This window comes from Typopeltis vanoorti, chromosome 8 (genome assembly GCF_054136105.1).
Source record: "Typopeltis vanoorti isolate ZY-2024b chromosome 8, IOZ_Tvanoo_1.0, whole genome shotgun sequence".
Lineage (NCBI taxonomy): Eukaryota > Metazoa > Arthropoda > Arachnida > Uropygi > Thelyphonidae > Typopeltis > Typopeltis vanoorti.
In genome coordinates, this window is record NC_143556.1 from 50,988,355 (window position 1) to 51,266,105 (window position 277,751).

General features: G+C 36.4%; 3 protein-coding genes across 3 annotated transcripts; 2 read left to right on the forward strand and 1 right to left on the reverse strand.

Annotated features, from left to right (window-relative positions):
- Positions 1-5,640: 5,640 nt before the first annotated feature.
- Positions 5,641-182,471, reverse strand: Uch-L5 (ubiquitin carboxy-terminal hydrolase L5). The gene is made up of 11 exons (XM_090397231.1): positions 182,048-182,471; positions 161,640-161,703; positions 149,544-149,649; positions 120,633-120,758; positions 103,911-103,972; positions 90,911-91,041; positions 85,706-85,772; positions 71,264-71,363; positions 47,795-47,890; positions 36,041-36,139; positions 5,641-5,851 (listed from the first exon to the last, which is right to left on the reverse strand). Exons 1-11 carry the CDS (start codon positions 182,130-182,132, stop codon positions 5,795-5,797), a joined length of 993 nt encoding a protein of 330 aa, XP_090253357.1. The 5' UTR covers positions 182,133-182,471; the 3' UTR covers positions 5,641-5,794.
- Positions 182,472-215,411: 32,940 nt separating this feature from the next.
- Positions 215,412-234,622, forward strand: LOC150103984 (zinc finger MYM-type protein 1-like). The gene is made up of 2 exons (XM_090397116.1): positions 215,412-216,992; positions 234,560-234,622. The coding sequence occupies exons 1-2, from the start codon at positions 215,412-215,414 to the stop codon at positions 234,620-234,622; spliced, it is 1,644 nt and encodes a 547-aa protein (XP_090253242.1).
- Positions 234,610-246,749, forward strand: LOC150103985 (F-box only protein 39-like). The gene is made up of 2 exons (XM_090397117.1): positions 234,610-235,051; positions 246,359-246,749. Exons 1-2 carry the CDS (start codon positions 234,792-234,794, stop codon positions 246,747-246,749), a joined length of 651 nt encoding a protein of 216 aa, XP_090253243.1. The 5' UTR covers positions 234,610-234,791.
- The last annotated feature ends 31,002 nt before the right edge of the window (positions 246,750-277,751 follow it).

Below are 277,751 nucleotides of genomic sequence, written 5' to 3' on the forward strand. Positions count from 1 at the left end.
AACAATTAGCAAAAAACTGTTCTGCCAGGTTGGCAGGAAAAAGACCCAGATATAGGTGGATTGATACAGTAAAAAATGCCTTAGAAAATAGAAATATAAGATCTGATAATGTTGGAGTCTTGACAGGTAACAGATTGATTTGGAGGGAAATTGTAGATAGGAAGTTAGTAATGTAAGTTTTTCATGTAGTATTATCATATTCTGTACACCCCTTGAGGGTACATATCAGGAATTTGATGATATTTCTTGGTATCTTTAATTTATAGATCTGACAATTATGCTCATTGCCACTATGAGAAATAATATTTACTGCTCCTCATCCATATTAAATCCATCTTTTTACATGTTCACTTTTTTTTTTTTTTACTGTTTAAGGCTTTACTAATAATGTTACCATAGCCAATATATATAGTTGCAAGTGTCTGAAGAAAGTGATGACTCAAAATTCATACCATTTAGAATTTTAGTGAAAGTGCTAAATACTAAATTTTATGAAATCCACTTAGAGCAGGTGTACTCATTTCATCGACATGCACATATAGACTAAAGCTAAGCTATTGCTCTATACAAAGCACTTAAAAAAAAAACATTTTTCAAATTATTATTGCATGCACATTTCCATGGAGTCCAGCCATCACACAGGAAATTCACATAATAGTTATAACACCTCTTCTTGAATACAGTTACTGATAAAGCACTTGCAAGACTCCAGCAACCCATTCCATTCATTCATTCATTACCCTCTAACTGAAAAATCTAGTCCTGATGCCTTTACTTACCACACATTTAATTTCCAGAAATGTTCTCTCCTCCTCTAGACAGATGCTGAAACATTCTCTCTACACCAGTCCTCTTCTTCTTCTCAGATGTACCAATCCAAAGATTGGAGTAATGATGCTACTTTACTACAGAAACATCAATCCTACAAAACCCTTTTTGGTAATCATGCAAGGCAGGGGTTCCCTTCCAGAAACTTGGGATTTTTTTTAATCCCATAAAACACGTAAACCTGCCAGAAGCATGCACACAATTTACACACAAGTATGCTGGCCTCATAGCCCTAGCTGTATCAGCAGGAAATCACAAACAACCCATTTAGTAATTTATACAGTTCTATCATATCCCCTCTTCTCTACCTGTCAACCACTTCTGCAATTCAAGCTCCCAAATAGGAAGCACTGCACAGACCACTTTCCATCTTGATTGCTTGCCTCTGAATCCTCTTCACTACTTCCTTATCACCAAGAAAACCAGATGATGACAAGACCTATGCATAGTAATTCAGGTGTGACTATCAAAAGCTTCATAAAGAGGAATAATAACCGTCTTATCTTCTGCACCTGTTAGTATATTCATCAATAACCAAGTAATCATATGACCCTCTTTAGACACTTCTGTAATATATCCTCTGAACTTCAACTCCCTATCCACACCATCTTCCCAAACACTCCTAGTTTCATTGATTTCCTGGAGTATACAGTTCCATCAACATGTAGTACACAATTTATAATCCTTTCATTTCAAAACGTATAACTTTACATTTTTCCACGTTAAACTGGCATCCATTATATTTTTTCAATAAAAATATAAATTATGTCACTATCAATCATATTTATTATCAAACACAAGATATTCTTATACATTCCTGTCTGCAGAACTGTTTCATATGCATACCCATTGAAATGCATCTGATAAGAACAAATATTTTTGGATTACAAATAGTTAATATACTTTGTAAGAAAATGTTGACTACAAATATGTCCTATCTAGTGAAGTGAAGATTCTATTAAATTTTAAAATCAATATTTTATCACCAAAAAACTTTTAATATAAAAAATACTTATTTGAAGCAATTCCCCTCTATGTAGGTAATTTTCATTACCTACAAGTTATTTGACTCAATGCTGGAATAAACAGAAAGACTTCAATATTATCTGTAATGAAAATGTTAACATGTTTAAGTTTCTTTTAAAAAGAAAAATATTCCGGCATTCTCGAAAGTTCTTGTAATGCTTTTCAATGTAATTGCATCACATTTTATCAAATAATCTTTTATGTGTTTTTGTATAAATGGTGCGGCTGTGTTAGTTGCTGCCAAGTTATATTTTCTAAATGACTATCCCTTGTCCTACCTTGTAAAAAAATACAAACTAATTTTGTGCTTTCTAATTGCATTTTTTTACTAATTCTGCATGCTCTCTGGTTGGATTTTCTTCTAAACATCTATCCATATCCTCAGGGCTCAACAAATACACTACAAAATCTACAATACAATACAAAATCTACTTGCCCATGGCAAGTAGATTTTGCTAGCTAGAATAGCTGCAGACTGGCAAAATAGAATATTTTTATTTAATTAAAAGGAAAATAACTTCTTCACCCATGGTAAAGCACAATCATTGTCTTAGGAGTTGGGAAAGTAAATTTTTTGCATAGCAAGCAGGGTTTTGCATGATTTATTGAGCCCTGAATATTCTCTTGTAAAAAAAAAAAACTAATTGTACACTACAGTTTACACAAAGTCAAATGGCAAACTTCAACCTCTGAGATGGCACCTCAGGGTGGGATAATGCTGATGTCCATAGGATATCATGGCCAATCAACATCTCATTTTTCAAAGTTCAGCTATAAGGAATTATGAATTTTTCTAAATGTCTAGAGGAACAATCTATTCTTCATGAGTACCCCAAAACCAAACTTTGGTTTTGGGGTACTCATGATAATTTTCATGACTCGTATGGAAAGGGTTAATATGAAATACTAGACCATGTCAGTCAACTCTGTGTATTATTCACATAGGGATGCTAAAAAACTTTGGCTAGCTTACATATTCATTGTTATTTGTTCATGCTTAGGTTGGTCAATCACACTATCCAGATGGTTATTTTATTTCATGAACTTAAACCAAAAAGTGTAGCTGAAGGAAGAAAGAAACTTTAGCCATGTAATTTTAAATGAAGCAGTAACACAAAATATCCATTTCTCACCTTCTTATGGAGACAAAACAATTTTGCATCAACTTCTAAAGAAATTTCACAAGTGTTGGCACAGCAACAGGGTTTCATGGTTTTCTGCATCAATTGCTTAAGTCCTGCAGTACTTAAAAGACAATTTCTTAAGTGTCTTTATAATTGCTTTTCTAGTTGTTTTTATGTAATTATTAAACACTTTTAAACTCTTAGCTGGTCCTAATTAGAGTACTTACTTTCTTCATGAAAACACAGAACCTATAACTGCTCAGAGAATGCACACAACCAATTAGAGATTATGAAAAGAGATTTCAGTTAAAGAAACATTTTAGTTTTCTGCAGTAACAAGTTGTGCAATCTTGTACAACTTACTTAAGTAAGTTGTACAAGTAGGCAATACTTAAGTAGGCAATTTCATATCCATAATTTTTTTATAATTTCTAAAATCCTGTTGCTGTGCCATTACAGCAAGCACCATTAGCACACATTCACTCACTATAACAAACTGATTGATGTTCCATAAAGAAAATTACTACAGCAAACTATTTATAATAAATTATTCCTGAATTAGTTAATAATAAGCTTGTATGTATGTGTGCATTAAATTATACCATAATGGAAATGCTTTTACATGATTTAAAGAATTAAGTTTTATCTTCCATCTTTGCCAATGCAACTTGTTTTCGATGTTAAATTTTCTTATAGGAAACCTCATTTTTCATTAATCAAAAATTATATCTGATGAATGACTTACAAGTATTCCTCAATTTTTCTTAATATAACTGAAAACTTAAGCTATACCATTTTTGAGTGTAAAAAAGAAAACTTTTTTTTCATTCTTTCTTTTTCTAAGGAAAATGCCAAAGCAACTAAGGCTTTGGCATTTTCCTTTACTGTGAAGCAATAAAAACCTGAGCCTCTGTACTGTGAACTAAATAACACCTTTAGTTGTAATATCCTTATAATGACATCTTAGATGAGATGTGAATTCTGGGCTTTCCAATTAAAGGATACATACAACCTTGTGACTGCATTATGTAAACAGGTGGGTAGAAACTGCACAAATATGATGGAAAAAATGAAGACAAGCTAAGCAAATGTCACATTCTATGCTTCAAGCTGATGGTCCATCAACCCTCACCACCAGAACTATCAGTCATGAGTTATACTGACCTTAAATAGTCACTGTTTCTTGCATCTTGATATGCTTTAAAATATTTGTATTTTATAATTATATTCAATTACTGGTCATTCTAATATGCTAATGAGCATTCATGTTTTCTATAATTATTTACAGAAGCAAGGATTAGTTTTTTAGTGCCTTTTTTTGTTAATGGAAATAAGCAAGTTTGTCCTAATGATAAGAACTTTTTTTTTAAAATTTAATTCTGTAGTTTAATTGGCAGAAATTTTGAGTAATTTATGAAATTTATTTTCTAAAGGCTTTGCAATGAAAATGCAAAAGTTATCTTCAAAATTTTTCTCAGATACTGTCTAGTGCTTTTTTGCTGAGAAATGTGCATACTGCACAGTCATTTTTATGAAAGGTTTACTAACGTTAGAAACTGGGTAATTTTAAAAATAATTTTGCCTTTTGTTCCATTCACATTTTAACTTCAGCCAACTCTTACTATAGCAAAACTCAATAACAATTTATTGAACTGTTCTAACCAAACCCAATAATAACAATGCCATTTTAAAGGAAATTCACTATAGAGAACTTTTCACTATATAATGAATATTTGACTGTAATTAAACAAGTTATTAGCATAATTTTCACCTTTTCCATTAAATTACACTGCATCAAGCTTTTTAAGCATTATATTTTAAGAATGTTATAGAGAACTTTTCACTATATAAGCTTGGTTATTGATTAGCTTGGAGCCTGTTGTTTCTGGTTCAAAATTCAAAGTTCTGAATCTTAAATGCAAATTAGTTCACAATGTCTTTAAAGTATGATAAGAAGTTTATACAGTCAACTCACTCTATGATAAACTCCTGGGAATTCAGGAATGGTTTATTATAATGGAAAGTTTGTTAAAGTGGCATTTGCTATAGTGAGAATCAACTGTAATGCCTTTCTGTAGTCTGTTTTGTGAAAGCGTTTTTCATTTTTGTGTATGGCTTATTATTTTGTAGAAATATTCTCAATAACAAAATTATGGAATAGCGATGTACATTTTAAGAAGCATTATAAAAAGCCCAGAGCAATTTGTACAGTTAATACTGTATCACATATTTAAACTTACAAAAAGTTAGAGATAACATAACTTTCAATAAAGCTGTTTCATGCTTTAGTGATACTCTCAAAGTTGCAGCAAAATGAGTGTAGTCATAATAAATAAATGTACAGTTTTCTCAGTTCTTGCATCAATGTTTTTGCTCAACAAAATTTAAGCAATGTAAATAATGTAATTTTAATAATTCTGAATATGAAATATTTCTGAAATGCTCATTCTTTCCAAATTGCACAAAATTTGTTTTACCTGAGATGTTCTTTGTCAATAATCTATGTAGTCCCATGTACGGTATATTGTGAACTGCATTTTGTATTATATCACAACTGTAATATTTTGTTTTGTATATATGAGATTTGTGGCATTAGTGGTATATTTTCCATTTATAATCTAGTCAAGTGGTGTTAAATACTTAAGACATTCTCTACCTGATAAAAGTTTCATTTGTATAATCTTAAAAATTGCATAATATAAACTGTTAGGAATAAAAGATACACAAATTGAACACTTTTGTATAATTCTTGAGTGACGGTCTTGAATGGAAATAAATATAAAAACTATGCACATCTTTGACATTTTTTCACCCTCTTAATTTGATACACTTTTCTCTTTTACTGGCTGCTTTTCAGCTGCTTTTTCTTTTGCCTATTTAAACAATAATAATAAAAACCATATATATATAGGATAAGAACTATTAAAAAAAATGCATCATAATGAAGTTGAAATAAACTATGCCTACATATCAATATTGGAATTAGGAGTAACACATTCTGTATACATAAGACAAAATGCAATACTGACTTTTTTGTTGTTTAACAAAATTATTGCAAGAAGCAAAAACAGTGAAGTCAATATTCATATTAAAGATAAAAACTGGTAGTGCATTACAAGAATGTTACATGGAACTCTATACCCTTCAACTATGCAATTTGATAACAGTTGTAAAACTGGTTGAGTATCATTTTCGAGATAATCGCTGCCAGTTTTTTTTTTAATGTTAATTATAAATTATTTTTCAAATATATATTTAAAGTTGTATTAGCTAATACCTCTTAGAGAAAAGATAGCTCAACTTTAATATAGATATTGAGCCTCAGGGAGAAAAAAAAAAGAAAAAAAAGATGAAGTAAAAATCATTACTCTGCATGAATACATCCCTCCCTTAAAGAGATATTTAAACTGTTACAAAAAATGATCCAATTTATTTCACAAAAGGGAACTGTGGAAGAAATAAAAGACAACTGAATGGAAGAATTTATACTGAATAAGCAAGGCTTCAAACTTATCTTTTTGCTAGCAAAAATATCCCATTGACATTCTGGGCTTTCGACTAAGGAATTGGGAAAATGAAGTCTCTATATTTCGAAAGCCTACACATATCTATAAAAATTGGATATTATTTCCCAATTTTGACGTCATCTGCATTCACTATTGCCCTACCCAACTTCGCATCATCCGCAAACAAATGAACTGTTCCTCTCAGATCCTTTCCTATATCATTTATGAACAAATTAAACAGCAGTGGTCCAAGAACAGATCCTTGTGGCACACCACTAGTCACAGGCCGTCTTGTGGACTCTACTCCTGAGTAAACCACTCTCTGATATCTCTCCGTCAACCACCCTCCTATCCATCTCACCAACTCTATGTCCATTCCCATATGCTGCAATTTACTGATTAGAATTCCATGTGGTATCCTGTCAAAGGCCTTAGCAAGGTCCAGTAGAATCACTGTAAACCCATTACCCTTATCCAGTTCAGCCGTCACTGTGTTATAATACGTGAGCAAGTTACTGAGGCATGACCTACCCTTCACAAAACCATGCTGTCCCCGATACAGTATCCCATTTTCTTCTATCCAATCTTGTATTTTCCTCTTGACTATTTTCTCTAAGACCTTGATAATGATTCCTGTTATGCTGATTGGCCAGTAATTTTCAACAGCAGCCTTGGAACCACCTTTGTGCAGTGGAACTATTTTCCCCTCTTTCCACCCCCTTGGGACTGACCCAGTCCTGAGGCTCAAATTAAACAAAATGGTCAAGGGCACTGACAATTCTTTGGCCGCTTCACGTACGACACGAGCTGGTATACCATCCAATCCCACAGATGTATTGACATCGAGGTTCTGTAATAGACTAGTTACCTCTACTTCATTCATCACAATTCCAGCATAAGCTGTTGGTTCTTCCATTTCCGCAAAGTCACCACCTGGATGATATACTCTTGCAAAGTGCTCGCTCAGTAATTCCACAACATCGACTGATTCGGTTACCTCCCTACCCTCAGCATTTTTTAAGATCATTCTACCATGAGCATTTTTCCTTTTACTTGCAACATATTGAAAAAACTGTTTGGGATTCTCTTTAGCCTGCATGGCCAATTTCCTTTCGTAATCTGCTTTTGCTTTTCTTACCACCCTTGTTACCATCCTGGCCTGAGCTTTATACTGTTCCTGCACCTGATGGTCACCCTTCTCCTTAAATTCCCTCCACAATTGTTTCTTTTTTTGCAGCTCAAGCTTAATAGTGTTATTCATCCATTTAACCCCTACCTGATTTATTATTCGGACTCTTGGTATATAGTCAACCATTGCCTCCTGCAAACAGTTCTTAACCACCTCCCATGCACTATCAACATCCAGCCCTTGCAGTTTTACATGCCATGGCATTGAGCCAAGCACACACCTAAGCTTGTCATACTTACCAGCCCGGTAATTCCACATGTACCCTGTCTTAATTGTAAATTCGACTCCTTTAGCCACCTCCCAAGTCATGACCTTATGGTCACTCTCACCAATTGGTGGCAACATGGTCATGTTCGTTACAGCTACATTCTCAGTTGCAATTACTAGGTCCAGCACTCTCTGCCCCCTGGTATTTTCCAATACATGTTGCCGTAGATAGTTGTCCCTTAATAACTGCATAAAATCCAATTCCTTCCTCCCATGTGCCCTCTCCTCTTTCCAGTCAATGTTACCATAATTGAAATCACCCATAATAATTACCCTCCTTCCACTCATTTCTTCTATTTGCTTATGCATACTATCCCCACCATCCACTCCATCACCCGGTCTATAGCAGCACCCAATTGTATATTTTGTTCTGCTAGATTCTATCTCACACCAAACAGCCTCAAATGTGCTTTTTTCCCCATCCTGCAGTTCAACTTCTATACTCCTTGGCTGAAGCTCATCAGCTATCATCAATAACACTCCTCCCCCCTTTTTATTCACCCTGTCACTCCTGAACACGCTATACCCATCGCATTCAATCCCACTAGCTTTATCATCTTCTGTCAGCCATGTTTCACTAATACCGACAACCTGTGGCCTGGAAGTGCCAACCATGGCCAAAAACTCTTCCTTCTTGTTCCTAATACTCCTGGCATTAGTGTACATGAATCGCAGAAGCCCATTTGTCCCATCCCTACTTTGATGCCTTATACTAACTATCCCATTCTGATTTGTTGTCCGTCGTACTCGCCAGGGCATAATATACTCATTCATACACTTAACTGCCCCCCTAAAGTCTGCATATCTACTCCCCCCCCCTCTTAATAAATCTAGTTTCCCTGAGTCTGTACATCCACTTCCACATCATTCATCAACACTCTTTCAAGTCTCCGTAAAAGAGTTATTGTTATTTGTCACTTCCAGGGAATCCGAAGACTCATCGAGGAAGGAGTCTACACTTCTACCACTCACAATCCTCCAACTAACCGCAATTATACCAATGCCGACCACCACTACTGGTATTTCCAAATATGGTATTGTACAATGTAAAAAAGTGTTAAAATGGACAGACAAATGAAACAAAGACTAAACTGAAATGAAAGATTACCTTTTTTATGTGTTGCACTTATAATAACATAGCAATAAAACATTTAATATCAATTTAATGTAGCACAGTAATTATGGTATTACAGTTACTGGAGTATAAGTGTAGTCACAGACCTGTTGCACAACTCGAGCATATTGAGTTCACCCATGCGAAAGAGGACCTGGTTCAATGTGACCACCATTCTCATGGGCCAGAAATGCATCCTGTACACAGCAGAACGTAACATGTCTGAAGGAATGTTCATTACAGTCTGTCGTATGTTATCCACTAAGGCCGTCAAGTTCGAGACACCGTAAAGATAGACATAGGCCTTCAAGGTAACCTCACAACCAAAAATCACATGGAGTAATATCAGGGGGAGTGAGGTGGCCATGCAACTGGAAAGAAGCGAACTAATCGCCATTTCTTCTGTGAAGTGATACCATAGAATCCACTGTACTGGACATATAATGTGGGGAAGTGCTCCATCTTGTATCAAATGTTTGTTCATCTTGTATCAGAAGTTGAGAAATGATGAAACTGTTCAGCATATCACGATATTTCCAAATACCCAAATTTGACAATTTTGGGTATTTACCATCCTGTTCAGACAAAAATGCACCTCATCTTGCCACAGAAGTTTCAAGGCCAAGCACTGTCAACTTCAGATCTCACCAGAAACAGAGAAATGTCACTCTTATCATAAATATCATATCTGCTGTCTGTGTGTGAATGATCTTGTATGAATAAAATGTAATAATTTTGCACAAGTCCATATTTGGAATAAGGCATATCCAATTGTCACAATACTTCATGAGCACTGCTACCGCCAGCAACATTTTCATGTGATCTATTGACAATTATGCTGGCAACATTTTCAATCACCCATGGTAGCACTAGTTTCTGTCCTCTGCCAGGTTGAACTTCCAAAGATCCTGTTTCTTCAAACTTCCAAACTATCGATCGAACTGTGTTAGCTGACAGAGAACCTTTACACAAGTTCTAAACTCACGAAGAGTGGCTGATGCATTGTAAAATAACTTTAAAGTTATGCTCGATAAGGTGCATGTTGAACATGACTATCAATAGAAATGAGTTTGTGAAGTTTTCCCTTTACTTTATAGCTCTTACTAGGGGGCTCTGCTCCCTGACGCCTACAGCGCCCAACCCCCCGTGTTCCAGACTGGTAGGCCGGTTCTCCTTGAATTCCGATGACTCGAATTTTGAAGACTCGACAATCAGGGAAGCCCCGAGTTTCAAAACGTTACAGCCTACATCCGTTTCCAATTTCAGCTTATCATTTTATAGTATAGAGTAGATTATGCCAGCAAAACAGATGTTCCACTTTGTTTTATGCAAATTTTTGACTTCCTGGTCTACAATAGTACAATACCTCCAAACAGTGTCCTTTTGAACATATATTTATTATTATTAAAATATTATCAATAATAAAATGAATAATAATTTGAAAAAAAAAAGAAAAAAAAAATCAAGTTTTCCAACAAAACTCCATGACATATTTCAAAAATGTCATTAAAAATGTGAGAAAAATGGCATTAATTACACATATTGGAACAAACAGCATTGAACACAGAGCTGGTGATATGGATATGAAGATGGGTGATGGACAAATGCCAATGAGCAGTTATAAGGAGAAGCAGGTGACTAGCAGTATGACACAGGGCTATATGCTGGACCAACTACTGTTTAATTTGTACATAAATGATATGGGAAATATCAGTTTTTTTTGCAGATGATACAAAATTGGGTAGCAAATTAGTTAATGCAACAATGCAGAGGTCTGCAGGATAAATTAAACAGACTGATAGTATGGCCAAATAAGCAACATTTTAAATGTAGAAAAGTGCAGTCGTGCATTTCACAAAATGAAAAGATTGCTAGGATTTGGGACTGGATAGGGAGTTAAAGTTCAGAGGGCATACTACAGAAGCATAGGATTGCTTGGTTATTTAAAACATACTAACAAGCAGAAAATAATAAAGTTATCATTCTTCTTTCTAGGTCTTTGATATGGCTACAACTGGATTATTGTGTATAGGTATGGTCACGTGCATTCCATAGGTGAGTGACCAAGATGGAGTGGTCTATTTAATGTACCAAGGATAGATTGAGGATTTGTGAGTCGCAGAAATCGGTTGATAGCCAGAAAAGAGGCAATATGATTTAAGTTACTAAAAGGGTTTTTATAGTTTTAGAAGAGTGATGCAGAAGAAATTTAGGAAGGGAGCGAGGGCAGAACAAGAGGTTGTCCTTGGAAATTGAGTAAGAATGTCATTAGCAAGGCTGTGGAAACTAGATTTTTCATGTGGATAGTAGTGAATGAGTGGAATGCTGCCAGATTCTGTTGTGAGTGCTTTGCCAGTGAATGAGATCAAGGAGAGGTATGACATATTGTGTGCATAGTGTGAGTCTCCTGTAATGAGTCTTTCAACTACATGGAGGTTCTCATGCAATAATAATAATTCCAGTATTATTATGAATGCTTCTCCAAGGGCTTGTCAAGAGAAGGCTTTATAGGTTTTATTTAGTCACTCAAATACGCAAGTGGTCTGAAAAGTTCTCGGTCTAACAATGAAACAACGAATTTATAATTTCAAAATTATTTTTATTTTTCAACATAATCTCCCTTAAGACTAATACATTTATTCCAGCCATGCTCCGGCACAAGTAAGTTCTCAGTAAGATCTGCAAAATACCCCTCTACAGTTGCAATCACCTCTTGATTCAAAGAAAAACGCTGCCCAGCGAGGAAGAGTTTTAGTTTTGGGAAGAGATAGAAGTCAGAGGGAGCCAAATCTGGGGAACAGGGTGGATGTTCCAACAATTCATATTGCAGATCCCTTAATTTTCCCATTGCCAAAACACCTTTGTGGGCAGGTGCATTGTCCTGATGAAAGACGATCTTTTCTTCTGCAAACCAGGTCTTTTCTCGCGAATTTTTTGGTTTGGTCTGGTAAAAAGATAGGAATAATATTCCCCAGTTATTGTTTTACCTTTTAAAAGAAAATTAATAAACAAAATGTCTTTAGCATCCCAAAACACCAATGCTATGACCTTTCCTGATGATGGAACTGACTTTGTCTTCTTTGACACTGAACAACTGGCTTCTGTCCACTGTTTTGACTGCTGTTTGGATTCTGGTGTGTAATGGTGAATTCAAGTCTCATCCATAGTAATAAATCAATGCACAAAATCAGTTTTATTCTTGTTAAAATGCTCCAAGCAAGTGCGGCACCCATCTCGCGCAAAGCTTTTTCATTTGCAATTCTTCATGCAAAATATATCCTACATGTTCTTTTGAAATGCCTATAGTCTCAGCAGTTTCACGCACTTTGACTCACCAGTCACCCAATACCATATTGTGCACTTGATCAATGATTTCTGGCGTGGTTACACTTTTTGGAAGCCCTTCACGGGGATCATCTTCAAGGTTGGTATGGCCATGTTTAAACTCGGCAGCCATTTCTTAGTTGTCGAAAACGAAGGAGAAGAATGCCCATAAACTTTTATGAACTTCTAATGAATTTCTTTTGGCATTAAACCTTCTTTTACAAAGAATTTTATAACCGCATGATACTTAATTTTATCGATTTCAATGGATACAGGAATGCTGTATAAAACAAACTACTTGATAGAATGACTTGCAATTTCATATGGGTGCTTATGACAGATGTACCAACTTAGAAAAAAAAAAACAAGTAACTTGCTGATAGTGTTGCCATCTATGGTCAAGGCCGAGAACTTTTCAGACCACCCTCGTAACTATCATATCTCACCTTGGACACACATCATCTAATGGTAGCTTGTTCTATGCATGCTACGAGGACTTGGATTCATTCCTGGAAGACAACCAAGGGTATAATTAGGATGATTTTGGCAAGCTCCAGGAATGAAGCCAAGTTCTACTTTCACCAGCTGTAAGCTGAAAAATCTCACTTGTGTCCATACTTTAAGGTTCCCTTTATATGTTTCTAAAAAAATACACAGAAGTTCCATACACTTTGAAGATCGCATTCCCTCAAATGATCCTTATATGCAATGCTACTTACCTTTGCTGAATCTTTTCAGATGTCTCCCTATTTCCTCAGGATCCAGATGACCATATATATATATACATACACACGAGAGTGGCTAAATGACAATAGTCCAGATGTAGTCTTATCATTTAACCACTCTCCTATCCATGTCACAAGTTTATTTTACATACCTCATTCCTCTGAGATTGTACAACCACCGCCTTACAAATGGAATCCTGTCAAATACTTTGACAATATCCAGAAGTACATATCCTTCCCCTTATCCAGCTCAGATTGTACAACCACCACCTTGCAAATGGAATCCTGTCAAATACCTTGACAATATCCAGAAGTACATATCCTTTCCCTTATCCAGCTCTGTTGTCACTATTATAGAACAGGAACAAATTGCTAAACAACGCCTACCAACCAACCCAGGCTATCTTTTACAGATGACTCTGATACTGTCTACCCACCTGTGGATGAGATTACTAACCAGCATTTCTCATAGCTTGATGACCACATCAACAATACCAAATGGTCTATAATTTACTGCACGAGTCTTAGTGCCAGCCTTATATAATGAAATTATCTTGTTCTAGGAATCACATGTGTTAAATTGAACAACCAGCTCAGAGATAATGCTAACTCTCTTGCAAATTGCTTCAGCACCCTTATTGCTGAGATCCCATCTAGTCCAAACTGCCTTATTCAAATCAAACCGTTGTAATAGCTTTAATACATCTAGCTTGTCCAATTTTTTTTTTTTTTTTTATTTCATCCACTTTCCCCTCTACATTCAGGGAGTTAATAGATTTATTGGAATGTATACCTTACTGATCACTAACGAATCAGCTATTTCTAGTTGAATTAAAGATGCTAAGAAATATTCTTGTTTAATCCTTTATTATTATTACAACCCCCATGGAGTTGGCACTCATCGTGGGAGGTTCATTCAACTGACAACATTATCTGTCATGCTGAATTTTAAAATCCTTAACACTCCCTGCATTAACAACATATTCTGGTAATGCATTAAATTCATTGACAATTCTCCCTGTAAAAACACTACTCCTCTTCACCACACTCTTAGATATCTTCCAGGGATGGTCTCTGGTTCTTCCCTCTTGCCTTTGACTCTTTTCATAATCCTCCCTGGATTAATCCAATAAAATCCCCTCACTAACTTAGTCTCTATTATATCACCTCTTTTCCTCCTATTCACTGATCCACATTCTTCATCTCTTTGCATGAAGAAAATAAAGGTGACACGAAAACCGGAGAAAAAGATATCTTTGAAGTATGGAGTAATTACTTCGAGAAATTGCTAAATGAAATAAGCAGTGATAGCACAGTAGTAAAAAACACTCAACAGGCATACAGTCAAGAATACATATCCAAGAATACTTTTTTCAAGTAGAAAAAATCCATCAAAAGATTGAAATGTCAAAAGGCAGTGGGAGTAGATGATATTCAACCAGAAATGATTAAGTATGCAGGTATAAAAGTCTTACAGTGGCTGCACTGCATAGTTCAGAAGGCCTGGACAACAGGACGAATTCCAGATGATTGGAGTAGAGCTCTCATAGTACCCATATATGAAAAGGGAAATAAAAATGAATATGAGAATTACAGAGGTATTTCCCTAGTGAGTGTTCCTGATAAGATTTATGCAAGTATACTTGAGAAACGGTTGAGAAGGATTGTGGAAGGGAAGCTTGGCGAAGAAGCTGTATTCAGGCCAAATAGAGGCTGTCAGGATCATATTTTCACTTTATGACAAATAGTTGAGAAATCATGGTAATATAATGAAGTCTGTATTTAAGTTTTGTAGATCTCGAAAGGCAAGGTGCCAAGAGAGAAGCTATTCAAAACGTTACAGTTGTATGGTGTCAATGGGACATTATATCAAACAATACTTAGTCTTTATTTGAGTCAGCAGTTAGAATTGAAGTAAGTACAGGAAGATGGTTTTATGTTAAATCTGGTGTCAAACAAGGAAGTACATTATCCCCTATGTTATTTATTATATATATGGATCACATTATGAAGGAAAGTGGTATTAAACCTGATATCAAAATTGGAAATGTTAATCTCAGCTGTTTATGCAGATGATGTTATACTTCTAAATAAATCCAGTATGCTAGATCCCTGACTAAATTGAATAACTGTTGTAATAGATTTGGCATGAAGATCAGCAATAACAAAACAAAGATAACAAAAATAGGCAGAAGCATTGAAAATATCAACTGCATTGTTAATGGAAAAACTTTAGAACAAGTAAAACATTTCAGCTACTAAGGCACGATTTTTAGTGAAAATGGTAAATTAAATATGGAAATAAACAGAATCAATATAGCTGGTATGGTAGGAAGTCAATTGAATAAATTCATATGGAATAAGAGAGAAATTTGTCAAAACACTAAATTAGCTGTATACAACACAGTGTTCTAACCAATTTTAACTTATGGACCTGAGAGCTAGGTTAGAAATAAAACACTTGAGACTACAGATATGAGAATCCTGAGCAAGATTAGAGGCATTAACAGGTGGAATCAGTGACAATATCATATTAAAAATGAGAATATTAGGAAAGAACTTGATATTGTTAGCATCCAGGAATGTGCTAGCAGAGCTAATCTCAGGTGGTATGGTCACTTAAACAGAATGGGAAAGTAAAGATTAGCAAAACAAGTGTTATGTGTCAGGTTGGCAGGAGAAAAACCCAGAAGACCAAGATATAGGTGGATTGATACAGTAAAAAGTGCCTTAGAAGATAAACATATAAGATCTGATAATGTTGGAGTCTTGAGGTAACAGATTGATTTGGAGGAAAATTGTAGATAGGAAGTTAGTAATGATGTAAGTTTTTCATGTAGTACTATCATATCCTGTACATCTCTAGAGGGTACACATTAGGAATTTGATGATGATGATCAAACACTTATAGAAAACTGGAAGATTAACAGCAGCATGGAAGACTTTCCATTCTGACTGAGGCTAAAATGACAGTGGTACGCAATGTGTCGCAACATTCACCTTCAAAGAGTCAGAAAACAATTAAAGCTTTATCTATACCATGTTCACTTAGTTCAGGAATTGAAGCCACTAGATAAGGAAAAAATGTGTGTGTACTGCAAGTGGTTTCAATCATTTGTTGAAGAAAATGGAGTTCATAAGCTGAACAATGTTTTCTTCAGTGATGAAGCATGGTTCCACCTAAATAAATACATCAATAGCCAAAATAACAGAATTTGGTCACTGGAAAATCCTCATGTTTTCCATGAAACACCTTGCATTTTCTGAAAAACTGAGTGTGGTGTATAATACTGTAGCATTTCGGACCCATTTTCTTTGAGATGCCATTGAACAGTGCACCGTACCAAGACATAATCACCTAGTTCATGGCTCCTTGAGACTGAAGAACGTGATTATGGTTTTCAGAAGGATGGTGCCATTTGCCATACATCAAATGAAAGAATGTAATTTTTGCAAGTTTTTTTGGTGACAGGCTGATTTCTAAAGGACTTTCTATATCCTTTCCAAAATCTTACATGAATTTTTTAGCTATTTTTTACACATAGCTTTCATGTATTTTTTTTTCTGTATGCTCTAAGGACACATGCCAGGGTGTTTATAATTACAATTTCATACACAATACCTCATATTTGTGGCTGAGACTATCACAAAAAAATAGTTTATAATGAAAGAGCAATGTAAAAACAACTGATATTTTTGAATGGTAACTATCTTAGATCATTTCCATAAGTATGAAAATGATTTAAGGTAGTTACAAAAAAGGTATATTTCACAACAATATTTTTGTCTAGTGATATGATTCTATATCACAGCCAAAGAACCAAGAGCCATTTTTAGCTTATGCACTCCAGAAATTTATTATTATCATTAATAACAGAATTTTGTTCTGTAATTAAAAAAGTTCTTATCCACACCAAAATTGAGATAACTCAAAGTTTAAAAAGTAGTTTGAAAAATTCCATATTCTGTCCAGTAGGAGCAGAATTGCATTTTGCAAGCCAACTGAAAAATAGTACCTGGAACAAAAGAGCCCTTTCTGCTGTTAGGTGGTGTATTGTGTGTGTAGAGTGGATTTAGCACTCCTGAAGGATAAGTAACTTTTTTTTTGTATTTTAGTTGATAATATTAGGTTAACTTATTGTAGTTTTTGTTTTAAACGCATTTGTGAATGAATGAGCTATTTAGTTTGTAAGTAAACCTTCCATTTTTTTGTTTAAATACAATAGTGTCGGTATGGCCCAATGCATGGTAGAACCATGGTAGCAAAAAAATTTTGTCGGGTGATTTAAATTTGCAGAATTTTGTGCAATACAGTGTGTATGAAATGTATTCGTCAAGAAAATTAAAGAATATCTAGAAAGAAATTAAAACTAGAGAGAGAGAGTGTATTAAATGTTTCAAAAGTGAGTGCCTATTAGGTGATGAGAATGCAGCAAATGTTAATAGAGTGGACAGTACCGAATGATAGGATGGAATAATAGGATATTAATGTCAAACATGCAGCTGAGAAAATAGAGAATGAAATGGACATTAATAAAAAAATAGCATACTTGAATGTTATCCTTCACAGGGCAAAGCGCAAAACTGAAAAATTGCAGAAGGGGCAAGAACTTAGCATGGCCAAAGAAAAAGAAGCAAAGTCCAAAGTAGTAATAAAGACTGAGTGAACAAAAAAAAAAAAAAACAAGTTAAGGAGAAAATTATTTAGGGAGACTCAATTATCAGGAGAGTACTTAATGAAAGTGTGACAAAATCATGTTTCCCTGGTGAAAAAATTCATGATATTAGTCACACCATCCAGATGCAAAAAGGTAAGTCAAAAGAAATAATTGTTTTGGTTGGCACAAATGATTTGAGAGGTATTCTATGAAGCACAATGTAAAGGAGTTGTTAGAAGAGGCAAAACTGAAGGGCAAGAAGGCAAAGACTGAAAGTCTTCTACCACACTATGACAGAGGTGAACAGAGGGCGTTGCTAGCTAATGAGTCTATATGTAGGTTGTGCAGAAGGAATGATGTAGGATTTGTGGATCTGCATTGTTTTTGATGGAATGCATCTAAATGGTTTTGGTGTGTTAGATATCTAGAGAGAGAGCTTTGTTCACCAAAGTATGCTGAAGCAGAAATTCAGAAAAACTCAAGCAATTAGGGTGGAAGCAGGTGAGTTTGTGTGAAGGCACTAACGAGGCAAGTAAGTGTGAGAATGACCAAGTGCAGAATCTAGTCTCTCAAGCAAAACTGAATAGGGTAGTCAATTCAGGAAGTAAAGCTGGGTGTGGGCCTAGAGGGATGTTACAGTTTCTATACACTAATGCCAGAAGTATCAGGAACAAGAGGGGGGAGTTTGTAGCACTGGGTAGTGCAACCTTGCCAAAAGTTATAGGCACTAGTGAGACTTGGTTAACAGTTATAGGGATAGAATGTGAAGGGGTTAGTATTTTCAGGGAAGATAGGGTGTGTGTGTGTGGGGGGGGGTTACTGCTGATGATAGCAGATGAATTGCAGCCAAAAAGAATATTAGACAAACAGGAAGGTGGCTGTTCATTTGAAGCAGTCTGGTGTGAGATTAAGGCCAGTAAGACAAAATATACAGTTAGTTGCTGCTATAGGCTAGGGAGTCCCACAGATGATCTGGAAACCATTTGACAAATTAGTACAATGAGTAGGTCGAGTGATTATTATGACAGACTTCAACTATGGAGATATAGACTAGAAGGAAGAAAGATTGCATGGCAGGAAGGAAATGGAATTTATATACCTACTAAGAGGTGATTAGTTGGGACAGCATGTGATGGAGGGGGACTAGGAGATGTGAGGGTAGTGGACCTGGTCATAGGATCAGAAGAGTTATCCATAACCAAGCTTACCACATTGTCTCTGGTTGGTGAAAGTGGCCATGCAGTCTTGACTAAAACACGAAGAATATTCTGTCAAGAAGGTGTTAGATCCTAAATGAAGGAATCTTGGAAAGAAATCATTCATTTGGAATCTAACATATAAAACTTGCTGACAAAGAGAAATACCTGTACATCAGCTGTAATTAAAAGTGAAACTTCTTCACTTTATGTAAAATTTGTATCCTTTATTTCAAGTGCCTTATATTTAAGCTGATGTGATTATATTAAGATTTCATTTTTAAGTATGTCTAAAAAGAGAGATAATCTGATTTAAATTTAAGCCTCACTTAAGCTATGTAAAATTTACTGTGAGTCATTTAAAAAGTTGCTAAGTAATAATTCCTAGAAAGCATAAAGCTACACGTGTACAGCGTAACGTTAGCGGCTACAGCTTACTCGGAAAATTACATTGCCATGTATTCTGTGAATCCAAGTATAACAGCGTCGTAAAAGCAAAGGATAAACCCAAAAGGGTGAAAAGATAAGGGCTGTGTGTGCAAAAAAAGGGGACTGAGAAAAGAGGGTGCTCTATAGAAGAATATAAGGGATTGAGCCCGTATCGGAAGACTCTTTCTGGTCGTAACGTTTTCCTGTTTTGGTGGTTCGGAAGTTAGCGGGCAGTTTTGCGTAAAGGGGGGGGTGATGTCTGTGATAAGATGTTGGACTGCAAGCGTTCTTAAAATGAAGTAGGATTCTATGCAAAGCTGAAGGTAAAAAATTCCAGTCCTAGCAGAATCAAGCCGTTGCTGCAAAGTCCCATCAAGTTGTTCCTGAAACGCAAAAATTTGAGTCCGTTTTCGGCAGAAGGAATGAAGATAGTGTAACCCGTATGGACAGCCAACAGATGAGAAGTATCCAGACATACTTGTGGTGCAAAACGGTGTGGAAAAAGCTCGGTAAGGTGCAATTACTCTAATTTTGTGTGAAAGTTCATTAGAAGAGAGAAGATTGTTTACAAATGTGAAATTAAGAACTATATTCTAAAGGACTCTGTGGACAGTCTCTATTTAGAAAGTTAACCTCCTTTGAGAGTAAGAAGAATTGTTTGGAAGAGATCTTTTGTAATTTTGTATGTGATAGGATTAATTTAATGCGATAAGAATAGTAGAATTTAGTATCTCAGTAACATTAGAATGTTTGTTAGTTTTCTCTTGCGAGTAATACTACTGAAAGGTATTTAGCTTAACTTCATATCATTTGCTATCTATCCCAATATGCAGTTACTGTGTTTAGCATGCTTTACAAGATTTAATTAATTTAGAAAGTGCTAACCTCTTAATTCGAGTTTTATTTAGTATTGAGCATAATTGAGTGTATGAATTTTGTATTGTGTTTTAGATATTCCAATAAACATGTCATATTTACCTGAACCTGAGTCATGCCTGATTACGATTCCAAATTACCACTTATAAAAATAGAACCTATTTTGTCAGGAAGGATTTAGAGAGTGAATGTAATAATAGATTTAGGTCACAACTGCAATAATCTGAATCTATATGGCAGTTTAAATAAGATATTGTGTAAGAAAGCTAAGACTCTAGTATTGTCTCCCTGAGGATCTTTTCTGCTATAGGATACTGGCTGGCGCAGCAAAATATAAATTTGCCAGTATTCGAAGAGGAAACAATCCTAGATATAAGAATAAAGTAAGTGAATAAAGAGAATAAATCGCAAAAGATAAACATTTAACAATGGCGCAGCTGGTAGGATTTTGATTGTATTAAGGTTTTAGGTAAGAAAGGATAGATTTAAGTAAACAACAATTAAGCATAAATCATAGATTTCTCTATGATTTATGCTTAATTGTTGTTTACTTAAATCAATACAACAAAGGGGTATATGTGGAACTACAAGGCAGGTGATTATGATAAGCTTAGAAAGAAGCTTATCATAAGCTTAGAAAGAAGCTGTTATGCAAATTAACTTATGAAAATTAATTATCGAGTTATGCAAATTAATTGCATAACTCTGTTATACAAATTTGAACAAATGGAGCATGATACTGGTTAAGTGGATAAGAGGGTGCTGGTGGACAGATATCAAAAAGTGGTATAATATGGAGAGGCAGAATTGAGGTGATGCTGCAAGGTTCGGTGCTGGGACCATTGCTGTTTATTTTGTACAAAAATGATACAGGAAATAACCTGAAAGGAAAAATTCAGTTGTTTGCTGATGGTAAAAAATTAGGTCGAGTAATAGTTAATCAAGGTGATATGGAGAACTTGCAGGAGAATTTAAATAGGCTGTCAGTATGAGCAAAACATAACGGGTGTCAGTTTAATGTGGAGAAATGCAAAGTTATGCATTTTGGGATAAATAGATTACAAGCTGTGTATCACATTGATGTCACTGTACTCCACGAAACAGATGAAGCTAGAGATTTAGGGGTGGTGGTGGTAGATAGAGAGTTAAAGTTTTAGAGGACATATTGCTAAGGTAGCCCATAAGATTGCTTGGCTAGTGAAGAACACATTAACAAGTAGAGATAAGGAAGTTGTTATATTCCTCTTTATAAGGCCTAGATATATCCTTATCTGAATTACTGTGCTCAAGTCTGGTCTCCTAGGTTTCTTGGAGATGAGGAAGTGATGGTGAGGATTCAGAGGTGAGTGACCAAGATGGTGAGTGGTCTGTGGAATGTTCCCCATGAAGACAGATTGAGGGTGTGTGGACTGAAGGAGTTGATTGATAGGAGAAAAAGAGGAGATATGATAGAAACATTTAAGTTGCTTAAAGGGTTTTATTGGATTAATGCAGGGGAAGTGTTTCAACACTTGGCTAGAGGGGCCAGAACAAGGGATCATCCTGGAAGTTATGATCACAACTGTCTAAGAAAAAGATTTTTTGTTTAGAGAGTTGTGAGTGAGTGGAATGGGTTGCTAGTCAGTTGTGAGTGCTTTGTCTATTAATGGGTTCAAGCAGAGCTATGATAGATTGTGTGGATAGTTTGGGTCTCCCACAGGGAATCTTCAGACTCCATGGAAGTGCCTGTACAATAATAATACTGGGAGAAATGACTACTATGCATTACAAAGTACAGTATAATACATCTTCATTAAACAATTTTACTTTATGTATTTTATATACTATACATTTTTATTCCATTAGTGACTTTTTAAAAAAAAAAATATTTCATATGAATTTCTTGCCATTAATTGGTCACTGACTGCTCACAAGAAATCATTATTATATATTTTTAAATACCAGTAGGTCTGGTTCTACGGGCTTGCTTATCACTCGTCGAATTGCATCAGTGGAAATACTGCCTAAATGCATCTACTTGCAACTTAAGAATTTCTTGCACTATGAAAGGACTAATCCAATGTTAGCTGGATGAACAGTAAGAAGCAGGCAAGCCTGCTCATGTTGAATCTACTATTCACATATCTGCTATGAAGCAATTTGCGTTTCAACAAAAAAAGCAACATGGTTTCCATTTGGTAGATTTTTAATTTAAACTTAATTTAATTTTAAAAAATTGAAATTTTGTTGCAAATATTTTTTATTTATAAAAATCATTATTAAACTTTTCTGCTTCTCTTTTTATGGCACTGTCACATATATACAATGGTGTGTTTAAGGAATAACGCAAACATAATATTTAAAAATACAGCTGACCCTTGAACAATGTGAGGGTTAGGAGCACAGACCCCTAAGCGTTGTGTACATGATTTGTGATTAGATTTGTGCATATTTTATGGTAGTAAATGATAAAATAGACTAGAATCTACATATATTTTATGCATTCATGACATACCTAATTTTTTCTTAATTTTTTCGATATTTCTAGGCTACACGGTTTTTGTGCAAGTTTTTTTAAATTGTCACAAATCTCCAAAACATTTTCCAATATATTTATTTAAAAAAACTGCATATAAGTGGACCCATGCAGTTCGAATCCGCATTCTTCAAAGGTCAACTGTACCAAGATAAAAACCATGCCCACACAATCTACCAAGTTCGTATTTTTTCTTATAGGAAATGTGTTTTTATATCATGATACTTTTGGAATTCAGCTATTACATTAAGCAAAGAATACAAAGACTTCAAAAGTCTTGTGTAACATGAATAGAGCTCCTTGAAATAAAGTAGTAAGTTTGAACATGCTTGGCATGAAAAAAAAAAAAGAAAAAAGAATTAAACAAGCTAAGATGCATACCAGTTGTAAGATGGTTATTGTTCTTTAACAAAATAAAGCTATATCATAAAATTGCAATGTACATTATGCAGTAAGAAATTTACTCAGTATATTACAGAGTAGATATTCTCATCAAATTATTACATATTTCTGATGCAATCCCCCAAAAAGTTCCACGACATATTTGAAATTATCAAACAGCTCATAATCATGAATTGGAATGCAGAAAATAATGTACATGATGTCTAGTGGTAGTGATTATTATTTTAAATTTTGGCCTAAAAATAAGGCTATTAGATCAGTTATATCTGTTAATTGCATGTGATTTCCTGGCCAGTTGTTTTGCATACACATATGCCTGGAAGAGATCATGTACCATGATGTATCATGTTACCATTTATAGGTTTCTTCTTCTTCTGCAGCTTCTCCCACTTAAGTGGGGTCACTGTTGATGATGAGTCTCTGCCACATCCTCCTGTCTTGAGCTGTCACAAAATCCAAGTTCTTCATCCTCAAGTCCTCTTCTACCAGCTCCCTCCATCTCTTCTTTGGCCGCCCATGCTTCCGCCTTCCTTGCACATCCATCTGCATGACCCTTCTTCCCACATATTCATCCTCCCTCCTCATCACATGACCAAACCATCTCAACCTTGCCTCCTGTATCTTCGCTCCTAAGTTCATAACTTTCACCGTTCCCCTCACATAGTCGTTTCTCAGACGATCCTTTTTGGTCACACCACACATCCACCTAAGCATTCTCATCTCTGCTACTTCCATCCTGCTGATGTTATTTTTCCTCAGGGCCACAGTTTCTATAGCATACGTCATAGCTGGCCTCACTACTGTCCTATAGATTTTGCCTTTCAGATTGATCGGCACCCTCTTATCGTATAACACTCCAGCCATCTCCCTCCAGTTCCTCCAACCCGCTTGTATCCTGCATCCCACTTCCTTCTCAGCTCCTCCATCTTCTTCCACTGTTGAACCTAAGTATCTAAAGTTCCTCACCTTACTGATGACATTTCCTTCCAGCTCTAGATCTGTTTCCTGGCCGCTGCCCACTGTGCAACACATATACTCTGTCTTACTTCTGCTCAGTCTCATACTTCTCTCTTCCATTACTTTTCTCCATCTTTCCAGTTTAGTTCCTGCTTCTTCTCTTGAATCTGCACACAGCAAGATGTCATCTGCATACAACATTGTCCAAGGTGCATCTTCTCTCACCTCCTCCGTCACCACCTCCATCACAATGTTAAGCAGAAATGGACTTAATGCTGACCCTTGATGCAAGCCAATTGTTACTTGAAAACTTTCTGTCTGTCCCAGACAGGTCCGAACACTTGTCTTCACATTTCTGTACATCTCCTGCACCAACCTGACATATTTCTCTGGAACCTTCTTCTCCCTCAGACACCTCCAGACTTCTTGCCTTGACACTCCATCGTATACTTTCTCCAGATTGATAAATGCAGATGTAGCTCCCATTGTTTCTCTCGAAACTTTTCCATCATCTGCTTTAACCCAAAGATAGCATATGTTGTTGATCTACCAGGTATGAAGCCAAATTGTTCCTTTGCAATCTCCACCTCCTTCCTCAATCTTCCATCAAGAACCCTTTCTAGGATTTTCATTGTGTGGGACATCAACTTTATGGGTTTATGTTACAACAATTCTACATTTATTAGAATTACCGAGTTAAGGTCCTTAATGAGTTGCAGGTATTAAAAATCAGGCTTCATGTAAGTTATTCAGATACATTAAACCAATAATACTGGAGAGAGGTATCCCTGAAGTCTCTACCTTATGAAAACAATATTTTTTCAACCCAGTTATATATACAAGCAATTTAACAGAGTCGAGATTTCTTGACTGCAACTACAATTCAATAGGTTTAACAATATTATATGCTAAAATCTGACCTATGCATTTACTTCAACAAAAAGCTCAAATGAGGCAGGAGATTTTTAAAAAAATTTTTTATTGCATGATATTGCATAGAATATCATTTTCTTTCATAATTTCAATGGCTTTTTATTTCTTCAATTGGCAAATCTCAACTTTTGTTTTTAAGGAGAGTGGCTGTTTGGCAGGTGCCACCATATTTATCATTGACTGTAATGTTGGTTATTCAATTTTATCACAATTCATTTCAAGTCACTAATTAAAGTTCCCAATAAATGAACATTAAATGGCAACAATATATGGTTAATTGAGCTAATTTCTAAGAACTAGTATACTAATTGTACTCAATGGAATAAGTTTTGCAAGCTTTTCTTTCTAATGAAAAAGACATCTAGTAGACAACATGGTTATAAAAGCAGAAACACCATTAGTGACTGATGTAGAGGATTATACAATGAATTAAAATTATAAAATAGCTAAGATGTCAAAAGCAGTCATGATAAGCAAACTGTTCATTATGTGTTTATAGCATAATACAAAGATTTTTCCTCCTGTAGAAAGGTATAGTAGAATAAAAATAGACCAAACTGTCTTTGGTCTATTATCCAGGCAAAGTACTGCCAGAATAACACTGTAAGCACACATCTAAATAAGGCTACTAACCTTGAATTTTATTTTATATTGCAAGTATTTGAGGCATCTCTTTCCTTCTTCAGAAAGCATGGAAGAAAAGTCAGATTATGCTTACTACTTTACTAATAATGAATTATACATCATACAAAAATTCACTACAGAAAAGCTATAGTTAGAGATTATTTATAAGAATCTTTTAAGAACACATCTCGTGTTCAGTTCATTAGTGAAAAATTTTTATTTGTAATCTCTGCTGTGCTGGAAATCATAGTAATAAATATAATTATTTTCTTTTCTCAAATAATTTAAGACATAAGAAATTAGAAATAACAAACTGTTAATCCTCAAGTTTATCTTATTACTAACTCCTTACTGATAATTTTCCTCTACAGGTTTTGGTCTTCCAAGACACTTCTAGCTACATCGATCCATCCAGATTTCGGTCTTCCCCTGCCAACTTGGCATCAAATACATGCTTTGTAAATTTCTCCTCTATCATTCTGTTTAAGCCACTGAATCACTTGAGATTAGCTCTGCTCACAATTCCTAAATGCTAGTGATGTCAAGCTAGTTGAGTGTTTTGACTAATTTTTCTTGTACTACATATCAATTTATTCAGTTGACTCCCCCACCATGCTATCTTTGCTTAATCTGTTGTTTTTCCATATTTAATTTCCTGTCTTTATTAAAAATTGTGCTAAATACCTGAAATGTTTTATTTGTTCTACATATTTCCCGTTCAGGATGCAGCTGATGCTATCGACATTCCTGCCTATTTTCATAATCTTTGTGTTTTTATTGCTGATTTTCACACCAAATTTGCTACAGCAGTTATTCAGTTTAATTAAGGAGTCTGAGGGACTCAACTAATTTAAACTGGATTGAACTCATGGTACTGGATACGTCCAGAAAGTAAGTTCCATTTTTAAATATTTTCACTGCAGCACTGGGATCGCAATGGTGCACATGCATGCTGAGTTTGTTGATTCATTAGCAAGATATTGGTGCCATTTTTAGACATTCTTGCAGTGCGTACACTTTCTGGTGTGTGTGTTTATAATGTCTAAGAAAATCAAATCGCCCGCAGCATGTGAAATAGGTCAGTTATCCATTTTTTGAATGCGAGGAACATTAAAGCAGCTGAAATTTATCTGCAAATTATTGACGTTTATGGAGAATATGCAATGAGTGATTCAATGGTACAAAGATGGGTAAGACTTTTTAATGAAGGAAGGACAGGCGTGCACGATGATGAACGGAGTGGGCAACCATCTTTAGTGACATGATTTGGTGCGTTCAATTGAAGAGAGGATTCGACAGAATAGGAGATTCACTATGACGACACTCTCGCTGCAATTTCCAGAAGTTTCACGTTCATGCCTTCATAAATTGTGTCGGAAGAACTGAATTATCGGAAATTGTGTGCATGCTGGGTGCCGAAGTTGCTTACAGAACAACACAAAGTGAATCGGCTGGGGAGTGCATTGAAATTCTTGACACGCTACCATGAGGATGGCGATGCTTTCCTGAGCAGACTTGTCACTGGGGACTAGACTTGGGTGTCGCATGCAACCCCTGAATCCAAACAACAGTCCATGGAGTGGAGGCACGCCTCATCACCAGTCAAGACAAAATTGAAGACAATGGTTTTCACTCGGAAAATCATGTGCACTGTGTTTTGGGACAGACAAGGAATTTTGCTGGCAGAATTCTTGGGTCAAGGCTCCACAATCAACGCGAGCATGTACTGTCAAATCTTTAAGAAACTGCATTGTGCGATCCAGGATCAACGACGTGGCATGCTTACCATGGGCGATGTTTTGATTCATGCCCGCCCACACACAGCCGGCGTAACAACAACTTCTCGCCACCTTTGGCTGGGAACAATTCCATCATTCCCCCATATAGTCCTGAGTTTGCACCAAGTGATTTTCACCTGTTCAAATATCTGAAACCTTTCCTCGGTTTCAAGACGATGAAGAGGTCAAAGAAGCAGTCAATACATGGTTTGTGTCACAGGCGGCAACCTTCTACGATGAAGGTATACAACTCTTGGCACCCTGTTAATTGATAAGTGCCTGAACAATGGTCGAAATTATGTAGAAAAGTAGTGAAAGATGTCCACTTTAATTTCCAATAAAGTTTTTTTGTAAGTATATTTTTGTTTCACTGACAGCCCATCAGAACTTACTTTCTGGACGTCCCTCGTATATTTAAAAGTAAATAGTCAAGATTAACATCTCTGATTCTGATATCAAAATCAATGCCACTTTTCTTCACATTGTGAATATGGATGATGAAAGCAGCACATATATAACGCACCCTGGTCTTATACCTAATTTTATATCAAACTATCTCCTTCAATTCTAACTGCTGACATAACAAAGACTATGTACTGCTTGATATTTAACACCACATAAATTGAGTTTTGAATTTATTTTCTTTTAGGCTCTTGTCATATGCCTTTTTCAGATCTACAAAACTTACAAATACAGATCCTTACAACTTACAAAAAATACAGATCCTTATTATATTTCCATTATTTCTCAACCATGGTTTAAAGTGAAAATCTGATCCTTAACAACATTATGATATTCAAGTTGTTGAATATCATAATGAGATGTCAGATGCATGGCTTACTGTTGTAATGTGCTGTACAATTTTTCTCATAGCCTAATTCACAAATATGCAGGTCTGTTATATATGCTGCAAAAGTTGATTAAGATAAGACTTTGTTCAAGTTTAATTTGAATAATGACAGTTGTTAATTTAGAAAATTTCTCTGTGAATACCTTTTTTTTTATTTTTTAATATACATGAAACTGTTGTACAAAACTAGTAATTAAATAAAGTAATTCTCTGCTTAAAAAAAAGTTATTAAGTGGTACTTGCCAGACACAAAAACATTAATCAACAAGTTCTTCTTCGGAATTTGCCAGTGAGCCTCCAAGGTTTGATTTTTTCAAGTCCTTCAGTTTTTTTCCAGTAATATTTGTATACTTGAATCTGCAGTTCATTTTTGAAAGCTGCTTTCATTCTTTTAAAAACTTCTTTCAGATTTTCTTTTCTCTCCCCAACACGATATTCATTGTTATCCTGCTCAAAACTAAATGATGATCACCTGCTTTTCAAATTCCATATATACTCTTGTGTCTAGAACCAGCATAAAGATATCAAATACCAACATAATTGATGAAACTTATTTCTTGTCTTCTCTATGTGAATTTTTGCACATCATCATTATATGGGAACATGGTATCAGTAATGACTAGTCATGTCCTGAACAGAAATCCAGTAGGTATGTATCATTATTATTAAGCTTTGATCTTTTCTGCAAATTTTCCCATAACATTTCTCTCTGTCTGGTATTCATTTCCTATTAATAAGGAACTTTTCCCATTTCTTTGTCAACTGCCTTGTTTTAAGGATTCAAAATTTTCTGCCATTTCTTCCTTAGGATAAATCTGTAGGACTATAGGCACAAACAAATAAGTTTAATTCCCTATTTTGATGTTTGCCCACATCACTCTACTTCTTTGAATTTAGTGTTGAACATAACTCTCCTTCCTCTCCTTAGCCATTTATTGCCTGAATGTAACATCTTGTATTTGGTATTTAGAAGAATCTCATCTGTTTTTTTCTTCTTTGTTTAGGTAGTGCAAATCATGATAATGTGGTCCTCTAATTTTTCTGCCAGTTCCTTTTCCACTGATGCTATTCATTTAGATAGTACCTACTAAATTCTGCTGATGTTGAGTTGGAGTTCATCCTAGTAGTTGACTCTTCACTGATGGCATTGGTAGTTCCTTGGTGGTGGGGGGATCTTGTTTAACTGGGTAATTCCCTAGATGGCACAAAGTTTGATTATGTTACAAATATAATTTTAATTTGGTTTAAGGCTTCTGTCCTGGGAACTCCTGTGATGAAATTCCTGGGAAATTTTCAAATCTTTCTTATATCAAATCTTAGAAAAAGCAGTTTGAAACCCGGGGACATTTAATAAATTTCAATGTACAAATTTGAAACAGAAAGGCATCGAGGTTATTATACCAGTCTTATTGACACGTTTAATAACGGTGCAAATTAAACCTTTAATAAATAATATAGTTGTGGAAACAGTAGCATCGAAAGTGAATTGAGCTGATGTTTATGAACCTCTGAATTTTGAACTCTTAGATATGAGTGATGTGCTGCACACATGTCGCATGCATACAAGTGCATAGCAATGTATAGACAGTAGTGTAACATATGTGGTGGCAGAAAAAAAATACCATAAAAGTGAATCCACTTTAAGGACAGGCAAATACCTAATCCTTTTTTCTGTTTGTTTTATAATTTTGTCGGTTAGTTTTTGAGGGAGCTTCTTTAAAATAATTTTAATTATAGTGATACTATCATTTGTTGTACTTTTCATGGCCTGCTTTTTTTCTTTCTTTTTTTTTTAATTTAAACAGTTGAACAGAGGACTGGACATGCTGAAGAGGAGACTGATCTCTTCATATTAAATGCATCAGATTCAGTTTTATGTGCTACCTGGAAGCCAGCCTGCAAAACTTTTTTTACTGCTATATTCACAAATGAAAGAGATTCTTGATCTCCAAGTATATCTAGCATATCCTTTTTTCCATATGGCATGGAGAGAAGGGAGGGAGGGGAGAAGAAACAGAAGCCATAACCCACCTTGCTCTGGAGACCAAACATGATATTTGGCTACTTCATGCCTTTAATAAGCAGAGGGGGTAGTGTTCCAGGCAATGAAGCTCATCTGAATACCTAGTGGGTCTAGGTGACGTTTCCTCCAGGTAAGAAGATATTTTCTACTAGGAAGACTTGCTCGATTTGCCATTTTGTAGAAAATAGGCAACACCATAAGAAAATAGAGTTGACAATGACAGGCTACGTGTTGCATTCCACCTACCCATTAGTGCCTAAAGTGGCCCAATATGAATTAAGTTTTTTTTGTTTTTTTTACAACAGCATTATTAGTATTGTGTTATTTCAATATTTCTGTTTAAATTGGTCAGATATACTTTAAAATTATAACTGCTTAAAATTCATGAGTGATCTCTATTAAATTTGTAATAAAAATATATCCTTTAATACTTGTATTCCTGAAGGGTGTACATGGAACTCATTTAGCCTTAATAAATAAACTTTTTGAAGATTGATGGTTAGGTCTAAATCCTAACAGATGTTAAGGCTAAAATAGTGTGAATTCAATGGTAATTTCTTTTTTCTTCAAGCTGCAAGGTTAACAAATAATGTTTACAGGAAGGAAAACCGTGCTTGCCTGTTTCAAACTTCCAATCATCCAAATTCGAAACTGGCCAAAAAAAAAAAAAAGGCTAGTAAAAGTTCTTCAAACAGCAACTAGAATGAAACCTATAACAGTCTTTCTTCAGACAGTTTCAGTTTAGCATTATGAAAGACAAGGCACTTTTGAATGGCTACACAGGCACCCTGTATTAAATTTACATGGTTAAATTTTGAGATATTAAAAGAAAATCCATGTCATTACATTTAACAAACTCAAACTTAAAGTTTTTTTTTTTTTAGTTAAGAATGCATAGAGTTTAATGGGAAACTTTGAACTATGCATATTGCACTTGCTTCTTCAAGGAAAAGAAGGAGTAGCCATAGTATTCAACACAAAATACGAGGCTCATCTTCTTGAATGGGAGGCAGTGTCAAGTAGAGTGATTTAGGCAAATATCAGAATGGGGAACTGGACAATGAGACTTATTTGTGCCTATGGTCCCACAGAAGGTAGACGTGGAGGAATTTTTTGAGGCTTTAGAGAAAGCTATTGACACAATGAAAAAGGAAAAGTTGGTCCATGTTGGGGATCTAAATAACAGAGTAGGAAGTGATTGTCAGACATACAAAAAGGTTTTGGGAAAATTTGGAGAAAAGAGCAAAGTTAATAATAATGGCAAATACCTGTTGGATTTCTGATCAGGACATGCACTGGTTATTACTAACACCATGTTCCAACATAAAAATGTGCACAAATTCACATGGAGAGAAGAGGCAAGGAATAAGAAAAGTCTCATTGACTATGTTATTGTTGATAGTGATGTTTTCTCCCTGGTTCAGGACACCAGAGTGTACAGAGGATTTGAAATTGGAAGTGATCACTATTTAGTCTTGAGGCAGGATAAAATTGAATTTTATTGAAAAGAATGACATGTAAGAAAGTTTTAAAGCGAATAAAAGCAGCTCTCAGATGTGAACTGTAGACTAAAATACACAAAGATTATTGAAGGATAAATGAAAGAGTTTGAGAACAGGAACCAAACCTTGGAGATTCAGTGGCAAGCCTTGAAGAAAATCCTGATTGATTCAGCTAGAGAGGCATGTGATGAAGTTGTCTGCAAGGATAGAAAATCAGAACTCCATTGTGGACACAGGAAGTTAAAGAGGCAATGAAGGAAAAGAAGAAAGCATATCAAGTTCCTGGCAAATAAGTCAGCTTATGCTCTTAGAGAATACAGAGACAAATGTAAGAAAGCTAAACTGTGTAAAACTAGCTAAACAAAAGTCATGGGAGAACTTTGGCAAGAACATAGAAAATAAATATCAAGGTGGCGGCAAAATATTCTGGAGTTGTTGAAGAAGATTAGGAATGGAGGAAAGATTGCTGTAAAAGGAGTTAGAGATAATAAAGGTGAAATAAAAACAGGAGAAAAAGATATCCTTGAAGTATGGAGTAATTACTTTGAAAAGTTGCTAAATGAAACAAGCAGTGATGAGAGCACAGTGATAAAAAAACACTGAGCAGGCATGTAGTCAGGAATACATATCCATACTTGAAGTAGAAAAAGCCATCAAAGTCTTGAAATGCGTTAAGGCAGCTGGAGTAGATGATATTCGACCAGAAATGCTGAAATATGGTAGTATAAAAGTCTTACAGTGGCAGCACTGCATAGTGCAGAATGCCTGAACAGAGGGACGAATTCCAGATGATTGGAGTAGAGCTCTCATAGTACCCATATATAAAAAGGGAAATAAAACTGAATGCGAGAATTACAGAGGTATATCCCTACTGAGTGTTCCTGGTAAGATATATGCAAGTATACTTGAGAAACAGTTGAGAAGAATTGGGGAAGAAAAGCTTGGTGAAGAACAAGCTGGATTCAGGTCAAATAGAGGCTGTCAGGATCAGCTCTTCACGTTACGACAAATAGTGGAGAAATCATGGGAATATAACAAAGATCTATATTTAAGTTTTGTCGATTTGGAAAAGGCATATGACAGGTGCCAAGAGAGAAGCTATTCAATATGCTACAGTTACATGGTGTCAATGGGGCATTATATCAAGCAATACTTAGTCCTTATTTGAGTTGTAAGTCAGCAGTTAGAATTGAAGGAAGTACAGGAAGATGGTTTATTGTTAAAACTAGTGTGAGACAAGGATGTACATTATCCCCTCTGTTATTCATAATCTATATGGATCACATTATGAAGGAAAGTGGTATTAAACATGATATCAGAATTGGAGATGTTAATGTCAGCTCTTTGCTTTATGCAAACGATATTATACTTCTAAATAAATCCACTACAAGTTTGCAAGATTCCCTGACTAAATTGAATAACTTGTAATAGATATGGTATGAAGGTCAGCAATAAAAAGACAAAGACAATGAAAATAGGTAGAATCGTTGAAAATGTTAACTGTGTTGTGAATGGGGAACCTGTGGAACAAGTAAAGCATTTCAGCTACTTAGGCACGATTTTTAGTGAAGATTAAATATTAAAATAGACAACGGAATCAACAAAGCTGGTATGGTAGGAAGTCAATTGAATAAATTCATATGGAATAAGAGAGAAATTAGTCGGAACACTAAATTCGCTGTATACAAGACAGTGTTCAAACCAGTTTTAACTTATGGATCTGAGAGCCTGGGTCAGAAGTGAAACACTTGACCAAAGACTAGAGACCGCAGATATGAGAGTCCTGAGAAAGTCCTTAGATGATAGATATATAAGATCTGGTAATGTTGGAGTCTTGACAAGTAACAGAATGATTTGGACGAAAATTGTAATAGGAAGCTAGTAATGATGTAAATTTTTCATGTAGTACTATCATATCCTGTACACCCCCTTGAGGGTACATGGCAGGAATTTGATGATGATAAAACTTAAAGTTCTTTTTTTTTAGTTAAGAATGCATAGAGTTTAATGGGGAACTATGCATATTGCACTTGCTGTGTTTTAATATCAAGGATAATCAACTAATACAGATTTTAAAAAAAAGAGAGGGGGGGGGAATGCAGACTAACTTGTGGGAATTTAAGAAATAGTATGTTATAGTGGCATGTTTGGTATAGTAATTTTTCCTGAACTCACTATAGTTATCTACAGTGAAAGTAAGAAAAAAGTTGCAGCACTGTTCTATGAAAGGCTAGGCAGATAATTACTTAAATTTAATATCACAGTAAGTAATTTAGAATCCTGTTCCATGGAATTTTTTCAAGCAACCTCTAATTAGTAATGGGTTTCAAGCACTGGTTAACAAAAATTATCTATTACAAAAAGACTTTTCCAAACAACCATGCTACAGTGGGATCAGTATCCACTCAACCAACCTAGCAAATGTAATGTGGCAGTCAATTAAAAAACTTAAGTGTTAATGGGTCTTATAAGCAAACATAGGACAGCAAATTCAGGATGAAATTCATCATGTGAAACTGCTACTGAAATACTTAGCAGAGGCTGGAAGTGGTTTGAAAGAGCATTTTGTTTGGTTTTCAGAGAGCTTTTGGATTATCTAAACTTTAGCACCATGGTGCTAATATGCAACAGGGTTATAAGTTTTTCATGGGTTGGGATTACATATACAAAAAAAGGCTGAAAATGGCTGTGAAATCCAGGTGTAGGATGTCTCTGGAAGTTGTAGGATTTGAAATGCCATCATGCAAACAAAGTGTTAATGCAAATGCTGCAACCCCCTGAATTTATTATCACTACTGATCTTGATACAGATACTCCCCACTTTATTAGGTACAAAATGTTGACATTTATCAATGCAGGCTCCACTAATTGAAGAAGTTCCCTTGAAAGACTCCTGTTATTTGAAAATCAGAGGCACATTAAACCCTGCAAAAACTTGCATTCAAGCATCATTTACATTCAGAATGCTATTGATATAAATGAGTAGCAACCTTACAAGGAAACCAGTTGATAAAATCAGTAACTGTATTGAACTATCATATCATTTAATAACTTCCCTTGATGATATACACCAAACATAATGATAAATGAAAATGCATTTTCATAGTTTAGTCAGCACTACTATAACTGCACAATACTATATTGCATACATTTAAATGCATGTATAAATATCTCAAAATTCAGTATGCTATATTTGAGAGCAGTGGTTCCAATGATTAGCTGTACAATGGTAGTTAAGGTTTAAAACAGTTAACACAATGATAAAGAGGATTAGCATACTGTATGTTGTACACCTTTCTGAATTTATTTATTTCCATCAGAACTATAAAGATGAATATGATTTTAGAGACAATCACAAAATTACTTGAAATGAATTTAAACCAATCAAGTAAATGTAGGATTTCTTTGGAAGTTGTAGGATCTGAAATGCCATCATGCAAACCAAGTGATAATTCAAATGCTGCACTCTCCTGAATTTAATATCACTACTGATCTTGGTACAGATACTCTCCACTTTGTTAGATATAAAATGTTGTAGATAATCCTGAAGACATTAAAAAGAGAACATACCAGAAGACTGGCATTATTTGGAATCATGGAGGAAGCAAATTCAAGGCTTCCTCCATGAAGCCAGTATATTATTTCTGTAAATTGTGTGTTCTCCAACTAGTTTGTGTTGCAAAAGGGAAACCCTGTCACTTACAATATGAGACTAACTCACTTTCATGAAATGTCCTTTAGTAAAGTTCTCACATACTAGATGTGAGAACTTTACCAAATGAGGGCAAGTGCCATCCTTGTGAACTGTATTACAGACCTAATTGCACTAACAACTAGTGGCCTACAACTTGCAATAATGAGAATAAGAACACTTAGTAAACTTTCTCATATTAAACAGATACACAGAGACGGTATCTCATCATTCCATTCCTATTTAGAAAGTAGCATATAGGAATGCCATCCTGAAGGAAGAAAACAATAGTAGAATATCGATTATCCATGACGAGATGGTTTGGCATATCATACAACTTTAAGCAATCATAATGTCATATACAAGAGCTATCTCTCCCCCCTGCCCAAACAACAAATCTGAAAGACTTTTCAAAGATAAAGTTGAGTTAACACATACACACACAAGTAAAAATTATTGGCATGATTTTAAATTTAAAGACTGTAACTTAAAATAACTTATACCTTTTGTACCAGAGGTTGTAACTTTCCTTCTTCTGCTAACATTTTTAATAATTCCATAATAAGAGGTAAATAGTTATGTTTCCTCCTAATGTTTTCGACCTAAAAAAAAAAAAAAAGCAATTGTAGCAAACTTAAGTGATATTACCAATCAGTACTGCTATATGAGAACTCAAACGATTTCAGACTGTCTAAGAGTGATAATAGCAAGGTCATCATGGAAGAAAATGCCTTAACTATAGCAGCGGTTCCTACCCCCCCTTTTTTGTACCCCTTTTAAACCCATTTCTATAAATTGTACTCCTTGTTTTTAAAACAGCTGTTTTTAAATACTGACACTTTTGTTCAGTGCCTATTCAGTGCATTTTGTATACTTTATTTGTTTTTTCGCCATTACTGATTATTTTTCATGTACCCCTGAACGGCCCAGCATTTACCCCCCGAGGGCACGCATACCACCGGTTGGGAACCGATGAACTATAGGATAAACGTATGAAGTCAGTAAATTATGTACGTCAATTATGTGTTATTTCTCAAGCCATCCAACTCTTATGTGAGGTACTTTGCAAATATAGTCAACTTGCACTATAGCAAACATTGATATACCAAACTAATGAAAAGTACCAGGCAGAGCACCATAGCAACAATGTTATGTTAAAGTAACTTCATTACAGCAAATGTTCCGCTACACAAATTATTATTTTGGTCCTTACAAGTTGGTTATATTTAGTCAACTGTACTTCAAACAGGAATGGATAGCCTGAGAAAATTTGCTGAACGGAATTAGTGCCCATGATAGTTCTAATTGGTTCTTTCAATTCTCAAAACTGTTTTTCCTCTCCATATACACATGCACGTTAAGTTCAAATCTCTAGAAAAATTCTGGGCCACTCCTCCAACAATATACTACACAAATAAATGATTTAAGTGGGTGAGTGTGTGTCATATCATTCAATGATACAGTGTATATCCACTTAACCCAACATCCACATTGCTAATTTTTCTTTTGAAACACATTAAAAAATGCAGTCAAATCCACCTTCATGAGTTTTCAAGGCACACAATTTCCCCTTCCTCCATCCAGCTCAAAGGAGTAAAATTTGATAATGCCTTATTAGCCATTAGTGACACACAAACACTTAGGAGTAGAGGAAAGAACTGAACTCACAAGATGTGGGTTCAGTGCATTGCTCTGAACACATTAATCAGAAATTTCTACTGAATGTATTTTATTTAAGCCCATCAAATTTTGAGTGGCTCTTTGTGTATTGATATATTAGTTATTAGAGATTTGTTTTTTTGTTTCCAATTAGTCATAAAGCATATTTTCAGTTTTTCATCTGATCTCATGTGAGCAGCACAACATTCCATAGTCACATGTTGTGCATATATCATTCTAAGCTTAGAGCTACATTACAGTACAACTAGAAGTGCATCTATTTGTACTCATATAAATTAATGATGAAAGGCATTAAGTAAGGGCATGCAAAGAATGAACAAAGTTCCATAACAGCAGTTATCCTAAAAGAGGAAATGTGGCTACTGCTGATGAAGTTCCTGGTTTACAGAAATGAACTGTGAGAAGAGAATAAAACATTCTATGGTCATGTGTCAATGGAACTTTCAAGTATACCTACTTGCGAATGGATTCACAAAAAAAAAGGAAGTAATGGTGAATCTGTTTCAAACAAAAGCAAGACTAGTGCATCTAAAAGTCTATGGGTTTGTATCTAAAACTTCGTATTTTTGAACGAAGACAAAACGAAGAACAAAGAGATGAATATGTGGCTTGAATACTGCACGCTGATTTAATGTTGTGGTTAGCTACTACGAAAAACATTATCATTAGTAAGGACAAATACCACAGGATTGCAAAGCATGCACCTTCATAAAAATGGAAAAGCCAAGGGAAGTAATTTTACTTCACTCAGCTTAACCAATTTCACTGCCTTGAACAGAAATTGCTGAAGTGGTTTGAAGAGAGATACAAAAAAGATATACAGATGTATCAACCGAAATGATTTCAGAAGGAGCATATTTTAAAAAGAAGATCCAATCTTTCACTGTTGCACAATGATCAGCATTCATTATAATAAAATGGAGACTATATGCTATAGCAGGAGTAGCCAACTACACATCCTTTTGGAGCCAAAATAATTCCAGTAAAACTTAGAAGAGCCACAACCTTTGACCAATGCGATGGTACAGGAGTAAGGAACATGCACATGGTGAGGTTGTAACAAGCTTGTAAGAAAGAACTGCTTTGACTAATTACACACATAATTTTAAGGAGCTTACTAAGAAAGGATACAAGGAAGGCCTCTACTAGTAAATAAGTAACTAAAATTATTGTGTTTCGACTTGAAAATAATTTGAAATGTTCAAAGTATACAAGACAGTGCTCAAACCAGTTTTAACTTATGGATCTGAGAGCTGGGTCAGAAGTTAAACACTTGACCAAAGACTAGGGACTGCAGATATAAGAGTCCTGAGAAAGATTAGGGGCACGAACAGATGGCATCAATGGCAATATCATATTAAAAACAAGGATATTATTAAAGAACTTGACATTGTCAGCATCCAGTAATACTTTAGTACAGCTAATCTCAGATGGAATGGTCACTTAAACAGAATGGGTGAGGAAAGATTAGCAAAACAAGTGTTCTCTGCCAGGTTGGCAGGAAAACGATCCAGAGGACGACCAAAATACAGGTGGATTGATACGGTGAAAAGTGCCTTAGATGATAGAAATATAAGACTCCAACATTAACAGATTGATTTGGAGGAAAATTGTGGATAGGAAGTTAGTACTGATGTAAATTTTTCATGTAGTACTATCATATCGTGTACGCCCCTTGAGGGTACACGGCAGGAATTTGATGATGATGATAAAAATACCAAATACTGAAAATGGAAAAAAATAAGCACAACTTTATGCTTCTGACCATTTACTATTTGATATTCACACAAAAACACATTTTGTTAAAGCATCATGACAGTTTAATATGAATTTTTAATCACTATCTATGATCATCAACCTCTAAAGTCATCATCATCATCAAATTCCTGACATGTACCCTCAAGAGGTGTACAGGATATGATAGTACTTCATGAAATTTACCTCATTACTAACTCCCTATCTAGAATTTTCCTCCAAATCAGTCTGTTACTTGTCAAGACTCCAACATCATTACCAGATCTTATATTTCTATCTAAGGCACTTTGTACCGTATCAATCCACCTATATCTTGGTCTTCCTCTGGGTCGTTTTGTTGCCAACCTGGTGGAGAACACTTGTTTTGCTAATCTTTCCTCATCCATTCTGTTCAAGTGATTATACCACCTGAGATTAGCTCTGCTAATGCATTCCTGGATTCTGACAATGTCAAGTTCTTTCCTAATATCCTTGTTTTTAATATGATATTGCCATTGATGCCATCTGTTCATGCCTGCAATCTTTCTCAGGACTCTCGTATCTGCAGCCTCTAGTCTTTGGTCAAGTGTTTTACTTCTGACCCAGCTCTCAGATCCATAAGTTAAAACTGGTTTGAACACTATCTTGTATACAGCTAATTTAGTGTTCTGACTAATTTCTCTCTTATTCCATATGAATTTATTCAACTGACTTCCTACAATACCAGCTTTGTTGATTCTGCTGTCTATTTCCTTATTTAATTTACCATCTTCACTAAAAATCTTGCCTAAGTAGCTGAAATGTTTTACTTGTTCCACAGGTTCCCCATTCAAAACACAGTTGACATTTTCAATGATTCTACCTATTTTCATTGTCTTTGTCTTTTTATTGCTGACCTTCATACCATATCTATTACAACAGTTATTCAATTTAGTCATGGAATCTTGCAAACTTGTAGCGGATTTATTTAGAAGTAAAACATTGTCCACATAAAGCAAAGAGCTGACATTAACATCTCCAATTCTGATATCATGTTTAATACCACTTTCCTTCATAATGTGATCCATATAGATAATGAATAACAGAGGGGGATAATGTACATCCTTGCCTCACAACAGATTTAACATTAAACCATCTTCCTGTACTTCCTTCAATTCTAACTGCTGACTTGCAATTCAAATAAAGATTAAGTATTGCTTGATATAATGCCCCACTGACACCATATAACTATAGTGTATTGAATAGCTTCTCTCTTGGCACCTTGTTGTATGCCTTTTCCAGATCGACAAAACTTAAATACAGATCGTATGATATATGCACGTAAACACAAGAAAGATATTTAATTAACCAAATATTTCGGTCTAGAAATAGCAGACCATCCTCAGTGGTATTACAAGAACAGTTTTAAAAAATACAAGCTAGAATACTAATAATAGATTGTTAAAAATAGAACACGCCACGTAATGTTATATCACTAAGTATGAAACGGAATATTTTGAAGTAGAGATATGATTGGGAAAAAAAAAATTAATGAGTAATCTTGATTAGACTTTCCCAGGACTTGCCTCTTACATAGATCCTGTTATATGTTCGAACGTTTGTTCAAGGAAAGTGTGAAGGCCTTGCTCCATCGTCCCAACCTGAATCGTAATGACTGTATATCTATATCAAAAATCTGGGAAAGTCTAACCAAGATTCTCATTAATTTTTTTTTTTTTTTTTTCCTCAATCATGTCTCTACTTCAAAATATTCTGTTTCATACTTAGTGATATAACATCACTCATCGTGTTCTATTTTTAACGATCTATTGTTAGCATTCTACCTTGTATTTTTTAAAACTGTTCTTGTAATACCACTGAGGATAGTCTGCTATTTCGAGACCGAAATATTTGGTTAATTAAATATCTTTCTTTTGTTTATGTGCATATATCATTCAGTCTTATGTCAGAAGTATCCTTAAAACAGCAAATTAAATACAGATCTTTGTTATGTTCCCATGCTTTCTCAACTAATTGTCGTAAAGTGAAGATCTGAGCCTGACAGCCTCTATTTGGCCTGAATCCAGCTTGTTCTTCACCAAGCTTTTCTTCCCCAATTCTTCTCAAACAGTTTTTCAAGTATATTGGCATAAATCTTGCCCGGAACACTCAGTAGGGAAATACCTCTGTAATTCTCATATTCAGTTTTTATTTCCCTTTTTATATATGGGTACTATTAGAGCTCTACTCCAATCATCAGGAATTTGTTCTTCTGTCAAAGCCTTCTGAACTATGCAGTGCAGCCACTGTAAGACTTTTATACCACCATACTTCAGCATTTCTGGTCGAATATCATCTACTCCTGCTACCTTTCCACATTTCAAGCTTTTGATAGCTTCAAGTATGGATATGTATTCCTGACTGTATGCCTGTTGAGTGTTTTTATCATTGTGCTATCACTGCTTGTTTCATTTAGCAATTTTTCAAACTAATAACTCCATACTTCAAGGATATCTTTTTCTCCTGTTTTCATGTCACCTTTATCACCTCTAACTCCTTTTACAGCAATCTTTCCTCCATTTCTAAGCTTCTTCAACAACCTCCAGAATATCTTACCGCCTTCTTGATATTTATTTTCTATGTTCTTGCCAAAGTCCTCCCATGACTTTTGTTTAGCTAGTTTTACAGAGTATTTAGCTTTCTTACAGTTGTCTCTGTATTCTCTAAGTGCACAAGCTGACTTATTTGTCAGGAACTTTTGATATGCTTTCTTCTTTTCCTTCACTGCCTCTTTAACTTCCTGTGTCCACCATGGAGTTTTGATTTTCTATCCTTCACCACATGCCTCTCTAGCTGAATCAATCAGGGTTTTCTTCAAGGCTTGCCACTGAATCTCCAAGGATTGATTCCTGTTCACAAACTCTTTCATTTTTCCTTCAATAATCTTTGTGTATTTTAGTCTACAGTTCACATCTGAGAGCTGCTTTTATTTGCTTTAAAACTTTCTTACATGTCATTCTTTTCAATATGAAATTCAATTTTATCCTGCTCAAGACTAAATAGTGATCACTTCCAATTTCAAATCCTCTGTACACTCTGGTGTCCTGTGCCAGGGAGAAAACATCACTATCAACAATAACATAGTCAATGAGACTTTTCTTATTCCTTGCCTCTTCTCTCCATGTGAATTTGTGCACATTTTTTTGTTGGAACATGGTGTTAGTAATAACCAGTCCATGTCCTGAGCAGAAATCCAACAGGTATTTGCCATTATTATTAGCTTTGCTCTTTTCTCCAAATTTTCCCAAAATATTTTTGTATGTCTCACAATCACTTCCTACTCTGCTATTTAGATCTCCAACAAGGACCATCTTTTCCTTTTTCATTGTGTCAATAGCTTTCTCTAGAGCCTCAAAAAATTCCTCCACGTCTACCTTCTGTGGGACCACAGGCACAAATAAGTCTCATTGTCCAGTTCCCCATTCTGATATTTGCCCAAATCACTCTACTTGACACTGCCTGCAATTTAAGAAGATGAGACTCGTATTTTGTGTTGAATACTATGGCTACTCCTTCTTTTCCTTGATTGTCATTGCCTGAATATAACATTTTGTATTTATTGCTCAGAAAGATCTCACCAGTTTTTGTCTTTTTTGTTTCAGTCACCCCTATTATGTCAACCTGGCACTTATCTAATTCCTCAGCTAGCTCCATTTCTTTGCCATCAGGCTTCTTATGTTGATAGTACCAATCTTTAACTCTGGTGATGTTGAGTTGGGGTGTGTGTGTGCTTTCAGATTTGTTCCAGTAGCTGACTTTTCGCTGTTCACCCTGGTTCCCTGGCGAAAACAACGGGGACCTTGTTTAACCGGGCAACGCCCCAGCAGGCGTGAAAGTTTGTCATGTTGTACCATCATTTTGTACATTGGTTTAAGCCAATAAGAATACAATTTGGTCGGCTAAATCCCAAATTGTCAGCCCATCCTCGTTCGTTCAGTATCCAGGTAGATACCCAACAGGGTGCACCATGAGAAGGTGAGGATCGGACATTAGGTCAGAAGCCCTGGTCGGATCTCCGCATTCCTTTAAAGGCCATGTGGTAGTCTCCTCTCAGTTATACAGCTTTGACCCTTAAGCACCCCACCTTAAGTCATTCTGTCAAAATGAAAACTTTTTTTTAGGGCATGGCATGTATAAATTAGGATACATCACATAATCACTTATTTCATGGATTTATGCATTTGCTTTGAAAAATTTTTTCTATTTACGAGTGCTCACCCTGGCTATCGTTTTTAGCACAACATGAACAGCATTCAATAATTCATCCTTTTGCAAGTAATTCAAATATCTGTTCCATTTCCACCTACAAATCACATTATTTTTTCACTACTACTTAAAAAAAAAAAAAAAAAACTCATAACATTGATACCCAACACTGTCCTTTTTTGTTCTGTTTCTTCTACTTCATTTATGAGTTAATAATATCTGTTTTTGGTGACTAGATAACTGCTATAACTGTTTTCCTTATTACAGCTCACATAGTTTCATTAAAATGCTCATGCATTTTAAATACCAATTCCTTCACCACATTTTCATGCTAAGAAGGAAATGTTATATTTAAAAAAATTCAAAACTAAGTTCGCTTGTGAACAAATATTGTAACTAGAAATAAAATAAATAAATAAAAATGTACATCAGGAGTTTGTTCAGTTGCTCAAGGTGAAGATTTTAGACTGACTAGAATGCTTCTACTCACAATTTTGGAATGAAATCCACAATCTTTTAGTCATAACATATACATATATGTAACAAATCTTATCATCATCATCATCATCAAATTCCTGCCATGTACCCTCAAGGGGTGTACAGGATATGATAGTACTACATGAAAAAAATTACATCATTATTAATTTCCTATCTATAATTTTCCTCCAAATCAGTCTGTTACTTGTCAACACTCCAATATTATCAGATCTTATATTTCTATCGTCTAAAGCACTTTGTACTGTATCAATCCACCTATATCTTGGTCTTCCTCTGGGTCGTTTTCCTGCCAACCTGGCAGAGAACACTTGTTTTGCTAATCTTTCCTCGCCCATTCTGTTTAAGTGACCATACCACCTGAGATTAGCTCTGCTAACACATTCCTGGATGCTGACAATGTCAAGTTCTTTCCTAATATCCTCGTTTTTAATATGATACTGCCATTGATGCCATCTGTTCACGCCTATAATCTTTCTCAGGACTCTCATATCTGAAGTCTCTAGTCTTTGGTCAAGTGTTTTACTTCTGACCCAGCTCTCAGATCCATAAGTTAAAACTGGTTTGAACACTGTCTTGTATACAGCTAATTTAGTGTTCCGACTAATTTCTCTCTTATTCCATATGAATTTATTCAATTGACTTCCCACCATACCAGCTTTGCTGATTCTGTTGTCTATTTCTATATTTAATTTACCATCTTCAGTAAAAATCGTGCCTAAATAGCTGAAATGTTTTACTTGTTCCACAGGTTCTCCATTCACAACACAGTTGACATTTTCAATGATTCTGCCTATTTTCATTGTCTTTGTCTTTTTATTGCTGACCTTCATACCATATTTATTACAAGAGCTATTCAATTTAGTCAGAGAATCTTGCAGACTTGTAGCGGATTTATTTAGAAGTATAACATCATCCGCATAAAGCAAAGAGCTGACATTAACATCTCCAATTTTGATATCATGTTTAATACCACTTTCCTTCATAATGTGATCCATATAGATAATGAATAACAGAGGGGATAATGTACATCCTTGTCTCACACCAGATTTAACATTAAACCATCTTCCTGTACTTCCTTCAATTCTAACTGCTGACTTACAACTCAAATAAAGACTAAGTATTGCTTGATATAATGTCCCATTGACACCATATAACTGCAGCGTATTGAATAGCTTCTCTCTTGGCACCTTGTCATATGCCTTTTCCAGATCGACAAAACTTAAATACAGATCTTTGTTATATTCCCATGCTTTCTCGACTATTTGTCGTAAAGTGAAGATCTGATCCTGACAGCCTCTATTTGGCCTGAATCCAGCTTGTTCTTCACCAAGCTTTTCTTCCACAATTCTTCTCAACCGTTTCTCAAGTATACTTGCATAGATCTTGCCAGGAACACTCAGTAGGGAAATACCTCTGTAATTCTGACATGCAGTTTTATTTCCCTTTTTATATATGGGTACTATGAGAGCTCTACTCCAATCATCGGGAATTCGTCCCTCTGTCCAGGCTTTCTGAACTATGCAGTGAAGCCACTGTAAGACTCTTATACCACCATACTTCAGCATTTCTGGTCGAATATCATCTACTCCTGCTGCCTTTCCACATTTCAAGCCTTTGATGGCTTTTTCTACTTCAAGTATGGATATGTATTCCTGACTGCATGCCTGGTCAGTCTTTTTTACCACTGTGCTGTCATCACTGCTTGTTTCATTTAGCAGTTTTTCAAAGTAATTACTCCATACTTCAAGGATATCTTTTTCTCCCGTTTTCATGTCACCTTTATCATCTCTAATTCCTTTTATAGCACTCTTTCCTCCATTCTTAAGCTTCTTCAACAACCTCCAGAATATTTTGCCACCTTCTTGATATTTATTTTCTATATTCTTGCCAAAGTCCACCCATGACTTTTGTTTAGCTAGTTTTACACAGTGTTTAGCATTCTTGCATTTGTCTCTATATTCTCTAAGAGCACAAGCTGACTTATTTGACAGGAACTTTTGGTATGCTTTCTTCTTTTCCTTCACTACCTCTTTAACCTCCTGTGTCCACCAGGGAGTTCTGATTTTTTTATCCTTACAAACAACCTCACCACATGCCTCTCTGGCAGAATCAATCAATGTTTTCTTCAGAGTTTGCCACTGAATCTCCAAGGTTTGAATCCTGTTCTCAAACTCTTTCGTTTTTTCTTCAATAATCTTTGTGTATTTTAGTCTACAGCTCACATCTGAGAGCTGCTCAACTTTTATTCGCTTTAAAACTTTCTTACATGTTATTCTTTTCAATATGAAATTCAATTTTATCCTGCTCAAGACTAAATAGTGATCACTTCCAATTTCAAATCCTCTGTACACTCTGGTGTCCTGCACCAGGGAGAAAACATCACTATCAACAATAACATAGTCAATGAGACTTTTCTTATTCCTAGCCTCTTCTCTCCATGTGAATTTGTGCACATTTTTATGTTGGAACATGGTGTTAGTAATAACTAGTCCATGTCCTGAGCAGAAATCCAACAGATATTTGCCATTATTATTAGCTTTGCTCTTTTCTCCAAATTTTCCCAAAATATTTTTGTATGTCTCACAATCATTTCCTACTCTGCTATTTAGATCCCCAACAAGGACCAACTTTTCATTTTTCATTGTGTCAGTTGCTTTTTCTAAAGCCTCAAAAAATTCCTCCACTTCTACCTTAGAAGAACCTTCTGTGGGACCATAGGCACAAATAAGTCTCATTGTCCAGTTCCCCATTCTCATATTTGCCCACATTACTCTACTTGAGACTGACTGCCATTCAAGAAGATTAGCCTCGTATTTTGTGTTGAATACTATGGCTACTCCTTCTTTTCCTTGATTGTCATTGCCTGAATATAACATTTTGTATTTATTGCTCAGAAAGATCTCACCAGTTTTGGTCTTTTTTGTTTCAGTCACCCCTATTATGTCGATCTGGTACTTATCTAATTCCTCAGCTAGCTCCATTTCTTTGCCATTCAGGCTTCTTACGTTGATAGTACCGATCTTTAACTCTGGTGATGTTGAGTTGGGGTTTGTTTTCAGATTTGTTCCAGTAGCTGACTTTTCGCTGTTCGCCCTGGTTCCCTGACGAAAACAACGGGGGCCTTGTTTAACCGGGCGACGCCCCAGCCGGCATGAAATTTTGTCATGTTGTACCATCATTCTATATTTTGGTTTAACCAATAAGAGTACAATTTGGTCGGCTAAATCCCAAATTGCCAGCCCATCCTCGTTCGTTCAGTATCCAAGTAGATACCCAACAGGGTGCACCACGAGAAGGTGAGGATTGGACATTAGGTCAGAAGCCCTGGTCGGTTCTCCGCATTCCTTTAAAGGCTATGTGGAGGTCTCCTCTCAGTTATACAGCTTTGACCCTTAAGCACCCCCAAATCTTAATCCATGCCCAAACATATAACAGTTGCATAAATATGATGATAACTATTATAATTATTATTATTACGTGACAACCCCAAGGACTCATCACAGGAGGGCACACTACTCCACTACAATGTACCATCTTCTTTACTTAATTCTCCAAAACTACTACCATCAACACAGCACCATCTACTGCTCAATATGACCAGTAATGCATATTGTCTGTGTACGTTCCCATGGCTGAATTCTGATATATATCCAGTATTATATGGGTATATATATATATATATATATATATATATATATATAAACATTGGCAAACTTGTCTAACTACGCTACACATGAATTACTATGAGTGAGAACCAAAGACAAATGATTAAAACACACAAAGAGAAAAGATGGTCCCAGGATCCTCAGGACATGAGATGAGTGTACCATGTTTATCAATTGTCTATGTTTTATGAGGGAGAGAGGAGGAAACCTAAGTTTAAAAGGAATAATCCTTCCACCTTTGTATGCATGGATCATGTAATGGCATATATAGTCTCAGAGATCACTGTTGGTTTACTCATTCCAATTATCAGTCTTTGATTCAGTGACTCAGATGAATGAATCAGCAGAAAAATTTATTCAAACTTATTAGGATGTGGTTAAGCCCAATATTGAAAATGTATTATAAAATAATTTATATTTCAATTAATAACTTACTTTGTATCTTTTCATTTTTGCTTCTTCTTCTGCCATTAACATATGAAGTTTGCTGATTTCAGAGTGGAGTTCATCTGCTTCTGCATCATTACCATTCTGTTATAAAATGGAAGGGAAAAAATAAATAAACTCAGTAATTTTGCTGTGTAAAAAAGTTTGGTATTAAATTAATGCAACTGTAATTGTCAATATGTTTATGTAGAAAAAGACCTTTCCCCCACTTCAATCTGAAGAAATGGTTATAAAACATGTTTTTAAGGACAGAAAATGTTAGTAAGCAAATAAAATGTATGCAATTCTATTGAACTACTATGTCAAAACTAACTGCATTCTGCAGTCTAAAATGCACTGATTAAAATGATTGAGTCATTATAAACAAACTATATAGATTATATGTAATGCAATTGCAGTCTGAGAAAAAACAATTGAAATATTTAAGGACAATAATGGCAACATTGTAATGCAATGAAAGAGAAGATCTTTCTTTAACAATTGTGAAACAGAAGCTGTCTATTATTAACATTTTGTAGTTTCTTGAATCTGTGTTCTGTTTGATGACGTCTTTAATAAACCTAACAATACAATCAGAAGTATATAATGCCTATTAATAACATTATAAAATTAGCATTAACTTCAAAATAGTGATATGCTACAGAAATCACAAAATTCCTATCTCAAAATTATGTCTTGGTCTCAGAAATGCTTCTTCCCTTACCATTACTTTAAATGCATGTGCAGATTTATCTAGTTATGCAACATGAAGAAAAGTAGCTGGTGATTTAATGTCTTATTAACAAAAGAAAATTACATATCTCAATAAAAAGTTCATATTTCCTACCCGTTTTGTGTTTGCTTCAACTTGAGTATATACAGTAAATGCTTTATTACAAGAGGTAAAGGTGGAAAAACCCATAAATCTGATAAAACATGGATAAGGCAATTAATTAAACACACAGTACACTGAATATTAGAATAGCATTATATTCCGGATCACATTTTTTTCATCTATTTAGAAAACAGAATACCTTTACTATTAGGTATGCTGTATCAGTATGTGATAATAGAAGACAGGTATTTTTGAATCATTCTTCTTTCAAATATGACTATGCATTGGTATGACATGCACCCAACATTCCAGTTCACCCCAAAGGTTGAAATCAGTATGAAATGGAGCACAGTTGTGCTGAATATTCTGTAAATGTCAATGCATTATCCAGAAGTGCTGTAAACCTGATGTTCATCCTTTCTGGCATTCACAAACAAAAATTCGACAAGAATCTCTATACAGGGGTTTTCAAATGAAGGTGAGTCAGTTCATCATACACAGAGATGGCAGATCTTTCTTCCTAGAAACTAGGGTTTTCATCCAAAAAAATAGTGACGACTTCAGTGTGTTCAGTTTACCAAAGAAATATGAAGAAAAACTTCACTTGTCTAGCAGCACCAATTCCTTTACTATCAGGCTTAAATGTCACTGTGATTTCTTTACTTTCCTTACTATCAACTAATAAAATGTCTTTTGACCCCACCCCCTTTCGAGGACTCTATTAATTCCCTTTTCTGTGCACAAGGTTTGTTCCGGCGAGAAATCTCTCACTAGGCAAATGACATATTCGGTTCGAAACAGATTTGACTAAATACTCCACTTCCCATTTTGTAGCAATTTCACAAATGCCGCCTTGTAATAAATATCAACTAAATGCCTCCCAGGTGGTACATTGAGATCGAGACCCATATTTGCATGCAGAAGACAATATACACAATCCATTTGCTGACCCACTTATTAAAAAAAAAAAAAAAAAAAAAAAAAAAAAAAAAAAAAACGATGGCTGGGAACTTAAAGCAGTCACTAGGAGCTATTAGTAAGAGCCATTGACTGTAATTTTTCATTCATTTTTGTGAATTTCAGATTAATCTATTTTGAGAGTTTTGGAACAGGATATTAGCAGGTAGATTTTATTAAAAGCCATTTACTTTCATACTTATTATGAATATTGCGGGTAATAAACAACAACAATACCTGCATATAGTAAATACTCCTTAAAACTTGATATCTAATATTTAAAATCCATTTTAAAATTGCATTTTCCTCAAATCATTTAAATCTCCAAGAATAAATTGTGAAATTATTACTCATGAAAATGAAGATACAAAAAAATGAAATTATGAAGACTAATACTAGATGTGAACTTGATGACATATAATATGCTTATTGAATAAATGAGCCTCCTTATCTCAATCAGTACAGACGAAGCCCTTTGGTCGGAAATACCTGGGTTCGATTCCCGTCAGTGACATGAGGAACCTTTATCTGGTCTCTTTCGACTAAAGGTGAGTTAGCCGGTCTCATATGGAGGTAGGGTTTTCCCCACCCGGAAACTCGGGTTTTTTGTCCCTCCAGAACAGATAAACCGCCCACTAAACACATACATGGATTATGGTGATGAATACATCCCAAGCCTGGATAAAATGGGAGAGGGGAAGTAATGGTACTTTGTTGTGGTCGGAAACGACTGAAAGGGAAAGCCAGGTATTGAATAAATTATTTAAATATGTAGTCAATAAAGTATAATAAAATAAGACTGCTAAAATAAAGAGTTATTATAAATTACATTGCATAATTACATGATGCTCCAGAAATATATAAACGATTATAGGATCAGTACAATGAATTCCTAACTCACTGGAGGTCTCTTGTAATAATAAATCTAACAGTTACGTTTCACAACGCTTTTTAACTGAAAATTTTTCATCATTTCAAGAGCTACTAAGAACTTATAAATCAAACATATCTTCATAAGATGTAAGTCATACCAGCAGTGCTGCGTATTGCTTAAAAAAAGTTACTTCTGGAATCCTAAATTATATAGATATTTTTCAAATCATTTAAGTATTCCGTTAAAGGAGCCAGTAACCATAGCTTGTTTATCAAAGGCATCTTCTCACTATTTTATTATATTTTCTAGCTCTTTATCTTTCAATCTATTAGAGTCCAGTATCATCATCTGTGAACCATACATGCTTCTTCTCAACTACAGTTACATCTGACATATTATGTTCCAAATATCGATCTGTCGGAATTTTAAAATCCCATAAATTCAAATATACTATTTTTAGCGATTATATCATGGCTTTAATATTATTAAATACAGTAATACTGGACGTTTTTGTTATATATATATATTTTTTTTTTTTTTGAGGGGGAGGAAAGATTTATTTTGTGAATATCGGGAGGGGGTCAAAAATTGAAAAAAATCAAAGTCAAAAAATGAAGAAAATAAACATTATTTAATTACTGAATTAATTATAATATATAAATATCTATAAATTACTTTTCCCAAATCTGAACAATAGGTTTGCAAAAATGTTTTTTTGCAAATCTTTAGAAAGATTTTTTTGCTGTTTCTTTTTGCTTCTCGTAGACAGGCTCATACGTTGGTTATGCATTTCTAAATCACTTAGGGAATTGAAACAACGTAGATCCGAATATAAATTAAATTATACTTTAATAAATATTTCCGATATTTCGGCAATGTTACATTGCCATTTTCAAAAGGAACTTGCAAAAAGGCAGTTGCACACAGGCACTAACAATACAGTAACTGAGAATGAAGATATGAAGCTATCGTTCTCCTAGAAGTCCTGATGGTGCCCTCTAGCGGGCTAAGTAGGCGTTCTTGGCCGTTGGGCTGAAGGTCTACTGATGTATGCCTCCCAAATTTGGGGCAGTCGCATACAACCAAATTTGTTGAGGTTTGAAGAGTTTCTTAGGGCAGAGGCTGATTCCATAAATAATCTTTCGTATTTATATTTGCTCCGGTGTATTACTGTAGCTTTCTTCCACCGTATTCTGTGGCGTGTATCCAGAGCATGGTCTGCAAGACCAGAATGGCTATACTTGTAAAACCGGATGTAGTCCTTGTGTTCAGAAATTCTGATATTCGCTGTCCTGCCGGTTTGGCCAAAGTACGACAGTTTACAACTGCAAGGGACCTGGTATACACCAGGTAGGTCTAGGGGAAGTGGTTGGTCTTTGGTAGAGCGGATAAGGGATGCCAATTTTCTGTAAGGCCTGTAACAGGAGGTGAGGTCATGTTTTTTTAGAATTTTGGTAATTTTTTCTGAGGTGCATCGGATGTAGGGAATGGTGATGGATTTAGAGTAATCTTTTTTGTGGAGGGGGGAGGAGGGGAGCTGTGGTTTGTAGGTTTTAATATTTTTTGGATTTTTTTCGGGGGGGGTAGCCATTGGCTGAGAAAGTGTTGAGGATGTGATTTAGTTCAGTGTTAAGGGCTATGTCGTTAGAACAGATTAGTTTAGCCCTGTTGTATAGTGTTTTTACCACTCCATATTGTTGTGAGGGAGGGTGGTGGGATTGTTGGTGGATGTATCTGCCTGTATGGGTGGGTTTTCTGTAAACTGAGAAAACCAAAGTTCCATCAGGCTGGCAGGTGACTAGTGTGTCTAGGAAAGGGAGGCAGTTGTTTTCCTCTTTTCCCAGGGTGAACTTGATTCTGGCGTGTTGGTTGTTTAAGTGTGTAAGGAAGGAGAGGAGTGTTTCAGAGCCATGTGGCCAAATAGCGAACACATCATCAACGTAGCGAAGCCATATGGTTGGTTTTTGTGTGGCAGAGACTAAGGCTTTTTCCTCAAAGGTCTCCATAAAGAAATTGGCCAAGGGTGGGGAGAGTGGTGAGCCCATGGCTGTCCCCTCTATTTGTTTGTAGAATTTTCCCTGCCAAACGAAATAGCCTGAGTTCATTGTGAACTGAAATAGGGCTGAGATATGGGGAGAAAATTTAGCTTGGATTAGCTCTAAAGTTTCCTTGAGTGGGACATTTGTGAATAAGGAGGAGACGTCGAAGCTGACCATTATGTCAGTATGTTGGAGTGTAAGGTTTTCTATGCTGGCTTTGAAGTGGGCTGAGTTTTTTTATGTGTGATGGTGTGTTGCCAGTATAGTGTGTGAGCTCTTTGGCCAAATGTTTAGCTAATTTGTATGTGGGGGAATCAATGCCATCCACTATGGGACGTAATGGCACATTTTCTTTATGTATTTTTGGGAGTCCGTAAATACGGGGGGGTATAGAGTTAAACGGTTTTAATCTGTTGGTAACTTCTACAGGCCAAGAAGTGACTTTCTTAAGGAGCCTGTGAAGTTTTCTAATTTGTGAGTTGGTGGGGTTGTAATTGACAGGGAGGTAAGTAGCCCGATCTAATAGAAGAGCATTCAGCTTACCTTTGTAGTCCTTTTGGTTAAGTACTACAGTTGCATTTCCCTTGTCCGCTTTGGTGATAACTAATTCTTTATTATTTCTCAATTCCTGTAGGGCTTTAAATTCCTTGTTGGATATATTGGTTTTGGGTGGTTTTTGGGAGCTAAATCACATCCTCAACACTTTCTCAGCCAATGGCTACCCCCTCAAAAAATATTAAAACCTACAAACCACAGCCCCCCTCCTCCCCCCCTCCACAAAAAAGATTACTCTAAATCCATCACCATTCCCTACATCCGAGGCACCTCAGAAAAAATTACCAAAATTCTAAAAAAACATGACCTCACCTCCTGTTACAGGCCTTACAGAAAATTGGCATCCCTTATCCGCTCTACCAAAGACCAACCACTTCCCCTAGACCTACCTGGTGTATACCAGGTCCCTTGCAGTTGTAAACTGTCGTACTTTGGCCAAACAGGCAGGACAGCGAATATCAGAATTTCTGAACACAAGGACTACATCCGGTTTTACAAGTATAGCCATTCTGGTCTTGCAGACCATGCTCTGGATACACGCCACAGAATACGGTGGAAGAAAGCTACAGTAATACACCGGAGCAAATATAAATACAAAAGATTATTTATGGAATCAGCCTCTGCCCTAAGAAACTCTTCAAACCTCAACAAATTTGGTTGTATGCGACTGCCCCAAATTTGGGAGCCATACATCAGCAGACCTTCAGCCCAACGGCCAAGAATGCCTACTTAGCCCGCTAGAGGGCACCATCAGGACTTCTAGGAGAACGATAGCTTCATATCTTCATTCTCAGTTACTGTATTGTTAGTGCCTGTGTGCAACTGCCTTTTTGTAAGTTCTTTTTGAAAATGACAATGTGACATTGCCGAAATATCGGAAATATTTATTAAAGTATAATTTAATTTATATTCGGATCTACGTTGTTTCAATTCCCTAAGTGATTTAGAAATTTCTTTTTGCTTATTTTAAAGGCTATAAAAAAAGTAATTTCAGTATGAATAATGGCATAACTAAAAACTTATACTGAAAATATGGTAGTCTGAACTTTTTTCGTTGTTTTGCATTACAAAGGACGCTATGACTACACGCCCAAAGATTTTTAGGAAATTAACTGGTTAAATATAAAAATTAGATAGCACACTATGTCAGTCTTTGCAATTAAGCGTAGAAACAAATGGTGTGTTTTTCCTGAGCTAACAAAAAAATAAAATAAAAGGTGTTTAATGAATAAACAAGCCACAGTTTCCCCTTTTCTAAAGCCAGAAGGCAGTGTAAATTATAAAATGATTTATACACAAATTATTCACTGCTGTTTCCTCACTATTTCATTATCCTCAGATCCCAAGAACCAAGTGATTAAGGGACGTAATCCTTTGAGCCCTCTAACTGCTACCTTTTGATTTTTTGTGTCAAAGGTCACTTGGGAGATGTAGCTAGTTTCAGTTGTTCCCAATTAGTCATGCTGTGCATCAGGTTCGACGCATTTATGCCATAGGGCTTTTGTGGTTAAGCGTTAATACAACACTACATCGGAACTCTACACTTCTCTACGCGTGGATAGGCTTATGTGTTCATCAGACATGTTGTAATAGGTTTCACAGTATAATAAGAACACAGATGGTTAAGAAAATAACTATTTATTAACTTAAAGCTAATATTTCGCTGGTATTATATCCAGCATCTTCAGAGCACACAACACAAAGTTTGTTACAAATGCAAGACTTTCCCCACTGTTACACCAGATTGTGGTTGTCTTACATTTGTAACAAACTTTGTGTTTGTGTGCTCTGAAGATGCTGGATATAATACCAGCGAAATATTAGCTTTAAGTTAATAAATAGTTATTTTCTTAACCATCTGTGTTCTTATTATACCGTGAAACCTATTACAACATCTACGCTTCTCTTTTTCACCCCTTTACACTCAGGGAAATCCTCCCCCTTCGTCACTGGCATTGGTGAAAGGGTTCTTCATTAACCTCCATTGCCTGCTTGTTGGACGCAAGGCTCAAAATAGGAGAATTAAAAAGTGCACTGATAATAATAGGGTTAGAGTGTATCTTGTTTGACCAATAATACAAGACAATTTGTTTCCGTCTGGGAAAGATAATTCCCAGTCAGAATGTATCTGTGGTCTCAAGGCATGTGTCAGATCACCCACTCTTTATAAAGGGGGTGAGTTCATGCACAAGTAAATCTCCTCGGTTCCATGTTCCCTCAAAGATTTTTTTTCCTTTGTTCATCTCTTTACAAAGTCCAATGTGCAAATGAATTTCATATCGCTTGAGTCTGTAATGAACTAAGTCTGTAAGGATTTAGTAAAAGACTAATGTATGAACAAATCCAGTAGTCTTCTAGTGACAATTGAAATTGGAGTATCAATGAATCCTTATATGTTTGTATAGAACGAAATTAAAATTAGAAAACTAATTTTCTCTGGCTACATTATATACATAGTCAATGAATATGAAACAAGATTGTTGGATCTTATACTAACTATTGATTAGCTAATCGATCTAGCGTTGCTTCCAACAAAATTCAGATGAGTAACTAACTCTTATTTAGAAGTATTGGTCAAGTGTTAATAAACTATTTAATAACCAACTAGTTTTGCCGGCTATTGCTGTTGGCATCTTCAGGGTACAAATAAGGTAGGCAAAGTAAATTACAAGCTAGATGTTAACTGACAATTCTAATTCAATAACAAAATAGTACTGAATGTGAAACAATACATGTGTCGCGGATACATGATTTACTTGTTGAGAAACATTTTGTAGTTGGCGCTGAAGTTCATTTCATGTGTGTTTAGTGATCTGATTAAGGTTTAATCCTACCATATATCAGGTAGGATTAAACTTTGATTCCTGTTGAGGTTTTTGTGGATGCCGACAGCAACAGCCGGCGAAACTAGTTGGTTATTAAATAGTTTATTAACACTTGACCAATACTTCTAAGTTAGTTATTCATTAATCTCTGTGGTCAGGAATTATAACAATTTCAAATTCAGATTAATTTTGAGCCTCATCCACCTTTAATAAAATATTAGAGCACTTTCTAGACCATTTTGAATAGGTATTATAGAGAGCAAATTATTAGCCGATTCTGCATTAGTTTAGTCTCAGAAACTAATACGGAAGAAACATTATCTCAAGAGACCGCAGTTTTTTTTTTGGAAAGGGTGAAGGCTAGGTGGTTGGAATTACATAGGAAAACAATAAGGCCCTGGAGTTATATATTGTGTTTGCTAATTGCCTTCTCCGAGCAGATGTTATAAGAAAAATTGCACCCCCCCCCCACAAATAGATGTGAAAACCCCTTTCATCTTCAGTTAATAAAACGTTATAAATGTTACCCAGTTGGCTGCTACTGGTTAATGACTATGCCATGGAGTGTTTATATTCCTATAAGCCAATCAAAAAGACAGGAATATTGCAATACATGAGCTTCCATAGCTCAGTTGGTATAGATGAAGCCCTTTGGTCAGAAAGACCTGGGTTCAATTCCTGTCCATGACATGAGGAACCTTTACTGGTCTCTTTCGACTAAAGGTGAGTTAGTGAAAAAACCGAGTCAGCTAACTCAGTTTTTTCGTCCTTCAGAACTGGCAAACTGGCCCACGAACATACACGGATTTACAGTAAATACATACTCAATCCCTCATTACGAGGGCTCAACCAGTCCTACGGGATGAATGAGGAACGGGGTAACCCCATATGAATAAATAAATAAATTGCAATACATTAGGAATAGCCAACTAGCGAGCCGCAGTCCTAATTGTTTCATGATGCCGTTTACGCCAATGTGCAGAAAGATCAATGTATTTTGCACAACTGTGTTTTTTTCCTTCAAGATATTTCTTTATTATTCATGTTTGTTAATGATCAGTGTGCATTTAAACCGATCATTGTTAAACTTAAATTTAATCGAAAGAAAAATTATGAGGTAGTTTCCCTTATAAAACGAAAAATGTATTGCATTTTAAAATAACTTAAAACGTTGAATCTCTATCCCTTCCCAATCACAGTATTCCATTTGAATGAAAGAAAGTGATCCCAAATATATATAAGTTCATCAACGTTGTCATAAAGTGAATGACTTTTTTCTGTCCCAGTTTATTTCAACAAAGAAATGAAAAAGAAAAAATAATAATTATGGCAAAAGATCCTCGTAATATGACTCGCACATTGTACATCAGATTCACACAATAGTGTTCTCATAGTCAAATAAAGTGGTTGTGAGAAATTATGTAGAAGAGCAGGTCCAAGCAAGTAAATGTATACGCTTGAACAGAATCGTGAATATTACAACCTTTATCTGTAAGCAGGCCTGGCTGGTGATGTGTGCGAAGTGTGCAATATACACAGGCGCCTAAAAGATGTCAAAAAATATGAGATAAGAGTTTAAACAAACAACGAATGGTACATATAATTATGATTGTATGTCATCTTCCATTCAGGCCCCTTCAGATATCTTCCGGAAACAAACAAATAAATTCTGAAATTGTATCCTGGACCAGATTATATCGCTGTAATTTTTGATTAAAATTTATGAAAATATACCTAAAATAGTTCTTCTTTATTTTTTGATGTATCATAAATCAACTTATGATTAATTGTTGAGTTCTGTGTAAAGGCCATATCCTAATTTTAATCGGATCGTGTGGTCCAGCCCTAAAAGTTGGCTTACTATTGATAACTCATTCTTCTCGACATTCAAACCTGTTATATTAGCGGGCTGTTATGGCGGCATCAGCGACACAAAATAATTGGCAAACTCTCAAGTCCAATGCGAAACATTCTTGTAAAATTCTCTTATCTATTTTCGTTGAATCTTCCTGAGAGAACTAAGTAGGCTAGTATTCTCTAACATTTCCAACAAGTTATATTGAACAATTGTTGGTATAAAAGAAATATTGTTTTGTATAAAAGACATAAAGGTAGGATATTTCACTTGCTTTAGAAGAAATGTACCTAGGTTAAAAAAGATTCCACTTCACCCCATATTTGTAGAAATATGGGAAAGTGGAATTCCTGGGTTTTTTAAAAATTTCAAATATGAGTTAAAGATCTCACCATTGTGAGAGCTGAAACTGATGAAACTTGCGTTAAGATTGAATCAAATACTGGTAGTACAAATGCAACTAAACAGGGTCGATGTTTTCATTAAAAGAATTTAAAAATTATGAATTAATAGAAAATATAGGATAAATATTTGTGAGAACCTCACAGAACTTGCCAAAGCAATATTTCAAGAGACTTATCTTCCTTATAAAACCTCAAAAATATGCTTGGGTAAAGCTCTGGGAGGTTTTCACATTGTTTAATATTTAATAAACAATAAAGATTTTAATAAAACACCAGTATAACATCTAATACCAATCAATATTTTTCTTTCTTAAATTTTTAAAAGACAGTAATTTTATCTTTATTTTCAAATTTATGTTATTTTAACAAAAAATATTTTTTTCATTTTTCATAATTTTATCATTCTCTAATTTTTGTACCCATTTTTAAATTTTCCAAAAAAAACCCAGGAAATCCACTTCACCCGAAATATGGATCGAAAGAGAAAATTGTCTGGTTGGCAGAATAAACAAAATCGAGAAAAGAGGCTGATAAAGCAATTAAGGAATCAAAGAACGCTGCATAGTTTTCTGCAAGATGGGCAAGACAAGTATAATTCTGTTCACACTATCGAACCAATGGACACAAGTGAGCTTAAGTGATGATGGAATTGTAACCATTGTGAGAGCTGAAACTGATGAAACTTGCGTTAAGATTGAATCAAATACTGGTACAAATGCAACTAAACAGGATGATGGGAACTCAATCAACGTAGTGTTTGAGAGAGAATGTTCAAATTTTGATGTAGAAACGAGTTCTGTGGAGATGACTAGCTATTCTGATCTTGAAAACATAGCGGATTGGCCAGAAAACTTAGAGAATTTTCAAATTGAAATGATAGTACTGAAAAGGCCAGCATGAGCTAACATTAAATATTATCTGAAGGACCGACCATGTTGGGCGATCATTTAGATCATCAAGAGAAAGAAATTCTTTGACGAGGAACCAGATACCCCTGAGCCAATTGATGCAAAAAGGAAATTCAAAACCAGATTTTTTGACATTTTGTTCACAACAGCAATTACTTCAATGAAGGAGCGTTTTGATTCATTCAGTAGTATTCTGGAGCCTTTTGAATTTTTACAACATTACAGAATGTGATAACATGGAAGACCAACAACTGGAAGAAAAATGTAGTTCATTAGAAAAAGCATTAAGTGACAAAGAAAACAAGAACATTGAAATAGAAGAACTGCAAATAGAGCTGAAATTATTATCTAGAAAAATTGAAGAAAATAGTACACCAGAAATGGTTTTGAAGTGGATTGATAACAACAACCTTGAAGAACTCTTTGGAAATTCACTGATTGCATTGAGAACACTATCGACTTTGCCTGTTTCAGTTGCTAAGGGAGAGAGAACATTTTCTAAATTACAATTAATAAAGAACTACCTGTGATCAAGCATGAGTCAAGAAAAACTAAATGGTTTGGCACTAATTTCAATAGAAAACAATATTGCTCAGTCCATCAACACTGATGTACTGCGACAGGATTTCGCTAAAATGAAAGCGAGACGAGTCCCTTTTAGCAAAATTAATGTAAAGAATATTTGAATAAATCTCTTAACTTTATATTACTATATTATATTATTTTGAAAATTTATATAACTTGAAAAAATTTGTATAAGCAGGACTAATCCATAGGTAACATTATACTGTAAAGCGGTTTTCATTTTTTTTCATTTCCTGTTAATTTTATTCACACTTAATTCAAAAAAAAAAACTTTTTTGGAAAGGCGCCGAACATTAATCGTAATACAAGAAAAATACTATGCGCTGGTCCTGTCTGCAAGATTGATAAGGAAGATATAGCAGGCTACATGGTACCACACGGATTTTATACCATCCTGAATTAAAATAAGAATAAAAAATAAAATAAGCCCGAGTTATTTTAAATCATAGCGCATATTCTGTTAACAAGCAATGCAAGAAGAGAATTATCAGTAGAAGCAAAGAAAGGTGACTTACCAGGCCACCAGAAGAACGCAAGTCATTATCACCACTGCCAGATAATGATGGGGGTCACGACCTTTTTCAGATCAAAATGTCCAGATATCGTCGTAAACATACACAAGCTTACAACCCTGTGTATTGTCTAGTATGGGCTGTTTGTCCATTACAGTCATATCTATGTGAAACACGCTCACTTTCAGGGGTCAACTTATTAGGTGTGATGGATCCTTTATGTAAACAGGTTATTAAGTAAAAAATCGAGTGCACACTGATTCACCTGCTGAGGAAACACTCTGGCTTGTGGTGGGTAGGAAAACATTCGGTGTCAGTGATATAGGATGGGCTGCGTACATTGACGAGAGAGGAGAATAGCAAATACCTTCAATGCTCTTTCTTTTAAAGTGTTCTGACCTTCAAACTCATGAAGTCAATGACTTGTGGATGCCACTTGCAAATTAGAGTAGAAGGAATGATGCGTAGGCTTAATAATACACTCCCTGATTGTTTTTCCTGGTACTTCAAGGATATCCATAGCTTGTATAAACAATCATTGTATGATCAGAGATAAACAGGCTTATATTATGGAAATTAGTTGGTTTAAAAAATGGTTTGGATACATATTGATCTACTTAATCACTTGAATATTACTGAACAACCCTTGCTGAAAAAACTCACTTGATTTTGACTGATATAAGCTGCAGCCAGCTGGGCTAGTTCCACGTGATTTACCTCAATCAAAAGAGATTATACATAAGGTAGTTGATAAGTTTTTCATAAATAAACGCAAACAATCCAGATATTTATTAATTTATGCAAAAAGCAAGTTCAGCTGTTTAGTTCTTTGATATAATCTTTATTTAAAAAAAAAAAAACTTGCTCTATCTATCAGGGCCATTCTTAGGGTGTATATTGCCCTTAGGCAGGCACTATTTTATCGCTCCTAAATTCAAGACAATGTGCAAAATTGAAAACAAATAAACAAACAAAAATTCTGTTTGTATAGTATTGGCTTTGCCCCCCCCCTCATTTTTATTTTTTGTCATTATGATTTTTTTTATATACACATGTGAATGTAAACATTGTTATCTGTCCATGTCCTTGCTCCTGAATTCGTAAAGGTCTAATCTTCCTTAAACTCATTTCCCATACTGGAGAGAAAATTGTAATGAGGAAAAGAATTAAACTATGCGAATTACAGTAAAAATTCCTGGTGTCTTTTTACATGATTCCATTATTTGGAATTATGTCGTGGAAGTGTCGCTGTAGTTCAGTCACTTTCGACGATATCCTTATTGGAAAGCCCTGGGTTCAAATAAGATATAGAATGCAAAGAACTGTTACCAGGACTTTTCAGTTTAAGGTGAAATATCTGGCTTCATGCAGAGGTGGAAGGGCTTTTTTTTCTCCATGAAACTTGGGTTTTTCATCCCACAAACAAGCAAACTGGCCAAGCGAACATGCAGCATAACGATATAAAAGATTACAAAAATAAGGTTTAATTGGAAATTAATTATCTTTTTTTTTCAAAAAGATCCATCTCAAAAATATTTTGTATTTATTTCTATTGAAGTTTTCTTATTTTCTCTTGTACAGATGAATTTGGATGTATTTGTAAGTTGACGCATTCAATCCAGTATAACGGTAACGTGTCACCAGCGCAGCACATTAAGGTCGCAGAATCTTGAGACTTGGACATTAAATGCTACAAAATCCTAAAACTTTTGCACATTAAAGTTGCAAGCCTTTTTTTGGCAGTGTATGAATACCTTGCAAAAAAAACATCTTGAGAGAGTCAGTAGTCCTGCATTAAGCAGTTCTTATACAAATTAAGCTACTTAAGTCTAATGCAACAGCAGTTTCACCTTCCTTAATTCAAAACGAAATACATTGCAATACTTTTGTTTTTAGAATGGTCTCAGTAAACAAAATATAAAACCTCTCTGCATCAAAAAGCCTAATTTCCACTTCCCTAATTTAATTTTGTTCATGTGTATGATTACTTAATTGTAACAGATCCAAGTGAGGCGCATTTTATTCTTGTTTTAAACTAATCAAGGTTTACTTATTTTCTGTTTATGCACCGCAGTACTTTTGCCAAAAGGAAACAAAACAAAAACAAAATTAGTTCAAACATTTGCATTCCATGCAATTTGCCACGTTTGCATGTTCAAGAGCTGAGGAAATATCACTTTCCACAACTCGTGAAACGTGGTAATTACATCTGATGACGTCACCGATTCACTTGAGTAAACATCGTTGTCCTCGTGTAGATTATCATAGTTAAATATTGTAATTTGGTGTCTCTGTCTACCTACACCTACTAAGTCATTGCATCCTATCATCTAAATACATTGTCACAGTGTAATGACATGATTATTTTGCATCTATCAATTATTATAATTATTATGAACGAAATAAGGTCTGCTGAAGGACTAAAATTACAGTCATGAATACTCTGAGAGTGGAACGCTGTGGGGTTTAATTACACAAATGTACATTCTTTAAGTACATAAAGCTACAATAGCAAAGTGGAAAATTTATGGTAATCTTAATTTTAATCCCCAAATACTGTAATGCCCAAAACTGCAGATTCATAAGTGAATTCAGTGTACATCTGTTTAACTTATTTGTTGATTAAATTTCACTGAGATCTTTCTTTATATGTTTGTTTTCTATCTTCATTCATGTTTATCTTTAGTCAACAACCACCAGATTTTGTATTGGTTCCTCATTTGTCTCTGAGAAAAATCGTAGACTATGATTGGACCCAAATTTTGAGGTAGTTTATCAAAAATAACTACATGGCTAAGCATGCTCTTGTGTGTTGTAATTTATATCACAAATACAATCGAAGTATGTGATGTTTTCTTTCTTCCATCTTTCTTTTCCCTCTCTTTCTTCGTTGATTTTTCAGTCAACGAAGGATAGCAAATGATAGCAAAAAAAATCTATTTTTTTGTGAACCATAATTTTTGTCTTTTTTAAAATCTTATTATAAACACTGTATTTAATTTTCCCATAAAATTGAAAATTTGTAGGGGAAATAAATGAATTTGTGCCGTTCGCCTGCACGAATAATATTGAGGGCAAAGATTAAAAAGGCATCTATACAATCAATCTATCTAAATACTGTAAATTCGAGATAACGATGGCCTGTTCTTATTAAAAAAAATTAAAATAAAGTATGAATAATATATATATCCATTACTAATTCTAGGGGAATGATTTCCTGGCTTTGATTTTAAGGTTTTTCAGCGATATGCTTGTAAATTTTCTAACAAGATGTTATGTCTCCAATTTTTTTTAATTTAAATTAATTTTTTACACAATACAGTATTATGAAGGGGGGGAAAAACAACATTCCTAAGATTCACATGAAAACCACGTGCATATCCAGAAAAGTTATTTCCTGCATGACCTCATTCATGATCCATGTAATGTTCTAGTTTTATGAACGTATTCAACACCACTGAATACGAATTCTCTATGTTCATCTAAACGCTACACTTTTTACGGTCACAGATGTTGCTATGCGGTACCTCCTATACAAATACCAACAGTTGTAATTTCTGGCAGCTTTGTCACAACCTCTTCTTCACTCCCACACACACACACAGAAAAAATAATCAAGCAACCCTCATACCCTTATCATATCAATAGGATCCATAATGCAATTCTCAATTTAATTTGTTGTACTATTATCTACCAATTATGAGTTGCTTAGCTGTAATTTGCTGAATTTATCTAACAGAAGTCACAGAAGAGATTTAATTGCCGTTTATATATTAGTTCAGGACATGCATATGATAGATAACAGAAGTTTGCTGTACGTGACCGAGCCAATCTCTACTAGAGGACATTAGAGACTGGCTAGCCTCTCTTCAGAATAGAGATAGTGAAGATAAAATAAATATCCGAAGTTCATTTTTTACTGTAAGGATTAAGAATATGGGGAATGGCTTTCAATAACAACTTATGAAAGCTATGAATTTACTTCAACTTAAAGATTGGAATGCATTTATTATAGCCGTAGAACAAATAAATAAAAATTATTATATAATATCTAATTTAATTTAGCACTTTCGGCATGTCAGTATTATCTTGTGTGTTGTGCATAAATATATAAAAATAACAATAACATAAGAAAAATAATAAAATAATATTTTATTATTTTTCATATTTTATTTTCTGGAATATAGAATAATAAATATAAAAATGATAAAATAATGTAATAATAAATAAGGGAAGTTTAATCCTTTATCCAAGTGTAAGCAAACAAAGTTTGCACCTGAAGTATCTTCAGGACTGGGGCAACTCATGGTAAAGGTGGACCAAGCTCTTATCACTCCATAATGCAAAGCACATCTCCTTCCAGACATGTATAATGCTATGTATTAAGGGAAGGGCCACTACCCAGACCGGTTTTGACCTTTATTCAGATCTCGTCAGTGAGAGCTAGACCCAGAGGTGGTGATACTAAGGTGGAAGCAATGGAGAAGTCATATTTACCTATACGAGTTTCCAAAAGGTATCTCACCTTTTTATTAAATTACTCTGGGAGGAGGTTGGAAGTTTTTTCCCACTTGGTTAGAACTGAAGATACTTCAGGCGCAAACTTTGTTTGCTTACACTTGGATAAAGGATTAAACTAATTTATTATACTCTAACCAAATGGGAAAAAAAAATTCCAATAAAATAGGGAAGTTCGAGACTGAAGTTAAGGGAAGGAAATAATAATAATATATAAGTAAACATGATGATGAATTCCATCAAAACCATCCTGATAATTCTCAGCACTATCTGACATTATCTTGTGATCTTTCGACAACGAGATATATCAATTTTTAATGGGGAGGGGGTACCATTATTGACTCCACAGACCCTTTTCTCAGTTTGCTACCGACACCAGACTCAGATATCCATTTCATATGATATACGAAATTTTTTTTGGAAAATATATTCACCTGGTCGATCATATTTGAGGAAAATTCAAACTTCTTAAACAACCAACCTTTACAGTCTGTTAATGTGTCATTTCTACTTATGTAAACTAAAGATAAAGTTCCTTCAACAAAATGCATTCATAAGAGTATATTTACTCTATATCTTAAGTGCTTTTCTGTAATTACAGTGATAGCTGATGCTAAAAATGTACTGTCAGCCGCCGGCGGTTGTCGACACCTCCAAGCGCGAGTGAAGTACGGAGGTATTTATTCTAGGAAATGTGCGGTCACTAGCAAGGCCAATGCGATATGCTGCAGCCTGGCACACCTGTAATGTGCAGGTGTGCAATGTCGCACTTTTGCGATGCGATACAGCCTGTTTCAGCGACAGCGCACACTTAGCTTTATATTGAATATGAGACCGATGATACTCAACTCTAACTAAGATGTTCAGTTAAATTTCAGGATTTGTAAAGTGTTCCATCATAGGAAAAATTTGGGAAACACTGTTGTAAACCATCAGTATATTCATACAATGCAATTTAGTGTAAAATTAATATTCTATTTCAATTTACTGGTTTCGGTTAGTAGTGCATTTATATTTTGAGAATTGTACAATTAATTGCTTGTTTTTATTTATTTTATTTTTTTTATGTGGTTACTATTCACAAAAGGTTATTACTAAACCTGTAAAACATTTATACGGTGGGTGGACTAAGGATTTTTATGGGTATAAATAAATATATATATTTATAGCTGGGCACTATTTATGTGTATAATGTTTACATGTAGCACTAAATTTTAACCAAGTGAATTTATTTGATTGTAACTTAGTTTGGCTAAAATTAGTATTATAGTTTAATAAATTATGTATATGCAAACACAAGGAAAAGCATTATTAAATATACTGCCAAATATTTCAGTTTGAAATTAACAAACTATAATCAGTGGCTTAAACAATTGTTTTTTTACAAGGCAGAATGCAAACAATTGATTTATTTGAAATAATTTCTGTTTCAAACTAATTTCTCTCTTATTCCATATATAAATTTATTAAGCATACTCCCTACAATACCAGATTTGCTAATTCTACTGTCTACCTCTATATTTAATTGCTATCTTCACTAACAATTGCGCCTAAATAGCTGAAATGCTTTTACTTGTTCTATAGGTTTCCCATGGTCTTGACTATTTTCATAGTCTGTCCTTTTATTGAAAATTTTCACACCAAATTTATTATAGCACTTCTTCAATTTAATAAGGCAATCCTGCAGATTCATACTGAATTCATTTAACATAATATAACATCCCAAATAGTTATTTACATTAGTTCTGTGATCAAGAAAATACACGTTCATTATGAATAATATAACATCATCTGCATAAAGTAAAGAGCTGAGTTGAATATCTCCAATTTTGATATTTGGCCTTGATATTAGACCTAATGCTATTTTGAAGTAGCTCATCTTCCTGAGCTACTTCAATTCTAACTGCTGACTAACAACTCAAATACAGATTACATATTGTATGATACAATGTCCTGTTTATACCACGTAACTATAGCATTTTGAACACATTTTCTCTTGACACCTTGTCACATGCCTTTTCTAGATCTACAAAACATAAATACAGATCCACGTTGTATTCCTAGATTTTTCAAATATTTGTCTTAAAGTAAATATCTGATTCTATCTATTTGGTTGATCAATTCAGGTTGTACTTCTCCAAGTTGCCCTTTGACAATTTTTTTTACTTTTTATCATACATACTTGCATAAAGCTTGTGATAAGTAGATACATTCCTCTGCAATTCTCACATTGAGTTTTATTTCCCTTTTTATAGATAGGTAGGTATTATGATAGTTCTACTACAGTTAGTTGGAATCCAACCTGAAGACCAGTGACCATGCAGCAGTGCAACCAATGAAAAACTTTTATACCACCATATTTGAATATTTCTTGTTGAATGTCATCTACTCAGACTGCTTTTGTTCCATTCATGTCTTTGATGGTTTCTTCTACCTCAGATATTTATATGTACTTCTGAGTGGGAATATTTTCAATCATTGTTTGTTTCATTTAAACAGTCATTCAAAGCAATTACTCCAGAGATCCATCTCCTCTATGCACTAATTCCTTTTACTGTATGCTTTTTTCCATTTTTAAGCTTTTTCAATAACTTCTTGAACATTTTGCAACCTTCCTAATATTTATTATCTGTATTTTTACGAGGGGTGCTTAAGGGTCAAAGCTGTATAACTGAGAGGAGACCTCCACATAGCCTTTAAAGGAATGCGGAGAACTGACTAGGGCTTCTGACCTAATGTCCAATCCTCACCTTCTCGCGGTGCACCCTGTTGGGTATCTACTTTGATACTGAAAGAACGAGGATGGGCTGGCAATTTGGGATTTAGCCGACCAAATTGTATTCTTATTGGTTAAACCAAAATAAAAAATGATGGTACAACATGACAAAATTTCATGCCAGCTGGGGTGTCGCCCGGTTAAACAAGGCCCCCGTTGTTTTTGCCAGGGAACCAGGGCGAACAGCGAAAAGTCAGCTACTGGAACAAATCTGAAAACAAACCCCAAGTCAACATCACCAGAGTTAAAGATCGGTACTATCAATGTAAGAAGCCTGAATGGCAAAGAAATGGAGCTAGCTGAGGAATTAGATAAGTACCAGATCGACATAATAGGGGTGACTGAAACAAAAAAGACCAAAACTGGTGAGATCTTTCTGAGCAATAAATACAAAATGTTATATTCAGGCAATGACAATCAAGGAAAGAAGGAGTAGCCATTGTATTCAACACAAAACATGAAGCTAATCTTCTTGAATGGCAGTCAGTCTCAAGTAGAGTAATGTGGGCAAATATGAGAATGGGAAACTGGACAATGAGACTTATTAGTGCCTATGGTCACACAGAAGGTTCTACTAAAGTAGAAGTTGAGGAATTTTTTGAGGCTTTAGAAAAAGCAACTGACACAATGAAAAAGGAAAAGTTGGTACTTGTTGGGGATCTAAATAGCAGAGTAGAAAATGATTGTGAGACATACAAAAATATTTTGGGAAAATTTGGAGAAAAGAGCAAAGCTAATAATAATGGCAAATATCTGTTGGATTTCTGCTCAGGACATGGACTGGTTATTTCTAACACCATGTTCCAACATAAAAATGTGCACAAATTCACATGGAGAGAAGAGGCTAGGAATAAGAAAAAGTCTCATTGACTATGTTATTGTTGATAGTGATGTTTTCTTCCTATTGCAGGACACCAGAGTGTACAGAGTATTTGAAATTGGAAGTGATCACTATTTAGTCTTGAGCAGGATAAAATTGAATTTCATATTGAAAAGAATAACATGTAAGAAAGTTTTAAAGCGAATAAAAGTTGAGCAGCTCTCAGATGTGAACTGTAGACTAAAATACAGAAAGATTATTGAAAAAAAAATGAGAGTTTGAGAACAGGAATCAAACCTTGGATATTCAGTGGCAAACTCTGAAGAAAACATTGATTGATTCTGCCAGAGAGGCATGTGGTGAGGTTGTCTGCAAGGATAAAAAAATCAGAACTCCCTGGTGGACACAGAAAGTTAAAGAGGCAGTGAAGGAAAAGAAGAAAGCATATCAAAAGTTCCTGACAAATAAGTCAGCTTGTGCTCTTAGAGAATATAGAGACAAATGCAAGAATGCTAAACACTGTGTAAAACTAGCTAAACAAAAGTCATGGGAGGACTTTGGCAAGAATATAGAAAATAAATATCAAGAAGGTGGCAAAATATTCTGGAGGTTGTTGAAGAAGCTTAGGAATGGAGGAAAGAGTGCTGTAAAAGGAGTTAGAGATGATAAAGGTGACATGAAAACAGAAGAAAAAAATATCCTTGAAGTATGGAGTAATTACTTTGAAAAACTGCTAAATGAAACAAGCAGTGACGACAGCACAGTGGTAAAAAACACTGACCAGGCATGCAGTCAGGAATACATATCCATACTTGAAGTAGAAAAACCCATCAAAGGCTTGAAATGTGGAAAGGCAGCAGGAGTAGATGATATTCAACCAGAAATGCTGAAGTATGGTGGTATAAAAGTCTTACAGTGGCTGCACTGCATAGTTCAGAAAGCCTGGACAGAGGAACGAATTCCCGATGATTGGAGTAGAGCTCTCATAGTACCCATATATAAAAAAAAAGGGAAATAAAACTGAATGTGAGAATTACAGAGGTATTTCCCTACTGAGTGTTCCTGGCAAGATCTATGCAAGTATACTTGAGAAACAGTTGAGAAGAATTGTGGAAGAAAAGCTGGGTGAAGAACAAGCTGGATTCAGGCCAAATAGAGGTTGTCAGGATCAGATCTTCACTTTACGACAAATAGTCGCGAAAGCATGGGAATATAACAAAGATCTGTATTCAAGTTTTGTCGATTTGGAAAAGGCATATGACAAAGTGCCAAGAGAGAAGCTATTCAATACGCTGCAGCTATATGGTGTCAATGGGGCATTATATCAAGCAATACTTAGTCTTTATTTGAGTTGTAAGTCAGCAGTTAGAATTGAAGGAAGCAGGAAGATGGTTTAATGTTAAAGGATGTACATTATCCCCTCTGTTATTCATTATCTATATGGATCACATAATGAAGGAAAGTGGTATTAAACATGATATCAAAATTGGAGATGTTAATGTCAGCTCTTTGCTTTATGCGGATGATGTTGTACTTCTAAATAAATCCGCTACAAGTCTGCAAGATTCTCTGACTAAATTGAATAACTGTTGTAATAGATATGGTATGAAGGTCAGCAATAAAAAGACAAAGAGAATGAAAATAGGCAGAATCATTGAAAATGTCAACTGTGTTGTGAATGGAGAACCTGTGGAACAAGTAAAACATTTCAGCTACTTAGTCACGATTTTTACTGAAGATGGTAAATTAAATATAGAAATAGACAACAGAATCAGCAAAGCTGGTATGGTGGGAAGTCAATTGAATAAATTCATATGGAATAAGAGAGAAATTAGTCGGAACACTCAATTAGCTGTATACAAGACAGTGTTCAAACCAGTTTTAACTTATGGATCTGAGAGCTTTGCCCAAAGACTAGAGACTGTAGATATGAGAGTCCTGAGAAAGATTAGAGGTGTGAACATATGGCATCAATGGCAATATGATATTAAAAATGAGGATATTAGGAAAGAACTTGACATTGTCAGCATCCAGGAATGTGTTAGCAGAGCTAATCTCAGGTGGTATGGTCACTTAAATAGAATGGGAGAGAAAAGATTAGCAAAACAAGTGTTCTCTGCCAAGTTGGCAGGAAAACGACCCAGAGGAAGACCAAGATATAGGTGAATTGATACGGTACAAAGTGCCTTAGACGATAGAAATATAAGATGTGATAATGTTGGAGTCTTGACAAGTAACAGATTGATATGGAGGAAAATTGTAGATAGGAAGTTAGTAATGATGTAATTTTTTCATGTAGTACTATCATATCCTGTGGCAGGAATTTGATGATGATGATGATTTTTACCAGTCTTCCCATGACATTTGTTTAGTTACTTTTATGCATTGTTTCACTTTCTTATATGTTTCTATGCATTCTCTCTCTCTCTCTCTCTGAGCGCATGCTGACTCAATAGAAACTTTCAATATGCTTTATTTTCTATGACTGCCTGTTTAACTTCCAAAGTGTCCAATATGGAGTTATGATATTTCTCTCCCTGTTGACCATTTCACCACATACCTCTCTGGTTGAACTAATCGATGTTTTTTTTCTGAGTCAGCCACTGCATATCCAAGGATACAAGAAAATTTTTTCCCCCCTGAATGATATGTATATTTGAGAGTCAACAGTTCACCTCTGAAAGCTACTCAAGCTTTGATTCTTTTTAAAGCTTTCTCATACATGTTTCTTTTCAGTGTGATATTTAATTTTATCCTGCTCAAAACTAAAATTGTGATCACTTCCTATTTCAAATCCCTTATATATTCTTGTATCCTGAACCAGCATGAAGATATTGCTATCTTCACACTGATGAGGATTGCAATATCTTCATAATATCTAATAAAGCAACATGCATTGTTAGAATGCATCCAAGACCACATCAGAATGAAAAACAAGACTTTGTTACTTAACATATTTTAGACTTTCATATTGTCATACAATTTTAATATTCTGTCATTTATAAATAAACTTACACTTAATTGACTACTGAGTTCTTCAAGCCTCCTCTTGTAAAGCATTTTTTTATCTGAGATAAGTGCCATCAAATTGAAATGAATTTCTCCTTCATTATATCTAGAAATAATGAAAATGTTAATCAATGCTATGCTACTGATGTATGATAAATAATAATAAACTCCAATAAAAATGCCATTTGTTTATTATATAATTTTTAAACAAAAATTATAATTGCAAAGTCTAATGTATGTTAGATATGTGTTTCCCTTTTTCTTTTCTTACACCCAAAGATAACTATCTTTGGGTGTAAGAAAATCTAATCTCATATTTATCACCTTAACCATCCAGGATTTCATTGAATTCCACCCAGCCAGTCAGTGCAGAATTAATACAAATTCGGATCATTTTGTGAAATTTTTGATCACAACAACAATAAATTCTGAAACCAAAACTGAACTATATGGCTATATTCTTATATATATATATTCTAAATTTCAAATTTTATTAAATTTAGATGAGTGACTGCAACATATAACTTGAACATGTTTTTCAACTTTATGCTTCTGTAAATGGTCTGAAGAAAATGAGAATAGCTTGACAACTGTTTGTAAGCATTTCTGGCATCAAATTTAAATAAATTTGATGAATTTAATCAAATTTGTCCTATCACCACTCTCTTTTTCCTATTCATAAATGACCTACTCACAATCATCACTAATCCTATCCACAGCTACTCATTTGGCAAACCATATAGTACTCTGACATCTCAGGCTACAAGAACATCTACAACCAGTGCCTTAAACATTGTTCTACTAGCTATTTTTCAATGGGACAGGAACAACCTCATCATGTTCAATGTCGCCTAAACTCAGTCTCACCTACTCTCTCACAAAAGAGATCTCCACTCACCTACACTTACCGTCAGTAATACACAAATCACCAGACAAGACTGATCTCTCTCTCTCTGCTTGGACTAACATTTACCTCCAGTCTCTCCTGACATAAACACATCACATCAATATCCTCCTCTGCATAAAAAAAACTAGGCATTCTCTTTCCTTCAAGAAGTTATTTTACACCCAACCAACTCTGAACTATATACGAATCCCAAATCCACCCATGCTTAGAATACTGTTCACGTTTGGGGTGGTGCACCTAAAATTTCCCTTAAAATCCTTGATGCTGTCTGGAAGCAAGCAATTAGGCTCAGAAATGATCCCTCTCTTATAGATTCATTTCAACCTCTCACAGATGCAGTGTTTCAGCACTGTGTCTATTCTACAGGTGCTTCCATGGTCACTGCTCCAGTGAATTGGCAACCATCATTCCTCCAGTTTCTGTTGCATCTGTTAAATACAAGATGCAACTACCCAGCATCCTTTGTGCAACTGCAAACACACCGAACCCACTTTGTCCGTTCCTCTTATTCCATCCACCTCTGTTCTCTGGAACAGCCTTCCTCATTAAGTATTCTCAACCAACTATAACCTGCAACTGTTCAATAAAACATCAATAAATTTCTATAAACCTCTTCTAACTGACTATAAAAATATAATGCTGCCTAACCACACTACACCCTTGTCATTACTTATCATACACTACCTGTTAAAATGTTTCCAATACCACTCATGGTGCTAATGTACTTTCGTGAGGAGTCACATTAAAAAAAAAAAACTTTCCATACCAAAACGTAAAACTACACTCTACATTAAACTGGTACCCATAATTGTTTGCCCATACTGACAGCCTATTTAAATCATTGTGCAGTTTCTCTCTTGCCATGATTAATTATTGCATTACCCAATTTCGCATTATTAGCATACAACTTAATATTTCCCTTCAAATAATTTCCTATATCACTGATGCAGAAATGAAACAACAGTTGTCCAAGCAAAGAGCTCTGAGGCACACTGCTAATAGTTGCCTACCTTTTGGGCTTTATCCCTCCATATACTACTCTTTAGTATCTGTCATCATCCTCCCCTTGTATCCATATCACATACTATCCATTCCCATTTTATCAAATTTATGTAACAGTTCTGTGTGATATTGTGTCAAATGCCTTTGCAAAATACAGAAGCATCATTCTATAGCCATTTCCTTTATCCAGGTCATGCTACCATAAAAAGTGAGTAAATTACCAAGGCTTGATCTACCTTTCACAAAGCCATGCTTTCCCCCATAGAGAGAGAGAGAGAGAGAGAGAGAGAGAGAGAGAGAGAGAGAGAGAGAGAGAGAGAGAGAGTGTGTGTATATATATTTATATTTTTTTATAAAATATATAAATATTTTATATTTATATATATTATACATATTTATATATTTTTATATAATTATAATAATTATATATGAATATATAATTCATATCCACTTGTTCTTGAATTTTGTCTCTAACTTCTCCAAAGAGCTCTGTGGCACACTGTTAATAGTCACCTACCTTCTGGATTCTATCCCTCCATATACTACTCTTTAGTATCTGTCCATCAGCCTCCCCCTTGTATCCATATCGCATACTCATATCCATCCCCATTTTATCAAATTTGTGTAACAGTTCTGTGTGAGCTACAATCACTTCTGAGATAGTGAATGGTCTATAATTTGCTGCTTCTGCTTTCGCCTCCTTTATACAACAGTTATTTTGCCCTCCTTGCAACCTCCCCGCCTGACAATTTACTAGAGCTAAGGCTTAAATTAAACAGCCTAGTAAGAGGCAATATCGATTCTTTTGCAGATTTTCATAATATGTGGGCTGATGGCATATTTACATTTGGATTCTGCATTTTCTAAGTTCTTTCAATTCAACAACCTTGATTCCAACATCAGTTTCACATATGTCACTGTGATATCTTCACCTGGATGACAGAGATGAAAGATGACAAAGATGCAAGAGGAGAGAGAGTGAGTATGAAAACTGTTAGTCCACTACTGAGATATGCTACTAATGAGTTAAGAAGGAAAATTACGATAACAAATGATTCATGTGCAGGCTGTATCAAAGAAATGGGTGCTAGTTTTTAGATATCTGCAGCAGGTATGAAAAATTTACTGGGGGTGAGGCCTAATGCAGAGAATTAGCAGAAAAGTAGATTATCATAGGTAAGTGCAGTAAAGGTAAGCAAAACATCAAAATGATATAAATGTCAACAAGCATGGTTATGAATCTGACAAAGGGAGTGAACCTGTACACACTAGGTTCAGACTTAGTACATGTGTGTGTGTGTGTCAATAGGAAAAGAAAACTTGTCCAACTGGGCCAAGCAGACTGCAGATACAATACTCTTAGATGGAATCAAGAATATAATTTCGTGTCATCTTTAATTTACAGTATAACCAAGTGAAAAAACTTGCAACAATTAGCTCTAATCCAGAGTATTTTAGTAATAAGGTATGACACCTTTTGGCTACTTGTATATGGGAAATATATGATTTCTGCATTATTTCAATCTTGGTATTGCTTCTGGCTCCCACTAATGAGACCTCAATAAAGGTGCAAAACCAGTCTGTGTAGTGGCACTTCCCATAATGCATAGCATTATATACATGTCAGTAAGGATATGTGCCTTGCATCATGGGATACTAAGGCAATTGATGTGGTCATTGGCCTCTATATACTAGTAACCCACTCGTGAAGTTACTTCGTGTGCAAACTGTTTGCTTACACTTGGATAAAGGATGAAACCAAGAATATAATTTCTTGGCATCTTTAACTTAGTCTTTTTGGCTGTGCATAAGGAATCAACTATCTGGTACATTTCTCTGGTTTTATGGATGTAGCCTGGATATGGCTTTTCTTGTCATTTTGAAAGGCCATATAAACTAGACTATTTTATTCTTTTAAAAGCTGAGCAAGTAGACTGTGCTTCCTCTGATTTCTGTATTGTTGCTTAATGTCAGTGCATTTCTTTATCAATTCTTCAGTTGTGTGTTATCTCATGGAGATAACACACACAACTATAAAAATCTCCACCTACGACAGGGAGACTGACAAGACAATGGAAAAAAAAAAAAAACAGGTGAAATCATACTAAATAATAAGTTATATTAAGGCAATGTTCATCAAGGAAAGGAAGATGTAGCAATAGCATTCGACAACAATGAACATGAAGATAAACTTCTTGATTGGAAGGCAGTTTCAAGGAAACTCCTAAGAAATGGAGGAATTTTTCAAATCTTTAGAGATAGCAGCTAACATAAACAAAACAGAAAATCTTGTTCTTGTTGGAAATATAAAGAGCAGAATAGGAAATGAATCCCACAAAAATACAGCATACAGAAATGTTTTTGGAATATTTGGAGAAAAAGGCAAGACAAATAATAATTGTAAGTATCACAAATAAATGGATTTCTGTTCACAATATGGAGTAATCATTTTTTGCACATTCCAACATCAAGATGTGCACAATAAATTAAAGATGCCAAGAAATTATATTCTTGGCTTAATCCTTTGTCCAAATGTAAGCATAGTTTGCAGGTGAAGTATCTTCACTGGACTACTTGTATATAGATACTAATGATTTTCACATCAATTGCCTTAGTATCCCATAACGCAAAGCACACTCCCTCCACTTCAGAGACGTGTATATGTTGTGCATTGTGTGAGATCGGACACTACCCAGTTATTGTTGATAGTGATATTTTTATGCTGGATCAGAATACAAGCGTAAGCAGAGGATTTAAAATTGGAAGTGATCGTTACCAAGGTTGAAGTAATGTAGAAGTCATATATTTCCCATATATAAGTAGTGAAAAGTTGAATCACCTTATTATTAAAATACTCTGGTTCAGAAATACATGTTGAAAGTTTTTTCACTTGGTTAGATGATAAATTAAAGATGCCAGGAAATTATATTCTTGGTTTAATTCTTTGTCCACATGTAAGCAAATATAGTTTGATGATGTAGTAACATCATAACTGGGCTACTTGCATATAGAGGCTAAAGTTACTTCACATGCAAACATAGTTCGCTTACACATGAACAAAGGATTAAACCAAAAATATAATTTCTTGGCATCTTTAATTTATAGTCTAACCAAGTGAAAAAACTTTCAACAAATATGTGCACAAGTTCACATAGAGAGAAGATACAAAAAAGTCACATTGATTGTTTATTGCTGATTTGGGTATGCAGCGGATTTAAAATTGGAAGTGATCATTACTTAGTCTTAAGTAGAATAAAAATGAACATCATATTAAAAAGAACAATATTTAAGAAATTTGTAAAAAAAAAAAAAGAAATTAAAGTTCAGCAATTTTTACAGGTAAACCGTAGTTTACCTGTAAAACTACGGTTTACAGGTAAATTACGGTTCTCAACAATACAAACATTATTCAAGAAAAAATGAAAACAATAAGAAACAAGAACCAAACTGTGGAGTCTTAGTGGCAAACTCTGATTCAGCTGGGAAAGAATGTTATGAAGTTGCCTGCAAGGATAGAAAAAATAACACCATAGATGACAAGAAATTAAACAGCAGTACTGAAAAAGAATACCAAAAGCTCCTAGCAAATAAGTCAGCAGATGCCCTAAAAGAATACAGAGAAAATATAAGAGCTGAACTGTATAAAGTAGCTAAACAAGTCATGTGAAGACTTCAGTAAAAACAGGCAAACTGGCCTGTGAACACACATGGATCTATAATCATAAAATACTTAATCCTTCATTAGGAGGGCTCAATCCATCCTAATGGACAGGGAGGAAAGGGGTAGGAAACCCCATACGAAATAAATAAAATAAAGTAAGAATATAGAAGATAAATCAGGAAGGTGGCAAAATGTTCTGGAGGCAATTGAAAAAGCTTAGAAATGGAAGAAAGAATACTGTAAAACGAATTAAAGATGAATTACTGGTGACACAATAACTAAAGACAAGGATATTCCACAAAATAAGCAGTGACAAAACCCTAGCAGAAAACATACAAGTGTGCAAACAGAAAAAAACTATTAAAAGTTGAAATGTGGGAAAAGCAGCTGCAGTGGATGACATTCAACAAGAAATGCTCAAATATGGAGGTATAAAAGTTTTGCAGCAGCTACATTGTATAATTCAGAGGCCTAGTCAGAAGAATGAATTCTAGATGACTGGAGCAGAACTCTCATAGTTCCCATTTATAAAAAGGGGAAAGAAGTTGAAAGTAAGAATTGCAGATGAATTTCCTTACTAAGTGTTACAGATAAGATTTTTTATTATTATTGCATGGGCATCTCCATGTGGTAGTAAAACTCATTGTGGCAAAAACAAAACAATCAACACAATATCTTTCATACCTCTCTTTGAAACTATTAACAGACAAAGTTAATGGTTTCAAACTGACTCAAGCAACCCATTGCATTCATTCACCACTTTCCAAGCAAGCAATCTAGTCATCACACCACTGCTAACCACTCTCTTACCCAGCTTCCAGAGATGACTTTTTGTCCTGCCCCTTCCAGCCAAGTGACTGAAATGTGGTCAATATCAAGTCTTTATAAAGAGAAATGATAACTCCTTTATCTCTGATTGTTAGTGAGTTCTTCAATAACCAAGTAATCCTGTGAGCTACCCTGGATACTTTAGCAATATGCTTTCTAAACCTCAATTCTCTATCTACTGCTAATCCCTGGCTTCAATTTTCTGGAGTACATTTCGCTCAATGTGGTACACACCATGTAATATTTTTATTCCAAAATGTATAAGTATATGCTTTTCCACATTAAATTGATATCCATTATGTTTTGCCCATACTCTACATCACCATGATTAACTATTTCCCTAACCAACTCTGCATCAGCAAACAACTGAATATCTCCCTTCAAATTATTTTTTATATCATTTACATACAAACTGAATGGCAGTGGCCCAAGCACAGAGCCCTGTGGCACACCACTAGTCCAGTGCAAGTCTCCAGGATTCTCCAACAAAACTGAATAACAGCTATAACAAATTTGGGATGAAAATCAGCAATAAAAAGACCAAAATAAGAAAATAGGCAGGGACATAGAAAATTTCAACTGCATTCTCAATGGGGAATCTATAGAAGTAGAAAATATTTCGGCTATTTAGACAGTTTTTTATTGAAGATTGCAAATTAAATATGGCAATAGAAAGCAGAATAAGCAAAGCTGGTATATTGGGGAGTCAGTCGAATAAATTTATATGAATAAGAGACAAATTATCCAAAACATTAAACTATCAGTATACAAGACAGCATTCAAACCAGTTTTAGGTTATGGATCCGAAAGGTGGTCTAACCCACCTTTCGGATCCATATATATTGTCCTGTATACTGCTAACAGAGAATTCTGACAAATATTAGGGAGTGAACAGAAACAGATGGCATCAAACATAAACAATTGGCCTTGTTCACACATTCTTAAATGATTATGGAATTCCTGACAAGCATATGAGAATAATAAAAGAAGTGTATAAAAGAAGTAAAACTTGTATATTATTACAAAGCAAACAACATTAGAGTGGTTTGAGATAAGGTTGTGAGACAGGGTTGCATAATGTCTGAACTACTTTTCAACTGTCACTCACTGACTGGATTATGAGAAATGTTATAGGTATAAGGAGAGGAATAAAACAAAATCCTCCACCACAACTGGAAGATCTAGATTATGCAGATGACAGTTTTGATATTAAAAGACACTGATAATTGATACACAAGCAAAATCTGAAGCATTGCATAAAACAACTGAAAAAGTTGAACTTAAATATGAATAAAACTAAATTCGTAGAGTGAACAGCAAATGCCAAAAAGAAAATTAAAACATTCAACATGTGCAGTAGAAGCAGTTCAGAATTTTACATACTTGGAAGCTGAGTTAATGTTGATACTGACAAGGATATAACACTATTTACAAAAGCAAATACTGCTTTCAGAAAATCAAATAACATATGAAAATCATTCAAATACTGATTTCCATATGTTAATATGTTCAAGATTTTTAATAGGCTTTATTATTATATGGATGATCAGAGACCAGGAAATTGGTAAAAGAAATAAAAACAGGAAACTAAATTAAATAGTTTTCATAATGTTTGCATAAAATATTAAAAATATTTTGAACCTAACTTAACAAATGATGAATTATATATATAAACTGGTGGGAAAATATAACCAGTGAAATAAAAAGATGAAGATAAAAATATATTAGATGTGCTCATGACAGGGTAGAAATTACAAAAGTAGCTCTGACATAGATCCTGAAAGCAAAAAGCCTAAATAAGTTGACTGAAAATAACAGAGAAGGAAAGAAGAATAGCTGGTTGGGAGAGATGGACAGAGTAACTAGAGAAAACAGATCTTGGCCTTTTATGCCAGATGGTAGATTTGAAATCAATGCATAAAGAGGAGACTGCTTACCCCTTGATGGAAAGGTAACAGAGAAGAATTTACTGACAGGAAAGAAAATAAGCATCACATTGTAATTTTTAAGGATTCTTGTAATGTTTAGAGCTTGAGAGATGTAAAGGATAGGAATTCTACGTAAACATTCTTAAGAAAAATTCTTTCTTTTAAGGTTACACAGTGGTCAACCTTCATAGAGAAGAATTTATGGAGACAAAAACTCACATGTTGGAGTAATTACTTTACTTATAATTATGAAAATAATACTCTACATTTCAACCTCTGTATCGAGGTCATCATCAGGAAAACATACATATACAAGCTACATGACACTACACAAAGTAAAATAAATCTAAATGTTTTGTTAATCATTTACCCTAGCTTGACTTCTGGTGAAAAAAAAAAATAAAAAATAACAATAAGAAATAATATTTCTGTACATATTTTATTTATTATTATTATTTTTTTATTTTTTGGAATTATGGCAGAAGCAACTATGTGGCTGGTATTCTCCAGCTGGCTTGCCTGTCTTGCATGATGAAAAATGTGACTTCGGTAGAGAAAATCCGCTTAGTATCAGACTGGCTAACTTATACATTTGAAAAGCCCAATAAAGGTTATTGTATTTCTAGGTGAATTTCAAACTCAGGTCTTTCTAACCAAAGGGCAAGGCCACACCTTCCTCATGCATGCTAAAAAAAAAAAAAAAAAAAAAAAAAAAAAAAAAAAAAAAAAAAAAATAATAATAATAATAATAATAATATTTTTGTATATATTTTATTTTTTTTTCACCAGAGGTCAGGCTAGGATAAACGATTTAGAAAGCATTTAGATTTATCTTACTTTTGTGTAGATTCATGTAGTTTGGGTCCTGTGCATATGTATATTTACCTGATGATGCTCTCGACTACAGGGGTCAAAATGTCGACTGTTATTTTCATAATTATAAATAAAGTAATTACTCCAACAAGTGTATTTTTGTCTCAATTATACACTGGATCTTCAGAAACTGTTTCTGTAAGCAACTGGAACCATCAGATTTTTTTTTTTTTTTTTTTTTTTTTTAAAGAAACTGTTTCTAAAAGAGAAGAATTCTCCCTAGATTTTTTCTCTTGGAAATTAGCATATGTGATGAAGGTGTGGCACTTACCTTTGCTTAGAAAGACCCGAGTATGAAATTCATCTAATAATACAATAATAACCTTTATCAGGGCTTTTCCAATGTATAAGTTAGCCAGTCTAATACTATGTCGATTTCCTCTACCGAAGTCACATTTTTCATCATGCAAGACAGGCAAGTCAGCTGGAGAATACCAGTCACGTAACTGAGTTTGCAATAATTCCAATCAAATCATGGCCTTGGTCATCTCAATCATTTTCCTAATTGACACAACTAAGAGTAGCCAACTCTTAGTTATGTCATTTTACTAAGTGGCTGTGGATTAAAATCCCATACTGATACAAATGTTTGCGAAAACGTTTAGATGGTAAATGAATTTCATTTTGTGAATAGGATGGTGCAATTGAGAGTGTGTGTGTGGGGGGGAAAACAGGTCAGAGCACACAAGGGGGGGGTGATCTGACAATCCAGAAATCTATACCAGCGGTTGCTTAGCAACCAGCAGGGGCCAACCTAGTTGGTTAGGTCTCGTTTCAGTAGGAACCAGATTAAGCAAGATACCCTGTAAGTGGACAACAGCACATTCCAGTACTGGCTTAAGGCTGAATCAGCGTTACTGGCAATGGCTCTGTGGTAAAAAAGGCAAGGATAAACCTCTCAACTATCCTCCCATGACAACCATAGCAACAATGAAGAACGACGATAAGAGTGGGGAAGCTACCAGCCTGGCAAACCAAGGTAATAACCTCTGGTCAGAGGGAAAAGGAACATGCACTCCCTAACTCGAATTCTGCTGAGAATCTATACCACAATTTTTCTGATGATTTCAATTGCAATAGGAATCGAAATCATCAGAAAAATGTGTAATAAAATCTGAAAGACAACAGATTGGCCTAATGACCGGATAAAATCCATTTTTATCCCAATACACACAAAAAAAGGAAATGTCAACAAAGGTAATAACTATGGAACTATAGCCTCGGTCTCACATGCAAGCAAAATTATTTTCTATATTATTAAAGACTTAAACAATATGTCGAGCAACAACTTCCTGCAGAACAGGCAGTCTTTAGAAAAGGATGTGGAACCATCATCATCATCAAATTCCTGCCATGTACCCTCAAAGGGTGTACAGGATATGATAGTACTACATGAAAAATTTACATCATTACTAACTTCCTATCTACAATTTTCCTCCAAATCAGTCTGTTACTTGTCAAGACTCTAAAATTACCAGATCTTATATTTCTATCGTCTAAGGCACTTCATACCATATCAATCCACCTATGTTATATCCTCTGGGTCGTTTTCCTGCCAACTTCGCAGAACACTTGTTTTGCTAATCTTTCCTCGCCCATTCTGTTTAAGTGACCATACCACCTGAGATTAGCTCTGCTAACGCATTCCTGGATGCTGACAATGTCAAGTTCTTTCCTAATATTTTCGTTTTTAATATGATATTGCCATTGATGCCATCTGTTCACGCCTATAATCTTTCTAAGGATTCTCATATCTGCGGTCTCTAGTCCTTGGTCAGTGTTTTACTTCTGACCCAGCTCTCAGATCCATAAGTTAAAACTGGTTTGAACACTCTTGTATACAGCTAATTTAGTGTTCTGACTAATTTCTCTCTTATTCAATATGAATTTATTCAATTGACTTCCTATCATACCAGCTTTGTTGATTCAGTGGTCTATTTCCATATTTAATTTACCATCTTCACTAAAAATTGTGCCTAAGTACCTGAAATGTTTTAGTTGTTCCACAGGTTCACCATTCACAAAACAGTTGACATTCTCAATGATTCTCCTATTTTCATTGTCTTTTTATTGCTGACCTTCATACCATATCTATTACAACAGTTATTCAATTTAGTCAGAGAATCTTGCAGACTTGTAGCGGATTTATTTAGAAGTATAACATCGTCCGCATAAAGCAAAGAGCTGACATTAACATCTCCAATTCTGATATCATGTTTAATACCACTTTCCTTCATAATATGATCCATATAGATAATGAATAACAGAGGGGATAATGTACATCCTTGTCTCACACCAGTTTTAACATTAAACCATCTTCCTGTACTTCCTTCAATTCTAACTGCTGACTTACAACTCAAATAAAGACTAAGTATTGCTTGATATAATGCCCCATTGACACCATATAACTGTAGCATATTGAATATCTTCTCTCTTGGCACCTTGTCATATGCCTTTTCCAGATCGACAAAACTTAAATACAGATCGTTGTTATATTCCCATGCTTTCTCGAACATTTGTCGTAAAGTGAAGATCTGATCCTGACAGCCTCTATTTGGCCTGAATCCAGCTTGTTCTTCACCAAGCTTTTCTTCCACAATTCTTCTCAACCGTTTCTCAAGTATACTTGCATATATCTTACCAGGAACACTCAATAGGGATATACCTCTGTAATTCTCACATTCAGTTTTATTTCCCTTTTTATATATAGGTACTATGAGAGCTCTACTCTAATCATCTGGAATTCGTCCCTCTGTCCAGGCATTCTGAACTATGCAGTGCAGCCACTGTAAGACTTTTATACCACCATACTTCAGCATTTCTGGTCGAATATCATCTACTCCTGCTACCTTTCCACATTTCAAGCTTTTGATAGCTTCAAGTATGGATATGTATTCCTGACTGCATGCCTGGTCAGTGTTTTTTTATCACTGTGCTGTCATCACTGCTTGTTTCATTTAGCAAATTTTCAAAATAATTACTCCATACTTCAAGGATGTCTTTTTCTCCCATTTTCATTTCACCTTTATTATCTTTAACTCTTTTTACAGCACTCTTTCCTCCATTCCTAAGCTTCTTCAACAACCTCCAGAATATTTTGCCACCTTCTTGATATTTATTTTCTATGTTCTTGCCAAAGTCCTCCCATGACTTTTGTTTAGCTAGTTTTACACACTGTTTAGCTTTCTTACATTTGTCTCTGTATTCTCTAAGAGCACAAGCTGACTTATTTGCCAGGAACTTTTGATATGCTTTCTTCTTTTCCTTCACTGCCTCTTTAACTTCCTGTGTCCACCATGGAGTTCTAATTTTTCTATCCTTGCAGACAACTTCACCACATGTCTCTCCAGCTGAATCAATCAGGGTTTTCTTCAAGGCTTGCCACTGAATCTCCAAGGTTTGGTTCCTGTTCTCAAACTCTTTCATTTTTCCTTCAATAATCTTTGTGTATTTTAGTCTACAGTTCACACCTGAGAGCTGCTCAACTTTTATTCACTTTAAAACTTTCTTACATGTTATTCTTTTCAATATGAAATTCAATTTTATCCTGTTCAAGACTAGATAGTGGTCACTTCCAATTTCAAATCCTCTGTACACTCTGGTATCCTGCACCAGGGAGATGTTCCCTGGACGTGGAACAAGAGATCAAATTTCTAATTTAAGGCACTTGAATTAAAAGGCCCAAGAATTTAATATTCCCTTGTATATGTGCTTTATTGATTAAACCAAAGCATTAGACTGTGTCAGGTGGGAGGACCTGTGAAAAATACTAAGTAAAATGGGATCCCAGAACACTTGACACACCTTTTAAAATAACTCTAAGAGGAATCAGACTGAGGTGAAGATGGATGGAAAAACATCTCAGTGGTTCAACATTGAGAAAGGTGTGAGACAAGGATGCATTATGAGAAAGGCACTTAATGGGCATGATAGTAGTTTCTCAGTTGCTGGCAAAAAGATAAATAATCTTAGGTATGCTGACAGTACCGTTCTTATTGCCAACAGCAAAGGTGAACTGGAGTCTCTCATTAAAAGAGTTCAATGGGAAAGTCTGAAATATGGTTTAAGAATTAATCGTAATAAAATAAAATACATGGTCATAGATGAATATGACAATTTTTCCCACAACATTGACTTTGAGAAGATGGATGAATTCATTTACTTTGGAGCTCTAATAAGCACAAAGAGTAGATGTCTACTAGAAATTAAAAGAAGAATTACCAATGCATGGTCATCAATGGTGCAATTGCAGAAAATATGGAAAGACAAACATTTGTATTACCACTAAATTAAGGCTGGTCAAGAGCTTGGTGTTTTTGATTTTTCATTTAAGGTGCTGAATCTTGGACGCTCAGCAAGAAAGATATGGACATGATAAACAGCTTCAATATGTGGTGTTAGAGAAAGATGTTGAGAGTCCTGGATTGACAAAAGGTCTAATATGAGAGTATAATAAGTCAACTAAAAATCAAGAGGCAGCTATGTGACATTGCAAATGAAAGAATTCACAAATATTTCAGTCGCATTTCAAAATGCAAAAATGACAACCTGGAAAATCTTATCATCCAGGACAAAGTGCAAAGTGGAAGGACAAAAAGAGAATGACCAAGATGGTTGGACCAGATTAAAAGGATCACCATACTTACTTTGGAGTTGGCCACTGCTGCAACAAAAGACAGAAAGAAATGGAGAGACATTATGACTAGGATCATGAGTCCTCAGACATGAGGAGACCGAGTAAGAAGAAGATACAAACCGACTTCAGTTGCCTTTCTTCAGCCTCATTTGCTTAATGTGAGTGCCTGTATGCACATATCATTTTGCAATCCCTGAAGATGGCAATGTAACATTGCCAAAATATAGGTTGTTATTAATTAAAGTTTTTATAATTAATAATTTAGTTTACGTTGTCATTTTCTAAAAAATTAGAAGCAAGCATTGATCTAACTGACCTGACAGTTGTTGGATCAGCTGCTGATAAAGAAGAAGAAGATTATGACAATAGTGAAAGAATAAATGTTCATTTAGTATACATCTTTCTCATACTTTCATTACTTACTATATGCATAGTATTTACTTGAGCAAAATGATAAATTAAAGTACAACAGTGATTTGCAATTAATTTGTAAGGAATATCTTTCCTGGTATATTTTAAATTTGTGTAATATTTTAATAATATACATAATTTATAATTTACAATTAACTATTATCTTATACTGAAAAAATCAAATAGTTATAAAACAATGTACGTTTTAATCCTCATCTCGATAACGGGTCTTACAGCATCTAACCAATCAGTTCCTCCTGGGATAGGACCTATTAAGACAAATCATTTCTATTATTCTCTGCACATTAATTAACAGCATGTAATATCAAGTTTTACATTTTATATTATTTTGGTGATTATTAAATGGTAACCAAAGGGGGTGGGGGGAGGAGAGAGCTTCTGTAGCTCAGTCTCAGTTTTAATGATGTCCACTGGTTTGACAGACCTGAATTCAAATCCCATCTACAATGCAAAGAACTTTTATCAGGGTTTTCCTTCCTAGCAAACAGATTTTTTTTTTAAATTTTTTTTTCAATCCACGAAACAAGCACACCAACCAGAAAAACACATGCAACTGAGCCATAATTCTATGCATTAACCATTCTATGGTCAATGCATAGAATAACATGTAAAATGGAAATGGGAAAACAGGAACAACAATTAGTGCATTTAAGCTCTTATTACTCTTTATATTAACAAGACAAGCAATTTGGCTGAAAAGCCAAAAATCTGTCATGAATATACTGATAAAGTAAAATACTTCATAAAGTTTTAATTTGAATACATTTCTTACATGAAGAATAGCACTTCTTCTAGTGTAACTAGAAGAACTTGTTATGAAGAACAACCACAACATTTAAAAATAAATTTTACTGCAAATAAATCTTTCTGTTGAGAAGATTGTGACGGTTAACACGTTCGCTGCCAACTACGAGTATACTCGTAGTTGGTATACGAGCCTCACAAGCCAACTACGAATATACTCTTATGTTGATTACTGACCTCCTATGCCAAGCACAAGTTAACCCGTAGTATAAGCCACATCAATTTGGACCCTTGGCTTGTAAATAAAGCGGAAAGCAGGTCTGGTGGCTTGGTAGAAGGAAAATAATTTCAGCAAAAGTATAGTATATTATAAGAGGTTGGGTAAACTGTGTATTTATTAATGCAAATAAAACAATTTTTTGAAGTTTTTTCAACATATACATATATTTATATACGATATATCATCATCTGAGTCATCACTAGAGTCGTCTGTAGGATTATAATCATCTTCGGAATCGGAACCAAATAATTCATTCCATTCATCATCGCTCATATTAGCATAAGCTTCTAATTCTTCATCAGTAAGCTTTCTTTTACTGGCCATGGCGTAATTGAAGGTTTTTATTTATTTTAAATAATTGTAAGACTAGATACAAATAAACCCTACTGCACTGAATGCCACTAACTCTGAACTCAAGTTACACAGTCGTCAGCACATGTAAGACATGTACTGACGACTGTGTAACCTGATAAGACCGCTATGAGATAACTTGTACTGACCTTGTAGAAGAGAAAAGTGAAAGTGCTTGGATGTGGCAACAAACTATGCCCGAGGAGCGTGGCAGCGAACACGTTAATCAAATCTGAAGTAATATCACAGTAAATCCAGAAGCATATTTATTTTTAATTTTTTTTTTATAAATTCAGTTAGTTTTTCACTCTGTTGTGTGCTTCTTCAGGAAAATAAAGTACTGAAAGGATGTCATTTAACATCCTTTTGGTACTTTCAATTTTAACAAAGATAAAAGCTAACATGGTAACGTGTCTCCATAATTATGTAATTTATTTATTTCATGTGCGAACTACAAGGGCAGCACTTCTCGGGTACATATATTATTAATGTCTATTAAACATCACTGCAGAAGATGATCCATGGTATGTGTTTCACCACATGAGCAGCTGTCATTGTCTGTGTAGCCCCATCTGGCCATATTCTGCTTTGATCTGGCCATTCCAGAACGAAGTCTATTCAATGTCTTCCATCGTTGCCAGTCAAGATGTAAGCCGGAAGGAAGAGATTCGTTTAAGTTCGGAGCCTCCGGAGATTGTTCTTGCCACATTCTTAACCTTGTAGCTTTTATGGAATCAACCAACGGTTCCACCGAGTTAATAAAACTTTTCCTTGATCTTAGCCTCTCATGTACTGCAACATGTCCATACAAAGGATGCCGTTCATAATTTAGTTATTGTTTCCGCTCATATCTACTCTGTGTAGTCCTTCTGATGTGAGGAGATGCAATACCAGACAGTGAGTGTAGATGGTCAATTTTTGTAGGCTTAAGGCAGCCAGTAATGTGCAGACATGTGCATTAAGAACCTTATCAATAATTTTGACATGTGATAATCTTTCCCAAACAGGGCTAGCATGCTCGGCTGTCAAAAAGCAGAGTGCCAGTGCAGAGGTGTGCAGTACTTGTGGATTTACACCCCACCGAGATGATGTTAATTGGCACAGAATATTATTACGTGTTTGAGTTTAGCTTCTGACTTCTTTGTGTCGCTTATAATTAGGGTCCTATCTAGTGTAACACCTGGGTAAGTTGGATTTGGATAATTGACCAGTTTCACACCATTCCATTCAATATTCAACTCTCTCCTCGCCTCCCTATTATTGAGATGGAAAAGACACATTTGGGTTTTACTGGGATTTGGTTTCAGTTGGTTTTCCTTATAGTAAACTGTAAGGGTTTCTAGCTCTTGTGTGAGCTGATTCTCAATGTCATCAAAGGATTTTGCTTGATAAGCTAAACCCACAGTCAAGAACCTTCTTATATATATAGATGAAAGAAGGTTCTTGACCGTGGGTTTATAGGTTAGTCATCAATATATATATATATATATATATATATATATATTGAAGAGAAGGGGAGATAGCATACTTCCCTGAAGTAGACCATTTTTCTGGATACGCCACCTACTCCTTTTTCCCTGAAAATCAACAAAGAATCTCCTGCTGAACAGCAGCGACCTAAATATCTCCACTAACCGATAGCTGTTTGTCATGCAGTAAATTTTGACTATACGCTTTCTAAGATTTAGTGTGTCATATGCTGCTGTCAAATCTATAAATACAGCTCCTGTCGCTAACCTCCTTTCAAAGCCGTCCTCAATAAACTGTGTTAAGTTTAATACTTGTCGAGTGCATGATCTTCCTGGTCTAAATCCTGCCTGTTATTTTATCAGCACTTTCTCTATTTCTGGACTTAGTCTGTTCAAGATTAACCTCTCATACAGCTTCAGTGTTGTGCATAGGAGAGCTATAGGCCAGTAGCTCTTTGGATACTCAGCAGGTTTACTCGATTTCAGGATAGGTATTACTTTTGTTTGCCTCCATATGCTGGGTATTTTAGCAAATTTCCAACAAAAGTTGAAAAATTCTAACAACCACTCTGTTGCCTTTTCTCCCAGATTCCTTAGTATCTCGTTTCTGACATCATCTATACCGGCAGCTTTTCCTGGTTTTAAGGCATTTTCTAGTTCCTCTTTAGTAAATGGTGCTTCGAAGAGATTATTTTCTGAATCCCTAACTTTTTAATACAATCTTTAGGTATTTTTCCTTCGGTACTTGGTTTTAAGGCATTTTCTAGTTCCTCTTTAGTAAATGGTGCTTTGAAGAGATTATTTTCTGAATCCCTAACTTTTTAATACAATCTTTAGGTATTTTTCCTTCAGTACTTGGTTTACCATTCAGAGATAGATGAGTTGCAATTTGGTTTGCATTTACATTAACTTCTGTTGCTGCTGTTGTGGGGTCACCAGATAATTTTTTGAGTAAGAGCCAGGCTTTCCTGCTACTGTGTTTCATATCCAAGCTTTTAATTTTCTCTGCCCATTGTTGACTTCTTTTTTCAGGCAGTGCTGCCATAAGTTCCTCTCCTGCATCAATTGTTTCTGATGAAAATAGATCTTTATCATAAAGGTCACAATATCTTTCATATATTTCCACATTGTGCTCTGTAAAACCTGGAATATAACATGTTCTACACTTCTCGGGATGTGCCTGGTAGCAGACCGTCTAATAGCTTTGATGAACTTTCCATAATTTTCTGGGCTGGGTGAAATGTTGGTCAGGTTTATGCCTAATTCTCTTGAGAACTGTTCCCAGTTAGCTTTTTTAAAATTAAAGCGTCTTCTAAGTGGGATCTCCTTAAGTCAGACTGGTGGGAAAACTTGCATCATTTATTGGTCTATGTTGTGAACTTGGGATTGGTGCAAGTACCTGTTTAGTGCACAGATTAGCTATTCTATTACTAACAAATCCAAGGTCTGGGTTATAAACTCTTTTCCATCTTCCACTGTTAAATGATGATGGCTGTTTAAGATTGCGTATAAGATTCATTTGATTACTTTCAGCCCACTGTTCAACTAACTCTCCATCCTCATTTGTTTCACTATAACTCCACTATGTGCTATGACTGTTAAAGTTGCCTATAATAATAACAGATTTCCTTTGTGTCAAGTACTGGGACATTTCAAAAGCAAAGGTTATACTAAGTGGTTTATATACTGAGAAAACACTGATGTTATCCAGATCTATTCCAAGGATTTCTATGTTATTTTGGTTTGTGATTAGGCATCCTGTAATCTGGAGCTCCTGCCGAGTGAAGATAGCACTTCCGTACTTTTCATGTGGTATTTCTTTTATGAGCTTCATTCCAGCAATTTTAGGTCTGACTTGTTGAAGTCCTTTGTGTGTCTCCTGTAGACATAAAATATCACATTTTTGCAATAAGATCTTCTTTTACAGAGGAGAGGCCCTCTGTATTGTGTGAGATGATTGTCAGGATTGGTTCCCATAAGGGCTGTTGAGTTTTAGTCATTGTGTCTCTGATAAAGAAGATGCTAGTCGCACTATAAAACTGTAGAAAACTATAGAAGACTGTATTGCATTGCGCTATATAGATCACTGGTAGCAGAATTCGCAGCTTGAAATGAGAGGGTTGTTGTGACGTGAACGCTTCTGCTATGACCCCCTATAATTATGTATGATTTCATATTTCTTATGTTTTTTCTCTCCAATACGATTTTCCAGCACATCTTTATGTTGAAACATGGAACATGGTGTTGGTAATAATTAGTTCATATCCTAAACAGAAATCTAGCAGTACTTACCATTATTACTTGTGCTCTTTTCTCCAAATTTTTTGCTAAACATTCCTGTATGTATGAAATCCATTTCTTACTCTGCTATTTATGTCGCCAACAAGAACTAGCTTTTCCTTCAAGTCAGCTGCTCTCTAATGACTTCAAAAGATAAAAATGTCCCCTCTCTCTTTTCTTCACTTATTTCAAGTAAGTACAATAGAATAAAGCAGATATTAAATATTTATGATTTAAATATGTTTTAAAAATATTCAATTACCTAAATCTATTGGACCTTCTTTCAAACCATCTAGTTCATAAAGGCGGCCATCAATAGGAACGTAACCAATGAAGTGAAAAACGTCATCATCTTTATTACTATGTTTGGATTCAAATTCAAAAAACTGTTGTCTGAAAAAAAAATAATAATAAATAAAATGACACACACACAATCTACATGATGATGTTTCTGGAAATTGACAATGTTGGCTAAACAATAACTAAAAATTTACTTATTTACAGTATTTTGCCAAAGTTAAATTGGCATCTTTAGGGAGTAATCCACTTGATCAACATGTACACACAGGCAGACCTCAGTAAATTGCAGCCTAGTTGAATGAGTGGTTAGCATACCCACTCTCCAATAGGTTGTGGGTTCGAATCCAATCCCACTGTGGGCATCGATGTTTACAATTGTCCTTAGGTGAGAGATGAATTTCATCACCTAGCATGAGACTACTGCCCTGCTTATTGGAGGCCTGAAGTGGCTTGAAAAAGTTCTATGTTTGGTCTCGAGAGCAGGATTTCTGGACTATGTAAAAAATATATTAAAAATACCAAAAAAATATATGAAATAGATAAAAATAGAAACAAAAAATCCTTGGCCCACTCACAGTACAAAATGTACTATGTATGGGTTTGCAACTAACATTTTGTGGGTGAGAGCAACATAAAAACAGATAGAATAGGAGAAATACAGGAAGGCATACAGTCCTAAAACTATACCACCTATTGGTTTTGGTTAAGAATTCTTGCCATTGAGCCGACTGTCTGCAGATGAGGGTTTCCCATATAATAGGCAGTTGAGACAACCATATTTTTATTGGGATAGTTCATGAAGGCTGCTGCAGGTAGGTTCCTATGGTAGGTATTCGGGGCAAAATTTTGGCAAAAATAACTAAATTAGTTATTATTTAGTCTACTTAAAATTACACCAAATATTATTCTTGAGAAAGCTAGAAAAAAAAAAAAAAAAAAGAGAGAACTTGCAGTATTCCCCCCCCCCCCCCACCCCCAACTAATCTACTTGGTTTGGCATCAAAATTACTGATGGAAATATTTGGTTTGCTTCAAACTAAACGGATGCACATGCAAATTCAGGGAATTTGCATATGCATCCATTTAGGATGTCAGGGAATTCTAATGATATCCTCTGATAACTCAATGATATCCTATACTCAAACATTCCAAATGATGGTCTTATTAGTATGCTGAGTATATCTCCAACCATACAGACATTAGATAAATCTAGAAGAGTCTACCCAGTTATGAACCATCAAGGGGTACCTACATTCTTCAGAGAAAACGCCAAGTCTCTGCAGTACTAGGCAGCACAAGGTGGTGGATGAATTTTATTGCCAAGTGTGATACCACCACTTTACTCAGTGGTGACATGAAGTTTCCAAATTCATGGATTCAAAATAAAGTCTCAGAATACCATGCAATTATGAATGCTGTTTCTCAGGATTATGACTAACATGGCTGTACCCCAATATTTCTTCCATTTCACAAGTGCTTTATCTTCACAAATTTGTTGCTAGATATCTACTAGGCTGAATCTAGTGATAACTCTTTCAGAAGTTTACAGGTCAGCCAGCAAATAATCTCACTTCCACTCTTCTGCCAGATGTACTAAGAGGGAGTTCAAGCTTGGTAATGGCAAGCACTGCCAATGCTTGCCATTAATAAAGAGCTGAGTGAATTTTCTCAAGTGAATGTTCTCATATTCCTCTCAACTTGAACTTTACCTAAAATATCCACTAAAAGTCAAAGAGAAGTACATTAATTGGAAAAAATGTATCACCCCATTCAGATTCATTTCATAAATACACGTGAATGTCAGTTCTAAATTTAATAATATTCTTCATTCATGACCTTCAACACCACATACTCTTTGCAAATGAAACTAGTCAACCTGTACTAAAGTCTTAATGAATTTGTATGCTGATATGAACTACCAAAGAGTCCCCATCGCAGTGATATTAAGTTCTTTTGTGAACACCAAAAGCTCCAAAATTCACTATGGTAAACTTGTTTACTAGCAAACATATAAAGAGATATGCCTCGAATGGAAAGATAGGAGATTTTGAAACATTTCTTCTTTGAAACTCTCATACTTTCCTAAACAGTACAATATAACTATAAGTATTCAAACTGAATAAACTAAATAAGTTTTTTCTTTCTCATCAGTCTATCATTCATCAATGCCATCAGTATAACAGGTGAACAACTATTTCTGGGATTGCTACTCTAGATGGACTTAAAAGTCCATCTAGAGTAGCAATGACATTTTGTTATGGTTTCTTTGTTACTAAAGGTAGTGTGTGTAGAAGTAAAAAATGATTTCAGCTAAATGAAAGTTGCCTATATTTTTTAAAAGTAGCAGCAGGAAAAATCATAGAAATATTATCATCAATCATCCACTAGGTGATTTAAAAGTCCATCTAGGGTAGCAATGGCATGTATTCCACAAATTTCCCAAATTCATTATATTTATGCCTGTATACACGCAACTCCTCCTACGTGTTCAATGTTCATGAAGAGAAATAACACAATCACAATAGTCAAAGTATGGCTAACTCAATGATCATTAAATAAAAAGTGAATCATATACAATACTGAGTAATCACTGTGGCCAAACCAATACGTGCACCATATGCAGATTTTGCTTGTGTGTATTCACTCACTACTTATCTTCTCTCTCTCTCCTTCATTCTTTCACATCCTTTTAATATTTTATTTATTTTTTAATTCCATCAAACTGAATGCTATGTACAATCAAGGATGCACAGAGAACTGATAGCACTATTTTTTTTTATTTTTATGTCAATATCGCATACAAGAGATCTCAAGACTAATAACACAAGTGTTACATGCAGGCAACTAATCAAGAAGAAAAGGATTTGGAACAGCCATGAGAAGGCTGTTCCAAAAATAAAAAAAAATAAGGTGATTGAAGACTGTAGTGGACTTTTCAAGCATAGCCCTCTGCTTAACCTATGGACACAAATCTTGTTGACCAGGGCAACATTCAAGCCAGTATGTCTACTTTGATACTGCATGCTCATTTCTTGTAGTGTCTGGGATACCTAGTTGGCATTGGGAATCCAAAGGTGAAGTATTAGTCAGAAGTTGCTACTTTCCTAGCTGGGGACCAGTGCAGGCTACCATCAATACCTGAAATAGAGGCTGTTCCTATCGAGGATCAGATGCCTGTGCAGCTGCACCTTACCTGGTGGACAGTTGCTGCAGTTTCTCTTCAGGTACCTCCTCAGGGGAGCATGCTTATTTAACGGCAGCATAGCATGCCATATCACAGCATTTTAGTTTGAGAAGCCTTGCCAAAGGCTGCTCCACCACTCCTGGTGGCAATGCAGCTGTTGGTCCAGGACTGCTTATTCTTCAGGTTACCCTACTTATCTCGCAGCTGCCCCTCCATATCTGGGGGATAATCTACTATTCACCACCACCTGTGGACCTGTTCAGTTGCAGTCTATGAAACTACAAAAGTAGGCAGTGACATAAAACTTCAGCTGCATTCTCAATGGACAGCTTGTAGAATAGGTAAAATATTTCAGCTATTTAAGCAAGTTTTTAGTGAAGATGACAAATTAAATATGGAAATAGACAACAGAACAGCAAACCTGTAGAACAGGTAAATTATTTCAGTTATTGAGGTACAGTTTTTAGTAAAGATAGCAAATATATGTGGAAATAAGATAATGGAATTAGCAAAGCTGGTGTATGCTGATATTGCTCAACTCCTGATGCTTTATAAATCCCAGATCTGTCTAACCTTTGAATATTGCTGTCATATCTGAGGTGGAACATCAAAAACTACATCTTTCAAAATAGATCCAGAAGAAAGCTGTTTGCTTAATAAATGACCTTTTACTCACTCACTACTACCAAACTGTTTGTCACTATTCCTCCACTTCTCACCAAACATGGGTGGCTGCTTAAAAATGAATGAACTAAACCAAACAAGAACACTGGGAATTGACTGAATATTATCCAGTTCAATATTGAGGGATTCACTAGATCAAAATCAGAGGTATTAAATAACATTCTTACTAAGCACAAAGTAGACGTTGCACTACTAGAGACTCACCAAACCCCACAAGGAAATATTACCATTCCAGGCTACATTCTTCTCACTAATAAACCTGATGAAAGACATGGCCTGGCAGTCTATGCTTTTGCATAGATTGCCAGGCCTTCCTCAACTTCCTCATTCAGTCCATTCTGACATCATCCTTGGTGATTTTAACTCACACAGTACACTATGGAGAATACAATAATGATGACAACCTAGGCCTGCAATTAACAGATGGATGTTAATACAACCTCTACATCATCTATGACATCAAGCAACCTTGAACCTTTAAATCTGGAAGTGGAGTTCAGAGACAACCCTGATCTCTGTTCTACCACCACTGATACAAAAGGAAAGTACTGCCTCCTTTTCCCCACAGCCAGCACAGACTCTGCCTAATCAGGACTTATAATTCCCAGAATAAACAGTTTCCCAAAACCCTGAGGAAATCTCAGGAAAGTAAACTGTCCAAAATTACTGAACCTCAACATAATTTCACCCATAGCTGATAACTATGAAAGATTCACCAAATTTCTTATAGCATCTGGCAAGAAACACATTCCGAAAGAATTCAGAAAAATCTACACACCATGCTGGTCAACTGAAAGTAGTATTCTTTTGACAGAGTATGAACAACAGAACCATCCAAATACTACTTCTGTCCTCTTAAGGTCCTTGGATGATGGGAGAAGAGCTTGCTGGCATGAAGAACTGAACAACCTCAACTTTACCAGATCAAGTTGCAAGGCTTGATAACTGCTCTGTCGACTAGGAGGAACCAACACTCCAAACAGGACTAAAGGGAAAGTAAACTCTAACAGTATAGCAAAAATCTTAGCACAAAAAAGGCTAAACCCAAAATTCCCAGTCACCAAAAAAGAGATCCATCATCTTTATAAAAAAAATTTTCTTATCATGTCCTACATTTACAGGAAACTCCAATCCAATAACTATAAATGAAATTGATGGCATTTTTCCAGACTTTCTTACTCACCTTGGCTCAAGAACAAAATCCTCGCTATCTAATTTCTTCTCCACAATAATAAACGATGAACAGCTCTCAAAACTTTGACATGAATCAAAGATAATAGCCCTTCCAAAACCTAACATATCAACTGATGACCCTCATAACTACTGCTCTATAGAATTACTCTGCATTCCTTACAAACTTTTTGAAAGGATTATTCTCTCTAGAATTTCTCTAAAAATAGAAACCATTCTTACCCAGTGAATAGGCTGGGTTTAGGCCAGGCAGAAGGTGTTGCAATCTCACAACCCATATAGAAGCTGAATACCAAAAGGGTTTAAAAACAGGTACTGCCTTCACAGACCTAACATCAGCTTATGACACTGTATAGAAGGGAGGTTTACTCTATAAAGCAACTAAAATATAAAAAAAAGCAGAATTTATCTTAAGGATGGATTGCCACATGGAGCTGTCCTCAACCCAGCTTTATTCAACCTGTACACAAGCAATACCCCTCCAACAGCTAGTAGAAATTTGATCTATGCTGATGACATAACTATCGCCACCCAAGACAAGAGCTTCCAAGGTGTTGAGGAAACACTGAGCAAAGATCTGAGCACACTACAAAATTACTTTGAACACTGGAGACTATCTCCTAATCCCAGCAAAACTGTTTTTTCTGCTTTCCACTTAAATAATCATAAGGCTCATAGAAAACTAAAAATAAACTTCTGCTACAGGACTCTAATCCATGAAAATAACCCTTGTTACCTTGTTGTTGCCATTGACATAGGGTAACTTACCAAAAACATTTGGAAAAAACTAAATTGAAGATATCCATCGGAAACCACATCATAAACAAGTTGACGGGCACAACTTGAGATTGTAATGCCTTGACTCTTAGAACAGCAGCCCTGGCTCTAATCTTTCCTGTTGCAGAGTATTGTTTGCCAATTTGGAGCTGAAATCACCACATGACTCTTGTAGAGACACAATTTAACATAACAATGAGAACCATTTCTGGTACCTTACGAGCTACTTCTTTCCCACAGTTAACTGTTATTTCCCCACATCACTACTCCATGATTCAGAAGAGAAGAAGCTATCATCAAAGAAATAAAGAAAATTAGAAATAACATGTATCTTTCTATTCATCAAGATATCTCTTCACCTCCAGCATGCTGCCTTGCCCACAGATCTCCCATGGCTTGTGGAATTTCCAGATGATAGTCCCCAGGATTGATGGAAAAGACTCTGGAATGAACTACAAACAAACACTGGATCAGAGATCCAACCATCGAACTGCTGGGATTCAATCTATCTCGACATTTCTAGAGTCGGATAAACAGATTTAGGATTGGACAAGGCTGCTGTATCCATTTACAACATTATGGGGAATTTCTATGGGGTGTGCTTAAGGGTCAAAGCTGTATAACTGAGAGGAGACCTCCACATAGCCTTTAAAGGAATGCGGAGAACCGACCAGGGCTTCTGACCTAATGTCCAATCCTCACCTTCTCATGGTGCACCCTGTTGGGTATCTACGTGGATACTGAACGGATGAGGATGGGCTGGCAATTTGGGATTTAGCCGACCAAATTGTATTCTTATTGGTTAAACCAAAATATAGAATGATGGTACAACATGACAAAATTTCATGCCGGCTGGGGCGTCGCCCGGTGAAACAAGGCCCTCGTTGTTTTCGCCAGGGAACCAGGGCGAACAGTGAAAAGTCAGCTACTGGAACAAACCTGAAAACACACTCCAACTCAACATCACCAGAGTTAAAGATCGGTACTATCAACATAAGAAGCCTGAATGGCAACGAAATGGAGCTAACGGAAGAATTATATAAGTACCAGATCGACATAATAGGGGTGACTGAAACAAAAAAGACAAAAACTTGTCTTTTTTGATCTTTCTGAGCAATAAATACAAAATGTTATATTCAGGCAATGACAATCAAGGAAAAGAATGAGTAGCCATAGTATTCAACACAAAATACGAGGATAATCTTCTTGAATGGCAGTCAGTCTCAAGTAGAGTAATGTGGGCAAATATGAGAATGGGGAACTGGACAATGAGACTTATTTGTGCCTATGGTCCCACAAAAGGTTCTACTAAGGTAGAAGTGGAGGAATTTTTTGAGGCTTTAGAAAAAGCAACTGACACAATGAAAAATAAAAAGTTGGTCCTTGTTGGGGATCTAAATAGCAGAGTAGGAAATGATTGCGAGACATACAAAAATATTTTGGGAAAATTTGGAGAAAAGAGCAAAGCGAATAATAATGGCAAATATCTGTTGGATTTCTGCTCAGGACATGGACTGGTTATTACTAACATCATGTTCCAACATAAAAATGTGCACAAATTCACATGGAGAGAAGAGGCTAGGAATAAGAAAAGTCTCATTGATTATGTTATTGTTGATAGTGATGTTTTCTCCCTGGTGCAGGACACCAGAGTGTACAGAGGATTTGAAATTGGAAGTGATCACTATTTAGTCTTGAGCAGGATAAAATTGAATTTCATATTGAAAAGAATAACATGTAAGAAAGTTTTAAAGCGAATAAAAGTTGAGCAGCTCTCAGATGTGAACTGTAGGCTAAAATACACAAAGATTATTGAAGAAAAAATGAACGAGTTTCAGAACAGGAATCAAACCTTGGAGATTCAGTGGCAAACTCTGAAGAAAACATTGATTGATTCTGCCAGAGAGGCATGTGGTGAGGTTATCCATACGGATAAAAAAATCAGAACTCCCTGGTGGACACAGGAAGTTAAAGAGGCAGTGAAGGAAAAGAAGAAAGCATACCAAAAGTTCCTGTCATATAAGTCAGCTTGTGCTCTTAGAGAATATAGAGACAAATGCAAGAATGCTAAACACTGTAAAACTAGCTAAACAAAAGTAATGGGAGGACTTTGGCAAGAATATAGAAAATAAATATCAAGAAGGTGGCAAAATATTCTGGAGGTTGTTGAAGAAGCTTAAAAATGGAGGAAATAGTGCTGTAAAAGGAATTAGAGATGATAAAGGTGACATGAAAACGGGAGAAAAAGATATCCTTGAAGTATGGAGTAATTACTTTGAAAAACTGCTAAATGAAACAAGCAGTGATGACAGCACAGTGGTAAAAAACACTGACCAGGCATGCAGTCAGAAATATATATCCATACTAGAAGTAGAAAAAGCCATCAAAGGCTTGAAATGTGGAAAGGCAGCAGGAATAGATGATATTCGACCAGAAATGCTGAAGTATGGTGGTATAAGAGTCTTACAGTGGCTGCACTGCATAGTTCAGAAAGCCTGGACAGAGGGACGAATTCCCGATGACTGGAGTAGAGCTCTCATAGTACCCATATATAAAAAGGGAAATAAAACTGCATGTGAGAATTACAGAGGTATTTCCCTACTGAGTGTTCCTGGCAAAATTTATGCAAGTATACTTGAGAAATGGTTGAGAAGAATTGTGGAAGAAAAGCTTGGTGAAGAACAAGCTGGATTCAGGCCAAATAGAGGCTGTCAGGATCAGATCTTCACTTTACGACAAATATTCGAGAAAGCATGGGAATATAACAACGATCTGTATTTAAGTTTTGTCAATTTGGAAAAGGCATATGACAAGGTGCCAAGAGAGAAGATATTCAATACGCTGCAGTTATATGGTGTCAATGGGGCATTATATCAAGGAATACTTAGTCTTTATTTGAGTTGTAAGTCAGCAGTTAGAATTGAAGGAAGTACAGGAAGATGGTTTAATGTTAAATCTGGTGTGAAACAAGGATGTACATTATCCCCTCTGTTATTCATTATCTATATGGATCACATTATGAAGGAAAGTGGTATTAAACATGATATCAAGATTGGAGATGTTAATGTCAGCTCTTTGCTTTATGCAGATGATGTTATATTTCTAAATAAATCTGCTACAAGTCTGCAAGATTCTCTGACTAAAGTGAATAGCTGTTGTAATATGGTATGAAGGTCAGCAATAAAAAGACAAAGACAATGAAAATAGGCAGAATCAATGAAAATGTCAACTGTGTTGTGAATGGAGAACCTGTGGAACAAGTAAAACATTTCAGCTATTTAGGCACGATTTTTACTGAAGATGGTAAATTAAATATAGAAATAGACAACAGAATCAGCAAAGCTGGTATGGTGGGAAGTCAATTGAATAAATTCATATGGAAGAAGAGAGAAATTAGTCGGAACACTAAATTAGCTGTGTACAAGACAGTGTTCAAACCAGTTTTAACTTATGGATCTGAGAGCTGGGTCAGAAGTAAAACACTTGACCAAAGACTAGAGACCACAGATATGAGAGTCTGAGAAAGATTATAGGCGTGAACAGATGGCATCAATGGCAATATCATATTAAAAACGAGGATATTAGGAAAGAACTTGACATTGTCAGCATCCAGGAATGTGTTAGCAGAGCTAATCTCAGGTGGTATGGTCACTTAAACAGAATGGGCGAGGAAAGATTAACAAAACAAGTGTTCTCTGCCAGGTTGGCAGCAAAACGACCTAGAGGAAGACCAAGATATAGGTGGATTGATACTGTACAAAGTGCTTTAGACGATAGAAATATAAGATCTGATAATGTTGGAGTCTTGACAAGTAACAGACTGATTTGGAGGAAAATTATAGATAGGAAATTAATAATGATGTAATTTTTTTCATGTAGTACTATCATATCCTGTACACCCCTTGAGGGTACATGGCAGGAATTTGATGATGATGATGGGGAATTTCAGAGTTGACTATTTGTGTGTGTTGGTGGGTGTGTAGACTATGCATCATATCACTGATAACTCCTTTCCTGGAAGCCTCAGGAATTATCAGTGATATGATGCATTTACTCCCAGACACTGCCATTGACTGGCTAACTGAACTTTCAGTCTGTATATTATTGTTATTAAGAGAGACTTCCAGGATGTCAGGGACTCATTGAAGGAGGCTACTACACACACCGGCTATCATAATTGTTCTTGAATTCATTCACACTGGTTGCACACACAACATCCAATGGCAATCCACTTGAATCATGCTCCACTCATAGAGAAAAATCTTTCATTTTTCAATGATATCCTTTTGCCCTTTTCCCACCTTTCATAAAATGAAAAATTTCCATGAACTGTCAAAAGTCTCAATCACATCACTCCCTCTTTCTCCTGTTTGCACTTGAAACACTTTGGCCATCCTGTTCATACTTCAATGGCAAAATATTTTCTTCAGTAATAGGAACTAAATTAGCACTAATTTTTAATAATTCTGAAGTAATTTTTTTTTTACCATGAACTCTGTAATTAATTGTTGATATCCTGTTTTGACTAGATCTTTGTATAATTCTTTATCGCACCATACATGACTTCCGTTCAAGTTTAAACTGTTCAGCTTGTTCAGTATTTGGATCATGTGTAAGAAAATGACTTTGCAATTTACTAGCCATTTGAAATCCTTCTTTAATTAATCTTGTAGTGAGTGAAATCTCTTCATCATCATCACTTTTTTCTTTTTCACACATTTTGGCCAAGTAGCTTTCCAGCATGCATTTAAAGTTGATGGGTTCAATTCTGATAATGCCGCCAACTTAACAAGTTTGATGCAATCCAAAATAGAAAATTTCTTCCACACATCAATAAACTGTCAGTGGATTATTCTTATCTAGTTTATCCAAAATGAATTGGAATGTTCTTCTTATTTAGTAAGTTTTGAAGGTAGTGTTCACAGCATGGTCAAGTGGTTGTATTAAGGATGTTGTATTAGGTGGCAGAAAACAAAATTCCACATTTGGGTGTTCTAAAACAGAATGGCCAGATGCATCGTCTATAATCAATAAAACTTTAAAGTCCAGATTTTTTTTCCCCATCGAATAGCATTTAACTCTGGAACAAAACATTGAACCATTCATTAAAAATTTCGTTTGTAACTCAACCATTTTTGTTTGCCTTCCAGAGCACTGGCAATGTGCTAAAATCCACACCTTTCATTGCCTTGCACGAACAAAACACAAGAGGTGTAACTATTTCGAATTGTAAACAAGAAATGATTGTTAGCAAACAGCTTAACTCCTTCCAAGCAGCTTTATTTAAGCAGGCCTCCCGTAACGGACCAACTTAACTTTGAGGAATCAGCATAGCACCCTTCTGCTTACAGTAATCAACAGCAAGTGAACATAAAGGATCATCTGTTGGCTTAACTTCGGGGAATCATAACTAAAAAAAATTAATTTTTTTGTTGTCACCACAGTTGTCTACATTCTATAGTATATTATTGTTATTAAGAGGAACTTAGAGTAAACCCTGATATTTAAAATATCAAGGGAGTTCCCCAAAATTCAAGTTTAAGAATATATGTACATTTGTAGGAAATGAAAATTATAATGAAAATACCCTATTTAACAGAAATGAATCCAAACAGAAATTTTAAAAATAATTTTAACAATGAAAAAACGAATTTATAATTTCAAAATTATTTTTATTTTTCAACATAATCTCCCTTAAGACTGATACATTTATTCCAGCGATGCTCAAGAGCCATTATCCTGTCCGTGTAGTGGTTCTCAGTAAGATCTGCAAAATAGCCCTCTACAGTTGCAATCACCTCTTGATTTGAAGAAAAAGGCTGACCAGCAAGGAAGAGTTTTAGTTTTGGGAAGAGACAGAAGTCAGAGGGAGTAGCAGTGGAATAGGGGAATAGGGTGGATGTTCCAACAATTCATAGTGCAGATCCCTTAATTTTCCCCATTGCCAAAACAACTTTGTGGACAGGTGCATTGTCCTGATGAAAGATGATTTTTTTCTTCTGCAAACCAGGTCTTTTCTCACAAATTTTTTCATCTAGTCTGGTTAAAAGATCAGAATAATATTCTCCAGTTATTGTTTTACTCTTTACAAGATAATTAACAAACAAAATACTTTAGCATCCCAAAACACCAATGCCATGACCTTTCCTGCTGATGGAACTGACTTTGTTTTCTTTGGCACTGAACAACCAGTTTTGACTGCTGTTTGGATTCTGGTGTGTAATGGTGAATCCAAGTCTCATCCATAGTAATAAATCGATGCTCAAAATCAGTTTTTATTCTTGTTAAAATGCTCCAAGCACTGTTCAGAAATTTTCATGCGAGTGTGTTTTTGATCTGCTGTGAGTAAGTGTGGCACCCATCTTGCACAAAGTTTTTTCATTTGCAATTCTTCATGCAAAATATATCCTAAACATTTTTTTGAAATGCCTGTAGTCTCAGCAATTTCATGCTCTTTGACTTGCCGGTCATCCAATATCATATTATGCACTTGATCAATGATTTCTGATGTTGTTACACTTTTTGGATGTCCTTCATGTGGATCATCTTCAAGACTGGTACAGCCATGTTTAAACTCGGCAGCCCATTTCTTAATTGTCGAAAACAAAAGAGAATAGTGTCCATAAACTTTTATGAACTTTGAATGAATTTCTTTTGGCATTAAACCTTCTTTTAGAAAGAATTTTATAACCATGATACTCATGATATTCTGTATCATTTCAAGGGATACAGACAACACTTTTGCTTCAGACAGCTGTATAAAACAGACTACTTGATAGAATGACTTGCAATTTCACATGGATGCTTATGACAGATGTATCAACTTAGATAAAAAAAATCTTGCCGATAGCATTGCCATCTATGGCTGAGGCTGAGAACTTTTCAGATCACCCTCATAAGTAATTCCACTACAGTAAACTAAAACATGACTACCATTCAAACAAAAAATTACCACAGCAAACCTCCCACTACAAAAATATGTTCCTCTGAGCTTGATGAATTTATTATAGAGGACTGGATGTATAGCAGCATATAATCACCCAAAACTAAACATTATAAGAAAATATTATTAATAATAACTTCATTAAATAAGTTAGTAAATAAGCTTTTCATAAAGTATTTTTACCTTGAGAAACTATTATGAACTTCCCGAATTGTATCAGAATTGCTCAACGTAAGTCCTTTCATCTGAAATTGAAGGATGTTCATATGAAATTAAAAATATGGAAAATCAATAATAATCATAAAACTCGCAAATTCTTTAGTTAACTGTTAGAAACATATTTAGCCTGTTTTAGCTGGAAACAACTGAAAAAGGACTACAACAAAAGTGGCCTTTCTTCTGAATAAGGAGAAGGATAAGGTCAAGCATTAATATGAAACCAGAATTTTTATTTAAATTTTCTTGTAATTTTATTTAAATTAAAGTGTATATTCATTTTAATGATAGTTTACAATCAATCTGTAAGAACAAGGCAATGTATATGAGATTAATAAGTGCAAGAATTCACATTTTCAAATGACATAGTATGAACTGGAACTAAAATGGCATCTTCGATAGCACAGGCTATGGAATGTGCTATGGAAGATGCCATATTAGTTGCTGTATACATTGCACAACTTTTGCCACAAAAATAGTGAAAGTCGTGAATACTGGTGCTGAGAGATAAGTTCTTTTTGAAAGTTTTTTGTGACAATTAAGTCATCATTTTTGCATAATTATATTTATGGGTGTTTGTGTGATTAACTGTAAGGATAGTGTGTCTGTAATTGTATGATTTTTAAAGGTTTACTACTTGTTTTATTGTACACTGTGTTGTGTGTCATGGCAACGAAGCGCAAAATAATGACAGGTAATTTTAACATGCATAATTATGTTTGCTGCAGCATGTGCGAAATGTCTGGCCTTCACAGAATGAGAGATTTTTGGAAAGAGAATGTAACTGGGGAAAATGTTTGTTGGAAGTGTTTTGTGAGCAAATGTAATAAGTGTGAAAAGAGTAAGAGTGACAGGGTTAACTTGAAGAAGGAAATATGTGATGATGCAATTGACGTAGTTAGTGTTGCGAGTGGTATGAGTGAGTGTATGTATGTATGAATGACATGGTGCAAAATGATGAGAATGATCAGATGGTAATGGAAAAGACGGTGCAATCATGTGGGGGTTCTTCGCAGAACAAAACATGAGATTGAGTGATTGGAGAAATGCTTGGCAGATGGTATGAGATAGAAGAGAAAGCAGAGCATAATAGAGTGCATGCATGAAAATACAGATTGGATTTTGTATGGCAATTCATTGATATAAGGGGTCCTTGAGGAGAATGTGATAAAAATATGTTTTCCTGGAGTTAAGATTAAAGATATCAGTGATGTTATAAGGATGCAGAGTTAAGTTGAAAGAGAGATGTTTGTTTTGGTTGGCACAAATGATTTAGCAGGTGAAAAGTGTGGTATGAGAGAGGACATGGAGTTGCTAAGGAATTACTAGTGCATGTGATAAAGAAGAGTGAGCAAGTAAAAGTTGTGAATCTGTTGCCGGAGTATGATAGAGGTGCTGAGTGCTATGATCATGAATGAGTCAGTGCACAGATTGTGCAGGAGAAATGGTGTGGAGTTTGATGGAAGGAAAGTAGGAGTAATATAGGGTGAATGGCTTCCATCTAAATGGATTTAGTGTCAGGAGTCTTGAGAAAGTGTTGTTCAGCAGTGAGAGTTCAGAAGTACAAAGTCAGGGAAAACTAGGATGTTTAGGGGGGGATCAGGCAACCTAAAAGTTCTTAAGTTGGGAAATGACCACGTGATGCAAAATGCAGCACTCCAGGTTAACTTTAGTCAGCTAAGTAACACAAGGTGTAAGAGGAGTTGGTGGGATCAAGGAGGTATGCAGTTTATGTATACTAATGGCAGGAATATTTGAAATAAAGTTGAGGATATTTTAGCATTTGTTAGCACAACTTGGCCAAAAGTTATAGACAATTAGTGAAACAAGGTTGACTGATATTTATTTATTTTTTATGTCGAGCCTATAAACGAGAGGTTGACTGATCAACCTATAGTACATTAGCACTGTATATGAGTAGTAAGTTGGGAAAGGAGGAACTTGTTTACATTTGATTTAAAAGCCTGTATATTGTATTCCTTGGGAAACACACTGGGGAAAGAATGTTACACAATAGCAGGGATGAAGGAGGAGGAAAAGAAACTTGTTCTATGTGTGTGTGTACTATGAAGAAATGTTGAGCAGCAGCTGCACGTGTTCCAATGGGCTTAGTACTAAGTGGGGGGAATTATTGATGCTATTTCGGATGAACATTTGCCATGGAAATATTTATAGAATACACATATTGCAGAAACCAAACATCTGTGCAAAAGTGGAAGGACTGAGTTGGTAAGAGATGTCATTAATCAACCTAACTGCTCTCCTCTGTATTGGGTCAAGCATTTTGAGGGAGCTCTTAGGGGCCCCACTCCAAATGCGAGAGCAGTAATCAATATTCTGTAGGCTGAGGTGAGTTGTGTAGAGTAAGGTTTATCAAATGAAAAGGAGTGCAATGTGCTGTCATCTATAGTAGGTCATTAATATATAAAAGGAAGAGGGTTGGCGAGATAACAGAACCTTGTGGAACCCTGGCATTAGTTGAATGGTGAGAGGATATGGAACCATTCACAATCACACAGGTGCGTCCAGACAGAAAGCTGACAATCCAAATGCAGAAGTCCTGGCACAGACCAAATGCTTAGAAAGCCTTTATGCCAGACCCAGTCAAAAGCTTTGGAGATATCAAGTGCAACTACTTGAGATTTAAAAAAATTCTCCATGTCATTTGTCTAGAGATGGGTGATATATGTGAGTAGATTTCCTGTTGATTGACAGTGACAGAATCCATACTGGCGGTCGATTATTAGCTGGGTGCCTTCAAGGTAGCGTAGGAGTTGGGAATTGATGGTTTTCTCCATGAGATAGGGTGGTAGTTAGATAGCAGTGATTTGTCACCCTTCTTGGGAATGGGTTGAATATAGGCCAATTTCTAGCCTGTGGGATAGATACCAGTGGAGTAAGAGAGTATATACAGGATATGGTCACAGGAATATAATGCAAGAAATATAGTGTCTTCAGAAAGGACAGAAGGAGGAACAGGATGAGGTGGGCTACTAATGGTAGCAGAGGAATAAAAGCCAAAAAGAGTAGAAGTACATCAGGAGAATAAGGATTCAGAGGACAGTTCATTTGAGGCTGTCTGAATCTTGTTTGCCTCTGTCTCACAGAGGCTAACAAGACTAAATATTTAATTTGCTGCTGTAATCTAAGGGGTATATGGGAGAATGTAGATGACATGCACTTGCAAATTAGCATGATAAGTAGAGATCAAGTAATTATTATGGGGGAATTCAACTATGGGGGGACATAGACTGAGAGGAAGAATAGTCACAGACAGGGAATTTATACAGTTGCTGAGAGATGACTACCTGAGGCAACATGTAATAGAGACACAAGATTCAAGAGTGCTACATTTGATCGCTGCAGAGAACTTAACACTAACTAATCTAGTTAACACTGCCTGGAGAAAGTATTCATGTACTCTTGACCTGGGAGATTGCCAGACATGCAGAATTTTCTATTAAGTAGGGGTATATGTAAAACAACAAAGCAAGTGATTGTGACAAACTGAGCAGACAGCTTTCAACTGAGTGACTGCATAAGCATTTGGAGTGTGTGTGTGTGGGGGGGGGGGGGGAGATGTTGGTGCATGAGAGGTCAAGGGATATTTGAAGAAAGCAGTATATGTATGTATATCTAAAATCAGAAGGATAAATCAGGTAGGAATTAGATGGATGAATAGCTTCATTAAGCAGGCGTTGCACACACAAAGAAAAGGTTGAAAGGATTATAAAGAAAGTGATCATCATATACCAGTGATGGCGAACTTTTTTACCCAGGTGTGTCAAACATCTTTTTTTTTAAAATACCGACTGTTGATGTGCCGCTTGCATACATGCATTATAAATTTAACTACTTAATCATAGATGGTGACTTATACATATCATATTAGGCTATTTATTTAATAGGACATTGATATACAATCTATGAATTCATATTATACAATTAATTTAATAAACTGAAATTATTGAAATTAGTTTTTTCATCAGAATACCAATATTTTCCAACATCCAAGGTGTGTCACCTGAAACCCTCAAGTGTGTCAGCGCTGACACGCGTGTCATAGGTTCGCCATCACTGTCATATACCAATGAGCAGTATAAGGCTTAGGCAAGAAGGTAACTGGTATAGTAAGGAAGGCCAAAGCTAATTATGAGGAAAAAACTAGCTGATGAGGCCAAAAGAAACTTTAATGGGTTCTTTTGTTGTGTGGCAAGTAAAAGGAGTGACTATAGAATGATGACTTTAAAAAGTGCTGATGGCAGGAAGGAAGGTAACAGAATCAAACCAAATAATTGAATTCATGAGAAAGCATTTTGCAGGAGTGTACCATCTAGGTGGTAGCATTGCACTATCAGTTCAATGCCAGATAGGAGAATGGAGGATGACAAAATAGAGATGCATAAAATATGCATCTCCATTTTGTCCATTCTCTAAATTGCAGAATCTCAACACGAACACAGCCATGGGATTAGATGGCATATCTGCCCATGTATTACAAGAATGTGCAAGGAAATTATCAGCTCCTCTGACCAAAGCTGTTTAACTTAAGCCTCAGTAGTGGGAAGGTGCTAATGGAGTGGAAAGAGTACAAAATAGTCAAACTACATGAAAAGGCTTCAAGACTGAAGTAGCAAATTACAGGCTAATCAGCTCGTGAGATATGAGCTGTGGTGGTTAAGGTATTGGAGAAATCGGTGAAAGAGAATCCAGGAATGGGTGGATAGGAATATAATACACTATAAGGGAAAACATAGTTTTATGAGAGGTGAAGGGTAGGTCTTGCCTTAGTAACTTGCTTACTTTTTAGGGGACAATGGAGTTGGATAAAGGAAATGACTATTCAGTGATATTGCTAGAATTTGCAAAAGCATTTGACAAGATTCCACATAGAATTCTATTGCATAAACTGGAGCAAATGGAGATGGATATGAATCTGGTGATCTGGATTAGAGGGTGGCTGATGGACAGATATCAAAGAGTGGTTTATTGAGGAGTTGAGTCTAGCTGTTTTGTTCTATCAGCTGTTATCCAAAGACTATTGGAAGCATTAAGTTGACCAAAAAGTGATTGAGAATGAAAATGCTAAAATACTCTGGGATTTCAAAATCCAGACTGACAAAAGCTTGGAATGTAATACATCTGATATAACAATGGTTACAAAAAAGTGAAAACAAGGATGTTCAGCTTATCAAAATATCAGTACCAGGAGATAGCCAATTGATGAAAAAGAAACTGAAAAAGTTACAAAGTATCGTGAGTTGCAAGTTGAAGTTGAACACATTTGGCAAAAAGAAAACGAAAGTTGTTCCAATAATAATGGGTGCTTTAGGTGCCATCCCCAAATCCATCTAACTTTAGTGCTTCTAGCACTAAAGTTAGATGGATTAAAAACTGGGAAGCCACAAAAGGCCACCTTGTTCGGCATGGCATTCATATTCAGAAGGTATTTCCACAACTCATAGGCCTTTGGGTAGGGCTTGAATTAGTGGAATATAACCAGCCTTTTACTTAAGCAAATCAAGCTTGGATGAATATTTTATATATATACACACACACAGTCGGGTCTCTTTTTATGTGGTAGATACGTTCCACAGAAAACCGCATATAAAAAATCGCCCCCCCCCCAAAAAAAAGATCTAACTTACGTTGAAAAATTAGGGATATGTTCCATAATTTTCTAAAACCACATAAAACCGAAGCAATGAATTAAAATAAACCTAAAATCACATAAAAAAAGTTTATGAAAATTCAGGAAAATAAGAATGCCTAAGTTTGTTTTAAAGCTTTATTCATTTAATTTTATTGAAAAGTAATAATTTTTTTTTACATTTTGTCATCAGAATTATCATCGCTATTAGACAATATTTGGCAACGTTTGCGAACTGGTGCAAAATCACTTTCATCACCAGAAGAGATAGTCAGAACATTAGATCTGTATGGTAAAGACAATGGTTCTTCACAAACAGAATTAGCTTCACCCTCGTTCTGTGCTGATTTTTTTGTTTCTGACAATGTAATCAGTGTTAAACTTTGCGATGATGATTCACTAATTCTTTATACAGTTCGCAATATCCAGACATACAGTTCTTCAGCTCACTTTGGAATTTAAAGGCTCGTTCAGAATTTGTGTCATTAATAAGAAAATGATTTTCCAATTTATTGCACAGTTCAAGACCTTCTGAAATTATATTTGCAGTGAGGGGGACAGGTTTTTCTTCTGCTTCACTATCGTTTTCTGGATCTTCGATGATATCTAAAGTTAATCAATATCCAATAATATCATCGTCACTTAAGGCATTATCCACAAGCAATTCATCTACATCGTTCTGACTAAATGTATCAAAACCTTCCCCACCAATTTCATGTGCCAAAGTAATGATTTCAGCTGATAATGTAGATATTTACATGGTTGCACTGTTTGCAACACATCCAGGCCAAGCTGCTTTCCAGCAGGCATTTAAAGTTGGTGCTGTTATTTCAGCGATAGCAGATGCAACATGATTCAAGCAGTCCAAAATATAATTTTTTTTCCAAACGTCAGTTACTGTTAATGATTCATTTTCTAGTTTATCCAATATAAATTGAAAAGTGTGCTTAATGTAATTTTCTTAAAAGTAGCAATTATGCCTTGATCTAATGGCTGAATAATGTTTGTTTGTTGTAATGGGTGGAAAAAACACTACCTGGATATTTGGATGTTCTAAATGCGGATGATTGGTGCATTGTCAGCAATTAATAAAACTTTAAAATCTCTTATTGAAGGTTTTTGAGACGCAACTGACCCTCCAGCCTACAAAGCAATCTCCAGGATGTACAAAGGGAAGGGAAAACTATCAGCACACAGGAGAAAAAGTCTGCATTCACTCGTAAGTACTTATAATATTATAAATTGTTGGTGATCAGAATGGGATATGTCAATGAAAACCAGCACAAATTAATTTAATAATGTTAATGTTTAATTGATGTTTAATTAATTATTAATTAATAATAAATCAGCTAAATTAACAATTATTAATATATATATATATATTAGAAAATAACCAAGGTGTTCCATGAAAATTTCAGGATTTGTGAAGTGTTCCGTCGTAGGAAAAGTTTGGGAAACGCTGGATTACCCTATCAGAATGGATTCTCCTTCTGTTGTGTCAAAAGGTCTCGTATCTGTGAGCGTACTATACCGCATAACTTCAAATCTGCATAAAAAGAGACCCAACTGTGTGTGTGTGTGTGTGTGTATATATATATATATATATATATATGTATATTATTATTATTACGTGACAACTTCAGGGAGTCCAAAGAGTCATCGAGGGAGGGCACCCACTGCATAACTCTCTGCCTCCGCAACTCAATCTACCAACTATAGTAAATCTCATCATCTACACCAACACTATCTACTGACCACTAGTATTTTCACAATCACAAACATCCGTGCCCATGGCGGGATTTGAGCCCATAGCCTTTAGGCCGGAGAGCGGATACGCTAACCACTTGGCCAACCAGGCCGGCATCATATCATATCATATATATATACTTTTATATACTGACTGATATCCGAGAATTGGAACAAAAAACAATTAAGTTGATTAAATACGCAACATGTTTCATCGGAGTTGCCGACTTCTTCAGGTGAGAACGTAGAAAGCCAATAAAAAAACACTATAAAGAAACATTTAGTCACTATAAAACTATAAATTCGACTATAAACCACAGTTAACTTTTTATTTATAAAAACAGCTCAATGTTTTTAATAATCCTACTTATTTATTTTCACAGTCTTCATCTTATAAAAAGAGAAAAAAAAAATGGAATGTGAAAATTATAGTAAAGTTTTCTTACTGAGTGTTCTAGATGGTATGTAAGCATATTTGAGAAGAAGCTAAAAAAATTGTAGAAGAGAGACTGAGAAGAACTAGCTATGTTCAGGCCAAACATGGGTTGTCATAATGAAATTTTCACTTTAAGACAAACAGCTAAGAAATCATGCAAATATAACAAGGATCCTATATCATTCTGTAGACTTGGAAAAATGATATAAGGTGCCAAAAGAAAAATTGTTCAAAACAGTTATATGATGTAAATGGGACATTATATCATGCAATACACAGTCTATATTTGAGTTAAACATTGGCAGTCAGAATTCAAAGAGGAGATAATTTGATATAAAATCAGGTGAAAGATTTTGCTAAGGAGTAAAAATCATTCTCTAAATAGATCACAAAATGAAGGAAAATGGCATAAAACTTGATATCAAATTGATATTAATCTCAGCTGTTTATTTTATGCAGATAATGTTATATTCTTAAAATAAATCCAGTACAAGTCTGGTCTGCAGGATTACTTAACTAAAGGAAATAACTGTTGTAAAAATGTTTGGCATAAAAATTAGCAATAAAAAGATGAAGACTATGAAAACGAATACAGCAGTCCCCCTGTTTTTTTGCCCTTCCACTCTTACACCATGTTTCGCCGACTGTCCACATCCTTCTCTCAATCGACCTATGTTCAGTGTGTTAATAGAAGTCATGCTGTGTCTCTCTTATATTTGTGCTCATAATTCGGTATTTATACTTATATTTGTGATTATCATGGCACCTAAACGTAGTGATAATGCTAAAAGAAGTCATAAGCTTCTCAATTTGCAAGAAAAGCTAAAACTAATCAAACTTAGTGAGAAAGGTGCATAACTGATATAGGCCTCAAGCTAGAAATGCCTCACAGAACAGTTAACACAATTGATAAGAATAATGCCTAAGCATTAGAGGAAATTAAAAACGCTATGCCAGTGCATACTACATTCATTTTTACTGTACTTTTGTATATCCTAGTGTGTTATTCAGCTTTTGCACACATTCACAAGTGATATAATGTGCATTGTTTAATTTTTTAGCAGCCAAAACACATTTGCAAGCTAAATAAAGGCTAGGTTCTGGTGCTCTAGTCCCTAACCAGGCAAATAAGTGAAGGTCCTGCGAGTGGGATCATTGAAAACATTAAGCTGCTTCTTGAATGGGAGAACAACAAGCAAAACATTTCAAATTATTTAAGCGGAATATTTAAGCATAAAAATGGAAATAGAGAACAGAATAAGCAAAGTTGGAGACCAGTTGAATAAATTTGAATAGAGTAAATGAGTCAAAATATTAGTCAAAACACAAATTGCATTCAAACCAATTTTAACTTATGGATTTGAGAACAAGGATAGAAGTAAAACAGTTGATAAAAGGCTAGAGATCACAGATATGAGAGTCCTGAGAAAAATTGCATGTGTTGGGGGGGGGGGGGTTTGAACAAATGGTATCAGTGGTAGAATCATGTTAAAAATGAAGATATTAAAGAGGAATTTGAGATTTTCAGCATTAAAGAACATATGAGGAGTAATCTCTGATAGTATGGGCATTTAAGTAGAATGGGAAAGGAAAGGTTAGCAAAACAGGTGTTTGATGTCAGGATGGCAGTAAAAAAAACAGAGAAAACCAAAATCTAGATGGATTGATGCAATTAGAAGATCTTTAAAAGACCAAAATATAAAATCTAAGAATACTGGAGTCCTGACAGATAACAGAGTATTTTGGAGGAAGATCACTGATAGGATATAAATAATAATGTAAGGTATTTATGGAGAACTATCATTGTATCTCCACACTCCTTTAGAGTGCACATCAGGAATTTGATGATGATTAATAAGAACATAAACAAAAATATATTTACAATAAATAACAAAGATAAGTAAATACTTAAAGCAAAATATATACCTGTATATCAATAAGATAAAGAAATGCAAAGAATGAAAGAATATTTGATGGCAAATGTGTTGCGTGGTAAGTGCTAGTTTGTTACTGTTATTAAGATTCGACGTGATGGGAGGAATCTTAATATGGGTTTTTTCAATTGAAGGTGAATCTTAATCTCGTACAGAGGTAGCAGAGTTTTTTTCTCCAGGAAACTCAGGTTTTTTTATCCCACTTTCAGACAAATCGGCCTTCACAATACATGCAATTTACAGACAAAAAAATACTAGTTGTGGTGTTGGGCAGTAGATGGCATTGGTGTAGATGATGATAGTGGAGGTTTGGTGTAGTGGTGGACATGGAGAGTTGTAGAGTAAGTGATAAGTCTTTGAACTCCTTGGAGATGTCACAAAATAATAATAATAAAAATAATCAAAACATAAGTCGGTAAAGGAATGTTACTATCATGTCCCCCCTCTCTCTCATCTGTCTATTACTCAAACTTGAAAATCATCTTCCCTCAGTTTATTCTTATATGCACAAATCACAATGACATCAGGTCTACAGACCTGATGTCATTGTGATTACCTACCACTGAATCTTTTCAACTGTTCCTTCATCTCCTCTGAAACTAGGTAAACTGTAGAGCTCAGCAATCAAGATGTGGTCTTATCAAATGGTATAGTGGGGAAAAAAAAAAAAAAAAAAAAAAACTTCCTTACTCCTACCAGTCAGTGTCCTCTTCAACATTGCAGTTATCCAATGACTAACTCGCGTTAGCAATGTGATCCCCCCCCTCCGAAAAAAAACTTTATCTCGCTATCTACCACCACCTCCAGATCTCTGGCTTCACTGATCACTAGTAGCAAATTACCATTAACAAAATACTCTGCCAGCAATATTCTCAACTCAAAATGCATACAAAAACCATGCACTTTGCAACACTGAATTGACATATGTCAATTCAGTGTTGCAAAGGTCTATTCCAGCTAGCAAGGATTTTGTATTGAAAATGTCATTCCTTCTTAACTTTGTAAATAATTATACATCAAAATCCAGATCTCGATACTATTAATATACAAAATAAGCAATAACAGCCCAACTATAAAACACTGTGGTATCCCACTAGTCACTTGTCTTCTCCTAGTTGCAGCACCTCCATACATTACTCTGTGACCTGTCAGTCAGTCACCCTCCTATTTATGTCAATGGGTATGCAAGCCTATCTTGCATACTCATTCCAGGTCTTTTGTTTTAGCCATTTGCTCACATTTTACAATACAATTACTGCAGAATTGGATAAGAGGGCTATCTACCTCTTCTATCAAATTGTAGCAAAAAGACTCAATCATTACTGTTCATTTCTACTAAAATTTATTTTACATCTTTTATCTTATAACTTATTATCCTTCAAATTACTTGTGCCAAATAATACTGCTGGCTTAGCTGGCTAAGTGGATTGGATGTTCTGTGTGTGTGTGTGCAAGATTGACACACACAACATACATATACATATATGTTGTGAACATATAGGGCTTGAAAAAATGCTCATCTGCTCACCCATAATAGTGAGAATTTTTAATGCATGGGTAAAAAAAAGAAGAATTTCACTTTAATCAGTTTAACAGAACAGGATATGAATGCATCAGGTGTGCTTTGAAATAACAAAGTAAATGCAACACTGTAATCTGAAACATATGTGAAGCTGAACAGTGGAAGCTGTCCTGTCTCACTCAGCAATGGAATATGCAGAACTTGAAAGATTAATGATAGATATCAAAATTTGGAAAGTTAGAAAAAAGTATTACAGTTTTTTCCCAACAAGCATATAATTTCTTTACCAATTCTAGAAATGTAACCTAAATATTCTTTTGACTGTTTTCTCAGTTGCTCCTGTGTCATACAACATCATTGGCCCTGGTCATGAATCACTGATAAAATGAATGAGTTCTATCTTCATGTTTCATGAACCGATATAAGTACAGGGTATTTCAAAAAGAATGTCCCGATTTGAAAATTGTATATCTCTGTTTTCATTATTAAATATAATTATTTGAAATCGGATCATTCTTTTTGAAAGACCTGTATATATAATATTATATCACAGGCTGTGCTATAATATCGTCTTTATTTTTAACAAATAATGAAAACAGAGATATACAATTTTCAAATCGGAACATTCTTTTTGAAACATCGTGTACTTTACTTATTTGCTTGAATGTTGGTAGTTGCACAAGATAATAATGGTTAGCTGTAGCATTAACAAAACCTAATGGGATTGAACAACAATTTAATGCCGACTGGGATCAAACATGTGACAGCGATATTCTATTTATCAGCCTCGCCAGTCAAGGCTGATGCATGACTGGTGAGCCAGCATAAAATTTCCAAGCCTTATATATACTATGCTTCACAGTGTGGTAACTACACAGTTTTACTCATCACGATGGTGTCTACAGATAAACTACATACTAGCTCACAAGCATCTTAAGTGAAAGCTAATTGTTGACAGAGAAATAATTTGGCTTAATAAAGTCTCTTATTACGACTTTATTAAGCCAAATTAAGCCATGTTTCTATTAGAAATTGTTCAAAACAGGGCTATAATTAATAGAAACAGATGGAAATAAAGTTAAAAAATGACAAAGTATCACTTATTATTTCAATTTTAAAAGGAAAAGATAATAATACCAACAAACTGAATCTATTATTACATTTCCAAGGAGTCATCATCACAGGAGGCCACTCTACACCATCTGTCACCCGCTAATAGCATTTTTGTTATTGGTAGTTAACTGAATGTGCTCTCTAGCTGATTTTGAGGGATGATAAACCAAAGTGTTTTTCATCCACATGAAGACAGTAAGGCTTTCCTTCTCAAATGAAAAAATATTTTATCATAAAAAAAAAAGTCTCTTATTAAAATTCTAAATTCATTTTATTGAGTAGCTCAGTGGATATGGCGTTTGCACTACACCACACCATGCCGTTTAACTGCACAAAGGAAGACTTGCTTTCAAATCTAGTCAGCAACTAGAGGAAATTTTTCTGAGCCTTTTTTTTTTGGCCAGTTCTTTAGTCAATCTCTGGCACGGGCAAACGGGTTTTTCGTCCTGTAAACTCAAGAAAATCGACTGTAGAACCCACACTATTTCAGACATTAAATATATTGTGTTATGGACCACAAGATGGCAGCACTTGTTGAGCCACCTCTTCACTGCATGCCGCTTAATTAGTGATAGCCTTAGGCCAGCTATCTCTGATTGGCTACCAGTGGAGATTGAACTGCCCACTCAGACTCCAAAAGTTAGATAGGACTAAAACGGCATTGCCTACTCTGTATACGAAACAGGCGTCAGCTGATTTTTTTTTTAATTGTTCGAAATGGGCAATAACTAATAGAAATGGATGGAAATAAAGTTAAAAAAATGACAAAGTATCACTTATTATTTCAATTTTTATTTTTGTCAACTTCTATCAGTTATAGCCTATTATGACCAATTTCTTCATTGGAACAAATCCAGCATTTCACTAAGAGGCTTTTGTCATAATAAATGAAATCTATAGCTATATTAGGTGCATATTAGCACTTAATATTATCTATCAATATATATGTATAATAGAATACAATATTTAGAATATTCAAATCATATATTTCTGCCTTACATTGGAATTAGCAGAGATATACAAACTAGTTACAAAGCATCTCATGCATAGCATATGCAGCAAGCAACATTTATGCATTCGTTTAATAACTTTTATAGAAAATAATATATCTATACACAGTTTTAAAATGTTTAGGTGTTTATGTTATCAGATGATAAAGTAAATTAAAACTGAAATAATCAATGTGTTGAATTTTTTCTTGACAATTATTCATAAGACTATTACACTTTTTTATATAATCTTTGTCAAGTAGCTTTATTTTATCCTCCTACATGTTTCGCCAATTTTTCTATTGGCATCCTCAGGGAATACAAACTAGTAAGCTAAAATGAAGGTTACACACTAGGTTATAACTGATGGTTCTAATTCATACAAAAAATTGGTATTGTGCGTGACAATGTGCGTGTCTCATTAACGTGATTTATTCGTTATGGCTCATGATGTAATTGTTATGAAAGTTCATTTCTTTGATGTTTAATGATCTGATAAAAGTTTTCCAAATTTCTGGTAAAATTAGACCTTGATTCTTGTTTAGGTTTTCAGTTTTATGGGTGACTGTAGCTGCTTCTTTAAAGGTTCTTGAATGGTAGTTATCTTCTATGTATGGCATAAGGCTCTTATCCCACTCAATGTGATGGTTAGTAGAGGCAAAGTGGCATGAAAGGCCTGAAATGTCGTCTGTTATTTCTGACATATCCTATGTGTTCTTTCTTTCCCGTTTCAAAGCTTCTAGAGGTCTGACCTACGTAACTAATACCACATGAGCAAGGTATATTATATACTCCAGAGTACTTGTAGAATGGGTGAGGATCTTTCGGTAATCTTCAAAATTTCCGAATAGTGTTGATTGGTTTGAATGCCACTCTGATCTTATGTGGTTTTAAAAGGTTTCCTAATTTTTTGGAAAGGTTGCTGACAAAAGGAATCTTAATTGTACTGATGTATTGGACGTCATTACGTTGTCGATGTGGTATATCAGTAAAGAGAATCTTGTTATAGAGTCTTTTTGGGTAGCCATTTAAGGAAAGTTCTCTGGATATTGTGGTTAATTCTGTTAGTAGGTCATCCTTGTCTGTCGTATACTGTATAGCTCTTTTCTTGAGACTATGGATAATGCTAAGTTTCTGAGCTATGTGATGAGCTGAGTTGAAATGGAGGTAATGTCCAGTATTTGTAGGTTTTCCGTATACAGATAGGTTGATACTATTATTGGTTTGTTTCTTTATTAAAATGTCAAGGAATGGCAGTTTTTTATCTTTTTCCATTTCTAATGTGAATTTGATGGTATTGTGGAAACTACTGATTTGGTTGAGGTAATTCATTAGTTCTTCTTTCGTATGATCCCAAATGATACAGATGTCATCTACATATCTGTACCAAATTTTCGGTTTTGGAATGATCTGGGTTAAGATTTTTTTCTCTAGATCTTCCATGAATAAGTCAGCACAAGGAGGTGAGAGGGGGGGGGGGCTACCCATAGCTAATCCAGTGAATTGTTTGTGGATCATTTTTTGCCAAATAAAATAGAAGTTAAACAGTGATTGAACAAAGTAGTGATGTTTCTTGGGAACAAGTTGTCTAAGATGTTGATGACTTCAACCACTGGAATGTTAGTAAACAGAGATTTAATGTCCAGGCTTGCTAGTATGTCCTCTTCAAAAATAGGGATGTTTTTTATTTTATCTATAAAATGTTTTGAGTTTTTAATATAAGTATCCGAGAAGTGAATGTGTTGTTGTAAAATCTTCGCAAGATACTTGGACAGTTGGTAAGTGGGAGAATAGATTCCATCAACTATTGGACGTAATGGTACACCTTCTTTATGAATTTTTGGAAGGCCATACAATCTAGGAGTTAATGGGTGCATTGATTTTAGTTTTTTATAATTTCTATAGGCCAGTTATTCATTCCACGTAATAATTCATTGGTGTCATTATGGTTTTTTGTGGTAGGATCTCTACTGAGAACTTCATATACAGACCTGTCAGATAATAGATTTTTAATTTTTTCTTCATAATCTTTAGTATTTAATATAACTGTATTATTACCTTTGTCGGCTTTGAGTATGATGATATGTTTATTATTCCTTAATTTGAGAAGCGTTCTTCTTTCTATTTGGTTACAGTTGGTGTTAGGAGATCTTGACGGAGCTGAAAGGATTATGCTGCTTTTTAATCGTAAGTCATTAGCTATTGGAAATGGTAGTAATGAGAAGGCTTTTTCTAAGTTGCAGATGAACTCTATTTTAGGAATGACAGTGGGTTTTAAAGCAAAATTGAATCCTTTTTTGAGGATAGAGATCTCAGGTTTATTTAAAACGTGTTTAGATAGGTTAATTATCACTTGGTTATCTGGTAGAGATAACCAAGTGATATACTGATATACTTTACTGATATACCACATCGACAACGTAATGACGTCCAATACATGAGTACAATCACGATTCCTTTTGTCAGCAACCTTTCCAAAAAATTAGCTAACCTTTTAAAACCACATAAGATCAGAGTGGCATTCAAACCAATCAACACTATTCGGAAATTTTTAAGATCACCGAAAGATCCTCACCCATTCTACAAATACTCTGGAGTATATAATATACCTTGCTCATGTGGTATTAGTTACGTAAGTCAGACCTCTAGAAGCTTTGAAACGAGAAAGAAAGAACACATAGGATATGTCAGAAATAACAGACAAGACATTTCAGGCCTTTCATGCCACTTTGCCTCTACTAACCATCACATTAAGTGGGATAAGAGCCTTATGCCATACATAGAAGATAACTACCATTCAAGAACCTTTAAAGAAGCAGCTTTAAAGTCGCCCGTAAAACTGAAAACCTAAACAAGAATCAAGGTCTAATTTTACCAGAAATTTGGAAAACTTTTATCAGATCATTAAACATCAAAGAAATGAACTTTCATAACAATTACGTCATGAGCCATAACGAATAAATCACGTTAACGAGACACGCACAATACCAATTTTTTGTATGAATTAGAACCATCAGTTATAACCTAGTCTGTAACCTTCATTTTAGCTTACTAGTTTGTATTCCCTGAGGATGCCAATAGAAAAATTGGCGAAACATGTAGGAGGATAAAATAAAGCTACTTGACAAAGATTATATATAAAAAAAGTGTAATAGTCTTATGAAATAATCAATGTCACTGTACATACTTTCCTGACAAATAATGTATTTCACTAAACAAATCTGAAAGCTGATTCTATCAAGTCATATTTTTAGATTAAATATTCCATTTTAATAATAATAATGATAATAATAACTTACAGTTGCATCAAATGACTGGCAAAAGTCTTTAAAAGATGCAAGTGTTTCACCAAGATGTACATCAGAATGTTTACAATTGAGCAGCACACTAAGGATGGCTTGAGTAGCACATGCATTATTGATGACCTGTTAAATAAAAAAAAAAAAAAAAAATATATATATATATATATATATGTGTGTGTGTGTGTGTGTGTGAAAATCCTCTAATGCCTTTTCATTTCCCAAAGAGAATAGGCAGAAGTCTTTAGCCATAAATTCTGGAAAATCAGTAGGCAGCCAGTGTCTGTCTTTGGTAGTCATCAATGATAGCTAAGCTCACCTCTACCATTAATCTGTACACTTACATATGAAGAGAGTACAATTAGACTACTGCTAGCTTCTAGAAAGTTTCATCATCTGTTTACAAAATATTATATGACAAGAAATTATACCCTTGTTTAATCCTTAACCTAAACATAGCTAAATAAAGTTGTGCATTAAGTATCTTCACAACTTGTATATTGAGGCTGTTGACTATACAATAAATGTCTCTATATCCCATAATACAAAGCACACTTCTTTTCAAACATTAAATTACTATGCATTATGCAAGGGTTTTGACTTTTATTCAGGTCTCACGAGTGGAAGCTAGACCCATGAAGATACTATGGTTAAATCAATGCAGAAGTCATCATATTTTCCCAATATAAGTAGTAAAATAGTTTATCTTTGTTTATTGAACAAAGAAACAAAGAAAAAAAAACAACTAAACCAATACTATACACATTGGAGTTCACAGTATCTCTCAGATACAATTTACTATCAAATATCACTTTCATCTGTGGGGGGTGCTTAAGGGTCAAAGCTGTAAAACATTATTATGGATATTATTAAAATATCCTGGTTTTTAATAATATCCTGGTTTAGAGATAGTCAAGAAAGTTTTTTTGTTTTTTTTTGTTACAAAGAATATTATACTTAACTCTGTGAAGGTTGTGGTCAAAAAAAATTGCAGCGTAGGTCTGAGAGATACATCCATTAGTAGTATGTGCTAAAATGCGATAAAACTTTAAAAAAAAACCTGCAAATATAATACATGATGGTTTATTTATTTTCAGTTACAACCTAGAAATTACTGAACAAAGAAACAAAGAAAAAAAAACAACTAAACCAATACTATACTGACATTGGAGTTCACAGTATCTCTCAAATACAATTTACTATCAAATATCACTTTCATCTGTGGGGGGGTGGGGTGCTTAAGGGTCAAAGCTGTATAACTGAGAGGAGACCTCCACATCGCCTTTAAATGAATGCAGAGAACTGACCAGGGCTTCTGACCTAATGTCCAATCCTCACCTTCTCGTGGTGCACCCTGTAGGGTATCTACCTGGATACCGAACGAATGAGGACGGGCTGGCAATTTGGGATTTAGCCGACCAAATTGTATTCCTATTGGTTAAACCAAAATACAAAATGATGGTACAACATGACAAAATTTCATGCCAGCTGGGGCATCGCCCGGGAACCAGGGCGAACAGTGAAAAGTCAGCTACTGGAACAAACCTGAAAACACACTCCAACTCAACATCACCAGAGTTAAAGATCGGTACTATCAACATAAGAAGCCTGAATGGCAACGAAATGGAGCTAACGGAAGAATTATATAAGTACCAGATCGACATATTAGGGGTGACTGAAACAAAAAAGACAAAAACTTGTCTTTTTTGATCTTTCTGAGCAATAAATACAAAATGTTATATTCAGGCAATGACAATCAAGGAAAAGAAGGAGTAGCCATAGTATTCAACAAAAAATACGAGACTCATCTTCTTGAATGGCAGGTAGTGTCAAGTAGAGTGATTTGGGCAAATATCAGAATGGGGAACTGGACAATGAGACTTATTTGTGCCTATGGTCCCACAGAAGGTTCTACTAAAGTAGAAGCGGAGTAATTTTTTGAGGCTCTAGCGAAAGCTACTGACACAATGAAAAAGGAAAAGTTGGTCCTTGTTGGGGATCTAAATAGCAGAGTAGGAAGTGATTGTCAGATATACAAAAATATTTTAGGAAAATTTGGAGAAAAGAGCAAAGCGAATAATAATAGCAAATATCTGTTGGATTTCTGCTCAGGGCATGGACTGGTTATTACTAACACCATGTTCCAACAAAATAATGTGCACAAATTCACATGGAAAGAAGGGGCAAGGAATAAGAAAAGTCTCATTGACTATGTTATTGTTGATAGTGATGTTTTCTCCCTGGTGCAGGACACCAGAGTGTACAGAGGATTTGAAATTGGAAGTGATCACTATTTAGTCTTGAGCAGGATAAAATTGAATTTCATATTGAAAAGAATGACATGTAAGAAAGTTTTAAAGCGAATAAAAGTTGAGCAGCTCTCAGATGTGAACTGTAGACTAAAATACACAAAGATTATTGAAGGAAAAATGACAGAGTTTGAGAACAAGAACCAAACCTTGGAGATTCAGTGGCAAACCTTGAAGAAAACCCTGATTGATTCAGCCAGAGAGGCATGTGGTGAGGTTGTCTGCAAGGATAGAAAATCAGAACTCCATGGTGGACACAGGAAGTTAAAGAGGCAGTGAAGGAAAAGAAGAAAGCATATCAAAAGTTCCTGACAAATAAGTCAGCTTGTGCTCTTAGAGAATACAGAGACAAATGTAAGAAAGCTAAATACTGTGTAAAACTAGCTAAACAAAAGTCATGGGAGGACTTTGGCAAGAACACAGAAAATAAATATCAAGAAGTGGTAAGATATTCTGGAGGTTGTTGGAGAAGCTTAGAAATGGAGGAAAGATTGCTGTAAAAGGAGTTAGAGGTGATAAAGGTGACATGAAAACGGGAGAAAAAGATATCCGTGAAGTATGGAGTAATTACTTTGAAAATTTGCTAAATGCTAAAAACTTGACCAAAGACTAGAGACCGCAGATATGAGAGTCCTGAGAAAGATTAGAGGTGTGAACAGATGGCATCAATGCAATATCATATTAAAAATGAGAATATTAGGAAAGAACTTGATATTGTCAGCATCCAGGAATGCGTTAGCAGAGCTAATCTCAGGTGGTGTGGTCACTTAAACAGAATGGGCAAGGAAAGATTAGCAAAACAAGTGTTCTCTGCCAAGTTTGCAGGAAAACGACCCAGAGGAAGACCAAGATATAGGTGGATTGATACAGTACAAAGTGCCTTAGACGATAGATATACATGATCTGTAATGTTGGAGTCTTGACAAGTAACAGACTGATTTTCTAGGAAAATTGTAGATAGGAAGTTAGTAATGATGTAAATTTTTCATGTAGTACTATCATATCCTGTACACCCCTTGAGGGTACATGGCAGGTATTTGATGATGATGATATCACTTTAATTTTCGCATTCGACTATCATTCTCATCATCGGACTCGAGTAACAAAATCGCTGAATCTCTTCAACATCTAATGGATTACCAATCGATATATTTTTCGAGCCATTTTCAACAGTAAATTAAAAAAAAACAACTAAACCAATACTATACTGACACCATAGATCACGGTATCTCTCAGATACAATTTACTATGAAATATCACACACCTTCACATAACACATGTTAAACCAAAACTGACTGCATAAACAGTGTGGAATATCACTCGTAATATATGCATGCACAACTACTCATGACCTCTAAGCTATACACTGGATATGTGTTAGAATATTTATATTAAACAATTTGTTTGTATTTGTCAGATCAGCCACGATCTCCGCAGGGTTAAAAAGAAGGTATGCTCTTGTTTTAATCCTTTACCCAAGCATAAGCAAATAAAGTTTGCATAAAGTATCTCCATGACTAGTCTACTTGTAATACAGAGGCTGTTAACTACATATCTATTACCTCAATATTCCATAACATAAGGCACACTTCCTGTTGGATGTGTGACAATGAGACATTGCAGAACATTAGTGTAGAATATTTATAGGATACTTCATGCACAAACATTGTTCTGATAAGTGTGGATAAAGCATTAAAATGGGAATATGCTTTGTCTAATGAAGAATGGAAAAGCTGTGGGGGCGGACCAGATACCTGGAGAAATGTGGAGAAGCTTGGGCAGCGAGGGCGTAGACATGTTATGGGATCTGATGAGGAAAATAGCCCAACAGGAAAAGATACCAGAGGAATGGAGGAAAAGCATTCTCGTCCCAATCTACAAGGGAAAAGGAGATGTTCAAAATTGTGGCAACTATAGAGGGATCAAGCTGATGTCACACATATTGAAGATATGGGAAAGAGTAATTGAAGGAAGGATACGACGGGAAACAAAAATTGGCGAGGAGCAGTTTGGATTTATGCCAGGAAGAGGGACAATGGATGCAATATTCGCGCTAAGGTGATTGATGGAGAAATATAGGGAGATGCAGGCGGAGCTACATATGGTGTTTATAGACCTGGAAAAGGCATATGACAGAGTGGCCAGGCAGGAGGTATGGAGGTGTATGCAGAAGTAGGGGTGTTGGAAAAGTACACGAGGTTGGTGAAGGAGATGTATGAGGGAGCAAAAACTCAGGTCAGGTCTAGTGTCGGCATGACAGAGGGGTTTCCCATTATCATAGGGCTCCGTCAGGGATCAGCTCTGAGCCCCCCCTACCTCTTTGATCTGGTCATGGATGTACTAGTGGAGGACATCAAGAAGGAGGCGAAATGGAGCATGATGTTTGCCGATGATATTGTTCTCTGCAAATCATCCTGAGAGAAGCTTGAAAAGACCCTGGAAGAGTGGAGAAAGAATATATATCAACGGGGAGTGACGAGGATATGATCATACGACTCCAGGGTGAAAGGTTAACTTCAGGGAAGAAATTCAAGTACCTCAGGTCGGTCGTCGAAAGAAATGGTGAGCTGGATGAGGAAATACAGCACCGAATAACATGTGGCTGGATGAACTGGAGAAAGATGAGTGGGGTCCTGTGAGACAAGACAGTGAGTTGTAAGCTGAAAGGAAAGCTGTATAAGATGGTGGTGAGGCCGGCAATGCTCCACAGCGTGGAGACATGGTCTATAACAAAAGCACAGGAGAGGAAGATGGAGGTGGCGGAGATGCGGATGTTGAGATGGATGAGTGGTGTGACAAAGAAGGACAGCATAAGGAATGACTACATTAGAGGGACCAAGGTGGGACTGATCGGTAAGAAGGTACAAGAAAGCAGGCTGAGGTGGTTTGGTCATGTAGAGAGAAGGAGTGAGGAGTATGTTGGTAAATGAGTGAAGCATATGGAGGTGGAGGGAAGGAGGAAAAGAGGTAGGCCCAAACTCAGATGGAGGGATAAGGTGGCAGAGGATCTTAAGGAGAAAGGATGGAGTCGGGAAGATGCCCTGGACCGGAGAATCTGGAAGAAGATTAAAGATGGGAATGCCGACCCCATTTAACACAGGATAAGGCATAGCGAAAGAAGAAGATACTTTGTCTAATATAATATACCAAAGAAGAAAGTATTTCACTTTGTAACCAAATAAAAATCTTTCTACAACTATCTCTGATCCAGAATATTTTAATATGTTGATATACCATTTTACTTTTCTTTTTTTTTTTTGTATTACTGATGCCATACATGAGATCATTATAACCACATTAGTGCCATGTGTAAGGGAGCAGGTAAGGATTGAAAATATAATAAAATTAGTTTAATCCTTTATATCCAAGTGTGAGCAAACAAAGTTTGCACCTGAAAGTATCTTCAGGACTGGGGTAAGGTGGTACAACACTAGGGCAACTCGTTGCAAAGGTGGAGCAAGCTACCAACACTCCTATCTCAGTATCTCCTATAATGCAAAACACATCTCCTTGCAGATATGTCTAATGTTATGCATTAAGGGAAGGGCCACTACCCAGACTAGTTTCGACCTTTATTGAGGTCTCTTCAGTGGGAGCCAGGCCCAAGTGGAGATACCAGGCAGAAGCATTTGCAGGTCATCTCTACCTATAGGATTTGCCAAATGGTGTGCCACCTTTTTTTAATAATTTATTATACCCTAACCAAGTGAAAAATAAACTTTCAACATCTTTATCTAAATCCAGAGTAATTTATTAAAAAAGGGTGGTACACCATTTGGCAAATCCTATAGGTAGAGATGACCTGCAAATGCTTCTGCCTGGTATCTCCACTTGGGCCTGGCTCCCACTGAAGAGACTTCAATAAAGGTCAAAACTCGTCTGGGTAGTGGCCCTTCCCTTAATGAATAACATTAGACATATCCGCAAGGAGATGTGTTTTGCATTATAGGAGATACTGAGATAGGAGTGTTGGTAGCTTGCTCCACCTTTGCAACGAGTTGCCCTGGTGTTGTACCACCTTACCCCAGTCCTGAAGATACTTTCAGGAGCAAACTTTGTTTGCTCACACTTGGATATAAAGGATTAAACTAATTTTATTATACCCTAACCAATTGAAAAATAAACTTTCAACATCAAAAGGATTGAAAAATAAGTTTATTGAAAGATTTATTGAAAAAAATTTAAAGTTTATTGAAAGAAAGGTTACTGAAATGAAAGAGTAAGAAGAGAAGCAGATTCTGTATGTCTGGTTGCAATGAAAAGGAATGTTGGGTAGCTGCTCTTGTTTTAACAGGCCCACCAGGAAATAGAGGGATGATGGTTGCCAACTTGATGCAGCATATTGATCATTGAAGTATCTGTAGAACAGACACAGAGTTGAAACGTATCTATGGGATAAGAAATTGAAGTGAGTCTGTAAGGGAGAGAACTATGGGTCAAATTGCATCGAAAATATACGACTTCTACATTAACCTTAGTATCACTTTTTTTTGGGTCTAGCTCCCACTGATGAGATCTCAGTAAAGGTCAAAACCATTCTGGGTAGTGAGTGACCTTTCCTATGATGCACTGCAATATAAAGTGCACTTTGAATTATGGGATAATGAGGGAAACTGATGTGAAGTCAACAGCCTTTATGTGCAAGCAAACTAGTTGTGAAGATACTTCATACACAAACACACAAAATTATAATTTCTTGTAAAGTATAATATACTGCCATTTTATGTCGTGAGAAATCTGTGATAAACTTTTGAATTGCAGGTTGAAAATTTAAGTTTATAGAAGAGGAAAAAAAATGCTATTTTCATTTGACAAAAATCAACTAATCTGGGAACTAGTTAAAAAAAATCCTACAAAATGTTCTGGCTAGAAACTAGAATCAAACCACCAGGCGTTTTGCTGAAAATCAGGCCTCATGGAAATTTCCACAAAACTACATACCCCCCCCCCCCAAAAAAAAAAGAATGAAATTTAAAGTGGAGTAAATGTGATCATTACAAATGTTTGCAAAAATGAAAACTCATATACAAGGACTGTTCAATAATTCTGTGCAAAGTCGAAGAGATGGCGCCACCAGTACGTATCGAGGTTATTTTTAGTTGCTGGCAACTGTTGGAGGATCACACACTAAGTTTCAGTCAGACAGATCTATTACTTTGTGTTTAGCGTTCATTTGAATCGGTCAAGTACCGTGATTTGAGAAAAATGGATGAGAAAGAATTTCGTGTAGTGATTAAATTACTTAATATTTACTTAATCGTGTAGTGATTAAGTAATTTAATCACTACACGAAGTAAACATTATGGTAAAGACTCACCATAATGTTTATCAAAGCTAAGCTTGATAAACATTATGGTGAGTCTGCACCTTTGATTAGAAAGGTTTATGAGTGGTTTAGTAACTTTCGAAGTATGTAAGCACAAGTGACGCTGAATGTTCTGGAAGCCCTGTTGAGGTCACTACTCCAGAAATTATTGAAAAAAATCCATGATATGGTGATAGATGATAGAAGAGTGAAGGTGTGTGAAATTGCTAAGGCTGTGGGCATCTCAAATGACCATGTACATAATATTTTACATTAACATTTACATGTGAGAAAACTATCCGTAAGATGGGTGCTGCGTTTGCTCACACTAGATCAAAAGCGTCAAATGTGAACTGTTGCAAGGACAGCGTGAAGCTGTTTCAACAGATCCAGAGGAATTTTTGCGTCCTTACAAAACAGTGGACGAAATATGGATTCATCACTATCAGCCTGAGACCAAGGAAGTCAAAGGAACAATGGGTTGCAAGCGGCAAATCTGCACCAAACAAAGCGAAAACCATTCCTTCAGCAGGAAAGATTATGGGCACCATAATTGATGCATAATTCACAATACTGCATATTGTACTTATTTAAGACCAAATGAAATCAACACAAAAAATTCAGTTTCTATTTATAGTGACAAAGAATAATCATTACAACTACCAAGGCTACTAAAGTATTCAAATGTTCTCACCAATTCAACCAAGAGAAAACAACAGTCAAAGACTAAGTGTCTGTTAACCTTGTGTTATGCTCTGCCACTGTGTATATGTTAGTTTATAAATTCAGATTTTTTTTTGCTAACATTTCCGAATTTGACAAGTGATCTAATGGCAATATCTGCCTTCTTAAGTCTGGCAATTTCTTGAGCAGAGACATTTGCTATTCAGATAAGTAACCCAAACAGTTTTTTCCCTCCAATTCTTACAAAAGTTTAATGTGCACACTATGTGTCATCCTATGGACATCGAAATGATACTGCATTTCCTGCCAAACAGACAGCAAGTAGTGCTAAATTACAGCAATAGTACTACATATGCAATTATTCAGTTCATACAAAATTTATAACAGTGGCAGCATATATATGTTGTCCCCACAAAAAAAAAAAATAAATAAATAAAAATAAATAAAAGAAAATATCAAAACTTAACATTGTTGTGCTCGGACATGTAACAGTCTATGGATCATTCTGTTTTTCTTGAAAAAACAATCATCAGAAGTGCATAATGCGACATGCTGGACTATGGGTTACTGCTGCAGCACCTTGAGGACAAACTGAGTTCTGTCTTCCCATCTCCTCACAGCTACCATCCAGTCAATGATGTATTCAAATTCAAAAGTATTGTCATAGCTTGATAGATATGAGGAGATGTTCCATCTTGTTGGAAAACAGAACTGGGTTTGTCCTCAAAGTGCGGTAGCCATAGTAACCATAGCCCAGCACATTGCAATATATATTTCTGGTGATTACTTTGCATTTTCAAGAAAAACAGAATGGTCCATAGACTGTCGATGTAAGGGCACAAAAAATGTTAAGTTTTTGTACTGTTCCTTGAATATCCAACAGTGATGTGTGGATTTTCAGACTTTCATATACAGATGTCCATTTTCCCTGACATTTGAAATGTGGTTTCTTCACTGAAAAACACTGATAGGAATGCTACATTCTCCTGAATGAAAGACATGTTCATGCAAACATATATAGCTGGCTGTTGTATTATTCAATGCAATGGCCTGCAGAAAATGTAAATGGTATGGCTGAAGTGCAAGGCATTTTTGCAAAATGCATCACTGTTTTCTGTGGTACGTTCTCTTTATGGATATACTGCCATGTTAACTTGTGCAGGAGTTGATTAATCAAATGTCAAACATGATCAACTGTTTTCTCTCTCAATGACAGTTGATCCAGATTCTTCCTTTTACAGATGCAACCAGAAATTTGTGATATCATTTACACATGGAATTTGCAGTTGGAATATTTTTATACTGCTTCTAAATGTTTTAAACAGAGAAAACAGAATTTGTGCAATCAAACTAAGACGCAAAACACGCTCCTTTCTCTGTACTAAACTAGTAGGTACAGAGAAAGATGATAATCACTGGAAAGTAATGCTTACATCTGCATACACAACAACATTGAACTTCTGTTTCAAATTATGCATGTTGCATTTACCTACTGCTAATTATTTATTTGTAAAAAAATTTTACAAATTACTCACAGCATTTTGATCCACCTGTTGTCTGGTTCCATGCAGTTAACCATCAAGTGCACTACCAAGAATGTGATCTGTAGATCAGTAGTCGCCAAAGTGGTCGATATAACATTATTAGGGGTCGATAGAAAAATATAAGACATCATTGTACGGGTAATATTTGATTTGGTTAACTTGGGTTACCTCTTTGGTTAACTTACGGAGCGGCAGGAGTGAGATTGCAACACGTGCGCGGTTCTTATTTACTTATACTTACACGTAATCGATCCCAGTCTCATTTTTGCACATCGACATACAAGTGAGCGTTAATGTTCTAAAATTCATCAACATATATGTTATAATTCAATCGTTATTCATTCACGAACTAAACTTCTCTATGTTGAAGAGTTGAGCAGGACTGGTAGTAATACCAGTATATTAATATCACTAGTAATACCAGTGATATTAGGTAGGGGTTAAATGGATGAATAACACTATTAAGCTTGAGCTGCAAAAAAAGAAACAATTGTGGAGGGAATTTAAGGAGAAGGGTGACCATCAGGTGCATGAACAGTATAAAGCTCAGGCCAGGATGGTAACAAGGGTGGTAAGAAAAGCAAAAGCAGATTACGAAAGGAAATTGGCCATGCAGGCTAAAGAGAATCCCAAACAGTTTTTTCAATATGTTGCAAGTAAAAGGAAAAATGCTCATGGTAGAATGATCTTAAAAAATGCTGAGGGTAGGGAGGTAACTGAATCAGTCGATGTTGTGGAATTACTGAGCGAGCACTTTGCAAGAGTATATCATCCAGGTGGTGGCTTTGCGGAAATGGAGGAACCAACAGCTTATACTGGAATTGTGATGAATGAGGTAGAGGTAACTAGTCTATTACAGAACCTCAATGTCAATACATCTGTGGGATTGGATGGTATACCAGCTCGTGTCGTACGTGAAGCGGCCAAAGAATTGTCAGTGCCCTTGACCATTATGTTTAATTTGAGCCTCAGGACTGGGTCAGTCCCAAGGGGGTGGAAAGAGGGGAAAATAGTTCCACTGCACAAAGGTGGTTCCAAGGCTGCTGTTGAAAATTACCGGCCAATCAGCATAACAGGAATCATTATCAAGGTCTTAGAGAAAATAGTCAAGAGGAAAATACAAGATTGGATAGAAGAAAATGGGATACTGTATCGGGGACAGCATGGTTTTGTGAAGGGTAGGTCATGCCTCAGTAACTTGCTCACGTATTATAACACAGTGACGGCTGAACTGGATAAGGGTAATGGGTTTACAGTGATTCTGCTGGACCTTGCTAAGGCCTTTGACAGGATACCACATGGAATTCTAATCAGTAAATTGCAGCATATGGGAATGGACATAGGGTTGGTGAGATGGATAGGAGGGTGGTTGACGGAGAGATATCAGAGAGTGGTTTACTCAGGAGTAGAGTCCACAAGACGGCCTGTGACTAGTGGTGTACCACAAGGATCTGTTCTTGGACCACTGCTGTTTAATTTGTTCATAAATGATATAGGAAAGGATCTGAGAGGAACAGTTCATTTGTTTGCGGATGATGCGAAGTTGGGTAGGGCAATAGTGAATGCAGATGACATCAAAATTTTGCAGGATGATTTGGATAGATTGGAGGTCTGGGCTAGGGAGAATGGATGTCAATTTAATGTGGCAAAATGTAAGGTTATGCATTTTGGGGTGAAAAGATGGGAGGCAGTTTACTGCATTGGTGGAACCGTGCTCCAGGAAATTGATGAGGCACGAGATTTAGGAGTGTTGGTGGATAAGGAATTGAAATTTAGGGGACACATTGCAAAAGTGGCCAAATCAGCTCATCAAATCACTTGGTTGCTGAAGAATACGTTGTCAAGCAGAGACAAGCAGGTTATTGTTCCTCTGTATCGAGCCTTGATAAGACCTCATCTCGACTACTGTGCTCAGATTTGGTCACCTAGGTTTCTTCTTGATGGGGAGGAGGTGGAGAGGATCCAGAGGCGAGTGACCAAGATGATAGCAGGTCTGTGGAATGAACCGTATGAGAACAGGTTGAGGATTTGTGGGTTGCAAAAATTGGTTGATAGGCGGAGGAGGGGAGATATGATTGAGACATTCAAATTACTGAAGGGTTTCTATAAAATTAATTCAGAAGATATTTTTGAGAACAGGGCTGGTTGTGGGAGGACTAGGGGACATCCATGGAAACTGGGCAAAAGTGTGGTTAGTAAAGGTGTTAGAGCTGGGTTCTTTACTTTTAGAGTAGTGAATGAGTGGAATGCGCTCCCTGAGTCTGTGGCGGATGCTGTGACAGTGAATGAGTTTAAGGCGAGGTATGATAGATACTGTATGAATGTCGAATAGTTGTGATGAAAATGATTTGGGGCCTCCCTCGATGAGTCTAATGACTCCCTGGAGTTGCCCGTAATAATAATAATAATAATAATAATATTACTAGTGATAGTAATAGTAATATAATAATATATACTATATTATACATACAATAAACACTGTAACTATAAAATAAACAATCTAAAAATTCACATAAGCGTCTTTTCTGCTTGTCCTATTATAATTACGTAATAGTAAAATAGAGGGGGTCGATAAAGAGTCAAGAAACTCTTGAAGGGGTCGACGGTCAAAGAAGTTTGGCAACCCCTGGTGTAGATGTTAAAGAGAGAAGGATTAACAATAATAACCTTTTTAAACTCTTGATAAAAAGACAATCACTGAGTTTGTCACACTGCTATCAGTATACTTACAGTCCTCTTTTTTGAAGATGGAAAGCATGTCTATGCAAAATACTGTGCTATTTAAATAACATATATTGCACACTTTTTAACTTACCTCATTTTTAGCAGTTGGCGAATATCATTAACAATATCCTTGGAACTAATTATGTGATGCAATAACTGTCTAATACTACACTTAAAATCTTTCCCACCTTACACAAGTAATCTTCTCATGTTTATTTCTTTCTTTCTTCATCTCTTCAACCTTAAGGTCTTTAAGTTATTCCTTTTAATCCATCATCTCTCCTTTAATTTTTGTGTATGAATAATTTGAAATAAATTTCTTTGTCTTTTCATATCATCCTCATTTTACTTCCTGCTTATAATTCCTTATTTTGCCAAGCTGCTGAAACTTAATGAATTTTATCTCTACATTGCTTGTTCCATTTTTTCTTTCATAATTATTCCTATTTATTATGTATAATTTTTATGACTAATTTCAAAAATTTATGTTGATTACTTTTTTATTTTATTTTAGATTTTATCCTGAAGGAGGATTACATTTTAAGCAAAGCCTTTTCACACATCTTCCATCTAATGCGTTGATGGGAAAAAACCTAACATGTTCATAAAATCAGAAAATAAACAGAACTTTAATATGTGCATTAAAAATGTAAATGTTTATTTTCATTATTATACACAGTAGACTTCTAATGATCAGCTAAATTCAACTGAATTAATGGTCTGTCTAAGATTTGTACAATGCTGATGAACTACACTTAAATGGATTTGGAGTTAGTTGTCTGGAGAGAACTTTATTCGTTGAGAGTGTGGAAGCACAAATTCAGGAAAACTAAAGCATTTAGGGTGGATGCAGACAAGTGTTTTTTTTTTTTCATTTTTTTTTTTTCATCTTCCTCACAATAGTAACCCTACCAGGAGGTAATTTACTCCTACATGCTCCATTGCATATAATGTTTATATTACATGTAGCTTACAAGTACTGATTAACATTTACATTTATATTTTTGTATCAATATTCATATTTACATTTATATTTTTATATATCCATATATTAACACCATACAATTCACACAATATCAGTAATTTATGTTAGATTACAAGCACTGGATGCTGATCTTATTGGCAAATTTAATTTTAATTCTGAGCAATACTTTTTGATAAGTATCTGTTTAGATACTGGCTCTAAATAAATGGATACAACATGACATCACTTGTCTCCAGAAGTGATGCCATGTTGTATTAGGGGCATCTGGATGGAGTCCAGTAGCTGACAGTCATAGAGTATGTGGTCAACAGTCTGTTGAAGGTGTGGACTACAAGTGCATGATGGCGATTCCAGGATATGGAATCTGTGTAAGTAGCGTCTTAGTTTTCCATGTCACGTTAGTAGCGTGGTTAAACTGGAGAAATGGCATCTTTTCAGCCAGAGTCTGCTTCTGATGCTTGGTAAGAATTCTTTTGTCGTTGATCTGTTTTTTTGATGTCTTCCATTCTTTTTCCCACAAGTCTAGGCTTTTCTCTTCTGCAAGTGTTTTTATAGCAGAATTTGAGTACTTTTGGTAACTTGTTTCTAGCTGCTTCTTTAGCAAGCTAATCCGCTATCTCTTTTCCTACTACCCCAGTATGCGCATTCACCCAGCAGAACTTGATTTTCCATCTCTCTAGAGTGAGATTCCAAACCAGATTTCTTGTCTGTTCTATTAATGCTATATGGTTGTTTTGGTTTTTTATGCCTTCTATAGTGCTTTTACTATCACTGTAAATCGTTGCTTTCTTTTGATGAGGTGTTGAGTTCTAATTCCCAGAGATATATGACTGAACTATAGCAAGTTGTTCTTCTTGGTTGTTGGAACAGAGAGGATGCAGCCTAGAGCAGTGTTCTTGTATAATGGACTGTCTGTTGTATGCAATGAAAGAACAACCAATGTTCCCTTCGGTTTTGCTTCCGTCAGTGTATATTTGAAAATCGTCGCTTTCCTTCTTAATATTTGGATCGATGTTGTAACTTTCATTATATCTTCCAAAAGTGGCATCATATACAAGAGATAATTCTTGTATTTTCAGGCAGATCGGTGTTACAGCTGAAACAACGCAAGCTGCCTCGGAAGATATTGTCCTGTATCCTTTAATTATATGTATGGCTATAAGGGGTTGAACTCTGTTTAGTTTTTGTCGGTTTATCTTTGATTTTAATGTATGTTTCCAGGCAGGTGCAGCATAAGATATCAGCGGTAGTATAGCACCGGTATATATTGTTTTCAGCGCTCATTGGCCTAATCCCCATTTAATCCTTGCCGACTTAGCTAGGAGGTTACTACTTGTAAGCTTTTTTTTGGCAACATATGAGATGTGCTTATTGAAGGCAAATTTTTCATCTATTATCACTCCTAGGTACTGGCTACCTCGAGAACTTCTCCGTTTAGGAAGACCATTACAGGTTGTTTTGATTTTTTGCATGAGATGTGGAGCACTTTAGACTTGGTGCTATTGAAGGTAACTTTTTCTCGCATGCCCACTCTGCAATTTTAAAGAGTTATTCGTTGGCCATTACTTCTAACTGTAAGCCGTCGAGTCTGCGAATCATTATCATCGCAGCATCAGCAAAGGCTATGACTTTTGTTTCAGTAGTGAAAGGAAGTCTTAAAAGCGAGTCATACTGGATGTTCCAGAAACCTGGCCCACAGCAGGAATCTTGAGGGCCGCCTCATTTGACTTCTTTTGCTATAGTTGTGGTTTTTAATGCCATGGTTGCTCTTCTGTCTGTAAAATAATTTTTTGTAAGGTAGAGTAAGTTTTTTGGGCATTTATGTGTGTGTGAAGGAACCCCATCCATGAAGTGAATGAGCATCTGAATAAACAAAAAAGGTGAAATCTATTCTCTCATGCAACAGTATTGAATGGGGTAGTCAAATCAGAATGTAAAGGTGGTTGGGGGCCTAATGGATCTCACTACAGATAATTGTCACTAATGCCTATGATTATTGGCACTGGTTAGTGCCAAAAGTCATAAACTTTAGTGAGACTTGGCTAATAGCAGATGATGCAGTTACAGGAATAGAATGTGAAGGGTTTAGTATTTTCAGGAAAGATAGAGAAGAGAGGATGGGGAGGGGTACTGCTGATAGCAGATGCATTACGGTCAAAAAGAATAGGAGAGAGGTAGAAGGAAGCCTGTTCATTTGAAGCTATCTGGTGTGAAATAATGGCCAGTAAGACAAAATATACAGTTGGTTGCAGCTATAGGACAGGGAGTTCCACGGATGATCTGTAAGACATGCATCGGCAAATTAGTACAATGAGTACAGGTCGAGTGATTATTATGGGGGACTTCAACAATGGAGATATACAAACTAGAAGGAAGAACTGTTAAAGATACCAAGCTATTTTAAACCTGGTTTTACTCCATTTCCCAAGTAAGCAAACAGTCAAGTTTGCGCCTGCAAGTATTACATGTCAAGGGGTTCCCACGCGTAGTGTAAGACCAAGGCAACTCATGGTAAAAGGAGGATAAGATCTGATCACTATTCTTAATATTTACCCTTAATGCAAAGCACATCCCCTAGAGGAGAAGTATGATGCTATGTATTAAAGGCAAGGGGCCACTACCCAGACCGGTTTCGACCTTTATTGAGGTCTCATCAGTGAGAGCTAGGCTAGAAATACCAAGATTTTAGTAATACAGAGCTTATAAGTATTTTACCAGAACATCCTCCTTTTACCATGAGTTGCCTTGGTCTTGCACTACGTCTGGGATCACCTTGACTTACAATACTTGCAGGCACAAACTTGACTGTTTGCTTACTTGGGAAATGGAGTAAAACCAGGTTTAAAATAGCTTGGTATCTTTAACATTTATATACCAAAGGTAAAAATACTTTCTAAATTTATATCTCCTCCTGAGATTTTTATTTAATAAGGTTAAAACACCTTATGATAACTTGTTCTGGTAAAATACTTATAAGCTCTGCATTACTAAAATCTTGATATTTCTAGCCTGGCTCCCACTGATGAGACCTCAATAAAGGTCGAAACCGGTCTGGGTAGTGGCCCCTTGCCTTTAATACATAGCATCATACTTCTCCTCTAGGAGCTGTGCTTTGCATTAAGGGTAAATATTAAGAATAGTGATCAGAGCTTATCCTCCTTTTACCATGAGTTGCCTTGGTCTTGCACTATGTAGGGGATCACCTTGAACTTGCAATACTTGCAGGCAAAAACTTGACTGTTTGCTTACTTGGGAAATGGAGTAAAACCAGGTTTAAAATAGCTTGGTATCTTTAACATTTATTATACCCAAGGTAAAATACTTTCTAGAAGGAAGAACCATCACATGGCAGGAAGGAAATAGAATTTATATACCAACTAAGTGATAATTACTTAAGGCAGTATGTGATGGATGGGACTAGAGATGTAAGAGTATTGGAACTGGTCACAGGATCAGAAGAGCTATCCATAACCAAGGAAGTCACTTTGATTATGGATAGCCATTTGGAGGTCAACTTGGAACCAATTATTAACCAAGTTGCCTCCAATTGGTGAAAGTGACCATGCAGTCTTGACTTGGGAGAATGTAAAACATAAGGAATATTCTGTCAAGAAGGGGTATTTGCGGAATTACAAGATAGGTGATTATGACATGATGAAGAAGTTAAATCTGTACCATGGCATAAAACACTGCAGGATAAGGATATTAGGTAGCGCATGGGATACAATTAAGGGTCATCTAGAGGAAGTAGTATTCAATTGTATACCTAAGATTAGAAGGGGGTTAATCAGGTAGGAGTTAGATGGATGAGTAATATCATTAAGCACAAGCTGCAGAAGGAGAAAATGCCGTGTGTGTGTGGGGGGAGGGGGTATATAAAGTGAAAGGTGACCGGCCAAGGAAGGCAAATCAGATTATTAGAAGAAACTAGCTGAGCAGGCCAAAGGAAATCTCAAAGAATTCTTTCGTTATGTGGCAAGTAAGATGAAGAATGACTATGGAAGATTAATTTTAATGAGTGATGAGTTACTGAGTGACTACTTTGCAAGGGTATATCATCCTAGTGAGATTACTGCTTTAATATCTGACAGACACTAATGTGGGAACAGAGATGGATGAATTGAAGGTTCGTAGGATACTGCAGAATCTCAATGTAAATACAGCTGTGGGGATTAGATGGGATATCAGCTTGGGTTTTGCGAGAATGTGCAAGGGAAATGGCAATACCTCTGACTAGGCCTTTTAATTTAAGTCTCAGCTCTGGTGGGGTTCCAAGGGAGTGAGTTCCAAACAAAGAGGGCAAAATAATTCCCTTACATAATGGAGGTTCTAAGGACTGCAGTAGCAAATCATAGACAAATCAGTATCTCAGGCATGGTGGTTAAAGTACTGGAAAAATTGGTTAAAAAGAAAATTCAAGAATAGGTGGATAAAAATATGATACTGTATGAGGGGCAACATGGCTTTGTGAAGGGTCAGGCATGCCTTAGTAATTAGTATCTTTTTATAATAGAGTAACAGCAGAATTGGATAAAGAAAATGGCTGCATGATGATTCTGCTGGATTTTGCAAAGGTAGTCGACAAAATACCATATGGAACTGTTATGCAAATTAGAACAAATGAGGATGGAGAAGAGAGTGGCTGCTGGGCAGATATCAAAAAGTATCAAAAAATAGTATATGGAGGGACAGAATCGAAGTGAAAACAGGTGACTAGTGTGTGCTGCAAGGCTTGATGATGGGACCGTTGCTGTTTAATTTGTATATAAATGATGCAGGAAATAACCTGAAAGGAAATATTCAGTTGTTTGTTGATGATGTGAAATTAGTAGAGTAATAGTTAGTTAATCAAGGCAATTTAGAGAGCTTGTTGAAGATTTAAATAGGCTTTGAGTACGTGCAAAAGATAATGGGCGTCAGTTTAATGTGGAGAAATGTAAAGCTACGCATTTTGGGATAAACAGATTACAAGCTGTGTATCACATTGATGGCACTGTACTCCAGGAAATAGATGAAACTAGAGATTTAGGGTGGTGGCAGACATAGAGTTAAAGTTTAGAGAACATATTGCTAAGGTTGCAAATAAGATTACTTGGTTCTATTGAAGAACACATTAACAAATAGAGATAAGGAAGTCATTATTCCTCTTTATAAGGTCTCGATACATCCACATCTGGATTACTGCTGAAGTCTGATCTCCTGAATTTCTTGGGGATCAGGACATGGTGGAGGAGATTCAGAGACTAGTGACCAAGATGCTGAGTGGTCTCTGGAACGTTCCCTATAAAGATAGATTGAAGGTGTGTGGATTGAAGGAGTTGGTTGATAGGAGAAAAAGAGGGGATATGGTAGAAACATTTCAGTTGCTTAAAGGGTTTTCTAGGAATTGATGCCAGGAAAATGTTTCAGCACTTGACTGGAAGAGCCAGAACAAGGGGATCACCTCAGGATGATGAATAAAGGTGTGGTTAGTATGGGTGTGAGGAGTAGATTTTTTGCTGGGAGAGTTGTGAATGAGTGGAATGGGTTGCCAGAGTCAGTTGTGAGTGTTCTGTCTGTTAATGGGCTGAAGGAGAGTGATAGAATGGTCATTGATGAGTCTTCGAATTCCATGGAAGTGCGTGCACAATAATAATAATAACTTTTCTTCGTGCAAGACACTTCTGTAGCTTCACTTTCTATATAAAAGTAGCTGCAAGCTCCAATGAATAGACTATTAAAAACCTTATCATCGCTTTATAATGAATTAACTTTCTATGTCAGTCTCAACATTCTTCTTAAAACCTTATCGATAGTTTTAACACTTGAGAACAACTGTGAAAACTAAAACATGTCAACAGTTCGAAATCACTTATCAGATTGAGAATCCTAAATAAAATAATAAAAAAAATTACTGGGCACATTCTATATGAACTGAAAATTAATAGTTACTTTTAGTTTTAACTGAAATAAATCCTATATGGATTAATGACTACAATAAACTTTTCACTTATTTCTTTATGCAAGGATATCCTCTCTCAGTCTATTTGTAATTTTTCTTCTAATTTCTATCCAGTCTTTATATATTGAAGACAGAAACTCAACAAACAGTTTCTACTACTGTGTTCCTTTCCTACTTCCCAAACAGTTGAATGCTTGGGAAGTTCAATAACATTCCTTTTGTTTCTTCTGCAGTAAATATGGCAGACAAATTAAATTTCAAAATAGATAATAGAATAAACAAAGATGGTAAGGTGGAGAGCCAAATGAATAAATTATTATTTATTATTATAATAATATAATTTATTATAATAATTTAATAATAAATTATTATTTATTATTAAGACTCACTGTGAGAGATTCATGGTGAAGAATTTATCGAGACACAACATGTGTTAGATAATTACTTTACTTAACATTAGGAAAGTGTGTTTCTCAATAAATTCTTCACCATGAATGCTGACCACCTACACGGTGGTGGTAACCTTAAAAGAAAAAATCATCATGAGAGATAGAAACTAACAACACAACATTTATCGTACCTCTCCTTGAAACCATTAACAGACAAAGCACCTACAACTGATTCATGCAACCCATTCACCACTCTCCAAGCAGAAAATGCAAGGATATCCTCTCTCTAGTTCAACGCCCTTGCTAATCACATACCCAACTTCCAGGGATGATCGCTTGTTCTGCTCCTGTAGCCAAGTGTTGAAACATTTCCCCTGCATCAATTCTAGAAAATCCTTTAAGTAACTTAAATAAAGCCTATACTGAAGACCGAAACAGATGCAAGAAAATTATCAATGCTTCTAAAACAGAATATGAACGGGCAAAAAGCAGGAAGCTTGCAGCCCGTCCAAATGACGGCCATACCTTTTTTGGTCACTTGCCAAGGCAGTTGGTCGTAACTTTTGCCCTACACTATTCCCACCTCTATCATACCCAGATGGCTCAATTGCAACATCACCCATAGAAAAAGTTAACTTCCTGGCTTCACACTTTGCCTCCAATGCACACATAACTGACAATGGAAAATGCCTGCCAGTCATTCCAACTGCCCAACATACAATGCCCCCTGTATCCTTTTGCCAAAAAAAGATATCATAAACCTGTTGTCTAAATTAGACACAAAAAAGTCTCCTGATCCTGATGGCATTCCTCCAATTGTCCTGGTCTGTGCACCAGAACTGACTCCTATCCTATGCAGTCTGTACACACTCTCTTATTCCACTGGTATATATATATATATATCCCAAAGCCTGAAAATTGGCCTATATTCAACACATTCTTAAAAAGGTTGACAAATCACTTCCATCTAACTACCGTCCTATCTCACTCACTTCAGTTCTATCTAAAGTGATGGAGAAAACTATCAATCTTCCTTGAAGGTAACCGGCTATTAAGCAACCACTAGTACGGATTCCGTCGAAGCAGATCAACAGGAGATCTACTCTCATGCATCACCAGACAAATGCCATGGAGAAATTCGCCAAATCCCAAGTAGTTGCACTTGATATCTCTAAAGCCTTTAACCAAGTCGGTACAAAGGCTTACTAAGCAAACTCCCATCATTTGGACTGTCTCAGGACTTCTGCAGATGGATTGCCAGCTTCCTGTCTGAATGCAGACTATGTGTGATGGTACATGGCTCCCTATCCTCTCACCATCCAATTAATGCTGGGGTCCCACAAGGTTCAGTTCTCTCACCGACCCTCTTCTTTCTATATATCAATAACCTACTTCAGTTGATCTCTAACCTAATACACAGTTTTGCAGACGACAGCATATTACACTAATCCCTTTCTGTCTTATTTCTCACAAAAAAGAACCCCCCCCCCAGCATTGTTTTTGATAACACTCAAATTCCCAGACAAGATGAGATTTCTCTTCTCAGAATTACCCTGACATCAAGCCTCTCCTGGCATAAACACATCACAACCATTGCATCCTCAGCATCCTAAAAACTAGGTTCTCTCTTTTGCTCAAGATGCTACTTCACCTCTAAACAGATGTTAACATTATACAAATCTGCCCAGCTATCGAATAATACTCTCACATTTGGAGTGGGGTTCCTAAAAGCTTCTTCAAAATGCTTGACCCAATACAGAGGAGAGCAATTAGACTGATAAATGACCCATCTCTCACCAACTCGCTCCCCTCACTTTCACATAGACGCCTGGTCTCTGCAATTTGTATATTCTATAAATATTTCCATGGGAAATGTTCATCTGAAAGAGCATCAATAATTTCCCCACTCTGTACTAAGCCCATTGGAACACATACAGTTGCCACCCAACATCCTTCCACAGTACACCTTGAAACCCACAGAACAATTTTTCCCCCCTCTTCCATCCCTGCTACTGCGGTACTGTGGAACAGTCTCCCCCGACGTATTTCCAAAGGAATACAACATACAGGCTTTTAAATCAAATGTAAAAAAGTTTCTCCTTTCCCAATCCACTATCCATATATGGTACTAACATACTATAGGTTGATCAGCCAACCTCTCGTATATGGGCCCAACATAAAAAAATAAATAAAATTTTAAAAAAATGTTTCCCTCATATCACCCCTTTTCACCTATCAACCAACTTTTGCAATTCATAAACCTTCAATATATTCCCATAGGGAGCATTCCATAGTTAGTCCACCGACTATCATGGTCACTTGCCTCTGAAGCTCCTCTACTGCTTCCTCATTCCTAAGAAATTCAGGAGACCAGACTTGAGCACAGTAATACAGATGTGGTCATATCATGGCTTTATAAGAAAGAATGATAACTCCCTTATCTCTGTTAGTTAGTGTGTTCTTCAATAACAAAGTATCCTGTGAGCTACAGGCTACTTTAGCAACATGCTCTCTAAACTTCAACTTTCTATCAACTATTATCCCCAAATCGTCAGCTTCATCAATTTCCTGAAGTACAGTTCCCTCAATGTGGTACACAGCTTGTAATCTTTGTATCCTGATATGCATACCTTTGCACTTTTCCACATTAAATTTAATCCATTATGTTGTATGATGTAGCTCTCTACATCACCATGATTAGGTACTTCCCTATCCAACTTTGTATCATCAGCAAACAATTGAATTTCTCCCTTTAAATTATTTCCTATATTATTTATGTACAAATTAAACAGCAGTGGTCTAAGCACTGAGTTCTGCAGCACACCATTAATCATCTCCTTTCTGCTGGATTCTGCTCCTCATATATTACATTTTTTTGGTATCTTTCCATCAGCCACCTTTTATCCATATCACCAGTTTCATATCCATCCCGATTTGTTGCAGTTTGTATAATAAAGTTTCATGTGTATCCTGTCAAACTCCCTATGCAAAATCTAGTAGTATCACCATGTAGCCATTCCCTTTATCCAACTTAGCTGTTACCGTATTAAAAATAGTTAATACATTACAAAGGCATGACCTACCCCTTCACAAATTCAACGCTGCCTCTCAAAGAGTATCGTATTCTTATTCACCTATTTCTGTTATCCTTTATGACCAACTTTTCCAGTACTTTTACCACCACTCCTGAAATACTGATTGGTCTATTATTTTCTACCACAGACTTAGATCCTCCTTTATACAAAGGAATTATTTTGCCCTCCTTCTGCTCTCTTGAGACTTCAACAGAGATAAGACTTAAATTAAACAGCCCAGTCAAAGGCATCACTAGCTCCTCTGCACATTCTTGTAAAATGTGAGCCAATATCCCATCTAATCCCACTGATGTATTTGCATTCAGATTCTGCAATATCCTAAGTACCTGTAATTCATCAACCTCTGCCATAGCAATATCTTCACTTGGTATATACCCTTGATATACCTTTGCAAAATGGTCACTCAGTAGCTCAACAATTTCATCTGCTTTTGTTAATTCTCTACCATCTGTACTCATTAAATTTATCCTTCCATAGTTATTTTTCCTCCTACTTACCACATAACAAAAAAACTCCTTGGGATTTCCTTTCATTTGTTCAGCTAATCTCTTTCAGTAATCTGATTTTTGTCTTATTTACCATGTTGGCCCCCTTTCTTGCCTGATCCTTGTAATGATCATGAGTTAGCTAGCGATCTTTCTCCTCATATACTCTCCACATTTTCTTTGCCTGCGGCTCATACTTAATATTACTACTCATTCAACTCCTACCCGATTTACTCTCCTAACCTTGGGTATAGAGTGTGATACTGCTTCCTCCGGATATTCCTTAACTATCCCCCATGCACTGTAAACATCCTTCCCTTGCAGATCTTTATACAATGATACTGCTTCAAGCTGCCTCATAAGTATATCGCAATCATCTGTTTTGTAGTTTCACATATACTCCTCTTCAACTTCCACATGTTTTGCTCATGAAAGTGATCAAGAATACATGATCACTTTCCCCAATTGGAAGCAATGTAGCCAATTTAGTTATGGACAGGTCTTCTGACCTTATAACAAGATCCAACACTCTCATACCCAGAGTCCCCTATGTGAAATTCTGCTTCAAGTAATTATCTCTCAATAAGTGTATACATTTCATTTCCTTCCTGCCATATGATCTTTCCTCCTTTAATCTCTATGTCTCCAAAGTTGAAGTCCCCCCATAATAATTACTTGATTTGCAAACATTGTACTAATCTGCAGATGCCTTCCATATCATCCCTGGCCCCACCTCGTCTATAGCAGCAACCAATTTTGTACTTTGTCCTATTTGGCCTCGATCTCGCACCAGAGTGACTCAAAAGAACTTCCATCTGTTCAAATGATTCCTAATTTTGTTGGATGCAATTCATCTACTAGCATCGAGTACCTCACCCCCTGTCCTGTCTGCTTTATCCTCCCTGAAAATACTAAATCCATCACATTCTATCCCTGTAAACTACATCATCTGCTGTTACCCATGTCTCACTAATGCCAAAAACTCTTCTCTCTTATACCTGATGCATCTAGTATATATTTAGTATACAGTATATAGTAGGTGTGTTCAACCCGTCGATCACGATCGACTGGTCGATTGCGGAGCGATTTTTGGTCGATCTCTTGTGTATTCCTCCTTACTTACAAATTTAATTAAAACTGAAAACATAATATTTTATTTATCATTATTTTGCATTATTTTTAATTCGTTTTAAGTGTATTGCTATTGTTTATTTATTTTTCGTTAAAATTGTAAAATCAGTAATTTTCTTATAAGTCTGGGTAAATGAATTAATTTGGATCAGTGGAAGTCAAACAGCAAGCCGAGTGAATACGATTATAAGCAAAGTGTAAAAACTCGATTGTAGCTTAAATATTAAATATTCCAAAGCACATTACATCGATTTTTTACTTAGGTTAAGTCCCATGTGAATATTGTAAAAAAATAAACTTTATTTGTCTCGGTATAGTTTGTATTAGATGTTTTTGTAAATAACTCTTTTGAAGCTAACTGTATATACTGTTTTAATAAGAATATGTTAGAGTGGTAAAAACAAAGGTAATGTTTTTGTCGCTGAAGCTGTACATGGTGGCATTAGAAAGATTGTTATTGAAACTTGTATGTATGAGAAAGACTTGCAGGCTATAAGTGTAAACATCTCCGAAGTCAGTCAGAAAGAGTTCAAACAACTTTTCGATGGCTAGCAACTTACAATCAAAAGAGAGCGGAGGAGAACAAAAGGCGTGTCGAACTTGAAACTTAAGATGAAAGACTCATACCGATTCTTTGAGGGTTGCCAAACTTCATGCGACGTCTCAGAGGAGGCCTAATAAAAAGGGACTGAAGTAAGCAGAAGGGGGTCCCAGTTCTAGAATTGCTGTCAGAGAGGAGGCCACCCATCCAGAGTTGCCGTCAGAGAGAGAGAGACTGCCCAGATCCATGTTGCTTGAGAGAGGAGTTTCCCGGCTTCCAGAAAACAGCTTCTCGGTTTGAGACGTCGCTAGAGAGCGACTACTTCTAGGCTGCAGACAAGGTTTCAAATTGCCGAAAGGAAGAGTTCCAAGTGCCAGAGAAAAGTTTCTAGGCCAGGTTAATGTCAGACATTAACCAGTATGTTGCATTTGCATTACAATTTGATGAATCAAACGACTTCACTGATATTGCCCAGTTAATGGTATTTACTCGCATGGTATTTCAAGATTATTCAAGTAAAGAAGAACCTTTGAAAATTATACCATTATTGGGAAGGACTAGGGGAGAAGACATTTTTTAGGCATTTGATGAATTTGTGAAACAACACAAACTTCCTCTTTTTAAACTTGTGTCTATTACTACTGATGGTGCTCCTGCAATGATAGGTAATAAATCAAGCTTCATTTCATTATGTAAAACGATGACAAATATCCAGATTTTTTAACGTACCACTGTATTATTCACCAACAAGTACTGTGTAGTAAAAGATTAAACACAAAAGATGTTTTGGATATTACATTTGAAATTGTAAATTCTGTTCGAGGAAAAGCCCTGCAACAGCGGTTATTTAAATTACAGGCAGATGATGATAGGGAACTTCTGTTGTACAATAAAGTTCACTGGCTCAGTAGAAGTCAATTTTTAGAAAGATTTCTTGTATTAATTAACGATATAAAAAATTTTCTTGATGAAAAAGGAGATATTTATCCACAATTGAGTGATAAAAGATGGTTGCTACACTTATCATTTTTAGTAGATTTCTGTACAAAAATAAGCAAGTTAAATTTAGAGTTACAAGGTAGAGATAAAAATTTAATTGACATGTTAAGTTCAATAAAAACTTTCCAACAATACTTACTTTTATTAAAGGAAAATATAAATGACCGCAAATTTAGACATCTCCCATATTTATTAAAATTTTTTGAACAAAATCAAGAAATGCTTCGCTATGATTTAAAAGAATTTATTCATGAAATAGAATTAGTTGAGGAAGAAATAAATTCAAGATTTAAAGATTTTAATAAAACTGAAATGAGTGTATCTTTTATCAATAATCCATTTCAAGAAAACTTGAACATCACAGAAATTTCAAATAAAATTAGTGGGCTGTTTGATATAAACCAAGCTGAAGTAGAACTTGAGATAATAAACATTCAGAATAGTTTACATTTAAAATCAATAAACAATGAAGTCATTTGGAAGTATGCACATGAAAAATTCCCAATATTAACTGATATTGCGCGAAAAATTCTGTCATGTTTCGGATTGACATACTTGTCAGAATCCGCTTTTTCAAATATGACCGTCATATAAAATCAATTAAGAAACCAAATTACAAATGATCATTTGGATGATTGTCTGTGATTGGCCACTTCTTCATATCAACTTGACTATGAAAATATTGCGAGGTCCAAACAATGTCAAATTTCACATTAACTTTTTTTTTTTTTTTTTTAAATCAACCAGCATTTCCTGTAACTTGTGAGTTTATAATCAATCTGTTGTTTTTTCTAACTTTGGTTTTCCAAAATAGAGAAATAAATATTTTATTCCAATATATATATATATATATTTTTTTTTGTTGTATTAAAATAATTAAAAGTGATAAATAAATTTTTAAATACACAAATAAAGTTTTTAGTTGTGTATTTTTAGTTGTTTATTTGTGCATAATCAGATATCAAGTTGGGGGAATGTGATCTATATAAGAGAGTAGATCGCCGAATAACTTTTCATAGAAAAACAGCTCACGTAGTAAAAAAGGTTGAACATCACTGGTATATAGGAACTGCAACATCCCCTTAGGCCTCAAACCACCTTTACATTGTGAATTGACTATCCCATTTGATACTGTTGCCTGAGAGAATAGATTTCACACTTTTTGTTTACTCAAACACTGATTCACTTCATGGGTGCTTTCACACACGTCTGCTGGAAGTTTTTTCCCACTTGGTTAGACTATAATAAATTTAGTTTAATCTTTTATCCAAGTGTAAGCAAACAAAGTTTGCGCCTGAAGTATCTTCAGGACTGAGGCAACTCGTGGTAAAGGTGGACCAAGCTCTCATCACTACTTGTCTTAGTATCTCCATAATGCAAAAGCACATCTCCTTGCAGACATGTATAATGCTATGCATTAAGAGAAGGGCCACTACCCAGACTGGTTTCGACCTGCATTGAGGTATGCTAGGCATTAAGGGAAGGGCCATTACCCAGACTGGTTTTGACCTTTATTGAGGTACTAATAATATGGGAGATACTAAGACAAGTAGTGATGAGAGCTTGGTCCACCTTTACCACGTGTTGCCTCAGTCCTGAAGATACTTCAGGCGTAAACTTTATTTGCTTACACTTGTATAAAGGATTAAACTAAATTTATTACACTTGTCTGCATTCAACCTAAATGCTTTAGTTTTCCTGAATTTACACTTCCATACTCTCAATGAATAAAGCTCTCTCTCCAGACAACTAATTTTGAATCCATTTTAGTGCAGTCCATCAGCATTATACACATCTTTTCGTCCATCAAACTCAGGCATACGACTACAAACTCTACATTCTTTTGGCACAACCTGCATATTGATTCATTAGTGATCATAGTTCTTCCTCTCAGTTTGACTATCTCACATGGCAGCAAACTCACCAACTTTACCCTGTCACTCTTCTTTTTGCTTCTTCCAACAACTCTGACATCCTCTCTCATACAATATTCTTTATCTCTCAGGTCACTGAAAACAGGTATTCAATTGTTTTGGTTCCAGCCAAAACAATTCTTTCACCTTCCCTTTTCTGCATTTTGACAGCATTACTAATATTAGTAATTTTTGCAGTGGGAAACAAGATTTTGTGATGTTTTCATGAACTCTCCTTATAGAATTGCCATAAGTAATTATTTGCTTATGCTCATTCTCTTGATTATTCTGTCCTGTGAAGGAATACAAGCAAGTGAATAATTTCTTTATTCAAGTCTTCTACATTCACCTGAACTTCTGCCACTGCATTTTCAGTATTATCACCAATATTTACACTTTCCGGTTTTGTATCAATGCGCTCTACTCTACTATCACATAATTTGTTCTCGTTGTATTCACTTTTGAAGCATTTATTGCACACTCGCTCATCAGTTTCACTCTCCTTCCACATACATCAATGGTAGAATCATATGAAAAATGAAAAGATTAGGAAAGAACTTGAAATTATTAGCATTCAAGAATGTGTCAACAGAGTTGATTATGGCAATATGCATTATTCACAATAAAATTATTTTAAATCCTACAGTGCTTCTATTACTCTGCAATACTTGTCTTGCTAATGACAAATAACATGAATACACACAGCATGAGTTTTGGTGATTACTCATTCCAATGAGATTATAACTGATTTAAAAGTTTCATTCATTAATTTCAATATTTAATAATAATAATAATAATAGCTTTTCAAAAATACTAGCTTGATTATAATCAAAGTGTCTCAAAAAAATTCATAGAAATGCACATACCTGTTTTGCAAAAAATATCTTGTCTAATCGACTATCTTGTACAACAGAACCTGAAGGTTCTTCTTCAGGAAACCATTTGAACAGAAAAATCAATCCATGAACTGGTCTTAAAAAAAAATTCTTTTTAAGAATTTTTTATAACATTAAGGAAAGGTAATTTTTATTAATAACAGTATTTGAATTACTAATGAAGATCAAAAATACTGAATAATTTATTTTAACTGAATATGAATGCATTCAACAAATAACATTATATCTGTTTCCAAATAAGTGGCAAATACAATTAAAAGGATATAGTTAAAATATTTTATATATACTGACTTATGTGAAATATAAACTTCCTCTGTATGGTGTGTGTGTGTTGGGGGGTTGAATACTTAGAATAAGTGGAAGTTAAAACAGGTATTCGATATTTGGATATGTTAAATAACAAGTAATGGATATTGAAACAAATGACTTTTGGATATTGCACTGGATATGGAAAAGATCAGATAAGAAGATTGGATATCAAAACTCCTGAAACACATTGTCTAGAACTGAACAGAAGAGAGAGAGGAAGGGGATTTTATTGGTCAAGCATTAAACATGATGTCCAAGATTTATGTAAAATATTGCCATACTTGTCAGCTAAGGAATCTGTTCAGAGGAAAGATCTTTCGAGTCTTTTGTGAAGTTAGTCCAATCCAACATATCTCTACATATATCCTCCTCAATATAACCTACGGAGGTCATGAATATATTCTTGTATAGTTGTCTGGAGTCATTCATGACCAAAAGAGGTCCAAATTTCACAGCAGAATTGTTTCCACAGTATATATGTTTTTAAATAGCAAGAAGTATTCTTCAATCTTCAATGCAATGGACTTTGTGAGAGAATGAAGAATAAATCACTGAAGTTGATTCTCTCAAGCCTGTTTGGGTCTAAGACAAAAGATTGGGACTTGCACTTTCCTGTAGCCTTTTGTTAGATCTGGCACACATACAGCACTCAATGAAGCATTATTATTATCATGGGCTACTCCATGGAGTCCTTAGACTCATCAAGGGAGGCTCTAAACATTATCAAGCATTATCCAACATTTGCACAGTATCTATCACTCTTTGCTTGAACTCATTCACAATCACAGCATCCACATGACTGGCAACCTGTTCCTCTCATCTACCACTCTGCAAACAAATAATCTAGTCCTGACACCTGTTCCAGACCTGTTCTGAAAAATTTCCTCTGTATTAATCTTGTAAAAACTTTCAGTAATTTGTATGTCTCAATCATATTACTCCTCTTTTGCCTGTTAACCAATTTCTGCACCCCATAAATCTTCAACTTGTCCTCATAAGGTTCATTCCATAATGCTATCATCTTGGTCACTTGCCTCTGGATCCTATCCACCACATCCTCAAGAAACCCAGAAACACTATAAAGAGATATAATAATCTGCTTGTCTCAGCTCATCAGGGTATTTTTCAGTAACCAAGTAATCGATGAGCTGCTTTAGCCACTTTTGCAATATATATCCTCTAAACTTTAACTCAACTATGCACTAACATTTATAAATCCGTTTCATCAATTTCCTAGAGTACAGTTCCATCAATGTGGTATACAGCTGAAGTTGCAAAATTTTTACATCTTTATTAAGTATCGCTCTATTCAATTTTGCATCATGAGCAAACAACTGAATTGTTCCTCTCATATCCTTTCCTATATCATTAATGTATAAACTAAATAGTAGCAGCCCAAGAACAGCCTGTGGCATGCTACTAGTCACAGGCCTTCTACTGGACTCTACTCATGAATAAACTACTCCCTTATATCTCTCCATCAACCTCCCTCTTGTCCACTTCACCCTTATATTCATTCCTATGTGCAGCAATTCATTAATTAAGAATTCCATGTAGTATCCCCTGCCTTTGCAAAATCCCACAGTATCACTATAAGCCTATAAGAAAAAATTCGTGTGTAGAGGCTTGAGTGCTGTGAGGACATCATATTGGAGGCTTAATGGATTGTATACAGCACTCAGAAAAGATTAAAACAGAATTTAATACTTCCTATATATTTCGTCTCAGTAAATGAAACATCTTCAGGGATTACAAAAAAACTAATATGCTACTATTAAGCTAGATAGGACTTTAGTGTCACCCACGTGGTTGGGCTTAGTATTGTGTGTTATTTGTTTTTGATGTTACATTAGTTTTTTTGTAATCCCTGAAGATGTCTCATTTACTGAGACGAAATATATAGGAAGTATTAAATTCTGTTTTAATCCTTTCTGCATACAATCCATTAAGCCTCCAATATGATGTATTAAAAAATGTGAGCAAGTTATAGAACCATACCCTACCCTTCACAAAACCATGTTATTCCCATATAGTATCTCATTTCTGTACTTTGCTCTTGACCAAATTCTCCAGTTCCTTGATTACGAATCCTGATTGGTCTGTAATTTGTTACATCAGTCTTGGAGCCTCCTTTATGCAGTGAAACTATTTTTCCCTGTTTCCACTCCCTTGGGGTGAACCCTGGAGTTGAGACTTAAACAACATGATCAAAGGCACTGCCAATTCCCTAGCACCTTCTCGTAAAACATGAGCTGGCATACCATGTAATCCCATAGTTGTATTCATGTCAAGGTACTGTATTATGCTATGCACCTCCAGTTCATTTACCTCAGTTTTCCACATAAGCCTTTCCTCTCTTGTTACTGCAATATTTCTACCTGGATGATATACTCTTACAAGTGTTCACTTTAGTAATGCTACCATTTTATCTGATTCATCGGAATTCATTAAAATCATTCTGCCATGAACATTCTTCCTTTTACTTGCAGCATACCAAAAGAACTCTTTGGATTATCTTTGGCCTGTACTGTTAATTTCCTTTCATATTCTGCTTTTGTGTTTCTTACCTCACTGGTTACCCTTCTGACCTGTGCTTTATATTGCTCATTTGCTGCTGTCACCTTTCTCCTTGAATTCTCTCCAATTTTTTTTCTTTTTTTGTAACTCCAGCTTAATGATGGTATTCAACCATTTAGCTTCTACTTGATTTATTCTCCTGACTCTAGATATGCAGTCTGCTATTACTTCCCTCAAACACTTCTTTACCACTTCCCAAGCACTATCAACATCCAACACTTGCAGTTTCACATGCCATGGCATTGATCCAAGCAATCTCCTAAAGTTTTCATACTTATCATCTTTGTAATTCCATATATACCCCTTCTTAACTGAAAATCCCACATTTAGCCACCTCTCAGGTCAAGAACACATGATCACTCTCACCACCTGGTAGCAATTGTGTTCATATCACTTATGAACAAATTCTCTGATGCAATTACTAGATCTAGCAGTCTCAAATCCCTAGTACATTCAATCACATGCTGCCATCTCAGATAATTATTCCTTGGTAACTTGCATAAATCCATATCCTTTCTCCCATGTGTTCTTTCCTCCTTCCAATTTATGTTCCTATAGCTGAGGTCCCCAATAATAATTACCCACCCTCCACTCACTGAGCTTATTTGTCGATGCACACTATTCCCATTATCCTTTACATTTCCTGGTCTATAGAAACAACCGACTGTATGCTTTGGTTGCAGTTTCATTACCTCACTGGTTATCCTTCTGACCTGTGCTTTGTATTGCTCGTGTGCCTGCTGGTTGCCTTGAATTCCCTCTATCATCAACAAGTGGGCCTAAGGGGCTGTTTCTCTTTATGTACACTAATGCTAGGAGCATTTGAAACAACAGGGAAAAGTTTTCGGCATTGGTTAGTTCATCCTGGCCAATTGTTATTGGCATTAGTGAGACATGGCTGACATAAGATGATATAGTTAGTGGGATAGAATGTGAAGGGGTATAGTGTGTTCAGGAAGGATAATGGGGAGGAGTATTGTTGATGACAGCCCATGAACTGCAATCAAAGCATACAGTTGGTTGCTTCTAAAGCATACAAACTTCGGAGATTGCTTGGATCAATGCCATGGCATGTGAAACTGCAAGTGTTGGATGTTGTCATGTTGGAGGCTTAATGGATTTTTTACAACACTCACAAAGAATTAAAATAGAATTTAATACTTCCTATATTTTGTCCTAGTCACTAGGACATCTACGGGGATTACAAAAACAATTAATGTAACATATACACAAATAACAAACAATACTAAGCCCAACCACGTGGGTGACACTAAAGTCCTATCTAGGTAGAGCGCCCTCTAAGAGCAGTAGTAGGTGGCCTGGAATGTAAGGTGGGAACTCTGGCGATGAGTGTTTCCCAAATCTTCGGAAGTTTAATGCAACCGTATTTATTGAGATTTGGTTGGTTTTTGAGAGCTGCTGCTGCTTCTAAGAAAAGTCTCTCTTTCTTGAATTTGCTGTGGTGGAGCATGGTGGTTTTCTTCCATGGTTTTCTTCCACTTAAGCCTCTACACACGTGTTGGATGTTGATAGTGCTTGGGAAGTGATAAAGAAGTGTTTGAGGGAAGTAATAGCAGACTGCATATCTAGAATAAGGAGAATAAATCATGTAGAAGCTAAATGGTTGAATACTATCATTAAGAAGCAGTTGTAATCAGATGATGGGAATGCCAATCAATTAGAAAAAGTAAGAATATATCTCAGGAATCACCTTGAATCCTCCAATCAGAGATAGACATATATTTGCTAAGTACTAATTAAGGTCAGATACTAAAAGGCAAAAATGATCACAGTAATTTTAGAAAAGGAAAAAAAAAGTTTTATTATCAGACTTGCCGATATAGTATCATCATAATCAAATTCCTGCCATGTACCCTCAAGGGGTGTACAGGATATGATAGTACTACATGAAAAAAAATTTACATCATTACTAACTTCCTATCTACAATTTTCCTCCAAATCAGTCTGTTACTTGTCAAGACTCCAACATTATCAGATCTTATATTTCTATCATCTAAGGCACTTTGTACTGTATCAATCCACCCATATTTTGGTCTTCCTCTGGGTTGTTTACCTGCCAACCTGGCAGAGAACACTTGTTTTGCTAATCTTTCTTCGCCCATTCTGTTTAAGTGACCATACCACCTGAGATTAGCTCTGCTAACGCATTCCTGGATGCTTACAATGTCAAGTTCTTTCCTAATATCCTCGTTTTTAATATGATATTGCCATCTGTTCATGCCTCTAATCTTTCTCAGGACTCTCATATCTGCAGTCTCTAGTCTTTGGTCAAGTGTTTTACTTCTGACCCAGCTCTCAGATCCATAAGTTAAAACTGGTTTGAGCACTGTCTTGTATATATACAGCTAATTTATTGTTCCGACTAATTTCTCTCTTATTCCATATGAATTTATTCAATTGACTTCCCACCATACCAGTTTTGCTGATTCTGTTATCTATTTCTATATTTAATTTACCATCTTCACTAAAAATCATGCCTAAGTAGCTGAAATGTTTTACATGTTCTCCAGGTTCTCCATTCACAACACAGTTGACATTTTCAATGATTCTGCCTATTTTCATTGTCTTTGTCTTTTTATTGCTGACCTTCATACCATATCTATTACAACAGTTATTCAATTTAGTCAGAGAATCCTGCAGACTTGTAGCGGATTTATTTAGAAGTATAACATCGTCCGCATAAAGCAAAGAGCTGACATTAACATCTCCAATTCTGATATCATGTTTAATACCACTTTCCTTCATAATATGATCCATATAGATAATGAATAACAGAGGGGATAATGTACATCCTTGTCTCACACCAGATTTAACATTAAACCATCTTCCTGTACTTCCTTCAATTCTAACTGCTGACTTACAACTCAAATAAAGACTAAGTAAAAATGATGGTACAGCATGACAAATAGGGCTGATATAGTAATGCATGTTAAAAAAAATTAGAGAAATAATATTTTATTATTTATTTATTTTTGTTAAAGAGAGGCCTATGTAAAGATATTCAAATAAACTTAAACGTCTTTACATAATCCATCTGGATATAAATTTTATTGATTATATTGATAAGATAGCTTATTTGTTTAAATGATATTCTGACTATTCTACAGAACACAACAGTAGTGCTTGTAGCCATTAAGCTTAACCATGCATTATGTTAATGTTGTTGTTAGTGGCAAAGAGAATAAGCAAAACATATACAGTTTATGTTATTGGAACTAAGACACCTGAAGATATTTTCCCATCTACGTGTATAAATTAGACATCTAATAAATAAATAAATACATATAAAAAAAATCTACTTTGATTGCACTACATACAAATATATGTCCACTATACTCTTTCAGATACCTGGCTGTCAGGCTCCACTAGCACAGTCACAATGATTTGAAAATATAGAATAGGATATGCAAGACTGTGATTAGAGAATAGCTAATGGACACAAGAAAAGGAAAACATGAAAAGAGATGTAGAGAGAGAGATTTAAAAACAGAAGGGAGAGGAGTTACAAAAGATTTCCTTCATCATCATCATCATCATCATCAAATTCCTGCCATGTACCCTCAAGGGGTGTACAGGATATGACAGTACTACATGAAAAAATTACATCATTACTAACTTCCTATCTACAATTTTCCTCCAAATCAGTCTGTTACTTGTCAAGACACCAACATTATCAGATCTTATATTTCTATCGTCTAAGGCACTTTGTACCGTATCAATCCACCTATATCTTGGTCTTCCTCTGGGTCGTTTTCCTGCCAACCTGGCAGAGAACACTTGTTTTGCTAATCTTTCCTCTCCCATTCTATTTAAGTGACCATACCATCTGAGATTAGCTCTGCTAACGCATTCCTGGATGCTGATAATGTCAAGTTCTTTCCTAATATCCTCATTTTTAATATGATATTGCCATTGATGCCATCTCTTCACGCCTCTAATCTTTCTCAGGACTCTCATATCTGCGGTCTCTAGTCTTTGGTCAAGTGTTTTACTTCTGACCCAGCTCTCAGATCCATAAGTTAAAACTGGTTTGAACACAGTCTTGTATACAGCTAATTTAGTGTTCCGACTAATTTCTTTCTTGTTCCATATGAATTTATTCAATTGACTTCCCACGATACCAGCTTTGCTGATTCTGTTGTCTATTTCTATATTTAGTTTACCATCTTCAGTAAAAATTGTGCCTAAGTAGCTGAAATGTTTTACTTGTTCCACAGGTTCTCCATTCACAACGCAGTTGACATTTTCAATGATTCTGCCTATTTTCATTGTCTTTGTCTTTTTATTGCTGACCTTCATACCATATCTATTACAACAGCTATTCAATTTAGTCAGAGAATCTTGCAGACTTGTAGCGGATTTATTTAGAAGTATAACATCATCCGCATAAAGCAAAGAGCTCACATTAACATCTCCAATTTTGATATCAGGTTTAATACCACATTCCTTCATAATGTGATCCATATAGATAATGAATAACAGAGGGGATAAAGTACATCCTTGTCTCACACCAGATTTAACATTAAACCATCTTCCTGTACTTCCTTCAATTCTAACTGCTGACTCACAACTCAAATAAAGACTAAGTATTGCTTGATATAATGCCCCATTGACACCATATAACTGTAGCGTATTGAATAGATTCTCTCTTGGCACCTTGTCATATGCCTTTTCCAAATCGACAAAACTTAAATACAGATCTTTGTTATATTCCCATGCTTTCTCGACTATTTGTCGTAAAGTGAAGATCTGATCCTGACAGCCTCTATTTGGCCTGAATCCAGCTTGTTCTTCACCAAGCTTTTCTTCCACAATTCTTCTCAACCGTTTCTCAAGTATACTTGCATAGATCTTGCCAGGAACTCAGTAGGGAAATACCTCTGTAATTCTCACATTCAGTTTTATTTCCCTTTTTATATATGGGTACTCTGAGAGCTCTACTCCAATCATCGGGAATTCGTCCCTCTGTCCAGGCTATCTGAACTATGCAGTGCAACCACTGTAAGACTCTTATACCACCATACTTCAGCATTTCTGGTCGAATATCATCTACTCCTGCTGCCTTTCCACATTTCAAGCCTATGATGGCTTTTTCTACTTCAAGTATAGATATGTATTCCTGACTGCATGCCTGGTCAGTGTTTTTTATCACTGTGCTGTCATCACTGCTTGTTTCATTTAGCAGTTTTTCAAAGTAATTACTCCATACTTCAAGGATATCTTTTTCTCCTGTTTTCATTTCACCTTTATCATCTCTAATTCCTTTTACAGCACTCTTTCCTCCATTCCTAAGCTTCTTCAACAACCTCCAGAATATTTTGCCACCTTCTTGATATTTATTTTCTATATTCTTGCCAAAGTCCTCCCATGACTTTTGTTTAGCTAGTTTTACACAGTGTTTAGCTTTCTTACATTTGTCTCTGTATTCTGTAAGAGTAAAAGCTGACTTATTTGCCAGGAACTTTTGATATGCTTTCTTCTTTTCCTTCACCGCCTCTTTAACTTCCTGTGTCCACCAGGGAGTTCTGATTTTTTTATCTTTGCACACAACCTCACCACATGCCTCTCTGGCAGAATCAATCAATGTTTCCTTCAGAGTTTGCCACTGAATCTCCAAGGTTTGATTCCTGTTCTCAAACTCTTTCATTTTCTTTTCAATAATATTTCTGTATTTTAGTCTACAGTTTACATCTGAGAGCTGCTCAACTTTTATTCGCTTTAAAACTTTCTTACATGTTATTCTTTTCAATATGAAATTAAATTTTATCCTGCTCAAGACTAAATGGTGATCACTTCCAATTTCAAATCCTCTGTACACTCTGGTGTCCTGCACCAGGGAGAAAACATCACTATCAACAATAACATAGTCAATGAGACTTTTCTTATTCCTAGCCTCTTCTCTCCATGTGAATTTGTGCACATTTTTATGTTGGAACATGGTGTTAGTAATAACCAGTCCATGTCCTGAGCAGAAATCCAACAGATATTTGCCATTATTATTAGCTTTGCTCTTTTCTCCAAATTTTCCCAAAATATTTTTGTATGTCTCACAATCATTTCCTACTCTACTATTTAGATCCCCAACAAGGACCAACTTTTCCTTTTTCATTGTGTCAGTTGCTTTTTCTAAAGCCTCAAAAAATTCCTCCACTTCTACCTTAGTAGAACCTTCTGTGGGACCATAGGCACAAATAAGTCTCATTGTCCAGTTCCCCATTCTCATATTTGCCCACATTACTCTACTTGAGACTGACTGCCATTCAAGAAGATTAGCCTCGTATTTTGTGTTGAATACTATGGCTACTCCTTCTTTTCCTTGATTGTTATTGCCTGAATATAACATTTTGTATTTATTGCTCAGAAAGATCTCACCAGTTTTGGTCTTTTTTGTTTCAGTCACCCCTATTATGTCGATCTGGTACTTATCTAATTCCTCAGCTAGCTCCATTTCTTTGCCATTCAGGCTTCTTACGTTGATAGTACCGATCTTTAACTCTGGTGATGTTGAGTTGGGGTTTGTTTTCAGATTTGTTTCCTTAGAAAGGAAAATTAAATACCAGAAAGGAATAATGAATTTTTTTGTGTTTTGTTATCACCAAAACTTCCAAAGCTTTTGTGATTAAACTTAGGGGGAGGAGAAAAAAAAAGTGCTTACGAACTTGACAACTGTTGAGCAGAAAATATTCCAAAAAAATTCTTTTTCATGTTGGTCATTAAGCAGTCAAACCTTGTGAAAATAAGCATTTATGTTTGGTTCCTGCTTAAACAGAGATTGGATATATCTGCAGTGAAGACCAGCTGATAGAACAAGTGTGGATTGTCATTTTGTTTTTGCATGATGCAACTGTATGCAAGAACTTTAGGCAAAATGGTGTACTTGGAAGTGGAGATAACTGCCTATGTTGCCTTATTTATGCAATAATCAGAATTATTAATACTCTGCTATGTCACTGTGAAAGATAGGAAATTTAGTGATGAATTGGTTTCTGTTTCCAGGGAAAGCAAGATGCTAATATAAAATTGCATTGCCAGTTGATTTTATTTTGAAATACCTATTTTTTATTTATTTGATTTATTTCATATGATGACACAACAGTCGTGAGCCCCTTTTACAGGGAGGTACGGCACCATATGCACCCCCCCATCTTCCCTATTTTATCCGAGCTCAAGACTGGCATAGCTGACGAATCAGGCCTATTGCTGGGTCTTAAGTATTCCTGAATGTAATCCGTGTGTATTCATGAGGCCGGTTTGGCTGTTCTGGGGGAATAAAAACCTGAGATTTCGGGTGAAAGTCATTAGACTCTATGTACAAGTAGCCCTGTCATGCAGTTACTTCATGCGCAAACTTTATTTGCTTAGACTTGGATAAAGGATGAAACCAAGAATATAATTTTTTGGCATCTTTAAAATATAGTATAACCAAGTGAAAAATGTTCAACATGCACTAGTGGCCAAAATGTCCAGGCTGAAACCCATCTTAACTGGACAGCGGAACAATGGGACAGTGTTATTTGGAGTGATGAGACCAAAATCTCCCTGTTTGGTAGTGATGGCATAAAACACGTAAGGAGAAGAATCGGAGAAGATTTGCATCCTGATTGCATTACATCTACCGTGAAACACCCACTTAGTGTTATGATCTGGGGGTTGTATGACATCAAAAGGTGTGGGCAGAATTTGCATGATTAATAGGAATATAAATGCCCAAAAATACATAAATGAAATACTTGAGCCCAAACTGAAGCATTTATATTTCAACAGGATTCAGCTCCATGTCTTGCAAAAAGTGGTTTCAAGATAATCATATTCCACTGCTGGAATGGCCTGGGAATAGCCCAGACCTTAACCCAATCAAAAATCTATGGAGCCGATTAAAGAAACTTGTTAGCCAGAAGCAACCCACCAATAAAATCCAATTAATAGAAGCAATAATTCAATCTTTGTTTCACATTATAACAGTTGCAGAACTAAAAAACTTGGTTCACTCCATAGAAAGGCGTTGTAAGGCCGTAATTAACGCTAAAGGTTACCCAACTAAGTATTAACTCACATTGTGAGAATTTTTGTATATCTCATTTTTTTTGTGTTTCACTTTTCTTCTTTATAATTACTGTTCTAATAATGTAATGCAATAACCTTCATCAAAGTTATTGCATTACATTCTTGATTAAATTATCTTTCCATTGATATATAATTTTATGGTATTACTAAAAAAAAAGTGGTGTTACGAGCCATCAAACCTCAGAAATACACTTTTTCCAAAAGGCTTCCACAATTTTGGCCACTAGTGTACACTCATGAGCTGAAACATTATGACTACCCAGCCTCTTTCTGGCCAAAAAAATAATGTTCTGAAGGTCAGAACATTATTATGTCTAGTTCAGAATACTTCAGGACACCATGCATGATAGTATAGTGAAGTTAATGTCAAGACAGGCGCAAACATTTATCTTGACAAAAGGCAGCTCAAACATACTACTAAGTTGTCAAGATTGTTTTAGCTCACAAGTACATTTTTAAAGCACTTGTGAACTACAAAATACACTCAGACTAAAAATATGATTTTAGGAACTGAGGATTGTTTCTTAAACCATGTAATTCTTTACAATAAAAGAATGACAAAGCAACTGCTGACTTAATAGAAAAGGACAGGTGCTCCTCTAAAAATACATGCCATCATGTAGATCAGGGCTGTCCAAAGCACAGCCTCAGGACCCCATGCGGCCCGCAGTGCGATTTTGTGCAGCCAGCCTGTGGGTTTTGATTTTCATGAGCGAAAAAATAAAAGAACAATTTGAATCGAATGCATATTAGATATTTTAATTCTTTCACTAATTGATAATCTCGATGTTGGTAATTTTATTTGGTGTTATTACATCACTATATACCCACGTGTTTTTCAAATATTAGATGTGTCAAAGAAGTGTTCTGACACTGTTTTGTTCCAACGCGCATGCTCAGAGTGCTCACAGGGAATGTAAGCGCACGAATAGTACGCAATTAGTGTTGTTCGTTTGTTCAGCTTTCAAGGTTATGTTGCTGCTGCTCACCAAATTACTCGATACTCATTGCGATGCGGCCCTCGGATTACCTAAGGTTGTACAGCCCTGATGTAGATGATAAAACTAAATTATGAATTTATAAAATACAACTCACTTTAATTTTTCAAAACTTTCAGCATCAAGACTCCATAATTCTTCTACCTGTACACCCTTTACTCCTATGTAAGTAAAAGTATAACATCAGAAAGTGCTGAAATCAATAACAATCAAGTAAAAATCAATGTCTCACAAAAACTGATTACTTAACAAAAAAAATTCTGCATCAACAGTGTAACAAATTTCCCACCAATCTTCATCATTAAGAGATATCAAACCAAGAAATGCTTGGGAACACTTCATAATTAATGCAAAAATTAAAAATGGCAAAAAATAGCACTAATCTACACTTTTTATTTAACTCAGTGACATTTATATATATTATTTGTTGTTGTTGTTCTCTGTCAGATTTTCCTATAATACTTTCCCCATTGTAATTTCTGCCCTCACACAAACATAAGAAAAACCATACATTTTCTTATCAACACCACTCTTTATATACAATTTTCATGTTATTCAATTTATTTAATTTTAAACATGACATTGAGACTAAAGAATCTTATATAGTGTTATGGCATATATATCTGTTGGATCCATTTCAACTACATGTTGAGTGTTTTAGTGTGTTATATACAGAATCATCAGAATCAAAGAAATAGTTTTTAAGAATTATTTAATAATATTTTATTAATATTAAATTCTAGCAAGCAGCAACAATTTACAGAATCAACATCTCATTGAGCTGTTTCACAACAAGAGTATAAAAAGGAATTTGAAATAAGAAGTGATCATAATTTGAATAGCATACTGAAAAGAAAAGTAAGAAAGTTTTAAAAAGACTCAAAGATATTCTAAAACGTCTTTGAGTCTTTTTAAAACTGTCTCACTTTTCTTTTCAGTTCACTGCATTGAACTGCATTGTGGTAGAAGCTACTCAAGAGGAATGGCTTCATGAGTACATATCAATACTTGAGGTGGTCTTTGAAGTTGCCCCATACTATCTTCGGGCTTGACAGGCGTGGAGTACCACCCTTCTCATGAGGCATGCTCTCAGACTTCGGCCAAGCAATGGTACATGCTATTTCCTCTTATCAGGGTTAGCACCCTTGATTTTCTTGCTCTCTCTCTCTCTCTCTCTCTCTCTCTATACAATGGAAACAAGTATTATAAAGGAACTTTCCTCTCTTAGGATTAGTAGTGCAAGAAACACAGTCTTCAGTCTTATTATCCTCTACCTGCTGTATTTTCTAATTGTGATCAAGATCCATTTCCATGTTCCTACTGCCCTTGTTTTCTTTCTCCTCTGCTTGAGGTCTGGGTGTTCATCCATCATCTAAACATCCTGCTAAGGCAATCTCTGTAGGATGGGCTAGATGGACCCCAAAAGAAGAGTGAATTCTTGCCTTCAAGGGAGGTTGACCTATCAATTGCTGGCGAGTGAACCATTAATACAGCTCTTTCATCTGTTATACCTTATAGATCCTTCAACAATTAAATCACACAGAAATTGGAAAGTTACAGATCATCCTCCTTATAAATAATTATATTAAACAAGTCTTTTGTCAACAACACATTTTCCAGCAGGCACTTGGCAAAATAGAGGTGCATCGGCAAGATTAATATTGGATGAAGAAATTAATCAACAATTTTCCAATCAGTTTTCAGATTTTGTGCCATTTTGGAATTAAGTATTCTCTGCTTCACCACCCATATTTCAGTCTAATAGCTTTTAATCATTCTCCATTGCATCCAGATTGTCTTTATTATATGAATGAACAATCGGAAATTAAAGCTGCCTTTCTGAAAAATTCTTCTGCTAATGGTCCTGATGGTTTTACAGCAATTAAGTTGAAAAGTATTTCTCTAAAGATCCTACAGGACATGTTGAATCTTCTCCTGTTTATTAATAATTTTCCTACATTGCTTAAAAAAGTCAAGGGCCATTTTCATCCCTAAAAAAATCAAAAAGATTTTTTAGGGATGAAAATTTGATTGCGAATTCCATTTATTACTTTGCTGGATTTACAGAAAGCTTTTGACAGTGTCTCCCATACTGCTATTCTTGAAGCACTTTCAAGGATTGGTTGTCCTGTGCATTTTAAAGATATTATTTCTAAGTTATATAGTAAGTCATGCATTAGAATTAGTACTAGAGATAAAACATCTATTTCTTCTATGTCTTTCCTTCATTTATGATGCCACGTATTGGTTTTAATTTGAATGGATGCCAAAAAAATGTGATGGTATTTGCAGATGATTTGATACTTGTTGCTGAAACTAAGATGGGTGTTCGAGAGTTGTTAGACCAGGCTGCTCAGTATTTTACTCCCAGAGGTTTTGCTATTAATGAAGACAATTCTTTTACCATCATCCTAATACTATCAGGTCATGACAGGAAAATGAAAGTCCAGGATTACATCTTTAAACTTTTTAACTAACCTCTTAAACCTATTAGCATTTTGGACAAGTGGCAGTACTTAGAATTAATGTTTTAGCTGTAGGACAATGACCTTGGTTGAATCAACTTTCAATGTTTCTGGATAAGCTTTGTAAAGTTCCACTGAATCATCAGCAACACATCGCGTTATTAAATCAATTTGTGTTACCTAAATTATTCGATCCTTTAGTATTAGGAAACCAACTTAGACTATACTGAATAGACTAGATAAGTATATCAAGGAGTTAGATCTCGGCTGAGACTACCACATGATGTACCAGTTGTTTATTTTCATGTGGCCATTAAATCTGGTGGATTACGAATTCCTGCAATGAGATAGACGGTTGCTCGCTTAAAATAACTAAGGTTAAATAAACTCCAACAACTCCTTTGATTCAACAAGAATTAACTAAAACACTACATTGGATCTTTGAGAATGGAATGCATATTGTTTCTAATTCTCATGAAAAGAAAAGATTTCCAACTCTCTTGAAAGGAAGAGAGAGGAAAGAGAGGGTTCCATCTCAAAATCTTTGGATCCATAAAGGAACAAGAATATAAGCAAATGAGTCAGTTGCCAGTTCAATTTTGTAAAGTATAAGGTTTTAAAACTTGGGAAGCATAGCTGGAATGTAGAGTATGCACGTGGTTGAGAGATCTTAGAGGTGGTGGTGGTGGAGATTAAGGATCTAGGGTGGGATAATGGTGGACAAAGACCTGAAGTTTCAGGGATACATTTCTACAATTGTGAGGATAGGACAGTGAATTATGGTAATGATGCAGGACACTGATACAGAAGTAAGGATGTTCTTGTTCTATTTGTATAAGGCTTTGATCAGGCTACACATGGAATACTGTGCACAGATCTCATCGCTTGGTTTTCAAAAGGATAAAGAAATATTGAAAGGGTTCAGGAATGAATGACTATGATGTTGCTGATCTTTGGAATGTTGAGCATGTGAGCAAAGATTGAAGGAATGCAATTTGCAGCATCTTGTGGATAGGAGGGAGGATATATATATATATATATGTTAAAGATACCAAGCTATTTTAAACTACCTGCAGGGTCAGCTAGACTTGCATTACGTGCAGGCGCAAACTTGACATATTTGTCTGTTTGCTTACTTGGGAAATGGAGTAAAACCAGGTCTAAAATAGCTTGGTATCTTTAACATTTATATACCAAAGGTAAAAATACTTTCTAAATTTATATCTCCTCCTGAGATTTTTATTTAATAAGGTTAAAACACCTTATGATAACTTGTTCTGGTAAAATACTTATAAGCTCTGCATTACTAAAATCTTGATATTTCTAGCCTGGCTCCCACTGATGAGACCTCAATAAAGGTCGAAACCGGTCTGGGTAGTGGCCCCTTGCCTTTAATACAAAGCATCATACATCTCCTCCAAGAGATGTGCTTTGCATTATGGGTAAATATTAAGATTAGTGATCAGAGCTTATTCTACTTTTACCATGAGTTATCTTGGTCTTGCACTACCTGCAGGGTCAGCTAGACTTGCATTACATGCAGGTGCAAACTTGACATATTTGTCTGTTTGCTTACTTGGGAAATGGAGTAAAACCAGGTTTAAAATAGCTTGGTATCTTTAACATTTATATACCAAAGGTAAAAATACTTTCTACACACACACACACACATATATATATATAGGTATCCCTTGCTTAACGCGGATTTGATTATCGCGGCGAGCAATCCCTTGATATACACGACAAGAGTTTTGATTAACGCACCTTTAAATTTACCATGCAAAATCATGCTCACGCCACGAGGCTGCTAGCCTTGTGGTTATCCAAATTCTCTTAATGATCTGTGTGAGAATGTGAAAGTTTTATTTTTCCCACCAAATACAACATCATTGTTACAACCTATGGACATGGGAGTCATTGCAACTTTCAAAGCCTATTTTCTTAAAAAGACATTCTCAAAGGTAGTAGAAACAACAACAGGAGAAGATGCAATCATGCTCCACGAATTTTGGAAAAAATTTAACATTAAACACACAATTGAGAACATTCGTAACTCATGGGAGCAAGTGTCTTCTAGTTACATGAAAGCTGTTTGGAAAAAAATTCTGCCAGAATGCGCTAATGACTTAGGTTGTTTTCAAAATCCTGTGAACAACGTGGTCAAAGAAATCGTTGCAATTGGTGAGGACCTCAGTTTTGATGGTGTTGATGCAGAGGATGTTAAAGAATTATTGGTTTCAAATTCAAAAGATTTCAGTGACAACGATCTTCTTGAAATTGAACAATGCACATATGAAGACAACAAACAAATCGAATGTGAAAATGAGGTTCCAAAGGAAATAACAGTCAAAGAACTGGATGGAATATTTTGCAGTTTAGAATCACTTAAGCAGCAAGTAATGGATATGGATTCAGATGTTAATCGAAGAATGTTTGTTTGCCGAGGTCTGGAGAGTCTGCTTGTTATCGTAGAATTTATGCCGATAAGAAAAAAACTAAAACTGTTCAAACGACTCTTTATAACTTCTTTTGATTAAAAAAAAATAGAATTAATTAATGTAGGTACAAGTATTTATTAAACATTTACTTTGCATTCATTTTTTATCTTTCCTAAAAGAATACCATATAAAATGAACTATTAGTACAGTAATCGATCAGGGACGAATTTTACTTTTTACCATTCATTATTAGATTTGATTAATGCAATTTTGATGTACGTGGATTAATTAACCGCGTTAATCGAGGGATACCTGTATATATAAACTGGCAAGCAGTTGCTACCAATGTAGAAGAGGTTTTTCACAGAATGGGGAGAGATGTATGTGTGTGTGTGTGTGGGGGGGGGGAAACAGGTAACAATGGGCCATCCCTGAAAGCTGTAAAAGGAAGATGTATGCAAGGGGTGCATTGCCTGAGGGTGCATGAGTGCAGTGACTGATAAACTGTGTGTGAGGTCTGATGGTAATTTTTTTTTTTTTTTTTAAGAATAACATGTTATAAAAATAAATTACAATTTCTAAAGAATAAAATTTATTATAGTGGGATAAGAGTCTGTGGTCCAGCTTATAAAAGCTGGACTATAGACTCTTAAAGAAATAATTCTTGAAGCATGTTTATCTCTTGCTAATTAATGAAATGTTCATATCTATATTCAGAAAACTGTTTTCTTCATTAATTTTTGCCTTTGTTCCAGAGGCCTCTTTACTAATTGTTACTTTGCCATCGTTCCAGTAACTGATCATATCATCTTTATGGCCAAGTAACATGCTAACAACCAGGGCCATCGCCAGATTAGATCATGCCCTGAGGCAAACAATTTAATATCACCCCTGATGGTTATAAGACAAAAATATAAGAAAATCTCCAATTGCTATTTTGTTTTTATTACAAGAAAAACATTAATGCAAAACGATTACATAATAATATTAATTAAATATTTGCTCTGGGGGGGGGGGGATACCGCACAATAAAACTTTATAATCTCTTCTAAATTATAAGCTATGTCCGCCTCTATCGATATAGTTGCTAGACGAACCAATCTTTCTTTGGTCGTTGCTGTTCGCAAATAATTTTTAATCAGCTTAAGCTTGGATTCCACACTTGCTACGCTAAAAGGAATTGTTAGCATAGTGACGGCAGCTACCGCAATATAGCTGAACAAGCGACCATATTAAGCCGGGCCGTGAGGCAGACTGCCTCTATGCTATACCCTGTCGACGGTACTGCTAACAACCTTCCAATCAATCTAAATAACTTAAACAGAGATGATTGAAATCCATTTGGATTAGTAAAATCAAAATTTTGTATAAAATCTGATTTTAGTAAAGGCTTATTGCATCATAAAAAAAAAAAGGAAATCGATCAAATGTGAAGCATAATGAAAGAAAGTACAAAGGAATTTAAAAAATATCAAAGCATAGTACATACCATCTATATCTGCTCTTTATTTCTGAACTAGCTGAGCCCTCCTGCTTTGCCAAGGTGAACTTATACCACCAGTGGTATAATCTAGTAAATACCCTGAAGTGAATTTACTAGATTATTTGGTACTGGTGCTTTAGTTATGGTGCAGAATTATGAGCATTATAATACTTCTTTCTAAACAACACTAGAAGTTTCATCATCCTCGACGAAAGTAATTAAATTCTCAGTACTCAAGAACATGCTACAAATAACTAACCTGTGTCCAAAACATTCACCTTTTAAATCTAAACCTGCATATCTAAGAGTTTGTCCCTTTGCTTTATTAATCATCATTGCAAAGCAAACTCTTTGAATGCAAATGGATAGTCTGAAAGAATTGAAGAGTATCCAAGGAATGAAGACAATTTCTCTGATACCAGGACTGCAAATATCACAGCTTCTATCATATTCGGTTTTCAATTTAATTTCATGACCAGGCAATCCAGGTGGCTTAAGCAAATTTAAAAATTCCATGGGAAAATGAACTGCATCATCTACACCCACGGGTGTACCTACTGATTTGTAAACACCAATAGATCCATTAACCCTATTAAGAATCAACTCGTTCATTATTAACAAGGTGTCATTTTGAGGTGCAAAGATCTCTCTCCCTGAACCAAGAAGGTGACTTTTCTGTTATGTTCTCAATAGATGGGTAGACACTATACAACAGTTAGTCTGCAGTTTGGAAAATTTTCCCAATATTTAGTTACGTTAATATAATTTTTCCATCTTTTGCTGTACTTCACAATTGCCAATTTTTAACACTTTTTTGAGAAGGAATGTGCATTAGAGTCTCCATGTAGGTAAACAAGCATTTTATTTTTGAGAGAAAACTTCCCATATCATGCCATAGTGATGATTTCTTAAGGCAGGCATTCACTTCATCTGCCTAGGGACACGAGGCAATATTTGTCGAAAAGAACCGGCAAATAAAAGTTATTCCACCCATTCTTCAAATTGTCTGATCTGATATCTCTGTATTCTGTCAACCACTTCAACGAATGTTTTATGGGACATTGTACATTCATCCCAACAACAATCAGAGAAACCTTTTTGTAATAATTTTGACAAATTATTTCGTTTTGATATATTGCACAAAGGTGTATCATTAGTCACATTTGTAAGTGGGACTATGAAAGTAGAATGAGCAGTTCGACCAACTTGCAATAGAATAGCTACTATACCTGAAGATGATCTGTTATTAGCTAAGTTAATTTTATTGGCTTCTCAACTTAGCTAATAACAGATTTAGTAAAAATGTTTTCCCACTACCACCTGGGGCATCCAAGAAATGGTAAGTTTCCCTAACTGATTTTCACAGCTTGTTAAAACATTGTGAAAAACTTCAGCTTGATCTGAAGTTAGTGATTGTTCATGCTGACTTAATAAACCCTGAAGTTCAATGAAATTGTATGAGGATTTTGGATTAAATTTGTATCTAGAGGCAAAAGTTTATTCATATCAGAAGACCGAAATATTTAACACTTTTCACTCATTGACTTAACAATTGATTCAAGTCTCATGCCTCATTATATATTGCTTCATTAAACTGAGCCTGAGAATGAGTAGAACATTCTTGGTGTAAGATATCTTCCAAAAAATAATTTTTATAAGTTAACCATGGCAATAGAGGTGCAGTCTTCAGCAAACCAACATTACAGTGAACAAAAGGCACAAAGATGGAGAGTTTGAAATGATTGCATCACCGAGACCAGTGAGAATCATCTTCTATCAAATTCAAAGACTTATATGCCATGTACTGTTCTTAGGTAGCTGAATGATTTTGGTCCATTCAGACACATCAAGAGCATTTGTAAATTAAAGCAATCAGCATTATTGGGATGTACACTATAAACACGACCTAGAACATCACTCTTTTACGCACCAGGATAACTGTCCACGTTGGCACCCTGTGTCCTTGTTGATGTTGAAAGTTTAGGTAGAGATGACCTGCTAATGCTTCTGCCTGGTATCTCCACTTGGGCCTGGCTCCCACTGAAGAGACCTCAATAAAGGTCGAAACTAATCTGGGTAGTGGCCCCTTCCCTTAATGCATAACATTAGACATATCCGCAAGGAGATGTGTTTTGCATTATAGGAGATACTGAGATAGGATTGTTGGTAGCTTGCTCCACCTTTGCAACGAGTTGCCCTGGTGTTGTACCACCCTACCCCCAGTCCTGAAGATACTTTCAGGCGCAAACTTTGTTTGCTCACACTTGGATAAAGGATTAAACTAATTTTATTATACTCTAACCAAGTGAAAAATAAACTTTCAACATCTTTCTCTAAATCCAGAGTAATTTATTAAAAAAGGGTGGCACACCATTTGGCAACTCCTATAGGTAGAGATGACCTGCTAATGCTTCTGCCTGATATCTCCACTTGGGTCTGGCTCCCACTGAAGAGACCTCAATAAAGGTTGAAACTAGTCTGGGTAGTGGCCCTTCCCTTAATGCATAACATTAGACATATCCGCAAGGAGATGTGTTTTGCATTATAGGAGATACTGAGATAGGAGTGTTGGTAGCTTGCTCCACCTTTGCAACGAGTTGCCCTGGTGTTGTACCAACTTACCCCAATCCTGAAGATACTTTCAGGCGCAAACTTTGTTTGCTCACACTTGGATAAAGGATTAAACTAATTTTATTATATCCTATGTCCTTCATTGATATTTGTTTTACTACTGGGTGTAGTATGAGGTACTTTGTTATAGGTCAGTGTTGGGGCAAAATTATCTTAGATGTATAGCTTAAAAAAGGCTATTAATGTTGTGTCCCATGATGACTACACTATGCTGAGTGCATTACTTTCTATGAAGTATACTCTTTGACCATTTTCAAGATGAACTACAGTTGGATGGTGCTCATTAATATCAAAAGATAAAATCCCCCAAATGGCTTCAGAGATACTGATGTATAGTCTGGTTTAGTATAGATCTACTTCACTATGTTCATTTTGCAAACAAAACATAGCTTGGTCTGAACCCTTGTTGATATACTTGCATACATATTTGATGGATTTCATGGAACTGAAAATTTCATCATTTATGTGTGCATTAAAGGTTGATGACAAAACCAGATTATAAGGCACTACATGGCAATTATCAATTTCAAAAGTTCCTTGGCTATTATGCATGGTAGCAATTCGGCCACCATCTGAAGGAGCATATCAAAGCTCCTTCAGATGGTGGAGGAGCACATCAATGATATCATGGATATCCATCCTCACCTGTATGAGTTTCATTGATACTTTTTATCAATGAATCTCATACAGGTGTAATCTCATAAATGATCTCTTCATACACTTTCCTGGCTTCATGCATGGCAAGTTTAGATGAACAGGTCTGCATGGACTGTGCACCATATGTTTTGTTATGATATCGAACAGTTCTTTGTCACATTGAGGAGAAGATATCTCGGTGCTTATAATGGAATCGATTTCATGACTAATGATTTTTATCTTTAAGCCAAATCAATATACGAACATGTGGGAATCACCTTTTTTGCCATTTTAAGGAATACATACAGAATTTCCATGCTTTAAAAATCTTGTGCTTTGTGATGGAATTCATCAGCTTGCCATGAAAAACTCTTATAATGATGTCCTGTCTATCATAATCTTATTACCAGGCAGCAAATTTTCCAAAATCTCTGGCCAATTACTGTTGCACATGAAAGTAATGAAAAGGTCAGTGCCACCATATGCTCTAACATAAACCATTGCATCCTGAGTCTTTTCGTGGAAATAATGGGGGCTTCCCACGAAAGAAGGCAATATTTGAATTTGGCCAATTTTCGATTTTTGAAGCATTTTCATCAGCACACAATGCATCGCAGAGATGTACACGATTTTCTACTGAAAGTTTACTTTGGTTTAATCGTATGTATGCAAAAAATGTTGAAATTTATTTTTTCACTTGGTTAGACTATAATAAATTTAGTTTAATCCTTTATCCAAGTGTGAGCAAACAAAGTTTGCACCTGAAAGTATCTTCAGGACTGGGGTCAGGTAGTACAACACCGGGAAAATCGTAGCAAAGGTGGACCAAACTAATATCACTCCTATCTCAGCATCTCCCATAATGCAAAACACATCTCCTTGAGGATATGTATAATGTTATGCATTAAGGGAAGGGCCACTACCCAGACTAGTTTCGGCCTTTATTGAGGTCTCTTCAGTGGGAGCCAGGCCAAGACTTGGAGATACCAGGTAGAAACAATAGCGAGGTCATCTTTACCTATTATCGTATGTATGTGAGAAGCTCAGACTCAATTTAAGTATACATGTCAACCCAGTATTGATTGATGAGTTAACTATATCTATGTAATGAGTTTAAATTTTCCATCCATACCATCATGCAATATGCGTAAAAATTCATTGCTGAAATGGTTTTTCTACTCGTAGGTTCTTCATTTCCTGGATTCATTTGGGGTAAATCAATGCAATATCCGTCCTCTCCTGTGCAAAATAAAAGTGAATATTGGAGTGCATCATAGGCTCTATGAGGTGTGGCTATTAAATAACGAGACTGGTTGCAAAAATGTGGTTTATTATTACAATCGTACATATACTATATACTGTTGCATATGAATTTTCCATTGTTGGAAGCAGTGCTGGAAGTCATCAGGTGTTATCTGCTTCAGTAGCGCTGCTGTTTTCTCCTTTACCTCATCCACTGACTGAAAATGGGTGCCCTTCAAGGCGGATTTCAACTTTGGAAAAAGGTAATAAGTCCAGAGAGTAAGGTGGATGGTCTAACACTGGGATCTTATCAGCCAGATACTGCTTTACAGACAGTGCACTGTTGGCTGGAGCATTGTCCTGATGGAGAATGCAAGTGTTGTTCTTTCACAGATCGGGTCTGTTCTTCCTCACTCGTTTTCTCAGCTTGGCCAGGACCTCAAGGTAATAATGTTGGTTAACTGTCTGACTCTCTGGTACCCATTCAACCATTACCATGCCATTGATATTAAAAAAAAATGATCAGAATTGCCTTCAGTTTTGACTAACTCATTCTTGCTTTTTTTCATTCTCGGTGATGTGGGAGTTTTCAAGTACATCAAGTGTCTCTTTTTTCTTGGATATTACTGGAAAATCCACGTCTCATCACATGTGATGATCTTCTGCAAGTCCAGCTCTGCTGTCAGCTGTTCCATGATGTCAGTGCAAATTTGTTTCTGGACGTCTTTCTGCTCCTGACACAAGTTTTTGGAAACCATTTTGCCGCAGACTTTGTTCATATTCAATTGCCTCATGAAAAATTTGTGGTACAGTCTCCTTATCAATGTGCACCATGTTTGCTATCATCCGATTGCTTAATCGGTGATCGTTGCAGACAATTTCATTAATTTTTGCAACATTTTATTCAGTTGCTGCCATGACACGGTGACCCAGTCGTTCGTCATCTTCAACGTTTTTTCGACTTTCAGAAAAGCGTTTGTGCCATTCAAACATTCATGCACATGACATTACATTATCACCATAAACCTCCTGCAACAGTTTCAAACACTCAGTTGGCGATTTCTTCAATTTCTGAAGAAATCTGTGATTAATGCACTGCTCAAGTTTAACATTAGACATTATTCTGGCAAAGCGACTTCACACGTTTCTTTTATAACTGCCTACAGACTAACGAGCAACAGCGAACAATGCTTATCTCAACTGCTTCTAGAATCTTCAAGGTCATTCACGATGCAAGCGCATCACTGCTACGAGTACACGATTCACAGCGCACCTTGTCTTGTTATTTAATAGCCACACCTTGTACATGCCTCAAATATCCAATTCAGTCTATTGTCACGACCATGTAAGATTATGTTGGAAATTTTGCCACTTTGTTATGCTATAAATTAAAGATGCCAAGAAATTATATTCTTGGTTTAAACCTTTATCCTAAATATAATTTCTTGGCACCTTTAATTTATAGTATAACCATGTGGGAAAACTTTCAATATCTATCTCTAATCCAGAGTATTTTAGTAATAAGATGTGACACACCTTTTGGCTACTCATACATGGAAATATGACTTTTGCATTACCTCAACTTTGGTATCACTTCTGAGTCTGGCTCCCAGTGATGAGACCTCAATAAAGGTTGAAACCAGTCTGGGTAGTGACCTTTCCCACAATGCATAGCATCATACGTGTCCATAAGGATATGTGTTTTGCATTATGGGATACTAAGGCAAGTGATGTGAAGACATTAGCTTTTATATATGAGTTGCCCAGTCCTAAAATTACTTCAAGTGCAAAATTTATTTGCTTACACTTGGATAAAGGATTAAACTAAGAATATAATAATTTATTGGAATCTTTAATTCATGTGAATTTTATTATTATTATTGTTATGATGATATTATTATTACGTGACACCACCACCAGGGAGTTCAAGGACTCATCACAGGAGGGCAATCTACTCTACATAATTTTTCTACTACAACAATACTGCCCATCATCACCAACAATAGTATTTTTTGTCTATAAATTGCATGTGTTCTGCAGGCTGTTTTGCCTGTACACAGAATGAAAAACCCGATTTTCCAGGAGGGGAAAAACCCTGCTTCCTCCATTTGAGATCAGCTAACTCAACTTTAACTGAAAAAAGCCCATATAAGGATTCCTCTTATCATGACGAGAATTGAACCCAAGTCTTTTCCAATCAAAGGGTGCAATGTTCTGATGTTCTTCCAATTATGCTACGGAGGCACTACAGCATATAGAATGAAGGGTTATATAATTGTACACACAAGTCACAAATGGTGAAAACTGCAATGCAACACAATAGTATACTTGAAAGGAGGATATCAGAATGCACAGTATAAAACAGTTCGAGTTCTGTCAGTTAAAAAAACTAGCAGCTGCAGATACAATGGGTACAGAAATCCACACTGAACACTTAAATAGAATGCAGGTTTCTGATCTAAGAAATTCCACTTCCATTACTGTTAATAACCCAAAAACCACAGAGAAATTTCTTTATTCAATTATTACTCCTCACACAACCTTTGTGTGCATTAGGAATATATTAAAAGGTGTTGAACACAAAAGCTATGCTTTTGTGTTCAACACCTTTTAATGGCTAAATGTTTTAATAGAATCTAACAAATAATAATAAGCACTGTATTCCGTATATCATACGCATTCTTTATTGCTGCTGTATAGCTGGTAAGACGAGTGAGGTGATGCAGCTTTGATTTCAATTGCACTAATTTAGACACTAGATCATCACTGCAACTAATTTCATATTTTTCTTTTTGTGGGATGAAAGACTTGATTTGTATGCTCATCTTCAACCTATGGATCATAGGTGGATGATGTTATATAAGTGATCTTAGGATTGAGGATATTTTGTTCAGGGCAGTGAAGACTGGATAAACAACCTCACCTACCTCCAAAGAATTTAGGTGTATGCTTTTTTTGTTGTTGTTTCTATGGCATATTACAAAGGGCAGAGCTGACAAAGAGAAATTCATATGAAAAAACATTTACAATACACAAAAAACATAAATCCAGCCTCTCATGAATTGAAGGAAAAACAGTTTTCAGCCTATGAGATTTTTGTAGGTCTAGAAATCCCACCCCACCAAAAAAATCCCATAGGCTGAATTCAATAGTTACATCTATAAATTTAATGATGCCACATACATGAACTGGCACCCAACTCTGCATCAAAAATCAAGGTCCCATCCTTAACCAGTTATAGTCCTACTTCATAAAAACCTTATAGTTTTTCAAGAGACATGCACGTTAGACATATAACGGCTTCACACATGCAAGAGAAAACTAAATATATTTTATTACTTCCATGTATTTTGCTCAATATGTCATGAGCTTTTTCAGGGAGAAGACAGAAAAACTGGTAATAACATTTAAATTCTGAATGTTGTATTCAGATTTTAAATGTTGTTACTAGTTTTTCTGTCTTCTCCCTGAAAGAAGTTCATGACATATTGGGTGAAATATATTGAAGTAATAAATCATATTTAAAGTGAATCAGTTATTCAAAAAAACATAGCATTAAACATTTTCATCTCATGTTTCGGTTATGACAGATGTCACATTTTAAAAATCAATAACAAAGCATATCTGATACATGCATAACAATGTTTAATACTGCACATTAATATTACATTATATTAATGCTCAGAACACATGCAATTTACAGACAAACAATACTAGTGGTAGTGGTGGGCAGTAGATGGCATTGATGTAGATGATGATGGTAGTAGAGGTTTGATGTAATTCTTGTAGAAAGGCTTATACCCTGGTTGAATATGATAACTAAATACTTAAGGAATTGACAGCGTATGCTAGAAATATAAATTAAATCAAATTTAATATATACTTTCCGATATTTTGGCATTGCCATCTTCATGGGAACTTAAGATAAAGACACGTGCACACAAGTACTACATAACAGCAAATGAGAAACGAAGCGAAGAAGCTACCATTTTCCTAAAGTCCTGATGGTGCCCCCCCTTCCTATTAGGTGTTCTTGGCATTTGGGCTGAAGTTCTTTTGATATGTTTCCCAAATTTGGGGCAGTCTCATGCATCCAAATTTGTTAAGGTTTGGCATGTTCCTAAGGGCTGAGGCTGATTCCATAAATAGTCTTTCATATCTGAACTTACTGCAGTGTATTACTGTGGCTTTCTTCCACCTTATTCTGTGGCGAGTATCCAGAACACGGTCTGCAAGCCCAGAGTGGCTGTACTAGTGAAATCGGATGTAGTCCTTGTGTTCTGCCTGTTTGGCCAAAGTAGAACAATTTACAGCTGCGAGGGACCGGGTATACATCAGGTAGGTCTAGGGGAAGTGGTTGGTCTTTAGTGGAGCGGATAAGGGATGCCAATTTTCTATATGGTCTGTAACAAGAGGTCAAATCATTTTTTTTAGGATTTTGTTGATTTTTTCCGAGGTGTCTCGGATGTAGGGAATGGTGATGGATTTAGAGTAATCTTTTCTGTGAAGGTGGGGAGGGGAGGTGAGTTGTAGATAACTGGTTTTAGTATTTTTTGGAATTTTTTTTTTTTTGGGGGGGGGGTGAGGTATTGACAAAGTGTTAAGGGTGTGATTTAGTTCAGTAGTTAGGGCTTGGTCATTTGAATGGATTAGTTTTGCCCTGTTGAATAGTGTCTTAATAACTCCATATTGTTGTGAGGGGGGGGGGGGTTGGTGAATGTATCTGCCTGTATGGATGGGTTTTCTATAAACTGAGAAAACCAAGGTTCCATCAGGTTGGCAGGTGACTAGTGTGTCTAGGAAGGGAAGGCTATTGTTTTTCTCTTTTTTCCAGGGTGAACTTGATTCTAGGGTGTTGGTTGTTCAAGTGTGTTAAGAAGGAGAGGAGTGTATCCAGGCCATGTGGCCAAATAGCGAACACATCATCAACGTAGCGAAGCCAGCCATATGATAGGTTTTTGTGGGGCAGAGTTTAAGGCTTTCTCTTCAAAAGTCGGCCAAGAGTGGGGAAAGTGGTAAACCCATTATGAACCCAAACGTAATGGCACATTTTCTTTATGTATTTTTGGGAGCCCATATATACAGAGGGGGGGGGTCTAGAGTTATATGGTTTTAGTCTGTTAGTAATCTCCACAGGCCAAGAAGTGACCTTCTTAAGAAGCCTATGGAGTGTTCTAATTTGTGAGTTGGTGGGTTTGTATTCAATGGGGAGGTAAGTAGCTCGATCTAATAGTAAAGCCTTAAGCTTACCCATATAACTCTAGATCCCCCCCATATATATGGTCTCCCAAAAATACATAAAGAAAATGTGCCATTACTTCCCATAGTGGATGTCACTGATTCCCCCACTTACAAACTAGCTAAATATTTAGCCAAAGCGCTCTCACACTATACTGGCAACACACCATCACACACAAAAAACTCAGCCCACTTCAAAGCCAATATAGAAAACCTTACACTCCAACATAATTACATAATGGTTAGTTTTGATGTCTCCTCCTTATTCACAAATGTCCCCCTCAAAGAAACCTTAGAGCTAATCCAAGCTAAATTTCCTCCCGATATCTTAGCCCTATTTCAGTTCACAATGAACTCAGGCTATTTCGTTTGGCAGGGAAAAATTCTACAAACAGATAGAGGGGATGGCCATGGGTTCACCACTTTCCCCACTCTTGGCCAACTTCTTTATGGAAACTTTTGAAGAGAAAAGCCTTAAACTCTGCCCCACAAAAACTTACCATATGGCTTCGCTACGTTGATGATGTGTTCGCTATTTGGCCACATGGCCCGGATATACTCTTCTCCTTCTTAACACACTTAAACAACCAACACCCTAGAATCAAGTTCACCCTGGAAAAAGAGAAAAACAATAGCCTCCCCTTCCTAGACACACTAGTCACCAGCCAACCTGATGGAACCTTGGTTTTCTCAGTTTATAGAAAACCCACCCATACAGGCAGATACATTCACCAACAATCCCCCCCCCCCTCCTCACAACAATATGGAGTTATTAAGACACCATTCAACAGGGCAAAACTAATCTGTTCAAATGAACAAGTCCTAACAACTGAACTAAATCACATCCTTAATACTTTCTCAGCCAATGGGTACCCCCCCCCAAAAAAAAAAATCCAAAAAATACTAAAACCAGTTATCCACAACCCACCTCCTCCCGTTCACAAAAAAGATTACTCTAAATCCATCACCATTCCCTACATCCGAGGCACCTCGGAAAAAATCAACAAAATTCTAAAAAAATGACTTGACCTCTTGTTACAGACCATATAAAAAATTGGCATCCCTTATCCACTCCACTAAAGATCAACCACTTCCCCTAGACCTACCTGGTGTATACCAGGTCCCTTGCAGCTGTAAATTGTCCTACTTTGGCCAAACAGGCAGAACAGCAAATATCAGCATCTCAGAACACAAGGACTACATCCGATTTCACCAGTACAGCCACTCTGGGCTTGCAGGCCATGCTCTGGATGCTCGCCACAGAATAAAGTGGAAGAAAACCCACAGTAATACACCGTACCAAGTTCAAATATGAAAGACTATTCATGGAATCAGCCTCAGCCCTTAGGAACATGACAAACCTTAACAAATTTGGATGCACGAGACTGCCCCAAATTTGGGAAACATATATCAAAAGAACTTCGGCCCAAAGGCCAAGAACACCTAATAGGGAGGGGCACCATCAGGACTTTAGGAAAATGGTAGCTTCCTCACTTCGTTTTTCATTTGTTGTTATGTAGTACTTGCATGCACGTGTCTTTATTTTAAGTTCCCAAGAAGATGGTAACGTGATGTTGCCGAAATATCTGAAGGTATATATTAAAGTTCATTTAATTTATATTTCTAGTGTACACTGTCAATTCCTTAAGTTTAGTTCTCAGGCTTGATGTAGTGGTGGAGACAGAATTGTAGTGTAGGTGACCTCCCTCGATGAGTCTTCAGAATCCTTGGAGGGGTCATGAAATATTAATAATGTTTAAAATTATTATAGGCTTCAAGCCTGTAATCATGTGTAATAGTTAACACCTTTTCATTTTAATATATTCTTTAAGAAGCCCACTACAGTGTGTGCATGTGTGAGGAACTAGTTTGAATGAATTTTTTCTTCTTCTTTTAAATGGTATATCAGTTATTAACAGTGGATAATAACCAGAGAAATCTGCAAATATGAATCTGACTTCTAGTTGCTCTACAATGATCACAGTGCCAAGATATGTTAACAGCAGCATGAATTGAACTAGAGACAGATGTGCACCAAGAACATATTCTTGGTGCACATGATTATCCTCTGATACCAGGAGTGATGTCTGAATATTAGCCTTAATAAACATTGTTGCCTATCAGCCATATCAGTCTGTGTTTACAGGTTTATCCATCTGTTAAGTTACTTCAATAAAATAATGCATCATGTAACAAGATACCATATTTAGGAATTAGGTCCAAGAACAGGAGTGATATACTATATAGTCTACCCATAGTTGAGAGAACTGTAGGTGGCACAATGCCAAGAAGAAAAAGAATCAATTTGTGTTGAAAGGGAGAAAGGAATCAACATACGAAATCACATGCTTTACATAAAATATTTTTAATTATTATACAATCATTACCATTTTAAAAACTAGAATGTTCATAAAAGAAAAGCTAATTTTCTGATATGTAATAATAAAAAAACTCATCCCACAAGATTGATTGATTTACCCTATTATCGGTATCGGGTCTCACAACTGTGGTCAAACTATACTTCACCTGCATGCATAGTCATTTGGATTCAATGAATGGTCCACAAACCAGAAATTAAAGTGAAACAGGTGGTATTCCCTATAAAACACTTTCAGCACCTTACAAAATCAGTGTCATGTCCTGATGAGCTGAGATTGTTCTGTGAATTAAACTGAATTTATTCATATTTAAAATAATAACAATAGCATATATTATAATTATTATTGTGACACCACCAAAGATTCATCCTAGGAGGGCACTCTACTCCACTCTGCTACACACATCATCTCCCCCTACTACTTAATTCTCCACTACACGCTGCTTTCTACTGCCCATCATCACCAACAACAGTGTTTGTCTGTAAATTGTGTGTGTGTGTGTTCTCATGACTAATTTGCTTGTACACAGGATGAAAAATCAGAGTTTCTGGGAATAAAAAACCCTGCTATCTCTATATGATGTCAGCTAACTCACCTTCAATTGAAAAGGTTTGTACATTAAGCTGGTCATAATGTATATTTTTAACTCCCACACCATATTAGCACTGCAGAAGGGCATATTAAATAAATCATGAGCCCTATGCTAGAGACGGGTCTGAGGCTTTCATTAATGGTAACTTAACTTGCCAGACAATGAAAATTACTACTATTGCCTTATAACTGCACCACAGAACTCCTATATCCTATTGATAGCCAAGTTGCAAATATCCTATCTACTTAACAGGAAGAATGCTAATATAATACAGGGTGTCCGAGGTAGAGATATCCAAAAATAACAGCTTATAATGCATGAACCACTCATTATATTTTCTCAAATTAAAGCTCAGTCAATAGGAAATCTCTCCAAGATTAGTTTTGTCACACTTTCAAGGTCACCAGCCCGCATGCACAAAAACGGCATTTCTTGGACATTGGATCAGAAGAGGAGACCAACTGCCTGCCGCCTAGATCTCTGGATAAGACTCCATTGGACTTTCTTTCTTTTTTCTTTTTTTTGCATGTGGCTTTATTAAAGACTATTTGTACCAGAAAAAAGTTCGATATTTGGACGATGTATCAGTTGTAGCAATTGCTCTAATAACGGCTCTGATTCCGAAAAACAATTAGCAGGAGCTTGAGTATTGTTTTGACATCCGTCAAGCTACAAAAGGTGCCTACATTGAATTTTACTAACCCTCATATAAACCTGGTGAGTTACTCAGTATATTAACAAACAATTATTTTAATAAACCTTATAGATGCTGAGATATATGTATGTATTTTTGGATACCTCTAGTCCAGATACCTGTATACTGCTGAGTGGGGAATATCCTACCCAGTCAGAAGTTAATACAATGTATTGCATTGCACCGGCCATTCCGGTTGGTCGTCAGTTCTTTCAGCCATCTCAGGAAATGTGAAACAAGGCAGTACCACAGTTCTTTATTAATCATGACAACATTTGTTGAAAGCTGTTTTTTCCCAACTTGGTTATATTATAAATTAAAGATACCTGAGGCAACTCGTGGCAAAGGTGGTATAACTTCTCATCACTTGCCTCAGGGACAAGTGATGAGAAGTTATACCACCTTTGCCACGAATTGCCCCAGTCCAGAAAGATACTTCAGGCGCAAACTTTGTTTGCTTACACTTGGACAATGGATTAAACCAAGTATATAATATCTTAGTATCTTTAATTTATGACAACATTTATCATTCACCAAAAGATCACTATAAACATTCCAAAATAAGCATAAGAAACGGTTTCAAATTAGGGGAAAACGGAGATCGAGCCAATCGCAACTCGGTACGATTGAGTTAACTTACTCACACCTCTGCAATTAAGAATACGTGTGAGTATACTAACTTCAAAAAAAAAAATTTATGTTGCTTACCAAATCCTCTTATTAGTTCAGTAAAAACACCTGGGTCACTCTCGATTAAACACCAATCGCCGGCACTTCCACCACCACCGGACATGTTTGCTTACTTTCTTCGATGCGTTATATGCCCTCTATATTGATGCTATGGTTGAAAATTAAAATTTGCTAAATTGGTTCTCAAAATTAGTTAATATAACTACTTAAATATAAAGATCTAATAAGCTTCATTTCGGCGATATAAACATTATTTAAATTAAGGGGATATTAAATCACACATTGTTTTAAAACCGAATAAGAAACTCAAAGATTGGAATCAGAGAGTTTCATGCCGAATATAGTAAACTATGAAGTATCGGCGACCACCAGCATGAGCTAATGCAAGTGACCCTAGTACGTGGTACAATACCGGAGAACTCGCAGCAAAGTTGGTAAAGGTCTGATCGCTATTCTTAGGTATTTTCCATAATGTAAAAACACATTTCCTAGGAAATGTATGCTGTTATTGCATTACGAAAAGATACTACGAAAAGAACTTATACTCGTATAACAGAGTATAAGTTCTTTTCGCTATACACTTTGATATTAATTTGGTCTAGCTACTCACTGATGAAGCCTCAAAAAAGGCTGAAACCGGTCTGGGTAGTGACCTCCCTCCATAATGTAATAACAGCATACATTTCCTAGGAAATGTGTTTTTACATTATGGAAAATACCTAAGAATAGCGATCAGAACTTTACCAACTTTGCTGCGAGTTCTCCGGTATTGTACTGCGTACCACGTACCGGTATTGTACCACGTACTTGCATTAGTTCACGCTAGTGGTCGCCGATACTTTATAGTTTACTATATTCGGCATGAAACTCTCTGATTCCAATCTTTGAGTTTCTTATCCGGTTTTAAAACAATGTGAGATTTAATATCCCCTTAATTTAAATAATTAGTTAATATAATTTTTTTTTTTTTAGATTATAACATTCGTATTCGAATTTCATTCGTTGTTCGTGTTCATATTCCTGTTGTCTCATTTTCTAACGTGTTTTTATCATTTCACACTTTATTTTGGATCTTCCCTTTCCGGATCATAATATATTTTCATTATTGTACTGATTTCAGCCTTATTTCAAGTTATGAACAAAAACCTTTCAAAGTAAGAACATTCTACGATCTGATTTTTTCCTAAAGATGTTCAGATTTATCGAAATACTAATATTTCTTTCAAAAAAAAATAAATTTAATAAGTAAAACTGAAAGTTTAAGTACATTTAGTAGCCTGTGACCAACCTCGGACGAATATACAAGAGTTTTTCCTACAGGAAACACGCTTGGTATAGCCCTGCGGAAATGGCTTTAAATCCACAGTACCAGGCTGGCCGAAGAAAGAGTGTTTAAAAGGTCCATTCTCCGACTAGAAGAACTTTTCCTAAGCTTTCTTAAGGCCATTCTCGGATTAGTAGATGAGTAGATGAGTTCCCGGATTAGTTTATTTTTGACACAGAGAAGTTAGGTTTTCCTCCCAGAAACAGATTTTTAACCTCACGACACAGAAAATCGATTGTATAACTCACAATATAATATTAATACGAGTGGTACAGTGTAGAACCACAGACGGCTACAAGTGTCTGACTGAAAGCGCATGCAATTTGCGTGCAATTAAATATAGGTAAAAGAAAAACTCAACAAAAAACGAAATCCAAAAAAAAAAAATAATAATAATAATAAAATAAATAAATTCATGAAAGCAAATCCATGTTAGTCATGGGCTATGATCTGTAAGAGCAAGGAGAGTATTTACTGTTATTTATGGGGTTTGGATGGAATAGTTTGGGTAGTGAATCAAATGGTGCAGATACTGGTTTGGTGTTTACGATCTCTAAAGGTAAGTCCATGGAGGTGTCACGTAATTATTATTATTATTTTATTTTTATTGTTCTATCAAATATATACATATGTATAATGAACATCTATTCAGTATATTATTTTACGAGGTTCAGCACTTTTGTGCTATATATAATGAGATTTCAATAGTAATGATGATAACATAAATTTTTTTGCTATTTTTTTAAATCACATTCACAGTAATAATTTACAATTATATTGTTCAGAGTTACATAAGTTATATAATATTACATGTTGTAGTTTACTTTTTTTTTGTTCAAAGTTTGAAAAGGTGTGATTATACAACAGTAGTAGTAGTCCAGCCACTAGTGACAAGATCAAGATCAAGATAAGATAAGGAATCGTGTCGTCGGTGTGTGTTGTTTTCAGAAGTAGATAAGTGACGTCATTTGTTATTTGTAAATAAGTGACGTTGTTGTTTTGAATGGAAAAGGGAGATATATTAGAGATAAGGAATCGTGTCGTGATTGGTGGGACACTTTAAACAAGATCAAGATAAGATAAGGAATCGTGACGTGGATGTTTGTTATTATAGAGTTTGGAATGTTTGGAATTTCGCTGGGGCCCTCGTCTGTCAGGGACATCACGTGGTTTGTTTGTTAGTTGTAAATAAGTGACGTTATTGTTTTGAATGGAAAGTAAGATATATTAGTGGATAAGGAATCGTGTCGTGATTGGTGGGACACTACTGACCAGATCAAGATCAAGATAAGATAAGGAATCGTGACGTGAATGTTTGTTCTTATTGATTTTGGAATGTTTGGAATTTCACTGGGCTCTCGTTTGTCGGGGACATCACGTGGTGTGTTTGGTGATATTTAGAGATAAGAATCGTGACGTTATGTGTTTGGAAATTCACAGTTTCGAGGTTTTCTGAATAATTTAATTATATGCTATGTCACTCAAACACAGTTTTTTTTTCTTCTTCTATAGATGGTTGTACTAATTTTTCCAATACAATTTGGGCTATTTCTTTACTGTTAAAGGGTGGGAATTCTTAGAGTAAGTCGTGATGGCGGCAGTGTAATAAGCTATTCGAGCTTTTCTGAATAATTAATTATATATACTAATGTAACTCAAACACACTTTTTTTCGCTTCTATATGTGGTTGTACTAATTTTCCAGTACATTTTAAGGTATTTCTTTCCTGTTAAAGGGAAACTAATTCTTACTAATTCTTAGAGAAAGTCGTGATGGCGATCGTGTTTCGAATTTTTCTGAATAATTTAATTATACTGGTGTCCCTTAAAACACACACACACACACACACACACACACACACACACACACACACACACACACACACACACACACACACACACACACACACACACACACACACACACACACACACACACACACACACACACACATTAGGCATGAAAAGTCGCTAATGTGTCCATGTTGATACTCTAATATACCCTGTGATTATTCTTATGAAAACAAACAAAAAAAAAACCGTTCAGTTTTAGAATTACGTTTACTTAAAACATACGACCAATGATTATTGTATTACAATTATCAATTGTTATGTTTAAGTTAAAAATTCACTTACATTTCTTTCCAGAATGAGAACATCTTGGTACTATCTCGGTTTTCTGAATATTCCAAATTGTTGATTTTTAATATATATTCACAGCACAGAACACAAACACAACTCTGAAATCCATTTGACTTTTTCATTATAGGTTTTACTTTTTAAAATTCAGTTAACTACATATTATAACCAGAATAACTGAGTAAAATAAATAAATAAATTGTGTGTGAATTATTTTCCCACACTGTTAATTTTCATTAACCTTGTTTGTAGATAACTCAGTGACTCATTTCCAGTCAGCAGTTTCTTCAAAGGTAAAATTTTTTCTCAGGGATGTGTATTAGTCATCTTTCTGATGTGAATAATGTTTACACTAGTGTTAGGTAGCAAAGTTTGCACTGACCTCGTGATCTTTGAGACCTAAATTGGTCGCATCACTTCCTTTCCTACACATATTGCACTGAATCTTACTGTTGTGACTAAGTGTTTTCCAGGTGATACACTACTGATGGGTAGCAAAGGTTCGTAATTTGACCTTGTGTGATCGTTGAGAACCAAGTTATTCACTGTCAAATGATGTGATTATTAGTTTTCCATTGGTTCTAATTTTTTATAAATAGACTAAAGGGTCGCACGTTTCATTTGTTTGAGTTTCTAATATTGGTAAATTTTGTATGCATTCAGAAAATTATTATAGTTTCAAAATGAGTTTTTCTGGAGAAAAGGTAAGTTAATTTTGTCATTTTATAACAATGTCATACGAATTTTAGTGACTATATTAGCGATTTTTGTCTATAATGTTATAAGGTGGTTTTTGCAATGGAAAAATAAAAATCATGTTCATGATATTCAATCTGTTTTGTGTTAAGTGAAATCCCATAAGTCATTATATATATATATATATATATATATATATATTTTTTTTTTTTTTTTTTTTTTTTTTGATTGGGAAAAGATATTGAGTGTGGTTATTTAGTAATATTGTGTTAGTGAAACCATCGCATAGTGTCGAAATTGCTAATAAATTATGATGAGTAACATTTAATTTATTTTTTGGTTATTAGGATTTTTTGGGGAAAATTTTTGAGGGGTGATGTTTAGTAAAAGTGTGTTAGTGAAACTCTTATGTAGTATTGAAATTGCTAAAATCACCTTGAGTTTTTATTTCTAAACGATATTTCTGAAATCTAGAAAGTAATTTTTAAATTTTTTTTTTTAATAGCGATCATCTGTTATTCAGTTTGTTGATGGTAATGGGAATATATTCATTCATCAACCCACCATTGTAGAGGTTGATTTGACTGGAGAAAATGGTTGCGAAAACGAACAAACCACAGGAAGTGGTATTAATTCTAATATAACAATCGCTGGTGTGGCTGGAGGAAGTCGCGACCCTCCCCAAAATTTATATAATTCACATTCAGTTACTGGATGTGAAACTAAACTCTCTACTTCTACAACTATTGAACCCTCACTCTACAGGGACTTTTATACTGTTTCGGTGGCCCAATCACGTAAATCTATAAAGTATCAAACTCGACAATTGGAGTATCAAGTTCGATTTCGTGATCTGGAACTCTTTTCACCAGAGTGTTTTTTTGAAATATTTCGAGATATGCTTAATGAGATCATTCGGCGATTATCGGGTTCTGGAACTTTTTCTCACGTTCGGTTGGGCGTTAGTGCATCCAGTTTAGAAAGCAACATTAACTTACCGTTCATGTTGCTTTCTGAACTAACTATCCAAAGGATAGTTGATGGTTTTTATGCTGTCGCCCAATCGAAACCTGAGTTTCTATTGGCAAATGATCTGATTATCGATGTCGTACTTATCAATATCAGTAACAATGGTGGTGGCAGAACCAATGTTAAAAGAAGAACGCTGCTTAGCCTGGATGAATTTGTGAAAATCAAAAGAGCTGTTGTGGAAATTAACAACAAAGACAATCTTTGCATGGCCCAAGCACTTGTTCTGGGTGTTTCTTCACACACTGATGATGCCCAAACATACAGACAAGTGCGGTTAGATTGTAAAAAGTTACAAACAAAGAGGGCTTTAACTCTCCACAAAATTGCAGGGGTTCCACTCATTTCTTGCGGTATTCCAGAAGCAGATCTCTTTCAAAAGCATTTGACTCAGGAATACCAAATCGTAATTTTTTTGGCAGATGCTGATTTTTCTGTGGTGTTTTGGGGACCAAATGCAAATAAACAGATCTGTCTTTTATACCGCAACTCTCATTATGATTTTGTGCGTAGTGTGCCAGCTCTGTTTGGGAATAACTATTACTGCCGCAGTTGCATAAAATCATTCAAAAAACCAATCGATTTGAAAATGCATAGATGTAAAAACATATGCATCCGCTGTCGCACAAACGCCAGTCATAGTGTGCGGGACCTTTTTTTGTGCAATTTATGCAATAGATTTTTCTACGGCAACGAATGTCTGAATTTGCACATACAAAATAATATTTGTTCAAAACTCCATCGTTGCAGACAGTGTTTGGCTACTTTCTCTACAGACAAAAGCCCGTCTGTCCACCTGAAAATTTCTGCACCCACTGCAAATCAATTCACCCAAAACAGAAATGCTTTGTGAAGAAATCGGAGGTCTCAAATAAACAAGTTTCTATGGTTTTTTTTGACACAGAAACTATAGCTAAAAATCATCGTCATGTACCAGTATTATGTATAGTTGATTTCGATAGTCACAAACGTGAGTTCTGGGGTGAAATCTGTGTGGGTCAATTCCTAGACGAGCTGTTTTCTGTCAAGAATATTATGAAAAGAGATCGAGATGGTAAAATCCTTCAGACTGTCAAACCAAAATACGAAAATATTCGTGTAATTGCACACAATTTTCGTGGTTTTGACGGGTATTTTATTTTGGAATATCTTTTTTCAAAAAATTTCCAACCCCGTGTAGTGTTTGATGGATCAAAGATACTTGCTATCTATTATGCCCTTTAAACATCATATTTCTTGACAGTTTTTCGTACATTAGTGTTGCTCTTAGGAAACTGCCAGCCATGTTCGATCTACCAGAAGTTTGTAAGGGTTTCTTTCCTCATAAGTTTCACACATCCGATTCTCTGGATTATCGTGGAGTCATCCCCGAAAAATCATATTTCCAGCCGGAATTTATGAATAAAGAAACTCGTACAGAGTTTGAGACTTGGTACGAAAATCTGCTTGACACTGAATACTGTCTGAAAGCGGAACTTTTAGCATATACGAAAGATGACGTGCGTGTTTTGCGTGATAGTTGCAACATTTTTCGCACTCTCTTCATACAGCTCACCCAGATTGATCCCTTTCTCCATGACATTACAATTGCAGGAGTATGTTTGAGAGTATTTCTCCAAAACTTTTTGAAACCTAATACATTGGCCATACTTCCTGCTGGGGGTTACATAGGGGCAAATGTACAAAGTCAAAAGGCTCAAATGGCAAGAACAACAGAACAACATAACCATACAACATGCATGTTCTGTGGGGGGAGAAGTCTGCATCGGACCTTATTTTGTCGATGGGAAATGTGGAAGCTTACTTTTTGAATATTACGGCTGCTTCTTCCATGGTTGCAATTTTGTTATAGACCAAGTACATTCCAACCATACAGAAACACTGACATGATTTCCCTTTTTGAGCAAACGAAGGATCGCGAAAACTACTTTCGTAGCCAAGGATTCGACATTATCTCAATTTGGAAATGTCAGTTTAATGCAGAAATTTCTGAAAACACAGCCTTGAAAACCTTTATTGGCTGCTCTTAATATTCCAGCTCCCATATTACCTTGTAGTGTTCTACATAGTGGCAGAACCGACTGCTACAAAATGTATCACAAAATTCAGTCAGAAGGGGAAGTTATTTGCTATTTGGACTTCAATAGCCTTTATCCATGGGTAATGAAATACCAGGTATTTCCTATGGGGCATCCCGAAGTTATTATCGATAATTTCGATTATTTTCCTGGGGTATACTTTGGTATTTGCCATGCAAAAGTGGAAGCACCTACCGATCTCTTTTTACCGGTTTTTCCCATCACAGTTAAAGAAAAATTAATCTTCCCCCTGTGTGGAAAGTGTGCTTCCGAAATGGCCCCATTATGCTCTGATACGGACCGATCGTTTACAGGTTATTGGTGCAGTCCAGAATTAGATTTAGCACGTTCTCGCGGTTATAAAGTTATTGAATTTTACGAGGTGTGGCATTTTTCTCAAAAATTTTAAGGGGAAGAAAACTTCTTTGCTTACTATATTGATACTTTTCTGAAGCTGAAACAGGAAGCATCTGGATGACCTGAAGGTCAAAACCGACAGGCTTATCTGGACGAGTTTTTGCTAAGGGAAGGTGTTATGTTAAATAGCGAACACATTAGTAAAAACCCTGGTAAACGTTCACTTGCTAAGCTTTGTTTGAATTCTCTATGGGGAAGGCTTGGCATGAGAATGTTAAGAACTCAGACCCAGGTGATTTCCTCTTATGAAGACCTCGTAGAACTTTTTTTAGATAACAGTAAAGTTATCCAAGATGCCAAGTTAGTTTCAGAAGAGCAGATGATGGTTGCCTACTCTCCTATTGAAGGCACTGAGCCTGAAAATAGGAAAGGGAATGCTGTCATCTCCTCATTTGTAGCTGCCTATGGTAGGATAAAGTTATACGAGGTCATGGAACCTTTGCAAAGATGGCTTTTATACACAGATACTGATTCTGTCATTTTCATTGAAAAACCGGGCGATTACTCACCGTCCATTGGTCACTACCTTGGGGAGCTAGGTGACGAACTCGACTGTGACTTTATTGTTGAGTTTGTTACCACAGGCTCCAAATCTTATTCCTACAGAATGCGGGGGGGGGGGTAAGATTGTGACCAAATGCAAAGGCATTACTTTAAATTCTCGCGCGGCCACTGAGATTAATCTGGAATCTATGATTGCAGCAGTAAGGGGTGAGCCACAAAACATCCAAATTCCTGTACCATTTTCTGTCCACAGAGACAAATTGAGCTGTCAACTCAAAACGACCTCCGTAACAAAAAGATTTGGATACACTTTTGCGAAGCGCATAGTGTCAACAGACACATGCACTTTTCCCTATGGGTATTTTAAAGGATAATTCCTTACACTCACATACCCCATAAGCAAAAGATGCCATCTATGGGACAGAAAACTAAACAACATTCTACCTGGTAGGTAAATATCCATGGTTGTTTCCCAACACGATGATTTGCAGTGTCGCCCTTCTCTTGTACATTTTTTACATCAATGTTATTGTTACTATTATTCCACAATAGCTTTTTTTTTCTTAGAATTAAAAAAGAAAATTTCGTCTTGGCATGATTACATGGTAACTGTGATAAAAAAAAAATGTTGACAAGGAGATATTTTTGATATTAAAAACAAGTATCTATTTGTTTTTACATGATCTCAGATTATATAAAAATAATCACAGTCTTATTATGTTATCATTTTCGATATGTTCATACATCCATTTACATGTATAATTTCGGGAGCTACTCAGTCAGGAAAAACAACATTCGTGTTGTCTCTCATAGAACATTGTAATCAACTAATCAAACCACCACCGGAACGAATCGTTTACTGTTACAGTGAAAATCAGGATAAATTTAAAAAATTTACCAATATAGGATTCGTGAATGGTTTGAAGTTACCTGAATTTGATTCTAATGTGAGAAATTTACTCATAATCGATGATTTGGTTCACCAGGCTAAGGACAGCACGGAAATAGCTGATGTATTCATAAAAGGTTCACATCACCGTAACCTTAGTGTCATTCTACTGACACAAAATTTATTCTGTAATGGTATACATTTTCGTACAATTTCTCTCAATAGCCATTATGTTATTGCTTTTAAAAATCCCCAAGACTCTTTGCAGTTTTCTCATTTAGCTTCCCAAGTATTTCCAGGACAAACGAATGTGTTAGTTCAGATTTATAAAGATGCTACACGCGAACCCAACTCATATTTAGTTTTAGACTTTAGACAGGAAACACCTGATATTTTATGCTGGAGGTCACGGATTTTGCCAGGAGAAGAACCCAATACAGTATTTATCCCTGAATGGCTGATAGACTCAAACGCTGTGAATATCTCATCAAGTACTTATCTCATTCCTCTCCCAAACGAGCAAATGATGCTTTAAAACATTGCACCTCCAGCCAAATCACCACACTCTGTGAAATATGCAAAAATGTTTTATGTGGAAATATTCCACTAAAACATAATCAGAAGTCACGCCTACGAAGGAAAAAAAAAATAAAAGAGCACTAAGTAACAAATCGCTTCCCTTCATTACCAGAAGAAAACTGGTTTTACAGCACGAGGGAGCACTGTTCCCATTATTAGGCAGTATCATTGTTCCTTTATTGACTTCACTTATTAGAAAATGAATATGTTTAAAAATTTACTCTTCTCCAATCACCAGAGGAGCGTGAACTTTACACACTCGACGACGAAATGAGTGCCATTTTAAAAATAAGAAATAAACATGCAGATGAAAAAGTAAAAGCATATTTAAATGTTCTGCAAAAGTATTTAGGGTTGAAAAACCAATTGGCTCACACAGAAGGAGAGCAACAGGAACATAGAATACCACATCCAGAACCTTTACTGAACAAACCAAATACCCAGAACCATTCCCATCAACCATCAATGTTAGCCAGTCCCAGTGAAGAAAATGCTTCCAATCCAATCCCTCCCCGCAAGAGAGCTCGAAGAAGGAGTACCAAATTCATTTCTCTATCTCCCCGAAAGCTGTGCGGGAATAAGAAACTGGTTTGGAAAAAATGGTAAGTGAAGAAACAATTTTTTTTTTTTAATTATTTTTTTATTTTCAGTAAATGATCTGTAACAGCATTAGTTACTACAATATCATTTAACCACAAATCCTTAGAATAACATTTGCTAATAATATTTTGCATAGAAAGACCACGACATCTCAATATTAAAAAATACACACAATGCAAACCACACGCGACAGATTCCTTAGCTTGTACAGCTACAGAATTATAATACCATTTATTAGTGTTAATATTCAGAAAGTTAACAATATCGTTTTCGGGTAGACGACCGAAGCTATCGAAAAAATCACCGTGTTTGTCTTTAATATAGATAGCTTGCCAATGTTGTCCTGGCAACCAGGTCGGATCTGTGTTCACGAACATGGACTGTTGTTTTCTGATCGGATATTGTGGCAATTCATCACGAGCACAAACTCCTAAACCCACTTTTTTCGTGGTGGGTTCTAACTCTAGTATGCTTACTAATTGTTCAGTGTTCATAGTCCAATAACACAGAACGATCCTTTGTTACGGATAACGTACACTCAAATTCTGCATAAAGAACCACTGTGATGTTTTCAGGAAGAGGTTGAGCAAATTTAACTTCGAGTCGCACACTTCCTCTTCTTAACAGGTTGACATGGGGGCAACGGCATTTTGATCTGGTGATAAGTCAAATCCATAGAGAGCGTTTCCCTTTACGTATTCTTCATAAGAAATGTCATTACCACAGTCTCTGTTCCATTTACTTAGTGATGTGAACAGTGACATGTCAACATCTGCTGTAATGCCTTTCTTTGAAGTTAGGAGTCAAAGGTTGTGAGGGATACTGAATACCGTCAGCTGTCACTACAAGAAAATTCAAATTGAAATGATGAAAATTAAATGGATTTCTGTTGAAAGTGCCATTAAATCCATCACTAGCGACCTGTCCAATAATTAATCTAAATGGTATATCACCTAGATACAGATTGTCTCGTGTGGCATCTGACATACCCTTGGGAATCGAAAAATAAGACACTTGCACACGATTGATGGGATATATCATGTTTGACTTGTCTAATACAGACAGGTGAGCCAGTTGAATCTTTGAATTTATTTTGACTTTTCGGACAAAAAGTGTAGCCTCTTCGCACTTTAGCCTTAGAATCAGCATTTGCAGTCAGTAAACAAAAGTCGGGAGAACTGCGAACCATACGAACACGAACAGTAACGTTATTGATCAAGTACCGGTCTTGATGAATGATGTCAGCGTGTATTCGCCCAAGCATCTCGACACTTTTCGATTGGTTAATTCGAGCTTGCCGTCTACGCATCCCACATTCACTTTTGGTAAACATATCACTAACATTAGCCACATCATCTTTAACAAATAGTTCATTTGTCAGTTGACTGTTTTTAGCATCTCTGTCATAATTTAGTAGGTTTTCAATATAAGCCCTATAAGGATACGTGTCTGATGCCACATTCACTAGTTTATCATGGAGAAAAAAGTCAATTTGACTGAACAGGGAATGGAAAAAATTATTCACAACACCAACTGAAGAATCTTCGATAGGTTTTATCATTGTCAGTGATGCGCACACGAACACGTAGGTATGAGTTTCCCAAATCCAAGTATTCTTCAGATGTACCTGGTATGCAAAATTCCACAGGACCTCCACTGTCAGTACTGGATATTGGTTGGTAGGTAACATAAGAACTTCTTTCCACACACATGTTGACACGAGGGTGGGAAAAAAGATCTAACTCTGACATCATATCCTCAGCAAAAGATGTCATCTCGCTTGCTTTTTTTCGTATTCGTTTTTTCTTCTTGCTTCCTTGACCTCTCTGAAGTAATCGACTCTGAGCCTTTTCAGCAATGGTTTTCCCAGCTTCTGATGCTCTGTTTATAAAGGCTCAACGTACAGGTACCCCTTCCAATACATCTCCTATCATATGCTGACCGGCTTTTAAGGCTTGACGACCGACAAATTGAGCTGCAGGTTTTAAAAGTGGACTTAGAAAGGAGAAGGCACTTCTGAAAATGCTACCTAATCCGTACCCACGTTGTATTGGGGGGCCCGTAAACATTTGAGCCCCACCTGCCTGCAATGTGTAATATCTGAGATAATCAGTCATCCTTCACTTGTCGGAACTGTAATTTAACTATTGTCTTGCCACCACGAAAGTGGAACAACTCGCCGCTGTCAGAACAAATTTCAATGCTAATTGACTGAAATGTTTGTTTTCGTAACGGATAATAATCAGGTTGAGCAAAAACGAAGGAACGCTTAGTGCTGCACTGAACAACTCGTAACAATGGTGCACATGTATCACCAACTATCTGTTCTTGGATTAAATCAGAATAAACAAAATATGCGGCTACACCCCTCTTTATATCAACTAGATATTTCCCTGTGATTATATCTTTCAGTTTAACACCTATCTGATTAAAACCCAGTAGAAGACCCAAACCCGAGGCCTCCTTGGGAAACAAAAGGTTGTAATCTTTTGGGACTGTAAGAGAAATAGTGTTGTTTGGATTCTTTTTTCCAGTAATCACAGAACTCACATCAAACACTGCTTGAAGAAGTTCAGAGGGTGAATTGTAACTGCCATGGGGAATCTTGTACACTTTGTAAAATCCTTCTTTAGACTTTTCGAAAACTTTATTTCCTGTGATGTTGTTGTTGTCAATATTGTTGACTCCTCCTCCAATTGCACGTATCATATGAAACTCATCGTAGCCGGAATCTATATTATTAAATTCTCCCGGAAGATGAATTTCGGCAAGAGCAACTTCCCATTTACCTTTAAGTCTGATCTCGTGTGGTAATTCCACTTGAAATTTCGTTTGCGTGTTTGTAGGAAACATTTTCATACTGGTATTACTGGGAAGGGTTAAGTAAAACATCTTCGCTACGAACCCAAGAATTATACGATGAGGGATAACCGAGCCACTCAACAAAATACTGAAGCTTTCCTTTCTTAAGTACTTGTTCGATTAGATACACGTCTTCCGGAAGTTCATTGGGTATATTAGCCTTTTGCAGTTGAGGTTCATAGAAAGTTCCCTCCACTATCTCTCCTAGACTGCGAACTCTATATACTACAGGGTTTCTATTAATAACCTGAGCAATAGTGAACAATTCTCGTGTCCAGTTACCCCAATATCCTTTTCTAAATTTGTGGGTATCATCACTTAAAACCACACTATCATCTACTTGAAATTTTGGTTTGGTAGTCTCCTCTTGGGTTCCGTACAGATATTTCCAAACAGGATCCTCGTTGTGAAGGTTAACTTGCGAAGGAGCCATACCGATAGTGCGGTGTGGTGTGAGATTATAAGTATGTACAAGGGTCGGCAAAACATTCGTATAACTTTTACTTTTAGTATACGTCATCCATTTGTAGATCTTTGTTTTCAATGTTCTCTTTCTGCAATGGGTGCTTTCATTTCACTCCTGGTCGTGTAGAAATGAATATTATGGTTTTTAAACATTGTACGAACTTTCCTGTTGCAAAACCCTTTTCCTTGATCAGTGTTTATGTAACATGGCAATTCCTCTTTAAAAATAGACTCGAAAGCTTTAACAACATCGTCTGCTGATTTTTTCTTCAGTGTTCGAACCCACGCAAATCGGGAAAAACAATCGATGCATACAAGAAGGAAACACACACCCCCATTCCCTTTTGCAAGGGTGACATATCTGCCAAATCACATTGAAAAGTGTGTAAAAGTGTCGGGACTTTGATTTGATTGCGTTTAAACTTTCTTCTAATGGGTTTATGTCTCACATAAGTGGGTTGTGTTGCTAACCAACTTTTCACGGTTTCATGTGACAAATTTGTATGTTTCTGTAAAGCTTTGATACTGTTACACCTGATATCTTGAGAATATAGTATTCTCAGTTATCATGGTGTAACATGAAAAATGAATAACATAAATAAAAACCCCTGCATAAAAAGGATAATTTAGTTAATGTAATGTTCTTGCATCCAGTATAAATTGAGTAAAACGTAAAGGTCTATTGTTTAGTTAAGATAACGAAAGAAAAGAATGTATTAAGATGTATTATGACTAAACAAGGAATTTGTATTAAATAAGTAGCTAACTAAGAATTAATATAGTAATGCGATTAAGAATGAAAGAGTTAAGTGCATAAGTATCAAAGAATGAGTCATGAAATAAGCTATGTAAGAGGCTACGGATTAAGCTTTAAGTAGAATTCTGAGAAAAAGTTTGAAAGGGGGTTAAGATAGAGGCTAACAAGAGAAATAACGGAATATCGCTTAGGGCCTATGCCCGGATAGGAACTTCGTTACGAGTTGCTGATCAAAATGCCATATGGCGGCCAAAATGCCACCCAGTTGGTAGACAGACGGAAAACCAGTAGGAGGTGGAAAAAAGAAGTAAGAAAGGGTGCCGTTAGGGAAGCAGCTATAAAAGGGTTGGTAACCCCCCCTTCGAGGCTCTTTTTCTTTTTGACTTTGGATTTTCGAGGAGTAGGCTCTTTTGGGTCTTGGGGGAGACGTTTAGCTGGTCAAGGAGGCTTGAGGCTTTTTGCCTTTTTTTGCGAGAAGAGAAGAAACGTTTGGATAGTCGCGGTGGTTTTAGTTTGGTTTTCTAGTGGATTTCACGGTGTTCCTGAGTGGAGAGATATGGCATATATCCTCATGCCACAACAAGGAATCGAAGGTGAATGGGAAAGCTATTCCCCTATTCCTATGTATAAAGCGAAATATACCAGAGAGTCATAGGAAGCTGTGAAAATATCGATGGCCTCGTTTCGGATAGTACAGCCGACAGCGCAGATGTTCATATAGCCCTTAATTGCAAGAAGTTATGCAAGCAAGTTCGTTCAGTAGAAGGTGAAGGCCCGTAAGTGAAGCTAAAGAAAGATATTGTGAATTTTGGCTTATGTTAACTAGAAGTTGTATGTGATAGATCCCATTGTCATATTACGGAACTGTTAAAGTGATTAGGGAGAAATTATAATAGGACTTTAGAGTTTGATAGAGAGTGTCAAAAGTAAGCTAGCTAGAGTTGATAATTTGTGAATAATTAATTATCCTAAGAATCTTGAGTGTCTACTATATTGTAAAAGGAAAGTTAATGACATAGTTGTGTGTTAATGAATATTGAATTTGATTAGTGTAAATTGAGTAACCAAGTAGCCTGAGGAATTTGATTGTCATAAATATGTGCTAGAGTAGTTAATGTATTTGTTAGTGTACTTGGAGCTGAGTAATCTATTAATGTGTGATGATCTAAAACTTTTATGTTAAGTGAATTCATGTTTTGTATAAAAAATTTTGTGGCGACATGATCATAGTAACCTTTGTCGAATCATAGCCCAACTACTTGTATTAAGCTAATTTTAGTGTGTAAGTAATTTAGTTGTGTATTTTGATATGTACCATGTTTAGAGAAATAATAAACCTTTTGTTTAATGATAAAAGAAGTTGTCTGATATTGCTAATCCAATGCACCGCTTAGAAACATTCGAGCCTAAACACGCGGGGAATTAATGTTAAGAAACGGGAAGTTTAAGGAATTAATGTTGAGTAATAAGAAATAGTGTCACGACTGCAATAGTTGCACTTTCAGTTATTTGAGTTCCTTTCTCTGTGTATCTATAAGATATCTTAAACTAAATATCCCAAAGGGCGCAGTTAAAATACAAATACTAGGGATACTACGGAGAACAATAGCTCAGATATTAGTGGAAATTTTGGTGGTGTTTTGAAAATAGAAGTTAGAAGAATATAGACGAAGGAAGTTTGTAAGACAAACAAACAAAGATCGTAAGATAGGGACGTAACAATACTTCTAAAACTAACTACTGTATTAGGATTATAGTAATCTGCTAACTTTTCCATTACTATTAATGATTTTTTTTTCTTTGCAGGTGAAAATCAAGAACTATCGCAAAAGTGCCAGATACTTTCTTTTATAGCAGTACTGGTAATATTAGTGACAGCTGAAATTGCCATAATCATCTGGGAAGCAGTATCAAAATCAGGCAATCAAACATGCCTCATCAAAGAAATGTTACGCCAAGAAAAACACCATTTGCATTGGTGATATATGTAAATTCCTATTTCTGCATATTGCATTGTAAATAATATCTGTGAAATAAATATGTAAACTTAAAAGAACAAACAGTGTCTTTGATTTGTTATGTATGTTTAAGTAAGAATACTTTGAAAATCACCGTGAATTCACACACGATTTGTTTATTTATTTATTTATTTATTTATGATCTTAATGATCTTAATTTAGACAAATCAAAATATTCGGATGAATTATGAATAAAATATGAACTTGATTAGAATATGAATATAAAAAAAATAGAGATGAGCTATGGAAAAAAAAAAGTGTATAAGAGACACCAGTATATAATTAAATTATTCAGAAAACCTCGAAAGACTGCCGCCATCTCGAGTCTACTCTATTCTTAGTATTCCCACTCTTTAACAGGAAAGAAATATCCCAAATGTATTGGAAAATTAGTACACCCATCCTTAGACAACCAAACAAAACATGACGACAATGACGGATGTGTGTCACCCTGGGAAAATTCCAAGATATCTTATCTCAAAAACATCGCCCACAATTCCATAGCCAAACCAAAATACCATGTGATATCACAGAGAGAGACATATGTTCCTCAGAAATTTCCAAACACATAACGTCACGATTCTTATCTCTAAATATCACCAAACACACCACGTGATGTCCCCAACAAACGAGGGCCCAGCGAAATTCCAAACATTCCAAAATCAATAACAACAAACATTCACGTCACGATTCCTTATCTTATCTTGATCTTGATCTGGTCAGTAGTGTCCCACCAATCACGACACGATTCCTTATCCACTAATATATCTTACTTTCCATTCAAAACAATAACGTCACTTATTAACAACTAACAAACAAACCACGTGATGTCCCTGATAGACGAGGGCCCCAGCGAAATTTCAAACATTCCAAACTCTATAATAACAAACATCCACGTCACGATTCCTTATCTTATCTTGATCTTGTTTAAAGCGTCCCACCAATCACGACACGATTCCTTATCTCTAATATATCTCCCTTTTCCATTCAAAACAAGAACGTCACTTATTTACAAATAACAAATGATGTCACTTATTTACAAATAACAAATGACGTCACTTATCTACTTCTGAAAACAACACACACCGATGACACGATTCCTTATCTTATCTTGATCTTCATCTTGTCACTAGTGCACCACCAATCACAACACGAATCCTTATCTCTACCATCACCCATAATCCCATACGCGAACCAAAACACAACAACTGAAGCCAGTGACACATATGCCCACAGGGAAATTCCAAACATTCTAGACCCATGACGTCATCAACCAATCACTTCACGATTCCTTATCTTATCTTGATCTTGATCTTGTCACTAGTGGCTGGACTACTACTACTAGCAGTATTTACACATATGCAATCAAATTATGATATTTCCTAATTCTCACAAACATACAGTGTAAACTCATTATTCAAAAAAAAAAAACCAGCTAACGCCTTTTTATTCCCGTATACGGGGAGTAGGCGAGGCCATTTAGCCCTATCTAACTGGAGACCGAGTGGGCAGTTCAATCTCCACTAGATGGCCCAAGGCTATCACTAATTAAGCGGTACACAGTGAACAGAGAGACGGCTCAAATGTGCTGCCATTTCGTGGTCCCTAACCCTAACACAATATATTTAATGTCTGAAATAATGTGAGTTCTATGGTCGAATTTCTTGAGTTTACGGGATGAAAAACCCGAGTTTCCGAGAGGAAAAACCCGCTTGCCCGTGCCAGAGATTGACTAAAAAAGGCTTAGAAAAATTTCCTCTAGTCGCTGACTAGACTCGAAACCAAGTCTTCCTTCGTGCGGCCAAGCGCCGTGGTGTGCAAACGCCAGATCCACTGAGCTATACAAACTCATTATTAATATTTTTTATTATATTACATACATTTGTTACAGTTACTACATACATTTGATTACATATACACAAGGGAGGCTCTAAGACTAAGGTTGAAAATTATAGACCAATCAATATATCTGGAGTGGTGGTTAAGATTTTGGAAAAATTAGTTAAAATTAGAATTCAGGACTGGGTGGACAGCAATATGATACTTTATAAGGGGCAACATGGTTTTGTGAAGGGTAGGTCTTGCCTAAGTAATTTGCTTACTTTCTATAATAAAGTAACAGTGGAGTTGGATAAAGGAAATCCTTCCTCAGTGATACTGCTTGACTTTGCAAAGGTTTTTGACAGGATTCCACATGGAACTCTGTTACATAAATTAGAGCAAATGGGTTTGGATCCGAAGATGGTGATTTGGATTAAAGGATGGCTGGTGGACAGATATCAAAGTAGTTTACGGAGGGGCTGAGTCCAGGAAAAGGCAAGTGACTAGTGGTGTACCTCAGGGCTCAGGTCTTGGTCCTCTATTGTTTAATTTGTACATGAATGATATTGGAAATACCGTGAATGGAAATATCCACTTGTTTGCTGATGATGCAAAATTGGGAAGAGCGATAATCAATTTAAATGATGTGGATATTTTACAGGATGACTTAAATAGGCTGACGGTATGGACTGAGGTAAATGGATGTCAGTTCAACGTGGCTAAGTGTAAGGTGATGAACTTCGGGAGGATGACATCGCATGCTGTTTACTATATTAACGGAACTGAACTGCAGGAAGTTGATGAGACAAGAGACTTGGGAGTTATTGTGGACAGAGAACTTAAGATTAAAGGGCATATTGCAAAGATTGCCAAAACAACACATCAAATTACATGGTTGTTGAGGAACACACTAACAAGCAGGGATAGGGAAGTTATTGTTCCACTCTATAAGGCATTAAGAAGGCCGCATTTGGATTATTGTGCACAGATCTGATCGCCAGGATTTCTTGGTGATGTGGAAGTGGTGAAGAGGATTCAGAGGTGGGTTACAAAGATTGTTGCAGGTCTGTGGGATGGTCCCTATGAGGATAGATTGATGATCTATGGGCTCCAAAAACCAGCTGATAGACGTAGGAGAGGAGATATGATAGAGGTATTTAAATTGTTAAAGGGATTTTACAGGATTGATACTGATGATATTCTTAAGACCAGTGCAGGATGTGAAAGAACGAGGGGCCATCCCTGGAGATTGTGTAAGAGTGTGGTTAAAAAGGGTGTTAGGACTAGATTTTTTACTTGGAGGGTTGTGAATGGGTGGAATGCTTTGCCAGAGGTGGTTGTGAATGCTTCAACTGTGAATAAATTTAAGGAGAGATATGACCGGTATTGTGTAAATAATGGTCAGTGTGTCAATCTCGGATCTCCCGCAATGAGTCTTTTGACTCCATTGAGACACCGTTAAAATAATTTTTTTTTTTCAAATATTTAAATACGTACAATGATCATCTATTCAGTATATTATTTTACAAGGTTCAGCACTTTGTGCTACATATAATGAAAGTTAAATAGTAATGCTGATAACAGTTTTTTTTTTAAATAACAATCATAATAATAATTTACAATTATACTGTTCATAGTTACATAAGTAGTATTATATTCCATGTTGTAGTTTACTATTTTTTTTCAAGTTTGAAAAGGTGTGATTATACAACAGTATTTACACATATGCAATCTAAATATTATATTTCCTAATTCTCACAAACATACAGTGTAAACTCATGATTTACATTTAAAAGAATTTTTTTTATTTTATTACATCGCATACATTTGTTACAGTTATTATATACATTACATATGATGCATTACTTACTTACATTACGTACATTGGTTTACATATAATACATGCGTTACATACATTGGTTTTCATGTGATACGTACATTACATGCATTTGGTTACATATGATACATCTTGGAGGAGAACTAATTTCTTTGCTTTCATCCTCAAAGCTTATATGTAAGCTTATCTGAGGATGACACCAGTTGGTTATTACGAATTTTTTTTTTTTTTTTTTTTGCTGTGTTGGGAAGCTGCGAAATCTGTGATTGAGAAATTCGCGTGCGCGCACTCACACATACACACACCCACGTATGCACAATAACTTGGAATGCGTTGATGCATCGCTGAACTGGAAGCCTGAACTAATATATTGTGTTTCATTAAATTTGTATGGTATTTTGGGAGCGTGTTTCTCGTTCATAGTATGTCCTTAGAGCTATTTCCATGCTATTGTAATTTGTAAGGTTTCTGTATTCAAAAGGTAATTTGTTTATCATGTCTGGGATGTAGAAGTTTCGCGTGGCCTTTCTGTAGTGACAATTGTATTTATATTATTATTATTATTATTGTTCCTGGAAACTCCAAAGAGTCGACAGACTCATCGAGGGAGGCCCTTACATCATGTCAAGAAAAACTATTCAACATTCACACAGTATCTATCGTACCTTGCCTTGAACTCATTCACAGTCGTAGCACCCACAACAGACTCTGGAAGCTTATTCCACTGATTCACCACTCTCCAAGTAAAAAAACCTAGCTCTAACACCCTTGTCAACCACGCTCTTGCCCAGCTTCCATGCATTGCCCCTAGTCATCCCACCACCAATCACATTTTCAAAAATATCTTCTGGATCAATCTTATAAAAACCCTTCAGTAATTTGAATGTCTCAATCATATCACCCCTCCTTCGCCTATCGTCCAATTTCTGCAACCCACAAATCCTCAACCTATTCTCATAAGGTTCATTCCACAGACCTGCTATCATCTTGGTCACTCGTCTCTGGACCCTCTCCACTTCCTCCCCATCACAAAGAAACCATGGTGCCCATAACTGGGCACAGAAGTCCAGATGGGGTCTTATCAAGGCTCGATACAAAGGAACAACAACTTGTTTGTCTCTGCATGTTAAAGTAGTTTTCAGAAGCCAAGTGATTTGGTGAGCTGTTTTAGTCAATTTTGCAATGTTCCCCCTAAACTTCAACTCCCTATCCACCAACACTCCTAAATCCCTGGCCTCATCAATCTCCTGGAGTACGGTTCCACCAATGTGATATACTGCTGCTATTCTTTTCACCCCAAAGTGCATAACCGTACGCTTTGCCACATTAAATTGATATCCATTTTTCCTAGCCCAGTCCACCAAACTAACCAAATCATCCTGTAAAATTTTGACATCCTGTGCAATCACAATTGTTCTACCCAACTTTGCATCATCAGCAAACAAGTGAACACTTCCTCTCAAATCCTTTCCAATATCATTGATGAACAAATTGAAAAGCAGTGGTCCAAGAACAGAGCCCTACGGCACTTCACTAGTAACAAGACGTCTTTTAGACTCCACTCCTGAATAAACTACTCTCTGGTATCTCTCCTTCAACCACCCTCCTATCCATCTCACCAACCGTATATCTATCCCCATCTGCTCCACTTTACTGATTAGGGTTCCATGTGGTATCCTATCAAAGGCCTTGGCAAGGTCCAGTAGTATCACTGTAAACCCATTACCCCTATCCAGTTCAGCCGTCACTGTGTTATAAAACGTGAGCAAGTTACTGAGGCATGACCTACCCTTCACAAAACCATGTTGTCCTCCATAGAGTATCCCGTTTTCATCTATCCAATCCTGTATTCTTTTCTTGACTAATTTCTCTAAGACCTTGACAATGATTCCTGATACTAATCGGTCGGTAATTTACAACAGCAGTCTTAGAACCACCTTTATGCAGTGGAACTATTTTCCCCTCTTTCCACCTGCTCGGGACTAACCCAGACCTGAGACTCAAATTAAACAAAATGATCAAGGGTACTGAGAATTCTTTAGCTGCTTCTCGTACAACACGAGCTGGTATACCATCCAATCCCACGGATGTATTAACGTTGAGGTTATGCAATAGACTATTCACCTCCACTTCATTCACCACAATTCCCGTATAATCTACTGGTTTATTCGTGTTTGCAATGAATATTCTTGCAAAGTACTCACTCAGTAACTCAACTATCTCAACTGATTCAGTTACCTCCTTACCATCGGCATTCTTTAAAATCATTCTGCCATGTACATTTTTCCTTTTACTTGCTACATATCTAAAAAACTGTTCAGGATTCTCTTTAGCCTGCATGGCCAATGTTCTTTGGTAATCCTTTTTTGCTTTTCTTACCACACTCGTCACCCTTCTGGCCTGTGCTTTATACCGTTCATGTGCCTGCCGGTCACCTTTCTCCTTAAATTCCCTCCATAGTTGTTTCTTTTTTTTGCAGCTCAAGCTTAATGGTGTTATTCATCCATTTAACTCCTACTTGATTTATTATTCGGACTCTAGGTATACAGTCAGCCATTGCTTCATGCAAGCACTTCTTAACTACCTCCCAGGCACTATCAACTTCTAGTCCTTGCAGTTGTACATGCCATGGCACTGAACCAATCAAACTCCTAAGCTTGTCATACTTTCTAGCCCGATAATTCCGCATGTACCCTGTCTTAATTGAAAATTCTACACCTTTAGCCACCTCCCAAGTCAAGACCCTATGATCACTCTCACCAATTGGTGGCAATGTGGTCATATTTGTTACAGCCAAATCCTCAGATGTAATTACTAGGTCAAGCACTCTCTGACCCCTAGTATTTTCCATTACATGCTGTCGCAGATAGTTATCCCTTAATAACCGCATAAAATCCAATTCCTTCCTCCCGTGTGTCCTCTCCTCACTCCAATCAATGCGACCATAGTTGAAATCTCCCATAATAATCACCCTCCTTCCACTCATTTCTTCTATTTGCTTGTGCATACTGTCACCACCATCTTTTCCATCACCTGGTCTATAGCAGCACCCAATTGTATATTTAGTTCTGCTAGCCACAATCTCACACCAAATGGACTCAAATGTGCTCTTTTCTCTATCCTGCAATTCAACTTCTATTCTCCTTGCCTGCAGCTCATCAGCTATCATCAACAATACTCCTCCCCCCATTTTATTCTCTCTGTCATTCCTGAACACACTATACCCATCACATTCAATCCCACTAGTTATATCATCTACAGTCAGCCATGTTTCACTAATACCTATAACCTGTGGTCTGGAAGTGCCAACCATGGCCAAAAACTCTTCCTTCTTGTTCCTAATACTCCTAGTATTAGTGTACATGAATTTAAGACCCCCATTAGCCCCAACTCTACCTTGATGCCTTATATTAACTATCCCACTCAGATTTGTTGTCCTTATTTGCTCTGGCATATTATATTAATTTTTACATTCAACTGCCTCCATAAGGACTGTATCTCTACTCCCCCCCCTAACAAATCTAGTTTCCCTGAATTTGCACATCCACTACATTCAGCAACACTTTCTCAAGTCTTCTTACACTGTAACAATTCAAATGCAAGCCATCCTTCTTATACAGATCCTTTCGCCCATCAAACTCACTCCACACGTCCACAAATTCCACACCACTCGTCATACATAACCCACGCATAAAGTCATCCGCAATTATAGCCCTCCTTTTAAACATTTCACTGTCATACCGTGGCAAAAGACTAATCATTCTAACTCTCTCACTCTTTTCTTTTGCTACCTCAAACAATTCATTCAGGTCTTCTATCATTTCCATTTTACCTCCTTTCAAATCATTCGTACCTGCCACAACAATCATTTCTTTCACCCTTTCCTTTTGCTCTCTAATAGACTCAGTTACATCCTTTATGGTCGCACCAGGTTGGTACGATTTTGTCAAATCCTCTACTAACACACTTCGTACTAACGAGTCTCCATACAGCACTCTGTCCTTCATTTTGTTCATGTTCACATTCATACGTCTATTTTTCCTGTCATACCTTTTATTATTGGTTGGTTCATTCAGTCGACTTTTGTTCATGCACTCTAGCTGCTGTTTTGCCCTTTCTATCGCACCATTCAACCAAGCGATCAGACTCAATGCATCTATCTCATCTTTTTTATTCTCTGAGAAATCATTAATACTATCATTCACACTTTCTATATTCACACTCTCACAATTCTCATGTACAACCTTGCCGTTTCTTGTCATATCCCTATTTTCTTCATTCTGAAGTTTGACAAAAATATCACATATCATATGTGATATAATTAGTAGTCTGAGGTCTTGTTATGCGATATGTATTTCTGACTGTCCTGTGATTGGCATCGAAATAATGTTTTAGCAAAGCTGCATAGTGACAAATGTTTTGCTGTCAGTATTTTGTGTTCTGACATTGCAATGTTTATAAGCTCGTGATTTTCTCTTTGTTCCCAAAAGACCAGTCTTGTCATTTTGTATTGTGGCGACATTAATCTATTTAATTTGTAGGGTGCGCAGAAGGCATACGTTGTTATAGTGTATCTTAGTATATTTTCGCATAGTGCTTTGTATATTAGTGTTTTTAGGCGTATGGGAACTATGTCTTTTAACCTGTAGAGTTTGCCACTTATTGTTCGGAGTTTGTTGTGTAGATGGTTTATGTGGCTATTCCAGTTCATATCTGCATCGAAGTAAAATCCAAGGTATCGTATTGTTTCAACCTGAGTGATTGTAGTGGTTTTGTTGTTCTGTGTGTTTTGTATGTTGGAAAGTGGATGTTGGATGGTTATATATTTGTTATCAACTGGTCGAGTCAGTGGATTTCTGAATATCATTAATTTTGTCTTTTCTGAGTTTAGGTGTATGGAGTTTTTCGTGAGCCAGTCTATGATCAGATTCGTGTCATGTTGCATATTTGTTTGGGCTATGCTTGCGTTATTATGGATGGATATTATTGCTGTATCGTCTGCGTATTGGAATATCTTACCTTTGAGTGGTAGCTGATTAATATCGTCCGTGTAAATGTTGAATAGAGTTGGGGAGAGTACAGCTCCGTGTGGTACTCCACAGGTTACTGGTAGCTCTCTGCTTCGGTTTGACCCGATACGTGTGATATGCTTTCTATTTTGAAGGTAGTTTGTAAACCACCTGTGAAGAGGCCTGTCTATTCCAACATGCCTCAGGTTTTCTAACAAGGTTTGATGTGTAAGTGTATCGAATGCTTTAGTTAGATCAAAAAAGACTACCATGGCAATTTTGTTTTTATCTAAGGCGGTATTAATTACGTCTGTAAAGTCTTCCAAGAGAGATGTTGTTCCCTTATTTTTCTGAAAACCATATTGTGTTTTGGGGATAATATGAAAGATCCCAGTGTATGCTGTGAGTTTCTTCAGTATGATCCGCTCCATAATTTGATTGATAATTGGTAATGTTGCTATGGGTCTGTAATTGCTGATTAAATTTCTTTTTCGATGTTTGTATATGGGTGTGATTATGACTGTCTTTAGCATACTTGGTATCTGTCCTGTTTTAACTATTTTATTTATTAGTTTTAGTAGGATAGGACTTAAACTAGTTGCATGTTGCTTTATATCTTTAGGTCTGATACCATCTATTCCTGGGCCTTTGTTTGGTTTGATTTGATTTATTGCAGAGTGAAGTTCTGCTTCTTTTATGGTTGGGAACAATAATGCCTGTTTTGATTGTGGTCCAAGTGGAAGGTCTCGTTTTGTGATTGGGGGAATATTTCTGTGTAGTTCTTGGATGGAGTCTGCAAAGTATTGGTTAAAGTCATTTGCTAGTTGTTGGATAGGTTTTGCGTCTTTCATGAAGCTGTGTTTTATGGTTTCGGAGGCGGTGGTGTTGGGAACAAAATCTAGCAGCTCATTGATCAGATGCCAGGTTTGTTTCATGTTGTTTTGTGCAGAGGTTAGTTTGTCTCTGTAGTAGCTTCTTTTTGTATTTCTGATTTGTGTTGTAAGGCGATTCCTTGTTATCTTATATTCAGTTTTTAAAGCTGTGTTATTTGGATATCGCTTTAATTCTTTCCATAAAGCGTCCTTTTTGTGTATTTCTAGGATTAAGTTTTGTGTTATCCAAGGATTTTGTGCTGTTTTTGAACGAATTCGGATTATCTTTGTAGCTTTCTTATATATTTCTTCCAGTGAGCGTTTAATGTTGTTGTATAAGATATCTGATGTCAGGTGTTCCCACTTTGTTTTTCTTATTTCGTGGTTGACTATTTCTTCGTCTATTATTGTTTTCTGTCGCTTTTCTGCTGTGGGACATTGCATGGGTATTGTCTTGGTGTGCAGGTTTAGAGCGGTGAAGTAATGTTCTGCTACTTTGCACTTTATGACTGATGCAGTGTAACTATTTGGTGGTGCTCGGACGTCTATATGATCTAGACAGGAGGCAGTGATAGTATTTCCGAATATTTCTTCTCTAGTACATGATGTTATTGTTGGTATTAGATTATACATTGATAGTGTGTCTAGGTATTGTACAGTGTTGTTCTGGTTTTCGTTTGCAATATTTATGTTTATGTCTCCAATTATCATTAGGTGTTCGGTTAAGCATATTTCTTGGCTTGAAAGCCAGCAATTGAGTTCGTTCAAGAATTTTATCATGTTTTGGTTTGGTGGCCTGTAAATAGCATTTAGTATTATGGGATGCTGTGTATTAGTGGTATTAGTGATTTCGAGGCAAAGGGTTTCAGCATGCTCAAACTGATTGGCCATTTCTTTTGCTATTAATTTTTGTTTGATAAATATTAATATTCCACCCCCTCTTTTTGTTTGGCGGCATGATCTATGTTGTTGGAAGCCTGAAATTTGGAAAGCAGTCGCTTCGTCATTAGTTATGGATACTTCTGAAGAACCAATATATCAATAATATCATTGTAATTCCTCAGATAAGCCTGTAGCAATAACCAATGTTTTCGGATGCTTCTGATGTTAATATGCAAGATTGAGAGACCTCTCGCTTGTACTGTGTTTTGTTTCCTTGCATTAAGCGATTCAAAAGTACAATTACTGATGTATTCTGGTGTAATTACATCTATCTGATGGTTCACATTCATTTTTGTTGTGTTGAGATCTTATTGAACTAAGTTGGAGTCTTTTGTTTCACTCTGGCAACCTGTCTATATCTTCCGAGCTTTGATTTGTATAGACTTTGAAGTCTGTGACTTTCTCAGGAATATTTTGCCGTCTTTGATCCATAAAAATTGATAATTTTTTTCTGTTTTTTCTTTTCTTGCTTGGTAAAAAAGATTCTGATTGAAAGGTGTTAAATACTCAGATAGAAAGACTTGTGATGCATTTAAACCCTTGACTACTGGTTTTTTCAGTCTGCTGGATTTTATGAGATTGTCTCCTGAAGCCTTGCTTGTCAGACGAACTATGACTGTGTAGGTCGTGGCGAGCCTTGTTTTCTGTTCTTCCTGGGAAACCGATTTATGGTTTGAATATCATTATGCTCTAGGGGGATGTCAATTGCATGGCCTAACTTTAAAACTACGTCTCTGACATTTTCTGTGGATTCGGTTTCTGGAAGACCTTTTATGACAAGGTCTTCTTTATGTTGTTGTTGGTTTAAAACTTCGTATTGTAGTTTCAGGGAGACCGCGCGGTTAGCCTAGTGGCTTTGCGCTTCGCAACCATATGCCTGGGGAAGGAGTGTCCCAGGTTCGATTCCCGTTGTAGACGTGAGGAATTTGAGGATCTTCCTCAGGCATAGCCAAGTTAGCCGGTCTTGGGCGCGGTCAGTAGGGTTTTTTCCGCCAGTTTATCTGGCGTTTTTCATCCCGCAAACAGGCAAACCGGCCCCGTGAACGTACGCCTCTACAGTCAAAAATATATCCCCCCAGCGGCAGACCAGGCGACGGGTCGGCTGGGAGTAGTACTAACAAGAAGTCGCTTCTAAAGTAACATGCGGACCCTGCATAGGAAGCGGGAATAACGCGTAGAAGAAGAATTGTAGTTTCAGGGAATTAAATTCTTGACGGATTTCCTATGTGTCTTTTATCAATTTGTGCTGCCTGTCAGTTAATGCGTTAATGCTGGTTTTAATGTCTTTTACCGTTTGTGTAAGACTTCTTCGACTTTTGAATTATTAAATTTAACAAACTCTTCATATTCGCTAATTTTGTTTGTTATTTCTTTATTCTGTTTATCAAATAGTTCTTGGACAAGATCTACCAGGCTGGCTTTTATATTTTCTAAACCTTTTTCTAGCAATAAATTTACGGAATTCAAATTATAAGACTCACCGGTATTTTGTTGTCTGTTCAGTTCATCGTCCGATTCTGCCTCCGGTGTAATCAGTTGTGCCGTGGGTGGCGGCGTTTCTTTGTTCTCTCTACAGTTTAGGAACTTCCATTATTCTCGTTTGGCATTGGATTTACGTTGCCAAGTTGTTTCTGAAAGTCCGGAACATGTAAAGTGAAGATTCCTATGGCATTTCCTGCAGGTTATATACTTCCGTCGGATGGTAATTCCTTCAGGCACTTGTTGCACTTCATGACTCACCTTTCTTCCTTTGGACAGCTGCAAAGATGGTGATGTCCCCTGTTCTATACTCGTTAGCAACCGCGGTGTACGCTTCAATTTTTAGCACACTCAGATTTTGGATTCCACTTGGCAGATTTCGATGAATTATATGTCACTGTCTTCAGCGTGACAAGTAGAGTTACTTTATACTTTTAAATTAAAAAACAGGAGTTAGCACCACATTAAAACTATAAAAAACGGGACCAACGATACGACCATGCAACCGTTTGTATGCCTACACAGCGCCCTCTAATAATAATAATAATAATAACAATAATAATAATATGATACAACATTACTTACATTTGTTTACATATGATACTGATATTACATACATTTGTTTACATATAATACATACATTACATGCATTTGGTGACATATGATACATACTTTTTTAAATTTATTTAATTTATTTTTTTTAAATCTTGGATTAGAAGTCATTTCTCAGCTTTCATCCTCAAAGCTTATATGTAAGCTTATCTGAGGATGACCCAGTTGGTAAGTTTGTATGGTATTTTGGGTGCGTGTTTATTGTTCATAGTATGTCCTTAGAGCTCTTTTCAGGCTATTGTGGTTTGTAAGGTTTCTGTATTCAAAAAGGTAATTTGTTTATCATGTCTGGGATGTAGAAGTTTCGTGTGACCTTTATAGTGATTATTGTATTTATATGTGATATAATTAGTTGTCTGAGGTCTTGTTATGCGATAAGTATTTCTGACTGTCCTGTGGTTGGCATCGAAATAATGTTTTAGCAAAGCTGCATAGTGAAATAAATGTTTTGATGTCAGCATTTTGTGTTCTGACATTGCAGTGCATATAAAGTCGTTATTGTCTCTTTGTTCCCGAAAGATGTTTTATCATTTTGCACTGTAACGACATTAATCTATTTAGCTTGTAGGGAGCACAGAAAGCATTTGTTGTTATAGTGTATCTTAGTATATTTTGGTATAGTGCTTTGTATATTAGTGTTTTTAAGCGTATGGGAACTATATCTTTTAACCTGTAGAGTTTGCCAATTATTGTTCGGAGTTTGTTGTGTAGATGGTTTATGTGGCTATTCCAGTTGATATCTGCATTGAAGTAAATTCCAAGGTATTGTATTGTTTCTATCTGAGTGATTGTAGTGGTTTCACTGTTCTGTGTCTTATTTATGTTGGAAAGTGGATGTTGGATGGTTATATATTTGCTATCGACTGGTACATTAATAATTATAATAATAATAAATCAGCTAATGCCTTTTTTATTCCCGTATAGGGAGTAGGCAAGATCGTTTAAGCCCTATCTAACTTTTGGAGACTGAGTGGACAGTTCAATCTCCACTGGTACCCAATCAGAGATAGTTGGCCCAAGGCTATCACTGATTAAGTGGCACGCCGTGAAGAGTCAGCTCAACAAGTGATGCCATCTCGTGGTCCCTAATCCTAACACAATATATTTAATGTCTGAAATAGTGTGGGTTCTATTGTCGATTTTCTTGATTTTATGGGACAAAAAACCCGAGTTTCCGGTAGAAAAATCAAGCTTTCGTGTGTCAGAGAACGACTAACTTGGGAACGGATCGAAAAAAGGCTTAGAAAAATATCCTCTAGTCGCCGACTAGATTTGAAACCAAGTCTTCCTTCGTGTGGAAGGATTCCTATAAGCGCCGTAGAGTGCAAACACCACCTCTACTGAGCTACACAGGCTTTATTATTAATAATAATAATAATAATAATAATAATAATAATAATAATAATCCCCGAATGAACACGGCCTTGTCGTGGCGGTGGGGCTTGCATGCTTCATTGATGTTGACAGCTATTCTGGCGGTTGCATAGCTGCAGCAAGGCCACCCTTGTCCAGAAGGACTCAACTGAGGAGCCAGACTAACAGTGTTCCATTCCCCATCTTAATGGTGAAAAGGAAGAAGAGATCCGTACCAGATCTGTCGACGCCCGGGTCATCAAGGACTGCGTCAGATGTTAGGAATCCTGGGCATTAGGCGACCAGTGGGCTATACGACCCAGCTCTCCTTGCTGGGCAATCAGGGCAGGAAGCTGAAAAGCTACTGGAAGAAACCAAACGTAAAAAACGAACTCTGTAAAAGAAAGCAGAGAAATTATGAAATGTTTTTACAGATCAACACCAGAAAAACGAGGTTTCAGAAAGTGTATGCATTCATTTAATTTGGAAACAAAAATTTCCAGAATCTGCAATAACAGAACAAAGACATGGGCCAAAAGAATTTCATTTTCCATAACAAAATATTTACTGAACTTGAGCTGCAAGAGTTATATAATAAACCAACAACTGCAGTAACAGAAAATCATCAGGAGGTAGCTATATCAAACTTTGGAATTCAACTCAGTAAACATCAAGCTGACGACATACCTTAGAATGTTTTGACAGAAGGGCAGTATAAAATGAAGTCAGGGATATTGGAACATATGAACTCCATAAATGACCGTATAAGACTACCACCATTAAAAGCTTTACAACAATCTAAGCTAAAACAGCTCCTCTTAGACGCAAATACTGTAATTGGAACCATCATCACAACCAACAGTATAAAGGAAAGAAATCAGCTCCTATATAGCACAGCCTATATCATTTCAGTGAAGCTTGGTTGCAAACCGAAAGAGCAAAAGACGAGGATGAAATAATCTGCACCATGGAAAATCTGGTTAAATCGAAAGGTCAACAGGTTTCGAGCTGATCTAAGCAACTTAAAGAATTTTAAAGAAGGGCGGTTGAAAAGTAATAACATCAAAAACAAAACAAACTGATTAACACATATAATTTGGCCAACAAAACAATTGCTGGAGTTACCGAAGAGCTAAAACAAAGATTTACAGCAACTGCACAGAAAATTAAAAGATATGAAGCAAGAATAAACCAATATGTACAAAATATGCAATTTCGACAGAACCAACGTCAGTTCTTCCAGTCTCTCCAGAGAAATACAAATTCAAATCATCATTCACCCGAAAAAGAAGAAACACTCAAATTTTGGAAGTCAATCTGGGATAATCCTATTGAACACAATAAAGATGCTTCATGGGTTAAGGAAATAGAATCGGAAATGAAACAACACCAAATGCAAAATGTCATTATCACTAAAGAAATGGTCAGTGCTCAAGCTAGAAAATTAAAAAACTGAAGTGCACCTGGCAAAGAAGAACTACATGGATTTTGGTTAAAACATCTAACCAGTTAACATGATCGAATGGCAGAACAATTTAATTATTTGTTGCAGTCAGGCTCAGTGGAAGACTGGATGTTATATCTGGGCTCACTTTTCTCTTCATGAAAGATAAGGATGCAGACCCAAGTAACTATCGTCCAATAACATGCCTACCAACTATGCTTAAGCTGTTCACTGCAATTTTAGCAAATTCCATATACCACTACTAATCAGATAATCAGATTTATCCGATTGAACAAAAAGGCAATTTTCAAAAATCTAGAGGAACAAAAGACCAGATCCTTATTAATAAAATGATTCTCAGAAACTCAAAAAGACGAAAAATTAATTTAAACATGGCATGGATAGGCTACAAAAAGCATTCGATTCCTTCTCACACTCCTGGATACTAAAATCACTAAAAATATTTGGAATTAGTAAAAACATATGTTCGTTTCTGGCTACTGCTATGATATCATGGAAAAACAACATTAATAGTGAATAATAAACGATTTCGAGATATCAGCATTAAACGTGAAATTTTCCAAGGTGATTCCTTGTCACCATTGCTCTTCAACATTTCTTTGATGCCTTTTCTATGATTATGAAGAAAACAAAACTTGGATACGAACTTCCAAAATGTAATATTAAAATTTCCCATCTCTTGTATATGGATGACTTGAAACTATATGGAAAATCGGCCCAGCAAATAGATTCTTTATTGAACACAGTTCGTATTTTCAGTCAGGACATCAAAATGGAATTTGGTTTAGATAAATGCGCAATTTTATCTATTAAACGAGGAAAAATTAATGACCCCAGAAACAGTGGCATACCTAGGGAGGGGCGGTGGGTGCGGTCCGCACTGGGCGACACATATTTGGGAGCGGCATTTTTTATATTTAGTTATAGTTGTAAAAAACAACTTGTTCACCTCAGAAGTTTACCATTCGATTTCCACGAATTATGAATTACTATATGATTTCGAATATTTTTCCTCGTCGTCAAGTCAATGTAGGGTAGAAAATATTATCTCTAAAAATTTTGCTCGGATACAGACATCAATGGTGCCCACGTCGAGTAGAAGTTCTATGTACTACTCCGTGCTCGATGTTTATCGAATGCTTAGTATTACCGTTACCTTAGAGATGACGCGGCTAAGTCACACTCACGAGGCTACGTCTCTGCCTCCACTTCGTCCCTCAGAGGCCAACTCTCGCTCTGCGCGAACAGTATTTTGTTCTATGTTGGTGCTTGAAATGTACGCAGGCAACGATACTAGACGAAACACTGGCGGCCGCGTATGAATAATCTTGAAGGTCCGCGATATCCGATATATTTTCATAAGTTAAGCGGTCGACCTGTACGCACTCTTTACTGCATGGTGGTTTAAATATTGTGTAACTTGCAAGTAGTAATTTATATTACTGTTTCAGTTTTCAAAAAATTGTTTTAAGGTAAGTTATTACAAATTAAATTTCTTTTGTTTTCTATTGCATTAAAGTAGCACAAATTATTTGTGTTTTATTGAAATTTCACGAAATTTATTATTTATTAAAAAATACGAAAATACGAAATAGACGTTTTATTTCTATAATTTATTTTTTTAATATATCCGTAGGATGAAACGAATAAAAGAAAGCGGAGCGTCATTTAGAAAGAAAAAGAAGGCAATGGAGGAAATACAGAATAAAAATACTGGAGCACTACTCAAATACATCTCCCGTGAATCAACTTCTAGTTCTTTTAATATTGTTGCCTCAAGTACTGGCAAAGAAGCTGCCCTCGAAGATGAAAAAACTTATTCCAATGTTGTTGAAGAGGAAAGACCTGGCTCACATACTGGCGAAGAAGTAGAAAGTTCATCAAGTTCTGATGAGGAGTCTGCTGCACAAATTATTCCGTCTATTTCTATGAAAGATGTTGGATTATGGCCTAACAAGATTGACGACAATACAAGAGTATTCCTGGTACGTCAAGGTCCGTTTGCAATTCAAAATTTAAACGCCGATTTTAGTGAAGGAGTAAAACGTCCAGGTAATACAATTAAAGCCAAAGGTGAAACAAGAAAGCTTAATCGCGACTGGCTTTTTCAAATTTTGCCTAATGGTGAAAAGCTGTTAAGATCGTGGATGGTGTATTCACCACCGAAGAAAAGTATTTATTGTTTTTGCTGCAAACTGTTTGATGATCTTTGTCAATCAAGTTTTAACACGGAAAATGGTTTTAATAAATGGTGGAAACTTCATCCCAAAACAAGTCAACACGAGTTGAGCCCACTGCACATTCGATCATTTTCCCAATGGAAGCAATTAGAAATAAGACTTGGACATGGTGCAACTTTTGATAAACTACAACAACAGAATATTGATAAGGAAATTAAAAAATGGAAGGAAATTCTTACAAGAATACTTGATATAATTAGATTCTTAGCAAAACAAAATGTGGCGTTTCGAGGTCATCGTGAAAGTGTTCATCAGGAAGACATCAATTCAATGGAAAATAGAGGAAATTTTCTAGAGCTTGTTGACTTGTTGGCTAAGTACGACCCAGTATTACGTGAACATGTAATAAAAATTAAGATGGGTAATAAATATAGTATCTCTTATTTGTCGCCGAAGATTCAGAACGAATTCATAGAGCTATTGGGAGGCGCAGTGAGAAAAACAATTATAGATCAAATAAAGAAAGCTAAATACTTTTGTATGATATTTGACAGCACTCCAGATATTTCTCACAAAGATCAAACCAGTCAAATTATTAGATATGTAGTTATTGATGGTAGCGAAGTTAAAGTTGTAGAATCGTTTATTGATTTTGTAGAAACTAAAGGAAAAACTGCCGAGGAAATCACAAATATGATTTTAACAAAATTAGAAAATGACGGTTTAGATATAAAAAATTGCAGAGGACAGGCTTACGATAATGCTGCCATCATGGCAGGAAAGCACAGCGGTGTTCAAACTCGCATTAAGGAAATAAATCCAAATGCAGAATTTGTAGCATGTACAAATCATTCTTTAAACCTGGCATGTTTACACGCAGCTTCTACTGATATCGATTCCATAACATTTTTTGGAACTATCGAACAGTTGTTTTCGTTGTTTTCTTCTTCCACTCATCGATGGGATGTTTTACTTTCTGTCACTGGTCAAGGTGTTAAACGCAGTGTAGAAACTCGCTGGAGCGCTAGAGCAGAAGCGGTAACTATAGTAAAAAACCAATTTTTTTACATTTTAAGCGCTTTAGAAAAATTGACATCTGAAGAAGAAAATAGTAAAACGAGATCAGATGCTGGAATATTACTCAATTCAATGCAATCTTTTTCTTTTCTATGTTATCTCAATTTAATGAAGAAGAAAATAGTAAAACGAGATCAGATGCTGGAATATTACTCAATTCAATGCAATCTTTTTCTTTTCTATGTTATCTCAATTTATGGGAACCCGTCCTTTTGGAAATTAATGACGCGCAAAAATACCTGCAAATAAAAGGGTTAAATATCTGTCAATGCCATATAAAACTAAATTCTTTGCAAACCCATTTCATGGAACAAAGAGATGCGCTAATACAAAACGCTGTTATAGCAGCCAAAACAATTTGGCTGCTATAACAGCCAAATTGTTTTGGAGATATCGACTGAGCGTCGAGTTAGAAGGAGAAAAAATATGAGTGGGGAAAATTCACGAGACGTGGGGCTATCCTTAGAACAAGAAGTACGAAGAGAAATGTTTTTATCTATGGATAGAATTATAAAGGAAATAAAAGAACGCTTTGATCAGTTGCATGTCCTTGCAAGAAAATATTCGTGTATAATACCATGTAACCTACTAAATGAAGAATTTGAATGTCAAATAAATGACTTTATTGACATTGATAAAGAACAGTTCCATATTGAAAGAAAAAGGATCCAGGTTTTTATGGCTGTACCTACACTACAAGAAGAGGCAAAACGTTGGAAAAACGGGGGGAAGGCCCTCTTGATCTACTAAAATTTATTCAACAGTATAGATTGCAAAATTCTGTACCCAACATTGTTATTTTGCTAAGAATTTTTTTAACAATTGCTATCAGTGTCGCTAGTTGCGAAAGGAGCTTCTCCAAATTGAAGTTGATAAAAATTATCTTCGTTCCACAATGAGTGATTTAAGACTACAACATCTTGCAATATTGTCCATAGAACAAGAAATTACAAATAATATAAATTTTGAGAGCATTATACACGATTTTTCTACTATGAAAGTTCGAAGAGTAAATATATTAATATGTTTACATACACATATGTGTACAATTTGTTTGTTTATCCAAAAGAAATGAAATTATTTATTTATAAATATAAAATAAAAAATATTTAATGGTAATTTTTTTTGTAAATTAGGCATATGTTTTGTCTCATAGGTGGGGAACCTGCGGCCTCCGTAAGTTTCTTGTGGCCTTTAAAAGAGTATCTTGTATTTTTATAAAAGTTGCATTTATAGGTATATCAACTTATGCGGCCTCCTTTATTACTGCCTAATTTAAATATGGCATCCAATGGTAAAAAAGCCCCACCTATAGTTTGTCTCAATTACAATTATTTATTTATGTTTATTAATTTATAAAAACCACCATTTGTTTGACTTAGAAAGGGCGACAAATTGGAGACCGCCCGGGCGGCAAAAGTTCTAGGTCCGCCACTGCCCAGAAATATTAATTTTGATCAAGAGAAATATATAAAAGCAATTTCAGCTGACGAACACTATAAATACCTAGGAATATTAGAAGCCAATGATATTCTCCACTCGAACGTTAAACAACGGGCAGCATCAGAATACATCAAAAGAGTTAGAAATATTCTGCAAAAAAACTAAATGGATTAAACACAATTAGAGCAATGAATTCTTGGGCTATACAAGTGATCCGATACACAGCTGGCATAATAAATTGGACAAAAGAAGACCTGGACAAAGTAGACCGCAAAACTAGAAAAGTAATGACCATGCATCATGCATTACATCCACGAAGTGATGTTGACCGATTGTACCTACCGAGGAGAATAGGTGGACGGGGTCTGCTGCAAGTGAGACAGACTGTGGAAGAAGAAGAAATTGGTTTAAGAAATTACATCGAAAATAGCGCTGAGCCAATGCTTCAAGCAATTACAGAGGGCCTTCTAAAAGCAACAGGAAACAAATCTGATTACAAAAAGGAACAACAAAATATCCGATATGTGCGCTGGAAAAATAAACCCTTGCATGGCCAATTTCTTCGAGATACTGAGGACAAAATTGACGTGAACAAGACATGGTAATGGCTTCAGCATGGATACGTTAAAAAAGAAACAGAAGGATTTATTCTAGCAGCTCAAGAACAGGCATTAAACTAATGCAATCAAAGCAAAAATTTTCGACATCAATAATAACAGCAAATGCAGATTATGCGATCAGAAAGATGAGACTGTAGAACATCTAATCAGTGCCTGCAGCAAAATAGCTCAAACAGACTATAAATACCTCCATGATCAAGTGGCCAAAATAGTTCATTGGCATGTATGCAAAAAATATGACTTTCCTACTTCTGATAACTGGTGGCAGCATATAATAGAGACCGTATTGGAAAACGAAACAGCAAAAATTGTCTGGGACTTTAGAATACAAACTGATCGGCATTTAGAACACAATAGATTTGACATCACAAATATCGAACATCGATAGGTTTGGATTATCGATATTGCAGTACCCAACGATAACAATATTAACAACAAAGAACTGGGAAAAATTACTAAATATCGAGAACTGGCAATCGAAGTTAGCCGACTGTGGCTTAAACACACCAAAGTCATCCCAATAGTTATAAGTGCACTTGGTGCAACTTCAAAGAAGCTATCCAACTATTTACAGCAATTAAAAATCAATGAAGTGACCCCATATGACCCTAAAAAAAACAGCATTACTTGCAACAGTTCATATTTTACGACGCTACCTGACGGACTATTCTCAGATTCTTGGGTAGAATCTGAATTGTTCTGAATCACCAGTCAAATTTTTATTTATATGATATCTTGTTTTGACTGTGTATCAATTATGTGAATAAAATAATAATAATAATAATAATAATAATAATAATAATAATAATAATAATTTATATAGAGTATGCTTTGCTAAATAACTAATGCATCATCATCATCAAATTACTGATAAGTACTCTCCAGGAGCATAAACGATAGTACTTCATGAAAAGGTTACATCATCACTTACTTCGTAGTGACAATTTTTCTTCAAATTAATCTGTTATCTACCAATACTCCAATATTACCAGATCATATATTTCGGGTTTCTAAGGCATTCTTACTGTATCAACCACATACATTTTGGTCTTTCTATGGGTAAATCTATAATTTACTACTGCAGTCTTAAAACCTTCCTTATCCAAAGGAATTATTTTGCTGTCTTTCCAATCCCTTGGAACTCTAGCAGAATTAAGAAAATTTAAATTAAAAACTTAATCAGAGGCATTACTAGTTACCTTGCACATGCCTAGAAAAAGCGACCTGACATTCCATCTAATCCAACAGCTGTATTTACATTGAGATTCTACAATATCCCAAGAACCTCCAATTCACCTGCTGCAGCATCCAGGCATGACTCTGTCACAAATGCCACAGCATTAACCTCACTCTTGAATGATATACCCTTGCAAACTGGTCACTCAGTTACTCAACTACACATTCCTGCCACTGAATTTTATGCAGATACACATAAAATCACTTACGCAGCGTATATACAAAATACTTGGTCACGTGCATCACCATGCATTCTAGGCAAATACATAAGAATGTTGAATGATATATGCACGTAAACAAGAAATTTCAAAGAATGATCCTTCGTTCGATAAAGGGTTTATATGGAGTCCTGTCTTGCTGGAGTTATGATTTTGAACAGTGCAGAGCAGACAGGTTTCTCAAAAGGCGAGATATCCCGGATGTTTAAGCATTGGAAAAATAACCTGCGTTACTTGTCTACGAGTCATGACTGTGTTCCTAAGACAGACAGTAAGGAATGAGATCTCTGTCATCTGAGGAGGCTTATATGGACAAACAGTACTTCCTGTGCGAATCAATGGACTAAAGCATTTCAGCACACCGAACTTTGCTCAGGGAAATGAATAGGATCAGTATTGACAGTTGCATGACTATAGGGAAGCTCTGTATTAAATAAAAGTTTCGAATTCAGCTGTCAGTATGTGTATTTTATCTTCTGTCATCTCATCACCATTAGCATTCATTAAGGTTAATGTTACATTGTCATTCTCCTTGCTTGGTACGTAACGAAATTGTGGATTCTACAGTAGTGCCAGAGATCGATTAACTCGGGAATTCGTCGAAGAAAGGCTTAATAAAAGCTCGTCTAGTCAGCAACTAGAATCGAACTTACATCATTCTTCCGGCACCATAGGGCTAACGGTATATTTATATTTAATCTTATGTTATTCCATATATTTTATTAGGAGGTATTTGGGCTATATGAATAAAAAAAATAAGCTAACGCCTTTTATTCTCTTATACGGAGTATACGAGGCCTTTATACCCTGTGTAGCTTTTGGAGACTGAGTGGGCGGTTCAATCTCCACCGGTAGCCAATCAGAGATAGCTGGCCCATGTCTATCACTAATTATAGCAGCGACCGGTGAAGAGGCTGGAAAACAAGTGCTGCCATCTCTTGGTACCTAACCCTAACAAGATATGTTACTGTCTGAAATAATGTGGTCGATTTTCTTGAGTTTACGGGATAAAAAATCAGATTTCCAGGAGGAAAACCCGCTTGCACGTGCCAGAGATGATCGACTAACTCAAGAATTGGTCGAAGAAAGTCTTAGAAAAAGTTCCTCCAGTCGGCGACTAGACTTGAACTTAAGTCTGACTTCGAGCGACCAAGCACAGAGGACTCAAGTGCCACTTCCAATGAGCTACACAGGCTTTGGCTAATTTATATTTAAATTAAATTATTTTTAATAATATTCGATAAATATCTTTGCTTATCGAGCATCTGAAAAACGTCTGACGTAGCTCTTAGAACTAAGAAACTTGGTGACCGTTGATGTATATACCGGGTGATTATAAAATAATGTCAAGTGTTCAGAGCCCTCTAGCGAGTAATGTATTGGACAAAACACACCAATATTCGGTAGATGTACACAGTGAAACATGGGGATTCGATGTAACGGAAGAAATAGTACCAAAAGTCGCCAACAGGGGGAAATTTTGGCGCTGCCTAATTAATTTTGTAGGTGTGACTAATGAATGACTAAATGGCAAATGAGAGACAGCACACATCAATTTCATGACGTTTATTGTTAATTACAAATGAGGTTCAATATAACCACCATTCTGATGTTCCAAGAACTGCATATGGTGCACGACATTTTCCACAGTGGCTCGCAACATATCGGAATTGATTTGTCTCACGTGTAACGTTATTCGATCTTTCAACGTTGGAATGTCGAGTACATGTCCTTGATACACAATGCTTTTAAGAAATCCCCACAGCCAAAAGTCAGAAGGATTGAGATCAGGCGATCTCGGTGGCCATGGTGTGGGAAATGCACGACTAATGATCCTTCTGTCAGAGAAATGTTGTCGCAAAACACGCTGTTCCTGAAGTCCGATGTGGGGTGGTGCACCATCCTGCATGAAGATGGTCGAATCGAGACATCCTCTTTGCTGCAGTTGTGGAACCGCAAAGTTCTGTAGGATATTGGCATACCTATTAGCATTGACGGAACAGGTCACTGGTCCATTTTTGGCGATTTTCCTAAAAGTATGGACCGATGATAAACGATGCCGTAAATCCGCACCACACTGATTTTGGGCGAGTGGATAGGCATCTGCAGACACATGTACGGATTAGTTGCAGCCCACATGCGACAGTTGCGTGTGTTAATATTGCCGTTCAAATAAAAGTGCGCTTCGTCACTCCATAAAATCTGCCACAGCCATGCATCATCCACTTCCATGCGCGCTAAGAATCTCAAAGATAAGTTGATTCGTGTGGTCGCATCACCAGGGCGCAATTCTTGAACATGACTGATTTTATAGGGGTAAAACTTCAACATCTGATGTATAATTTTCCACTCCGTTGTGTATGCTATATCCGTTTGCCAGGATATTGCTCATGCACTGCTGGTACCCTGCACATTCGTCATTTCCTGTTCCACAATGGCAGTTGCAACTTGTTGGTGATTGATTGGTTTTTGTCCCCTACCTACATGCACTGCTAGAGTTCCAGTAGTTTCAAATCGCCGAATCAGTTTTCGTAAGTTTGTTATGCTAATCGGTCCTTTTCGTAAATTTTTCATATGCCGAAAATACGAAGACAAGCACTGGCATTATTGTTCTGCTGATAATAGAGTTTGACTAACAAAGCACGTAAGGTAGAAGGCATCGAAAAGCAGTTCAAATGATAAGAAATCTCACAGGCTTTCCTTTTATTGCATGATAGCTCGGAAGAAATGCGATAATGCGAATGAATGCATTTTACTCGGTAAACAGCTCCAAAATTTCCCCTGTTGGAGACTTTTGGTACTATTTATTTTTCGTTAAATCGAATCCCCATGTTCCACCGTGTACGTCTACCGAATGTTGGTGTTTCGTCCATTACATTACTCGCTAGAGGGCTCCATCTCAAAAAAAAAAAAAAAAAAAAAAAAATATATATATATATATATATATATATATATATATATATATATATATATTGAGATGGATTGGTCAGTTCAGCATCCACTGGTAGCCAATCAGAGATAGCTGGGCCAAGATGTTTACTAATTTTAAGTTAAGTTCCATCCAATGAACAGCCTACCAGTCAATGCTGCTACTCGTTGTTGCTAACCCTAACACAATGTGTTATTTTCTGAAACGGTGTGGGTTTTACATTTGATTTCCTTGAGTTTCTGAGAGAAAAAACCAGCTTGCTCGCGCCGAGATCGACTAAACTGCTGGGAGACAGGCTTAGAAAAGGTTCCTCTATTCTGCGACTACAATCGAAATTTTGGCAGCCTAGCACTCAAGATGCCAATGCCACTCTACTGAGTTACACAAGCCTACCCAAATTTCGAGGGAAAATTATAAACCTACTTGCCTGTGACAAAGATCGACTAACTGGCTAAAACATGGGTGTGTGAGGAAAGATTTGGTATTTAACTTATGTTTTAAAAAATTCCAATGGTGACTGTGAATATCCGACTGGTCACATAGTGGATATTATTAAAGAAACACAGAAAAGAAAGATTTTTTGTTTGTCTACAAAAATGCTTTGTCGCTAGAGTATATAAAAAGTCATTCTACATCCCTTTAATATATCATTATCATATTTAGTGTCTCTAACAGGCACTTAAAGTATCCATGAATTTCGTAAGGCTACCCACCAGAATCAGGTGGTTAGCATTATGCCTATAAGTTTTCTTTATGTATATTGAGAAAAGACACACTATATGCTATTCCAGTCAGATGGGTTTGACTAAGTATAAAGGAAGCTGCTTTTTTTTTTTTTAATTTTATTTTAATCTGAGTATGTTGTACCACCAATGCAGTAGTTGTTGTAATGACTTGCACCAGTTCCTATGTTATTGATTACAGCTTCTCGTTATAATAGAATTTCGTCTGTCAGGTTACGCATAGATGTTTTGATCAATTTTTGCACTATAGTTTGCTATTGATACCACCCTTTAATACCTTTCATGTCTTATATGATATATGACAATGTGACATCGAATGTAGTGGCTTAGCCAATCCCTTATTAGTGGAAATTTACGTTATCGTTTACTGAAGTACGAACAAAGAAATATATAGAGAAATATACAAAGAACAACTCATGGAGAAACTGTCTAAAAATGAAGGTGAACCAATTGGCTCTCCTATTTGCTAATTAGTATATGGCAGATTGTTCAGAAGTCTCATTTTAAAAACTTTGCTTTTCTATTGCCAAAACTGTTTTCTTGGGCATCTACTTCCTCTTTATATGTAGATAGAGTAACAACAGTACATATACATATGTGGGGCTGGATGTTAAAGTTGAATTTCCAACGGCCTGAGCTGATTTTTCTGAAATCGTTAATATTCGCAGAGTTTGCTGGTTTTCATCAAGAATAACAATATTAGAAATGTGATCTTTCGATGTATATCCTAAAGTTAATAGAATGTTTCCCAAAGCTATTGCTGATATTAACTGTCAGTTGAGTAATGAAGGTCTGTGTCTTGGAAATGAATGTAAAAGTGGCTTGTTGGAGGTTTTATAAAGACAAATTACAAAATTTGTCTTTATAAAACCGAAAATAAGACCTAACCGGAAATAAGCCCTAGATGATTTTTCAGGATGCTCGTAATATAAGCCCTACCCCATAAATAAGCCCCAGTTATGATCGTCATCCAGACGGACGCATTTGGTACGTCCGTTGCAACACATGACGGACGTATTGAATTATAAAATAATGATATTAATATATAATTAAATATAAATAAATAATATTATTGACATTAAAACTTAAAATAAATGATAATATGTTTGACATTAATACTTAAAATAAATGATAATATAAATTACAATTAACATGACATGACTGTACTTGAATAAATGTAGATTTTTGTACATAAATAAATGTAGATTGTTGTATATGAATAAATGTAGATTGTTGTACATCAAAAAATGAAACATCCCCTGAAAATAAGGGACAAGGTCAACTGGCAGACGGACAATTGGGTGACGGAATAAAAGATGAAATATGCAATTCTATTCTGTTGATCTATTACCAGGTAAAAATGAGTTAAAAGAACGGTATAAACAAAAAAATTGAAAAATCTTGCTTATAATTTTTATTTCTGAGCTTCACTGCGTAAGGTGTCTTGTTTGGCAATTTATCATTTGTTTATCATGCGTTTTGTGTGCGGTTATTTAGTTTAATACGCATTCGCAAGATATTTTGACTTCTATTAAACAGTAAGACTAGTTGTTTGTTTATTACATCGTTTCCGATATTTGTGTCAACGTTACAACTACCACGTGCAAAGAACAAGTTTCAGTAAATAAAAGGTATGTATTCAAAATTTATAATCTTAATCGTATAGTAAATTGTAAACGTGACATCTAAATTAATTTAAACAAATTTCAAACTTTTGATTATTTCTCAAATGAAGCAATTAAAAAAAAAAACTTTTTTTAAAATTTTATTTTTATATTTATATTTCTTGTTTCTATTCTTCAGAAATGGATAATTCAAGAATATTAAGTCAAAGAGACAAGGAAAAATATGCGTGGAATGGATATCTTTATGTTAAAGACAAGATTGATAAGAAAGGTTCAATTCAATTTTGGCGATGTGAAAATAAAAACTAAGGATGCAAAGGTGGAATCTGGACAAGTGTTGTCAGTGATGGATCACTAATTTCTGAAAAACAGGAACACACATGTACAATGAGCAACCCATCACAAATCAGAACTCAAGTTCGACAAAATGTTTCTTCTCCGGTAGAAGGAATGCTTCCAAATCATAGCAGTCTGTGCAGAAATATTCAAAGAAGATTAAAAAATTTAAAAGCCCCAATTAATCCTTATTCTAGAGAAACAATAATTCCCGAAGAATACTTAAATTATGAATTTAGTCCATCACAATTTGAACGTTTTTTATTGGCTGATTCTGGATCAGATCAGGTCGACACCATGAGAATATTAATTTTTCGTCGTGAAAGCCATGCAGTGTGGAGCCAAAGCATGATTGAATTATTTATGGACGGCACATTTTTACTTTCTCTCCCTCTTTTTGCTCAACTTTTTGTTATTTTGGCTAGAAAGGATGGAGGTCCTATTTTCCCTTTTTATATTGTTTATTATCTAATAAGACTCTCGAAACATACACAAAATTATTTTATATGATACATGAAATGTGGCCATTACTAGATCCCGATAATATAAATGTTGATTTTGAAATTGCCATTCATCAAGCGTTACGTATAGTACAGGGTGTCCCAAAATTCACGCAAGATTTAAATTTAGCGCCATTTGTGCGATAAAGTGTTGCCAACGAGAAAAAAAGACAGCTGACAGTTCAGGGTTATTAAAAATGGAGCGCTACACGAAAGAACAACACATTTTCATTGTTGAGCAATATTTTAAAAATAATGAAGATTTGGCAGCTACAGTTCGCAACATACAAAATATGGTTGGAATAGTGATTTAACTTCATCAACTGTGAAAAGATTAATTAAAAAATTCAAGGAAACTGGATCAATTAGTGATCTTATACACTCTGGCCGTCCTTCAACAGAAAACATCGAAGCAGTTCGTGAGAGTGTTGCTGAGAGTCCAGGAACATCAATTCGGCACCGTGGTCTTGAATTGGGCATTTGAGAAGCTCTCTACAGCGTATTCTCACAAAAGATGTGCATCTTTATGCTTACAAAGTTCAATTGACTCAAGAACTGAAGCCTACTGACCACACACACAGCGAAGAGAGTTCGTTGAATGGATTATGGTACAACAAGTGGATGCTTATTTTTCGAACAAAATTATCTTCAGCGATGAGGCTCATTTTCATCTTGATGGCTTCGTTAATCGACAAAATTGTCGCATTTGGGGTTGTTCAGAAAATTTACGAGTGATTGTTGAGAAACAAATGCATCCACAACGTGTCACTGTTTGGTGCGGATTTTAGGCTGGAGGCATCATCGGTCCATTCTTCTTCGAAAATGCGGCTGGTAAGGCAATAACAGTTAATGGTGCTCGCTATCGCGACATGATAATCCAGTTTTTTGTGCCTAACTTGCAAGATATGGATATGGACGACATGTGGTTTCAACAAGACGGTGCCACATGCCATACAGCCCTAGAAACAATTCAATTACTGCATAAGTCATTTCCTGGTCGTGTCATTTCTCGTTTTGGCGATCAGAATTGGCCGCTCAGATCATGTGACTTAACGTCGTTGGACTTTTTTCTTTGGGGTTTTTTGAAGTCAACAGGTTTATGCCAACAAGCCCACGACCACCCACGCCTTGAAGGAGGAAATTGAGCGCTGTATCAACGAAATTCAGCCACATTTATGTAAAACGGTCATGGAAAATTTCGACAAAAGAGTGCGTATGTGCCAGCAAAGCCGTGGAGGCCATTTACCCGATATGCTATTCCATGCATAACCCTATACTGTATACTTTATGAATCAATAAGAAATTACATTTTTTAATTAAAAACCTGTGTTTTCTATCAAAATTACCTCTTGCGTGAATTTTGGGACACCCTTTATTTACACAAGCTAACATAAATGGTTGCTTTTTTCATCTCGTACAAAATCTTCGTAAGCATTTAGCTTCATGCAGTCTTTTAACCAGATATAATTCTGATGCGCAATTCGCTTTAAATTCAAAAATGATCACTTCGCTTGCTTTCGTTCCAGAACAAGATATTATTTACGCTATTTCTGAACTTGAGAATCATTTATCCAATGAATTTGAACCAATTTTAGAATAGTTTACGAACACATACGTACGTCACCTAAGGAATAACAGAACCAGGGTTCCACCAATTTTTTCCTCAAACGTTTGGTCTGTGTACCAAAGAACAATAAATGGAAGCAATAGGACAAATACTTTTGCGGAAGCCTGTCATCGAAAACTGCAATTGAGCTTTGGCAGCAGCGCAAGTCATCTAAATTTATGGATTTTTATAAATGGACTACAAAAAATTTAAAAACATGTGATGTTGATTATGAAAGAGCAGTAGAAGGTTTCCAATATGAGCACAACCGATGAAGCTGACCAAAGAATTTTGAAAAAAAAGTTATTAATTACGATAGGGAAAATATAATAAATTATTTACGTGGTATTGCATATAACTATAATATGAATTAATACATTAAAAAAATTGTCTTGAATTTCATATACTTTTTTGTTTTATTGTATATATGTAACATTTGTAAATATGTTTGTTAATTACAAAATAATATTAATAAATAAATTAAAACAAAACTCTATTTTTTCTTTATTTTAATACTGTGCAATTATACTTTTTATTTTTAAATCATTTTCAGACCACTCTTTTTAACCATCGCTTTCTTAAATGATCCTACAAATTTTGATGTATGATATAAACGAAAATATATAATATAAATATTTATTAACTAGCTGACTCATTTTTTTTTTGTATGGGAAATTTCAATATAACTTCTATACAATTTGTAATTCTATACAATAAAAATAAACTTAATTATAAGTGAGATTTTTCAAATTTTATGTTTATACCTTCTTTTAACTCATTTCTCAAAAAAAATATTATTTAAATTTACCTGGTAATAGATCAACAGAATAGGATTGCATATTTGATATTTTATTCCGTTGCGCATTTGGCGATCGCCCAGTTGACCGTCGCCCAGTTGTCGTGTACCCGAAAATAAGCCCTGATGCGTCTTTTGGAGCAAAAATTAATATAAGACCCGGTCTTGTTTTCGGGAAAATGCGGTATTATGTTTTTAGGAGTTTAATTTTACTGCTGTTGAATGGCAACACAATACATTCTGCAATTTTGCATAAATTATCTAGGAGATTTTCGACAGTCTGAATATTAGAGTCGATTACTACATTATTCAAAAAGCAAAGTTTGCTTATCTGAGCTTGGCATGCTAATTTTCAACAGTTGTTCCGTATTTTTGCTCTGTGTCTGAAAATGGTTAAGGGTAATAAAAAAATAATAAAATGCTAAAATCTCCCAGAAGAATTCCAGCAGAAAGAGGAAAGCTATCATTGATCTCCCATTAACAATTACTGTTGCGTGAAATATCTAGTTCAGTGCTTCTATTATTTTCAATGTTGCGGTAATATAACTGACATTTTAAACATCCTTTGTTCAAAATTCTCAGTTGGTTGTATTCAAGGCTTTTGAGAAATTTATGAAGTTTAACGTTAAAGGAAGGATTTTATCTCTCATTCATTGTTGCAGCAGTTCAGTTTTTTTTTTTTTTTTTCCAAGAAACCTGCTTAATTTTTGAGCAGATAAGGTGTTCACAATTTTAAGAAAAATACATCTCGCAAGCAGATGCACTGTCGGACAGTTGCGCTCTCTGTCCAATTCGTGTTAGGATTTCTGATAGTGATAATGTGCATGCGATTGGACTGGATCCGCGAGGTTTAACTGTCAAGGGGCAGTGCAGCATAAGCTTTTCTTTAATAAAAGATTTACTAAATTCTGTTGACTGGATGTAATGCCCTGTAGCCATAGCCATTCTGGTTTCCAAAATGACCGATCTCTATCACGGCCAAATTGTGCTTTTCTTCCGATAACTCGAGTTTATAATCCCGCAACTGAAGAAATATTGAGCAGAATTCACACTATTTCAGAGAAATATATGTATTGTTGGGGATATGGACCATGAGATGGCGGCTGTTTTGATAGGATAATAATTACGGCGAGGTGAGAGAATTTTATTTCCACTAGTCAGCTTTTTAAAGGAAAATCATTACAAAAACATTTGGTCGATATTTGGAGGATAAGATACAACATGAGTTATATAAATAACCGGTAATATCCGGTTTAATCGAGTTCAAAAACTTACACTGGGGCAGGTAAAAGTCTTTGTAAAAGACCAAGTGGAAAACAAAGAACAAGATAGACAGATACTATTATTCAAGATATCATCATCCGACTGCAATGTTCATAATGGAGAAGTAAGGTTTTAGGACAGGCATGGTGGACTTGCCACATTTGGTTCAAATTTCAGTACTACAAAATCGCTGAGCTTTTTCTTGAACTGTAACTATTTTGATACATAGTATTCAAAATGTACTGGGCACACAACTTTCCTTCCATAGGCGAAAAGCTAACTTAGAATGGGTAAACTGTCAGTTTAACTGAAAAAGATTTCAATACGCTGGCATTCCATTGTACAATAATATTAATAATCAGCTAACGCCTTTTATTCCCTTATAGGGAGTAGAAGAGGCCTTCTAACCCTATCTATCTTTTGGAGACTGAGCGGGCAGTTCATCTCCACCGGTAGCCAATCAGAGATACCTGACCCAAGACTATCGCTAATTATGAGAGGCAACCGATGAAGACACGGGCAGACATGTGCTGCCATCTCTTGGTACCTAACCTAACCCTAACAGGATATGTTACTGCATGAAATAATATGGTTTCTACGGTCGATTTTCCTTAATTCACGGGGAGAAAAACCCGAATTTCCGGGAGAAAAAACTTGCTTGCCCGCTCCAGAGATCGATTAACTCGGGTCGAAGAAAGATTTAGCAAAATTTCCTCCAGTTGGCGACTAGACTTGAATCGACCACTTTTAGGTGCCCTAGCTCAGAGGATACAGAGACCTCATTGTGTAAGTACAATAAATATATATTATTTTAACCCTCTCCCCTCTCTTTCTTTCTCTCTGACACACACACACACACACTTCAAGAACTAGTTTAAAAAAAGATCAACAAATTATAAATCATCCGCTATTAATTTTAGAAAGAATTTAGAATTATCAAGGGCTGATTACTTACTTACTCAGATAACAAACATACAATATGATAGATGAGAGATACTCAAAACATTCTGTTTGACAGAATGTTTAGAGTATCTCTTTTTAAACAAATTGGCTTTCAAATCCCACCATGGCCATGAATGTCTATTATTGTATTTAGGTAGCAGATGAATATCATTTCCTGATATGAGACTACGACCCGCTAACTTAGAGGGCCAAACTTGTTTAAAAAATTACACGCTGTTCTCTACAGCTGGGTTTCCAGACCAGGTAGAAAAAATAATAAAATACTGTACAACAAATTATGAAAGTTAATAAAAAAATTCCTGTCTGCTTTCAAGACTAATGCATTATAGGTTTACAACCTTTGTGAGTGAGAGGCATATAAATATAAAAAAAGAAAAAAATCTTTCATGCCTTCTATTCTGCAAAGGGAGTATACAATTAATTAGCACTTTGGAAAAATATTTGGAAATCTGTGGGAATGCAGTTCATCGGTAGTCCTCACCAATAGTTTTGTTCTTGGCTACCAATAATTTTGGGACGTCGGAGATAGTACAACAGACCACTATCATACTCTCACTAATTTCTTGAATTGTAGATGATAATTATTGTGTGAAATAATATGAATTCTGCAGCAGATTTTTCGAATTATGATTTAGCAAATTCAGTCTGGCTGGGGGAAAAAAAACAGAAAAAGTTCCTCTAGTTAATGACTGGAATTGAAACTATAATAACCTTTCTTACAGGGATCAGCATTTCACTAGAAACATTGTTAAAAAAGCAATATAGGCACCATATGATAATAAATATATAATTTTCATTCTGCCCCTTCTGATTAGCTGTGTAGTTAGCGCTCCCGCTTTGCAACCAACTGCAGGTTCAAATCCCACTGTGAGCAAGAATGCTTGTGATTACCTTTAGGTGGGAGATGACTTTCATTGCCTGGTGAGAGACCACCGCTCCACATTGAGCCCTAAAGTGGCTTGAAAAAGTTCATTGTTTGGTCTCTAGAGCATGGTTTCCAGACATATAAGAAATAAATTCTAAAAAAAAATTGATAAAAATAGAAAAAATCCTGTCCACTTGTGGTACAAAATACACTATAGGTTTGCAAATTACCCTTTGTGGGTGGGAGCCACACACACACACTCAAATGGCCTGTTAAAGTTAAGTGACTTGGTTTCTATAAAACTTAAACAACACTTTCATAGTGTGATTAATCGTGTCATATTATGTACTAATATGGGTAATAGTGCATTATGTCTATCAATTAAGTGTGTTCTCTGAACAGTTTACCTGTTTGGAGGAATAATAAAGCCAACTTAATGGTAGGGAAACTAGCTACCACCATTTGAGACTGGCCTTACCTTCAGTTGAAAAGGCGTTATTAAGGCACAATGAATGAGCCTAGCTCTTTCCTAGAAAGGCGTCATTATTATTGACTAAGGCATGGAAGCTGTTTATGAAATATACTGCTTGGAAAGAAGTCAACGGACACAATAGTGTGATGAACAAACAGCCATGGCGTCCACCTTAATAAGATACAGGACTTCCTTTCACTGCGATGGCTGCAGCAATTCTACAGGTATATTTTCCACAAGCGTACGATAGCGATCAAGGAATTTTGCACCATTCTTCCTATAGGCATGAAATGAGGTCTTGGATTGTTATGGGATCGACGTCCCTTGACCTCACCCGACGCTCTAGTTCATCGCACAGATATTCAACAGAGTTGAGATCAGGACTCTGTGGAAGCCAGTCAAATTTGTTGATGTCCACAAACGATGCAGTTACAGAAGCATTCTCATGACACGATACATTGCCTTGCTGAAAGAGACAATGGTTTATGTAAAAACGAGACAAAGTAGGAAATATGGCAATATCTAGAATGTTCAGGTGACTCTTGGAGTTGAAGGTTCATGACGTCACAAACAGAGGTCAAAGACCACTCCAGGAAAAAGAGAACTATACATCATACCACCACCTCCGAATTTCATAGTTAGGGTTACGCATTCTGGTAAGAGACAGTTACCGAGCATCCACCATACTCACACCCGTCCATCTGCTCACTAGAGAGTGTAACGTGATTCATCGCTCTATAACACAGGTCTCCAACTCTACACGCTCTTTGCAACTAGTGAAGACGACGTTGCATGTTGGTTCGGGTAATGGGGGGACTTGAATATTGCTCATACCACGAAAATCCATGTTGTGTGCCTTGGTTCTGAATGTTTTTGTGCAGATTCGTATTCCAAATGATGCCCGGAACTCCGCATTCAATGTATCCACCGACGAATGGCGAGTTTTGCATATTATCCTTCGTAGGATCATACGGTCATGTTCTGTGAGTGTGGTGGTTCGTCCACTCCAGATAGCATTTGCAGTCGACTCCCAGCTCAGTATATCGCTGATTGGAATGGAATGTCAAAAATTTGCCGAATAGATAGGCCTGCCACATGGTATCCTGTCACAATGCCTCTTTCAAACTCTGCCAGTTTCGTTCTCGCAACCGTTTCACCCGGAAGCAGTTGCACTGACTTGGGAGCATCGTATTCCTCCAATTTATACCGGCTACAAACGTGACTATTACATGGCACGATGCACCTTGTTCATGAGGGGGGGGGGTTCCATTGATCTCTCTCCAAGCAGAGTATATATAGTTTAAAGAACGGAAAAAGTTGTAAACCTTACATTAGTACTGTAGGGTTTAGTACTGAAGCTAGGATTTCTTAGCTTCAGTGGCCCATCCAGAGGGGGATGGAAAAGGGACCCTGCCCTCCCCAAAGAAAAAGGGGAAAAAACACTAGAAAATTTTTCAAAAATCTTTTCCTAATTAAAAATAATTTTTGTATTTATGTTGTGTCGTGTCTTCTATTTCTATATTATGAATTAGCGATCATTGCAGATGCTCAGTCATAGGTCGTATGCGATGCGTAGTGTGTGTATTTTCAAATCGTCTACTCAACTCGGGCCCCCAAGATTAAATCCGGAATGCGCTACTGCTTACCTTATCCTATTTTTATAAATTTTATGTTTTTATTTGGATGCAAGAACTTCTCTTTCAATAACTTTTCTCTCTCTCTCTCTCTCTCTCGCTTCTCTATGGATGTAAACATAAACAGGCTCCCACGAAGCCTATTTATACCCATATTCTACAATGTCTGATTGTTTTTTAACTATCCAAAAAAATAGTTTATTATACTTCAGAAAGTATGCTTCCAATGTTATTATAGTATAATATCAGATATTGTTTAAAACTTCTTTTTGTAAACAGTATAATGCAGTTCATGGCTCGTTCATCGCGTGTTACAGAACGGCTTATGTAGTTGTTCACTAGAACTTGAATTTGTGATTCATTTAATTTGGCACTGGTCGTCCATTTTTTCGGAAATTTATTTCTGGAAAATTTGCTATAAAGTATTAAGTAGATATTTAACCAGTAACATTTAGATTATCGTTTATATTTAAAATTTTATTATCTGGTTAGAAAATAATGTGCTAAATAAATGGGCGACCTTGAAATTCAAAATTTAGAACAAAACGAAGAGAGTTCAAAGTCAAACCAGTTATGGAGTCTGTTACCAGATCCTATTTTAGAAAATATTTTTTCGCATTTGAACTATAAGGACCGTGTTTCTGCGTCTCTCGTCTGTCATCGTTGGTCGAATGCTTTTCACGCACCCAAATTATGGAGAAAAATGTTTGTGGAACTTATAAGTGGGCCTGTGACAACCAACATCGAAAGAGCTCTGACTTTTATTGCTCGGTAAGTAACAATGTGTTGTCATCTTCACCAGTATATTTTTTCGAACCATAATTTCTTATTTCATTTTACTGCGGTAGTTCTTTCAGTTAATAATATCGGCAATACAATCCTAACTATTTATGATTAGAGAATTCTGTCTGCGTTACCTGTGCTTTACAATACGGGGTAGGAAGGGAACAGAAGTTCTTGTACTGAAGGGAGGGATGTACACTACTATTGTCCCCCACCTCTTTGTAGCACTATTCAGATGTGATAATTATACCACTGATATTATATCGTTGCTAATGATGCTGTTACACGAATAGCAAAGCCGTAATGTTTTTCTCCACCGACTTGATTGAATTTATTTCCCACTTAGTTCATTTTTTTTTATAGATTTTTCATGCTTAAAACAGTAAGCGGGAAATAGCCGTTTATTTGTTGAATGAGCTATTCCTATATACAAATGAAAGGCTAAATGTAGTTCTTTTTTTAAATAAAACAAATTAAGAGTACAGTATAATAAATTTAGTTTAATCCTTTATCCAAGTGTAAAATGGAAAAAAACTTCCAACAAATTAAGAGTATGTCAATGACCTACCTGGGTGGTGCTACTTTTAACACGTTCATTGTCAATCACGCGATATCGCGCGATGCGACTTCTCACCAAACGGCCGATCACGCGTTACCTGTGGTCGCGTGGACGTCGTTAACTGAATAAAAAAATTTAAAAAAATTTGACCACCTCACGAAATTCCAATTTTCAGCTTGGCAATGAAAGTGTTAAAGAAATTAGGGATGACCGGATGTTATGTGCCAAACTTAATTTAGCCGAACCACATGATAAGAAAAAGTTGAGGATGACAAAGAAATATGTAAACATAGAGATACATACAGTATATGTACTAGAAAAAAAAAAAAAAAAGACAAACTTATTACGACGAGAATAAAAAAATAGATAAAGACAAAGAATTTCGTAATTTTAAGAATTTCTAACTTAAAGGGTTTTTCTAACCCTTTAAGTTAGAAACTTTAAAAATTTCTAACTTAAAGGGTTAGAAAAACAAAAAGGAACACAAATATATATATATACAGTATATATTTAAAAAACAAATAAACAAAGCCAGCCGCATGACGGTATGCTCGCCGTTTTTAGCTTAATGTTTTTACTTAGGAGCTTCGGTTGTTATTAAAGCATTAAAATCAACATTTTTATTGATGTTTAATAAAATAATAAATAGTCTTTAACCTATTACAGCTAGTATAAAAATTTATGGCACAAATTCTTAAGACCATTAAAAAAAGAGTTCGTTACAGGTGCTTTTATTGATTTTGTTAACTGAATAAAATAAACGTCTCAAACAGCAGTTAATTTCGAATTTAAGATTTAATAAACCGCAATAATATTTTATTAAATATATATATATACTTGTTACGTGTATAGAGTGTAATGATTTTACAAAATGTATCAATATTCTCTCTCTCTCTCTCTCTCTACAATGCTTTTTGGTTGGAAAGACCTGGATTTAAAGTACGCGAAGAATCTCTAAAGGATTTTTTCCTGGAATTTCTTGTTTTTCACCTCTTAAAAGATAAACAAACTTGCTAGAAGAACACATTTAATTAACAGACATAATTAAATGTCTCAAGACCTTGCATCTGCTGTTAATTCCAAAACAGCAATCAATCTCTGTATGTGTGTGTATGTCTGTCTGTCTAACGCTCTCTGTCTCTCACACACAAAAAAAACGTTGCCCAAGTAAGCGGTAATTTAAGAAATGATTTAAAAAAGGACATGCTAACTGCAGTCCGCGAACTAACGAAGGTATTCAATAAAAAGAAAAATGAAACAAAAGTATCATAAGAACTACAGTCTACTACAAATAAGCAGGAACAAGCTAACTTAGCTCAGCCTACTCAGCTATACTCACAAGTCGTTAAAAACAATGCTAAAAATAAAGATGAATCTGAAAACAATCCTTGCTATAAATTAATAGTGAAACCGATAGCTCAACTAAAGAGCTAAGAAACCAAAAATATCATCAAAGAAAAAATAGACCCAAGAAAAATCAAAATTGGAATCACAAAAATGAAAAGTATTAATAACGGAGGAGTCCTAATTGAATCCAAAGAAAAGACTGACATATTCTTGTTACATAACGAAATCTCTAAGGAATACAAAGAGACATAAGTAGCAAATCCATGTAAGAAATATTTTTCCAAGGTTAATTATATATGATATTCCCAGCGAAATCGATACGAACAATGCAATTAACTCAATATGCATGCAGAACGAAGAATTCTTCAATGGAGATACAAAAATGACACCTGAAATTCATCATGAAATAAAACAAACAAACAAAAAACGAACAAGGGAAACTTAATTATTGAAGTCGATCTAATGGTGAGAATCAAACTGTTGAAAACTGGTGTTAAAATGCTGTGGAGAATTTGCCATTGCGCAGACTACGTACGTTTGAGGTGCTTTAACAGCAAGAAGTTCCACCATCATACACGACACTGTAGGGGGGGAACCACCTGTCCGTTCTGCTGTAAGGAACGCAAGTTCAGCAAGTACCCACAAAAGGAGTCCGAGATGAACTGTATAAATTGCCATAATTATCAAAAAAAAAAAAAAAAAAACAGCTAACGCCTATTTGTTCCAGTATAGAAAGTAGACGGGCCGTTTATCCTATTAAGCACGACAAAACCAAAAACGACTGCAAACACATGGCACTAAGCAAAGACTGCCCGACATACAACTACTACAGGCAGCTCAAAATTCAAAAGATAGATTGGAGAATTCTAGCAGCAATAAAGTTAGCAGAAATAGCACTACTTCCATCTTCAACACTCTATCAAGGCTGTAAATAACCCAACAGAACTCATAAATAAAAAAGCTATACGACTAGCATTAATTCAAGAACCTTACAAGTTCAACAACAAAATATGTGGCTTTCAAATTAATTATAAAATATTTTCCAAAGGATCAGAAAGAAAAAGAGCTGCAATACTCATGGTCAACACTGAAATCGATGCAATATTAATTTCTCAGCATAGCAACGAGGACTCGGTATCGAAATTACGTAAAACTTTTGTTGGAGTATGTATCTAGACTATCATACCGGCATGAAATACGAATTAGAAAAAATGGACAACATCGTGGATTTTATCATCCATTACGGCCTAATGTTTATTGAGAATTCTTGAGATCTTTTCGGAAAAGATCTTGTTCCGAAAAGATCTCAAGAATTCTCAATAAACATAAACTACGCACTACATTCAGACCATGTAGCAAATTACCCACCCTCATCCGCTCACCCAAGGACAGCATTCCTCCTTTATCACATCCAGGAGTCTACCAAGTACCCCGCTCATGCAATCAAGCCTACTACGGTCAAACAGGAAGAACTGTGAACATCCGCATCAGCGAACATAAAAGATACGTCCGGAATTATCATTATGGGAAGTCGGGCCTAGCAGACCATGCTCTGGATACCCCTGCACACAGGATCAACTGGAAAAACACAAAAGTACTACACAGAAACCCGTATAAATCAGAGATTGTTCTTAGAGGCGACAGAAGCCCTAAAACACACTCCAAATCTCAACAAATATGGCTGTATTAACTTGCCGAAGATCTGGGAGACAGTCATATTAAGAAAAAACTAGCACTTTTCTAGGACTCTAGTAATATATGATAGCTTTTTTTTTCCCAGATAGAGGGCGCCAAAATCAGGACTCTAGTCTTTGTGTTGCTGCTACAATTTTGTCTAAGTACACCATGTTGTTTTAGTCTCGCGTATTTTGACAAACAGTGTTTTTGTGCTCTGAAGATGCTGGTTATAACACCAGCGAAATATCAGCATTAAGTTAATAAATTAATTATTTACTTAGTTTCTGTGTTCTATTATACCGTTGTTTATTATAAAATAATAAACATGTTCGACGAACACATAAGTCTGTCCACACGTCTAATGAAAGAAGTCAAACAAAGCTGACTGCAAGGTTGTTCTGAAACCAGGTTTCTGGAACATTCGGTCCAACTCGCTATTAAGACCTCTTTTCACTACTGAAACAAAAGTCATTGCTCTCACCGATGATAATGAGTCAGGGACACGACAGATTACAATTAGAAGTAATGGCCAAAGAAGAACTTGCAGGTGAGAAGAAAGTTACCTTCAATAGCACCAAGTCTAAAGTGCTGCACATCTCATGTAAAAAATCAAAACAACCTGTAACAGTCTTCCTAAACGGGGAAGTTCTCGGAGTAGCCAGTGAGCTAAAATACCTAGGAGTAACAATAGATGAAAGTTTACCTTCAACAAGCACATCTCATATGTTGCTGAATAAAGCTTACAAATAGTACACCTTCTAGCTAAGTCAGTAAGGATAAAGTGGGGATTAGGTTAACGAGCGCTGAAAACAATATATACCGGAGCTATACTGCCATTGAGATCTTATGCTGTACCTGCGATTCACTTGAGTGAATGAACTATAGCAAGTTGTTCTGCTTGATTATGCAGCAGAGGGGATGCAGTCTAGAGCAGCATTCTTGTATAATGGACTGTCTGTAATATGCAATGAAAGAACAACCGACATTCCTTTTAGTTCTACTTCCGACAGCAGACTCACAAACTTCACCTACTCACTCTTCTTTTTTGCTTCTTCCAATAACTCTTTCACACCCTCCCACATACAACATTTCACACCTCTCAGGTCATTGGTTTCAGCCCAAACAATCAATTCTTTTACCTTCCCTTTCTGATTCTGATAGCATTACTAATATTATTGATTTTTACACCAAGGAAACAAGATTTTGTAGCATTTTCGTGAAGTACTGCCTTTATCTTAGAATTGCCGTAAAAAATTATCTGTTTATGCTCTTTCTCTCATTTATTCTTACAATTTTCTTTTTGATTTTGCCTGACCATGTTTTGGACACCACCCACAGGGTATCATGGAAGAAAACCACCATGCTCCACCACAGCAAGTTCAAGAAAGAGAGACTTTTCTTAGAAGCAGCAGCAGCTCTCAAAAACCAACCAAATCTCAATAAATATGGTTGCATTAAACTTCCGAAGATTTGGGAAACCCTCATCACCAGAGTTCCTACCTTACATTCCAGGTCACCTACTACTGCCATTAGAGGGCGCTCTACCTAGATAGGACTTTAGTGTCACCCACGTGGTTGGGCTTAGCATTGTTTGTTATTTGTATATATGTTACATTAATTGTTTTTGTAATCCCCGTAGATGTCCTAGTGACTAGGACGAAATATAGGAAGTATTAAATTCTATTTAAATTCTTTTTGAGTGTTGTAAAAAATCCATTAAGCCTCCAACATGATGTCCTCACAGCACTTAAGCCTCTACACACGAATTTTCTTTTTGGTTTTGGACCTCTTGCTTTTTTTTCTGTTCTTGGTTTCACTAATCCTTTGCTGTACGTGTGTAGAGGCTTAAGTGCTGTGAGGACATCATGTTGGAGGCTTAATGGATTTTTTACAACACTCAAAAAGAATTAAAATAGAATTTAATACTTCCTATATTTCGTCCTAGTCACTAGGACATCTATGGGGATTACAAAAACAATTAATGTAACATATACACAAATAACAAACAATACTAAGCCCAACCACGTGGGTGACACTAATGTCCTATCTAGGTAGAGTGCCCTCTAAGGGCACTAGTAGGTGGCCTGGAATGTAAGGTGGGAACTCTGGTGATGAGTGTTTCCCAAATATTCGGAAGCTTAATGCAACCATATTTATTGAGATTTGGTTGGTTTTTGAGAGCTGCTGCTGCTTTTAAGAAAATCTCTCTTTCTTGAATTTGCTGTGGTGGAGCATGGTGGTTTTCTTCCATGATACCCTGTGGGTGGTGTCCAAAACATGGTCAGCCAAGCCTGAATGGCCATAGTTGTGTTTGAAGATGTAAGACTTGTGCTCCTCTAGACGGATGGATGCTGATCTGCCTGTCTGTCCAAAGTACACCAGCTTACAGGAACAGGGTACTTTGTAAACTCCAGGCAGAGAGAGAGGAGGGAGCTGATCTTTCGTAGAACGGATAAGGGTAGCCAGTTTGCGGTGGGGCTTATATGCTGTGTGTAGATTGTACTGTTTTAGTATCTTGGCTATTTTTTCGGATGTGCCACGGATGTAGTGTATGGTGATGGCATTTTTAATATCTTGTTGACGAGAAGGACGGGGAATGGGGGAGGAGTTGATTATTTTTTTGATACGGTGATCGCTGTAGCCATTGGAGAGGAGAGTGCTGTGTATGTGGTTAAGCTCAGTAGTGAGGGCGGTTCCACTGGAACAAAGATTGTGGGCTCTCTTGGTAAGAGTTTTAATAATGCCATATTGTTGAGAGGGGTGGTGGTGGGAGAGTTTGTGAATGTATCTGCCTGTGTGTGTGGGTTTTCTGTATACGGTGAAGGTAAGTGTATCATTAAGCAGGCGTGTGACTAAGGTGTCTAGGAAGGGTAACCAATTGTTCTTTTCCTTTTCCATAGTGAACTGGATTCTTGGATGTAGACTATTGAGATGACTGAGGAAGGAGTCTAACGTGTCTGGGCCATGAGGCCAAATAGAGAACACATCATCTACATATCTTAGCCAGATAGAAGGTCTGAGTGGGGCTGAGTCTATTGCTCGTTTTTCGAAATCTTCCATATAGAAATTGGCAAGAGGGGGGAACCCATGGCAGTTCCTTCTATCTGCTTGTAGATTTTGTTGTTCCAAGAGAAATACCCAGAGTTAATGGCAAAGGAAAAGAGATCTAAGATATCAGAGGGAAAAACGTTTTCTAAGAGAGATAAGGTGTCAATTAAGGGAATATTGGTAAACAAAGAGGAGATATCAAAGCTTACCAATATGTCCGTCTTCTTCAAGGTTAAATTTTCTGTGAGGGCTTTAAAGTGGGTCGAGTTTTTTATATAGGAAGGGGATCTTCCGGTGAGGGGGATCAGAGAGTTGGCCAGCTGTTTAGATAGTCTATAGCAAGGTGCATTGGTAGCATCTACTATAGGCCTGAGTGGGGAATTGGGTTTGTGGATTTTTGGTAAACCTTATATTCGAGAGGGACGGGAGCGGAAAGGTTTAAGTTTTTTCGTGACATCAGGGGGCCAGGAAGATACTTTTTTGAGTAAAATTTTTAGTTTCTTGGCTTGTGTTTTTGTGGGGTCGTGTTCTAGCGGGATGTAGGTAGCGCGATCGCGGAGGATAATGTTAATTTTACGATTATATTCACTGGTATTAAGAACGACTGTGGCATTACCCTTATCCACTCTGGCGATAATGATACTTTTTTCTTTACGTAGTTTCAGGAGAGCCGTGCGTTGGGCATATGACAAATTACATTTTGGCGGCGAAGCATGCGCGAGGATGTTGGCTACGTCCAGTCTGATGTTGTTAGCTATCTCCGACGGTAAGCGACCGATTCCACGTTCAATGTTCACCATTACGTCAAGCACCGCCACTTCCTTCGGAGCGACGGCAAAATTACGGCCGAGGCAAAGGGCGCTGACGGCATCGTCGTTGAGCATTTACATTGGCTCCTTACATTCAGAGCTCTCCACCGTTCTTAAACCTGAACTTTGGTCGATTCTCTCTGGCATTTCGGAAACTTCCGCACAGAGAGAATTCAAAAAAAAATAAATAAATAAAAATAAACACATCAAGAAATATAGCAACCTTGTGAAAAACAAACCACAACCACAAATTCAACCGCTCCAGACAGTAATAAACCTCTCTTCCAAAAGGCTCAACGACGATGCCGTCAGCGCCCTTTGCCTTGGCTGTAATTTTGCCGTCGCTCCGAAGGAAGTGCCGGTGCTTGACGTAATGGTGAACATCGAACGTGGAATCGGTCGCTTACCGTCGGAGATAGCTAACAACATCAGACTGGACGTAGCCAACATCCTCGCGCATGCTTCGTCGCCAAAAAGTAATTTATCATATGCCCAACGCACGGCTCTCCTGAAACTACGTAAAGAAAAAAGTATCGTCATCACCAGAGCGGATAAGGGTAATGCCACAGTCGTTCTTAATACCAGTGAATATAATCGTAAAATGAACATTATCCTCCGCGATCGCGCTACCTACATCCCGCTAGAACACGACCCCACAAAAACACAAGCCAAGAAACTAAAAATTTTACTCAAAAAAGTATCTTCCTGGCCCCCTGATGTCACGAAAAAACTTAAACCTTTCTGCTCCCATCCCCCCCGAATATACTGTTTACCAAAAATCCACAAACCCAATTCCCCACTCAGGCCTATAGTAGATGCTACCAATGCACCTTGCTATAGACTATCTAAACAGCTGGCCAACTCTCTGATCCCCCTCACCGGAAGGTCCCCTTCCTATATAAAAAATTCGACCCACTTTAAAGCCCTCACAGAAAATTTAACCTTGAAGAAGACAGACATATTGGTAAGCTTTGATATCTCCTCTTTGTTTACCAATATTCCCTTTATTCAATATTCCCAATATTCACCTTATCTCTCTTAGAAAACGTTTTTCCCACTGACAGCTTAGATCTCTTTTCCTTTGCCATTAACTCTGGGTATTTCTCTTGGAACAACAAAATCTACAAGCAGATAGAAGGAACTGCCATGGGTTCCCCCCCTCTTGCCAATTTCTATATGGAAGATTTCGAAAAACGAGACATAGACTCAGCCCCACTCAAACCTTCTATCTGGCTAAGATATGTAGATGATGTGTTCTCTATTTGGCCTCATGGCCCAGACACGTTAGACTCCTTCCTCAGTCATCTCAATAGTCTACATCCAAGAATCCAGTTCACCATGGAAAAGGAAAAGAACAATTGGTTACCCTTCCTAGACACCTTAGTCACACGCCTGCCTAATGATACACTTACCTTCACCGTATACAGAAAACCCACACACACAGACAGATACATTCACAAACTCTCCCACCACCACCCCTCTCAACAATATGGCATTATTAAAACTCTTACCAAGAGAGCCCACAATCTTTGTTCCAGTGGAACTGCCCTCACTACTGAGCTTAACCACATACACAGCACTTTCCTCTCCAATGGCTACAGCGATCACAGTATCAAAAAAATAATCAACTCCTCCCCCATTCCCCGTCCTTCTCGTCAACAAGATTTTAAAAATGCCATCACCATACCCTACATCCGTGGCACATCCGAAAAAATAGCCAAGATACTAAAACAGTACAATCTACACACAGCATATAAGCCCCACCGCAAACTGGCTACCCTTATCCGTTCTACGAAAGATCAGCTCCCTCCTCTCTCTCTGCCTGGAGTTTACAAAGTACCCTGTTCCTGTAAGCTGGTGTACTTTGGACAGACAGGCAGATCAGCATCCATCCGTCTAGAGGAGCACAAGTCTTACATCTTCAAACACAACTATGGCCATTCAGGCTTGGCTGACCATGTTTTGGACACCACCCACAGGGTATCATGGAAGAAAACCACCATGCTCTACCACAGCAAATTCAAGAAAGAGAGACTTTTCTTAGAAGCAGCAGCAGCTCTCAAAAACCAACCAAATCTCAATAAATATGGTTGCATTAAGCTTCTGAAGATTTGGGAAACACTCATCACCAGAGTTCCCACCTTACATTCCAGGCCACCTACTACTGCCCTTAGAGGGCACTCTACCTAGATAGGACATTAGTGTCACCCACGTGGTTGGGCTTAGTATTGTTTGTTATTTGTGTATATGTTACATTAATTGTTTTTGTAATCCGCGTAGATGTCCTAGTGACTAGGACGAAATATAGGAAGTATTAAATTCTATTTTAATTCTTTTTGAGTGTTGTAAAAAATCCATTAAGCCTCCAACATGAAATCCTTTGCTGTTGCTGCAGCTTTTCAATTTTGCACTTTGTTCTGTGAAAGACTACATGCAAGCAAACTATTTCTTTATTCAAGCCTTGTATGTTCTCCTGAACTTCTGCCACTGCACATTTCACATACACTATCTTATCACTACTTTCAATCACCTCATTTATACCATTTTTCACATTTCTTTCACCATCATTTAAAATTGGAGCTCCAGTCACTGCAATACTTTTTCTGTTTCATGACTTTCAGTACTACTTTCTGCTGCTTCATTCTCTCACTTCTGATAGGTCTTGCATTTCTGGCTCATAAAACATTTATGATACATTCTCTCCCACGCTGCTACCCTCATACTACAGTCCATTTTTTTTTTTTATGGCAAAGAATACATAGCATGCACACGCACTACATTTTGCAAAATCCCTCATGTCAAATCCCATGCACAACAATGTCTTGGCTGCCATTGTTTTTTTCGCATTGGTGCCACGAATAACACAGTTTATTTATTGTGTAGAGTATAAACTCCCGGCCGAGTGGTTAGCTTATCTGCTCTCCAGCCAAAAAGCTGCAGGTTCGAATCCTGCCATGGATGTTCGTGACTGTTTCTGAAAATACTAGTGGTAGCGCTGGTGAAGTTGCTGTTCGTCAGTGGATTCAGTTGTAGAGTAGGTACCCTCCCTCGATGAGTCTTTGGACTCCCTTGAGGTGTCAGGTAATAATAACAATAATAATAAATATATTGAAAATAAGAAAACACACTCAACCACACAGTCATACATAAGAATACTACAATCGTTAATTATCAAAATATTATATATGAAATACAAACTGATCTATAGTTGTCACTTCCATTCTACTACCACCCTTATGCAATGGCTCTATCTTATCCTCCTTCCACTCCTTGCCTCTCCCCCCTCCCTTTCATGTGGCAAGACTCTTGTTGAAAAGCCAAGTCAATGGATCTGTCAGTTCTTTAATGCTTTCTCTCAAAGCCTGTGGTGAAATCCCATCCAGTCTCAGTGCTTTACTGATATCCAGAGTACTCAGTATTTGAAACAACAACTCTCTTCTTGCACTTCTAAACCTCAAATCTGCCCCCCCCAATCCATCTAGTATTAAAATCTGCTTCTTCAGGATGAAATACCCAAATAAAGTGTTCACTGAACAAGTCCACCATGGCCTTTGCATCAGTCACTCTACTCCCATTTTTATCCAACAATGTCATTCTCCCACAATCATTCCTCCTCTTCTTACTGGCCACATAACAAAAAAATTTCTTGGGATTTTCTTTGGATCTCAGGGCCAATCTTTTCTCATATTCCAGTTTTGCCTTCCTTACCATACTAGTCATTCTCCTGGTATGAGCCTCATATTGTTTATGCAACTGCCCTCCACCCTTCTCCTTATATCTCTTCCATAACCTCTTTTTCATCTGTAGTTCCTGTTTGATATTTGACTGAGTTAATAATAATTTCTTTATTTCTAGGTATGGAAAATATCTGCAATGTCTGGAGATAGCCTACGATCGCTATATAGAAATTCTTTCCCAGCCCAATATGGAGGAATTTTTCTCAAAACTGGCAGACAAGGTTCAGATAAGGGTATTCCGTATGAGAAAATATTACTTTTATGATGCATGGACACCACATAATGTACCAACAAGTTTCATGGCACTTGTGGAATGTTTTCTGTCATCTCAGCATCATATGGAGCAGGTGGACATATCAGAAACATTTGTTACCTTTGCTGATGGTATCAAATTGTTAAGTGGGTCCTCTATTTCAAGTGGCAGTAAAGTGAGGAAACTATATATGGCAGATACTTTCCAACCAAGAAGAAGAGTTTTCAGGTATATACTTTTAAAAACTTTTAAATAAGATGTTATTGTAACATTGATGTAACTATGATTTTGTATTTATCAGATGCTTAACATGCTTTTTGAATGCTTTCAGTATGCTAGCTCTTGGACTTTACACCTAATTTCATAGTATGGTAGTTACGGCAGTGTTCTGATTGTGAAAGATTATCATAGATGTTATATGAAGATTATTATATTTCATGCTTTTGGTATGAAATTTTTTGAAGAAATTTAGGATGATGCATCAGCCTCTGTAGAGAGAAAGACAGAGGAGAATGGAAAAGTTGCACTATCTGGAATTTGAAGAATTAAAAACTCAGTTATTTACAAAGCTACTTTTATATTCTGGAACAATATCAGATATGTGATTTTATATGATTATGATTAAATATGATTATAAATGATAAATTTGCATATCAGACTTTGTAAGGGATCTTAATAATGCTTTTGATTTGCTTTCCATAAAATTTTATATACAAATCCTACACTTAACTTGGTCAGCAAGTAGGCAATGCTTCTCTCTCTCTCTCTCTCTATCCAACAAGCTTAAAATCCCCCCCCCCCACACACACACACATACATATCACTGCCACTGTGGGCATAGATATTTATTACTATTACTACTATTATTATATTATTACTATCCAACAAGCTTCAAATCCCCCCCCCCCCACACACACATATCACTGCGGGCATAGATATTGATTACTATTATTATTATACGACACTTCAGAAGAGCAAGGACTCATTGTGGGAGGGCACACAACTCACCATCTTCCCTACTTAATCCTCCAACTACACACGACAATACCACCATCAATACCCAACACTGTCTACTGTCTGCCACCACCATCAAGGAGATGTGTTTTGCATTATAGGAGATACTGAGATAGGAGTGTTGGTAGCTTGCTCCACCTTTGCAACGAGTTGCCCTGGTGTGTACCACCTTAACCCAGTCCTGAAGATACTTTCAGGCGCAAACTTTGTTTGCTCACACTTGGATAAAGGATTAAACTAAATTTATTATACTCTAACCAAGTGAAAAATAAACTTCCAACACCACCATCAATAGTATTTTTTTATGTAAATTGTGTGTGTGTTCCATGGCCAATTTGCGTGAAGAAAAATTTGAGTTTTGGACAAAAAACCCTGCTACCTCCATATAAGATCTGCTAACTCACATTCAATTGAAAAAAAATCTCCCATATACAGATTCCTCTCATCATGATGAGAATTCAAACTTAGATATTTTCCAGTCAAAAGATGCAATGTCCAATTGTTCTTCAAATTGCATTATGGAAGCATCTTTTTGGATGTTAGTGAATTTCATTCACCTGAGACCACTACCCTGTTTATTGGAGGACTGGGAAAAGATCCATGTTGGATTTGTAAAGCAGGGTTTCTAGATTATCTTACTGTTTATTATACCCATGGTACTTATGTACAACAGGTTCACAACTGTTTGTCCATATATATGAAATGCAAATTGTTTTGAAATTTTTCAATTAAATATAATACTATATAAGTGGTTCAATAGCATCTCAAGTTACTTATGTATTATTGGTAAGCCTTACGGGACAGGGGAGGCGAGAAGTTCTGATAAACACTGTGAAGGAATTGAAATTTACAAATTCTGTTCATTATTCCATGTTTCTATCATCTGGGCTAAATTTTTTTGCTCTGATGTCTCAGAGGCAATAATAAACTACTGAAGTTGCAGACAAGTCATGATTTTCACGTATTACATCAACCCTTTAAGATGTCAAGAACCTCTATTATAAGGGCTTTTTAACTGATTTCACAGTAGTTTATTTTTGTTATCCCAAGACCCCAATGGAGTCAAAGACTCATCTCAGGAGGTCCCTTTGTCATACACACACACACACACACACCATGCCTTAAATACATTCAATTCTCTGCAGATGCTACTCTCTCAGGCAATGTATTCCAGTCATTCACAACTTTTCATGCAAAACACCTGCTTCTCACTCCCTTGCTCACACCCTCCTTATATATCTTCCAGAATGACCTTTTGTTCTCCCCCCATCTCCTACCATTTCATCCATCAGACTCTGCGAATTGCATCTTCTCAACCTTTCTTCATACCTAACATTCTAAAGACCAGAAACTACCTTAGTCAATTGTTTCTGGACCTTTTCCAATATTTCTTCATCCTTTTGAAAACCAGGTAACCTAATCTGTGCACAGTAGTTCATATGCAGCCTAATCAAGACATTATACAATGGAACTAGAATTCCTTTGCTTCTACAAGTTAGTGTCTTCTGAATCACTACCAGAATTCATTGTGTTCATTGTGTTATCCTCACAATTTTGGCAATGTGTTCTCTGAATTTTAGGTTGAGAAGCAGGATGCAGAAATGGGTTGATAACAGTAGTATTCTCTGTGGTTATCAGCATAGGTTTGTTAAAGGGAGATCATGTTTTACTAACTTATTAATGTACTATAACAAGGTGACAAATGCCTGGGACAGGGGAGATGCATATACAGTGGTGTACTTAGATTTTGCAAAAGCTTTTGATAGACTGCCACACGAAAATTGTTAAATTTTCGTGTGGCAGTCTATCAAAAGCAGTTCTGACGGCTAGTCTATCAATGACTAGCTGTCAGATAGGTATCAGAACTTCTCTGATGAACTTTGGTCTGGGTAGTGGCCCTTCCCTTAATGCATAGCATCACACATGTCCGCAAGGAGATGTGCTTTCCATTATGGGAGGTATTAAGGAAAGTGATCAGAGCTTATTCCACCTTTACCACGAGCTACTTCAGGTGCAAACTTGACTTACCTGTTTGTTTGCTTACTTGAAAAAAAAAAAAGAATTAAACCCAAGTTTATAAAATTGCTTGGTATTATCTTTAATGTATAGTATATCCAAGGTAAAAAACTTTCTAATATATATACACTTAGTAGGGAAACTTAAAGGAAATAGAGGAGATGAGAGATCTAAGAATGATGGTGGACAAGGACCTGAAATTCAGGAGTCACATTGCACAAGTTGCAAAGACGTCACATTGGATGATGGCAATGATGTGGAGGACCCTAACATGCAGAAATAGAGGTTATGATGCCATTGCATAAGGCCTTGATCAGGCCTCATATGGATTATTGTGCACAGATTTGGTAGCTGGGTTTTCATGGTGATGAGGATATGTTGGAAAGGGTTCAGAGAAGATTCACAAAGGCAGTCAGTCATCTTTGGAATGTGGAGTATGAGTACAGATTGAGAGAATATAAGTTACAAAGCTTTGTGAATAGGAGGAAGTGGGGAGGGGTGATATGGTTGAGACATATAGGGTAGTTAGGGATTGTTATCAGGTTGACATGGAAGAGATTTTTCATATAATGGGAGGGGGGGGGTAGAACAAGAGGCCATTGCTGGAAACTGTATAAGTAGGATGTGAGGAGAAGGTTCTTTGCATGGGGAATGGTTGGTGAGTGGAATGCATTGCCTGAGTGTATGTAGATATATTGAATCACTTTAAGGCATGGTTGGATGAACATTGTGTGCAATAATGTGTACCTCCCCCGATGAGTCTCTGACTCCATGGAGGTCAGATGACGATAATTATAATAATAATAATAGTAATGATATAGCTCCATGAGTTTTTAAGGCTTTTTTTTTTAAGTTAGTCATGACTGGTTGTAGCATAAGTGTTCCCACTTTTCAAGGAGAGTAGTGGAACCATAGATAAAAACTGAAATATAATCCATAGAAGTAAAGTAAAAAAATTATGGCACAGTGACTGAGTGTCTCTGTGCCAGGGAGCAGATTGAATCAGTAAGAGATTTACTAATCAGTCTGACTGCTCTCTGTTGACAGAATCTAGGATTTCAAAAGACATTTTTGAAGCACTTCATTATGTGCTTCACTTGAAGCACTTCAAATGAAGCACATGGGAAGAATGCAGTCAAGTAGATCCTAGGGACTTATAGAGTATAAGCAGTTGTTCAGGAGATAAGTACCATGTGAACAGGAAGATTAAGTCCAGCTTTCTTCTTTATGCTGAGAAGCAGCTATGGACGATATCTTTATGCCAGAAGAAATTTACAGCTCCTTTTTGATTAAACATGCCAAGTACTTAATGGTTAGGAAAGTTTCCCTGTGTTTCAATGTTTCCCCATTTTGGAGAAGTGTCTCAAAAATTTCTTTCAAAATTCTTTATTCTGTTCAATAGAATCTAGGATTCTATCTCTTATTGATTCACTATACTCCCCTGCACAGAGATGTTCAGTCACTATGCCATACATTTTTACTCATGTTTCCATGGATGATATTCATCTCAGTTTTTATCTAAGATTCCTGCTTTTCTTGAGAGCTGTGAATACTCATACTGCAGCATGTCATGGTTAAGTCTATCTTCAAACCCACTGTACTAATTACTAATTATTTTCACTCGTTTCTGTCAGCTCTGGTGCAAAACGGACTTTCCATCAACTATTAAAGCAAATGTAGAACAAGAAGGATTTTTTTAATTAAATTACAGAGGACATGACAAGGTTATTATTTCAGCCAAAGAATACTGTGGGGATCAGATTAGTTCCCTGTAGATACCTTGCAACCTTACTGATTTAGACATCACTAGATTTCAGAAATAAGGAATGCAAGATATTATTATTATTATTACCCTAAGACCCCATGGAGTCAAAGAATCATTTAGGAGGTCCATTTGTCATAAACACAGTTCATCATACTAAGTTGTAAACACATTCTAATTCTCTGCAGATACCACACTCTCAGGCAAGGCATTCCAATCATTCACAACTCTGCATGCAATAAACCTACTTCTCGCTCCCTTGTTCACACCCTGCTTATACAGCTTCCAGGGATGACCTCTTGTTCCCCCATGATCTCCCACCATTTTATGAAAATCCTCTTCATCACTAATCCTATATTATTATTATTATTCAGGCCTCCATGGAGTCAAAAGACTCATTGGGGGAGGTCCTTCCTAAGAAACACAAAGTCTATCAAGACTCATCGAGGGGAGGTTCCCCCCCCCCCCCTAAGAAACACAAAGTCTATCATACCACTCCTTGAACTCATTGACCATTCTCACTCTCACCACTCCATCAGGAATGCATTCCATGGTTCAACCACTCTCCATCCTCTATAACAACCTCTTACCAACTTGCATGTCTTTATCATATCGCCCTTTCTTCCTCCTATCCATAAATTGCATCTTCTCAACCTTTCCTCATATTAAACATTCTAGAGATAAGAAACTACCTCAGTCAGTCACCTCTGGACTCTTTCCAACATACCTCCATCCTTTTGTTGACCAAATCTATACATGTGTGGTCTAATCAAAGCCTTATATAATGGAACAAGAATCTCCTTACTTCTACAAGTCAGTGTCCTCTACATCATTCAAAGAATTCGTTATGTTCTCCTCACAATTTTGGCAATGTGTCCTCTAAATTTAAGATCCTTATCCTCCACCCTCAACAATATATCCCCACCAAGCGTAAATTCTACATCCCATCTTTGTTTTCCAAATGTTAAAACCTTACATTCTGCAACATTGAACTGGCATCCCCCACTCCCATGCACATTCACTCAATCAATTCAAGCTTGTAAGGACACAACATCACTTTGCTCCTCATAGTTCAGCACAACTTTGCATCATCATCATTATTATTATTATTATTATGTGACACCTCCAGAGAGTCCAAAGACTCATCGAGGGAGGGCACACCTACTCTACTACTCTTTGTTTCCACCACTCAATCCACCAACTACAACTAACCGCAACTACACCAATGTCATCTACCACCCGCCACCACCACTAGCATTTCCACAGACAATCACAAACATCCATGCCCACAGCGAGATTCGGACCTGCAGTCTTTTGGCTGGAGAGCGGATATGCTAACCGTTCGGCCAACTAGGCCGGCTGATCATCTGCAAACAATTGAATATCCTCATCCAAATTTTCCCCAATATCATCAACATATAGGTAAAACAGACTCCTGAGGCATACCACTAGTGACTTTCCTCTTCTGGAATATTACTCCCCCATACACAACTTACGCATACCTTTTGGCTCATAGCCAATCTTTGATCCAATGCACTAATCTAATATCCAACCCCATCTGCTCTAGTTTGACTATCAACTTATTATGCAGTAATCTATCAAAAGCCTTTGCAAAATCTAAGTATACTACTGTGTATCCCTCTCCTCGGTCCAAGGAAGCCGTTACCTTATTGTAATAAGCAAGCAGATTACTAAAACATGATCTCCCTTTAGCAAATCTATGCTGTCCATCAAAAGATAATACCATTGTCATCAACCCAATTCTGGATCCTGGTTTTCACCAACACTCTAACCACAACAACTGACACACAGATAGGCCTATAATTTGATGCTTGAGGTTCTCACCTCCCTTATGAAGTGCCACAATCTTACCTTCCTTCCATTTCTTTGGAACTTGACCCAGTGCAAGACTCATATTGAACAAATATGTCAAGGCAGAGGCCATCTCTCTGGCACATTCCTTCCAAATACATGGTAATATATTATCAAGTCCCATAGCCTGCTCCACCTTTGCAAGGAGTGCCCTGGTGTTGTACCACCTTACCCCAGTCCTGAAGATACGTTCAGGCACAAACTTTATTTGCTCACACTTGGATAAAGGATTAAACTAAATTTATTACACTCTAACCAAGTGAAAAATAAACTTTCAACATCTTCCTCTAAATCCAGAGTAATTTATTAAAAAAGGGTGGCACACCATTTGGCAACTCCTATAGGTAAAGATGACCTGCTAATGCTTCTGCCTGGTATCTCCACTTGGGCCTGGCTCCCACTGAAGAGACCTCAATAAAGGTCGAAACTAGTCTGGGTTGTGGCCCTTCCCTTAATGCATAACATTAGACATATCCACAAGGAGATGTGTTTTGCATTATGGGAGATACTGAGATAGGAGTGTTAGTAGCTTGCTCCACCTTTGCAAGGAGTGCCCTGGTGTTGTACCACCTTACCCCAGTCCTGAAGATACTTTCAGGCGCAAACTTTGTTTGCTCACACATGGATAAAGGATTAAACTAAATTTATTATTAACATCTAGTTTACTCAACTCCCCCATATACCTCTTGCTCACTTACAGTCAGTCTCTCCTCCTCCTCATCATCATCAGCTGGTCTCAAACTCTCAATGATGTCACATTCACAAGAATGAAAGACATTTATGAATTGCTCATTAAATATATCAACTATATCTTTTGCAGCAGTTGTTCTTATACCATTTTCTCCAATCAATGTCATCCTTCCATAATCATTTTCTTTTTTGTTGGCTATATATCAAAAGAACAAAAGATTCTTTTTAGGCTTCATCAGCTAACTGCTGCTCACATACCTTACCTTTGCTACCCTTACCAACCAGGTCACCTTCCTTGCCTGTTCTTTAATTCTCATGGAATTGATTATTGCTACATCCCTTATGCTACCTCCATAATGCCTTTTTCATCTGTATCACATGCTTAATCTTTTCATTCATCCATTTCACACCTACCTTATTTAACCTTCTGACCCTTGGAACACATTTAGACATTGCTTCTACTGAATAATTCTCGAATATCATCCAAGTTGAATTGATCTCCTTTCCAGCCAACTCCTCATTCCATGCTACACCTGCAAGCTGTCTCCTGAGCTGCTCATAATCACCAGCCTTGTAGTTCCACATATACCCTTTTCTCAGAGGTCCTCACACTGCTGGAAAACCACCATGTAATCACTTCATGGCCACTCTTGCCAACTGGAGACTAATTTTAACACCTTATTTATAATAACATCCTCTGATGAGATGATCAAATTCAAGACCCTCAATCCTTGTGTGCCCTCTGTTACATACTGCTTGAGGTAGTTGTCCCTTAAAAACTCAAGAAACTTTTTCTTTACTTCCAGTTGCTATCATCCCATTGCTTGACTAATTTGATTATACATTTCATGACCACTATCCTACACATTACCAGTTCTATAACAACATCCAACTAAGTATTTCAGTCTATTCAACTCTATCTAACATCATACTGCCTCCAATCCACTGGCACTATTTCCCTCTTGCATCTCTACCTTGTATGGACATAATTCTTTTGCTATCATCACTAGCACTCGCCTCCTCCCTTTTTACCCATTTTACCTTCACGAAACACATCATACCCTTCCATGTCTAGTCCTGTCAGGATGTCATCCTCATCCAAACATGTCTCACTTAATCCAACAATTCTTGGGTGAACAGATTCAATTAATGCAACTATTTCATTTGTTTTGTTTCTTACACTTCTAGCATTTGTATACAAATATAACACCTCATTCCTTAATCTATTGCAAGTCTCACTGATACCACTTATTAGATGTAACGTCTCCATACTTAACTCAAGCCATTTCTTTTTCTCCTTATTCATCTCAGAACCTTCTTCAAATCCAACTATTTTCCCTTGATCCCAGGTCATCCCTTCTCTTTTTGTCTACTCATGTTCACATCCTCTTGGAGCATCAACTTTTCTCATGATGTGTTTCCCTGTCCACTCTGAGCCTCCCCATTTTCCTCTTTATCTTGCACACTTGTTTTCTCATTTTCTATACTCATGCTACCCACTTCTTCATTCATAACCATCACTTCAGTTTCTCCTTTCTTACTCTTCTGTTCTTTCACATTGCTTCTTACTTGATCAGATTCATTCCCTGCACTCATTTCACTATATTCCAGCAGCAGTCTCTCCAAATGATTCACACCAAAACCATCAAATGTAGCTCATCACTCTTATACAGTTCAATTTGTCCCTCAAACTCATTCCACCCATTAAAAACACTCCTTTCTCCATACACATTTCTGCTAACATCTCATTCACAATCTTTGCTCTCCACTTCATTTCATCACTGTCATTCCTGGGAAACACACTTACTACCTTTCCTATCACACTATTATCTTTTATCACAACAATCTCCTCATATGCAGTCTTACATGTTCTCAGGCAAGTCATTTTTTTCCTTATTACCACTACCAACTCTTTTGCTTGCTTACTCCTCATATCCAACACTTCATTCAATCTATTCATTTTACCTCCAGGGAAAACAAACCTTGTGCATCTCATTTACCACACCTCTAATAATTGAATCAGTGAGACTTGCAATAGATTAAGGAATGAGGTGTTATATTTGTATACAAATAGAGTCTTTCGTTACCTCTTTCAAGCTGATATAGTTTGTTTTCATCATTTTCACTCTTCCATACATATCATGAATTCTCTTAATTTCACTTGCATCTGTTTCATCTTTTGCCTCATCTTAACCAACTTAGCTTTCACATCTTGCATCACATTTTTGCTCTCATTCACTCTTTCAATTATTGCCAACTATACATGCTTGTTTGCCATCAACACCACTCGCCACCTTACCTTTAATTGCACTCTGTTTTTCAACTTCCACTACATTCATCTTTCTTACCATTGATTGTTAAGTTCATGAGATTGCTAGTTCACTTTTTCAAAACTTTTTTTACCATTTTTTTTGCTGCTGTTTTACACTGTCTCTTTTTTCTATCACAGGAGCACTCATCCTCCTCATGGCATTCTTGCTACTAACATTTTCAGTTATGAATATGTTACCTATAAGTCCTCATTCAGATCACACTTTGCACACACCCTCTTTCCATCCACCTTAAATATTCATAATATATCTACATAATCGAATGAATGCGTATAGCACACCTCACATTTCACAAAACGAATGAAATCAAAATTAAATTCCTGCAAAGACAAAGCTGCAGCCATTTCTCCTTCACCAGTTACAATACTAAGCTTTAAGTTTAATGATTTTGTAAACAAACTTAAACTAACAAGCTCACACACTAGAAATACTGCAAGTGCACAACTTTTACAGCAACTCTTACTCATAAACAAATACTGATTTACAATTAATTATTCCAAAAAAACATCTGAAATGGGAGTCTTCTTTGCACAAACATTCCAATGAAATCGATCCTGCCAGCTAGGAATAGAGTCAGTAGTCAGTGAAAATATATCACTGGGATGCAGAAAGAAGGGAACAAGTGAAAGAACAGAAGGGCATAAAATCCTTTTACCCTCACATTCACCCTAATCAACCTGGTTAGCTGAGTGGACAGTGTGCTAGACCTAAGGATGCTAATTACAATACACTTAAAACCTTTTCTGGATGGAATTCACATGAAAAAAAAAGTTAGGAACCAGAAAGCAAAGTTACTGTTTGGATTTGAGGTCAGTTTTTCACATCTGGCTATTTCCCATTCTGAATGAGTTGTTTTATATCTTCTTTTGTGGGTATCTGAGCTTTAGTATTTATAAAAAATGATAAGAGGGAGTTCATTTTAAGTCAATTATGATACTTCGTTTTTATTGTGGACTGCTTTTGCATATTGGAAAGCCAAGGAACAAATAAAGAATAAGAGTTTAGGGTACAATTATGTAAGGAGGCATTCATGCAGTAAAGAACAACTTTTATAAGTTGTTCTGAATATATGGTCTAACCAGTGAAATTGTAGAGATAATCCCATTTGGCATTGTTGTACCAGATTACAGGTTGAGAATAGTCATGAGAAAAATGTGTTGAAGAGGAAGTCTCTACCAAATTCTGATTTGAATTATAGACTGTTGAGAAAGGCAAAAGTTAACAGTATAATTGAAGAGATTCATTAGTGGGAGAAGACAAAGAGTGTTGACCAAAAATTCTGCTCACCACATATAGTTTGTGTAAGATTAATAATGAGAGCAAAAGTCTTAACATCTCTTTTAGATGAACCTGTGATACTGTGTACTGAGGAGACTTACTTGGCAGCAGGGAAAAGTTGCTTAGGAGCTCTAGACTGAAAGTGCCATCAGGCACCTGAACTGTCCATGTAATTATGAACTTGATGTTGCCCAAGTTAAACTGCTGACTAAAATATCTTTGCCAATTCTAAATGGTACCATAGAAGAGATTAACAACAAAAAGAGAATTATATTTGTATTATTATTATTATTATTATTATTCAGGCCTCCATGGAGCCAAAAGACTCATCCTTCCTAAGAAACACAAAGTCTATCAAGACTCATCGAGGGGAGGTCCCCCCCTAAGAAACACAAAGTCTATCATACCACTCCCTGAACTCATTGACCGTTCTCGCTCTCACCACTGCATCAGGCAAAGAATTCCATGGGTTCAACCATCCTCCATGCAAAGAAACTACTCCTCACCCTCTTGCTCACAGTTTCCTTTCATAACTTCCAGGGATGGCCTCTTGTCAACAATTACATGCTTCCGCTGTTCAACCAAGCGAAATAACTCCCCAGTGTCAACCCTGTAACCACCTCTCAACAGTTTAAAAGTCTCAATCATATCACCTCTCCTTCTTCTATCCACCAAACTCTGCAGTCCACATTCCCTCAGCCAATCCTCATAACTATCATTGTAGTCCTGAAACCATCTTTGTTATCTGCCTTTGTACCCTTTCCACAGTTAATTTATCCCCTTCAAATCCTGGGGACCAAATCTGAGAACAATAGTCCAAGTGTGGTCTGATCAGGGTCTTATACAACGGAATGATAACTGTTTTATCTCTGCAGGTCAGTGTCCTTCTCATTATTGCAGCAATCCTCTGTGTTACCTTCACTACTTTTGCAATATGTCTCCTAAATTTCAGGTTTCTATCAATCATCAACCCCAGATCTCTTGTCTCCCCTACTTCCTCCAGTATAACTCCTCCCATAGAGTATGCAGCATCCCATCGATGTGTCCCAAACCTCAAGACCTTACATTTTGCTGCATTAAACCGACAACCCCATTCATTTGCCCATCTATCTAGCGTATTCAAATCCTCTTGCAGGGCTACCACATCTGCACTATCTAATAATCCTTCCCAGCCTCGCATCATCTGCAAACAACTGAATAACCCCTTGCAATCCACTGACAATGTCATTGATATAAAGGTTAAACAACATAGGTCCCAGTACTGAGCCCACTTGTAATCCTCTGCTTCCTTGAAACTGACCCACCATACACAACTCTCTGATACCTATCGGACAGCCAATCTTGAATCCAGTTGACCAATCTGACATCCAGACCCATGTGCTGCAACTTAAATATCAGCTTATCATATGGCACCCTGTCAAATGCCTTTGCTAAGTCTAAGAAAATGGCAGTACATGCCTTTCTCTCATCTAATGCTCTTGTAACTTTATCATAAAAGGCTAGCATATTGTTAAAACAAGAGTGCCCCTTCACAAATCCACGTTAACTCTCACACCCTCATCTGCCCAATGCTGTATACGGTCCTTCACTACTTTCTCCAAGATCTTAGTAACTACTGATGACACACAAACTGGCCTATAATTAGACACTTCCAGTCTGCTACCACCCTTATGCAATGGCACTATCTTACCTTCCTTCCATTCCATGGGCACCTTTCCTGCAGCCAGACTTTCATTGAAAAGCCAAGTCTAAGGAGCTGTCACTTCCCTAGCAAATTCTCTCAAAACTCATTGTGAAATACCATCCAGTTCCACAGCTTTACTGACATCCAGAGTACTCAGTATTTGAAACACACTCTCCTCCTGTTCCTCTAAACCTCGAACCTGCCCTATCCCTCTAGCATTAAAACCGACTCCTCCAGGATGAAATACCCCAATAAAGTGTTCATTGAACAATTCTACTATGTCCTCTGCATCAGTCACTCTATTCCCATTTTTATCCCACAATATCATTCTTCCACAGTCATTTCTCCTCCTACTGGCCACATATCTAAAAAATTCTCTAGGATTTTCTTTGGATCTTAGGACTAATCTCTCATATTACAGTTTCGTCTTTCTTACCATACTAGTCACTCTTCTGGCCTGTGTCTTATACTCTTCACCTGTCTCCTTATATCTCTTCCACAGCCTCTTTTTCACATGCAATTCCTGTTTAATACTGTTTATCATCCACTTTACTCCAAATTGTGTCCTCTTGTTCACTCGTGGTATACAACTTACCATTGCTGCTAACAAATATTCTTTCATAATTTCCCACGCACTAATGATATCCCAGCCTTCCAATTCCTCCTTCCATGAAACTTCCCCAAGTTGACGTCTTAGACTATTATAATCACCTGCCTTATAATTCAATATACATTCCTGTCTCTTTGATACTCCTGCAGGTTTATTCATTTTCCAAGTCAAAACCATATGGTCACTTTCTCCAACTGGTGGGAGAGATATCATCTCAGTTATTATCAACTCCTCTGATGCTATAACCAAATCCAAAACTCTTGAACCTCTTGTTCCCTCTATTACATGTTGCCTAAGACATTTGTCCCTCAAGAATTCTAGAGATTCCATTCCCTTATTGCTACATGCATCTTCCTCTCCCCAGTTTATACTACTGTAGTTAAAATCTCTCATAACAATCATTCTTCTTGCACTTATCAAACTCAACTGTCTAAACATTTCCTGGTCCCCACCCTCTGTACTCCCGGGTCTGTAGCAACACCCCATTAAATATCCTGTCTTGCCCACCTCTACCTCACACCAAAAAAAACCCCTGCTATCTCTGTATGAGATTGGCTAACTCACGTTTGATTGAAAAAGTCCACATAAAGATTCCTCCCATCATGACAAGAATCGAACTTAGGGCTATTCCAATCGAAGGGCACAATGTATCGTCATTCTTCCAATTGCACTACATTCAAGAAAATACACTGAAAGAAATGTTACAATGTGATTATTAGCATACTAATTAAAAAAAAAAGAAGATTTCTAGTGATATCTCACTCAACTCAAAATCATAACTAATAGTTAGGAAATGAACAATGAATAATGTAACATTGCATACACCTTAAATTTTCAACTTGATAACCTCATTTGTCATTTAGATATGCTTCATTATTGTTGTTATGTGCAATCCGGTCATTTTTGACTCTTGATGATCTTGTTAACAAAGGCTCTCCATCACACTCAGCCTCTCGTCTTTTCTTTCAGCAATTGTGATAAGTCCATCCAACTCTTTTGCAGTCTTCCTCTCCTTAATCTTCCTCAACATAACTGCCTTTTCCAATGATTCATCTGCTAGCATAATAGGTCCAAAGTACATTAACTTCTGTCTAAAATCACTGCCTCCAAGGAGCATTCTGTCTTCATACTCTCTAAAACCTTCTTATTAGTCATTCTTGCAGTCCATGGGATTCTTAAGTCTCCTCCATGCTCATAATTCATATGAATCAATTTGCTTTCTGTCTTTCTTCTTAATAATCCAGCTTTCACATTAACACATCCTTACTGGAAATATCATTGCTTTGACAGTTCTAACTTTCGTGGCGTTATTTATACCCCTATCTTTCACAATTTTTGTCAGGTTTAACATAGCTTTTATATGTTTTATACACACCTACAAAAATTGTATAATAAACAAAAGGAAAGAAAATTAAGAGTGTAAGGAGGGTAATTAGGATGGTAAGGATTGTTTTCCTTTGCATGGAGGGGGGGGATTGAACCATCGAATGCATTGCCTGATAGAGTGGTGAAAGCACGAACTCTCAATGTGTTCAAGGAATGGTATGATAGACTTTGTGTTTTCTAGGGTGGGCTTCCCACAGTGAGTCTTGTGACTCCATAGAGGTCTGAATCACAATAATAATAATAAAAATTAGGCTAAGATTGCATTTACATCATTCAGTCAAATTCAGTGACAATTATGTCATTAGAGATCCTTATTCTACAGTTACACTTTATTCTTTTTTCAAAATACCACTTCATCTTCAAGACTGGGTGATGACATAATCAAATGACAAAATAAATAGCACAACTTATGATCAAATATGAAACTTTTTCAAACCACTTCAGTCCTTCAATAAGTAGAACAGTAGTCTTGTATCTTTCCAACTATTGACACCAATGGTGGTATTTGAACCAACAGTCTGTAAGTCAGTAAATCGTTATGCTATCAGCTGAGCTAACTAGGCTGAGAATTGTAATCCTTCTCTTAGAATATTAATTGTGCCCATGAATATATTGTACTATACCTGGAAGAAAAATAAGACAGAAGAAGGTGGAGTCAGTGAGAGAGAGAGAGAGAGAGGATCATAAATTATGCAGATCACATTTTTCTGGATAACATAAAGCCTTTTTAAGGAAGGTTTTAGTGATTCACACCAAATATGATATATTACCACAATTGAGATAGGGTGAATTTGGGATTTATACAGTACTAGAAGAAGTTTACAAATTAGAAGTATCTTGAGTGGAAAAGGATAACTAGTTTTCTGGAAGCAGAGTTGGCCAGGAATGTGATGTGCTTATGCCAGGAAAAGCTGGAGATGTAAGTCCAAGAAGAAAGATCTGATCTTGGATGGAAATCTGAACATTATCAAAAGTGAGAGAAGGTGTGGTATAATCCTTCTTGTCCAAAATGCTACCACTGAGTTTTGGTAGCAGTTGAGTAAGTTGTCCTAACTCCACTGGAATATGAAAATATGATATTTAAGATATTGGTAATGGAGGATCTTGGAGCTTCAGAAATCTGAGTACTGCAAGCTTTGTGAAATAAAAAAAAGGGAATGGAATGTATGGTCAACCTATGGTCTGGAGCATAACTATGGCTAGGATTTGAGGTTGCTGAGAGAAAGTCACTTATAAAATTTGTAAGAAACCACCCTCCATGATATATAGTGAATGACTAGAGAGGAAATTGGTAATCCAGTTGCAAAGAGTGGACAGATGACAATAATATGGCAGTTTGATAATAAAGCCTTTTTTTTTTTTTTTTTTTTTTTTTAAAGAGGTGATGTTAATAAGGAGATATGCTGTGGATCAAGAGTGGCAGAATCCACATTGGTGTGGCTCCAAGAGGTGAACAATTCTGTTCACTAAGTTCAGGGTAATTATTATTATTATTATTATTACCCCAAGACCTCATGGAGGCAAAGATTCATCTGGGAGGTCCTTTTATCACACACATATCTCATCATACCATGTCTTAAACACACTCAAACTCCTTGCAGACACCACATTCTCAGGCAAGGCATTCCAATCATTCACAACTCTACACAAAAAAAAAAACTGCCTCTCACTCCCCTACTCGCACCCTCCTTATACAGTTTCCAGCAATGACCTCTGGTTCTCCCCTGATCTCACACTATTCTCTGTAGAACTTCTCCACCATTGCTCCTATAACAACCCCTTCCCAACTTATAGGTCTCTATCATATTTCCCCCTCTTCCTCCTGTACACCAGACTCTGCAAATTACATCTTCTCAATCTTTCCTCATACCCGACATTCCAGAGGTCAGAAACTACCTTAGTCAGTCGCCTTTGGACCCTTTCCAACATCTCTCCATCCTTCTGAAAACCTGGTGACCAAATCTCGGCACAATAGTCCATGTGTGGCCTAATCAAAGCCTTATACAGCAGAACAAGAATCTCCCTACTTCTACACATCAGTGTCCTCCGCATCATTCCCAGAAGCCATTGTGTTGTCTTCATAATTTTGGCGATGTGTCCTCTAAATTTTATATCCTTCTCCACTATCACTCCAGATCTCTTATTTCCTCTACCTCCAACAATGTATTCTCACCAAGCATAAATTCTGCATCCCATCTTTGTTTTCCAAATTTTAAAACCTTACATTTTGCATCATTAAACTCGCATCCCCATTTCCATGTCCAACCACTCAATTTATTCAAGTCTTCTTGTAAGGCCACAACATCTTCACAACTCTTTATGGTTCGTCCCAACTTTGCGTCATCTGCAAACAACTGAATATCTCCATCCAAATCTTTGCCAATATCATTAATATACAAGTTAAACAGTAATAGCCCTTAAACAGACCCCTGAGGCACTCAACTAGTGACTTTCCTTTTTCTGTATATCGCACCCCCATACACAACTTGTTGATACCTATCAGATAGCCAGTCTCCAATCCCATGCACTTATCTAATATCCAACCCCATCTGCTCTAGTTTGACTGTCAACTTATCATGAGGTACTCTATCAAAAGCCTTTGCGAAATCCAAGTATATTACTGTGTATCCTTTTCCTCTGTCCAAGGAAGCAGTCACTTGTTTGTAATAAGTAAGTAGATTACTAAAACATGACCTCCCTTTAGCAAATCCATGCTGTCCATTGTTGTCAACCCCACTCTGGATCCTAGTTCTCACAAGCTTCTCCAACAACTTAACCACAACACCTGACACACAGATAGGCCTATAGTTTGATGCTTGAGTTCGATCACCTCCTTTATGAAGTACCACAATCTTGCCCTCCTTCCACTCCTTAGGAACTTGACCAAGTGCAAGACTCGTATTAAAAAAATATGTCAAGGCAGGTGTCAACTCCCTGGCACATTCCTTCAGAATACGCAGTGATATATTATCAAGTCCAACAGCCTTATTTACATCTAGTTTACTCAACTCCCCCAAACACCTCTTGCTTACTTACAGTCAGTCTCTCCTCCCCATCATCAACTGCTATCAATCTCTCCATGAAGTCACATTCACAAGACTGAAAGATCTTTATGAACTGCTCATTAAGTATCTCCACCACATATTCTGTAAAAGCTGTCTTTATACCATTTTCTCCAATCAATGTCATCCTTCCATAAGCATTCTTTCTTTTGCTGGCTACATATCGAATGAACTCCCTAGGATTCTTTTTGGCTTCATTAGCTAACTGCTGTTCATACCTCTCTTTAGCTACTCTCACTAACCAAGTCACCTTCCTTTCCTGGTCTTTGTAGATCTCATTAAATTGGTTATTTCCACTTCTCTTATACTGCCTCCACAATGCCGTTTTTCTCTGTATCGCATGCTTAATGCGATACAGAGAAAACCATCTCACACCTACCTTATTTAACCCTCTCACCCTTGGAATGCATTTAGACATTGCATCTACTAGATAGTTTTTGAAAATTCCCCAAGCTACATTGATCTCTTTTCCAGCTAACTCCTCATTCCATGCAACACCTGCAAGCTGTCTCCTGAGCTCTTCATAATCATTCCCCCCCCCCTGTAGTCCCACATATACCATTTTCTCACATGGGTCCTCGCACTGCTGGTAACCACCCAGGTAATCACCTCATGGTCACTCTCACCAATTGGTGGATGATTTGACACCTCATTTATAATTACATCCTCTGACGAGATGACCAAATTCAAGACCCTTAATCCTTGTGTGCCCTCTGTTACATACTGTCTGAGGTAGTTATCCCTAAAAACTTATTTTCTTTACTTCCAGTTGCTATCTCATCATTCCAGTCTATATTGCCATAATTAAAATCACCCATAATGATCACCCTTTTCTTATTTGCTTGGCTAATGGGACAATAGCTTGGTGTCTGACTTTTATCTCACTCCTTTTTCTTTTTTTGAATTGGCTGAATATACATCTGCTTTCATACTTCAGAATAGATGTGAGATCAGCTGAAAGCTTGTATGGACAATATTATTATTATTATTTTACAAGCACCTCCATGGAGTCCGAAGACTCATCATGGGAGACCCATACTATCTGCACAATCTATCACACCTCTTCTTGAACCCATTAAGAGACAAAGCACTCACAACTGACTCTGGCAACCCATTACACTCATTCACAATTCTACAAGCAAAAATCTAGTCCTTAAACCCCTACTAACTACACCTTTATTCAAGTTCCAAGAATGACTCCCTAGTTCTGGCCCCTTCTATGCCATCTAGATGCAAAAAGGTAAGGCAAAGGTGTTGATTGTCTTGGTTGGCACAAATGATTTTGAGAGGCAAGAAGTATTCTATGAAGGAGGATGTGTAAAGGAGTTGTTAGAAGAGGCAAATCTGAAGCGTGAGAAGGTGAAGACGTAAATCTCCTGCCACGCTACGATAGAGACAAACTGAGGAGGAAGGCATTGGTAGCTAATGATTCAATATTGGCAGTTTTTCCACTTGGTTATACTATAAATTAACGATACCAAGAAATTATATACTTGTTTTAATCCTTTATCCAAGTGTAAGCAAACAATTAATGATTCAATATGTAGGTTCTGCAGAAGGAATAATGTAGGATTTGTTGATCTGTGGCCTGTGTTTGTACAGTACTGATGAACTGCATCTAAATGGTTTTGGTGTTAGATTGTCTAGAGAGCTTTGTTCACTGAGCATGCTGAAATGCAATATAAGATAGAAGTTAATTCTAGAGTGAGCAAAAGTATTGAGCACAATTAGAGAAATCAGGAATCAGAAAACTCATTGCTGTCTATACTATTCAGAACTCTTCTGATGTTTTTCGGATGAAAGAGCAGAAGGAGATATGCAGTAAACTCTACATACTTGGTAATGTATATGTGTTACTGAGCATGTACTTTGCCTTGGTTGTGTGTGTGCACACAAAGTGAAGGATAAGAAAGCCAAGAGATCAGCCCTTGTTTTTGGGTGATACTGTGATGAACAGTACCGTGTGGACAGACTTATGTGATCGTCGAACATGTTGTTTATTTTTTTACGGTATATATTAAAACACAGAAACTAAGTAAATAATTAATTTATTAACTTATTGCTGATATTTCGCTGGTGTTATAACCAGCATCTTCAGAGCACAAAAACACAGTTTGTTACAATACGCGAGACTATGACAACATGGTGTAATCAGCAGACTGGTTAAACAAAATTGTAGCAGCAACACAAAGTCTTGATTTTTTGGTGCCCTCTATCTGGGGGAAAAAAAAAAATTACTTAGTTATTTACTTAGTTTCTGTGTTCTAATATATACCGTAAAAAAATAAACAACATGTGAACAGTACCATTTGAATGTAAGAGGCGGAAGCATGAAAGCACAGAAGTTGTGTCAAGTGGTCTTAGCAAGGGACTAGGAGACTGAACAGTCATTTCAACATGAGGCAGCTTCCAAATTGAACTTTGAAAGAGCCAACTACACTTGGTCCTCTCAGAAATGATTTGGATTTGCTGATGGTCTTGTTGATGTTGCAAACTGCAGTGTAGGATGAGTGTAAAGCTGGAATTTTGGCCTTGAGTCACTTGTAATATGCCATTTTTTTTTTTGTCTTAGGCTAGTTTAGCATACTTGTAAGCCAGTGTTTGGACAGTGATCTAGGAGTTTGAGTGGAATGGGGGATGAGGGCCTTTATTACAGTAAGAATTATATCAATTAATTGGTTAAAACAGGTGTTTTGATCAGAAAGTGAAAACAGCATGATTGCTGTTTTCACTTTCTATTTCACATTGTAATAACAAAGGACATGAGACTGAAAATAGCTGAGTGAAGGGTGTTCGGTAGAAAAGGAGACTTGAATCAGATTGTGGTCTGAGCTACCGAGAGGAGAGTTGACATCCACAATATAAAGAAAGGAAAGAGAATCAGCAGTTAAGAAGAAATTAAGAGGATCTGGGAAGTGGAGACGATTATCTGGCATTCTGGCAGGTAGTTGAACAATTTGCATAAAATCATTTCTAATGGCAATTGCCACGGCTTATCTTCCAGCTTTTATTAGTAGAATTTTGCAAAACTTTTGATAGACTGTCACATGAGAAGCTGTTAAATAAAGTGAAACAGATGGGATTGGATAACAAACTTCTTCTGAATTGGATCAGTGACTGGCTGTCAGATAGGTATCCGAAAGTTGTATATGGGGGGTGCTATAGTCTGAAAGAGGCAACTAGTGGTGTATGGAAGGGGCCAGTTTTGGGACCATTGTTGTTCAGATTGTAAATTAATGTAAATTAGAGCAATGCAGAGTCAAGTAGATGTTATGGCCTTACAGGAGAACTTGAGTAAATTGCATGAATGGGCAGATAAGTGGAAGTATTAATTCAATGTTGCAAAGTGTAAGGTTTTGAGATTTGGTAAACAATGATGAGATGCAAAGTATACACTTGGTGGCGAAACTTTAAAAGGAGTAGAGGAGATGAGAGATCTAGGAGTGATGGCAGACAAGGACCTGAAATTCAGGGGCCACATTGCACAAGTTATGAAGACATCATATCAGATAATGGCAGAGGACCTTGTCTTACAGAAATAAAGAGGTTATCATGTCATTGTGGCTTTGATCAGGCATAATATGGATTATAGTACACAGATTTTGTCACCAGGTTTTCATGGTGATGAAGATTGTTAGAGAGGGTCCAGAGAAGATTCACAGAATTTGCAATTTACATTCTCTCAAACTGACTTTTGAGAATGTAATTCTCAAAAGTCAGTTTGAGAAAATGTAAATTGCAAAGCCTCATGAATAGGCAGAGGAGGAGGAGGAGGAGGGGGGGATATGATTGAGACATATAAACAGGCCAGAGGTTATTAGGTTGACATGGAAGAGGGTGGTAGAACAAGAGGCCATCTCTGGAACTGTATAAGAAGGATGTGAGCAGAGGAGTGAGAAGTAGGTTCTTTATATGAGGGTAGTTGGTAAGTGGAAGGCATTGCCTGAATGTGTTGTGAATGTAGAGACATTGAATCAGTTAAAGGAATAGTTGGATGAGCATGTGTGATAATGTGTACCTCTCATGATGAATCTCCTACTTCAGATGTTAATAATAATAATTATTATTATAATTAGCAGATAGAAGCCAGTTTGAGTTGTGAATGTTGAGGTTCCCAAGGATAATGACTTCACACTTTGGATATTTAGATTGCAAAAAAAACTAGCTTTAAAGAAATTATCAAAAAAGATCAGAGTGGTCATAAGAATTTGTAGAGTAATTAAGACAATAAATGAATACAATTACATAAGGAAAAGAAACTTTTGAACTACAGTAGACTGAAAAGAGGGGATTCAGTGTTTGGCATCTCTAACATGGTATGTCACATCCAGTGCCATCGACAGGGAGTAGAATAAAGGCAGCCTGCCTCACAGAGCAGCTTAATAAGGGCACTCATTGAGCTATATTGTGGTATGCCGTCACTACACTAACAATTCCTGTTAGCATAGCAAGTGTGGAAAGACGTTTTTCTAAATTTAAACTGATTAAAAATTATTTGTGAACAGCAATGATCCAAGAAAGACTGGTTGGTCTAGCAACTATATCAATAAAAGTGGACTTAGCTTATAATTTAAATTTAGAAGAGCTTATAAACACTTTTATTGTGTGATATTCCCGTAGAGTAAACATAATAATTAATATTATTATTACGGGCAACTCCAAGGAGTCCATTGATTCATCGAGGGAGGCCCTAACATCATGTCAAGAACAACTATTCAACATTCACACAGTATCTATCATACCTTGCCTTGAACTCATTCACAGTCATGGCACCCACAACAGACTCTGGCAGCTTATTCCACTCATTCACCACTTGCCAAGTAAAAAACCTAGCTCTAACACCCTTGCTAACCACACTCTTGAACAGCTTCCATGTATGTCCCCTAATAATAATCCCTAGTCTCATCACCAGTCCTATTCTCAAAAATATCTTCTGAATTAATCTTATAGAAACCCTTCAGTAATTTGAATGTCTCAATCATATCACCCCTTTTCTGCCTATCAACCAATTTCTGCAACCCACAAATCTTCATTCCATAGACCTGCTTCCATCTTGGTCACTCGTCTCTGGATCCTCTCCACCTCCTTCCCATCAAAAAGAAACTCTGGCGTCCATATCTGGGCACAGTAGTCTAGATGGGATCTTATCAAGGCTCGATACAGAGGAACAATAACCTGTTTGTCCCTGCTTGTTAAAGTATTTTTCAGCAAAGCGATTTGATGAGCTGATTTAGCCACTTATGTGATGTGCCCCGTAAAACTTCAACTCCCTATCCACCAACACTCCCAAATCCCTTCATCATCTCCTGGAGTACAGTTCCACCACAATGTGATATACTGCTGCTAATCTTTTCACCCCAAAATGCATAACCTTACATTTTGCCACATTAAATTGACATCTATTCTCCTTAGCCCAGTCCTCCAAACTATCCAAATCAGTCTACAAAATTTTGACATCCTGTGCACTCACTATTGCTGTACCCAATTTTGCATCATCAGCAAACAAATGAACAGTTCCTCTCAGATCCTTTCCTATATCGTTAATGAACAAATTGAACAGTAGTGGTCCAAGAACAGAACCCTGCGGCACACCACTAGTTACAGGCCGTCTTTTGGACTCTACCTCTGAATAAACCACTCTCTGATATCTCTCCATCAACCACCCTCCTATCCTCTCAACAACCCTATATCCATCCCTATATGCTGCAGTTTACTGATTAGAATTCCATGTGTATCCTGTCAAAGGCCTTAGCAAGGTCCAATAGAATCACTGTAAATCCATTACCCTTATCTAGTTCAGCCGTCACTGTGTTATAAAACATGAGCAAGTTACTGAGGCATGATCTACCCTTCACAAAACCATGCTGTCCCATATACAGTATCCCATTTTCATCTATCCAATCCTGTATTTTCCTCTTGACTATTTTCTCCAAGACCTTGACAACAATTTCTGATATGCTGATTGGTCGGTAATTTACAACAGCAGTCTTGGAACCTTCTTTATGCAGTGGAAACTATTTTCCCCTCTTTCCACCCCCTCGGGACTAACCCAGACCCGAGAATCAAATTAAACAAAATGGTCAAGGGCACTGACAATTCTTCAGCCGCTTGACGTACGACACGAGCTGGTATACCATCCAATCCCACAGATGTATTGACATTGAGGTTTTGTAATAGACTATTCACTTCCACTTCATTCACCACAATTCTCGTATAAGCTATTGGTTCATTCTTTCATTCATTGATTCAATATTATTATGGAATCATTGCAAAGCACAGGTGAGACATCTTCACAACCATATGCCTGGGGAAGGAGTGTCCTAGGTTCGATTCCAGTCGGTGACGTGAGGAGCTGAAGGATTTTCCTCAGCCATAGCCATGTTAGTCAGCCTTGGGCATAGACAGTAGGGTTTTTTCCTCAGTTTATCCTGGGGTTTTTCATCCCGCAAAGCAGGCAAAACCAGCCTTGAGAACTCATCACTACAGACATAGCATTCACTGGGGCGCAGGGCTGACCACCTTATCCTGTGAACGGTTTGAGGTCTGATGATTAATAAATCCTCAACACCGCAGGTAAAAGAGGGGAAGATGAGATGAGATTATGGAATTGTTTTGCATTAATGTTTCTCTTGTAATAAAAACAAAATAGCAATTGGAGATTTTCTTATATTTTTTTCTCTTATAATCCATCAGGGGCAATATTTAATTGTTTGCCTCAGGGCACGATCTAATCTGGTGACTGCCCTGGTCACATCTCACAAATATACAAGTTCTGCCTCTGTAGCAGAAGGAATCGTGAAGAGCATAGTTTGTAAAGTTGAGGCTGACAGCAATAGTTATGGCCATCAGTTGAAATGCTGTTAAAAAAAATAGGTCCAGATTTAGATGTTTGTAAGTGGTGATGGTAAGCACCATTTATGTCTGTATTAAGGTAATTTTGCATCCATAAAATTGGATGCAAAAGTGTCTTTTTTTAAGTAGTTTTTTGTTTATTTTATGTTTTTTTTTCTTATTTTATTTAATTATTATTTTTTTTTTGTGCTGCTTTCTGAGGGAGTATTTTGATTCATAGTATCACTGCAAAATAAATATAGATTTATTTATTCATTTAGTGTTTCCTGCAGGGGCACCAGCTAGAAGTAGGACTTGGACCCCCCCCCTAAAAAAAAAAGAAAAAAAAAGAATAAATAATATAATAAGCATTACATTAGTTTCTGGTCTACTACAAAAATATTTTTTAAGGATGTAAGAAATCTGTAATAATTTCTAATGCACAATTAAAAACTATTCTTCCTCATATTTAAATGAGATTATCCAACAAGAATTGGGTTTAAAACTAATGATAAGTGTATTCAGCATGCTTGGCATAATTAGTATAATTAGTGCAAGGTGTTCAATTACTATATAACAGCTGACACATGTACAGGAATCCTACATTACAAGGACATCATCCAATATCAAGTTCATTATTATGAATCCAAAAACAATGCAACTTCCTTTTTTGGATAATTTAATTATCCATACTTCTGCAGGCAGTCTCCAATTTTCTGTTTATAGAAAACCTTCCCTAACTGCCAAGTACATCCACCCATCTTCATACCATTATCCATCACAAAAGATGGATATTATCAAAACTCTTATATGCAGAGCTCAAATTTATCAATAGGTATTATTGATGTTCTTTTGATTCCCATCACCTTGCTACTAATGAATATAACAAAGCTGCTATCCAGAAATTTATCAATAGATATTATTGATGTAAAAAGAATTTTTCATGTGCTACTTTCAAGGAACATCAGAAAAATAGCACAGGTTCTTTGCAAGTGTAATCTATACACTATCTTCAAACTAGCTTAGTAACTACCACCCAGCAGAGATAATGCATCATCTCTCTCTCTCTCTCTCTCTCCTTGCTTCAGTCAAGTGTCTATCATCATCAAGTGTCCTGTTCATATCAACTTCATTATTTAGGACAGCTGTACCATTATGCTGAGATCAGAATCTAAGAACACCAGGACTACATAAAATTCTTGGAATGTGAAAAGCCTTGTTCCAGCCCACTGACACCAAACACAGAATTTTTTAGAATCAAACCAACATTCCAATTCAGCAGATGCAAACTGATTGTCTGTTTCTTGTAACTTGTGAAATTTTATGACATTCATATTGGAATTTTTTTTCCCACTTGGTTAGACTATAATAAATTTAGTTTAATCCTTTATCCAACTGTAAACAAACAATGTTTGCACCTGAAGTATTTTCAGGACTGAGGCAACTCGTGGTAAAGGTGGACTAAGCTCTCATCACTTGTCTTAGTATCTCCCATAATGCAAAGCACATCTACTTCTGGACATGTATAATGGTATACATTAAGGGAAGGGCCACTACCCAGACTGGCTTCGACCTTTATTGAGGTCTCATCAGTGGGAGCCAGAACCAGAGTTGATGATGCCAAGGTGAGAGTAATGGAAAAAATAATGGAAACAGAATGGCCAACACCCGACATCCTAAACAAATACTAAAATATAAGCCAAGACTTCAAAAAAGGATACTGGATGGACAATGAGACCAGAACAGACCAACATGATTTATACCCGTAATTAGTGTTATGATGATAATGATGAAGTAATGGAAAAGTCATATTTACCTATACGAGTTGCCAAAGGTATCTCACCATATTATTAAATTACTCTGGATTTAGAGAAAGATATTGGAAGTTTTTTTCCCCACTTGGTTAGACTATAATAAATTTAGTTTAATCCTTTATCCAAGTATAAGAGGATAAATATCTTCAGGCGTAAAGTATCTTCAGGTGCAAAGGGCCACTACCCAGACTGGGTAGTGGTCCCTCCCTTATTGCATAGCATTATGCATGTCTGCAAGGAGATGTGCTTTGCATTATGGGAGATACCAAGACAAGTGATGAGAGCTACGTCCACCTTTACCACAAGTTGCCTCAGTCCTGAAGATACTTCAGGTGCAAACTTTGTTTTCTTACACTTGGATAAAGGATTAAACTAAATTTATTATAGTCTAACCAAGTGGGAAAAACTTCCAACATCTTTCTCTAAATCCAGAGTAATTTAATAATAAGGTGAGATACCTTTTGGCAACTCGTATAGGTAAATATGACTTCTCCATTACCTCCACCTTGGTATCACCACCTCAGGGTCTGGCTCCCACTGATGTGCTTTTACACAGAACTGGGGCCACTGCTGAGATTATGCGATACTCTGTCTGGTGGTGGTGGTGTGAGCCTGCCACTGGGTAAAGCCAACACTGAGAAGTTCTTCGTGACAGGGTAAGCCTGTCACTGAGTGGAACAACACTGAGTTGGACGGTTCTTCAGTCACTCGTAGGGAGTGGTCTGGGGGATCGCCTAATTTTTAGAGTCTTTACTTAAACACACCTCAATAAAGATCGAAACAGGTCTGGGTAGTGGCCCTTCCCTTAATGCATAGCATTATATATGTCTGCAAAGAGATGTGCTTTGCATTATGGGAGATACTAAGACAAGTGATGAGAGCTTAGTCCACCTTTACCACGAGTTGCCTCAGTCCTGAAGATACTTCAGGCGCAACACTTTATCCGAGTGTAAATTACACTTTATATAGATAAACTTACGCTTTATCCAAGTGTAAGCAAACTTTGTTTGCTTACACTTGGATAAAGGATTAAACTAAATTTATTATTATATTTTATGACATTCAATTCTTAACTGCTCATAATTTATTTATTTGTTTTTTATTTTTGGAATAATAAATAAGTTATGTAACATTGTATTTGAATTACAAAAGCTAACCATTGTTTCGCTTTGAACTCTAATAGTGCATTCACCTGTTAACTCAGCTGTAACCAAGAAATAAGCACCCCCCCCCCACCCCCCCCCCCCCCCACCCCCCCCCCCCCCCACCCCCCCCCCCCCCCACCCCCCCCCCCCCCCACCCCCCCCCCCCCCCACCCCCCCCCCCCCCCACCCCCCCCCCCCCCCACCCCCCCCCCCCCCCACCCCCCCCCCCCCCCACCCCCCCCCCCCCCCACCCCCCCCCCCCCCCACCCCCCCCCCCCCCCACCCCCCCCCCCCCCCACCCCCCCCCCCCCCCACCCCCCCCCCCCCCCACCCCCCCCCCCCCCCACCCCCCCCCCCCCCCACCCCCCCCCCCCCCCACCCCCCCCCCCCCCCACCCCCCCCCCCCCCCACCCCCCCCCCCCCCCACCCCCCCCCCCCCCCACCCCCCCCCCCCCCCACCCCCCCCCCCCCCCACCCCCCCCCCCCCCCACCCCCCCCCCCCCCCACCCCCCCCCCCCCCCACCCCCCCCCCCCCCCACCCCCCCCCCCCCCCACCCCCCCCCCCCCCCACCCCCCCCCAGCTCATTCAACTGATACCATATTTATCATGTAGAATCTTAAAATCCTTACCACTCCTTGCAAACAACAAATTCTGGTAATGTGTTCCATTCAGTGATAATTTTCCATGTAAAAAATCTACTCCTCACACCCCTCTTCACCACACTTTTACATAACTTCCAGGGATGACCTCTGGTTCTTCCCCTCTCACCTTATATTATTATAAAAGTATAAAGATTATAAAAGTAGAAGATTAAAAATCCCCTCTGGATTAATCTGATAAAATCCTCTCACTAACTTAAATGTTTCTATCACATCACCTCTCTTCCTCCCATCCACCAAACTCTGCAATCCACATATCTTCAACCACTCTCCATAGCCAGCATTCCAAAGACCCGATATTGTCTTAGTCACTCGCCTCTGGACCCTCTCCAATGTCTCCACATCACATTGAAAAACCAAGTAACCAGATCTGAGCATAATAGTCCAAGTGCGGCCTGACCAGTGCCTTATACAGTGGCACAACCACTTCCTTATCCCCTACATGTTAGAGTACTTCTTATCATAGCAGCGCTATGATGTGTAGCCTTTGCAACACTAGTAACATGCCCTCTAAACTTCAGTCTACTGTCAACCATCACTCCCAAATTTCTAATCTCATCCGCTTCCTGCAGTACGGCACCATCGATATAGTACACAGCCTTATATTTTTGCGCTCCAAAATGCAATGCCTTGTACTTATTGATATTAAAACTACAACCCCACTCTTTTTGTCCAAGTGAAAAGTATATTCAAATCTTCCTGAAGGGAATTACCAGCAGTGCTACTTATAATTCAACCCAACTTTGCATCATCAGCAAACAACTGAAGATCCCCAGCCAGTCCACATGATATATCATTTACAAACACATTAAACAGCAGGGGCCCAAGAACACAATCCTGGGGCATGCCACTGGTTACCCTCCTTTTTTAAGACATTGCTTGTTACTTGCACTACAGGCAAGTAAATTATTAAACCAGAACCTAGCCTTTACAAATCCATGCTGACCATCATAAAGAATGCTATGTTCATCAACCCAATAATAATTATTATTATTATTACTCAAGACCCTATGCGTCAAAGCCTCATCAAGGAGGTCCTTTTATCAAACACACAGCTCATCATACTATGCTTTAACCACGCTACCGGCCAAGGCATCTATAGATGTTCAAGTTATCATGGATGCGAAGTGCTTGTTAAAATTGTAATACCATTGATATTACATTGAAATATATGATGGTTACGAAGCGTATGCGGATGCATATATGATCCATACTGGCCGGTAAAGTGGTTAAACACACTCAAATTCTCTGCAGACACTACACTCTCTCATGCAAGGCATTCCAATCATTCACAACTCTGCATGAAAAAAACCTGCTTTTCACTCTCCTACACACATCTGCTTTATACAGTTTCCACCTCTGATTCTCCCCTGATCTCACATTATTTTCTATAGAACCTTTCCATCCAGCATTGATCCTATAACAATCCCTTAATAACTTGCAGGTCTCTATCATATCTCCCCTCTTCCTCCTGCCTACAAGATTCTGCAAGTTGCATCTTCTCGATCTTTCCTCATACTCAACATTCCAGAGGTTAGAAACTACCTTAGTCAGTCGCCTCTGGACCCCTTTCCAACATCTCTTCATCCTTCTGAAAACCAGGTGACCAAATCTGGGCACAATAGTCCTGTGTGGCCAAATCAAAGCCTTATAAAAACCTTATATGGAACAAGAATCTCCCAATTTCTACAAGTCAGTGTCCTCTGCATCATTTCCAGAAGCCTTTGTGTTGTCTTCACAATTTTGGCTATGTGTCCTCTAAATTTCAGATCCTTATCCACAATCACCCCCCAGATCTCTTATTTCTTCTCCCTCCGACAATATATCTTCACCAAGAATAAATTCTGCATCCCATTTTTGTATTCCAAATTTTAAAACCTTACATTTTGCAACATTGAACTCACATCTCCATTTCCATGCCCAATCACTCAATTTATTTGAGTCTTCTTGTAAGGCCACAACATCTTCTCTACTCTTCATGATTTGTCCCAACTTTGAATCATATGCAAACAACTGAATATCTCTATCCAAATCTTTACCAATATCATTAATATACAAGTTAAACAGCAATAGCCCTAAAACAGACGGCACACTACTAGTAATTTTCCTTTTCCTGGATACTGCTCCCCATACACAACTTGTTGATACCTATCAGATAGCCAGTCTCCAATCCAATTCACCAATTTAATATCCAATCCCATCCACTCCAGTTTGACTATCAACTTATCATGCAGTAATCTATCAAAAGCCTTTGCAAAATCTAAGTATATTACTATGTATCCTTCTCCTCTGTCCATGGAAGCAGTCACTTTATTGTAATAAGTAAGTAGATTACTGAAACATTACTTCCCTTTAGTAAATCCATGCTGTCCATGAAAGATAATACCATTGTTGTCAACCCAATTCTGAATCCTAGTTCTCACAAGCTTCTCCAACAACTTAACTACAACACCTGACACAGATACACCTATAGTTTGATGTTTGAGTTCTATCACCTCCTTTATGAAGTGGCACAATCTTGCCCTCCTTCCACTCTTTAGGAACTTGACCCAGTGCAAGACTTGTATTAAAAATATATGTCAAGGCCAGCATCAACTCCCTGGCACATTCCTTCAGAATACGTAGTGATATCTTATCAAGTCCCACAGCCTTATTTACATATAGTTTGCTCAACTCCCCATACACCTCTTGCTCACTTACAGTCAGTCTCTCCTCCCCATCATCAACTGCTATCAATCTCTCCATGAAGTCACATTCACAAGACTGAAAGATCTTTATGAACTGCTCATTAAGTATCTCCACCACATATTCTGTAAAAGCTGTCTTTATACCATTTTCTCCAATCAATGTCATCCTTCCATAAGCATTCTTTCTTTTGCTGGCTACATATCGAATGAACTCCCTAGGATTATTTTTGGATTCATTAGCTAACTGCTGTTCATACCTCTCTTTAGCTACCCTCACCAACCAAGTTACCCTCCTTGCTGGTCTTTGTAGACCTCATGGAATTGGTTATTTCCACTTCTCTTATGCTGCCTCCATAATGCCCTTTTTCTCTGTATCACATGCTTAATCTCTTTATTCATTCATTTCACACCTACCTT

Coding starts and splice junctions, on each gene's coding strand:
- Uch-L5 (XM_090397231.1), bottom strand. CDS start 182,132: ATGTCCGGTGGTGGTGGAAGTGCCGGCGATTGGTGTTTAATCGAGAGT. Junction 161,704..182,047: donor TGAACTAATAAGAGGATTTG/GTAAGCAACATA, acceptor TTACTTACATAG/GAGTAAAGGGTGTACAGGTA. Junction 91,042..103,910: donor GTTCATAATAGTTTCTCAAG/GTAAAAATACTT, acceptor TTTTTTTTTCAG/ACAACAGTTTTTTGAATTTG.
- LOC150103984 (XM_090397116.1), top strand. CDS start 215,412: ATGAAACGAATAAAAGAAAGCGGAGCGTCATTTAGAAAGAAAAAGAAG. Junction 216,993..234,559: donor GGAGCGCTAGAGCAGAAGCG/GTAACTATAGTA, acceptor TTTTGTAAACAG/TATAATGCAGTTCATGGCTC.
- LOC150103985 (XM_090397117.1), top strand. CDS start 234,792: ATGGGCGACCTTGAAATTCAAAATTTAGAACAAAACGAAGAGAGTTCA. Junction 235,052..246,358: donor GCTCTGACTTTTATTGCTCG/GTAAGTAACAAT, acceptor CTTTATTTCTAG/GTATGGAAAATATCTGCAAT.